General features: G+C 41.8%; 4 protein-coding genes across 7 annotated transcripts; 3 read left to right on the forward strand and 1 right to left on the reverse strand.

The window, feature by feature from the left end:
- The first annotated feature begins 755 nt into the window (after positions 1 to 755).
- ube4a (ubiquitination factor E4A (UFD2 homolog, yeast)) lies at positions 756 to 31419 on the forward strand. Its single transcript, XM_034169288.1, is given in 21 exon segments — positions 756 to 860; positions 2922 to 3146; positions 3333 to 3509; positions 5460 to 5572; positions 6884 to 7001; positions 7004 to 7035; positions 7131 to 7290; positions 7403 to 7605; positions 7725 to 7916; positions 8161 to 8494; positions 8645 to 8771; positions 10225 to 10532; positions 12361 to 12493; positions 17871 to 18061; positions 18357 to 18457; positions 18616 to 18729; positions 21501 to 21675; positions 21779 to 21959; positions 22079 to 22226; positions 22353 to 22510; positions 30470 to 31419. Coding segments are annotated over 20 exon segments (3219 nt in total). The 5' UTR covers positions 756 to 860; positions 2922 to 3028; the 3' UTR covers positions 30606 to 31419.
- Positions 31420 to 46321: 14902 nt separating this feature from the next.
- kmt2a (lysine (K)-specific methyltransferase 2A) lies at positions 46322 to 199239 on the forward strand. 3 transcript variants are annotated; one of them, XM_034169284.1, is made up of 34 exons: positions 46322 to 46611; positions 118977 to 119049; positions 119354 to 122682; positions 129909 to 130086; positions 132289 to 132517; positions 132694 to 133388; positions 134500 to 134576; positions 134826 to 135080; positions 135762 to 135908; positions 137923 to 138021; positions 138300 to 138420; positions 138585 to 138698; positions 150841 to 151025; positions 151234 to 151410; positions 154311 to 154421; positions 154635 to 154708; positions 166333 to 166547; positions 166653 to 166756; positions 166843 to 166980; positions 167059 to 167217; positions 173292 to 173403; positions 173518 to 173596; positions 173759 to 173919; positions 176083 to 176229; positions 176380 to 178981; positions 180589 to 183201; positions 185216 to 185284; positions 185367 to 185587; positions 187020 to 187094; positions 187596 to 187770; positions 187880 to 187987; positions 189312 to 189392; positions 197261 to 197390; positions 197481 to 199239. In XM_034169284.1, the coding sequence occupies exons 1-34, from the start codon at positions 46366 to 46368 to the stop codon at positions 197754 to 197756; spliced, it is 13575 nt and encodes a 4524-aa protein (XP_034025175.1). In that variant the 5' UTR covers positions 46322 to 46365; the 3' UTR covers positions 197757 to 199239. The 3 variants fall into 3 exon arrangements, with proteins under 3 accessions (XP_034025175.1, XP_034025177.1, XP_034025176.1); XM_034169286.1 differs by having other exon boundaries at positions 166336 to 166547; XM_034169285.1 differs by having other exon boundaries at positions 137926 to 138021.
- A 48947-nt stretch (positions 199240 to 248186) lies between these two features.
- On the forward strand, positions 248187 to 260431 carry c1qtnf5 (C1q and TNF related 5). Of its 2 annotated transcripts, none has more exons than XM_034169289.1 (3): positions 248187 to 248329; positions 254030 to 254268; positions 259285 to 260431. In XM_034169289.1, exons 2-3 carry the CDS (start codon positions 254040 to 254042, stop codon positions 259803 to 259805), a joined length of 750 nt encoding a protein of 249 aa, XP_034025180.1. In that variant the 5' UTR covers positions 248187 to 248329; positions 254030 to 254039; the 3' UTR covers positions 259806 to 260431. The 2 variants fall into 2 exon arrangements, with proteins under 2 accessions (XP_034025180.1, XP_034025181.1); XM_034169290.1 differs by lacking the exon at positions 248187 to 248329 and adding an exon at positions 253493 to 253516.
- A 13125-nt stretch (positions 260432 to 273556) lies between these two features.
- Positions 273557 to 277249, reverse strand: rnf26 (ring finger protein 26). Its single transcript, XM_034169291.1, has one exon. The coding sequence runs from the start codon at positions 276823 to 276825 to the stop codon at positions 275335 to 275337; it is 1491 nt and encodes a 496-aa protein (XP_034025182.1). The 5' UTR covers positions 276826 to 277249; the 3' UTR covers positions 273557 to 275334.
- Between the last annotated feature and the right edge of the window lie 11109 nt (positions 277250 to 288358).

Below are 288358 nucleotides of genomic sequence, written 5' to 3' on the forward strand. Positions count from 1 at the left end.
ACCATGCAGTAGGTGGCAGACATGTCTGTGGGATAACAAAACAAAGTTACTTTTTTGATAGATCTTCATCAAAGTTCGCAAAAATGTTAGAGTTTGACCACATTATATGTCCTTTAAATTTGATGAATTACAAAAATGATTACATTTTTTTGTATAATTATGTTCATATCATTACGGTATCTTGGACAAATGGTAAATGTGCTTGGTTTTAATGCACAAGGTTCCTGGTTCAAACCTCACTCCTGCCACATTTCTCCATGTAATATGGAGTTGCGTCAGGAAGGTCATCTGGCGTAAAACCTGTGCCAAATCAACATGCAGGTGCACCTTGGCTCTGCTGTGGCGACCCCAAGTCAAAACAATTGGGAGCAGCTGAAGGGACTTACTTTACAAAAAAATAACGCCATCTAAGCCTAACCCTTAACATACAAGGGCATGAATAAGATAATTTTTCAATTTAAATTGACCCTCAAGATATGAGGAAAATGCAAAAATAATTTTAGACTGGTAAGAGTTATAACCAGGTATGATTATAACCTAACGAGCTGCTCCCCTCTAATGTTTGTCAGCGGTATCGCCGCAGTTGGAACGACTTTTCTGATGACGTCACATAATAATAATAATAATAATAATAATAATAATAATAATAATAATAATAATAATACATTATGAAACTCTGTCGTATGTTCTGTTGTATTTATATATTTTAATTAGTTAAAAAAACTTTCTTCGTAAAAATACAGTGAGTGAAACAAATTGCTTCGTCGCATGTTGATGACGTTTCCATTTTACCGAGGAAGTTTTGCTGGCTTCGCAGATACAATTTTCTCCCAAAAAGACACATTTTCCCACTCAAACAGGTACGACAGCGCTTTTTGTCGTTTCTGTCCGTGACTTGGAGTGATCATTAACGAAATAGCTGTCATAGTTTGTGAGGGTAATATGAAATGTTGCCGATTGAGCACATGACAGCTCAGCATGCTAAGCTACATGCTAACTAGCGTTGATGCAAACTACTAGTTAACTCTAGTTATGCTTCTTGTGTTGTATTAAACTGTAACTGGTGGCCCGTACCACTGATTTAGAGTAGATAAGTTTAGATAAGTAATTATTTCCAACATGCCGCTGGCTGCAACGGAGCAACATGAAGTGAACACAGCTGTTGAAAACAAGAAGACAAGCTTCACCTGTGATTTATGTGTTTAGTCTCTTTTAATCACAGTCTTAAAGATTGTAATCATCTAATAGTTATTTAGTGTGTGATTGAGTAGAGTAACATGCCATGTAAAAGAACTGATAATGTCAAAAGCACAGGCTATTCTGCAAGAGGTCAAAGGCCAAACAACATGCCACGAATGCCAGGCAGCCTGCAGAGTTCATTCCAAACTTAAACTAGCCAACAGTTTTTTTTTTAAGTCACTGACGCTCCTTCAGTTACAGTCAGCAAAATGATCTTTTGGTGTGGTTGAATGGAATGAAACACTGTCTATTAATAGTTAGCTACATAGTGGAACAATGACACGGTTTTTTGTCATTTCGACACCACCACAGTGGAGATGAAATTAAACAGACAAGATATTTCATTTTCATATTTTGTACACTGAACAAAAATATCAATACAACAGTTTTGTTTTACTCCAATTTTTCATGAGCTGAACTCAAGATCTAAAACATTCTCTGTATACACAAAAGACCTATTTCTCTCAAATATTGTTCACAGATCTGTCTAAATCTGTGTTAGTGAGCACTTCTCCTTTGCTGAAATAATACATCCCATCTCACAGTGTGTGGTCTGATGAGTTATTGCACACCTGTGCACTAATCATGCTGTCACTGGGGCTAGCCACAATAAAAGGCCACTCTGAAATGTTCACTTTTATCACATGTTCACTTTTATCACACAGCACAATACCACAGATGTTGCAAGTTTGGAGGGAGCATGCAGTTGGCATGCTAACTGCAGGAATGTCGCAGGGAAGCTCATTTGCATGCTCATCGTCCTCATTGGGGTCTCGACCTGACTGCAGTTCATCGTTATAACCAACTTGACTGTGCAAATGCTCACATTTGATGGCGTCTGGCTGCTGATCACCTCTATGCGAAGGAGATGTGTTGCACTGCGTGAGGCAAATGGTGGTTACACCAGAAACTGACTGGTTTTCTGACCCCCCCCGACTCCCCAATAAAGCAAAACTGCACATTTCAGAGTGGCCTTTTATTGTGGCCAACCTAAGGCACACGTGTAATAATCACGCTGTCTAATCAGCATCTTGATATGCCACACCTTTGAGGTGGGATGGATTATCTCGGCAATGGAGAAATGGTCACTAACACAGATTTAGACAGATTTGTGAACAATATTTCAGAGAAATGTTTTTTTTTTTTTTGTTTATGTAGAATTTGTTTTAGATTTATGAGTTCAGCTCATGGAAAAATGGGAGCAAAAACAAAGGTGTTGCATTTATATTTTTGTTCAGTGTAGATTGTGGGCCCAATATGAAAAATCCAAAGTAATATTCCATATAGGTTTCCTTCCAGAAGAGTCCCAAAAAGGGGACATGACACATTTTTGGCAAGGATCTCTTTCCAACTTGATTTTGCCTTTCTGCTCCAAGCAGTCTAACTGTCCGTGGAACGTTAGATTAATTTGTTCCGTGCTGTGCATGAAAATTGGATTCTGAGTTGCATGCTGCCAACTCTGCACCCGACCACTCTGAACTGAGCAGCTTAGGACCTCCCCCTAGGGCCCCGCCAGAGCTCAATTGCACTCTATGTCTCAGCCCAGCCTGTGTTGATAAATATTATAAAAACTGTAAAATGTGGACATTTATTGCTCTGGGAAGTTTATTTATATGGCATAATTCAGTGGTTATCGATCCTGGTCTACACATATTTACTGTCTGTCTGTGTTCTGCCCACAGGTGATTGATTACGCTTGGTCTTTGTCAACTTATTGTAACTCATTGTCTTGGCTCCACTGCTCATTAAGGTTTGGTCCTTAATGGAGTAACTTTAGAGATTGAGTGAGATGACTGACCAGGGCAACAACAGCCAGAACATCTCCTGTAACCCTTTCGCTGCCCTCTTCTGTTCAGTGGCTGATGCCAAGCAGTTTGCGTCAGGACAGAAACCAGATCAGCCACCATGTGAGTAGATTTATCCACAATTCCACAAATAGCAGAGTTTATCTTCTGCAGTGTTTATTTCACTATACTATTAACTAATCTCAGCATTAGGAAGCTGTATGTGTTTCTTTTGGTGTAGTGTTTGTTAAAGTGTTTCTGTTTTTTTGCACATAGTTGAACACTTAGCTTCTGTATCTTGTTTTGTAGTGGAGGATTCAGGTGAGAGCCAGTCCGAGTCGGAGAACTCCGTGTCAGACAGCGTCGACGATAATGACGACTCTCTGGCAGAGATCAGTCGTTCCTTCCGCTCTCGACAGGAGCTGTGTGAACAGCTCAATGTCAACCACATGATCCAGAGAATATTCCTAATTACATTGGACAACAGTGAGTACAGGTTCATGTTCATTATTTCAAATTAAATAAATTAAATTGCATTGTCAAGTGTGTCGGTAGCATGGCCCAAGCAGAGGGTCACCCCTTTGAGTCTGGTCTGCTTGAGGTTTCTTCCTCAAATCATCAGAGGGAGTTTTTCCTTACCACTGTCACCTCTGTGCTGCTCTCGGGTTATATCTCGGCGATATAAATATCGCACCAAATAGGGAGTGTCAGTGCACAGCCATTTTCGGATCTGTCCAGAGATGTTCAGATTCAGGTCTGGGCTCTGGCTGATCCACTCAAGGACAGTCACAGAGTTGTCCTGAAGCCACTCCTTTGATATCTTGATTGTGCACTTAGGGTCATTGTCCTGCTGAAAGAAGAACCGTCACCCCAGTTTGAGGTCAAGAGTGCTCTGGAGCAGGTTTTCATCCAGGATGTCTCTGTACCTTTTTTTTTACATTGTCATTATGGAGTATTATGTGTAGAATATTGAGGAAAAAATGAATTTCATCCATTTTGGAATAAGGCTGTAACATAAAAAAATGTGGAAAAGGGACGCAATAGCAGGACAATGCCAAGAGGAATGGATAAAACTGCCCAAAGATAAGTGTGGCAAGCTTGTGGCATCATATCCAAGAAGACTTGAGGCTCTAATTGCTGCCGAAGGTGCATTAACAGTATTGAGCAAAGGGTGTGAATACTTATGTACGTGTGATTTCTTTGTTTTTATTGTTAATAAATTATTTGCAAAATCCCCCCCCCCCAAAAAAAACAAAACAAAAAACAAAACTTTTTTCATGTTGTCATTATGGGGTGTTGTGAGTAGAATTTTGATGGGAAATAATGAATTTACTCCATTTTGGAATAAGGCTGTAACAAAATACAATGTGGAACAAGTGAAGCGCCATGAATGCTTCTGAATGTACTGTATATGGCTGTTATATTTTTTTTACATTTTTATTACTTACTTTACTATCCATCACAGTCAATTTAATTTGGTGTAAAGCCGCCAAATAGAAAGTGAGGTCATATCTCAACAACACTTTAATGTATCAAAACCAAAGTTGGTACATGGGCTTGGGACCGCATTATGGAGAAGCATTCATAAATAAATAAATAAAAAATTATGCCATTTAATCTGTAGGGGACATTGGTACGGGTGGGGGATGCCCGGTCACATGTTGTTTGTGTGAGTCCATTTAGTCTGGTGTGAAATCAGTCAGTTGAACTCTGGCAGGGAGTGGTGAACCATACCAAAATGTAGCATTGCAAAATTTAGTGTGAAGACATCTGTTTGGCAGATTTCCTCCAGCAGCAGGGTTGGACTCACCTGTTCTATATATATTGTAGGTCAGTCCAGCTGTTAGATGATGTGCTATACCTGCTGCAAAGCTTCAAAGAAGTGTCAGTGCCTTACTGAGTGCCTGTTCAATTTTATTCCCACCCAAGGTCTTTGTTTGGAAATAAAGCATTAGCTACTGCACTGACTGTTTTCAGTAGTACCTTCATCTTTTTTCATTTTCTTAGTACCGTCAAATGTATCGGTTTCTAGAGGTAAATGGAAATTTTCTGGTAAATAACATGACTCACTGAGAAATTAGAAAATATTACAACCTCACTCACTGAAGTCCCTCTGTGGGTTGGCTGTGTCTGTGCACTACAGAAACTGCTGAAGGATGACTCATCATTACAGGAAATGCACCAAAATCCCCCCTGTTTTTGTTTCCACATTGAGGCATTGATAATGAATTTCCTGCCCACATCTTTCTGAAATAAATATCAATATGTGCTTTATTTTGGAAAACAATCAGTTGTACTTGGTTTATTTATTTCTCTGGGGAAATAATGCAGTATTTGTACTTTGCTAGTTCAGGGTTTGCTGTTTAGGATTGAGTTCACTTTTATGGACCTTAGTTTTAACCATAGTCTGTTTCTGGTTTTAACTCTCATCCACAGGTGATCCGAGTCTTAGAGGAGGAAATGGGATCCCTGCTCGCTGTGTGTACCTGGAAGAAATGGCAGCGGATCTGGATGGACAAGACTGGTTGGACATGAATAATATAGAACAGGTTCAGTTTTAACACTGAGGTGTTTTATTGGACTGAGATGGTTTGATGACTATAATAGTCTCTTGAATTTCTTCCCAATGAGACCATTGGACAGCTACATAGGCCATGGGCCAGCATGGTCCCACATGACCCCCCCCCTATAAATTTGGTATCATTAGAAAGCTTAGGATGTCTACATTAAAATTTCTGGGACTTACTATGACATAAGAGCACTTTTATTGACCTACCCTAGCCGTAAGCAAGGTTGGGTAGGGTTACTTTGAAAGAATACATGTGGATTACATGTATGTATATACATACATTTGGATTACTTGTAATCTGATTACTTTTCAAAGTAATCCTACCCAACCTGGGCTGTAAGAAAATGTCTGTTTATGAAATCTGCTATTTTGTTCTGCGCAACATAGTTACCAAATCATCATCTTTTAAGAAAATGGGTCATATAAGACACGAAATGAAAGCTGTCTTTATATAAAATTAGATTGCATTTTGAATTATGTGCACAGCTTTATTGTGTCAAAAGGTATACTTGGTTGATTATACCTTGCAAAAATCTTGCACAAGTTCAGTGTTGGGCTCGGTGACACAGGTTATGGTTATTGAATAATTTGTACATTTATGTTAATATTTATTATTATTTTATTTTCAGTGCTTGATATATATGTTTAAATACATTAGCATTAGCTGCGTACATGATGAGCATTAGTAATGCATTAACATATGAGGGGATAGTTGCTGAGCTCCTCCTCCTCTGCCTTATTTCATTTGCAGAAACAAAGTATAGTCACTTCAGCTGTACCATTAGTTTAGTTTGATGTGATGTCATTTCCTTAGGGGCACCCTTAGCAGCACTGCTGTCTGTTTCCAAACTTTTGTCTTAATATTCTCATAAAGGCAATAACTGCCTAATTTTGGAAGACATTAGACAGACACGAGTAAAGTGTGACCTCACTTAACCTTTCAGGGTTTGTCTTTCATAATCTGGTTTTGATTAAGTCTTTCTTGGATGTGTATGAAATTACTCCTAAGGGATTGTATTTAAATGCTTTTTCACATTTTTCTATTCCCAAAAGTGCTTAGCGATTGCTGCCACGTGCAAAGTGTATTGTATATTGTGGCTTCCACAATAGGAGTTCCACAATGAGAACTTGGCTCTTTAATACAGTGTCGCGTGAAGTGTTCAAGGATGTCTTCACCAGCTTGTTCACTCATCTTTTTTTGTCTTTTGTACTTTTAAAGTATGCTGAGGCGTTAACAGTCAGCACTTGTGCTGGACACTTTAAATCTTTGATGTTCCACTTTGTCCTTCAGGCTTTATTCAGCCGTCTGCTGCTGCTCGAGCCAGGAAACCATCTTATCTATATGACCTCCTGTAGCGCTGTTAACCTCTCTGCTGACCGTGACGCCGGAGAGAAATGTGCGATCCCTTACCTTATGCTAGCTACCAGCGGGCCAAAGAAGAGGTGCGTGTTGGTCTTAGATGACTGCATTTGTGGCCATTTGAATATAAATAAAATTACTCTTCCGTAATGTGTTAACATAATGATCTGTGCACCAGGTGACAAAGGTACCAGAGAAGCTGCTGGCATTTGCAATTCATTGTAAGAACTTGACCATCTCAAACACAAGGACAGTTTTACTCACCCCAGAGATCTACATCAGCCAAAATATTTATGAACAGCTCCTGGATCTGCTGCTTGAAGGAGTTAGTGGAACAGGCAGGTTCTGGGTTTTGGCCCCTTGAGGCTCTTGTGTTCTGTTATTTGATCCTTCTTTCAGTTTGCTTCTTTTCTACTCACAGCAAGTTGTAACATTTTCTCTACATTTTAGAGCCTGAAAAAGTGTTTGAGTTTGTGGAAGAGGTCATTGCTGGCCTGCTCTCTGACCAGGAGGTGCGTACCTTTGAGGAGGTGATAGTACCAGTGTTGGAAATCTTCTACGGACGTGTCAAAGACTTGGACTTGTGCCAGCCTCTTCTGTACCGTTACCTTGATGTTCTCCTCTATTTCACCCACCAGAAGGACATTGCCAAGGTTAGTAAACATTATATTGAGTAAATGTCAACTAGTTCCAAACAATTTCAGTTCTCATTAAATAATATACAATAAATTTCACATTATTTGTGGTGATGCGCATTTGCTTCTACTTCCAGGTATTAGTGGAACACATTCAGCCCAAAGACCTAGCCAGCGGCTTGCAGTACCAGAAAAGCCCACTTGGGGCAGTTTTGAGTATCTCCTGCCTGTTGAAAACTCCAGGTGTGGTGGAAGGTCACAGCTACTTCCTCAATCCCTCACGCTCCAGCGCCCAGGAGACAAAAGTCCAGGAAGCAAACATCCATCAGGTAAAAGGATTTTCTTTAATTAAAAACAGAATTACTTCAGGCACGCTGTTTGGATTTGGGTGTTTCTCTCTGTATCCTGCCACACACACACACACACACACACACACACAGCTCCTCAAAAGGGTAAATGATTTCAGGTGAATACAGACAAGTGGCTATGCTTTGTTTTAAAATATCTCCTTTCAACCTTTGCAGGCTACAAACATATTTGTGTCCAGTGATCTCTATTCTCTTTGTGTTTCAGTTTATGGGCCAGTTTCATGAAAAGCTGCATCAGATTTTGAAAAACTTGCTTCAGCGGCCTGGTGAGACGCGGCACTTGCTGCTCTCTTGGTTGGGCAACTGTCTGCATGCTAATGCTGGTCGTGCCAAGATCTGGGCGAATCAGGTGCCGGAGATTTTCTTCCAGATGTATGCGTCTGATGCATTCTTCCTAAATTTGGGTGCAGTACTGCTGAAGCTTTGCCAGCCTTTCTGCCGGCCACATTCACCTAAACTGCTCACCTTCAACCCTTCTTACTGTGTGCTCAAAGAATTGAGTGAAGAAGAACGACAAACTCGCAGTGTGCATGCAAGAGGTGAATATACAGCATGTGACAGTGTATCTGTCTGCTTCCACTGTATCAGAGTTAGTGCTGCATCTCTGCTATACCCATTTATTTGTTACAATAGGATTTTCAGGGACAATAACTAAAATTTAACCACTTAATAATAATTTGCTGTACTAGGTCTTGACAAGGAAACCTGTCTGATCCCTGTGCCCCCGCAGCAGCCACTGGACTCTTCGCAGTCTTACAGTCTTCTTACTGAAAACCTCATCTTCACACAACTTGCGCTCCATCTCGGCTTCCACAGGTACGCTTACAAAAAAAGCACTAGTGTACCTCTTATAACGCAATGAAAGTGCAAAACTACACAAGCTTCCAAATCATGTCCAGTCAACTGAATTTACCCCAGGTGGACTCCAATTAAGCTACAGAAACATCTCAAGGATGATCAGTGGAAACAAGATTCACCTGAGCTCAGTTTTGAGCTTCATGGCAAAGACTGTGAATACTTGTGTACATGTGATTTCTTAATTTTTTATTTTATTTTTAATAAATTTGCAAAAATCTCAAACTTTTTTCCACATAGACCTTATTGGGGTATTGTGTGTAGAATTTTAAGGAAAAAAATGAATTTCATCCATTTTGGAATAAGGCTGTAACATAACAAAATGTGGATAAAGTGAAGCGCTGTGAATACTTTCTGGATGCACCGTAATGATTGTTTTGTGTAAATATTATAAAATTATAAATATTATTATTATTATCAATATTAGCTTAACAAGCAGCTGTGGACTTGGTTGCCACTAGACAGATAGAAAGATGAAAGAAATGAATGAAACTGTTTTCTGTGTGAAAACTCTCTCTTATTCACTGCCATCTCTCTGAATTCACACAAAATCTTTTCTGCAGGGTTGAAACAATGTTACTGAGTTTTCGAATGTGACTGCTGTGAAACAGTCAGAAAGTAACGGCTTAGTACATCTCTTTGTGGAAACTATCTTTCTCGCTGACTGTGTTTACATGGATGCCAATATTTGACATTAACCCAATTAAGACAATTCTTCAAATTAAGCACTGCCATTTAAATGGCATTTTCTGATTAAGTGAACCTGAATAAGGTCATACTCTGAATAACTGATAGTCTATTTCTAGTCGCTTTCAGATGATTGATTTTCACAGCATTTTTGCAACACTTATAGCATAGGAGGTATAATGTGGCCATGAGTGATTAATTGGATTCTGTAACATGTAAACAAGATTATGAATGCAATATTTTTTAAACAACTCATGTAAACACCATAATTAAAATATTGTCTTATTTAGAATAAGGTCAAGAGTCTGATTTTTGTTGTCCATGTAAATGTAATCACTAAATGCTCCTAATCCACCATCAGTCCAGCAACCACTAACTATCCAGCAGGTGGCAAACGCATCTATGGGATATTACATAGCAAACCAAAGATGCTTTTTGGATTTTGTTGGTGCGCCAACATTCGTCTTTAATATATGCCTTTTTAATTGAGTGAGTTACATCCATCCATCCATTCACTCACTGCGTTGTATGTAGTACAGAGGTAGGCTTTTTCACAGCCAAGGAAAAATGTGTGCTAGAAGTTTAAAAAGTTTAAATCTGTAGCCGCTCCTCAGCTGTGTAGAATAGTGCGCTCAACTGCACAGATCTTGCATGAAAGTAGCATGTTTGTCAGGTTTACACAATATATTAACATGGACCCTATTGTCGTGTGTGTCTGTGTGTGAAGACTTCATGAACAGATGGTGAAGATGAACCAGACTCTGCACCGGCTCCAGGTTACGTGGCAGGATGCTCAGCGGACAGGCAACCCGATGTCAGAGCAGCTCTTGGAGCAGTTTGAACGACTGATGGTTATTTATCTGTCCACTAAAGCTGCTGTGACGCAGCCGACAATGCTGCAATGCTGCCTGAACCTCCAAGCTTCCACTGCTGCTCTGCTGGTCCAGTTTGCTGTGGGAAACCAGGGGCCGGAATATGTAGCGCTCACTTTTCCCTTGGACTCGCTGCAGGATACAGTGCTGTGCTATGTACCAGGTGGGTCCAGATACATCCAAACATCTCAGGTTTCTTCTCATTTCCTCAGGCTTGTATTAATCGGAGTTTAATTTTATTAATTATTTGGGTTTTAGTTTTTGAAGGGGACTTTGTAAAGTAGTAGGGTGTGCAAACCTTGGAGGCTCCTGCTTTATAACCATAAGATGGCAATGATAGTTTGCATCTGATGATCCAATCTGTATAGAAGTGATCAAAATATAAAATTTGAAGGTATAAGGTGACTGCACCTTATACCTCAGACACACTAGACTTTTTTTAAATGCATGTGTACTGTTTTCCTTTTTCTTTCATCAGTGGATTAACAGGAAATTAAATGTATAATGTCTCTACATCATCTAAACAATTATCCAGTAATACCATTTGAGATTCTTTAAAGAAACTAATACAACACAACAAAGGGTGCCAGTGATCTCTCAGCAATAAACTGATCGTAACAACCTGATTCAATACAACTCTATTTGCTCATAAGGAAACACTGCCTCACAAAAATTATGGTATGTAGTCCTGTCACAAAAGTTACATGTACTTTTAAACATGAAACCTGGCCACCTTTACTGAATCACATTTATTCCTGAATATTACATATTTAACAAATTTTCATTATTTTCAAAAGATACACACATTTAAGGTTCTAAATCTTTTGTGCAGTACTGTAGCTCTTAATTAATTTTCCACACTACTATATATCACACCGGTGTATTAGTCACATCTGTTCAAAAGTAATCATAAACATAAAAGCTACATTTATTTTTGAAACATGGTGCTTCATGTATCAGGAGGCAACATTAATTTAATCTCAGCATTATTTGCTTATAATGCAAATGCTGCATTAGCCATCAGACATTTATGGAATAAGTTGATTTTGTATGAGGCTTAAAGAACTCTGGATTTAACTGGTTCTTGTCACCACTAAACAGATGAAAACGTCAATGCAGAGCTAAACATGCATGTTTACTTCAGGAAATGTAATTAAACTTTTAGAAACTACTGTGCATTTTTTACACCATTATAATTAGTCATACCTTAGCCTGCCCAATCTTCTTGTCCTCCAGCTGTCCCACGAAGAGCAAAATAGTCAAGTACAGAGTAATACAAAGGTTATTCCCTCTTCTTTTTTAAGAGCTTGGTCTTTCAGTTTGGGAGCATGATTTATTAATTTCACTCTTACTTTAAGACCCAGCACATCCTCATTCAGATTTTCTTCTTCTTCTTTTCTGGTGGTTGGCAGCCAGCTTAACAGCAGCTTCATTCAAATCACTATGCAGGAGAAACTTGTCATATGTGTAAATTTTGTGGTCATAGTTGATAATAGAGTGTCCTTTGGTATATAAGTCGCTTTGAAATACAAGTTGCAGTACCAGCCAAACAACTTTAAAAAAAAAGCATGACCTATTCTGGAACATGCAGTAATTTGAAAGTGGTTTAAATGAACAAAATACAGCATATCTTATTTGGTAGCATTTAAAAGTAGAAATCAGTACATGTCAAAGAACAGCACCAAAATAATACATATTTTCATAAAAAACATTATAGTGAATCATATGAGTAGCAAAAAGCAAAGTTGTTATTTATTAATTTAATACATTTTCCCTGAATTTAATGACTGGTGTGTAATCGTGTAATGTATGGCTGAGTAACATAATTCATGTTAGTTAAAATATGTTTTGAGGTTCATATTTTTAGCCTTTCAGACCTTTAACTCAAGGTTAGACACTGCATTTGTTTTCGGCTTAGGCTATAATTGCAGTGTAATTACTATAGTACTTTTATTTAGACACTAACATTTTCTTGTCTTTTTTCCACTCAGAATTTTTTGCAGAGAGCTTGGGAGATTTTTTCATCTTCCTCCGCCGATTTGCGGACGATGTTTTGGAGACATCTGCTGAAAATCTGGAACAGATTCTAAACTTCATCACTGTCTTCATGGGCAATGTAGAGAGGTACATGACAGTTAATACCACCTTCCACAGGGAACTGGTTAAATTTACAGAAAACAGTCTACCTGGCAACAAGAGAGATTTGACATTTCCATGAGATTTCATCAAGTGGGATTTCTGTATTAGTCTCTGCCTACATAATGTTTTGGATATGTTCTATGAAACCACCTTAATTTATTTCATTTATATAGCGCCAAATCACAATGAAATTGCCTCAAGACACCACTCCAATCTCTGGATGGAACCGCACCTCAAACAGATAGAAAAAAACAATCAGGCATCAGAAAGACAACAGATACAGTGTAATTTGTCAGCATTAAGCAACAAGAAAAACAGAAGTAATACTAAGGTGATCGCCGGCAACTAGCCATAAGCTTCACTAAAAGACCCAGACTTTAGATAAAGTTGAGGCTGCGGCACGATCCGTTTCCTAAAAAATGAATTTAAAGGGGTAAAAAGCGTAGTAACATACTATGCCAGTATGTTAGCCATACGAAAGGGAAAATAAGTGTGTCTTAAGTCTGGACTTGAAAGTCTGACTTTTATTGACGCAGGGAAGTCATTCCACAGAACAGGGGCATGATAAGAGAAAGCTGTGTGAAGCGCAGACTTTTTATTCACCCTAGGGACATAAAGTAGCCCTGTACCCTGAGAATGCAGAGCCCAGGCCAGTACATAGGGTTTAATTAGGTCAACTAGGTAGAGAGGTGCCAATCTGTGAACAATTTTATAGGTTAGTAGCAGGCCGTTAAAATCTGGTCTCACAGGGACAGGAAGCCAGTGAAGAGACACCAAAATGGGTGTAATGTGGTCAGACTTTCTGCTTCCTGTCAGAAGTCTGGCAGCAGCATTTTGAACCAATTGGAGACCCCTAATGCTGGACTGCGGTAAACCAGAAAATAGAACATTGCAGTAGTCCAATCTAGAAGAGACAAACGCATGAATCAGGGTCTCAGCATCAGCCATAGACAGGATGGGACGAATCTTCACTATATTTCGCAGGTGGAAGAAAGCATTCCTTGTAATATCTCGAATGTGGAGGTCAAAGGACAATGTAGGATCAAAAATTAACCCAAGGTTCCTCACTTTGTCACTGTGATGTATGACACATGAGCCTAGGCTAAGCGTTAACTGGTCAAATTGATGCTGATGTCTCACTGGACCAAGAACCATCCTTTCAGTCTTATCAGAGTTTAAAAGTAGGAAGTTGCTAGACATCCAACTTCTCACTGATGCAAAACAGTCTTCTCAGGATCTTATGTGGATGAGATTGCCAGCAGTTATCGGCATGTATAACTGATTATAATCAGCATAGCACTGAAAGGTAATCCCAAAATGCTCTAATATGTGCCCAAGGGGTGCTACAGTGGTTTGCAAAAGTATTCATCCCCTTGGTATTTCATGCATTTTAATTTGTTTATGGCATGTCAAATACAAAAAGTAAACCAGTCTTCTCAGTATAAAAATTTCTAAAATTATCTTCCTTAAACTCAAGCTGAAAGCAAATCTCTAAAACTTGATATAAATTAATTAAAAATATAAAAGCCAAGATGATGGGTTGCATAAGTAACCGGCCCCTTTGATATAATACCTGTAAAGAATCTGTTTAATTGCCAGTTTTCTTCATACAAGCCAGGGGATGGATACACGAACATGTCCAAGTCACTGAATATGTCTTGAATTTTATTTGCATCAGTTACGAAGAAATATAAGCAGTATGGCACTCTATGGTAGATCTGTGTGGAGTAGACAGTTCTCAAAAACTGAGTGCCTGTGCAAGAAGGAGAAGAGTGAGGAAAGCCACCAAGACACCCAGTCAACCCAGAAGATGATACAGGCTTCTGTGGCTGTGATTGGAGAAATTGTGCACAGTGCATGTTTTGCATTTTGTATCCCCAGTTATACAGCTTCATGATGAAGTGGTACAGAGGAGGGTTTTCTTGAAAAGAAGACCTGAAAGTTCAGCTACAATTTGCCAGAAGGTACATCTGAGATGCAAGCCTAGATTTAATGTTTTGGTAAAAGAAAACTTCACTGGTGGAGGTAACGAACGATCATGGCACAATGACTGAAGATGTCTCGTTATCATGGACACTCTCCTGGACCCTTAAGGTTTTCTCAGGTGTAGACAAGGTTTCAAACCATGACTTTGTGGAATGCGTATCCATGAATGTGAGAACAGGGCTTTACCGTGGATAAGATGATTGTAAAGTGAGATGAGGTTTTCAGCTTTGTTTGGCAGCCTGAGAAATAACTATATAAAGAGGAGTTAATTGTATAAAAAACTAGCAAAGGAAAAGGAGCTGGCCTGGCAATATTTTGATCTGGGTTCAAATCCTGCTTATGCTACCTTTCTTGGACAAAAACAAGACACTTAGGGCTTGATTTACTTAAGGTTTGCATATGTAAAAAAAAAATAAATAAAATGTGCATGCTGATTTACTAATGGTGCACATTGAGGATTGTGTCTTTGAAATGCACAAATTATACTTTCCATTTAACATGTTTGCCTTCATGAATAAGCAATTCGACATCTGCTTACCCACGTGTGCAATATTGTAAGTGTTGAACATTACAGTAGGTGTGGTTTTCACACGCAACATGATTTGTCAATGCCAAAAACAATTTTAGGGGCTATCGCACAGCACTGGTTTCACACATTCTAAATGACAGACACTCATGCAGCTCTAGTCCCCACCTCTCATCTATGTTCGGCACAGCATACAGACACAAGGAGTGGACTTGGAGTCTATTTACACCAGGGTGACTTAAATGGGTAAAATCAATATGGACTAGGCTGGGCGGGTGCTTGTCACAGCAGCGGTGCTGAATCCAGGCTTGTGCCACACACCTCACATATCCCATGAAAGAGCAGACAAATCATTTTCAAGGCATTCATTTTTGATTTGGTAAATGTTCAATCAATGACATTTTGGTTAAAACAGTTGTTTATCTTCTTTTGTCCATATCTGCTTCATTTGGTGCTTACGCTGTGAAAATGTGAAAAATTGTCATTTAAATAAACCTGTCAACCTCATGTTACCTAGTAAATCACCTGCAGAATGCTCTCCAATCTAATGTGCAAAGGTTTGGAACGCCAGCACACTTAGTATATGAGATTTGAGTACATCAGGCCCTTAATCTGCATCGTCTTAGTCCACCCAGCCTTGAATGGGTATCAGCCTCAGCTGGGGGAGTAACCTGCATTCGACTGGTGTCCTGTCCAGGGGACTCTCATGCACATCATGCCACAGAATTCAGAGATAAATACAGACAGCCTCTGGGCCCACAGTGCCTCACAAACGTATTGACCCCCTTGGGGCTTTTACACAATTTGTTCATGCCATTTGGAACACAAAACGTAATTCAGGCTTCTCTATATTAAACTTTCTTAAATTGCTCTCCTTAAACTCAAACTTCAAGCAAATCTCTACAACTTATATAAATGAAATAAAAATATTGAAACCAAGATGATGGGTTGCATAAGTAATGGCCCTCTTTAGTATAACACATGTAAATAATCAGTTTTACTGCCAGTTTTCTTTAGACAAGTTGGGATGGATACATGAACATTTCCAAGTCACTGAATACAACCCCTGGCAAAAATTATGGAATCACCGGCCTCGGAGGATGTTCATTCAGTTGTTTAATTTTGTAGAAAAAAAGCAGATCACAGACATGACACAAAACTAAAGTCATTTCAAATGGCAACTTTCTGGCTTTAAGAAACACTATAAGAAATCAAGAAGAAAGATTGTGGCAGTCAGTAACGGTTACTTTTTTAGACCAAGCAGAGGAAAAAAATATGGAATCACTCAATTCTGAGGAAAAAATTATGGAATCACCCTGTAAATTTTCATCCCCAAAACTAACACCTGCATCATATCAGATCTGCTCATTAGTCTGCATCTAAAAAGGAGTGAACACACCTTGGAGAGCTGTTACACCAAGTGGACTGACATGAATCATGGCTCCAACACGAGAGATGTCAGTTGAAACAAAGGAGAGGATTATCAAACTCTTAAAAGAGAGTAAATCATCACGCAATGTTGCAAAAGATGTTGGTTGTTCACAGTCAGCTGTGTCTAAACTCTGGACCAAATACAAACAACATGGGAAGGTTGTTAAAGGCAAACATACTGGTAGACCAAGGAAGACGTCAAAGCATCAAGACAGAAAACTTAAAGCAATATGTCTCAAAAATCGAAAAATGTACAACAAAACAAATGAGGAAACTGGAGTCAACGTCTGTGACCGAACTGTAAGAAACCGCCTAAAGGAAATGGGATTTACATACAGAAAAGCTAAACGAAAGGCATCATTAACACCTAAACAGAAAAAAACAAGGTTACAATGGGCTAAGGAAAAGCAATTGTGGACTGTGGATGACTGGATGAAAGTCATATTCAGTGATGAATCTCGAATCTGCATTGGGCAAGGTGATGATGCTGGAACTTTTGTTTGGTGCCTTTCCAATGAGATTTATGAAGATGACTGCCTGAAGAGAACATGTAAATTTCCACAGTCATTGATGATATGGGGCTGCATGTCAGGTGAAGGCACTGGGGAGATGGCTGTCATTACATCATCAATAAATGCACAAGTTTATGTTGATATTTTGGACAATTGAAAGGATGTTTGGGGATGATGAAATCATTTTTCAAGATGATAATGCATCTTGCCATAGAGCAAAAACTGCAAAAACATTCCTTGCAAAAAGACACATAGGGTCAATGTCAATGAGCAGATCTGATTTGATGCAGGTGTTAATTTGGGGGATGAAAATTTACAGGGTGATTCCATAATTTTTTCCTCAGAATTGAGTGATTCCATATTTTTTTCCTCTGCTTGGTCTAAAAAAGTAACCGTTACTGACTGCCACAATCTTTTTTTCTTGATTTCTTATAGTGTTTCTTAAAGCCAGAAAGTTGCCATTTGAAATGACTTTAGTTTTGTGTCATGTCTGTGATCTGCTTTTTTTTCTACAAAATTAAACAACTGAATGAACATCCTCTGAGGCCGGTGATTCCATAACTTTTGCCAGGGGTTGTATGTCTCGGACTTTATTGACATCAGTTATGAAGAAATGCAAACAGTATGGTTTCAGTTTAAGTTTAAAGAGGATAATTTTAGAAATTTTATTGTAGAGGAGCCTAAATTACTTTTACTTTTTGTGTTCAAAATAGCACGAGCAAATTAAAATGTGTAAAAGGCTGAGGAGATGAATACGTTTGCAAGATACTGTAAGACTTACTGCGAGTGGAAAAGTGACTTTTAAAATCTTATGAACAGTCATTTCTTGGGTGAATCGATTTGAAGAACTGTGAGGCAACAAGGGTTTGATATGATCACTTCAAATCCTTTGCTTGCACTTGAACAGGATGAAGAATCCTCACCTAAGAGCGAAGCTGGCTGAGGTCTTGGAAGCTGTAATGCCACACATGGAGCTGTTGTCCCCCAGTGCTGCTCAGCCAATCATGTTCCAGCGAGAGAGAGTCTTCTGTACCTACAGACATGCACCTCAGCTGGCAGAGGCCCTCATCACTGTGTTTGTAGACATTGAATTCACAGGTGAAGCGCATCATCGTATTCGAGTCACCAACTTGGAAAAATAAATGGACTGAATTTAGCATTTCACTAAATGTTTCTTGCATTAAGAACTACACATTTTTAGTTTGAATCATGGTCCACAATAAATACATGTACAGTTACTACATGAATTATAAGTGTTATGTCCCAAATCTGAAAATGTGTAAGAAGAACCTGCTAAATGCTGCCTGTGGTTGAAATGCCTATCAGCAGTATTCTAAAAGTGAACGGCTCACGCACGAGTAAAGTAGGGTTGTTTTTTTTATCTCTCCTTCAGGTAATCCTCACCAATTTGAGCAAAAATTCAACTACAGAAGACCCATGTATCCCATCCTTAAGTACATGTGGGGTAAAGATACCTACAGAGAGAGTATCAAGGTAACAGATAGCTGATGGTATTTATTTATTAAAAAAAAGTTTAAGAATTTTTAAGATGGTTGCTAATTCACTCATTTTTGTGCCTTGTCAGTGCACTCTTGGATTGGTGACTTTCACATGTACTTCATGTGGCTTCTTTCTTAAAATGTCTGTTTTAGCACTTGGCAGACTATGCATATGAGAACCTGGAGGCCATGAATCCCCCTCTGTTCCTCAGGTTCCTCAACTTACTGATGAATGATGCCATCTTTCTACTGGATGAAGCCATTCAGGTGATAATTTCATAATGTATAATGATCTTGCACTGCATTACTTATATAACTGTGACCACTCACGTTTTCTTATATTTGTCCACCAACGTTTTAGCATGTGCTAAATGTTAGATTAGCATGAGAAACCACAAAATACTGCATACGCAGAAAGGAATGTTCCACCAATCTGACATTGCGTAACAAACGTTGATTCATATACATAGACAACACTTACACATTTATACACTGATACAAACACTTTACAGTAATGGTACATTAATTGACATTAGTTGATGCAGTAATAAGCATTAACTAAGTTAATTAAGAGTTAAATGTGTTTAGCAGTTAATTATTAATTGCATTCATGTTAGAAATCATTTATTAATGTTGTTCATGTTAGTTACTTCAGCAGTACGCATGAACTAACTAAATGTTTAGTAATTATTTATTAATGGTGTTTATATTTGTTAATGCAGCAATAAGAAGCTTGAACTATTAGTGAATTAAGTGAACTGTTTAATAATTTATCAATAATGTTCAGTATTTTTATTAAATATATATTAATTGTTCAGTAATGTGTAACTTAATACTCTTAACATGAACACCTAATAAATAATTACTAAACACATCCATCCATCCATTTTCTTCCGCTTTATCCGGAGTCGGGTTGCGGGGGCAGCAGCTCAAGCAAAGCCTCCCAGACCTCCCAATCCACACACACCTCCCCCAGCTCCTCCGGGGGAACCCCAAGGCGTTCCTAAGCCAGCCGAGAGATGTAGTCCCTCCAGCGTGTCCTGGGTCTTTCCCGGGGCCTCCTCCCAATGGCACATGCCCGGAACACCTCTCCAGCGAGGCGTCCAGGGGGCATCCGGAAAAGATGCCTGAGCCACCTCAACTGACTCCTTTTGACGTGGAGGAGCAGCAGCTCGACTCTGAGCTCCTCCCGAGTGACCGAGTTCCTCACCCTATCTCTAAGGGAGCGCCTAGCCACCCTGCGGAGGAAACCCATCTCGGCTGCTTGTACTCGTGATCTCGTTCTTTCGGTCATGAGCCAAATCTCATGACCATAGGTGAGGATCGGAACGTAGATCGATCGGTAAATCGAGAGCCTTGCCCCCCTACTCGGCTCTCTCTTCACCATGACGGGCCGATACAGCGACCACATCACTGCAGATGCTGCACCGATCCGTCTATCGATCTCACGCTCCATCCGTCCCTCACTCGTGAACAAGACCCCGAGATACTTAAACTCCTCCACTTGAGGCAAGGACACTCCACTGACCTGAAGAGGGCAAAGCACCTTTTTTCGGTCGAGAACCATGGCCTCGGATTTGGAGGTGCTGATTTTCATCCCAGACGCTTCACACTCAGCTGCAAACCGCCCCAGTGCACACTGAAGGTCCTGATTTGACGAAGCCAACAGAACCACATCATCTGCAAACAGCAGAGACGAGATTCTGTGGTTCCCAAACCAGACCCCCTCTACACCCTGGCTGTGCCTAGAAATTGTGTCCATAAAAATAATGAACAGAACCGGTGACCAAGGGCAGCCCTGGCGGAGGCCAACGTGCACTGGAAACAGATTTGACTTACTACCGGCAATGCGAACCAAGCTCCTGCTGCGGTCGTACAGGGACCGGATAGCCCTTAGCAAAGGACCCCGGACCCCATACTCCCGGAGCACCCCCCACAGGGTGCCCCGAGGGACACAGTCGAACGCCTTCTCCAGATCCACAAAACACATGTGGACTGGTTGGGCGAACTTCCATGAACCCTCGAGCACCCGATGGAGCGTGTAGAGCTGGTCCAGTGTGCCGCGACCAGGACGAAAACCACACTGCTCCTCCTGAATCCGAGGTTCGACCATCAGTCGAATTCTCCTCTCCAGTACTCTGGAATAGACCTTACCGGGGAGGCTGAGGAGTGTGATCCCCCTATAGTTGGAACACACCCTCCGGTCCCCCTTCTTAAACAGAGGGACCACCACCCCGGTGTGCCAATCCAGAGGCACTGTCCCCGATCGCCACATGATGTTGCAGAGGCCTGTCAGCCAAGACAGTCCCACAACATCCAGAGACTTAAGGTACTCAGGACGGATTTCATCCACCACAGGAGCCTTGCCACCGAGGAGCTTTCTAACCACCTCGGTGATTTCGGCCTGGGTAATGGATGAGTCCGCCTCTGAGTCCCCAGTCTCTGCTTCCTCTTTGGAAGACGTGACGATGGGGTTGAGGAGATCCTCGAAGTATTCCTTCCACTGCCCGACAACATCCCCAGTCAGGGTCAACAGCTCCCCACCCGCACCGTAAACAGTGCGGGTGGAGAGCTGCTTCCGCCTCCTGAGGCGTCGGACGGTTTGCCAGAATCTCTTCGAGGCCAACCTATAGTCCTTCTCCATGGCTTCTCCAAACTCCTCCCAGACCCGAGTTTTTGCCTCTGCGACCGCACGGGCTGTGGCACGCTTGGTCTGCCGCATCAACAATGGAGGTGGAGAACATGGTCCACTCGGACTCCATGTCTCCAACCTCCCCCGGGATCTGGGAGAAGCTCTCCCGGAGGTGGGAGTTGAAGACCTCACTGACAGAGGGTTCCGCCAGTCGTTCCCAGCTAAACACAGGTAAGTTTTAATTTACTGTTAATATACATTTCTGCGTTATTTAATGTACCCTTATTGAAAAGTGTTGCCTATGTCTTTTTAGAGTCAATATCTAATCAAATCTACTAAATAAGTGTTTTTGGCCATCAAACAAGCAATTCACTGAGTTTTTTTTTTTTTTTTGTTTTTAATGTAGTACCTGAGTAAAATCAAAATTCTACAGCTGGAGCGAGATCGGGGGGAGTGGGAAGGCCTAGCAAATGAAGCCCGAAGGGAGAAGGAGTCAAGCCTGCAGATGTTTGGACAGCTTGGACGCTTCCACAACATCATGTCCAACGAAACCATTGGCACGCTGGCTTTCCTCACCTCAGGTCAGGCACAAAAGATGACCTTTCTGTATCCATTTGAAGCTGACCTCTTCCCATGTCATGTATTGTTTTTTTTTAGCAATAATAGCATTTTCCTTATTTCCAGAGATCAAAGGAGTCTTTGTGCACCCCTTTGTGGTTGAAAGGATCATTTCCATGCTCAACTACTTTCTGCAGCACCTTGTGGGTCCTAAGATGGGTGCCCTTAAGGTCAAGGACTTCAGTGAGTTTGACTTCAAGCCACAGCAGCTGGTTTCTGACATCTGTACCATCTACCTCAACCTTGGGTATGTCGTGAAAAACTGATCCTTTACAAACTGAAGAGATGATGGAATTGCAAACAAAGGAAAAGTATTTAAAAGTCAACATTCAGATTGTTTCAATAAAAGCTGTTTGTCTTTGACAGCAATGAGGAAAATTTCTGTGCTACAGTCCCCAAGGATGGACGTTCGTACTCTCCTACCCTCTTCTCTCAGACGGTTAGGGTACTGAAGAAGATAAACAAGCCTGGGGACACGATTGTGGCTTTTGGGCTCCTTGCTGACAAAATAAAGGTATAACTCCACGTTCTTTTGCCAGATACAACACAAAAATGTGGATAGTCACTTAATTCTAAGTCTACAGCCTATTGGTTGTATTGGAAACACGTTGGGTTTTAAAAAGTATCTGTTGTGTTTTAGTCTCATGCAGACAGACACCAGCAGGAAGAAGAAACATATTCAGATGCTCCAGACGAGTTCTTGGACCCCATCATGTCCACTCTGATGCTGGACCCTGTTCTTCTCCCTTCATCCAGTGTAACAGTAGACCGGTCGACTATAGCAAGGCATCTACTCAGGTATTTTCTACAACAGTGTCTGTTTTACTGAGTGGCTATCATCCTGTGTTAGTAATACTGTGACATGATCCAAAAAGCCCAAGTTGTTGTGGCTCACACCTGGATATTTTCAAACATAACATACAGTGGGGCCAAAAAGTATTTAGTCAGTCCCTGATTGTGCAAGTTCTCCTACTTAGGAAGATGAGAGAGGTCTATAATTTTCATGATAGGTACACTTCAACTGTGAGAGACAAAATGAGAAAAAAAAATCCAGGAAATAACATTGTAGTATTTTTAAAGAATTTATTTGTAAATTATGGTGGAAAATAAGTATTTGGTCAATAACAAAAATTCAACTCAATACTTTGTAACATAATCTTTGTTGGCAATGACAGAGGTCAAACATTTCCTATAAGTCTTCACCAGGTTTGCACACACTGTAGCTGGTATTTTGGCCCATTCCTCCATGCAGATCTCCTCGAGAGCAGTGATGTTTTGGGGCTGTCGCTGGGCAACATGGACTTTCAACTCCCTCAACAAATTTTGTATGGGGTTGAGGTCTGGAGACTTGCTCGGCCACTCCAGGACCTTGAAATGCTTTTTATGGAGTCACTCCTTCATTTCCCGAACGGTGTGTTTGGGATCATTGTTATGCTGGAAGACCCAGCCGCGTTGCATCTTCAGTGCTCTTACTGATGGAAGGAGGTTTTGTCTTAAAATCTCACGATACATGGCCCTGTTCATTCTTCCCTTAACACGGATCAGTTGTCCTGTCCCCTTTGCAGAAAAACAGCCCCAAAGCATGATGTTTCCACCCCCATGCTTCACAGTAGATATGGTGTTCTTGGAATGCAACTCATCATTCTTCTTCCTCCAAACATGGTGGTTTCATCTGACCACATGATATTCTCCCAATCCTCTTCTGGATCATCCATATGCTCTCTGGCAAACTTCAGAAAGGCCTGGACACATACTGGCTTAAGCAGGGGGACACGCCTGGCACTGCAAGATTTGAGTCCCTCTGTGTAGTGGATTTTTGTTCACCGTTCTCATGATCATCTTGACCCCACGGGATGGCATCTTGCGTGGAGCCCCACATCGAGGGAGATTATCAGTGGTCTTGTATGTCTTCCATTTTCTTACAATTGCTCCCACAGTTGATTTATTCACACCAACCTGTTTGACTATTGTAGATTCACTCTTCCCAGCCTGGTGTACATCTACAGTTTTCTTCCTGGTGTCCTTCGACAGCTCTTTGGTCTTGGCCATGGTTGAGTTTGGAGTCTGACTGTTTGAGGCTGTGGATAGGTGTCTTTTATACAGATAACGAGTTCCAATAGGTGCCATTAATACAGGTAACAGGTGGAGGACAGAAGAGCTTCTGAAAGAAGACGTTACAGGTCTGTGAGAGCCAGAAATCTTGCTTGTTGACCAAATACTTATTTTCCACCATAATTTACAAATAAATTCTTTAAAAATCCTACAGTGTGATTTTCTGGATTTTTTTTTTAACTCATTTTGTCTCTCAAAATTGAAGTGGTACAATTTTTGTTGCCCTGCTTTGAACTTTTTATAATGTTTCTTTGTCCCTCTGCAAAAAGGGTGTCCACACTTGCACACAATATACCAGATGGGGTCTAAGGAAAGATTCCTTATGGATATAATTGAACAACTTCTTGATAAGACCAAGCACTCTATTAGCTTTTGCAGCTGCATTACTTATATACTTGGAAAATTATAAATTATTGGTAAACAAAATACCTAAATCTTTTTCTTCCATAACTATCTATTTTATCTCCATTAATATAATATATAATACTCATAACAAGGATTTTTTTTTGCACCGAAATACATTACTTACACTTTTTGCTATTAAACTTGAGTAACCATTCTTTTGACCAAACCGGTAACTTATGTAAGTCATTCTTAATACAGCTGTAATCCACTGACAGCATTGGGTGAAACAATTCTGTGTCGTCTGCAAAAATTTTGCTCTTTGCTGAAAGAACACCCAACAAATAATTTACAGATTAGGAACAAAACAGATCCTAGGACCAATCCCTGAGGGACTCCACTTGTTACCCTCAATAATGGTGACTTGCTACCCTTTATGCAAACACACTGTTTCCTTCCTCTAAGGAAGTCCTCAATCCACGCATTATGTTTTCAACAATACTATACTTACGGTATTTAACTTTTAAATTCACCTGGCATCTGGAGCAGAATCAAATGCTTTGCAAAAATCTGTAAGCCCTCATCATATAACCTAGTCCATTCCTGATTGTAGTAGTTAAAAAGTTTGTTAGACATGACCTTCCTTTCCTAAAAACATGTTGTTCATCACAAAGGATATCGTTACACTCCAGAAAATTAACTATTTCCTTCCCTGTAATCCTCTCGCACAGTTTACACACTTGCAATGCAAGGCTAACAGGTCTATAGTTTTCAGTGAGTGATTTATCTCCTTTCTTGAATATAGGTATCACATTTGCAACTTTCCATAAATCAGGTAAAAATCCACTATCCTGTGAGGTGAGAGATGAGATGATGAGATGAGATTTATTGTCAGTCATTACACGAGTGCAGCAACAATGAAATTACGTTTACACTCCAATTACCACAGACAAAATACAGCAATTAATCCACAATTATTACTAATTGAACGTAATAATGGCACACATCAGAATTAAAGACAACACATATACATTTGACATTGTTTATGTGCACTAAACTTGAAGCAGTCCGTCATCCGAATTGAGGCAAAGTGGGTGAAGGCTGCAGCAGGAGGGGCCCGCGCTGCCCAATGATTGCCTGAATATATAATACAAGGGCAAATACATGTCGTCTGCTAGTTCTTTCAGCACTCTGGGGTGGATATCATCAAGGCCCATGGTCTTAATAGGATTAATATTTCTTAACACATTTTTAACATCTTTTGGGGTAAAGGTCACATCCTCAGTACTCACAGCACTGGGTGTAGCCAGGAAATTAAATGGTTCAGGAGCATTGCTATCAAACACACAATGTACAAAATCATTAAAATAAATCAGATCCTTGTCATCCTCATTTACATATACTGATTGAAAAAAATTGTTCAACTCAGCAGTCTCAAGGTCATTACTCAAACTTTCTCTACCTTTAACTCTTAATGCAGAAGATTTACCCTTTGTTTTACTGTTGATGTACATGTAAAATGCCTTGGAATTCTTAATTTTCTTGAACAGATTCTTTTCATACTCTTTCTTTATCCTTCTTAAACTTTTAGCTGCTCTATTTCTCACTTGAACATAAGGTCTATATCTAGCATAGGATCTTGTTTCCTTATACCTTAACCAAGCTCAGTACCCTCTCTGAGCACAACTTTTGGCTTCCACATTGAACCAAGGTGGATTTATTCTGTTACCAGTCGTGATCTCAATTTTAGGGACACGTTGATGAACACCGTCAAGAACCTTCTGATGAAAATTGCAAGGGGATGTCTAGTGGGTAAGTGTTGGGCTTCAGACCAGAGGATCCTTGGTTCAAACCCCAACCTGACCAGAAAATCACTAAGGGCCCTTGGGCAAGGTCCTTAATCCCCGAGTTGCTCCTGGTGTGTAGTGAGCGCCTTGCATGGCAGCACCCTGACATCGGTGTGTGAGTGTGTCTGTGTGAATGGGTGAATGTGAGGTGTCATTGTAAAGCGCTTTGAGCGTCTGATGCAGATGGAAAAGCGCTGTATCAATGCAGTCCATTTACCATTTATCCTCTTTCTCACCTCAGGGCGGCATAATTTGATACACATACGCATATGGGGCTTTCCATCATCTCTCTTAGCACCTGTTCTTGCTTTTGATGTCTGCTTCTTTGATTTCAAAATCTTTGCTTGCCTGTTTCAACTCAGACAATTTCTTTAGATCATGTTCTTTTCGCTCCACTGGAGTTGTATCTCTCATCCACCTCTCTGGGTGTGTGTGTGTGTGTGTGTGTGTGTGTCGGGGGGGGGGGGGGCTTCAGGAATGCCAAGAACAACATGTACTTTATAACAAGACGCTCAATCGATTTCTCTACATTTCTGGTATCTTCCAGTTCTGTCAAATGCTGTCTTACATCAGCCATCTCACTGTTGCTTGAGGTTTTTATGACAGTTCTGTCACACCTTTTACAAAACCACCTCACAACATCCACCAGACCATATTTGATAAGAGCTTCATACTTGAGAACATTCATTTTGCAAGCAAGGAGCGAGATGAAACCTCTGCAGACAAACCTTGCGTTGCATGCTTCTGGAATTCTCTGCCACTGTTTCTCCACACTCACCACATGAAGCGTCTCCCATGCCCTCCAAACTCTGTAGGCTTTGCGAATAATCATCACTGTCTTAACTGTGCAGCCCAAGAGAGACTGTACCTTGCGTATTTCCATCGGTGTTGCTTCTGTCTGGGCTCAAACGCCGTCTTCGCCGTTCCTGCCCGACTCCATCTTGCTTAGCCAAGCACTCAAAGTAGCAAACACCTTAGATTGATTTGATTTATTGAACCTCCTAATTCATGGAGAAAATAAATAAATAAATAAATAAAATATATAAAATCAACAATAGACAGACACAACAATATTAAAATGGTGACAATAAATCATTGACAGTTGAGCTCTCAAAGCCGCCAGCAGCAGTTAAAATGAAGCGAACACTGTCAGCGACACCACATTCAGGGGTTCTTTTGATGGTTCTCTGGCTGGCTCCTTTATAAGAAGTGTCGCATAGATATCTAGCTAAGGATAGATAACAGATGCTAACAACAGCTGAAACAAGATTAGCCTGACTAAACAATTGACCCTGAAGTGCTTGACATAAAAGATATTTACACAGTACATGTGTACGTGAGCTCGACAAGAACATAGACCTGAACAATGATAGTTTCTGGATGTTGACATTTTCTGACACGATCGACACCTAATGCTTGGAGAAGAGGAGATGAACTACAGTAGGACTTGAGACCAAGGGCAGCTTTAAGAAACTTACTTTGGGCAACTTCAATGCTATCCATAACAGTTTTATTCTGGTAGGTACACTCTAAACCATAGGTCAGAACAGGTCTTATAGCAGAGATGTAAATATGAGTGATAGTGCCAGGATTACAACCCCCTGCACACACTTAGAGGTTTAACTTCCTGCTCTTTCAATTTTTGCACCTCGCACATCTCCCTCTTTTCTGGTCAGGCATCATAGGCAATTCTCACCAACTTTGAAGTGTCTTCACCAACTTTGAAGGTGTTTTGTGCCACAAACTTCAACAGCAAATGGCACTATTCTCTTTAGTCTCTAAGAACCTATGTTTGTATATATGTTAGCATGATGCCCAAAGAATATGGATCAGGTATTCTATTGTTTATGGACTTGACTGTTTCAAAGTCCAAGTAACATTTTCTGCATATGCCTGATACCTTAAAATGTGGATGTGGTGTCACTGTGCACGATAATAATAATGATTTTGATGATTATTATTATTGTGGATATATTAATGGTAATAATTTTATTTGCATAACACTTTCATTCAAGTAATAAAATTCAAAGTCCTTTACAACAGTTGCACATCATAGGCTTTCTGAGCACTTTTTGATGTAGTTAATAACATGATTTAAAAGAATAAATATTATGTAGGAAGACACAGAAAATAAAATTTGGGGTTTATTAAAGCCAAAAAGGGTGCATTTGTAATAAACCCTTAATCAGTGTCTATATTCATTAATTTTCCAGTTATTCTTACTATATTTTTAATTGCAGGTTGCAGAAAGATATTTAAACATGTATTTTCCTTGAGCATTTGTGCATAATTATGTAGTACATTTAAGAATTTTTTTTAATATTTTGCTGTTTTTATGTGTTATTTATTCATTTATGCAGGGGGGAAAAACTTTGTAGAGCTATTTGCTAATTTTATCTGCTTAATGTTACAATTCAGTTTCTAAGTAATGCATAAAAATTCAGTAAGGTATGTCTTCTATAATACATTCCAATTCTAAGGTAGAACTCTACTAGTGTATACTAAGGTATATCTAAATATCTAAAAAAGAAGAGTAGAATAGAAGAGTAGAGCCACTTAGGTGCCTGGTCTTGAGAACCAGGGATGGTAGGTTTTGCATGTAGAATTTCCCTGCACTTTATTTTTAAAAGTATAATGTTGTGGAATGCTTCCAGTGTTAAGATCTATGGAGTTATTTCAGTGTTTTATGATTTGTAATGTTGTAAAATAATACATTAAAGTTGATTCTAAAATTCCATTTTTTTTTATGTCAGCTGTGACTTAAAAGTCAATATTCTGTATAATGGGACTATGGTATTTGAAGGGATGGAAGAAACGATATATTTATAAAACCTGGCATGGTGTTTTGTGGCATTAATTTTTCATCCCAGAAATCTTGTAATCAGCCCACTGTAATCTGTTGTACGCTTTGAGCCTTATTGTACTCCAAACAAGCCTTTAAGAGTACATTTGTATTTTCCACAGTATAAATCAAAGGTTTTTGTTTTTACAGTCTGTGATTTGCTCTCTGGTGTGACTTGTACACCAAAAAAATTACACGTTCCGTATTAATAATATTTATAATATGAACTATTGAGATAGGGCTTTCACAGGAATCAATACACTAAATAAAATGAACTCAGATAATAAAATAATAAAGAGCAATAATAAAATTACACTACAATAATGCACAAAAATTCCAAATTAAAGAGCTACTTAAAGAAAATGAAATGTACTTGTTTTTATTGCAGTGTTTCCAGTGCTGTGAGCCAACAGTTCATGCTCACCTGCATCAGATATCATCAAATATATTGTCCATTGCATGTTTATTTGTCCTTCATGCTTATTTTTGGAACTTAAAAGTCCTTATTTTATAGGCTTGCTGCATATATTCACTGTTAACTTCTCCATTTGTGTCTATCTGACTATTCATTTTGCCGAAACTGAGTCAGATAGCAGCCAATATGTTGCCCAATGAGAATTTATTTGTTCATCTTTCTTATCTTTACCTGAGGTCATCAAAATATGGCCTTTGGGTATTGTGAAGGCTTTGTGTCCGTCTGTCCGTCGTCTGTCTGTGCTCAATATAAGCCCAGTTCTATTACTGCTAGAGTCTTCAAATTCACAGGGAACATTCTTGGACACAGAACTTGGACAAGTTCAAAGATGGCTGACCTTTACCTATTTTAAGATGTATTTTAAGAGGCTATAAAATCACATACTGTTTCCTATTTTTATACTATGAGTCATAGAAATCTGTCTGGTCTCTCGCTGGTGCTCCAAAACCACTTTATTTATGTGTAAATGTAACATGTTACTCATATATTATGTAAGAGCTAGCGAGAAATGAACACTTCTAAAACTGAAACCACTGTTTTTGGAACCTGATAACACCTCTGGAGTGATTTACAAGACATTTTGCAGATGTTACTGTGGTGACATCACTGGTTGGTCTAGCTAGCTGCTAGCTCCATTTCAATTGTGAAATGAAATGGAGTAGCAGTAGGTTTTCCATTATGTAATACTGACAAATAAACACTTCTAAAACTGAAAACACTGTTTTTGTAACCTGATAACACCTCTGGAGTGATTTACAAGAAATCTCGTGGACATCAGTGTACATGCTAACGTCCGCTAACTCGAAGCTAATTTCCGCTGTTGGCAAAATTATAAAGACAGTCCTCATACGGCTGAGGGTATTTTAGCATTGCATTATATTTGGAATTACATAGCCCTTATTTTACAAACCACAGGCTTGTATATGTTGCTGACATTTGGAATTTTAGAGTCTTTATCATAACACACACTGTGGTGTGCACATGTACCACTGAGTGTCTGTCTGTTGTCAAACTCACCCCAAGGAAAGGATGTGTCAAAAATTGAGTTCCACATACACAAAAAAGGTGTGACTTATACTCTGGAATGTGTGTGTGTGAATCACATCACTTGTCCTTCATTGCTTATTTTCTCCTTGCAGTGACCAGACAGACCCTTTCAATCGCAGTCCTCTTACCATGGACCAGATTAGGCCAAATGATGAACTGAAGGAGCGGATCTTACAGTGGCTGGAAAAGCACAAGCAGAAGAGGTTACAGCTGGGACCGAGTGGTTAGCATTGATCTCTTACTGTGACAAACAATGACTCTAGTTCTTTTTTGTTTTTGTTCCCGTGGCCCACATCCAGTGTGCCCATCTGCTTCTTAACTAATCCACAGTGTACTTACCACTGTGGATTTCTTCAAACTCTTCCAGTTTTACTAACTTGCCTTTCATATTCAAAGGATTATTTCAGTTTGTGATGTCAGTCCATGCTAAGTCTAACCTACACCTCTGCTGTTGAGGTTGGAACATCTGCTTCTTCTCCCTGAATGCTGTGTATTGTTGCTTCTTATATTCACAGCAGCTCAGTTGGAATGTTATTGTATTATATCAACTTCTGACTGACCTGCTGTCCAAAACAAGCTTTTATACCACAAGGTAAGTATTTTTGGAAACTGTGATTGTGGAATATAGGAAATGTACTGCATTTCTATTACACATTTCCATGTGATGCAGACATTCAGAGTGCTTAACAATGATGCGTCACCTTCTATTCACACACACACATCGATGCCAGGGTGCTACCATGCGCGATAGCTCACCTGCACACCGGATGCAACTTGGGGATTAGGGAGCTTGCTCAAGGCCACCTTACTGATTTTCCTGTCGGATTATAAAATTGAACCAAAGACCCTCTGCTCACATGCCATTGAGAGACATGAATGGGTTTCTTTGAGTTAATGTGTCCATCATCATAGAAATTCTGTACAGCTTTATTTTTAATCATACGTGACTGAAAAAAAATGGTGTTGAACATGCAAAAACAAAATTCACTGATCTGTAAATACGCTTTCAGCTGTGTGTGTAAATGAAAACTCAGAAAGACCATAATTATCTGTTTCTTGACTTTAATGGGTTTTGTTACTCCCAGCTCAGGATGTGTCAAGATTTGCCATATTCCCAGATAATTTAAAGGTCATATCGCATGTTTTTTTAACATCCCAGCTAGTAAGACAACATAAAAGTACTCATGATTGTAAGTGTCTCTGCACACATATGCTAATAATTAGTGATCTCCGATGAATTTTATTCCTATCACTCTGAGCGTTAGCAGGTGCATTTCTGGACAACGTCTCACACGGCAATCCTTGGCATTTTTCAGTGTGTGAGCAAAACAGAAACATCCCAGTGACTGACAGACAGAGGGAAACGAACCTACTCTGTCCGAAAACGAAGCTTCTGAGCTGCCGTTTGAAAGTGATGGCTCGGATTTACAGAGAGAAGACGATGTGCTTCACCCTGAAACTCTTAAGTCTTTGAGAGTGTTGGATTTGGGAGCTTAAAGTGTGGCGATGCACTGTTTGTGTGGATACTGGTTTACTGAAGCTGTGGATATGGACGTGGGGACATCTGACACAGTATTTAACAGACTGCCTGGACACAGAGATGGATTTGTTACATTGGAAAAAGTCAGTACATTATTTACGGGAATTAATGGACGTTATTTAACGTGCCACAATCATGAGAGAGGCGAAACTGAAGCCGGCTTCGCATGCGCACTTCTTTGTTCGTGTGGAGTTTACATTTGGAAAACAATATAACATGGTGAGTCTGACATGTTCAGGATTTTACCGCTTTTGTGTTTTGTGGCAAGCTTCTTTTTTTTTTTTTTTTTTTTGGTTTGAGGAGCTGGAGTGTGTACGTGTGCAGCTGCTCATTGCTCCTCTCAGATTGCTGCAAAAAGGAAAGACTCCAAGACGGTTTTTCCCGCGGCAGCAGATGTACGAGGTCTGTTAGAAAAGTATCGGACCTTTTTATTTTTTGCAAAAACCTGATGGATTTGAATCACGTGTGCTTGCGTGAGCCAGCCTTGAACCTTCGTGCGCATGCGTGAACTTTTTCACGCCTGTCGATTGCGTTATTTGCTGGTAAGCAGCCTTTGTGTGAGGACGTGTGCAGCACTCTCGGCGGATTTTCTTTGCAAGGAAAAAGATGTAATGACTGGAGCAGCGCTACTGAATCAAATTTTGCCAGAAATTGGGCGACAGCCAGCTGGAAACCATTTGGAAGATTCAGACGGCTTTCGGTGGCTTTTCAGTCGTGTGACTATCCGCGAAATTGTGGAAGAGGTGGGCATCATTTTTCAGAGTCCAGCATGTCCTGTGACACTTCAACACGAAGGTGCTTTTGCTCCGCCGTCAACTTCGGCACGAATTTCACTGCCACTCATCATGGCCAAATCTTCTGTCACAGTGGAATGTGCCGAAAAAGTGCTGATGTCCACCTCTTCCGCAATTTCTCGGATAGTCACACGACGATCCCGCATCACCACAGCGTTCACTTTGGAAATGATCTGGTCATTTCAGCATGTTGATGGCCGACCGGAGCGTGGCTCGCTCTCCACCGTTGTGCGGACGTCTTTAAACCGGTTGTACCCCTCCTTAATCTGTGTGATGCCTATAGCATCGTCACCGAAAGCCGTCTGAATCTTCTGAATGGTTTCCATCTGGCTGTCGCCCAGTTTCTGGCAAAATTTGATGCAGTGCTGCTCCAGTCGTTCCGCCATTTTCCTTGCAATGAAAATCCGCCGAGAGCGCTGCACACGTCCTCACACAAAGGCTGCTTACCAGCAAATGACGCAATCGACAGGCGTGAAAAAGTTCACGCATGCACACGAAGGTTCAAGGTTTGCTCATGCAAGCACACGTGATTCAAATCCATCAGGTTTTTGCAAAAAATAAAAAGGTCCGATACTTTTCTAACAGACCTCGTATTTTTTTTTTTTTTAGATTTTATTGATAACACTCATAATTAATTGTGCACAAAGCTGAGCCTCAAGCAGAGACGGTTATTGACAGGCTACATTTATGACTCTTGGCTGTGCAGGTGCACAGAAACCTTCACAGAGCTGCAGCTTTTACCGTGACTGCATCAAAATGAACAGTTTTGACTTGACAACAAATCATCTTAACACGACATCACACTTATGTAAACATTGGAATTAATCTGTGCCTCCTTTCTGAATGGCATCAGCTACATTCCATTGAAACGTACGCTGGGACACTTCTAGTAGCGATGTCGCTTGTCGGAAACACCCGAGTACTCACAAGTACTTTGTTTTCGGACGTCTCCGTAACTGTTTGCTGCGAATGCTGTATACTTTGAAACCGGTCACGGAGGTGCACAAAGTAATCCCAGTGGATCATCAGATGGCCACTAACAGCCTAAATCTAAATTATGATTTTGGTGCAACATGTCCATTAATTTTTATGCCTCTGCCCTACAGAATTGTGGGGCATTATGTTGTCACCCTATCTGTCTGGGCGTCCATCTGTAAACATTTAGGCACAATAACTAAAGAATGCCTTGTCTGATTGTAACCATTTATTGGTGGTGAATGGGGGAGGCTAGAGGAAGGATCCTTTTGAAAATGGTCATCATCTGTTATCCACTGTGGATGCCATCTTTAATTTATTTTCTGCACAATAACTAAAGAACACCTCATCTGATTGAAACCATGCCTTTTTGGTATATTGGGGACACTAAAGGTAATATCTTTTGGGGATCCATACATCACATGCCAATTGTAAAGAGGCGGTCCTTCGCTATATATACACTTTATACCATTTTTAAAGCACTCGTGTTTCTCTGTAGAAATAATTTCCACACTTCATTAGCACTTCTACTATAAAACCATACTCCAGCTTAACAAAAGAGTTGGGGCATATGTCACACTTTGTATTGCTCTTGTTTGGCGAATTCTCAAGCAATTTAAGAAAAACAAAACTTCTCCAAGGAGCACTTACAGTGTCCCCTAAATTTGTTGAAACAACAAGCTCAAATTGTTTTTGTTGAGTGAGAAAAGTTGGATATGAGAAAAAAATAGTTTGGAATTCAGCTTTTGTTTATGGTATTTACTTCTAGTTCTAGACATGTTAAACGGTATAGAACAACTTTTGAATCAGACTGACATTTTTAGGTAAGTAAAACTATTAGGACATGACCGACAGGTGTTTATTGTTACCCCGGTGTGCTCTGTTCACTTTTAATAAGAAGACCAGAGAGCTGTCCACAACAGAAAAACAAATCATTTTACAACAAGCTAATCGGTCAGAGGCACTGCACAAACACTGGGCTTTGCGAATGCAACAATTTTGAATGTTCTAAAACTCAAAATAAACCACTGGTGTACTGAATAACAAGCAATGATGGATGACAGAAATGTTGTGAAGAAAACTCCCAAAACAGCAGTCAGTTACATCGTCAACTTCTGCTTGTCAGGGTTGAACATATCAGAATCCACTGTTCAAAGAAAACTACGAGAAATGCAGAGGCCATACCACAAGCTGCAAACCACAGTAACTGAAAACCAGATTAGAATTTATGAAAATGTACATAGATAAATGAGCAAGAACTTTGTGGAACAAAGTTTTATGACCTGATGAGACTACATATGATTAACCTCATGATCCAAAGCATACAAGATCATCTGTAAGACATGGAGGAGGTAGTATCGTGTCTCGTTCTTGTATGTATGCTTCTGGAACAGGCTCACTATTCTTTATTCATGTAACTTAAGAGGAACATTTTCAGAGAAGTGCATCCAAAACAACACATCCAGACATTAATTTGAAAGAAGAAAAAAAAAGAAATCAACTTTGCTGGACGTCCGTGGTCTCATACAGTCTTTAGCCTCGGGAGAACACAAAACAGTGTTTTAATATTTTATCAATTTCCTGAGATTCACATGTTGTAAATGGAGACCTTTGATGAGACCTTGACCGTAGCCCTTAGTGTGATAAGATGCAAGTGGACAATATGCTGATTTTATACAGCAACTTTGATTAAAATTGTTCTTTGAATTTTGAAGATGTCACTTAGAACAGACAAACGGACATAGCCATAACAGTAGCCTCTTTCTGTTTCACAGCGGAGCTAGTAGTTGGGAGAAGGTTCACCGTGCAGCAAGACTTTGATCAAAAACATAACTCTGACTTAACAAAGGACTTCATTGGAGTGGGTGGTGGAAGGTTCTAAACCAACTATGTCAGACCTTAACCCAACTCGGCATGCTTGTCACTCGGAGAAGGTGACACTGATTGGTGGTGGTGGTGGTGGGGGAAAAGTCAAAAACAGGAAAAGTCTCAAACAGGAACCACCAATTTATTGATGTCAGTGAGAAGGTTTAGGTTTGACAAACTTGTAAAATCGATGGATGTGGAATGAAAAATATCTACTTGCTTGCCTAAAAATTGAACTCTTAACTTTTTATCTTAAACCAAAATATTTTCAGTATATAGCAAAAACAAATGAATTAGCCTTGCCGTTCTAATAGTTTTGGTGGAGTTTGCCTCAGAATTTTGGCCATTCAAGCCTCTACACAATATTGTCATCACAATCACAAGATTGAAGTAATGTCAACTTTTTAAAAATTTATAAAAGGCAGTGATCAGCTGTCTCATGTTCCACTGCTTAAAACAAAACAAAAACAACAAACTACTTCTGTGATAGATATCATCACTACACAGGCTTGTGAAAACTTTTCTACACCACTGACTGAAAACCCAAGAGCATGGTTAATTTGATACCTGCAGCCTTTAAACATGTAACAAAGCTGGTTTTCTCCACTTGGATTAGTCTGTTACATCTCTAATTTGTCTGAATAGAGAATCTTGTCCTAAATACATCATGATTAAATGTGTTTGCAAGTTGCATCTTGGCTGTGTGAAGGTGAAGTTAAGCCAGTTCCAGGAAGATTTCAAATGAATGTGAAAGTCTGAATGTGTTGCCCTGTGATGGACTTGGGATCTGTCCAGGATTGACCCCCACCTCTCACCCAATATATGATGGGATTGGCTCTAATGATCATGCAAACTGGAATAAGATAGATGGAAGGTTTTTTTTTTGTTGTTTTTTTACAATGACCATATTTCAGATTACACAAAACAGGATCCTAAATAAATTTGGATTGACTGTCTGTAATTGGTTCTGTTTTCTAATGAATGAATCAGTTAAACTGATTTAATGGATAATTCAGATATGTCATTTTAAACAATTTCATTTGTAAAGCAGGTTCTTTAACAGAATTAGGGGCCTTGCATTAATATAAGACAAAATCAGATTGATTATGTACATGTGGATGGAATGCAAAAAGAAAAAACTAATCGGACCCCCCCTCCTTCCTTTTCAAATTAAAGTACAGTTATGGGAAAAAATGTCAGATGTATTTGTTGGCATGTTGTCATAATGTGTAATACCGATCACCTGAACAATAATTAACATTGCCTGAATTATAATGTAATATATTTGTTTTAATTATTGATGTACAGTATAATTAAATTGTTATGCAAATAAGATTGTTCTGTTTATTGCACTGGTTATGTAAATTATTTGAGAATACTACTTATTAGCCTCATTGTGAAGCAGAAACAGGCTGTTGTAATGATCATGTCTGTCTGTCTGCCATGATGTCTTCAAAAGGCGATCAGCAGTCTGTCAAACTAGGTGAATATACTCGGTGCACCGTCTTATTGTAACACAGGTAAAGTCGGGGGTCAGCGCCTATGATGAGATATTGAAATTACTTTTTTTTCGTGCATGGACTTCTGCTCTCATGCAGCTATAAACTATATGACGATCAACACTACGAGGGCTGTCAATAAAGTAACGGTCCTTTTTATTTTTTTCAAAAACTATGGATTTCATTCATATGTTTTTACGTCAGACATGCTTGAACCCTCGTGCGCATGCGTGAGTTTTTCCACGCCTGTCGGTGACGTCATTCGCCTGTGAGCACTCCTTGTGGGAGGAGTCGTCCAGTCCCTCGTCGGAATTCCTTTGTCTGAGAAGTTGCTGAGAGACTGGCGCTTTGTTTGATCAAAATTTTTTCTAAACCTGTGAGACACATCGAAGTGGACACGGTTCGAAAAATTAAGCTGGTTTTCAGTGAAAATTTTAACGGCTGATGAGAGATTTTGAGGTGATTCTGTCGCTTTAAGGACTTCCCACAGTGCGAGACGTCGCGCAGCGCTCTCAGGCGGCGTCGTCAGCCTGTTCAAGCTGAAAACCTCCACATTTCAGGTTCTATTGATCCAGGACGTCGTGAGAGAACAGAGAAGTTTCAGAAGAAGTCGGTTTCAGCATTTTATCCGGATATTCCACTGTTAAAGGAGATTTTTTTAATGAAAGACGTGCGGACGGGTCCGCGCGTCGGGACGCAGCCGCCGCGACGCTCCGCCACAGGAAAAACACCTCTATTGGAAGCCTTAAGGACAAGTTGGAACATGTCCTGCTGTTAAACAATTTCTCATATACTCACTCCACTGAAAGCCATCAAAAGCCGCCTGGATTTTACAAATGGTTATCAACACGGAGGTGTTTTTCCTGTGCCGCCGCACCGCGTCGGCTGCGTCCCGATGCGCGGACCCGTCCGCACGTCTTTCATTAAAAAAATCTTTAACAGTGGAATATCCGGATAAAATGCTGAAACCGACTTCTTCTGAAACTTCTCTGTTCTCTCACGACGTCCTGGATCAATAGAGCCTGAAATGTGGAAGTTTTCAGCTTGAACAGGCTGACGACGGCGGCTGAGAGCGCTGAGCGATGTCTCGCACCGTGGGAAGTCCTTAAAGCGACAGAATCACCTCAAAATCTCTCATCAGCCGTTAAAATTTTCACTGAAAACCAGCTTAATTTTTCTAACCGTGTCCACTTCGATGTGTCTCACAGGTTTAGAAAAAATTTTGATCAAACAAAGCGCCAGTCTCTCAGCAACTTCTCAGACAAAGGAATTCCGACGAGGGGCTGGACGACTCCTCCCACAAGGAGTTCTCACAGGCGAATGACGTCACCGACAGGCGTGGAAAAACTCATGCATGCGCACGAGGGTTCAAGCATGTCTGACGTAAAAACATATGAATGAAATCCATATAGTTTTTGAAAAAAATAAAAAGGACCGTTACTTTATTGACAGCCCTCGTATATGATAACTTTAGCAAAGTCAAAACATTTTGATGGCAGCGGGTATCAAAACATTTACGTCTTTCCTGTAATTGGGCACCGTAGTCTTGTTTTAGGGTGGGTGATAAAGGGGTTAAATGAAAGAGCATATGATGCAAAAATTGTACTTCCGGGGACAGCGCCATTATCATTATTCACATTAAATCTCGCTAAAACTTATCAACACAACCTATCCCATTTGCCTTGTCTTCCCTTCTCCACTGGGAACCCCCCCCCCCCAAAAAAAATGCACTTTTCGCGACTGTTTCAGCGATTGCACCCGAAAACAAAACAGTACACCATCTTTCCATGTGAAGTGATGCTGTGTTTGTGTTATGCACTGACAGGTTGTCCCCAATATCACGCAGGGTTTCAAACGAGAATGCACTGCCCCATTGTATTACCATTGTGATTTTAGCTACCTGGACCGTAAAACTTCTTCAGCTTTGTTGAGCATCTTTTCTGCCTGTTTCACTTCCATCTTTATAATGGCTCATTTAATTATGTGGCAAAGAATATAGAGCTATCAGTTTGGTCTGTGGTCCACCTGAGCTGGAAAAGGAATTAGGTTTTTTGGGGGGTGGGGGAGTGGGGTGATGAACCCCATGTGGATGTAAGGTCTCAGGAGGTTAAACAATCTACACTCAACAAAAATATAAACGCAACACTTTTGGTTTTGCTCCCATTTTGTATGAGATGAACTCAAAGATCTAAAACTTTTTCCACATACACAATATCACCATTTCCCTCAAATATTGTTCACAATCCAGTCTAAATCTGTGATAGTGAGCACTTCTCCTTTGCTGAGATAATCCATCCCACCTCACAGGTGTGCCATATCAAGATGCTGATTAGACACCATGATTAGTGCACAGGTGTGCCTTAGACTGCCCACAATAAAAGGCCACTCTGAAAGGTGCAGTTTTATCACAGCACAATGCCACAGACGTCGCAAGATTTGAGGGAGCGTGCAATCGGCATGCTGACAGCAGAAATGTCAACCAGAGCTGTTGCTTGTGTATTGAATGTTCATTTCTCTACCATAAGCCGTCTCCAAAGGCATTTCAGAGAATTTGGCAGTACATCCAACCAGCCTCACAACCGCAGACCACGTGTAACCACACCAGCCCAGGACCTCCACATCCAGCATGTTCACCTCCAAGATCGTCTGAGACCAACCACTCGGACAGCTGCTGAAACAATCGGTTTGCATAACCAAAGAATTTCTGCACAAACTGTCAGAAACCATCTCAGGGAAGCTCATCTGCATGCTCGTCGTCCTCATCGGGGTCTCGACCTGACTCCAGTTCGTCGTCGTAACCGACTTGAGTGGGCAAATGCTCACATTCGCTGGCATTTGGCACGTTGGAGAGATGTTCTCTTCACGGATGAATCCCGGTTCACACTGTTCAGTGCAGATGGCAGACAGCGTGTGTGGCGTCGTGTGGGTGAGCGGTTTTCTGATGTCAATGTTGTGGATCGAGTGGCCCATGGTGGCGGTGGGGTTATGGTATGGGCAGGCGTCTGTTATGGACGAAGAACACAGGTGCATTTTATTGATGGCATTTTGAATGCACAGAGATACCGTGATGAGATCCTGAGGCCCATTGTTGTGCCATACATCCAAGAACATCACCTCATGTTGCAGCAGGATAATGCACGGCCCCATGTTGCAAGGATCTGTACACAATTCTTGGAAGCTGAAAATGTCCCAGTTCTTGCATTGCCGGCATACTCACCGGACATGTCACTCATTGAGCATGTTTGGGATGCTCTGGACCGGCGTATACGACAGCCTGTACCAGTTCCTGCCAATATCCAGCAACTTCGCACAGCCATTGAAGAGGAGTGGACCAACATTCCACAGGCCACAATTGACAACCTGATCAACTCTATGTGAAAGAGATGTGTTGCACTGCATGAGGCAAATGGTGGTCACACCAGATACTGACTGGTATCCCCCTCCAATAAAACAAAACTGCACCTTTCAGAGTAGCCTTTATTGTGGGCAGTCTAAGGCACACCTGTGCACTAATCATGTTGTCTAATCCAGTGATTTTCAACCTTTTTTGAGCCGCGGCACCCTTTTTATATTTACAAAATCCTGCGGCACACCACCAACCAAAATAATATTATAATGCTATTACCTCTGGTTTTGCGCAAAACCCAATTATCGCAATAGAAAATCGATACAGAAAACACCGCATTTTGAAAATCCTCAAGCATTTTGCGCTCTGATCTCAAGTAGGGCTGTCACGATTAGGAATTTCTGGAGACGATTAATTGTCAGACAAATAATTGCGATTGACGAATATATTGTCTATTTTTTTTCTTTTTTTCCCCTTCTTTATATTGTACTATTGTAGTATAATTACACAACTCTGGAAGAACGTTTGGCTTCTGTGAGTGGAGAAACTGGGAATGGTGCAACATTTTTATTTTTATCTTCATTTTACATACAGTCCCAACTTTTTCTGATTTGTGGTTGTTTCTGTTGCATTTCTGAAATTGTTTCTCCTCATCAGTCACGTTTTGTGCTTAAACACTGCATTAAGCTCAAGATTGAACAAATAAATACTTTTGGAAAATAACAGCTGTTAAAGTTCAGAGTTCTCACCTGCTTTTTGTGATCTCTGCGTCTGAACATTGTTTTTTTTTTGTGGCTCAGTTCATTCATATATTCTCATTTTTTAAATATGTTTTTAAAGATATTTGACCATTTATTTCATCTCATGATCTCATAAATTCAGCATACGACGCGCACATGGTGTGAACAGGACGGTAACGGCAGAATCACACCTTTAGAGAAAGTTCAGAGAGAAGTAAAGGCAGCTTCATGTTTCCGTTCACTTGGGTTAAAATCCTCTCTCTGCTCCGCGCTCGCTGCGCACTGAACGTGTCGCGCCTGCATTCAGGAATCTCCCTGACCCCCCCTCCCCTCCCTGACCCACCCCCTCCCCTCCCTCGCAGTCTGCAGCCTGTTAACTCCGCGCGCGCGCACACACAGGCACTGACACACACACCAACAGCTCCGCATTTTAGACGGCTTTTGAAGGAGACGGCACTGTTTTAATCGGCCGTCAGCCTCCTTGTTATTGTCCCGCCTTAAGACGAGAGCGAGGCTGCAGCACGTTTGACATCAGATTCTGAGTCGTTTTATTCTTTATGAATAAAATAAATAATTCACGGTAATCGCGAATATGAAAAATACCCACTGGCACCCCTGACGATCGATCACGGCACCCTAGGGTGCCGCGGCACCCCGGTTGAGAATCACTGGTCTAATCAGCATCTTGATATGGCACACCTGTGAGGTGGGATGGATTATCTCAGCAAAGGAGAAGTGCTCACTATCACAGATTTAGACTGGTTTGTGAACAATATTTGAGGGAAATGGTGATATTGTGTATGTGGAAAAAGTTTTAGATCTTTGAGTTCATCTCATACAAAATGGGAGCAAAACCAAAAGTGTTGCGTTTATATTTTTGTTGAGTGTAGATGCCTACTTGCATTAACCTATTAACATATTTTTAATTTCTATCACTGTATTTATGAGCATGGCCAAAGCAGATGGTCACCTCACTCAGTCTGGACTGCTTGAGATTTCTTCACGTAATCAAAAAGTTCCTGAGGGAGGTTTTTTTTTTGTTGTTTTTTACCTAACCACTGTTGCCAATCCACTTGCTCATGGCATGGGTAAGGATTAAACATTGCTCATGTGTAGCGCCTTAGATTTTGTCCTGTATAAATAAACTGAACCGTGCTGTGAACTTATGGATTCCAGACCACATTACTTATTGCCATCAAGTTTCTTAACAGCGTCATTAATCTCACCAGTCCTGACTACGCTCTTGATACCAATATATGACATATCATCCAATCTATGTACCACAATTAATATTTGTGAGGCATGGAATAACTCTAACCTCTTTCCTCTTCTTCTGCTTTCGGCTGCTCTCGTTAGGAGTCGCCACAGCAGATCAGCAGTGTCCATCTCACCCTGTCCTCTGTATCTTCCTCTGTCACACCAACCACCTGCATGTCCTCCCTCAGCACTTCTGGAAACATCCTCTTTGGCCTCCCTCTTCTCCTACTGCCTGGTGGCTCCATCCTCAGCATCCTTCTCCCTGTATACCCTGGGTCCCTCCTCTGCTAATGTCCAAACCATCTCAATCTCACCTGATTTTCTCTCCAAACTGTCCCACCTTAGCTGTCCCCCTGATATGTTCATTCCTAATCACATCCATTCTCTTCACTGCCAAAGAAATTACAACATCTTCAGCTCTGCCTCCTGTCCTTTTGTTAGTGCCACCACCTCTAAACTGTACAACGGAGCTGGTCTCACTACTGTCTTGTAGACTTTCCCCTAACCTCTTTCCACAAATCATTATAGTTACGATTTAGCATTTTTTTTAACAAGAGCTAGCAGGTGTGGCAACCTTGTTATTCTTAATGAAACAAGGTGCATATTTAAACCTAACATTTGTGTATTTTTGAGTTTTAAAAATGCTACCATAAAGTGTAGGCCTCTCTTTCAACAGTATGTAATTCAGCAACATGCTCATTTTAACCCATCCTAATTTTCACTCTTCACATTTTTATATCGGTTTACAAGTGCTCCACAGCAAGTCTGCAATATTATAAAGAAAACACAAGTCATTCTTACACACACTAGCATCATGTACTGTCTGGCACTACCTGGGTAAAAAGTAAGTCCCTTTGACTGGATCCAAGGTGGATCTGCATGTTGTTTTGGCACAAATTTCATACTGGATCCCCTTCCTGAAGCAACTCCACGTTGCATGGAGAAGTGTGGCAGGGGTGGAGCCGGAACCGGGAGCTTTCCACACTGAAACCAAGCCACTTGGTCACCACCCCTCCTTTGGCATTACCTGGGCGATGGCACAATAAATGTATACATCAGATGTGTTCAGGTTAGACCAGTTTCTCTTACCCTTGTTGATCTCATTGGCATCTTGAGCTAATTCTGGAACATTATTTACACTCTGTGTAAATAGCAGCCAGTAATCGTGCATAATATTTAAACAATATTTAACCTTACACATCTGAGGTACAGATACAGTGATCTTACCATGAGATACTGCTCAGAGCATAATTTAGGTACACATGAAAGTATTCCCTGGTCAAAAGCACTTTCCTAAATAGAATGACATCACTGTCAGGGTTGCACCATTCTGGATAAAATGAGAATAATGATTTTCTTGCTGAGAATTCAGATTGTGATTCTCACACAATTTCCTCCAATATAAACATCAATTGCACTTATATATATATATATATATATATATATATATATATATATATAAATCCTCCAACAACCTGTTCCTCCAAGGTTCTTAGGCCAGTTTCCACCTCACTTCATAATGGATGCAAGCCAGATTCCAGAATGCTCCTAAAGGGTTTGTTTCATCAAAGGTCAAGGTCACTTGAGGTCAAAGGTAAAAAGTAAATAAAATTACTCTGATGCCCACTAAACTTGGCACACACATATAAGTGGGTTTCTGAAACTGACCAGGCAACAGCAAATTTACCAAAGGTCAAAATTTTACTTCTGTTACACTCTGATTTGCATTGAACGTGGCACACGTGGGGTGGGTTCTGGAATTCCCCCATTAAAGTCAGATTTCCTTAAGGTCAGTAATTGGGTTCAAACTCATGTCTGTCTTGTTTGTTAACTGACTCCTTCCAGCTCATTTTGCTGATATCTACCAAACTTGGTAAATGAAGGCTGACCCCAAAATTGCTGTTACAAATTTCATTTTGGTAAAGGTGAAGGAATTAGATTTTCTGCCTGATTTGTACCAAATGTGGCACACACTTATGTCATTTCAAGAATGGCCCTGGAAAGGTCAGCCAGAGGTCAGTCCTTTGGATAAAGGTCAAGGTCATTGTGGTCAAATGTCACATTGCCATAGCCCTTACTGTCTTCACGGCCATGGCTACTATTACCTCATGGTATAAAGTACCCCACCATTTAAAAAATAAATAATGGAGCAATAATGTGATATGTTTTTATTTATTTATGTTGAGCAGGTGTGAATACCGCAAACGCTCTGGTGTGAACCAAAATAACCGCACCAAGACCCTTGTGATAAAGTAGTGTTGGTGCACTTCCAACAGCAACCATATGGTTCACTTGTGGTGGGAACAGAAACCAAACCATGTGACCACTTACTGGAACCAAATTTTCAATTTACAGTTTCTTTACTGATGCAAAGACGCCACAGAACCTGCAAGTTGACAAACAAAACAGACCTCAGTGATCTTTATATTTAAGACAAACTGCACAATTTGCATACTTTGCGTATTAGCATTTTCACAGCGGCTAGTGTTGAACACCTGCTCAGTCTCATCTCCGTGAGTGTTGACCAATTTATCCAGCCATCCTCGCTGTGACTTATTGAATTCTTCTTTAGGTCCCCCCCCCAAGCAGCCAACTCGTGCACATGAAATTGGTCACATTCTTGTGTTGTCAATGTTTCCCTTCAACAGTGAGTCATGAGACAGAGTGCACACCACATAAGGTAATATTGAAGAAAATAAAAACCTGGATAAGTGGTCCGCTAGGGCCAGGATGACTAGTCACAATATTCAACTACAACTACAACTAGTGAGTACCCAACCAATAACTAATTTCTTTCAAGTTGGGCAGTTCAGAGAATGTGATTCACCTACAGTGTACAGTTTCAGGGACTACAGATGGAAATTAGCCCATGGCTATAATCTGACATATTTACACTTTATGTGTTCATTAATATGTGTTGTCCCTTTTAAATAAATAAATGAAAATGAAATTAAATTAAACTTGTACAGCCTTTCAAATTTTTAAGATTGAAGTCAGAAAAATAATTTTCTTTTGCCACCACTATAATTTTATTTATTAGCCTTTAAGTAGTGGATTCATAATAGAACACTGCCAATATGATCAAAATTTGCGTTGTCTAGAAAAAAGTTCCCCTGAAGGGAAACATTTCAAAAGGACAGACAGCCTTGAACTACGTTCGGCAGCAACCCATGTAGTCTATGATAGTGATGTGGTGGCCTCCCTTGACTTGCACAAGGGATGCTGGGAAGCACATGGTGACAGCCAATCAGAGTACAGATACGTGTACAGTGACGAGGTGGAAAATGCTACAAAACGGTTTATATTTCTACAAATCTAATGTTTCTCATATTTTGTAAAAGTTAGTGAGAAAAAAAACATCTAAATCTAAAAACAGTTTTTGGAACCAAATAACACTTCTGAAGTGATTTATAAGACATATGTCTTACGGATGTTAGCATGTGCATCCCATCTACGGTGCACCCTCAAAATTCTGCATACAATAACCCGTAATGACAATGTAAAAGTTTTTTTTTTTTGGGGGGGGGGGGGGGTCGCAGGCGGGACCTACAATTTTTGGCAACGCCTTTACCCACCAGGTATTACCCCACACTTTTCTTATTACCGAATACTAATGAATTTTCCAATGTGCTGTCGTGTTTGTCGGAGGCTGTGCACCTCGTTTTTGTGGTTGAATTAACCACACGTCAAGCTAACGGTATCGCTCTTCCTCCTGATTCAAGTGTGAAGCTCGTTTCCCGGGCAAAGCCCCTGAACCTGGTTTGACGTTTGCCCTGCACAGTGTGAATTGGGCCGCTGAGGAAATGCATTGTCGGGGGTTTCTTCTGATCCGCCCCGCAACCTGAATAACGGCATGCCGTGCACTGAGAGCGCAGCGCTGTGGTGGGGGTTGTTTATGTAGAGTGCTGGGTTAGGGTTCCGCCCACTGAGCTATCGGTGATCGCAGGGCAGACAGACAGGCAGAGTGTAAAATGGCGCACAGCTGTCGGTGGCGGTTCCCTGCTCGGCCCGGAGGGAGCAGCAACTCCGGTACCGGGAGGAGAGCGGGCCGTATTCGGGTCACTGCCTCTCTGCTGAGTGTACCCGGAGCCCACCCCAACCCAACTGTGCTCGGACCAGGGTTTGACGCTGCACTACAAGTCTCGTCGGTTATAGGCAGCAACCTGCGGAAATTTCGGGATGTTTTGGGGGAATCGAGCGACTCGAGCAGCGGGGAGGTAAGTACGGGACAGGACGGGGAGGGAGGGGGAGCTCGGTGGGAAGTTGGCCGCGTGTGATGCAGCCAGCGGCGGCGCACGGCTCACTCTGAGGCCCGGCGGAGCTAACGGGAATCCTCTGAGCCGAACAGCCCGAATTAGCGAACTTGTCATTGGAAGGATGCTCAGTTAACTTTGAGTCATACTCCGTGGAGTCACATGAGATCGAAATCCAGCAGTTCTGCTGCAAAGAAACTTTCTTTGAGCCAGGCTCTGTCTGCACAGTTTGGATGCTTGCTTTGTCTGTTAGCCTCAGCAAAAACACTGACATATAGGAAAATATACACCGCTGTCACTCCATATGCAGCATACATGATGCTGATTAACAAACAGTGTATAACACCGGTGTGACTTGACATTAGCTTGCTTTATCAGTTTAACGGCGTTACGTGCTGCCTTCTTTCTCACACGGTTGAAGTTAATGTTTGTGTTTACGTTAACATACCGTCCCTGTTAGCACGCTAATTTGGAAAGCCGGGATAGTGCATTTAGCCTGGGTTTAACTACGAGAAATGTCTGTTATTCACATCACTCGTATCAGCATTTTAATGAAGTGCAGTTAATATGTAATAGCTGAGTAATTACGTCTTAATGACTGGCCCCTTTGCATTAAAAGCTCCCAACGAGGTGTTGCTGCTAACACAATTAGCTGGTTAGCTTGCACGGTAGCCGTCTGCACCTCATACCGTTACCGGAGTTTAAAGTTGTATTCCTGTTCGGTTTGTAGCTGCGATATCTCCAGCCTGAGCAGCGAGCAAAGCACCGCTGCTAAAGTTGGCTGAGCTCTTCCCCCCACGCAAAACTAAATCATGAAATCGCTGTCACAGCGCTAAGCTAGGATAGCTGTAATGCTACGCACTACGCCACGCTAGCCACTGGGGCTATTGCTGATGCATAGGAAAATGGGAGGTGGACATGTTTTCCCCCTTTTCTCTGCACAGTCAGTGCGCAGCTTGTAGCAAAAAAAAAAAAAAAAAATGTGGGGATGGATTTTATTTATTTATTTTTTTAACGTCTTGCTCCTAAAGCGCCGTGTCGGTGCGGTTCGACGAGCGGATTTGACAGTGCGCACGCAGGGCTGCTGCTACAATAACAACGAGCCCCCTTCTTGACGGAGCGTGTGATGTGGGGGTGTGTTCGCCTTAGCGAACTACCATCTTCCTTCTCCACGATGAGCAGCATGCGTTCATTGCAGTGGGAGTGGACCGTGTGGGGCATGTTTACCACCAGCTTCTACTATCAGCACGTCACAGGGATCATTAGCGCGGATATTATTAGCATTTTATTAAGGCTGCAACTAGCAGTTCGTTTGGCTATGCAAAACAGCAAAATGCAGATATTTCCAGTTTCTGGCAGACTAGTGTGCTGTCTCAAGATTACAGTCCATAACCCATATTGAAGTTGCTGTTTAAAAAAAAAAGGATATATTCTGTATTTGAGATATAGCTGAGGTGATTAGGAGTTCAACAGAAAACTAGGTGTAAATTATTTTGATTGATGATAAAGGGGATGTGTTGTTAAAATGTTTTATTTGCCTTTTGTAGTCTCAGCAGTTATTACCATGTCTCCGGATCTTCTGCTTTTGAGATAGAGCGATGCCTGGCAAGAGCTTACCATCAGTCTGTATCATGAGGTCCCCAGAGAGAGATGTTGGGGTTGCAGGGGAACCTTTGTGGAGAGTGAAGGTCAAAGTCTTTAGGGTCCTATTGCATCCTATCTGACTCTACAGTTATGAAAATCTATGCTAACTATTGACCTCAGGTGATCACTGGATGTCTTGGGTACAAGGTCCCTTTAGAGTATCCTTGGGTACTGCTGAAATGACTGTGTCAAACAAACGATTACTTAGGGAGACTTAAATGGGGTGTATTGCTTGCATTGCAAGGGAACATCAGTTATGGCATTTTGGTCTTGTGGTGCATGACAGCACACAGGTGCCTCATATACTCCAACAGCTGGAAAAGGTTACAGGGATGTCCATGTTTCACTTGGCCACGGCAGAGAGATGGTAACATTCTAGAGGTGCAGGTGCACCGGTTGTCTGCCTGGGTGTTTGCAGGGCAGGACCCAAGCAGACGTACGGCAGCAGCGCATACTCCCAGACCTGACTAGACCTCATAGTTAAACATCATTGGGGATTTGTGTTGAAACTACAACACTATTAGGAAGATTTATGTGTGAAACTGCTTGTTTTAGACTGTTGTAATGTATGCCACAAAAGCCCATGTCTGGACTCCATATTTTGTTTCACACTTCAGTTGAGCTGGTGTGTGCAACACCGGGAGATAGAATGACTGTTCAGTTATTCTATTAACTAAAGCATGTCTTCTGAAGGTTGTACCAAATCAGAAGATTTAAGCATTCTGTGCTTCAACGCTGGCTGGCTGCATGCTTCTGGATTCGAAACAACTAAGTGTAACCTGCGTTGTTGTTTGATATGCATAGCCTCGCACTCAAATTCACAACTTTGGGCATGTGTCAGGACTTCACTAATCCACAGTCTCCAGCATGTGTTGCTTGAACATCTTTTGTTGTTGGGGAGTACTTACTGCTAAAAACTGTGCCTGCTTGCTGCTCTTACATAGATGATGTCTCAGCTTGCAGAGTGACCTTGCAAATCATTTTCTGTTAAATTGCCTCTCAGCAAGCGGGTCATGGGTTTGATTCCCACCCATGGCCTTTCTGTGTGGAGTTTGCCTGTTTGCCTGTGTTTGCGTGCATTCTCTCCGGGTGCTCTGGCTTACTCCTACATCCAAAGACATGCAGGTTAGGTGAATAGGAAACTTTAAATTGTTTCAATTTTTCAAATATATACATATTATCTTCTCTTATATTGGTGTTAAACTCATTTTTGTGACTAATAAGAGTTTGGTAGTGTTGCTGCACAGCATGAAGTTCATATACTTGGATCCAAATGTGTAAAACTACATGGGTTGCCCAGCTTCCTTTCATCATCTAGCACCGGCAGATTGGGCTCACTGTAATTTTAGGTGTGAATTTGACAGTGGGTACTTGTGTTTTTTAAATCATGTGATGTGAAATGTGACCTGCCCAGGGTCTGACCCTGTGTCTTACCCAAAGTATGCTGGGTCAGGCTCCAGTGTCTCGGCACTCGCTAACAGGATGAGTGTAAGAAGATAGATGGATGGCTGCATGAGCAGTTAGTTGTTCCGTTAGCTGTTTGCTTCATATTAAGAAAGTTTAGTTTCAAATCCAACCTGGGACATTTTTGCATTGAATTGAGATGATCACTCTGGGTACTTTGGCTTCCTTCCACATTCCAAAGACATACAGATTCTGCTAATTGATGGCTCTAAATTGACTGTTGGGGTGCATTTGAGAGTGAATGGTCTTCTACTGTATCTGTGTGGGTTAGTCCTGTTGATGTGCTGGGGAAATATTTGGGGTGTACCACCACTGTCTGGCCAGCTCCCTGATAAGCCACTGGAGAAATTGAGTGCATGATTTTGACTGGCTAAAAAACTACCAATTCAGGCTGTTTTGATGAATGTTTTGATTATTGTGATGATTAATTATTTTATAAAATGTAAGAAAATATTTCTCAAAATGGCCATCGTAATTTCTCAGAACCTATAGAAGACATCTTCAACTGCCGTTTTGGATCAAGCAATAATCCCAAATCCACAAATATTAGCTCTCATATTAAACTAGTTTAAAGAAGTTATCATGGGTTTAATTTTGTTTTAAAACCATTTTAAAAAATCCAAATGTCTAATAACACATTTGAAATATTACAAAAGCACAAAAATGTGTGCATTTTCAAATTTGAGAAGGTAGAACAAGTTGATAATTTTTGTGTCAATTCACTAATCAGTTAATCAGATCATCTGTAAACTGTTCTACAACAAGGGTGATGGATAGAGTTTAGAAATCTGTTCAAACTTTTTAAACCAGGTGGGTTAGGTTTAGAAGCCAACATTGCACCCAGCAAGTCAAAACTTCACACATTTGAGAAATGTTGGTTTGTCAGAGTGCAAAAGATGGACAACCGCGTCCTACGTTTTTTGGGTCAGGCTCAAACCTTCTCAATCACCCCTTGTAGATATGGTCTAGTTTTCTGATTTAAAAATGTTTGACAAATGATGTACTGGTTAATGTGACTTACTGACAGTTTTAAATGGGTTTTGAACAAGATACTAGGTTTTCAACTGATTTTGAAAAGCTTTAAATTAGCCGAAAATGGTTTAAAGTTTAAACTCAATTTAAACAGGCTAATCTGACATGGATGTCCTTTGATTGGCTGTCAAAAACAACTACTTGTGCATTTTTAACTACTGCTTGCTTGGTCCAAACAAGCAAGTCTCCTTGAGTTTTGAAACTTTGTGTAAAGAAACATTTGTTAAACAGTGCAATAATGTATCAGTTTTACACACAGAAGACGATGTTCTGCACGTCAGGAGCAACTTAAGTATTTTGACCCTATTTTTTAGCCTCACTGCTTTTCCACTGAAGCTGTATCTGCTCACAGTGTGAGGTTTAATTACTCAAATGATCTCATTGATCTAGTCAATCTTGGTCACATCATAGTTAAGTTCTCACACCAGTCAAAGGTATGACTCAAACCTAGAACTTTTGAATCCCATGTCCTGTCACAGACTAAAAGTACAATGCACATTCTGTTGTTATATCGATGTGTGTCAGTCATACTTGAAATAGAAGTCAAATACTCATGATTGTCAACTTTATATACCTGCGTCACTCAAAGCAGAACTGGTCCTGGAACTGCTTGACTTCGTGTATGAGTGCATGTGTCAGTGTGGTTGATGTGTACCTACTTGTACAAGTTTGATGTTGTTAACCACTTTTCAGTTTTATTTGTGGCCACCGGGGCAGAGTCACAGAAACCTTTTGTATGTTATACTGTATGTTGACAAAGACTTTGTATATCAAGATGAATCATGGTGCACAAGGTCACCTCACTAAGACCTTGGACAGGTCAGACTTTGGGTAAGTTTTGATTCTGTTTGTGCCCACTAGGGGGCTGAGTCTCTGAAACACTGTGTACATAATATTTTGACAAAGATATCATGTATCAACGTGAAACGGGGTACACAAGGTCATCTCAGTAAGACTTCAGACAAGTTCAATGTTGGCCGCGTTTTGATTGTAATTGTGGTGAAACGAAGAAAGTCAAATCTGAAACACTGTACACAATATCTTAATGACTTTGTGTATCAGCTTTGAATTGATCACAAGGTTACCTCATTAAGACCATGGGCAAGTTCAATGCTCTCTTCAATGTTCACTTCTAATTTTGACCACCAAGAGGCAGATTCTCTCAACCCTACTTGAAATTTTGACAAAAGCTTTGTGGCGCAAGATTCACTTTGTACACAAGCTCACCTCACTAAAACCTCTGTCAAGTTTGATGTTGGGGGCGTTCCTTTCTAATTGTGGCTACCAGGGACTTCCGGTTATGGCTTCGTAGTGTCAAGACGCGGACGTGGATGGTTCCCGGCTAAGATCCTAAAAATAACTCTTTAAACTGGACCAACATTTATTTTTCTTCATTTAATCATCCATCGAACCTTTCGTGCAACTATGCCACCCAAACTCCATAAGTTAAGTCAACAGACTGGAAAAGCAGGATCGCATTCAACAACAGAAAATGAAGCTAGCGAGGCTAACGCTAACAAGATGCTAACCACCACCGGAGTGGTGGAAAAAGAGACCGCGACAAACAGCGATATTCTTGAAGCTATTCGTTCACTGCAGGGAAACAATGAGAAGCAAGCGGCAGACTTACTAGAAGCTATCAACAGCATTAAGGGAGAAATACAATCGCATGCTTGCAGACTGGAGGAGGTGGAAGAGCGCATATCAACTACAGAAGATGCGATAACTTCTCTCCAAGGAAAAGTTGAACAATTGGAAAAAAATGTGAAATTTCTTACCAGCAAAGTAAGTGAAAATGAGGACAGAAATAGACGCTCTAATCTTAGACTGGTTGGTCTGCGTGAAAAAGTCGAGGGTGCAGATATGTGTGGGTTTTTGGAGAGGTGGCTTAAAGCGGCGCTTGGTGATTGTTTTAACACACCATTCGTGATCGAGAGAGCGCATAGAATTGGATGTCAGAACCCCAACTCTACAACACCAAGGGTGGTCATTATGAAGTTCCTGAACCACAGAGATCGAGAAGCCACCCTGAGAGCGGCCAGAAAAATGAAGACTGTTTACTACGAAGATCAACGAGTCAACTTCTTTCTGGATCTGTCCTCTGAGACCCGCCAGAAGCAGCGGTGCTTTGATGGAATGAAAGCCCGACTTCGAGCCCTGAATATCCGCTACGGCATGTTGTACCCCGCGCAGCTGGTTATCACACACAACGACAGGCGCACAGTCTTCAGGTCAGTCCAGGAGGCAGAAGACTACATCAAGAAACTGTCCCTGCACTCAAACTGTGAAGAGGACTGATTGCTTTGCACTCCATGTTGTGGTAAATGCTACATCAATGAACAATAATGCTATGAATGCTATTGATAACTTTATTGTCATTCCATTTACTGGAATTGGGTCAGGCATAAATACGCCTTTTCTTTATTGTTGGAAATGTTATTTTAATTTAATAGTATTTCTATTATATAGGTTCTTGTGTGTGGATATGTGTGTGTGTGTATGTATGTGTATGTATGTATATATATATATATGTGTATGTGTATATATATATATATGTATATATATATTATTGGTCCTTTGCTTTTCTTTTTGTTTTTTGGCCGGGGAACACCCGTGATTGAATTGCATTTACGAGGACACAGCTTAACGTTACCCACAGAGTGGTCAACACGTTCTACATAACCGGAGTTCACAAGTTAGAAGGGTTCAAGACCACATTTCGTTTGGGGAAATGTGGGAGGGATTATGTTCGGGATTCACTCAGTGTGGTTTATTACTTATCTCTGTTATTTTACATGTGAAGGGAATAATGATGAGATGGGTTTTTCCAAATCTAATTTCCAACTCAAGGTCCTTATGCCTGTTAGCTCCATAAATATCTCCAGCTGGAATGTTAGGGGTCTTAACAAAATTGTTAAACTGAAGCAAGTGCTGGGTAGGATTAAGCAAATGAAAAGCACTATATGCTTTCTACAGGAAACGCATTTACTAGAAAAAGATATGAATAGAATAAGGTCCAGATGGCCAGGAAAGCTCTTTTTTCAAACTTTACTTCTCATGCAAGGGGGGGTCTTAATATTAATCCATAACTCGATTCCATTCCAACTAAGAGATAAATACTTGGATCCAAGTGGGAGATTTATAATTCTTAGTGGTACCATTGTTTCTACATTAGTCAATTTGGTATGTTTATACGCTCCTAATGGTGATGACCCAGCTTTTTATCAACACTTATTTTTAACCATGTCCTCTTACAGTGGTCAATACATAATAGGAGGGGACTTTAACTGTGTGATTCATCCGAGGATGGATAGGTCAAATACCTCTGATAATTCTCATCAACAAACACGGAAAATCATAGGAAAATATCAATCAATCAATCAATTTTTTATATAGCGCCAAATCACAACAAACAGTTGCCCCAAGGCGCTTTATATTGTAAGGCAAGGCCATACAATAATTATGTAAAACCCCAACGGTCAAAACGACCCCCTGTGAGCAAGCACTTGGCTACAGTGGGAAGGAAAAACTCCCTTTTAACAGGAAGAAACCTCCAGCAGAACCAGGCTCAGGGAGGGGCAGTCTTCTGCTGGGACTGGTTGGGGCTGAGGGAGAGAACCAGGAAAAAGACATGCTGTGGAGGGGAGCAGAGATCGATCACTAATGATTAAATGCAGAGTGGTGCATACAGAGCAAAAAGAGAAAGAAACAGTGGCATCATGGGAACCCCCCAGCAGTCTACGTCTATAGCAGCATAACTAAGGGATGGTTCAGGGTCACCTGATCCAGCCCTAACTATAAGCTTTAGCAAAAAGGAAAGTTTTAAGCCTAATCTTAAAAGTAGAGAGGGTGTCTGTCTCCCTGATCTGAATTGGGAGCTGGTTCCACAGGAGAGGAGCCTGAAAGCTGAAGGCTCTGCCTCCCATTCTACTCTTACAAACCCTAGGAACTACAAGTAAGCCTGCAGTCTGAGAGCGAAGCGCTCTATTGGGGTGATATGGTACTACGAGGTCCCTAAGATAAGATGGGACCTGATTATTCAAAACTTTATAAGTAAGAAGAAGAATTTTAAATTTTATTCTAGAATTAACAGGAAGCCAATGAAGAGAGGCCAATATGGGTGAGATATGCTCTCTCCTTCTAGTCCCCGTCAGTACTCTAGCTGCAGCAGCATTTTGAATTAACTGAAGGCTTTTTAGGGAACTTTTAGGACAACCTGATAATAATGAATTACAATAGTCCAGCCTAGAGGAAATAAATGCATGAATTAGTTTTTCAGCATCACTCTGAGACAAGACCTTTCTGATTTTAGAGATATTGCGTAAATGCAAAAAAGCAGTCCTACATATTTGTTTAATATGCGCTTTGAATGACATATCCTGATCAAAAATGACTCCAAGATTTCTCACAGTATTACTAGAGGTCAGGGTAATGCCATCCAGAGTAAGGATCTGGTTAGACACCATGTTTCTAAGATTTGTGGGGCCAAGTACAATAACTTCAGTTTTATCTGAGTTTAAAAGCAGGAAATTAGAGGTCATCCATGTCTTTATGACTGTAAGACAATCCTGCAATTTAGCTAATTGGTGTGTGTCCTCTGGCTTCATGGATAGATAAAGCTGGGTATCATCTGCGTAACAATGAAAATTTAAGCAATACCGTCTAATAATACTGCCTAAGGGAAGCATGTATAAAGTGAATAAAATTGGTCCTAGCACAGAACCTTGTGGAACTCCATAATTAACTTTAGTCTGTGAAGAAGATTCCCCATTTACATGAACAAATTGTAATCTATTAGACAAATATGATTCAAACCACCGCAGCGCAGTGCCTTTAATACCTATGGCATGCTCTAATCTCTAATAAAATTTTATGGTCAACAGTATCAAAAGCAGCACTGAGGTCTAACAGAACAAGCACAGAGATGAGTCCACTGTCCGAGGCCATAAGAAGATCATTTGTAACCTTCACTAATGCTGTTTCTGTACTATGTTGAATTCTAAAACCTGACTGAAACTCTTCAAATAGACCATTCCTCTGCAGATGATCAGTTAGCTGTTTTACAACTACCCTTTCAAGAATTTTTGAGAGAAAAGGAAGGTTGGAGATTGGCCTATAATTAGCTAAGATAGCTGGGTCAAGTGATGGCTTTTTAAGTAATGGTTTAATTACTGCCACCTTAAAAGCCTGTGGTACATAGCCAACTAACAAAGATAGATTGATCATATTTAAGATCGAAGCATTAAATAATGGTAGGGCTTCCTTGAGCAGCCTGGTAGGAATGGGGTCTAATAAACATGTTGATGGTTTGGATGAAGTAACTAATGAAAATAACTCAGACAGAACAATCGGAGAGAAAGAGTCTAACCAAATACCGGCATCACTGAAAGCAGCCAAAGATAACGATACGTCTTTGGGATGGTTATGAGTAATTTTTTCTCTAATAGTTAAAATTTTGTTAGCAAAGAAAGTCATGAAGTCATTACTAGTTAAAGTTAATGGAATACTCAGCTCAATAGAGCTCTGACTCTTTGTCAGCCTGGCTACAGTGCTGAAAAGAAACCTGGGGTTGTTCTTATTTTCTTGAATTAGTGATGAGTAGAAAGATGTCCTAGCTTTACGGAGGGCTTTTTTATAGAGCAACAGACTCTTTTTCCAGGCTAAGTGAAGATCTTCTAAATTAGTGAGACGCCATTTCCTCTCCAACTTACGGGTTATCTGCTTTAAGCTACGAGTTTGTGAGTTATACCACGGAGTCAGGCACTTCTGATTTAAAGCTCTCTTTTTTAGAGGAGCTACAGCATCCAAAGTTGTCTTCAATGAGGATGTAAAACTATTGACGAGATACTCTATCTCACTTACAGAGTTTAGGTAGCTACTCTGCACTGTGTTGGTATATGGCATTAGAGAACATAAAGAAGGAATCATATCCTTAAACCTAGTTACAGCGCTTTCTGAAAGACTTCTAGTGTAATGAAACTTATTCCCCACTGCTGGGTAGTCCATCAGAGTAAATGTAAATGTTATTAAGAAATGATCAGACAGAAGGGAGTTTTCAGGGAATACTGTTAAGTCTTCTATTCCCATACCATAAGTCAGAACAAGATCTAAGATATGATTAAAGTGAAAAATATACCAGAGACCTCAATTTAGTTGAAATTTGGAGACAATTTTGCCCTAATAAGAATGAATACTCTTGTTTTTCTAGCACTTATAAAACCTATTCTCGCATAGATTTCTTCTTAATCTCCTCTAGCCTTGTATCGTTGGTCCAGGACTGCTGTTATAAGTCTATTGTACTTTTGGACCATGCCCCAGTGGTTTTATCCATCAAATTTCCAAACTATTACTATGCTCCTCGCCCATTTAGATTCCAAGCTAGATGGCTAAAGTCTCCTGAGTTTGTAGAGTATATTGAGGGGAAAATATCAGAGTATTTTTCTTTCAATACCAATCAAACCAGTGTATCAATTAAATGGGAGGCTTTTAAAGCTTATCTGCGGGTGGAAATTATAAGTTTCACCAGACAAAAATCTAAAACTCATTTGGAGAAATTGAAGGGTATCGAAAAACAAATAAAAGATTTACAAGAGCAAGTGTATCACTGTGATGATGCAGAGAAGCAAAACAGACTTCTTATATTAAAATCGGAATATAACGAGCTCAGCACAAGTAAAATTGCAACTCAACTTCTTTGGCTCAGACAATCATACTACGATCAAGGGGAAAAAGCTGGGAAACTTCTGGCTTGGAGACTAAAAAAATACAAACAAGCAGGGCAATCAATTCAATTACTCTTGATAGTGGGGAGAACCTTGTTGATCCAATCAGTATCAATAATGCTTTTGCAGAATACTATCAAACTTTATATAACTCTGAAATTCCAGAGGATTTAAATGAACAAAACAGATTTTTGGATCGAATTCAGTTTCCTACACTGTCTGAGGGGGGCAAAATTGAGCTTGATAAACAACTAAGTATCGAAGAACTGAAGGAAGCAGTGAATCATATGAATACAGGAACCGCCCCTGGGCCAGACGGCCTTCCCATCGAAATCTACAAGAGATTTGCCGACAAAGTAATGCCTCACCTACTTGAAATGTTTAAAGAGTCCTATGAGAGTGGCACCCTTCCACCTTCCCTAAGACAGGCTGCAATCTCTGTTCTCTTAAAAGAAGATAGAGACCCTACAGAAATGGGTTCTTATCGTCCTATATCTCTAATGTCTTGTGATACAAAAATACTATGCAAGGCTTTGGCTCGGAGGATTGAGCCCTATACCCCTAAATTAATATTAAACGACCAAAACGGATTTATACTTGGCCGACAGGCATTCCACAACATTCGACGCTTAATGAATTTGCTACACAAAAAACAAAATTCCACAGATCATGCCTTTCTGTCATTAGATGCTGAAAAAGCATTTGATAGAATCGAGTGGAGTTATCTGTTTGAGACCCTTAAGAGATTCGGCCTAGGGGAAACATATTTAAATTGGATTTGATTATTATATACAAAACCAACAGCCATCGTTGTTACAAACAACCAGGTTTCAAAACCTATAGAACTTTGTAGGTCAGCGAGGCAAGGCTGCCCACTAAGCCTCCTCCTATTCCTATTTGCCATTGAACCGTTAGCGATGACCATACGTAAATCTCCTGATATAACTGGTATGAAGGTGGGAGGGTGTGAGCATCGGATATCCCTTTTTGCTGATGATATCGTTCTATTCTTAACCAACTTGGGCGAATCAGTTAAATCAGTAAGCGAAATACTACACACTTTTGGTACCTTTTCAGGTTATAAAGTTAATCAAGAGAAAAGTTCCTTACTTTTGTTGAACAGAGACTACCCACCAATTCAAACGCAGTTTGCAAGTACCTATGAAGGTTTTACTTACTTAGGGATCAAAATTGTTCCTGATATTAACAAACTCGTTCCTGTAAATTATGACCCGCTGCTTCAAAAAGTACAAGAGTCTCTGGATAGATGGGGTGGGATGCCAATCTCAATGTTAGGCCGTGTAAATATAATTAAAATGTCCATTCTCCCAAAATTTCTCTATCTCTTTCAGTCTATCCCTATGCACCTCCCAGCATCCTTCTATTCTTGTGTATCTAAGAACTTTACTAAATTCATATGGAATGATAAGCGCCCAAGGTTACGACTGTCACTTTTATACTTGCCTTATGATCGAGGAGGGCTTGCAGTGCCCAACATCAAATTGTATTACTGGGCAGCCCAACTGAGTGCTGCTACATTTTACTTTTCTGATACTGATACCCCATCTTGGATACATCTGGAAAATGCTGGTTTAGAATTACCATTAAAATCATACATCTATTCTGCAGAGACTAAATTTTTACTAAAAAAATACAAAAAACCCTTTTCTCCGTAACACTATATCAATGTGGCACCAATCACACACTGTACTAAATGAAGAATCTAAACTCTCAGGTTTGTCACCAATTTGGGGTAACAATCTGTTTAAACCAGGAAGAGCAGACATGGGATTTAAACTATGGATGAACAAAGGTCTAAGTAAAATTAAAGACTTGTATAGTGAAGGAACACTGATGTCATTTGAACAATTGATAAACAAATTTAATTTGCCGAAGAAACACTTCTTTAAATACCTACAACTCAGAAGTTTTATTACCACCCTTCTCAAAACAACCACTGAGCCTCCATTATCTACCATAGAGAATCATTGTGTTAACCATCATAAAAGCAGAGGCCACCTCTCCAAATTCTATAGTATTCTACTTGATTCATCTAAAGAAAATACCCTCTCATATTTGCAGGCCTGGAAAACAGACTTGGAAGTTGACATTTCTGTGGAGGAATGGAGTAAAGCCTGTCTTCAGGCACAAAAACAATCAATCAACACTAAATTCAGGCTACTACAATATAAGTGGATACTTAGAACTTATATAACACCTGTAAAACTCCATTGTTTCAATCCTAATATCCCAGATGTCTGTGTAAAGTGTAGCAGTGAAAAGGGCACTCTTTTTCATTGCATGTGGCAGTGTGTAGAAATTCAGTTGTTTTGGAAGGAGATCATTTGCATCATTTCTGATCTAATCAACTGTAATATGCCAATGGACAGTAAATTCTGTATCCTACACATCATTCCAAATACTTTTAAAGGAACGTCAAATGAAAGAAAACTCGTAAATTTTTGTTTATTGCAGGCCAAACATGTAATTGCCTTAAACTGGAAAGAAATGGAGAGACCAAAAGTCAATCAATGGATCAAACTGATGTCCAGCAATTTTTCACTGGAAAAACTGAGCTACATTTCTAAAGGACTATCTGAGGACTTTAAAGACATTTGGTTGCCCTTTCTTCGCATTGTGAAAAACTTCGACATGTAAACTTTTTAATTTAACGTGAGTGAACTGTGTGCTTTTGGGTGGGGGGGTGGGAGGTTTTATGTTTGTGAGTGTTTTTTTTTTCTGTTTGTTTTATTATTATTGTAATTTCTTGTTTTCTAAGTAAAATTTCAATAAAAATATTTATGAGAAAAAAAATTCTGGCTACCAGGGGGTTGCGTTTCTGAAAACTCGTGTACACAATAACAAGGACTTCATGGATTGTGTTGAAACATTGTACTGCTGATTATACCTTGCTAAGACATTGCACAAATTCAAGGTTTGGTTCACAACACAGGTTAGGATTAGTATTGCCTTTGTTCATGATGATATAAATTTTAGTCTTTTTCAGTATTTGACTGTTTACATTTCTTAGACATGATGATGTGCTATGTGATGTCACTGTAAAGTGGATGCCTTTTCGTTTTGGATTGTTTGTGGTATAAAACAACTGATTTGAAGATGACACCTGACACTGTAGGAAACTAAGTGGGTCTGTTATAAACTATTTTGTAACATACATTAGTCATATCAGTTCAGTGCCAAAAGTCACATCAGATGTATTAATCACAAATGGTATCATTAGTTGCAACTCTAGACTGAAACCTCAGCTTTGTAAACAGTATTTACTGCGTACAGCAGGGAAAGAGTTTCATAAAATCCTTGTGGAGCTTGAAACCCGTGGAAATTGTGGAGACAGTTTGATGATTTCATTGGGAGCCAGAGTAGTGCTTGTCTGGACAGACCATGGCAGGATTGTTCAGGCTCACTGCAGCCTGCTGAGCTCACATAACTCGACCCTGAACAGAGCACCAGCCGGACACTTGGCCATCCCCCCTTCTCCATGCAGACAGAAAGGCCCAAATCCACTTCAGGCACACACTGCCCCATCTGAGAGGCAGAGCAACTTTTCTTCTGACAGCTGCCACTTTGGAATGGATTACTAAGCCTATTGGAGTGGCTCAAAGGGGTGCTTGTCGCTGTTCTCGCCCAAATGAAGGCATTTGTTAGGTTTTGTGTCTGTGTTGAGAATTCATTTTCTTTATCGCAGCTGATGTTAATTTGATGTAATGCCAAGTGACGTCAGTGTTGACTTTTCTTTGCAACATGTGAACCTATCTCAACCCTCACCTGTGCCCCTAGAACCTCAACACTGTCATCACCTGATCAGGGTTTACATCACTTATCCATTATAGATCATCTTATGCTGTGTCCAGTGCACCCACACATTATTACAAGTGTTTAATCGCTCATTTAACAGTACAGATGAAAAGATGCTTGACTGCAGCTGTGACTTTGCCTCACTGGTAGGAGAAAAATGGTTTGTTTGAGCAGAAGGGACTTCAGTCGTCCAGCAGGTGTTTGCCCTATTTAAATGGAAGAATCCTCCCACCCCTCCTTACACACCTCACCCACTCACCCATCTCGGAGACAGCGTGTGGACTGGAGCAGGAAGCTTTGTGTCTGCTTTTATTCTAAGTCTCACAAAGTGCGGGCGGCTGAAAGAGCGCAGGCAGCAATATCAAAGGGTGCAGGGCGACCCCCCTCCTCCATATGGGACAACGCTGGGAGGAGAATTAGTCACAGACCCTCCCATCCATGGCTTTATTCTGCTACAGCAGGCGGGCAAGGGGCTTTCACCTCTGCTTTAGGAATCGCCTGACTGAGAGAAAGGGGGCAATTGTGTTGTCTTTCTTGCTCTTTATGTGTGTGTGTGTGTGGGGGGGGGGTCCCTTAGAGTTTATGTGCCATATTGCAATTTGAAGTAGCTCTATCCCTTTGTCTTTATTTTGATTAGAAATTTAGAGAATCTCATCTATCTATCTGCCTACGTTGCATCCGGAAAGTATTCACGGCGCTTCACTTTTTCCACATTTTGTTATGTTACAGTCTTATTCCAAAATGGAGTAAATTCAGTTTTTTTCCCCCTTAAAATTCTACTCACAACACCACATAATGATAACATGAAAAAAGTTTTTTTTTTTAATTTTTTCAATTTTTAAAAAAAAAATTCCCTAAGAAATTACATGTACATAAGTATTCACAGCCTTTGCCATAAGGTCAAAATTGAGCTCATGTGCATCGTTTCTAGTGGTCATCCTTGAGATGTTTCTACAACCCCTCTTAAACCTATATTCAGTTGAATTCACCACAAAGACAAGATATTTAATGTTCAAACTGATAAACCTTATTGTTTTTGTGCAAATATTTGCTCATTTTGAAATGGATGCCTGCAACATGTTTCAGAAAAGCTGGGACAGTGGTATGTTTACCACTGTGTTACATCACCTTTCCTTCTAACAACACTCAATAAGCGTTTGAGAACTGAGGATAGTAGTTGTGAGTGTCATGATTGGGTATAAAAGGAACATCCCCAAAAGGTTCAGCTTTTCATAAGCAAAGATGGGGTGAGGATAACCACTTTGTGAACAACTGCTTGAAAAAATAGTCCAACAGTTTAAGAACAATATTTCTCAACGTTCAATTTCAAGGAATTTAATTATTCCATCACCCACAGTCCATAATATAATCAGAAGATTCAGAGAATCTGGAGAACTTTCTACACGTAAGCGGCAAGGCCGAAAACCAACATTGAATGCCTGTGACTGTGATGATATGGGGGTGTGTTAGTGCCCATGGCATGGGCAACTTACACATCTGTGATGGCACCATCAATGCTGAAAGGTACATCCAGGTTTTGGAGCAGCGCATGCTGCCATCCAAGCAACGTCTTTTTCAGGGACGTCCCTGCTTATTTCAGCAAGACAATGTCAAGCCACATTCTGCACGTGTTACAACAGCGTGGCTTTGTAGTAAAAGAGTGCGGGTACTAGACTGGCCTGCCTGCAGTCCAGACCTGTCACCCACTGAAAATGTGTGGCGCATTATGAAGCGCAAAATATGACAACGGAGACCCTGGACTGTTGAACAACTGAAGTCATACATCAAGCAAGAACGGGAAAGAATTCCACTTACAAAGCTTCATCAGTTAGTGTCCTCAGTTCCCAAATGCTTAGTGAGTGCTGTTAGAAGGAAAGGTGATGTAACACAGTGGTAAACATACCACTGTCCCAGCTTTTTTGAAACGTGTTTCATGCATCCATTTCAAAATGAACAAATATTTGCACAAAAACAATAAAGTTTATTAGTATGAACATTAAATATCTTGTCTTTGTGATGTATTCAATTGAATATAGGTTGAAGAGGATTTGCAAATCATTGTATTCTGATTTTATTTACATTTTACACAACGTCCCAACTTCAGTGGAACTGGGGTTGTACAGCTTAATTGGAGTCCACCTGAGGTGAATTCAATCAATTGGATATAATTTAGAAAGGCACACATACACACCTGTCTCCATTTAAGGTCCCACAGTTGAGAGTGCATGTCAGAGCACAAGCCAAGCATGAAGTAAAAGGAATTGACTTCATCCCTGGTTTGACTTTGTGAACCCATGAGACAGGATTGTCTCAAGGCACAAATCTGGGGAAGAGTACAGAAGCATTTCTAGTGCAGTGAAGGTCCCAATGAGCACAGTGGCCTCCATCATCCGTTAATGGAAGAACTTCGGATCCACCAAGACTCTTTGGACAGATTGAATGATTTGCAAATCCTCTTCAACCTATATTCATTGAATACACCACAAAGACAAAATATTTAATGTTCAAACTGATAGACTTTTTTGTTTTTGTGCAAATATTTGCTCATTTTGAAATGGATGCCTGCATCACGTTTCAGAAAAGCTGGGACAGGGGCAACAAAAGACTGGGAAAGTTGATAAATGCTCAAAGAACACCTGTTATGAACATTACACGGGGAAAAAGGTTAATTGGAAGTAGGTGAGTATAGGATTATAGTTGTAGTACATGTTACTGATAAATATCTGTTGATGGGTCACTGTATAGCTATTGTACATAATTACGCGTCATTCTGTGTTGTAACACCCACATTTGTCTCTTGCAGAATAAACGTGTGAGCATTGCTCGCGGGCAAGATGAGCAAGTTGAGTTTGGCACTCATTTAGTGAGTGTCATGATTGGGTATAAAAGGAGCATCCCCAAAAGGCTCAGCCGTTCACAAGCAAAGATGGGGTGAGGATCACCACTTTGTGAACAACTGCATGAAAAAATAGTCCAACAGTTTAAGACCAATGTTTCTCAACATTCAATTGCAAGGAATTTAAGGATTCCATGATCTACAGTCCATAATATAATCAGAAGATTCAGAGAATCTGGAGAACTTTCTACACATAAGTGGCAAGGCCTAAAACCAACATTGAATGCCTGTGACCTTCGATCCCTCTGATGGCACTGCATTAAAAACTGACATCATTGTGTAAAGGATCTTACCGCGTGGGCTCAGGAACACTTCAGAAAACCATTGTCAGTTAACAGTTCGTCACTACATCTACATCCAGAAACGCTGCCGCCTTCTCTGGCCTCGAGCTCATTTGAAATGGACAGACGCAAAGTGGAAAAGTGTGCTGTGGTCTGATGAGTCCACATTTCAAATTGTTTTTGGAAATCATGGACGTTGTGTCATGTGAATATGTCATTCAAAGCGCATATTAAACAAATATGTAGGACTGCTTTTTTGCATTTGCGCAATATCTCTAAAATCAGAAAGGTCTTGTCAGAGTGATGCTGAAAAACTAATTCATGCATTTATTTCCTCTAGGCTGGACTATTGTAATTCATTATTATCAGGTTGTCCTAAAAGTTCCCTAAAAAGCCTTCAGTTAATTCAAAATGCTGCAGCTAGAGTACTGACGGGGACTAGAAGGAGAGAGCATATCCCACCCATATTGGCCTCTCTTCATTGGCTTCCTGTTAATTCTAGAATAGAATTTAAAATTCTTCTTCTTACTTATAAGGTTTTGAATAATCAGGTCCCATCTTATCTTAGGGACCTCGTCGTACCATATCACCCCAATAGAGCGCTTCGCTCTCAGACTGCAGGCTTACCTGTAGTTCCTAGGGTTTGTATGAGTAGAATGGGAGGCAGAGCCTTCAGCTTTCAGGCTCCTCTCCTGTGGAACCAGCTCCCAATTCAGATCAGGGAGACAGACACCCTCTCTACTTTTAAGATTAGGCTTAAAACTTTCCTTTTTGCTAAAGCTTATAGTTAGGGCTGGATCAGGTGACCCTGAACCATCCCTTAGTTATGCTGCTATAGACGTAGACTGCTGGGGGGTTCCCATGATGCACTGTTTCTTTCTCTTTTTGCTCTGTATGCACCACTCTGCATTTAATCATTAGTGATCGATCTCTGCTCCCCTCCACAGCATGTCTTTTTCCTGGTTCTCTCCCTCAGCCCCAACCAGTCCCAGCAGAAGACTGCCCCTCCCTGAGCCTGGTTCTGCTGGAGTTTCTTCCTGTTAAAAGGGAGTTTTTCCTTCCCACTGTAGCCAAGTGCTTGCTCACAGGGGGTCGTTTTGACCGTTGGGGTTTTACATAATTATTGTATGGCCTTGCCTTACAATATAAAGCGCCTTGGGGCAACTGTTTGTTGTGATTTGGCACTATATAAAAAAAATTGATTGATTGATTGGACAAAAGAGGAAAAAGACCACACAGACTGTTACCATTGCAAAGTTCAAAAGCCAGCATCTGTGATGGTATGGGGGTGTGTTAGTGCCCATGGCATGGGCAACTTACACATCTGTGATGTCATCATCAATGCTGAAAGGTACATCCAGGTTTTGGAGCAACACATGCTGCCATCCAAGCAACGTCTTTTTCAGGGACGTTCCTGCTCATTTCAGCAAGACAATGCCAAGCCACATTTTGCACATGTTACAACAGCGTGTCTTCGTAGTAAAAGAGTGCGGGTACTGGACTGGCTTGCCTGAAGTCCAGACCTGTCGCCCATTGAAAATGTGTGGCGCATTACGAAGCGCAGAATGCGACAACGGAGACACCAGACTGTTGAACAACTGAAGTCGGACATCAAGCAAGAATTGGAAAGAATTCCACCTATAAAGCTTCACCAATTAGTGTCCTCAGTTCCCAAATGCTTATTGAGTGTTAGAAGGAAAGGTGATGTAACACAGTGGTAAACATACCACTGTCCCAGCTTTTTTGAAACTTGTTTCAGGTATCCATTTCAAAATGAGCAAATATTTGCACAAATACAATAAAGTTTAACAGTTTAAAATTAAATATCTTGTCTTTGTGGCGTACTCAATTGAATATAGGTTGAAGAGGATTTGCAAATCATTGTATTCTGTTTTTATTTACATTTTACACAATGTCTCAACTTTACTGGGGTTGTAAAAGGCACATGGCAGCCCACCTGGAGTTTGTCAAAAGGCACCTGAAGGACTCTCAGACCATGGGAAACAAAATTCTCTAGTCTGATGAGACAAAGAATGAACAGCTTGGTGTGAGTGCCAGGCATCATGTTTGGATGAAACCAGGCACCATCAGTGAAGTGTGGTGGCAGCATCATACTGTGGGGATGTTTTCAGCAACAGGAACTGGGAGACTAGTCAGGACTGAGGGAAAGATGAATGCAGCAATGTACAGAGACATTCTGGATGAAAACCTGTTCTAGAGCACTCTTGAACTCAGACTGGGGTGAGAGTTCACCTCTCAGGAGGGCAATGACCTTAAGCGCACAGCCAAGATATCAAAGGAGAGGCTTCAGGACAACTCTGTGATTGTCCTTGAGTGGTCCAGCCAGAACCCAGAACTGAATCCGATTGAACATCTCTGGAGAGATCTGAAAATGGCTGTGCAGCGACGCTCCCCCATCCAACCTGATGGAGCTTGAGAGGTGCGGCAAAGAGGAATGGGCAAAGCTGCCCAAAGATAGGTGCAGCAGGCTTGTGCCATCATATTCAACAAGACTTGAGGCTGTAATTGTTGCCAAAGGTGCATCAACAAAGTATTGAGCAAAGTGTGTGATTTGTTGTTGTTTTGTTTTTAATAAATTTGTAAAAACAACAAAAAAAAAATCTTGTTGTCATTCTGGGGTGTTTTGAAAAAATTAATTTACTCCATTTTGGGTTAAAGGTGTAACATAATGAAATAAAATGTGGAAATGTGGAAAAAGTTATGCGCTGTGAATCACACAGATTAAGGAGCATTACAACCGGATTAAAGACGGCCCACAGCGGCTGAGGGTGCGCCGTGCTTCGAGCGGCCATCGACAGGCTGAAACGACCAGATCATTTCCAAAGTGAAGGCTGTGTTGATCCGGGACGTCGTCTGACTACCAGAGAAATGGCAAGAGAGGTGGACATAGCACTTTTTTGGCACATTACACTGTTACAGGAGATTTTGTAATGAAAGACGTGTGGCAGAATTCGCGCGTCAGGACAGAGCTGCGTAATGGCGCAGAACAAAAAGCACCGCCGTGTTGGAAGTCTCACGGGACATGCCCAGCTCTTCCACCATTCGGAAAATTCAGATGGCTTTGGGTAGCTTTTCAGTCGAGTGAGTATCCGAGAAAATTGGCGAAGATGTCGAATGTCGAAGATCTGGGCATGTCACATGTCCTGTGAGACCAACACGGAGGTGCTTTCGTTCTGCGCCATTAGCGGCTCTGTGGCGAATTCCTCTGCTCCTGTTTTCATGACAAAATCTCCTTTAACAGTAGAATGTGCCGGAAAAGTGCTGATGTCCACCTTTTCTGCCATTTTTCTGGTAGTCAGACGATGTCCCGGATCAACACAGCATTCAGTTTGGAAATGATCTGGTCGTTTCAGCCTGTCGATGGCTGCTCTGAGCGCGGCGCGCCCTCCGCCATTGTGCGCCGTCTTTAAATCGGCTGTAACACTCCTTAATCTGTGTGATGCCCATTAAATCGTCCCTGAAAGCCATCTGAATTTTCCGAATGGTGTCCACCTGGCTGTCTCTCACAGTTTCTGGAAAAATTTGATGCAGCGCTGCTCCAGCCGTTCAGACATTTTCCTCACAATGAAAATCCGACGAGGGGGGAGGACCAGTGCTCACTCAAAGCCTGCTCACAGGCGAATGACGCAACCGACAGCTCACGCAACTCACGCATGCGCATGAAGGTTCAAGCTTGGCTGATGCAATCACACGTGATTCAAATCCATATGGCTTTTGCAAAAAAGAAAAAGGTCTGATACTTTTCTAACAGACCTCGTATGGGGGGGATATAGCAATCAGCATGTCTGTCCATCCCTTGTTTGCACCGTCTCTCGAACCAGTTGAGCAGTTTTGTTCATATTTAGCATAAGGGTGTACTTGCGTGATCCCCTGACACCAGTCAATTATGGTGACCTTGGGGTTGATTTCAAGGTGACGTGAGATATTCAGTATATTGTCATTGCTACTCTTGTTCGTGTGATATCCCAAGAACTAGTTGACCAGTTTCATTCGTAGCATAAGCTTGTACTTGGGTGATCCCCCAACACTTTGTATTACTGATTTGTGGAGACCGAGGGTATATGTCATGTCCTGATGATGCTTTTTTTATAATGCCAATTAGTACACCAGATAACTGTTAAGAATCATTCAAATCCGGTTACAAGCACCAAAATTTGACTGTGCATACCTTTTGGTACATATTGTAGAAAAATAACATTAGCCATTTGAATTTTCGATAGGGGGCCAAGTAGGGGTCAATTGAAGAACTGCATAGGGGTAAAAAAAAAAGTTCCAATCATATTGAAAGCTGTACCACATTATGTGTCTGATCACAAAAATTCCAAAAAGGTATAGTTTGGACTATCTATAACTGAATGTTCTGGAGTTATGGGGTGAAAACAGCAAGAATGGTGTCAAAGGTCAGTTTCAGTTTGTACAGGGATCAAAAGTTAAGGTGCTCCAGTTTTGGTAAAACATGGTGCAAATTATTGGTTGAACTAATAGGATTAACAAATGGAATAGTTCTGAATGTTTGGTCTCCAAAGTAAAGGTCAAACAATGTTGACGTCCGTTGGATTCTATGACATGTGACATATGTTACCCCGTAACATGATAACTAAGCATGACACATGGTGCAAACTATTCCTTTTTAAAATCCTACTAACTCAACCAATAATTTGAATATTTTACCATAATTGGAGCAACTTTAACTTTTGACCCCTGTACAAACTGAAAATGACCTTTGTCACCATGCTTGCTGTTTTTGCCCCATAACTCCAGAACATTCAGTCACAGATAGTCCAAACTATACCTTTTTGAAATCTTTGTGATCAAACACATAATGTGGTATAGCTTTCAATATGATTGGAACATATTTTTTTTTAGCCAGTCTGCTCTGTGTCAGCCTGATCCCGTCAGATCTCAGAAGCTAAGCACAGCAGGATCTGGTTAGTACTTGGATGGGAGACCTCTTTGGAACACCAGCGGCTCTGTGTGTTTCTCCAAGTGAAACTGGAGTTGCGTCAGGAAGGGCATCTGGCGTAAAACCTGTGCCAAATACCAATGCGGATCCGGCTCTATCCGCTGTGGTGTGTTGTGTGGGCCGCCAGAAGAGGAGGTACTGCTGGCCCACCACCAGAGGGCGCCCTGCCTGAAGTGCGGGCTTCAGGCACGAGAGGGCGCTGCCGCCTCCAGGAACTGCCGAGGTAACAGCTGTCACCCATCAACCATGACAGCTGTCACTGATCATCTACATTACACCAGGAATAAAAGCAGGAAGACACCTCCACCACATCGCCGAGATATCATCTTCATTGAGAGGTAATATCCTCAGCCGTTTGTGTGGTACAATATAATTTGTATATTGTGAGTGTTTGCAGGAGTACCGGTACCTCTGTCGGTGGAAGCTGAGAGAGTGCTGGACGGCACTCTTTTCCCCTGAGGAATCACTGCGGTACTCTGCAAGATATAGAGTGAGAGGTGGAGGTGGAATTCCCACCATAATTGTTACTGGGTGTACACACACCCACACTTGACTGTTTTTGTTTTCCGCCAGCAGTACCAGATCCGACACGCCGGGACGGTGGCCACCTGGGGACTTCGGGACTTGGCGGCTCCAGTATCCCTCGGGTTCGGTGGCGATGGAAATAGTGTGGTTCCGGTTCGTCTCCAGACGGGCGTCTCCTATCGTCGAGCCTGCCCACACGACACCTTTATTGATTGACTTGTATACATTCTGTAATCTGCTGTGTTTGGTTGTGGCATTCACAACAGTAAAGTGTTCTAATTTAACTCCTTCTATTGTCCGTTCATTTACGCCCCCTGTTGTGGGTCCGTGTCACTACACTTTCCCAACAGGATATCTCGGCCAGCGTCATGGATTCCGAGGGGCGTCACCCGGCTGTTGAACGACCAATGGGAGAGCAGGGAGCGCAGGCGTCTGCAGGAGGCGTGATTGGTGAGCTACAGCACATTCTCACCGTCTTTACGGCTCGGTTGGATCAAATGACCGAGCAAAACATCCCTCTGAATCGCAGGGTGGAGGCTCTCTCTGCGCAAGTGGCGGCGAGCGCTCAAGGCGCTGCTGCAGCTCCTCCTCCTGCCGACCCTGTGCAGGATATGAATGTTCCAGTGGTGGTTCAACAACCCCTCCCACCATCCCCTGAAGCATACATAAGCCCTCCTGAGCCGTATGGAGGTTGTGTGGAGACGTGCGCGGACTTTCTCATGCAGTGTTCGCTCGTCTTTGCACAACGTCCCGTCATGTACACGTCAGACGCTAGCAAAATAGCTTATGTGATTACTCTGCTTCAGGGAGAGGCACGCGCTTGGGCTACGGCGCTTTGGGAGCAAAATTCACGGCTCCTTCACACGTACACTGGGTTTGTGAGGGAGTTCAGAACAGTGTTTGATCACCCTAACAGGGGAGAGACCGCTTCAACTGTGCTGCTGTCAATGAGACAGGGACGCTGGAGCGCAGCCGCTTATGCAGTCGACTTCCGCATCGCGGCTGCGAGGTCCGGCTGGAATAACGCTGCGCTCCGCGCCGCCTTCGTAAACGGACTGTCATCGGTCCTGAAGGAGCACCTGGTGGCCAAGGATGAACCGCGGGAATTAGATGGGCTTATCGATCTTGTTATACGGTTAGACAATCGGTTGGAAGAACGCCGTCGGGAACAAGACGAAGGGCGTGGCCGGGCGCGCGTCGTCCCTCTTCCTTCCGGGTCCGAAAAAGGTCCGCCCTTCCCACGCTCCCTGGCCTCTACGTCCCATGGGGCGACAGCTCCCCCTGCTGACGAAGCTATGGACACGAGCAGGGCCACATTCAGACCACCGAATAGACAGAGGAGGCTTCCCCGTGGGGCGTGTTTTGTTTGTGGCTCAATGGAGCACCAATTGAGCAATTGCCCCGAATGGTTAAACACCGACGCCCGCCCCTAGAAACTGGGCTTAGGGTGGGCCAAGAAATTCACGTGGGACACACACACATTTCCACATGGCTCCCAGTTACAATCCTTAGCGGGGATTTAACCCTTCAGGCCCCAGCACTGGTAGACACAGGGTCAGAAGGGAATCTGCTAGACAGCAGATGGGCCAGGGAGGTAGGGCTCCCTCTGGTGGCGCTTCCTTCACCATTGCAGGTGCGGGCACTAGATGGCACCCTACTCCCTTTAATCACACACCGGACACTACCAGTAACTCTGGTAGTGTCAGGGAATCATAGGGAGGAGATTGAGTTTTTTGTGACTCCTTCTACCTCCCGTGTGATTCTGGGGTTCCCCTGGATGCTAAAACACAATCCCCGGATTGATTGGCCGTCCGGGGTGGTGGTACAGTGGAGCGAGACCTGCCATCGGGTGTGTTTGGGATCCTCTGTTTCGCCCGGTTCCCAGGCTAAGGAGCAGGTCAAAGTTCCCCCCAATCTATCGGCGGTGCCGGTTGAGTACCACGATCTTGCGGACGTTTTTTAGCAAGGATCGGGCACTCACCCTTCCCCCGCACCGTCCGTACGATTGTGCCATCGATTTGTTGCCAGGCGTGGAGTTCCCGTCCAGCAGGCTGTACAACCTCTCCCGACCTGAGCGCGAATCGATGGAGACCTACATCCGGGACTCCTTAGCTGCCGGGCTGATCCGTAACTCCACCTCTCCGATGGGAGCAGGTTTCTTTTTTGTGGGCAAAAAAGGTGGCGGTCTTCGTCCATGCATTGATTACCGGGGGCTGAACGAGATCACGGTTCGCAACCGATACCCGTTGCCTTTGTTGGATTCGGTGTTCACCCCCCTGCATGGAGCCAAAATCTTCACAAAGTTGGATCTTAGGAACGCATACCACCTAGTTCGGATCCGGAAGGGAGACGAATGGAAGACGGCATTCAACACCCCGTTAGGTCATTTTGAGTACCTGCTCATGCCGTTCGGCCTCACTAACGCCCCCGCTACGTTCCAAGCTTTGGTTAATGACGTCTTGCGGGACTTCCTGCACCGATTCGTCTTCGTATATCTGGACGATATACTCATCTTTTCTCCGGATCCTGAGACCCATGTACGGCATGTACGTCAGGTCCTGCAGCGGTTGTTGGAGAACCGGCTGTTTGTGAAGGGCGAGAAGTGTGAGTTTCACCGCACCTCTTTGTCCTTCCTGGGGTTTATCATCTCCTCCAACTCCGTCGCCCCGGATCCGGCCAAGGTCGCAGCGGTGAGAGACTGGCCCCAACCTACGAGCCGTAGGAAGCTGCAACAGTTCCTCGGCTTCGCAAATTTTTACAGGAGGTTCATTAAGGGGTATAGTCAGGTAGTTAGCCCCCTGACAGCCCTGACCTCACCAAAAGTTCCCTTCACCTGGTCGGATCGGTGCGATGCCGCGTTCAGGGAGTTGAAACAGCGCTTCTCGACTGCACCTGTCTTGGTGCAGCCCGATCCTAGTCGCCAGTTTGCGGTTGAAGTGGGCGCCTCTGACTCAGGGATAGGAGCCGTGCTATCCCAGAGCGGAGAGACCGATAAGGTTCTTCACCCGTGTGCCTATTTTTCCCGCAGGTTGACCCCAGCAGAGCGGAACTATGACGTGGGCAATCGAGAGCTCCTTGCGGTGAAAGAGGCTCTTGAGGAGTGGAGACACCTGCTGGAGGGAGCGTCAGTGCCTTTCACGGTTTTTACTGACCACCGGAACCTGGAGTATATCAGGACCGCCAAGCGACTGAACCCCAGGCAAGCCCGCTGGTCACTGTTTTTCGGCCGTTTTGACTTCCGGATCACCTACCGCCCCGGGACCAAAAACCAGAGATCGGATGCCCTGTCCCGGGTGCACGAACCGGAGGTCAAGACCGAGCTGTCGGATCCACCGGAACCCATCTTACCGGAGTCCACTATCGTGGCTACCCTAACCTGGGACGTGGAGAAGACCGTCCGGGAGGCCCTGGCACGGAGCCCGGATCCCGGAACAGGACCGAAAAACAGACTATACGTCCCACCAGAAGCCAGGGCTGCCGTCCTGGACGTCTGTCACGGGTCCAAGCTCTCCTGCCATCCAGGGGTGCGTAGGACCGTGGCAGTGGTCCGGCAGCGCTTCTGGTGTGCATCCCTGGAGACTGACGTCCGGGCTTACATCCAGGTCTGCACCACCTGCAGCAGGGGCAAGGTGGACCACCAGAAGGCACAGGGACTCCTACAGCCACTTCCTGTGCCTCATCTCCCCTGGTCCCACATCGGTCTGGATTTCGTCACGGGCCTCCCGCCGTCCCGGGGGCACACCACCATTCTCACGATAGTGGACCGATTCTCCAAGGCGGCCCACTTCGTGGCCCTTCCAAAGCTCCCGTCGGCCCAGGAGACAGCGGATCTCCCGGTCCACCATGTCGTCCGGCTGCATGGGATACCTACAGACATCGTTTCAGATCGCGGTCCCCAGTTCTCCTCGCAGGTGTGGAGAAGTTTGTGCCGGGAATTGGGGGCCACCGTGAGCCTCTCGTCTGGGTATCACCCTCAGACTAACGGACAGGCCGAATGGGCCAGTCAAGAGTTGGAGCAAGCCCTTCGTTGTACTACCTCCGCACACCCGACGGCTTGGAGTGAACATCTGGCCTGGATCGAGTACGCTCATAACAGCCAAGTGTCCTCTGCCACCGGCATCTCCCCGTTTGAGTTGTGTCTGGGGTACCAACCCCCTTTGTTCCCTTTGGTGGAGGGAGATGTCGGTGTGCCCTCGGTCCAGGCCCACCTGCGGAGATGCCGTCGGGTGTGGCACACCGCCCGTTCGGCCTTGTTGAGGGCCCGGACGAGGGCAAAAGCCCATGCAGACCGTCGACGGTCCCCGGCGCCCGCATACCAGCCCGGGCAGGAGGTATGGCTATCAACCAAGGACATACACTCCAGGTCGAGTCGCCAAAGTTGAAAGACCGGTACATCGGACCATTCACCATCCTTAAGGTCCTCAGTCCTACCGCAGTGAGGCTCCGACTCCCGGCCTCACTGCGGATCCATCCGGTCTTCCATGTCTCCAGGATAAAACCACATCACACCTCACCCCTCTGTGCACCCGGTCCGGCGCCGCCTCCTGCCCGTATTATCGACGGGGAGCCGGCTTGGACAGTACGCCTGCTCTTGGACGTCTGTCTAATGGGCCGGGGCTTTCAATATTTGGTGGACTGGGAAGGGTATGGACCCGAAGAACGCTCCTGGGTGAAGAGGAGCTTCATCCTGGACCCGGCCCTCCTGGCCGATTTCTACCGTCGCCACCCGAACAAGCCTGGTCGGGCGCCAGGAGGCGCCCGTTGAGGGGGGGGTCCTGTTGTGTGGGCCGCCAGAAGAGGAGGTACTGCTGGCCCACCACCAGAGGGCGCCCTGCCTGAAGTGTGGGCTTCAGGCACGAGAGGGCGCTGCCGCCTCCAGGAACTGCCGAGGTGACAGCTGACACCCATCAACCATGACAGCTGTCACTGATCATCTACATTACACCAGGAATAAAAGCAGGAAGACACCTCCACCACATCGCCGAGATATCATCTTCATTGAGAGGTAATATCCTCAGCCGTTTGTGTGGTACAATATAATTTGTATATTGTGAGTGTTTGCAGGAGTACCGGTACCTCTGTCGGTGGAAGCTGAGAGAGTGCTGGACGGCACTCTTTTCCCCTGAGGAATCACTGCGGTACTCTGCAAGATATAGAGTGAGAGGTGGAGGTGGAATTCCCACCATAATTGTTACTGGGTGTACACACACCCACACTTGACTGTTTTTGTTTTCCGCCAGCAGTACCAGATCCGACACGCCGGGACGGTGGCCACCTGGGGACTTCGGGACTTGGCGGCTCCAGTATCCCTCGGGTTCGGTGGCGGTGGAAATCGTGTGGTTCCGGTTCGTCTCCAGACGGGCGTCTCCTATCGTCGAGCCTGCCCACACGACACCTTTATTGATTGACTTGTATACATTCTGTAATCTGCTGTGTTTGGTTGTGGCATTCACAACAGTAAAGTGTTCTAATTTAACTCCTTCTATTGTCCGTTCATTTACGCCCCCTGTTGTGGGTCCGTGTCACTACACTTTCCCAACATGGTGACCCTGAACAATACGGGATCAGCCGAATGGATAACAACATGCAGTTCTTCAATTGTCCCCTACTTGGCCCCCTATTGAAATTCAAATGGTTAATGTTATTTTTCTAAAATATGTACCAAAACGTATACACAGTCAAACTGTGGTGCTTGTATCCGGATTTGAAGGATTCCTCTGCAAATATTCTGTTATCTGCTGCACTAAATGAAAAATAACAGCAGATATCAATTTGGACACAACTAATCATTTCAGTGCAGCTTTGATCAGCACTTTAGTTGCTTTTTTATCTCCCAGTATTTAATACTGGGCGGATATAGCAATCTGCATGTCCATCTGTGTCAATTTTTGCTTCTTAGCACAATATCTCAAGATCCAGTTCACCAATTTCATTCATGTTTAGCATAAGGGTGTAATTGGGTGATCCCCGACACCAGTCGATTATAGGGACCTTGAGGCCAAGTTGAAGGTCACAGTGAGTTATTCAACATATTGTCATTGCTGCCCTTGTTAGTGTAATATCTCAAGAACCAGTTGACCAATTCCATCATAGCATAAGTTGTACTTGGGTGATCCCTGACACTTTGTATTACTGATTTGTGGGGACCAGGGGCATGTGTCATCTCCCGATGACTCTTTTTCCTGTTCTGGTGAGGCAAAACATCTCTTAAACACTTTTCTGGTAGATATAACTGCTATAAAGGCATTTTTACATGAAGACACAATCGTTATGGAAATGGTTAAACTGCGATTGTCTTGTGTGAACCAGTGGAGTTTTTGTACTGGTGGCTCCTTTAAGCCTTAATGTTCTTTAATTAAACACAGGCACAGACCCTTTAAACATATAAAACTTAAAAAAAAAAAAATATATGATTCCATCCATAGTTAAATTTGAAGGAGCACTATAAGCTGTTCAAAATCACCCACTAAATAGCATTAACTCCAGTGGAGAGGGGCATTGTCTGCAAGAAATGGAAGATGACTGGATGTAACCCCAGCTCTGTGAGTGTGTCTGTGTAGTCTTTTAACATGGAAGTAAAAATTAAAATGATAGTGAAATAATTGTTTGTTTTTTTCCGTATCGGAAATCACCACATGCATCATGCCGAATTGCTACACTTCTGCCACTGTGTCTGTGCCAGTGTCACTGATTGTCTCCTTTGTCTTACATGTTAAGAGGAACGAAGACATTCTGATTCATTAAAAGGGCTTTTATCTTTCTCTGTTCCGTGTTACTGAACAAATGTGAAGCACTTGCACATAAGGGTACTTGGTCCAAACAAATGTGCGCCTTTTCTTTTTGACAGATAGGGTCTGCAAAAAAAAAAAAAATGCACATTGGCTTACTCTGGCAGAGGAAAAACAGAAATTTGTGTCATTTAGATGAGAATATCATTTCAGGGTTTAGATTTTCTATTATTAATTTAATAATAGTAATTTGTTGGAGCGATTCCTTGAATTCCTCTGTGGTAGTTTTGCTGTGGTGTGTCATCAAGGACATATTGGAATGTGACCTCATCACAATTTGAAATTCCAGGAAGGGCTGAGGTATCATCTCTGTACAGTAAATCCAAGAGAAATGTTCTTTTCAGACCGTAAAGGAAGAGCTGCCCAAGAAGGGCTCTGTACTTTCAAAGTGACTGACCTGAAACCACTAACAAGAAACAGATATTTGACAGCTTTCTCTTCTGTTGAGTCACAGTCCTCTGAATCCTTGCAGTGAGTAACATCTGACTAACTACTTATCTCTCTTTGTAACACTCATAAAAATGAAAGTTCCTTCCTCTGCAAGTACGCCAAAAACATTTTTTTTCCACTCCCTGGTTTGCTTCCACATGTGGCTCATTGCACATGTGCATGGTTTTTCTTTGCTCGACTGTGTCATGAAAGTCCATACGAGGTCTGTCAATAAAGTATAGGTCCTTTTTATTTTTTTCAAAAACTATATGGATTTCGTTCATATGTTTTTACGTCAGACAAGCTACGTCACATCTGAGAGCGTCGATAGTTGGATTGGGTTGAACTTATGTTTTTTTCTTTTGTTCAATAAAAAAACAAGATTTGGTTTGAAGTTTGACCGTGTCAGCCTGCTGACAAGTGGCAATGCGTGCTCCCGTCAGAAGTGTTGCTTTAGCTCAGCTTTTAACGCAACGCTTCTGACTCCTCCAAAAAGCAACGCGTCTCGTTGAAAATAATGTTTTTTAGACCAATTCTTGGCGCCTCTGACACTTCCTACATGTGAAAGGCCCATTCATCTGCAATAATGAGCTTGAAATAGCGCTGATCAAAATAATGAGGATAAAATCTATATCTATCTATCTATCTATCTATCTATCTATCTATCTATCTATCTATCTATCTATCTATCTATCTATCTATCTATCTATCTATCTATCTATCTATCTATCTATCTATCTATCTATCTATCTATCTATCTATCTATCTATCTATCTATCTATCTATCTCAGTATCTATCTATCTATCTATCTCAGTATCTATCTATCTATCTATCTCAGTATCTATCTATCTATCTATCTATCTATCTATCTATCTATCTATCTATCTATCTATCTATCTATCTATCTATCTATCTATCTATCTATCTATCTCAGTATCTATCTATCTATCTATCTATCTATCTATCTATCTATCTATCTATCTATCTATCTATCTATCTATCTATCTATCTATCTATCTATCTATCTATCTCAGTATCTATCTATCTCAGTATCTATCTATCTATCTATCTATCTATCTATCTATCTATCTATCTATCTATCTATCTCAGTATCTATCTATCTCAGTATCTATCTATCTCAGTATCTATCTATCTCAGTATCTATCTATCTATCTATCTCAGTATCTATCTATCTCAGTATCTATCTATCTCAGTATCTATCTCAGTATCTATCTATCTCAGTATCTATCTATCTCAGTATCTATCTATCTATCTATCTATCTATCTATCTATCTATCTATCTATCTATCTATCTATCTATCTATCTATCTATCTATCTATCTATCTATCTATCTATCTATCTATCTATCTATCTATCTATCTATCTATCTATCTATCTATCTATCTATCTATCTATCTATATATATACAGTAGTGTTCAGAATAATAGTAGTGCTATGTGACTAAAAAGATTAATCCAGGTTTTGAACAAGAGAAACAAGGTACCAGTAGATTCTCACAAATCCAACAAGACCAAGCATTCATGATATGCACACTCTTAAGGCTGTGAAATTGGACTATTAGTAAAAAAAAAAGTAGAAAAGGGGGTATTCACAATAATAGTAGTGTGGCATTCAGTCAGTGAGTTCCTCAGTTTTATGGAACAAACAGGTGTGAATCAGGTGGCCCCTATTTAAGGATGAAGCCAGCACCTGTTGAACATGCTTTTCTCTTTGAAAGCCTGAGGAAAATGGGATGTTCAAGACATTGTTCAGAATAGTTTGATTAAAAAGTTGATTGGAGAGGGGAAAAGTTATACGCAGGTGCAAAAAATTATAGGCTGTTCATCTACAATGATCTCCAATGCTTTAAAATGGACAAAAAAACCAGAGACGCGTGGAAGAAAACGGAAAACAACCATCAAAATGGATAGAAGAATAATCAGAATGGCAGAGGCTCACCTATTGATCAGCTCCAGGATGATCAAAGACAGTCTGGAGTTACCTGTGAGTGCTGTGACAGGAGACGCCTGTGTGAAGCTAATTTATTTGCAAGAATCCCCCGCAAAGTCCCTCTATTAAATAAAAGACATGCAGAAGAGGTTACAATTTGCCAAAGAACACATCAGCTGGCCTAAAGAGAAATGGAGGAATATTTTGTGGACTGATGGGAGTAAAACTGTTGTTTTTGGGTCCAAGGGCCGCAAACAGTTTGTGAGATGATCCCCAAACTCTGAATTCAAGCCACAGTTCACAGAGAAGACAGTGAAGCATGGTGGTGCAAGCATCATGATATGGACATGTTTCTCCTGCTATGGTGTTGGGCCTATATATCGCATACCAGGTATCATGGATCAGTTTGGATATGTCAAAATACTTGAAGAGGTCATGTTACCTTATGCTGAAGAGGACATGCCCTTGAAATGGGTCTTTCAACAAGACAATGACCCCAAGCACACTAGTAAACCAGCAAAAGCTTGGTTCCAAAGCAACAAAATGAATGCCTCGCAGATGTGAAGAAATCATGAAAAACTGTGGTTATACCACTAAATACTAGTTTAGTGATTCACAGGATTGCAAAAAAAAGCAGTTTGAACATAATAGTTTTGAGTTTGTAGTGTCAACAACAGATGCTACTATTATTGTGAACACCCCCTTTTCTCCTTTTTTTTTATAATAGCCCAATTTCATAGCCTTAAGAATGTGCATATCATGAATGCTTGGTCCTGTTGGATTTGTGAGAATCTACTGAATCTACTGGTACCTTGTTTCCCATGTAACAATAAGAAATATACTCAAAACCTGGATTAATCTTTTTAGTCACATAGCACTACTATTATTCTGAACACTACTTTTTATATATATAAATATATATATATATATATATACACACACACACAGTAGTGTTCAGAATGATAGTAGTGCTATATATACACACACAGCTGTATGTAAAAGTTTGGGCACCCCTGATGATTTCCATGATTTTCCTTTATAAATCATTTGTTGTTTAGATCAACAATTTCAGTTAAATATATCATATGGCAGACGAATACACTGACATTTGAGAAGTGAAGTTTATAGGATTTCTAGAAAGTGCAATAAATCTTTAAACAAAATTAGGCTGGTGCAGAATTTTGGGCACCCCCACCAGAAAAAATACATCAATATTTAGTAGATCCTCCTTTTGCAGAAATAACAGCCTCTAAATGCTTCCTGTAGCTTCCAATGAGATTCTGGATTCTGGTTGAAGGTATTTTGGACCATTCGTCTTTACAAAACATCTCAGGTTTGTTGGTTTACGAGCATGGACAGCCTGGGGACTGAGATGGCCATTCCAGAACATTGTACTTGTTCCTCTACATCACACCTGGGCAAACTGCGGCCCGGGGGCCAAATGCTGCCCTTTGCATGTCTCTGTCCGGCCCTCATGAGGTCTGTGATTATTATTACATATATTAAAAATGTCAACCTTGTGTGTTGCAAATCATTAGAGAGGTTTATTTAGGTATATTTACATATTATTACAATAATAAAAATTACCTATAAAAGCTATTAAATAGGTCATTTTTTGTAAAATTTGTAATGGGAGACAGCCGTGTTACTGATGGTGTGGCCCTCGGACATAATTCAGGTTCCCTATGTGGCCCCTTGTAAAAATTAATTGCCCACCCCTGCTCTACATGAACGCCTTAGTGGATTTTGAGCAGTGTTTAGGGTTGTCTTGTTGAAAGATCCAGCCCCGACGCAACTTCAACTGTCACTGATTCTTGAACATTGTTCTCAAGAATCTGCTGATACTGACTGGAATCCATGTGACCCTCAACTGTAGAAAGATTCCCAGTACCTGCACTGTTCACACAGCCCCACAGCATGATGGAACCACCTCCAAATTTTACTGTAGGTGGCAAGTTTTTTTTCTTGGAATGCTGTGTTCTTTTTCTGCCCCTTGTTATATCCAAATAACTCAATTTTAGTTTCATCAGTCTACAGCACCTTATTCCAAAATGAAGCTGGCTTGTCCAAATGTGCTTTAGCATACCTCAAGTGACTGTTTGTGGTAGAGGTGCACCGATCGATCGGCCACCGATCATTATCGGCCGATCACGCCTTGATCGATTTGATCGGTGATCGGCAAAATGCGCCGATCAAAAGGAACGATCACAACAGTGCAGGCAGTAGCGCAGGGAGCGCTTGATGTGTTTGTCAGGAAAATGATAATTTCTCTACATTGATTACAGACCCTGCAGCGGGTCCGTAATCAACTGTTCTGCAACGCGGCTTTGCTCTGAACCTTGAACCAATCGAACCAGTGGTTCACAGATTGAAGCATGCTTCGAGCCTGTTGCTTCGTTTATACTTTCTTTCTTTCGCTTAATTTTCCCCCGCTAAAACCCTAAAGAGCATATGTCTGAGTATTATTTACCTTTTCTATGTTAAACCAACCTGTTATGGTCTTCTGAAACAGTTGATAGATGTATTTTATAACAAAAACGGGAGCGATGCTAACGCGTTAGCATGTCAATTGCATTTTCAATGTTAAAAGTTAGCATTACGCATTTGCAGTTGTCATCACGTTCGGGTGCATTTGTTTTCAAATTGTAATATTTCTTAAATTTATTTTTGTTTATATATTAATAATCTGATAAATCAATGATTATTTGTAGATCACCCTGTGTGCATTTACAAATATTAATGAGACAATTTTAACCCCATAGAATGAGGGCTGTATTTTCCATTCTCAGCGTATTCTCTGTAGGCTGTAACCTGAGCAACATGAAACATGGATAAAAAACGCCGCCGCCACCTCGAAGCGCAGATCGCTGTCAGGCGCCGTGTGCTGTCCTTAAAGCGACACTTACACACCAAAATCTCTCATCAGCTGTTAAAATTTTTACCGAAAACTAGCTCAGTTGTGCCTTACAGTTTTGAAAAAATTTTGATCAAACAAAGCAGCAGTCTCTGAGCCATTCCTAAACAACGAAAAAAATCGACGAGAGGGTGGGCCACTCCTCACTCAAACACTGCCCACAGGCGAATGACGTAACCGACAGGCGTGAAAAACTCTTGCATGCCAATGAGGGTTCAAGCATGTCTGATGTAATCACACGTGATTCAAATCCATATGGTTTTTGAAAAAAATAATAAGGTCGGATACTTTTCTAATAGACCTCGTATATGCAGAAAAAGCTTCCTCTGCTTTACTCTCCCATACAGCATTTCCTTGTGCAAAGTGCACTGTATAGTTGAACAATGCACAGAGACACTATCTGCAGCAAGATCATGTTGTAGGTCTTTGGAGCAGGTCTGTGTGTTGACTATGACTGTTCTCACCATCCTTCACTTCATCTTATCTGAGATTTTTCTTGGCCTGCCACTTCGGGTCTTAACTAGTACTGTGCCTGTGGTCTTTCATTTCCTCACTGTGTTCCTCACAGTGGAAGGTGATAGCTGAAATCTCTGTGATAGCTTTTTGTATCCTTCCCCTAAGCCATGATGTTGAACAATCTTTGTTTTCAGGTCATTTGAGAGTTGTTTACAGGCTCCCATGTTGCCACTCATTAGAAGAGACACAAAGAGGAGAAATATTTGCAAATATTTGCAAATGGCCACCTTAAATACCCTTTCTCATGATTGGATTCACCTGTGTAAGGAGGTCAAGGGTCAGTGATCTTACTAAACCAATTTTGTGTTCCAATAATTCATGCTAAATGTATTCAAATCAAGAAAATGTATGCGTCTGCCTAATTTTGTTTAAATAATTATTGCACACTTTGTTGGGAAGGTGTCGTAGCACGGACCCACAACAGGGGGCGCAAATGAACGGACAATGAATAAGCCAAAAAGGTAACAATTTAATGTTGTGATAATACACAACGAAACGTACAGTAATTTGCACAGTTAATGTAAATCCAGGTGACGTGTGGGCAGGCTCGAAGATAGGAGACCCCCGACGACAGAGAAGCCGCGTCCCACACGGCTTCCACCACCAACGGTCTGAAGAACACCGGAGCCGCCAAGTCCCGAATCCCCAGGTGGCCTCTGTCTTCGGCTGTCGACCCTGGTACTGCTGGCAGAAAGCAGAAATATGATGAGTGAGTGTGAATCCGCACACTCAGTAATTCTCAGTCCGAACACAGTTAGGAGGGAGCACCTCCACCTCCAAATCACACACTCGTGCAGCTCCTGGTTAACCACTTATCTGGGTTGGGATGTGAGGCAAAGCCGTCGCTGTCACACCAAACGCCAATTCCCCAGACAAGGCAACACTCCAGGAAAATGGCTGCAATAGAAGTTCAAGTTATTACACACACACAGTGTTAGTCAACAGAGAAATTACCTCGGTAATGGTAGTCGATTTCTCGGCGGGGAGGTGGAGTTGCAGTCCGGCTTTTATGGTGGTGATGATGAACGAGTGACAGCTGGTGCAGAGGATGAGTGACAGCTGTCACTTCTTCTGGGTCTGGCACCCTCTCGTGCTTGGAGCCCGCACTCCAAGCAGGGCGCCCTCTGGTGGTGGTGGGCCAGCAGTACCTCCTCTTCAGCGGCCCACACAACGCACTTTCTGTAAATACTAGAAACTTCATTTCACTTCTAAAATATCAGTGTGTTCATCTGCTATATGATATATTTAAAAAATTTCTGATCCAGACAACCAATGATTTATAAAGGAAAATCATGAAAATTAAGAGGTGTGCCCAGACCTTTACATACAACTATAGTTGTTGAGAAACGGTGGACGAATGAGCTTTATCACAGAATAGCTTGCGAATCAAGAGTGCAAAAGGGATGAAAGAGGAACACAACAAAACCGAACTAACATTGATCTCGATGCTTTAAACGAAACACGCCTGCAGCCACTGCTCGAGCTGCTGCTGCCACTGCTGCTACGTTGAAGTACAATTGGAAATTACACAACTTTTTTGTTGTTTCAAGTTCAGCAGTTGCTTGTGGCAAAATAATTAATTGTATCCACACAAAAGATTAATTCTGGCCTATATAAGGTTCCTGAGCCTAGTGAAGCTGACCTCCTTCCCAGATAAAAAAATGTAAGCACACACATTGTGTTTGCCTTGTTACTTCCGACGGTACATGAATGCAGCAGCGCTCACAAATGGCTTCTGTACTGTATGAAAACATTCAGCTGGTCGAACGAAGTCAAACTAAATGCTAACACTACAAAAACTAAACAAACAATAATAAACCATCAAGAATGACAGCAAAACGAAATATGGATGAATTGAGGTTTTCGGGGGCATTCGTTCAAATTTTTCAACAGTTCAAAAATCCTGATGAATATCAGATGCAGGAACGAAGCTGAGTGAAGGTTAAACGATGCCAACGAACGTCCAGATTTCTTGTTTCGCTTTGGCTTTGTTGCCCATCATTATGTGCTGTGTGAGTTGGCCATTAGATTTGCTACAATTTTTGTGTTTGTGGAAGGTCTATCCTAAAATTCTAAGTCCCTAAACCAAACTTTTTTCTAGGGCCTTGAGATGGGCCAGTTTCTTGAGTGTGAAAATTTGACTTTAAAAATTAGGTTTTGAAGTTGAAATATCTCATTGTGCTAATAACTACCCAGCTTCATTTTCATTGGTGTCAATCTGTGATGGGAGGAGTTCTGGAAAATTGCAAAATTTTGGCGGGGAGTTGAGGGCGCTGCCTATAGAGGGCACTGCAAAATACTACTTTTTGCTGAAGTGATGCTTATTTTTGAGGCATTTCTAGACTGCACCCTCAAAATTCTAAGAAGGTTTATGCATGATATGAATCCATTAGCAAGTCCAGTACTATGCCGCTTGAAATTAATGGTAAATGGACTGCATTTATATAGCGCTTTCCCATCTGCATCAGATGCTCAAAGCGCTTTACAATAATGCCTCACATCCACCCCTATGTCAGGGTGCTGCCATACAAGGTACTTACTACACACTGGGAGCAACTAGGGGATTACAGCCCAGTGTCACGTTTTTTTTGTGCTCCCGTCACGAAATGATTCAAATTTTCATGACAGGTTTCTGTGTAGGCTCTCAGTTGTCCAGGTGGTTTCCTGAGGTCAGAGCTGCGTCAGTCACAGTCAGTCAGAGCTGCGTGTCGTCAGAGCGAGCTGCAAAAAGTTTGTACCTGAGTTTTCAGAGGTGGTGTTTGTAGTTGCCATCTGCCACGCCGGTGTTTGCCAACCCGGACAGTGGGAATACCACCTCAACCGGCAACTTAGCCCCGCGACTGGACAGCAACAACGTCCGAGGCCCAACGTGGTGAATTCACTGAGGCCGCGCGCTGCGTCATTAGAGCCGCGCGTCACGAGTGCCGCTTCCCCGAGGCCTCGTGCAGCCACCGCGGATCCATCAGCGCGGAAACACCGAGGCCGCGTGGCACCAGCGCAGTGCAGATCCATCCCGGTGACAAACAACGCAGGCTGTTAACATCGGCGATCGACAAGCTGCTCATAAGCCGACCATGGGGCCTAAGAAGGTTCTGACAGCGGAGGAAGGTGACGATATTAAAAAATCTCTGGACTTTCTATCAGAGGAGATTTCTGTTGTGAAGCAGCAACAGAAATCAATCATGGATCTGGTGGAGGAGGTGAAGGCATTATGGCTCCAGAATGCCGAGAAAGACCGGCATCTGGTGCAGCTGGAAAATAGAGTGGCTGAATTGGAGCAGTACACCAGAATTAACGACGTCATCATCACAGGTCTTCACATCAAACCACGGTCCTACGCACGGGCGGTAACAGATGAGAGCGGAGGGGAGCCCAGTGAACAGGAGGTCAGCTCTGTGGAAAAACAGGTTGCTGATTTCCTCCTATCTAAAGGTATAGAAATGGATTTAAATAACATTGAAGCGTGCCACCCTCTGCCCCAGAGAAATGACGGTGATAAACGAACCGTCATCATGAGATTCATCAACAGAAAACACAAAACAGCACTGTTAAAACAAGGAAGAAAACTGAAAGGGACAAACGTATTCATCAATGAACATCTCACCAAACGGAATGCCGACATCGCCAGGAAAGCACGCTTCTTGAAGAAACAGGGAAAAATCCAGCACACATGGACTTCAAACTGTAAAATATTCATCAAACTGAACGGATCACCAGAACAAGCAAAAGTCATGGCAATAAGGAACATCGAGGAGCTGGACAAATATGAACAATAGTGTTTCTTAAAGCGAGGATCTGGACAAATATGACCAATAAGGTATGAGGACACAAACACATCACAACACCATGACACAGACCAGAGGAACCTATTCATCTACTACCTATTCATCTACATCTGGAGACAAGAAGGATATAACTCAAAGGATTGCTGATCATGGAAAAGTAGAACTGAGAACATTTAAATACACAGACCACAATGTACTGGACTTGGAGCACGATATAGACCCGGACAATAATTTCTTCTCAAATATCAATGACAGTTGTTGCTATTATACAGATGAACAGTTTAATCGGATCATTAGAACGGATAACAAATTATCAATAATCCATTTCAACAGCAGAAGTCTATATGCAAACTTTAACAACATTAAAGAATATTTAAGTCAGTTTAAAAAAAATATTTAACATAATTGCTATATCAGAAACATGGATCAATGAAGATAAAGGAATGGATTTTGAACTGGATGGATATGAATTTAATTGTGTAAACAGAAAAAATAAGAGTGGAGGAGGAGTGGCTGTGTATGTGGATAAGAACATGGATTATAAAATAGTAGACAATATGACAACTGTGATTGATAACTTATTAGAATGTATAACTATTGAAATATGTGAAGAAAAAAGCAAAAATGTATTAGTCAGCTGTATATATAGAGCACCAGGATCTAGTATTGAAACATTCACTGACTGTATGGGAAAAATGTTCTCAAAAACTAATCAAAAAACTGTGTTCATTTGTGGTGACTTAAATATTGATCTGCTCAATCCAAATAAGCATAAAATAACAGATGAATTTATCAGTATAATGTACAGTATGAGTTTATATCCAAAATCACCAGGCCAAGCAGAATTACATCCCATAGTGCCACCTTAATTGATAATATATTCAGCAATGATATTGAGAATAACACTGTGAGTGGATTATTAATCAATGACATTAGTGATCATCTACCAGTTTTCATCGTTTATAATAGAAACCATCGGCGGAATCAGCCAGAGGAGAAAATAAAATACAGGCGAGTGCGGACAGAGGAAAACATGAACACACTAAAGAAGGATTTACAGGAGCAAAACTGGGAAAAGGTATACAGTGAAAGTGATGTTGATAGTGCATATGAAACTTTTTTACAAATATTTACATCATTATATGATAAAAATTGTCCAATTAAACAAGACTACAGAAAACAAAAAATCCAAGCTCGACCATGGATGACGAAAGGGTTACGAAATGCATGTAATAAGAAAATACACTGTATAGAGAATTCATAAAACTAAAGACTAAAGAGGCAGAAAATAGATATAAGAAATACAAAAATAGATTAACTAATATTATACGGGTATGTAGGAAGGAATATTATAGTAACATATTATATAATAACAAAAACAATATTAAAGGAATATGGGATATATTAAATAGCATTATCAAAAATGGTAATAAAAAACAGAGTTACCCTCAGTATTTCATTGATAATAATGTCAAGAAGGAAAATAAGGATGAGGTAGTCAACGGTTTTAATAATTTTTTTGTAAATATTGGACCAAGCTTGGCAGAAAAAATTCCCGATTCCCAATCTGAGGATTGGGATAATAATCATATAGAAAGAAATCCCTGTTCAATGTTCCTCACAGCAGTGGATGGAAATGAAATTATAGACATTGTGAATAATTGTAAATATAAAACATCTACCGATTTAAATGAAATTGATATGGTGGTGGTAAAACAGGTCATTGAATGGATTGTAGAACCATTAACATACATCTGTAACTTATCATTTCAAACCGGTAAATTTCCCAATCAAATGAAAATAGCTAAGGTTGTGCCGCTGTATAAGACTGGGGATAGACACCACTTCACAAATTATAGACCTGTTTCTTTGCTTCCACAATTTTCCAAATTATTAGAAAAGTTATTCAATAATAGATTAGACAAATTCATAAATAAACATAAATTACTTACTGATAGTCAATATGGATTCAGAGCACATAGTTCAACATCACTTGCATTAATAGAATCAGTTGAGGAGATTACAAACGCCATAGACCACAAATTACATTCAGTTGGAATATTTATAGACCTTAAAAAGGCTTTTGATACAATTAATCATGACATAATCAATAAACTTGAACAGTATGGGATTAGGGGGTTGGTGTTGCACTGGGTGAGAAGCTACTTAAGTAACAGAAAACAGTTTGTGAAGTTGGGGGAATATACATCATCATGCTTGGACAATGCTTGTGGCGTCCCACAGGGGTCAGTATTGGGTCCAAAACTGTTTCTAATTTATATAAATGATATTGTCAATGTTTCCAAAATATTAAAATTAGTATTATTTGCAGATGACACAAGCATTTTTTGTTCAGGGGGGGATTTGCAGGAGTTACTGAGGAGGATCAGTATAGAAATGGGAAAATTGAAAATATGGTTTGACAGAAACAAATTATCATTAAACTTAAGTAAAACAAAATACATGTTATTTGGCTATTGTAATACAGACATACAGGTTCAGTTACAAGTCGAGGGGGTAGATATTGAAAGGGTACATGAAAATAAGTTTCTGGGGGTGATAATAGATGATAAGATAAACTGGAAGACTCATATAAAACATATACAAAGTAAACTGTCAAGAAGCATTTCAGTTCTAAACAAAGCAAAACATATTCTGGACCACAACTCACTCCGCATTCTTTACTGCTCACTGGTTTTACCATATTTACAGTACTGTGCAGAGGTATGGGGTAATACTTATAAAGGTACAACACAATCACTATCAGTAATGCAGAAAAGAGCTATAAGAATTATTCATAATACTGGCTATAGAGATCATACAAATCCACTATTTTTACAATCCAAATTCTTAAAATTCACAGACTTGGTTCATTTTCAAACAGTACAAATTGTGTATAAAGCAATAAACAATTTACTTCCAGCAAATATTAAAAATATGTTTTTTAACAGATCAGGGGATTACAGTCTGAGGGGGAAATTTAATTTAAAGCATCAGTGGGCACGAACAACATTAAAAGGTTTCTGTATTTCTGTCTGTGGGGTGAGGATGTGGAACAGATTGGGAGTGGGGCTCAAGCAATGTCCAAGCATGAACCAGTTCAAACAGCGGTACAAAAATATGTTTTTTTCTGGGTATAGGGAGGAGGAAGGGTAATGAGGGTTAGGGTGTTTTTGTTTTTTGCTTCGGCTTGTAAATATATAGTATTTTGTATGTAAGTAGGTATGTGAAGGTGTATATTTATGTTTGTGTATATATATGTGTATATATGTATATGTGTATATATGTGTATGTATATGTGTATGTATGTTGATGTGTGTATGTATATATATATGTGTATGTATATGTATATATATATATATATATTGATATCGATTTAGGTGTGTAGGAATCTATGTGTATATGTGGCAAAGGGTATTACTGGTTGTGGGGAAGAAGGGGTAGGGATAAATAAGCTGATGCTTCACCCTACCCCTTTTCGGACATGTTGGGTACACAGTAGGAACTTTTTTGTTGTTGTCTTTACTGATCTATCTTGTAATTGTTGTTGTATCAAATGTTCGAAATAAATAGTTTTCATTCATTCATTCATAGTAGAGAAGCTTGAATCTTCGACTGGACTGGGTTGCTTGACGTGAGGACGTTTCGCTTCAAATCGCAGACGCTTCCTCAGCTAAAATTCTTGCTCTGGTAGTCTGACTTCGGTCTTGACTCTTGTAGAGAAGAATAAACCAGAAGCCAACAAAAGCTGGAGTTTTTTAACCTAACCAGACCCCACCTACCGAGAGGCTGACTGCTATAGGCTAGTGACTAAACAATAACTCTAATTAGCACCTATTGTGCTCTAGTTAGCACTCTCCTATTGACAGGACGGAAGCCTCCCCTGATGGCTCCCTTGACGACTCTCTCCTGATGACGTGAATGACTCATTACCATGAACAAAAGACTGAAACTGCTTTGACCTGAGTACCACATTGTAAACAGGGGACAAAGCGTGTCTGAGACCCGCTCTGCGGTTAAGGCTGGGTTTCAACTGTTTTACAAAGAATGCTTCCTTGACACCACTGTCAAATCATTTTTTCTGTCTGGCTAAGATTTTAACTTCCTTGTCCTCAAACATGTGGTTAGTGTCTTTCAGGTGGAGATGAACTGCAGACTGAGGTCCACTGGCGACCTCTCTGCAGTGCTGGTATAGCCTCTTGTGTAAAGGTTGCTTCGTCTCACCTATGTAGTGTTCATTACAGTTTTCCTGACATCTGATATGATACACTACATTGCTCTGTTTGTAACTAGGGATCCTGTCCTTAGGGTGAACTAATTTCTGTCTCAAAGTGTTGACTGGTTTAAAGTAAACTGGGATTTTGTGCTGTCTGAAGATCCTCTGTAGTTTTTCCACCTACTCCTGCTAAATAAGGGAGAGACACTCCTCTTCTTCTTGTCTCTGTCTCCTGTCTATCTGGTCACTCTGTTTTCTGTGTCCTCAAACCACACGTTTGAGGACAAGGAAGTTAAAATCTTAGCCAGAGAGAAGAAATGGTTTGAGAGAGGTGTCAAGGAAGCATTCTTTGTAAAACAGTTGAAACCAGAGCAAGAATTTTAGCTGATGAAGCTTCTGTGATTTGAAGCGAAACATCCTCACATCAAGCAACCCAGTCCAGTCGAAGATTCAAGCTTCTCTACTTTTCGTGACAGGGTTTTTTTTTTTTTGTTTTTTTTTTGCTCGCTCTTGCCAACCCTACTCCTACCCTAACGTTAACCATAACCTCACTTTACTCCTTCCCCCAACCCTAACTATATATATAACCATATAAATAATAGTCTGTATTTATTCAAAAATGTGGTATTCAAGTTCAAAACATTATTTAAGAACAAGCATTTTTGTTTCTCTTTTCTACTTCTTCCTCTCCCTGATCTTTTGTCTTCCACCTTAAGAAATTAGCCTCTGCTAATATATTTGTCTAAGTGCTTAGTACACCTCTGTTTTGTGGTCGGACAACAGACTGGATTTCATTTGAGTCTTCATGTGGAGCATGGAGTCACCTGGTTGGGAATTTTCCGTTTCTTCATTTAATTCTAAACAACTGACAGTGGTCCAGCTAAGAAGGTGAGTTAAGGCACCTCGACACTTGCATGAGTTTGAGCTGCGTACTGGGTTTTTATCTCTCAAAAGTTTTTATATCTTGCTTGTCAATGAAATGCATTGTAAACTGTGCGCAGTTGCGTGCCAATATGCAAAGAAAACTTTGAAGTATTCAAAATTTATGGCACACATTCATTTTGTGCCACTTGCGTGAATTAGTCATGTTGATTGTGCAACCTATTTGAAAACACTGCATGTCATTGTGCACAGGGCATCCGAACGATTATGACGAGATGTTGCATCTTTAGAGATACATTATCTAAACTCATGAGAAGGAATGAAAATGGAACTGTTTTACCAATCCATTACAACATATATAAATAATTACCTTTGAGACAAGATTCCAAATGCATTCTGGACCACACGACGTACATGAGACAACCTGCAGCTGTAGATAATTTCTCTGTGATTGTGATGGCGATGCGAGAATGGCTTCGTTAGCCAAGTTCTGAGAGCAAATGAGTCATCAGCTATAAATTATTATTTTATATAGCGTGGCGTCAAGTGGTTCAAAGTGGTATGCTTTGGCACGATGAGTTGCGCGGCAGCGCACGGAACAAATTTGTGCAAGTGTCAAGGTGCCTTTAGTGTAAACCATTTCACTGTAGCCTTTAGCTGTTACTGTTAACATTCAAATTTTCTCATGTGTGCTGCAGCAGCACAGGAACAGGCCTTCATTTACACAGTTGTAGGGCTGGGCAGTGAACTTAGGTTCTTTTGTGGCACCAACCAAAATGCTTTGGTAGTACCGAGTATTGAAACATGCCTCGTCTTTCGGGGCCAAGTTTTGGTACGCAGAGGTTAAGCATATGCAAGAAGAGCAGCCCGCAGCCATCCTCCTCTCAGAATTCAAGTCCGCCTGTGGATGTTACAGAGCACGAGCAGCCTGATTCAAAATCTCCACCACCAGACTCTGCTTCAGCTGCAACTTAATACATGCATTGTTTTGAAGCTTGAAGCGTTCAAGCACTGTTCCGACAAGCTGCTTCCATTCTTTGCTTCACTGCCTTTCAGAAGCGGAAAATCAGCTTCTTAACCCCTCTCAGAGCCATTAAAATATGTCAATCATGAGTCACTTTTGTGCAGATTAAAGTCACTAACTGGGACTCCTGTCTTGTTGCGAGAAAGAAACGTTCCATTCAGACAGCTCCAAATGCTGCGCAGCTCTCTGTCGAGCGAGTCACATTGGAAAGATAGAATCCGGTCTGAATTAATAACTTCAAAGCAAATCACCGTTTAAATCGTGCACCAGCTAGCTGAGCTCACCTCAGATTCTGTGGAGAGACATTCATGCCAAAATGTCTGAAAGGAAATGCTTTTGACAAAAACTGTGTTTTCAAGTGTTCTTTTGCACTGGAAATTATTTGTTGCTTATTTTTTCTGTATGAAAACTGCTTGGAGTGGAAAATTACCAAAGCTGAAAAATAAAACTCAAGATTTGTACTATGTGTAAAGTAATTTTCTTTTCGTTAGAATTGATCTTATAAAATTGGTAGCAAAAAAAGGCATTCCCAGGCCAGTGTGGAGATATAATCTCTCTCCTAGTCCTGGGTCTTCCCCAAGTTCTCCTCCCAGACCGATGTGCCTGGAACACCTCCCTAGAGAGGCGCCCAGGGGGCATCCTTACCAGATGCCTGAACCACCTCAGCTGGCTCCTTACAACGCGAAGGAGCAGCGGCTCTACTCCAAGCTCCCCAGGGATGACCGAGCTTCTCACGTCATCTCTAATGGAGACACCAGCCACCCTCTTAAGGAAGCCCATTTTGGCTGCTTGTACCTGTGATGTAGTTGTTCCAGTCATAACCCAACCCTCATGACCATAAGTGAGCGTAGGAACGAAGCTTGACCAGTAGATCGAGAGCTTCACCTTTTGCCTCAGCTCCCTTTTCGTCACAACAGTATGGCAGAGCGAAAGCAACACCGCCCCTGCTGCGCCGATTCTCCGGCCAATCTCACGCTCCATTGTCCCCTCACTCGCGAACAGGACCCCGAGGTACTTGAACTCCTTCATTTGGGGCAAGACCGCATTCCCTACCCGGAGTAGTTAATCCATCGGTTTCCTGCTGAGAACCGTGGCCTCAGATTTAGAAGTTCTGACAATCCATTTAGTGTAGCATATTTGTTCTGTTTTTACTTTCCAGATGTGTTGTATAATTTTGTCTTGTATTTGCCCATGGTTGCTAGCTTAACTTTGCTTGTTAGCTGACGCTGACATGAGGGGATGAGCAGATGTCAGTTTGGGGGACTGTAGAAGATTAATTATTGCAATGTCTTTTTGGCCAGTGGGGCAAATTGCCAATGAGTCTAACTTGTGTTTTAACCATATCCTGCTCACTTACTTCAGTCAGATCAGCAATAGCACTGCTCCAATAAGTAAATCAATACAGTAAAACAGATCCTGCTCTTTTATTGATTTCCTTTTTTGAGAACCACTGTTGTGGCACTGCAACAAACCCAGAACAGATGGCTTCAGCAAAATTACATAGATCAGCACACTTTTTTCGTCCCCTGAATGTAGTATCACCCAGCAATGTCTTTGTTGATCATGTTGTGTAATTGTAACACTGATGCTGCTATTTACCTCACTGTTGTTGAGTTGGAGGATAAAACAGCTGCTGGCATGGTAACTTCCAAAGTTGCAGATTTGTGTAATGTTGTACAGAGTTTAAAAATGCAATCAGCACATCTACTCTCAGTAATGCTTACAACTCTTATTTGGCACCTCTTACACAGAACGATATTGTATTATTGCATTGGCATCTGAAGCAGTTAACGAATTTAAACTCGTCAGTTTTCAGCCTGAACATCCACTAATACATATGGAGTGTTCATAGAAGGAGGGGGTAAGTACAGCCAAATAGCGTGATGGATTTCTCTCATTCTGGCTGTGTACCAACCACAGTCAGAATTGGAACTAACAGTTTCCCATAGACACTGTCCCACCTTTCCATCCGGAAAGAAATCCGGCTTTGGTCACTGCTGAGTACTGACATTTTAATTCTGTTTTACATTGTTTTAGATCTCATAGTGCTGATAGTTTGAGCAAGTGTACTTCAAGGGCTAGTTTCCCAGGAACAGATTAGGCTTTTTTGACAATAAAGCGCTAGTTTAAACTAAATTAAGACAAACTGTCTTTACAAGAAGAGGTGTGAAATGTTACTGGATTTGACATGGTTTCAAAGTGGCAAAACTGATAGAGCTCAAACCTGATTGCCAACCCCAGTCTAAAGCCAAAACCACATAATACAAAAAAATAAACATAGAACTCAAAAAGAGGCAAGATGCAACAGTGGAAAAAACTGACAGACTAAATAAATAAAGAGGCAAGGATATTTGACTAACACAAAAACTAAACCGTACTTAAAGCTGAGTCGAGAAAAAGCAAAATACCACCATGGCACTACAAAGAGAACACAGTGTAAAACAGGATCGAGACTTGAAAACCCACAGAACAAATCCAAAGAAAAACAATCATTGACAAAGACAATAAGACACAGACACACAACCCAGGACAGATCACACAGACATGAGAGGACAGACCTGGGACAAAAGACAGAGGACAAACCACTAGGAGGACATACACGGCAGACAAACACAGAAGGACACACGCCAAATACAAACAGGGGTGTAGGCAGCACACCAAAAACACATAAGCGGACAAAAGTCAAAGAACTAAAATACAAACCATAAATGAAAGGACGTGGACAGGGTTGACAGATGCACACACATACACACTGGTGACCAAAGGAAGCGTGGGAAACAAACAGGACAGAACACAAACCAAGAACAAAGGGCACAAATAGGCAGTCAGATGCAGACACAACAGTACCTGGAAGAAGAATTCCTCAGTGGGGGATTAGGGGTTGATGGCTTGTCCCCCAGTAGCTGTGAAAATGGGTGAAGGCTTATGTGTTCTTCTCAGGTCTTCCAGTTGATGGAGCAGTTTGTGAGGTTGTGGTTCAGAAGGTCTTTGTAGCGTTTCTTCTATCCTCCTCTGGACCGTTTTCTTTCTTTCATCTGGGAGTAGATATCTGCTGGGGAAGTCGGCTGTTGGAAACTATTTGGAAGATTCAGACGGCTTTCGGTGGCTTTTCAGTCGAGTGAGTATCCGAGAAATTGTGTAACAGCTGGGCATGTCACAACTTGTCCTGTGAGACTTCCAACACAGACGTGCTTTTTGTTTTGCGCCATGAGCGGCTCTGTCCCGACGCGCGAATTCCTCCGCACGTCTTTCATTACAAAATCTCCTGTAACAGTGGAATGTGCTGCAAAAGTGCTGATGTACACCTCTTCCACAATTTCTCTGGTAGTCAGACGATGTCCCGGATCAACACATTCTTCACTTTGGAAATGATCTGGTCGTTTCAGCCTGTCGATGGCCCCTTGGAGTGCGGCGCGCCCTGCGCTGCTGTGGGCTATCTTTAATCCGGTTGTAATGATCCTTAATCTGTGTGACGCCCAGAGTATCTTCACCGAAAGCCGTCTGAATCTTCCGAATGGTTTCCACCTGGCTGTCTCTCTCAGTTTCTGGAAAATTCAGCGCTGCTCCAATCGCTCAGCCATTTTCCTGACAATGAAAATCCGACGAGGGGGCCGGACCAGTGCTCACTCAAATTATATATATATATATATATATATATATATATATATATATATATATATTTATTTATTTATTTATATATATATAATTTCTCGCTGTTGCTTTCCACTGGAGCTGTCCATGGTGCTGACTGTGGTTAGACCCGTGTGTGGCCACTATAAATTAATTTTTAATTATGGCGATTTCTGTGTTAAAGAAGATTAGTGAAACAAAATAAAGGAATGCTTATCCAAACAGCTCAAGGGGAATGACTTTGAATCAGATTTATCAGTTTGTATTGATCGTGTAACATTGTGTTAGTGCCAGTGTTTCAGACGTGCTAAATTACAGATGCAGTCTCAGCTCTTGAAATTGCTTTTAGCCTTGATAAATCGTGTTATAAGTTCAAACCTCACCTGTTTGCCACAATTTTGTGTAATTGGGTGAACACATCCCAAATTGCATATTCATGAAAGCAAACATTTTAATTGGACAATACTTGCTGTTTGAACAACAACATTTGAACAACGCAAATCTGAGTGTACACCATTATTAAATCTGCATGTATATTTTTGTTTAAGCTATGGTGTTTGTGAACATATTTACACCTGCAGAGCTTAAGTAATTTAGCCCCTAAATGGTTTGTGTGGTAACATGTTTCCTCACTGCACTGACTTGAGGTTGCCTCATTTTCAGTACACTTGTCAGTGTCACTTTTCAGCACATTCTAACAATACAGTGTCAATAGTAATAACCCTGGTAATTTTTTATCTCTATACTTATGACATAACATTTTCATCCCATTGCATCAGTGGTGTGGATGATAGTTTGTGGGGGTTTTCTGCTTCTTTTTTTGTGACAAATTATTTTTTCACGTCATTACAAGTTTCGGAGCTTCCCTGGCTGATCCATGATCCGCATGGGCCATTTGTGAAAAACACCTGTTACAAGTCCACTGGTCACCCTGTTGATGAATAAATGAAAGCTCTGATCAAATCCGATAAGAATCCATCCAATAAAGGTGTTTTTTTTTTTTTTATTTAGTCAGTTGATTCACGTAAAAAAAAAAAAACAGACAAAAAAAAAAAAAGTGCGTGCCCTTTCACTCCATGGGATCAACACACAGTGCTGTCTGTTAAAAACACACACACTGCTTTGCTTTAAATATACAATAAGTCTATTTAAGATAATCTGTCTCCCTGTTTGATAGGACGGAGTCAGTAAGAAAAGCCAGCAAACTTTCTGTGCAGCTGCACACACACTCTGCAGGCCTCGGGTGCAGGGGTGGACCCATAGGGGCAAAGGGAGGGAAAGACCTCCCCAAACCCCTTAAAGGTCCACTTTTGTAGCCATTAACATTTTTTGCAAATAATAATAACTACATTCTAATACTTTGGAAAAGTACATGATTTAATATTATTCTAATTATTACCTCCGCCAACAACGGTAAAAATTTGTGAAATCGGAAACTAGTGTTGGCGGAGGTTTGCGCTGTACGAGCGTGGTGATCGAGTTATTATTATCATTGAGTTACTATTTGTAATATTTAAGATAAGGTAACTTTGCCTAAAATCCAGGAGCTTCATACACTAAATACCGTAAGCATAGTGTATAACTTTAAAATGACTATATAAATCAAAGATATATATAGAGGGGAAATCATACTCAAATTGGTCTTTTCTCATCATTGGCACTTGGACAACTCACCTGCGCCTTGTTACCAAACTTGCTGAAATGGGACAAGTCAGGATAGCATTCAGACAAGTGGGTCTCTCATTGTACTTGTCCAATAGGACAAGTCTCTGAAAATGCTTGCAAAAAGTGCAATATAGCTAACATAGCAACCCAGTGAAATAGACATTTGTTACATTTTCTATGTTCATGCTCAGGAGTGCGTAAATCTTGCGTGACTAAGCGTGAGCTCCCACCTCCGCTGTCGCCATGCGGTGCGTTAAATACCAAACACGTACAAGGAGCGGTTCTCGCGGCTTATTCCACAGAGCGCTGTTCTGCTAAGGTCGCCCACAATCCACAAAAAAGTGCTGAAGCAAGGTGAAAGGGCTCAATCCAGCTTGCCTCCTAACAGGCTGGTTTATAAAGTGCAGTTCAATTTCAATTCATTTTCATTTATATAGCACCAAATCACAACAAAGTTGCCTCAAGGTGCTTCACACAAGTAAGGTCCAACCTTACCAACCCCCAGAGCAAGCACACAGGTGACAGTGGTAAGGAAAAACTCTCTCTGATGATTTGAGGAAGAAACCTCAAGCAGACCAGACTCAAAGGTGTGACCCTCTGCTTGATTCATGCTACCGACACAATTTACAAAACAATTTACAAAACGAATATACAAGAAATGTTGCCAGTGCACAGGACAGGAGGGTTACAGAAACAGACACCACACCCATCTCTGGATGGAGCCACACCTCAAACAGAGAAAAAAAAAAACAACAGAATTAGGCATCAGAAAGACAACAAATACAGTATAATTAGTCAGCATTAAGCAACAAGAAAAACAGAAGAAATACTAAGGTGATCGCTGGCCACTAGCCCTAAGCTTCACTAAAAGACCCAGAATTTAGATAAACTTGAGGCTGCGGCACACTCCGTTTCCTCATAAAATTAATTTAAAAGAGTAAAAAGCACAGTAACATACTATGACAGTATGTTAGCCATATGAAAGGGAAAATAAGTGCATCTTAAGTCTGGACTTGAAAGTCTGGACTTGTTTTATTGATGCAGGGAGAGCCAGTACGTAGGATTTAATTAGGTCAGCGAAGTAGGGAGGTGCCAGTCCATGAACATTTTTACAAGTTAGTAGCAGAACCTTAAAATCTGATCTCAATGGGACAGGAAGCCAGTGAAGGGATGCCAAAATGGGTGTAATGTGGTCAAACTTTCTGCTTCGTGTCAAAAGTCTGGCAGCAGCATTTTGAACCAATTGGAGAGCCCTAATGCTGGACTGTGGTAAACCAGAAAGCAGAACATTGCAGTAGTCCAATCTAGAAGAGACAACGCATTGAATCAGGGTCTCAGCATCAGCCATAGACAGGATGGGACGAGTCTTTGCTATATTTCGCAGGTGGAATAAAGCAGTCCTCGTAATATCTCTAATGTGGAGGTCAAAGGAGAATGTAGGATCAAAAATTACCCCAAGGTTCCTCACTTTGTCACTGTGATGTATGACACACGAGCCTAGGCTAAGCGTTAGCTGGTCAAATTGATGCTGGGGTCTCACTGGACCAAGAACCATCATTTCAGTCTTACCAGAGTTTAAAAGTAGGAATTTGCTATACATCCATCTTTTCACTGATGCAAGGCAATCTTCTAAGGATTGTATGTGGATGAGATTATCAGAAGTTATCATCAGCATAGCAATCCCAAAATGCCGCAGTATGTGCCCAAGGGGTGCTATATAAAGGAAGAAAAGCAGGGGGCCTAAGACGTATCCCTGTGGAACCCCCAATTTCATGTCACTAAGGTTTGAGTGAGAACAACTGGTCAGGTATGACGTCAACCATGTAAGGGCATTCCCAGTAATCCCAAAATGATTCTCCAGCCTATCGAGTAGAATATGATGATCCACGGTATCAAACACAGCGTTAAGATCTAACAGCACCAGAACTGTAGTGGTGTCCGAATCCATTGCAAGCAGAAGATCATTCACCACTTTAGTGAGAACCGTCTCTGTGGAATGATATTTTCTAAAAGCAGACTGCAGTGGCTCAAACAAATTATTCTCAGTAAGGTGGTCCACGAGCTGCCGTGAAACCACCTTTTCCAGAATTTTAGAGCAAAATGATAGATTTGATATTGGCCTATAGTTTTTCAGTACGCTAGGGTCAAGATTAGATTTCTTAAATAATGGCTTAATCACTGCAGATTTGAAACATTTAGGAACAGATCCAGAGGTTAATGAGAGATTAATAATGAGTCAGATTTTTTTGTCTTTCCTGTGATAACAAAATGTTTCAGTACATTTCAATAAAATTAGTTAATTTTCTGCTGATACACAAATAAACATAACAGAAACAGTTTTCTGGAAACAGTTGTTGAAATCAGTTTCAAGTGTTTTGATTAATGTTTTCATTCTTTTCTTCTAAACTCCTTTACCACCATGTATAGGCCTTTTGGTATTCATTTATGTAGAGACATAAATTGTAGATCTTGGTTAGAATTTGTCATCAGTCTTGTTTAATGTTGTTGTGGGTTGTAAGTAATCCAAGGAAACATATTTGTTAAAGCCAGGTTTAAGAAACCCAGATTAAGGATTGTTGACAGTTTAATTACTTATGTGAGAAATTGCATCAAGATGTTTGATATATTCTAAAAATGCTCTTGATAGACAGCAAAAGTCCCATTAGCTTTCTCAACTTTCAGATTCACTATGAAAATGATAGAGCTGTTATCTTAACCCAAAATCACATTCCTTTGATGTCTGCAAGGGACAGGCCCCTCCACCAGCAGAAAATAATAATGTTTCTTCCAAAATGAATCAGATTTCAAGGTGTTCTTTTTCTTTTTTCTTTTTTCATGGCTAAGTATTTTATATGCTGTTGGGTAAGATATGACATATCAGCGGGAAGTAAAGATGTTCAGGTTTTCACAATGAACAATGAGGGGAAAACACTTAAGAGGAAGAAGAATGTGTCCTGAATATTTTTGTAGAATAGGAAAAGCAGTTTTTTTTTTTTTTATTGCGATTCAAGGCTATGAACAAAATTCACCTTAAGCCTATAGCTTGTTTAGCCATGGTTTGCTTGCTTTATTAAGGGATATTTTTGCAGAATGGTGTGTGTGTGTGTGGGGGGGGGGGCTTTCATGAGTGGTGGTTTGGGTGTGGGTATTAAAAATTACGGGCGGCTTATTGCCTCTGTAATTGTGGTATGATAGTGGAGCTAACGTCACCACGCTTCCAAAACCTGTTAACAGTGCTAACACATAATTGAAATAATAATAATAATCATAATTAAAATTTTACTCAAGGCAAATACAAGAACACAGACTCCTGAGATGATTTATTAGTATAACTAACCACTCAGCAAGCCATATTAACTTGGATATCTGTAGTGAAATGCTCAGAAAGGACAGACGTGTCCACAGCAGCTAGCAACCTCTGCTGGTGGTGACATGGACTCAGCCCAGTGGTACACAGGAACTGTCATTAAAAAAATTAATAAATTCGTCACCCATGCAGTTGCCATGAAGGGGGGAATTATCTTTTTTTTTTTTTTTTTTTTTTTGGTGCAAGTCTACAAACAAGTTTATTTCTGCTCTAAAGTGGGGGATTTTAATATGGGTGTCCACGGGGAGTGACTTGCTTTGACCAGTCTGAAGTAGCCATTCAAGGAATTCCATGATTTTCCATATTCACATTTGCTTGGTTTAAGAGGACCATTGGTTGGGACTCAGCTATGAACTACTGTGCCAGCTTAGTGAAGCTGGAATACCAGTGCTGTATATTGACCTGGGTCTGATTCCTGGTCACCCTTCCTGTGTGTGTCCTCATACAAGACTAGGGATGGGTATTAATAAGATTTTATCTATCGATGCCATTATCGATTCTGCTTATCGATCCGATTCCTTATCAATTCCCTTATCGATACCTTGTGAATTTTGTACTAAAAGTAGGCTTTACAGGTTTTCTATGTATTTCATTGAGTCTTAAAGTAAATCAATATGAAATGGGTCACTGTATCCTTGATCTCTGGACATAAAAAAAAATAAACAAAACGGTGTTTCGCTTTGAAGGTATTAATTCAGACTGGATTCTGTCGTTCTAACTTGACTTGTCAGAGAGCCGCACAACGTTTGGAGCTGTGTGAACAAAACGGAGGATGATTCTTGTTTCTTTCTCGCAACAAGACAGGAGTCCCAGTTAGTAACTTTAATCCGCACAAAAGTGACTCACGATTGACATATTCAGGGATGAAAGTGGTGAAAAACAAAAAAAGCTGAAACCCAAAATTACACCCTAACACCACCCGCATGAAAATGTTTCAATTCTAGAAGCTCTGAAATGCAATCTGGGACTATTCCAGACAATAAACTGGAGTGAGTGCAGCATCCATTTTAGGTGAGAAAAAAAAACAACTTTCCTTATTCAGATTAATTCCAGTAGTATTCTGCTCTTACTAGGATGCAGCAGTTTTCCAGCTTGGCAGATAGTTCTGGGGGAAATCACTGAAGAAATTAACACATTGAAAATATGGTTTGACCGAAACAAACTGTCATTAAACTTAAATAAGACAGGGATGAAGTGGAGGTGTAAGAGTCACTAGGTGTTCACAGGAAACACTTATTTATTTCTGTATGTATGTATGTATTTATTTATTTATTTATGTTCATTGTTAGTTGCTTTTATATTTTCTGTTGTGTTTCTATTCAGGTTCTTTTTGTCTCTTTCTCTAAAATTGTATATAATAATCATTAGATTATTAATATATAAACAAAAATAAATTTAAGAAGCATTACAATTTGAAAGCAAATGCACCCGAACGTGATGACAGCTGCAACTGCTTAATGCTAAGTTTTAACATTGACACGTTAGCATGGCTCCCGTTTTTAAGTTATAAAATACATCTATCAACTGTTTCAGAAGACCATAACAGGTCGGTTTAACATAGAAAAGGTAAATAATACTCACAGATGTATGCACTTTAGGGTTTTAGCGGGGGAAAATTAAGCGAAAGAAAGAAAGAATAAACAAAGCAATAGATCGAAGCATTGCTTCAATCTGTGAACCACTGCTTCGATTGGTTCAGTGTTCAAAGCAAAGCCGCACTGCAAAAAAGTTGATTACGGACCCGCTACAGGGTCTGTAATCAGTGTAGAGAAATGATCATTTTCCTGACAAACACCCCCCAAAACAACGGCCACTCTGAAGGACCGATAACAGAATCATTAAGCACAAAGCTTATTGATGTCAGTGGATCGAATCATTTCTTAACGGTACCCGAAAGGAACCGGTTCTCGATACCCATCCCTATACAAGACACTTCATCTGCATTATACCAGTCGACCCAGTCCTAAATACATACCAGCCTTGGCAGGGGGAGTAACTTGCAGTGGATAGGTGTCTCGATCAGGAGAAGTTACAAACTCTAATCCGCTTTACACGGTACAGTACCAATGGGCCTCAGGGTCTGTATATGAGGGGCGATTGAGAAGGTTTGAGCCTAACCCAGAAAAGGGCATGGTTCTCCATCTTTTGCATTCTGAGAAACCAACATTTCTCAACATTGCATCTAGTGAGTCAAACTTTCACTGGATTCCTACTTTTCATTCATTCATTCATTTATTTTCAGCCACTTATCCAGGTCTGGGTCGCTGTGGGAGCAGAGCAAGCAGCTCACCCCACACTTCCCAGGGCTCGAAATAGTACGTGCATGTACTAGTTTGTGCACGTATTATTCGAGCGTGCACGTAATTTTATACTCCACTAGCACTGGTGCAAGTAACTTTATCCAAGTTTTATCAACTATAAGCACCAGTTGAATGAACCAATAAAGGAATAAATAAGGAAAAAACAATTTCCAGTGTGTTGTCTTCGTCTTCCCTGCGTTTTATGACTCTCACACACGGAGCGAGTTGCTGTGACGATTCGTTCGCGCGCACGTGAAAAAAAAATGTCTGCCCCTGCTGTCGCTGCTGCTGCTCTTCCCTCAAACTCAACCGCACCGGACCTGCTTCGAGTTGATTCCTGTGGCGTCATGACGACGCATCAGGTGCGCGCAGCAGGGGGGCAGAGAGGAGGTGAGGAAGCAGCCTGCAGGTTGTCTGCACAGAGAAATCAAACTGCACAGTGTGGCCGCATCCACACTGTGCACTTTGATTTCTCTTCTACTTTATATTTGTTCTTGTGCTAAGCTGTAGGTCTGCTCTCTGAGTTCTGTTATAGGTTATCTTTCCTCCTTTGACCGCGAGATGCGCGCGAATGAACTGAACTGAGTAAATGTGGAGATGTCTGGAGTTATAGTTGATGTGGACATGTCCTGTCTCTGGCAATCAGTCTGTGAGCAGGACTTATGTCCTTTTTTGTCCTTTTTTTTAACACTGTGATGAGCGAGCATTTTTTTTCTGTGGTCTTTTTTTTGAGCGTGTAGTTTTACTGCATTGTGTACATGGTATAAAAACAATCCTGTGTGATTTATACTTCAGGAACAATGGAACACAGCAGGAATCATAAATTGGCGTCAGGTAACATTGTGTTGTGAGGGTGTGGCTTCCAGTCACGACGAGTAACGCCGCTTTGCTCTGACTTGCGCTGAAACCACTTAATTTCTGCGTCGAGCACAGGACGCAAACAAAAATTAAACATGTTTAATTATTGGCATCCGATTTGCTTCGTCCTTTGCGTCCCTCGTGCTGTTGTGGCGTCGAGCTGCTTGTCTCGGCACTGAGTTGCTTCCACGTGGTGTCGTCATGACGACACATGACGCAACTGGGAGTAGCCCCAGTGTGAAAAAAGGGGCTTTACGGGCCCAGACAGGAAGAGTCTGACACATCAGAGGAGGAGTTTTAAGGTTGATATAATACTGACTTTTGGTTGTGCAAGTAACTTTTTTTGGTGCAAGTAATTTTTTTGTTACTAGCACCAGTGCAAGTACGTTAAAAAATGTATTTCGACCCCTGCTTCCTTATCCTTGGCAAAGTCCTGTAACTCTTCCTGGGGGATCCCAAGGCATTCCCAATTCAGCTGGGAAATATAATCTCTCCAGCATGTCTTGGGTCTTCCCTGGGGTCTCCTCCCGGTTGGACATGCCTGGAAGACCTCCTTAGGGAGACGTCCAGGGAGCATCCTTACCAGATGCCAGAACCACCTAAATTGGCTCCTTTCGATACGAAGAAGTAGCGGCTCTACTGCGTGTCCCTCCCAGAAAATCGAGCTTCTCACCCTGTCTATGAATGTAAGCCCAGATACCCGACAGAGGAATCTCATTTCCGCCATTTGTATCTGCGATTGTATTCTTTCAGGAATTACCCAAAGCTCATGACCATTGGTAAGGATAGGAGCGTAAATCGACTGTTAAATTGAGTGCCTTTCCTTCCGGCTCAGCTCCTTTTTTACCATGACGGTCTGGTACAAGATCTGTAAAAATTTCAGACGCCACCCAATCTGTCTATTGACCTCCCGCTCCAATTTTACCCCCACTCCTGGACAATACCCTGAGATACTTAAACTCCTTCACTTGGGGCAGTAACTCTCCCCTGACCCAGAGGGGACAGCCTACCATTTTCCGACAGAGGACCATGGGCTCAGATTTGGAGGTGCTGATTCTCATCCCAGTTCCACTTATTTCAAATGTGAATTGTTCCTTGTATTTAGGGGTGCAGCTACAGAATATTTTAGGAATTGAGTATTCAGTCCATCCGTCTGTGCTCAGCATAAATCAGTCCTATTACTGCCAGGGTACGCAAATTAACAGGGAACATTCTTGGGACACAGACCTTGGACAAGTTCAAAGATGGCTAGCCTTGACCTGTTTTAAAAGGTCAAAAGGACACATTCTGTTTCCTGTTGTTATGCTCAAACGGCCAAGGGTATTTTAACATTGTGTTAAATTTAAACAATATCAATAGTGGCAGGGCTCTCCCTAAGTAATAGCATAATGTCGCTCTGCCACCATGCAGATTTTTAAGATTAGGGTGTTCCCTCCCTCTCTGTTTTCCCAGGTAATTTATTTTTTCACGTCATTATGAGTTTTGGAGCTGTCCCCGACCGTAAATGCATTCGGTCTGTGAAATCCTCAGTCTACGGACAGGCTGCATGTGAACATGAACACAGCCTGTGAAAAAAGGCTGTGGAGTGCAGCTTTTCCACAAAAGCTGCATTGGTAATTCAGCTGTGCACCCTGTTCATAAAAACTCTTATGAAATCCGAATAAAGGCAATTTTTTTGAATAGTTAAACTTGATTCACTTAAATTGTGCATCTTTTTGCTTTGTCTTTGGAGGTAGAGCACCCAGTGGACCAAACCGTGTTTTTTAAAATTATACAAACACACTGCTTTGGTTTAAATGTGTAGTAAGCCGTTTCAGATGATCAGTGGTGACCCTCTTTCTCTTAAAAGGCTTTATTTTACTCAGTGTATTGCTTTCTGATAGGGCTACCACAAACAATTATTTTGCTAATCAACTAGTCACTGATTATTTTTGCGTAACTTGTGGCTTATCGCACCAGCATGCAACTATTGTTTGTCTTTAAATGTTGCTATTGTTTATTATATCATTTCATTCATTATTTATTTTACTATGTGTTATTTTGCAAGTATTGTTTTAATGCATTCATGCTACTAAAGCAAATTGAAAATGAGAGAGAGAGAAAGAGAGTAAGAGAAAGATTGACCTCAAAGTTTGTATCAAATTTCTGTAACATCATTGTGGTGAAGTGCGATTGGTCTCATGTCAGTCACCAACATGTTCAAGATTGCGTCAGTCAGGATATTTGCTTGCCGATGTGTGCATGTTGTTGTCTCGGTAACAAAGTCATCCATTGAAGAGGAACATTTTTTGTAGCACTGTAACGTAGTGTTATAAAACATTAGCATTATCATATTTCCTATTCAAAGATGACATCGCTATGATAACGAGACAGCAAGCACATAACATATTTGGGCTAAGGCTAATGAAATTGTCAGCGTTAATGTTAGCGCTTACAGCTGTCAGTAAGTAGCTCACTATAGACATTAAAGTTAGCGGCTAACTAGCCAGTTAGCTTACCGAGACGCCTGTCCCTCGCTGTCGACATCAGCCACATGTTTCCTTCTCAGATGCTCCTGCATCACCATTGTACTACTGTGGATAGCACGTTCTGCCATGCAGATATTGCATTGCACGTTTTTCTCTTTAATTTGGTTAAAATGTTGCCTTGTGTTGTGCGTTGTGCTGGATTGTAGCTAGGGCTCGGTGTTTTGCTGTGATGGTCTTCCACAACAAGTATTTCAGATGTTGTGGCATTTATAAACTACATAAATAGGTTATTAGAAAAAAAAATCCAACAACTTCATTGTAAATTTAAAATTAGTTGTTGCCATACTCACTAGTCTAGAGTGTTTGATTACTTCTACATTTGCGTCCCATTGCTGCCCTGCCATTGAGCTCATCATGGCGAGCCTTGTGTTTCACACGCTGCTGCTTGCTGCTCAGCAGTCAGTGGATGTGGAGGAAGTCGAACATAATTTGTTTGGTATTGTGGCAGAGAGCAGGAATAAGGGGATAAAAGTGGGGCTGGGTTGGGGTTGGGGGGAGTCTTGTGTGCTGGAGGCCTGTTTAGATTGGGATTTGGCAAGCTTCTGTGTGAGCATGTTGAAACCCCAAACCTGTTTCATCCTCGGTGCTCCCAGGAGACAATTGTGCTTCTGCTCGTGTTGATGGTGCATGTGGTCAAGATGCTGCTTCCTTGTCTTGTTCACCCCCCACCTTCCACACTCTGGTTTGCTTGTTTGCCTGTGTGCCTCTCCCCCATATTCTCACTCTTATATTGTGCTTGTTTATATCATATCACACAGATCACACACAGGGGGCGTGTGCACAAGTGTGTATGTGTCCATGCTCTTTGCTTCATGCACTTGCCTTTTGAAGAGATCGTTGTGATGTCACTGAGTGCTACTCACAGTCACAACAAGTCAGAGGCATCCATCGGCGCTACGCCCCCCTCTACTTTTCAGCAGTCCCTAAAGAGCAGCAGCTTGCTCCAAGAGGAGAGGATGCTGGAGTTACTATGAAGAGGAGAGAATATTTTGAGATTGACTGTGGAGAGAAAGAGGAGAAAAGAAAAAAAAAAGGTCAAATGTGGAGCAAGGATTGGAGGATCTCTCCTCCTGATTATCAGTTAATTGTAACAGGAAAATTACCACTTCTTAGCTTTTTTAAAGCCTAGGACTGTACCCTGTAAGATGTTGCAAGTGAATAAATAGATAAATAAGTCTTTACACTTCAGTTTATGAACATGATAACTTAAAAACACACTCTTATTATATGGCTACAACAATACGCACGTTCTGATTGCCTGATTTCTTGTCTGATATTTTCCCATATCAGACCGTTAACATGAAAATTAAGGTATGTCTTCTATAATGCATTCCAATCCTAAGGTAGAACTCTAATAGCGTATACTAAGGTATATATTATCAGTTATCAAGTTGTTCGGCCTCAGTGTGTATGGTTTTCTTCAGGGTGTATAAAGCCATATTCATTGGTAAAACAATTTGATAACAATTTTATCATACCTATAAATGATAAATGTTGTATGGTTTTCTGAATGGTGTAAAAAGCCATATTCATTGGTGAACAACTTGATAACGATTTTATCATATACAGTGGTCCCTCATTGTATCGCGGGAGTTCTAAAAATAACCCGCGATAGGCGAAATCTGCAAAGTAGTCAGCGTTATTTTTTTACAATTATTATAGATGTTTTAAGGCTGTAAAACCCCTCACTACACACGTTATACACTTTTCTCAAACAGGCATTAACATTTTCTTACTTTTCTCTCCTGTGTAAACACTCAAAGTTCAAACCTTAGTAGAAAAAAAATACGTTTTCCTATAATGGCTTTTAGAACTAACGAATTTAATTTTAACGATCAACTTACGAGGTTGGACACGTAAGAAATTATTAATAGTGGCTCACCAGTATTTCACAGTTCCTCTGACCATGCCTCTTCTTCGTGGCGCCGCTCCGCTGTCTGGATTGGCTGATTACTCGGGTGGTATGAAAAATATTACCAGTCCGCTAAAAAGGGTGTATTACTATTTATTCTTTAGTGTTTTATCCAATAATATTGGCGTATCATTTATAGGTATATGATAAATCTAAATATCTTTTTTTTTTTTTTTTAAAGATTAGAATAGACGAGTAGAGTAGAGCAGAGCCACTTAGGTCCCTGGTCTTGAGAACCAGGGATGGTAGGTTGAAAACCTTTTTATCCCATGGGAACTCTCCCTACCGACCCAAGCGGCTCAAGAAAATGGACATCATGTATATAAGTGATATTTTTACACAATAAGGGTAATAAACAACATATACAAGAAATATCGTTACTACATAATATTATAGGAGTTAGCTTCTAAAACCTAAATATTCGTACAGGAGAAGATTGTATTAAACGTATACCAGGAGAAGATTGTATTAAACGTATACCTAGTCTGTAGACTAGTAGTAAACTTAAATTATAGCTAGTAGGCTAAGCTATAACTATGGTTATTTTATTATATAAACAGAAGCAATGATGTAATATGTTTTAGGTATCTATCTAAAGTTCACCATAGCTTACTATAGGAAGACAAAATACACATTCTATATGTTATCTAATGGAAACCCAAAACTTAGATATTATATGTTGATATTTGTTAAAGAACCCATAAACTGAAGAATAATTAAAAATCCACCCCATGTAAAATAAAAATGTAAATCACGAAAATAAGCTAACTATAGCTAGATGAGCTACTGTTAAATTAACCGTTAATAAGCCAACCATACCTTGCTAGCCAACAAGTTAAACAAAGCCGGTAACTAGCATATAAAGTACAATAGCGTAGTTTTACCCTGCAATAATGGTATTAACAAATACATACAACAACAAATGTAAACAAAAGTGTGTATTGACGTTAGCTTCCTAGACAGTCCCATGTAGCTTGAAGTGGGCATGCAAAATGAAACCAACAGGATGAAAACACAGCTCTTAACAGTCAAGAACAGATTAAAAACTTCCTTACAAACTAGAAAGCTAAAAACGCAATAGAAAAACCAAGTCGGACAAGAATATACTCCATAAATGTCTATTAAATTTTGTCGACACAGCTAAAAAACAGCCATATAAGAAACGATTTATTGTTGCGCTCGGTCCATACTGTCAAAACCTCAGTCTATTTTCCCGTAAAGACATTGCGCTTAGTTAATAAACATTTATCATCCACATCTCTAAATTAAACAAACATGACGGCAACAAACGGACAAACTTTGATGCAGAAGATCAATCCAAAAAGCACCATTGTTTTTGGTTTTTAGAAAATTAGGAGTTGCCGCTGTCATTGAGCTTGCATGTAGCTTCTCGGCTAGCTGCTCAACACCCCCACCTGCTGGATGGATGATTGAAATTTGAAGCAGGTGTGGTTGTCGGCAAGAAACGGATAACTAAATCAGGAAAATAAATTATTTTCTGCCTGTATCACAGCACTTACATTATAAACCTTAAATATCATGGCCGTACCTCCACACAACCCAGCGGAAAGGAATTTGTGTGGAGTTAGTCATGAAAAAAGAGAAAATGAGGGAGGTTGTTGAGCAAGGTATGCAGTGAATGCGGATGGTAAGCGAGAGTTTTTGCAAGTAAATTTCCTAAATCAGAGAAATAACATTACATGCACACAACATGCATTCAAAAAAGTTTAGATTCATTGTAAAACTCAAATAAAACAGTCCCGTCTACACAGCCCTGCAAAAGGATTTTGTATGACTGAAGCTACTTTCTCTCTGTGTCGCTCAACACACACACACACACACACACACACACATATATATATATATGTATATATATATATAGTTTGCAAATATATGCCTCATGTATTGTTTTTATTACCAAAGCCTAGAACTGGTGACCACCAAGGCCACTGTTGTTTTCAGCATTTTTATTTATCAGTGCTATTAATCAGGTGAAAGGTATCAGAATGCTGATGCATACCCTGGTCACTCTACACATGATGATATAAATGTCTAAGTAAAAATAGATGTCTGAAATGGTGTTTTTGACTATTTATGAATTCAGTATATGAAGGCATTCATAACAGTAAATAAAAATATTTTGCTAATCAATATGTCCTAATCCAAACTTAAAACCCATCTGTTTCAGACTGCTTTTTCTGTCTGACACATTGCTCTGCCTAATTTTAATCTATTTTTTTTATTATTATGTCTTATGTCTTGTTGTTTTTGTTTTTATTCCTGTGCAGTCCTTAGCTGCTGAGAAAGGCCCCTATACGAGGTCTGTGAGAAAAGTATCGTACCTTTTTATTTTTTCAAAACCTATATGGATTTGATTCATATGTTTTTACGTCAGCCAAGCTTGAACCTTCGTGCGCATGCGTGAGTTTTTCCACACCTGTCGGTTGCGTCATTTGCCTGTGGGCAGGCTTTGAGTGAGCACTGCTCCACCCCTCTCGTCGTCGTTTCATTGCGAGGAAATGGTGGAATGATTTGGGCTTTTTTTCCATCAGAATCTTTTCAGAAACTGTTAGAGACAGGCAACTGGAAACCATTCTTTTTTTTTTTAATATTTATTTCATTCATTTAAAAGAAAAAACAGAAACAAAGCACCACAACAATAGAATTAAAAGGAGCAGAAAGGGCTAACTATGTAAAACCAGCTGTCAAGAATTTGGGAGTGATATTTGACAGCTGTTTGAGGTTCTATCAACAGATAAATTCTGTTGTCAAAGCTAGTTTTTTCCAACTTCGCCTTTTGGCTAAAATAAAGCACTTTCTCAGTAGACGTGATCTTGAGACGGCCATTCATGCTTTCATCAGCTCCAGACTTGATTATTGTAATGCACTTTATTCGGGCATTAATCAGTCGTCTCTTGCACGTCTCCAGTTGGTGCAGAATGCTACTGCTCGTCTTTTGACAAACACTTTTAGACGTGAGCATATTACGCCCGTCCTGTACTCACTCCACTGGCTTCCAGTTTGTTTTAGAATTGGTTTTAAAATTTTAATGTTGGTTTTTAAAGCTATTTATGACCTTGCACCTCCCTACTTGTCTGAAATTTTAACTTTGCGCACCTACAGTAGGACATTAAGGGCGTCTGGCCAGCTTTACTTAGATGTTCCAAGGTCAAGATAAAAACGCTGGGGTGATCATGCTTTCACGGTAGCTGGCCCGAGACTGTAGAATGAGCTACCTCTTGAGTTACGTACTATTCCTGACCTAGCACTTTTTAAATCTAAGTTAAAGACTTATTTATTTAAACTGGCTTTTAACGCTTAGTGGGGAGGTGACATGTTCTGTTATTTTTATGTTTTTTTTTATGTGTTGTTTTAAAATTTTATTTTATGTGTGTTTTATTTTTGTAAATTTGTGTTTTTAATGTTAAGCACTTTGGACACCAGTCGGTGCTGTAAAGCGCTTTATAAATAAATGTTGATTGATTGATTGAGAAAGAAGAACAAGTCTTATGATTTCTGCCCCCTCCAACAACACAGTCACCCAATACTCAGCACCATAATCAACACCATTCAACAGACTACATTTCTTTAACTCGTCACATACCACTGACCCATTTCATAATTATGACCATTAATTAATAAATTACATCTCTGACAGGTTACATTCCAAACTCAAAACACTCCAAACATTATTAACAGATCACCTTTTTTTTTTTTACTTCCTTGCAGCCCACTGACTTATTTCACAGTTTCATACTTACTTAATACATCTAATTTCATATGTTTTTTAAATAATTTAAGCGACCTTAATTCTTTAATTTCTTTATTAAGATTGTTCCATGATTTTACACCATTTACTGCAATACTCCTTTCTTTTACTTGAGTTCTAAATCTTGGTTTTTTAAAGACTTTATTCCTTTCAATTTATAACTACTTACTCTTTTTTCAAACATATTTTGAATGTTTGTAGGTAAAGTATTTTTATTAACTTGGTACATTGTAATATTTTCAAATCGACTAAATCATAAAATTTAAGTACCCTATACTTAATAAACAATGGATTAGATGGATCTCTAAAACCACTGTTATTAATCACTTTTAAAGCTCTTTTTTGCAAAATAAATAAAGGTTGTATATAGGTTGTATATGTTGATCCCCAGATTTCTACACAATATGTTAAATATGGGACAATCAATGAATTGTACAATGTTAATAAACCATAACTATTTAATGAATATTTTACTTTATGCAAAACAGCAATGGCTTTCGCTATTTTTCCTTTTATGTAATTTATGTGTGACTTCCATGTAAGATCTTCATCAATCATGACTCCTAAAAATTTCGTTTCTTTTACCCTTTTATCCATTCCATCTATTTGTAATGACACATTATTTTTTTTCGCTCTATCATTAAGCAATATAAAATTTGTCTTATAAATATTTAGTGACAATCTGTTTATATCAAACCAATGTTTAACTTTTTCCAATTCTGTATTTATCACTTGTGCTACTTCCTGTATATCTGATCCAGAGTAAAACAGCATTGTATCCTCAGCAAATAAAATACTGCCAAGCACATTTGATACGTTCACAAAGTCATTGATATACAAAATAAACAGTTTGGGTCCAAGTACCGATCCTTGTGGTACTCCATAAATAATGTTACATTGGTCGCTCCATCACTATCAATTCACACTTTTTATAATTCCCGATGTTGCCCTCATATTATCTTTACTCATATTTAATTGTTCACTGTAATAATCTTTTTTTTGTTTTCTAATTATTGTTAATTTATTTTTATATTTTTTGTATTTATGTTCTGATTCCTTTGTTTGCAATTTTAAAAAGCACCTATATAAATAATTTTTTTTTGCACAAGCATTTTTTATTCCCTTTGTCAGCCATGGTTTATTTACTCTTTTCTTACTAATTTCTATTAATTTACAATTTTTATCATATGATTTCATCAGTATTTTCATAAATGAGTTATATGCTACATTAACATCACTTGGAGTGCCAGGGGACAAGTTGGGACAAGCCCAGCTCTTCACAATTTCTCTTATAGGCACTCGACTGGTAAGCACTGAAAGCCGAGATAGACATGTCCAAACTTGTCCTCTGGCACTCCGAAACGGAGGTGTTCCTTTGTCTCGCTTCATCAGCGAATCGGTCGTGACGCGTGAAGCCTCTGCGCGGCTTTCCATGACAAAATCTCTTGTTAAAAGTGAAATCTGCCGGAAAATGGCTGATGTCCAGCTCTTGTGATAACCAGAGAAATTGCACACGACGGTCCCGGCTCCACACAGCCATCCGTTTAGAAATGATGTGGTCGTTTCTGCCTCTCGATGGTGGCTCGGAGCGCGGCGCGCCGTGCGCCATTGTGGGACGTCCTTAAGCGGTAGTAACACTCCTTATTCTCTGTGAAACCCGTAAAGTTTTCACCGAAAGCCAGATAAATTTTTCAAATGGTTTCCAGCTGCCTGTCTCTAACAGTTTCTGAAAAAATTCTGATGGGAAAAAAAGCCCAAATCATTCCGCCATTTCCTCGCAATGAAACAACGACGAGAGGGGTGGACCAGTGCTCACTCAAAGCCTGCCCACAGGTGAATGACACAACCGACAGGCGTGGAAAAACTCACGCATGCGCACGAAGGTTCAAGCTTGTCTGACATAAAAACATATGAATCAAATCCATATAGTTTTTGAAAAAAATAAAAAGGTCCGTTACTTTTCTCACAGACTTCGTAAATAAAATGCATTGTTATATGCTTTAGATTGTCCATCTAGGCTTCTTGGTTGTTGTGATGTCTAAAACAAAAAAGTTTTTCTGACCACATTTTCCTTGACCTTGGACCTTTAACCACACTATTTCAAAATCTAATCACCTCTAGATATTTATCCAGTAATATTCTCAACAGGTTTGTATATGTGTCTTGTTTGGTGAGATATACTGTACAAACAAACGTGTTTTTCAGACCATGTTTACCTTGACCTTTAAACAAACTACTCCAAAGCCTAATCACCTCTACATATCTATCAAAATAATATTCTTGCCACGTTCAAAGGAAATCCATAGTTTTTCATTTGTCTTATCCACAGGCACACACGCCCGTGAAAACAATACGCTGCGCACCACTTGGCCAACACGCAGGGTAATAATCATAAAACTACAGACAGATCCATGAATGTAATTGTTAGTTGCAGCCAAACATAATGCAAATTAAGTTTTATCTGTCTGTGTGCTGTTTTGAGCTACTGGAGCTTGCAAGCACGTTTTGTTCACATTGTGACATGATCAGTTTTGGCTGGTGATAACCACTTTGGATCTTTAGTCATGTGCCCACGTGTGTGGACTACTCTCGGATAGCAGCTGCTCCACAAACTGGGCCAATGAGACCTCGTCTGCATCCCCATACACTGCTATAAATAACGATGGTGAAATGACATACTCACCTCCACTCCTAAGCACACACTGATTGCAAGAGGTAGTGGCCCACAGAGGATCCCGGAGATGTTAATCATCCTCTGGCGAGCACTCCTTAGTTCTGCACATATATTTACAGTTACGTGCATAATTGATCAAGTTCCCATTACATGATTATAGTCTGGAGATGAAAAAGGGTTAGCATTTCCCGAAATTGAATATCAACTGCAACTTGAAATATTTTCTTACTTTTTTTTTCTTTGATGCTGTGAATGGATCACAGCCCAATTCTTTATAGTCTCAAATCTGCCAGTGTGTCTTCTCACATATTTTGTGGCATGTTGTTATGCCTCATTACGTCTTAGGAAGTGCCTGGAAAATGATGATGATATTTCTTTATGTTTGTAGGTTTTTCATCATCAGGATTTATTACACTAATAACAGTTAAGCACTCATTCAGATGCAAACACTTAACTCAAGACAAATCTCAAACACACATTTCGGCAGAAGAATGCCACTGAAAGAGTTCCAGTATGGTGCAAGAGTGCACCATGCTCTCTTGCTCTTTTTTTATCCATGATGTGCAAGGTGAAAAGATGTAAAATGGTTCATCCTTTGAAAAACTGCTGCATAGGTCATGTGTCAAACCACAAACCGCTACCAATGAGTGACTAGGGATGACTGATCTGTATTCTACTCTGTACTTGCAACTCCCCTCTCATGATGATCCGAGCACCTTCAATTCACCTTGTGTTTGTGGGTTAGTAAAGAGCTAATGGTTCCTCACTTCCGTTTACTTGGATGAGTATTATCAGACCAAGTTTGGTCATTTTGTAAGGGACTATGACCAATCAGAATGGTTAAAAAAGTAGACCTGAACTAATTGAAAAATACAAGAGCATCCTAAATGTATACTTAACATACAAAAAGACATTATGAGACAGTAAACCATAATTACAAGACAGCAGGTCATTAATTACTATGCTATAACAAGTAATCTGTGATATTTAAATCGTAGTTATATAATGAGTCCTAATTATGACAGTAAATCATCACAAGATAGTTCATTCATATGAGATACTAAGCTACAGATAGAAGCTATTGGTGATCTGTTTTCTGGCAAGGAAAGTTTTCTGCACATAAAACCCCAAAGCACGCAAGTTGGCTTTTCCTCCAACAGTTTAATCTTGTTAGTCAAACTCACTCAGTTGACTAATTTTTTTATGTTAGTTGTTGCACAAAGTACTCTGTGACCTGCAGACTTTTTATTCACCTTAGGGACACATAGTAGTCCTGCACCCTGATAATGTAAAGCCCGGGCCGGTACGTAAGGTTTAATTAGGTCAGCTAGGTAGGGAGGTGCCAGTCCATGAATAATTTTATAGGTTAGTAGCAGAACCTTAAAATCTGATCTCACTGGGACAGGAAGCCAGTGAAGGGATGCCAAAATGGGTGTAATGTGGTCGAACTTTTTGCTTCGTGTCTGGCTGCAGCATTTTGAACCAATTGGAGACCCCTAATGCTAGACTGCGGTAAACCAGAAAATAGAACATTGCAGTAGTCTAATCTAGAAGAGATAAATGCATGGATCAAGGTCTCAGCATCAGCCATAGACAGGATGGGACGAATCTTTGCTATATTTCGCAGGTGGAAGAAAGCAGTCCTAGTAATATTTCTAATGTGGAGGCCAAAGGACAATGAAGGATCAAAAATTACCCCAAGGTTCCTCACTTTGTCAGTGTGATGTATGACACACAAGCCGAGGCTGAGCGTTAACTGGTCAAATTGATGCAGATGTCTCACTGGACCAAGAATCATCATTTCAGTCTTATCAGAGTTTAAAAGTAGGAAGTTTCTAGACATCCAACTTCTCACTGCTGCAAGGCAATCTTCTAAGGATTTTATGTGAACGATATTACCAGCAGTTATCGGGATGTATAACTGAGTATCATCTGCATAGCAGTGAAAGGTAATCCCAAAACGCCGCAATATGTGCCCAAGGGGTGCTATATAAAGGGAGAAAAGCAGGGGGCCTAAGACAGACCCCTGTGGAACCCCAAATTTCATGTCACTAAGGTTAGAGGTAGTGTTACTGTACAAAACACAGTGAGAACGACTGGTCAAGTATGATGTCAGCCATGCAAGGGCACTCCAAGTAATCCCAAAATGATTTTCCAGCCTCTCAAGTAGAATATGATGATCCACTGTATCAAATGCAGCACTGAGATCTAACAGCAACAGAACCGTAGTGGTGTCCGAATCCATTGTAAGCAGAAGATCATTCACCACTTTAGTGAGAGCCGTCTCTGTGGAATGATATTTTCTAAAAGCAGACTGCAGTGGCTCAAAGAGATTATTCTCAGTAAGATAGTCTACGAGCTGCCGTGACACCACTTTTTCCAGAATTTTAGAGAAAAATGATAGATTTGATATCGGCCGATAGTTTGTCAATACACTAGGGTCCAGATTAGGTTTCTTAAGTAATGGTTTAATCACTGCAGATTTGAAACATTTAGGAACAGATCCAGAAGTTAAAGAAAGATTAATAATTTCCAGCACAATCGGCCCAAGAGTGGGCCACAGGTCCTTAAACAGTTTTGTTGGTATAGGTATTTTTCAAAAGAAGAGCTTCCTCCGATTTTGGCCATGGTTGTAGCAGACAGCTGTTGTGATGTGTTTGTGACGGTTCTCACATTAGCAACCGGCTGTTGCTTTTATGCTGAGCAGTGTTGTGTGCACAAAAAGGCTTGATGTAAGTGTAGAAGAAGGAACTGCTAGGCTAAGAGCGAAGCATATCATTCTGCAGTTTGTATGTGTCCGTAAATGTTAATAAAACCAGTTAAGGAAACAAAGGCTGGATAGTTCATGACAGCGACCAACCCGGAAGTAAACAAAACTCTCGCACATTGAAGGCATTTCGTGGCAGCGGTGCTTGCGAGGCTGCTATGCCCATGAAAATTGTTGACTAACATAAAATGGCTAATATACAAGTTTAGGCATCAATGTAAAACTTTGATTAAGACGGATAATGTTGGGCGACTAACACAGAGACTGGTTTATGAAACTGGGCCCTGATCTCCTTGCATCCCCACCTCACCCACCTCAGTCCTGAGCCATCCCGTGGCCAGCCCTGTCTTGAGGAAGTACATCCATGTAAAAATATGGTACAACCAGAGTTATTTAAGTTTACGCACACTCCTGTGTGTACAAGCAGAAAAGCAGTACTTTGTGTTAATCACCCAGTTGGGTTTGGATGTTTGCTGTTCCATCTTTTGTGGTTTGAGCTGCTTGCATTTAAGCCCCCCCCCCCCCCACCACCACCACCCCACCCAAAAAAAAAAAAAAATCCTGTGAAACTTGAGCACGCCAAAGTAAACCAGCAGACAAATGTTAGCTTGAGCACATCATAATAGCCTCAAAACCTCAAGTCATCATTTGAGTCCGGCTTTGAGGATGACTAAAGTGTTGCACAAAACTAGGTCAACTGACATTACAGTCAGGTTCATAAGTAGTTGGACAGTGACACAATTTTTGTAAATTTTCCTCTGTATGCCACCACAATGACATTGAAATGAAACAAGCAAGATGTGCTTGTAGTGTAAATTGTCAGCTTTAAGTAATAATTGCTGATCACAAAGTTACTAATACAAAAAACCCCAACAACAAACAGATCATTCCTGATCTCATGTCTCCCATGAGCCCTCTTTTGTTTTTCAGTGTTCATAAAAGAGTTATGTGATGACCTGAGGTTGATCAGTTTCCTTCTTATGTTGTAGGAAGAAGTGTTTGGAGGATTTGGATCAATCACTGAACAGAACAGAATACGGAGCACTTCAGCGACTTCTTCAGGTACAGTTTCAACATTTAAATGTTTCTGGCTAATATGAGATTAAAACCACTGAACTACACACAGCTCATTCAATTCCTTTTTTTCTGTGAAAAACAAAATTTTGGATTTGGGCCAAAATATTAATTTGAACTAAACTGGGCTGAGTGAGGAGCACTGTTGCCTCTAGATAGAAGGTCCAAGGGTTGAATATATCCTGCTCCTTTCTTTTGGGAATTTGCATGTTCTCCCCATGTTTGTGTGTCTTTCTCCCACCTTAAGTGCTATTTTGTCTTATATTGTCATGATTGTGTGTCTTAGCCACAGGTCTGCCAGTACAGGAGAAGAAGCCCAGAGGCCGCCCCCCGCGGAACCTTGCTGCGCAGAAAGCTGCTTCAGGTCTCCCCTCCTCCTCCCCTCTTTCCTCGTCAACACAGTCAAAACCTGAGGACCATGAAAGGCCAGCTGTGAAGGTGAAAAGGTTGCCTGGGAGGCCACCTGGCTCTGGGGAAAAGAGAAGAGGCCGTCCTCCATCCTCTTGTAACAAGAAAGCTTGGAATATAGACAGCCATGTGTCAGGCGAAACCAGTGTGCAAGCTGGGTCTGAGCCTGGCATGGACACAGAGGAGGAGAAAGACAGAAAGGCTGCAAAGAGGATGTCACTGGCCTCTGGTCAGGAACACGGCATTGTCGTCAAGTTTCTCAAAGGTGGGCGGGGTGAATCCAAAGTTACCAAGTTGAAGAGGCTAAGACCAACAAAACTCAGCCCGCTTAAATCACGACTCAAAACTTTGCCTGGTGTACCCAGGCGCAGACGTGGGCGCCCACCTTCAGCTGAGAGGCTCAAAGCCGAGGCTCAGCTGTCTACCTCTTCTGAATCAGGGGAAGGGAAACACAAGGTTTTTAAACTCAGAGGGGGAGACAGAGGCTCGGATCCACATACTCCACAGCAGCCTATGCTGAGGAATGTGGATGGTGCAGAGCATCAAGACTTTTCCAGTCCCCCTGCTTCACCATCTCATTCCAAAGTAGGCACTGGGGCAGTGGGTCTGCGAACCAGCCCTCGACACATAAAACCTGTTAGAATTGTCCCCCCTTCAAAACGCACTGATGCAACCATTGCTAAGCAGCTGCTACAGCGTGCCAAGAAAGGAGCGCAGAAGAAGAAGCTTTTGAAAAAAGAAGCTGCAGTTGTCAGGAGTGGTGGGGCAGGGTCCACCGAGGCAGGCAAGAGGGTCAAAACTACTCAACTGAAAAACATCAGACAGTTCATCATGCCTGTCGTTAGCACAGTTTCGCTTCGCATCATCAAAACCCCTAAGCGCTTCATTGAAGACGAAGGTAGCTTTGGAGCACCACCACCCCATATGAAAGTGGCACGGCTAGACACAACCCCCTCATCAAACTCCACTAGTGTACCACCCCCCTCAACCACCTCCTCCTCCCCATCTACTGTCCTGGCTTCCACCACAGCTGCTGCCACTAACAGTAGCACTGCTGCTCCTATTGACTCCCTTCCTCCCCCGCCACCCCCTGTACCTAACCTCAGTGTGACATCAACAGCTGCCAGCAACAACGACACCAATGGCAGATTTAGTGGCAGCGTGGCATCTTGTGGGTCAAGTGCTGTGTCACAGCATTCCTCCCAGTTGTCTTCTGCAGAGTCATCCAGGTCCAGCAGCCCCAGTTTAGATGACTCGTCGTGTGATTCCCAAGTTTCCGAGGCCACACACGCTTTGTCCGAGCCGGAGGATCACTCTCCATCATCACAGGGGGAGAGGGAGACCAACCTGTTACACAGCTCTCAACCTCCTTCCCCTCCCTCTGAGGCAGAGCCAGAACCAGAACCTGTGCTAACAGAGAGAGGCCGACAAGGCCTGAGAGGGCAGGGGGTTGGTCGGGGAAGTCAGAGCCAGAGAGCCAGGGAGGCACTCACCACTGGTCCAAAAAAGCCCATCATTAGCCCACCAACAGGAGTGTTGATGTCCTCTGCACTTGCAAATTCCCAGCAAACCTCATCTACTAGCTCTTCTTCACCCCCACCTCCTCCTCTCCTCACCCCTCCACAGCCACCACAGTCATCTTCCTCCAGTACAGCTGCTATCAGTGAACATCACCACCAGTCACCTTGGATTATGCCTCACTCCATCACTCCTTTCTTGTCTGGACCTTCAGTTCTGCCCAGCATGTCAGACAAACGAAGCCGGTCAATTTTGAGAGAGCCCACCTTCCGCTGGACGTCCCACACTGAACAGCAGTACTTTTCCTCTGCTAAATATGCCAAGGAGGGCCTCATCCGCAAGCCCGTATTCGACAACTTCCGTCCCCTCCCTCTCACGGCCCAAGACGTGGGACTGCTACCCCAAACGGCAGGGGGACCTGCTTCAGTTGCATTTCCAGGCCCGGGCAGTGGAACGGGAACTGGTACTCGTTTCTTTGGCTCGCTGCACCCCCACACACATCACCAACACCTGTCTTCATCCCGCTTTGATGCACCACTCCAGAAACGCAGCCCGTTACTTCGAGCGCCTCGCTTTACCCCGAGTGAGGCCCATTCTAGGATATTTGAGTCTGTTCTGCAGTCATCTTCTGGGAGCAGCCCTGGTTCTGTCTCCCCACACCAGTCCTCCACCAGCTCCAGCAGATCCTTACGTCGTACAAAGCGACGGGTTTCAGTCATGCTACGTGGCCATCCGCGATCTCCTTCCCACTCAATGACCACACGCAGCAGTCAAATAGGAGGCCAGATGTCTGTGGGGAAAGGCTCCTCGGACATGTCTGGGTTGACAGGCTCTGTGTCCAGTACGAACCCCAGCTCTTTGCCAGTGGTTTCAGCGAGTCTACTAGCCACTAGTGCCTTAACGTCTGCTCCATTCAGCACTTTCTCTCTGGGTCTGACTTCACAAGGGACACAGGACAGCAGGAGAGGAGCAGGTGGAAACACAGCCTCATTGTCAACGACACCATCCTCTTCTTCCCCACTTTTTCCTCTCTTCCCAAGCAGTACCCAGGAAACAGGACGAAGTGCAGGGAAAGGAGGTAAAGAAAAAAGCATGTCAGCTCCTCAAGAATCTGTTCCAAAGGACAAAGAAAGGGATTCTGATAAACACAGAGAGAAAGAAAAAGAGAATAAGCGAGAAGGGAGGAAAGATTTGGAGAAAAGAAGTAAGGTTTCTACCCCAGACAGCTCCCCCAAAACAGCTTCCAGCCTTTTTACTGGTGAAGGGAGGGACACAGAAGATGCTGTTTTATCTCTTGCTTCAAAAAAGGCTCCAGGGAGAAAGAAATCTACATCTGTTGACTTGGTTTCTGACACTGCTTCTGCAGATGTGCATGGGCTCCATTCCAGTGTTCCCCTGTCTGTTGTTAAAGGCCGCTTATCGAAGAAAGGCCGATCATCTGAGAAGGGATCAGAGATGGAGAATGGAGAGAAGGAGAAAGACAAACAAAGTGTTCCTACCCAGCAAACAGCAAACCTTCCAGGGCACCAAGGCAGCCAGCTCGCTGTCTCTTCTCTTGAATCAGTGTTGACACATGCAGAGAAACAGACTGTGACTGACAAGCGGGTCGTTGGACTACTGAGGAAAGCCAAAGCTCAGCTTTTCAAGATAGAGAAGAGCAAGTCAATGAAGGCTCCAGACCAACCGAAGGTCCAGGTTAGCTTTCATTCATTCTCTGGCATTCATTGTCATTCTGTCTCCTCTACAGAAAGCTTTTTCTGTTTCTCTTCTTCTCATCATATAGCCACAAGCAAATGAGTTTCGTATTATTCAATGAATATTTTCTATAAATACAAATCTGTGTTCATACTCAAACTGAAACTTGATCACAGGAAAGTCCCACAGGGGGTGTTATTTAAGGGGAATTCTGTCAGTTTCATACATTATGCAGAACGCCACGCTGGCTATGCTTTGAAAATATTTTCCTTTGAAAGTAACATATTCTTTGGTTCTTACACTTTGTTAATCTCAAAATTGAATTGTTATAGGAAGAGGACAGAAGTTGCCAAAAGATTAAAATAAAATCTGCTACAATTCTGCAGCTATTTGTAAAAACATGGCTTTTGAAGGCATTGCTTTGTATTCTTCTATAAAATTATTTTTTAAAAACCATTTTCTGACATTTCACAGACTGAATTCACATTTAATTCATAAAATAATTGTATTCCAAGCAAAGTCTCTTTCTATGTAAAGCTAGGCTTACACTGTGTGAGTTTTGGCCCTTTTTCTGCCGAATTTTCACTCGTGCAAGAATTTTTTGGATCGCACAGTTTCAGCTTAATCGTGCGTCCTGCATCGTGTAGTATACATGGAGTAACGAGCAGCGTTTAACCTCTCACGACCACCTCCTGATCGGCAGTCGTATGGTCGGATGAAAATCAAACCTGTTTGATATTCTGGTCGGCTCTCGTGAGGATATTGCACTGTTGAAGCAGTGCTACAAGCATCTACGAGCTGATTTACCCCAACCTCTCACACTGCGCATGTGCAAACACCGGAGAGAGCATAAACAATGATCATCTCTTTGGGAGAGCAGCTTCAGTTTCTTTTCCCCCTTATTCTTCAACTCATGTAAAGTCTTGTGAGGTTGTTGTTTTTTTGGTTAAACCTTTGTCTCCCATCGAGAGTTTTTGTAAAAATTACGTTTTGCTTCCGGTTTTTGAACGTACAATGGGCCTCGTATCAACGTTGCATACGGCGATATTTGAGCGTATATGGGGTGTACGCCAAAACGGCTGCGCTACTTGGCATTTATCAATGTGGTCGTTGGCGTACGCTGCGCTGAAAATATACACCAGGTCGAGAGGTGGCGTAAATTATACACCAAAATGAACCAGCGCTGGAATCCACATAAAAATGAAGATGATCAACATGATAAACAGTGCCATTATACAAATCAATGCATGTGTTACATAAATAACACTTTCCTGATTATACTACATAATAATCAATACAAATCCCGCCTTTGCGGGATTGTTATGGAGCACGATCCGCGGCCACAGCGCTGACTGCAAAGAAAGCGCTGCTCGCCTTTTTCTCCAGAGCCTGGAGCCAGAGCAGCGCTGAGCTTAACTTTATGTGGTGTGATCGTTTTAGACAATGAAATTGATAACAACAACTGTAGTTTCGTCATCCCCTTAATTCGCCCGTGCTGCAACCAGGTTTTGTCGTCTCCATTCGGTTGTTACTGTTGGGAAAGTGTCAGTACACGGACCCACAACAGGGGGCGCAAATGAACGGACAATGGAGAAAGTCAAATAACAAGGCTTTACTGTTGTGAACGTGCACAACGAATACAACCAATCACGAAATGGACAACAGTCAATTCACAAAAGTGTCGTGTGGGCAGGCTCGAAGATAGGAGACGCCTCTCCAAGGTAAGACCCGAACCACACGGCTTCCTCCGCCACAGGACCCCGGAAATACTGGAGCCGCCAAGTCCCGAACTCCCAGGTGGCCACTGCCTCCGCGTGTCGGACCTGGTACTGCTGGCGAGGAACAAAGAACAGTTAGATGGGGGCGCGTTTGCACCCAAGACTCCGAACAGCAGGGAAGTTACCTCCACCTCTCGTTGGAACAGTAATCCACAAGCTATACACTAATCCAAAAGGATACACTCCGTCAGCTTTGATACGTTACCTCTCCGGTAGAAACGATATCTCGGCAATGAGGTGGAGGTGCCGTCCTGCTGATATACCCCACAGATGATTGCCGTCAGCTGTCTCAGGTGATGGGTGACAGCTGTCACCGTAGCTGCTCACGTGAGGCGGCGGCGCCCTCTGGTGCCTGGAGCCCGCACTCCAGGCAGGGCGCCCTCTGGTGGTGGTGGGCCAGCAGTACCTCCTCTTCAGCGGCCCACACAACAGTTACAATAAAATAAATACAGAAATACATTTAAAAAATAAAGAAATCTGACACATTAGGCGTGTCTTATTAATTGAGCGAGCAAATATCCACATGTCAAGAATTATTGACATGTGAAAAGAGAATACAGTGGTCCCTCGCTATAACGCCGTTCACCTGTCGTGGCCTTGGAGTCTCGCGGAGTATTTAGTCCAATTTTGCATGCCTTTTTTTTTTTTTACAGTGTTCTGTGTTCTGCGTATCTGTTTATAAGAATCTTGTTGCCCAGAAGAGAAAAGAGCGCCAACAAGTACTCATAACTGTGTTTGTCACACGGAAACACACACCTGCTGCAGCGAGATGTGAGTGGGAAAAGGTGCAGCGCCAGGACGCAGAGGCCCGATCTGTGAAATACTGGTCAGTCACTATTAATAATTTCTTATGTGTCCGACCTCGTTCATTGATCGTTAAAATTAATTCGTTAGTTCTAAATGCCATCATAATTATTTATAGGAAAACGTTCTATTGTTATTTCTCAAACAAATGTTTGGGCCTGAAAGAGTTTGGTATTATTTTTCTACTAAGGTTTGAACTTTGAGAGTGTTTACACATGAGAGAAAAGTGAGAAAATGTTCATGCCTGATTGAGAAAGTGTATAAACTGTGTAGTGAGGGGTTTTACAGCTTTGAAACGTCTATAATAATTGTAAAAAATAACGCTGACTATGTCGCGGTTTCGTGTATTACGGGCTATTTTTTAGAACGTAACTCCAGCGATTAATGAGGGACCACTGTAACACTTTATTGATATATACTACAAAACAATTGATACGACGACCGCTTTTGACGCTCTATTGGCACGCGTCGTGATTGGTGGAGTTCTTTTTCATTGCCGTCTTCCCGGCCTTAAAATGAGGGTGTGTCTGAAGCGGAGTCTGAATATTTATGGGCGTGTTTATTATAACTACGATCATTTCCACCCGCCGCATTTATCAAGATCACGTCAGGCGTACGCCGGAAAATGGGCAGGTGCGCACTGCTTGATACATGTCACGGCGACTTTGGTGTTTTTCAAGTTTACGCCGTAAATTTATGCCACAAGTGCGCAACATTGATACATGAGGCCCACTGTGAGTAGTCAGATCGCATCAGAGCATCGGGCCATACAGTGTAAGAACATAAATCGTGCGCTCTGAACTTTTGCACCCTGCGGTTTTGTCGTGCAGTTTGAGCTAGAGCCGAGTACAATGATTGAAAATATCGTACAGTTTCTGCCCAGCTTAACCCAATAAGCAATTGTAAGAAGATACAAAATCCATTGCGACCATTACCTTGTTTCAACCATCACAATATCATTATCATTCAGTCATTAAGAGTCACAGTAAATTACGTGTTCTCAAAGCTGAGGAACATCTGAATGTTTCAGCTATATATACAGTATATACAGTAAAACTTGCATATAATGGATTCATTTGGACTAGCGAATTTTGTCCATTGTAGTCTAAATCTGTTATATGTATAAAACAGACAAAATCTGTTATATGTATGTAACGGATTAGCTACAGCAAGGAGGAGCCGAACGATCTACGGGGTATCCCCAACACCAATTAGGCTTACGTATTTCCTTGATTAAAAGCCTGACCTTGAATCGGGACCTGCCTCATTTAATGACTGGGTCATAACTTTGTCTGCTAAGTGTGGGACATTATGTGCATTAAAAAGGATTACATTTATTTGAGTCACTCTTTTTTTTCTAAGTCAGCTGTGAACTGGTACCTTAAAATCCTAAAGCCTGATTTATGCTTCTCCACCTCCGTAGCTCCATGGCCATGCAATGACGTTTCCGACTCCATGTTGTAAAGTTGGTCATATTTGCGGACTTTTCTGCCAAACGTATTTGATCCATGATCAAAATGTAATCGGTAGACTTCAGACTTCAGACAACTTTATTGATCCTGAAAAGTTCAATTACGTTTACACTCCAATTACCTCAGGCAAGATACAGCAATTAAGCCACAATTATTACTTGGGCGCACTGCAAATTAAAATATGACGGGGGAGGCAGGAGTGAAAATATAAACGTGATAAATCACAGCCTTTTGCAGTTTCAGGCATTTAGTAGGTGCACGTCACAAGGAGGGTTCGCAGCCAAGCAGAGGGCTGTCATCTAAAGCGGTTTCACCACACTCGGGGATGTGTGTTAAACTTAACACCACATTATAGTGCAGGCAACAACCAGCATTTTGTTAACAATTACTGGCCTTGCCTTGTTTAGGTCCTGTGTCTAAGCACAGTTTGAAAAAAGAAACAGCCGGCCTTTTAATTATGGAAATACGGTACCGCTGAACTTCAGAATACCTCTGTTACTGGGCACGTCCAGACTGCTCTGTCCGGTACATGTCAGGGTTTTTAATGGGAATACATTACGATGGGGTGGGACGTTTTGTCCGATGTGAGCAAAATCTGTTATGTAAAATCTGGTATATACAGTGTTTATTACATGGAAAACCACACAAGCATTGGGACTTTTGCTTTTGTCCGGTGAGTGTGAATATCCAGTTTATACGATGACAGTTTAGGTGAGTTAGCTGGAGCCACTCTTCCAATTTGGGATTTACAGTTTAGAGCCTGGTTGTGCCTCTCAGTGTATGATGTCCCTGCTTGCATCTTGCATCCTGCTACTATGTGCTGGACTGTCTCTGGGTCATATTTGCACGGCCTGCAACTTGGGTCCTGTCGGTTGTGGTAGACTCCTGCCTCTATGGATCTGGTGCTTCGGGTCTGTTCTTGTGCTGCCATGATCAGAGCCTCTGTGCTGTCCTTTAAGCTGACCTTTTTGTTGTGTGGGCCGCTGAAGAGGAGGTACTGCTGGCCCACCACCACCAGAGGGCGCCCTGCCTGGAGTGCGGGCTCCAGGCACCAGAGGGCGCTGCCGCCGACGAAGGCTGTCAGGGTGACAGCTGTCACCCATTACTGGACACAGCTGACTGCACTCAGGACGGAGGTATATCAGCAGGACAGCGTCTCCACCTCAGTGCCGAGATATCGCCTTGAGCCTAAGGTAATCTTCTCTGCAGCTTATTTAAGTATAATCCTATAATACTTGTTAAACCTTTCAGGACAGCTGACTACCGAAAGCCGAGTGATCGGATAAGTACTCACCTTCCTGCTTATTGTGACAAGAGGTGGAGGCGGCTTGCCCCTCTCATCTACTGGGTGCGGTCGCATCCCAACCTGTGTGTTTGTGTTCTTTCCCGCCAGCAGTACCGGATCCGACGAGCGAAGGCAGTGGCCACCTGGGAATTCGGGACTTGGCGGTTCCAGTACTTCTGGGTTTCGGTGGCAGAGGAAATCTGGGTGGTTCCGGTTCGACTAGGACGGACGTCTCCTACCTTCGGGCCTGCCCACAAGACACCAGCAGATTTCGGCTTACACCTCCAAATTGTGAATTATTGTATCAGTTGTGCTAATTTCACAACAGTAAAACTTGTTATTCACCTTTCTCCATTGTCCGTTCATTGCGCCCCCTGTTGTGGGTCCGTGTACCTACACTTTCACAACACTTTTCTAGCCACTGGTAGATGTCAGCCACTTCCTCTGTCAGTGGTACATACCATGGAGGCGCATCATATCAGGCCCTGGTGCTGTCCAGCTATTCATCCCAGAGACTAATGATTTTGTGATGTTGACTGGTTCTTGTTCTGGGAGGTGGCTGGGGGGTGCTCTTGGGTCCACCAGCCACTTGGCATTGGTGTTGTGTGATACCCCTTTCTCCCAACTGTTATTCCAGTTTGCTGAGGCGGGTCTGTTCTTGTATTACTCTGTTTGCCCCTTTCAGCTGGGAGTCATTGGGCGTTGGAGAACAGGCCATTTATTTTGTTGGCCTCTGCTTCTCTGGTGTTATCTCTTCAGCTGAGTAGCCAGAGCAGCAGGCCTTTGATCTCTCTCTCTCTCTCTCTCTCTCTCTCTCTCTCTCTCTCTCTCTCTCTCTCTCTCTCTCTCGCTTTCTATACACACAGACACACACACACACACACACACACACATATATATATATATATATATATATATATATATATATATATATATATATCGGAATTTCCAGACTATAAGCCGCTACTTTTTTCACATGCTTTGAACACTGCGGCTTTTACAATGATGTGGCTACGTCAGTTGATGCTGTCAGTTGATTTCCTGAAAGCTGCGCTCCTCACCGATGTAAATTCACACACAGTGTAAATATAAGGTCTTACCTGTTCATTTTAGTGAACAAAAGTCCCTCTCCGGCACTTTGCGCCACAGTTGTGCCATCAGATCAGTTAGCGGAGCGCAGCCTTCTTCCCCCACCCTTCCAAACCAGTTCTCTGTCTTGACACAACAAGTTGAAAAAGTCACAGTGCCTCATTAACGTCTCATTTACCACAGACTCCATCTGATCCTGGCTGCACGTGATGAAATCCCAAGAAAAATTTAAAATTACTCAGTTCTCTTTGTGGAGCGGAGACACTGTGTGCACACACGCTGGATGACTTGCGTGTCAAAATTTTTGTGTAACACTTCAGGGGAAAAAGCATTTACGGTACATATTTAATTAAAAGTTAAAAAATCTTTCTGTCTAACATCTTTCTGTGTAAATATCTCATGTCATAACGTGGAGACCCGCAGTTTGTAGACAAGTGCCGCCTATTTATGTACAATTTCTTTTTTCTTTTTAAAATCGGTGGGTGCGGCTAATATTCAGGTGCGCTCTATAGTCTGGAAATTACAGTAGTCATTGTACCTGTACAACAAAATTGGATGCAGTGCTATTAGTGCAATCATCAGCACATACATAAAAAATATGCCTATATAGGTATACATAGAAGTAGTATTAATGTAACCATGAAAATTTTTTTTAAAAGAGTTTAAGCTAAAAAATAAAACATATACCTCACATACTAGACCTTTCCACATTTATTGCACATTGATGTTGTATTTGTGTTGGTGTTTTAACATCCTCTTAGAATGTCACTATTTGTTGCCATGTTTGCTTGTGAGCAGGGTCAAGAGAGTGACTCGTCAGAGACGTCAGTCCGTGGTCCACGCATAAAGCATGTTTGTCGTCGTGCAGCTGTGGCTCTCGGACGTAATCGAGCTGTGTTTCCTGATGACATGCCAACACTTAGTGCCTTGCCTTGGGAGGAGAGAGAGAAAATCCTATCTTCCATTTGCAATGATGGTAAGGCACACTTAACTTGGTTCTCGTTTGGTTGCTTTATTGATTTGACTGAGGTGCAGAGATGAATAAAATGAAAATTAAAAAGCTTGACCATTATAATGGATTTTGTCACATTTGACCAGAGTGTCAGCAGATCACTGGCATCCTGACTTCGGACCTACTAATAAATGAAAAGGCATTTCAGTACCACTTACTAAAAGATTTAAATGAATGTATGTAAATACAACCCCAGTTCCGATGAAGTTGGGACGTTGTGTGAAATGTAAATAAAAACAGAATACAATGATTTGGAAATCCTCTTCAACCCATATTCAATTGAATACACCACAAAGACAAGATATTTAATGTTCAAACTGATAGACTTTTTTTGTTTTTGTGCAAACATTTGCTCATTTTGAAATGGATACCTGCAACACATTTCAGAAAAGGTAGGACAGTGACAACAAAAGACTGGGAAAGTTGATGAATGTTGAAAGAACACCTGTTTAGAACATTCCACAGGTGAACAGGTTAATTGGAAACAGGTGAGTGTCATGACTGGGTATAAAAGGAGCATCCCCAAAAGGCTCAGCTTTTTACAAGCAAAGATGGGGCAAGGATCACCACTTTGTGAACAACTACGTGAAAAATAGTTTAAGAACAATGTTTCTCAACGTTCAGTTGCAAGGAACTTAAGGATTCCATCACCTTCAGTCCATCATATAATTAGAAGATTCAGAGAAACTGGAGAACTTTTTACACGTAAGCGGCAAGGCCGAAAACCAACATTGAATGCCCGTGACCTTCGATCCCTCAGGTGGCATTGCATTAAAAACCGATATCATTGTGTAAAGGATCTTACCGCATGGGCTCAGGAAAACTTCAGAAAACCAATGTCAGTTAACACAGGTCGTTGCTCCATCTACAAGTTCAAGTTAAAACTCTACCATGCAAAGCGAAAGTCATACATCAACCATCCAGAAACTCCGCCACCTTCTCTGGGCCCAAGCTAATTCGAAATGGACAAATGCAAAGTGGAAAAGTGTGCTATGGTCTGATGAGTCCACATTTCCAATTGTTTTTGGAAATCATGGATGTTGAGTCCTCAGGACAAAAGAGGAAAAAGACCATCCAGATTGTTACCAGTGCAAAGTTCAAAAACCAGTATCTGTGATGGTATGGGGGTGTGTTAGTGCCCATGGCTTGGGCAACTTGCACATCTGTGATGGCACCATCAATGCTGAAGGGTGCATCCATGTTTTGGAGCAACACATGCTGCCATCCAAGCAACGTCTTTTTCAGGGACGTTCCTGCTTATTTCAGCAAGACAATGCCAAGTGACATTCTGCACGTGTTACAACAGCGTGGCTTCGTAGTAAAAGAGTGTGAGTACTAGACTGGCCTGCCTGCAGTCCAGACCTGTCGCCCATTGAAAATGTGTGGCGCATTATGAAGCGCAAAATATGACAACGGAGACCCCGGACTGTTGAACAACTGAAGTCGTACATCAAGCAAGAATGGGAAAGAATTCCACCTTCAAAGCTTCAACAATTAGTGTCCTCAGTTCCTAAACACTTATTGAGCGTTGTTAGAAGGAAAGGTGATGTAACACAATGGTAAACATACCACTGTCCCGGCTTTTTTGAAATGTGTTGCAGGCATCCATTTCAAATTGAGCAAATATTTGCAGAAAAACAACAAAGTGTATCAGTTTGAACATTAAATATCTTGTCTTTGTGGTGTATTCAATTGAATATAGGTTGAAGAGGATTTGCAAATCATTGTATTTTGTTTTTATTGACATTTTAAACAACGTCCCAACTTCACTGGAATTGGGGTTGTATTTGAACCTGTATGGATTAGAAAAGATCCAAAATAAATTCAAACGTGCACCCAGTTCTTGATTTTAAAGTCATTCATGATGCATGCTGTACTGTATCACTCCACCCTGGCAAAAAAAGAGTTCATGAACATCATTAAAAGCCCAAAATTTCCATGACATTAATTCCCAGAATGAGTGTATGCAAACGTCCGTCCACAACTGTATGTGGTGATGCAAGGCACCAGTGCATGCTCTCATACTTGACCTGTTATCACAATGATTCATACAAGAAATGTGTTGTGCAACTTTCTGCAACTGTCTTCCACTGTGTTTGAACCTAAATACTTAAATCAATAGTTGTACAGAAACTGATCGGTGGGTAAATGTTTGTTTTCTGACAGACAAATCATCAGTAGCAGGCTCCGAAGAGGCAGAGCCTCAGTCTCCACCCATAAAGCCACGGGAGACTCGACAAAAGGCCATTCAGGAAGCTCCTCCCAAGAAGGGGCGTCGATCACGACGTTGTGGTCAGTGTTCAGGCTGCCAGGTTCCAGAAGACTGTGGTGTTTGCACTAATTGCCTTGACAAGCCTAAGTTTGGAGGGCGAAACATTAAAAAGCAGTGCTGCAAGTGAGTTCTAGTCAATGAGATTTTGTCACAATACGTAACACCAAATTCCTAACGTTCCAGTGTCTTTCATAACTATTTAGGTTTGGACATTCCCAATAAATCAAATGTCTGTTTAAATGGAATATTTAAGAAAATTTGACATCAGTTGGATAATCTGTATGGATTTTTGTCTTTAGGATGAGGAAGTGTCAGAATTTGCAGTGGATGCCTTCAAAGATGTTTCTTCAGAAGCAAGGCAAAGGGAAGAAAGACAAGAAAAAGAAGCTGTCTGAGAAGAAGGAGGGTCTCAATCCTGTAAAAGTACCAAACTCTGATTCTGGCCTCAAACCTACACTTTCACCACTAAAGGAAGACCCTTCCCATAAAAAGAGTGAAACCCCTCCTCTAAAACCAGGAGAGGACAAGGCAAGACAGCTGCCAGCTTCAAAACAGTCTTCTCCATCACTCACATCTTCCCCTGCACCAGCTGAACCCCCACAGACCCCCAGCACAGTGACAGCCCAGGCCCCGTCTCCAGGCCTGACACCAGAACCCAAACAGCTCTCGACCTCAAGCAGTGTCACCAGTAGGAAGGGGCACAAAACTCAGCCAACTGGAGCTACTTCCTCTTCCTCTTCCACCTCATCTTCCTCTTCTTTATCATCATCTTCCTCTTCCTCCTCTTCCTCCTTCTCCTCCTCCTCAGCTCAGAATTCCCCCTCTCAGTCTACGCAGTCTAATCCTCCATCCAAACAGCAGCCGCGACCTCCCAGTAATCAGACACTTTCAAAAAAAGATGCACCTCCCAAGATTTCACCAAATGAGCCCAAGAAGAAGCCCCAGCAGCACTCATCGCAACTACAGAGCTCAGCTACTCCAGTGTCTGAAACAGGTAAGACGTGTGTGCAACTTCCCTTAATTCTTGTTCACTATAAATGCATCGCTTCTGTTGACCTTGAATTGTGTATGAATTATGGCTGTAATGGTTCCTCAAGGAACTTGAGCAATTTGAGTAATAAAAATTCTATAGTCATATTTTATGCATTGAGGAATAATAATTCTGTCATGTATTTGGGTTGCTATTGATCCTGCTGATGGAACAAAACTGTATCAGAATGTAGATATTGTTCATACAGCACATTTCTTCAATCTGTTGTTCGCTGCCAAGCACTTATACACACACACACACACACACACACACACACGCATATATATATATATATATATATATATATATATATATATATATATGCGTGTGTGTGTGTGTGTTTGCTTTTTGTTTGTTCAGCTAACCAAAAAGTTAGCTTCGATAACCTTTAATCCGCTAACTGAAAAGTTATCTTTTATAAAGCTAAACCAATAACCCCCTAAAAAATTTAGCGGAAGTTACAGATAAAAAGCTAAACTGATAACTTTTAGTATTGACATGAGTACACTGGCAGCTCCTGACACAAAAATGAGTCAGTACTTCTGTCTCAGATCAGCGTTATCTCAGCAGAAGAGACCTGGTGACCAGAGAAAGGAAGAGGGAGGGAAGATAAAGATAATTTATTTTGAAGTGAAAATATCAGCTGTATGTTTTAGTTTTAAAGTAATACACCAATTTTGAAGGTGTTAGCATTTAGACACACATGCCGCAATGCATTACGAAGATTAGTTTCCAGGCATCACTGGTTGGCTGGTCGGTATAAGCCGCAAGATACTGAAGCGTGTGGTGGGTTTTACAAATAAATCTGTATGTGTAAATATGTCATTTGTTTCATTTGTTAAAAAAAAAAAGAAAAAATAGAACACATCTACTGGATGGCAGTGTTCATGGCAGTATGAATAGTCACACATTCACTTAAACTGCTGAATCACAAACAGAATTTTCAGTTTTGAAATTGCCTTTTTTTTTTTTTTTTTTACAAATCCATTAATCAACTGACAAGGACCTGTTCAGGTGGTATAAATAATTGTAATCAGTAGTTGCAGGCGTAATTTAATATTATTTTTCTGTTTAGCCATTGAATTGAAACAGTTGAAGAAGCCATCCTCTCGTTGTGTTGCGCCATCTAATAAACAGCGACCAAAAGACAAGGTAAGAATTAGTCCTGTTAGCTTGAGCCCATCAATTAACATTAAGAATTCTATTGAAACAGTTTGGGTTTGTCTCTTAAGCATACAGAATTATTACTGACAGCCTCTAGCTTCTTGCTCTACCTTGTGTACCTCCAGCTAGCTTCTACCTTGAATTTTCTCCAGCATCTTTTTTTCCCATTTCCACAAGTTTCATCCTTGTGTACATATATAAACTTGTTTTTAACCCTATTTTCCTTGTCTCCTCTAGTCTGAAAAATACGAGAGGCCGTTGACCACTAAACCTCCCAGCAGTAGTACTTTAAACTGGGTGAGCACTCCCTCGACTAGGGGCCAGGTGAAATCCAGAGCACCCTGCGACGGAGTGCATCGTATCAGAGTGGATTTCAAGAGAGACCATGATGTGGAGAAGGTGTGGGAGGCTGGTGGCTTCAGCCTGCTCACCTCTGTGCCTGTAACACCCAGGGTCCTCTGCTTTCTGTGTGCAAGCAGCGGAAACGTTGAGGTAAAAAAAAAAAAAAAAAAAAAAATTCACTGATGATGATTAAAATGAATTCTTCAAAGCTGCATTTGTTTCTTACTTTCCATTTTTAAATATGTAGTTTGAACTCAACCACTGTTACTTGCTTAAGAAGCAATTCCATATACACATTGATTAACATGACACATGCCGAAATATAGGCCTGTCTAAGACTTGGTGAGCCATGTTGACACCTTGCTGATGTCGGCCATCACATTGTTGTACTGGCATTGTAACCTATTTGTGATGCCTCATATTAGCATTGTGACATTTTATGGTGATCCTTGCTGCCGCCGCTGTTCTGTCCAGATGAGAATGCGGTGGTGTCTTAATGCTGCTGTGATGCAGTAATGACATTACCATTGTGTCTCAGCCATGTTACTACTACGTGGCTGGTGTGGTACTTTTCCAGCCAAAAGAACAAGAGCAGTCACAAACTACACCTTGTGGCATTTCTGCTTGCAAGGCTTTACTCTTGAATGTACTCAAGCATTATATTTCTCTACGGCCATTTTTATGTGCTTAGGTTTGAGACATGAAGCAAACAACTACTAGCCAAATTACAGTTAAACACAGGGAAGTACCATGCTCAGCTGTACTCAAAGCTTTGATATAACTATTATTGTATTTAATTGTTTCCCTTTGCCATTCTCTACCTGTCTCTAGTTCGTCTTCTGCCAGGTATGCTGTGAACCCTTCCATCTCTTTTGCCTGGGGGAGTCGGAGCGCCCTCTCCAGGAGCAGTTTGAAAATTGGTGTTGTCGACGATGTCGATTTTGTCAGGCCTGTGGACGCCAGCATCAGAAAACTAACGTAAGCCAATCATTACAGTTGGGTTCATTTAAAGTGGAGCACAAAAGAAGCTTTGGCTAGACTGATAGCTTCAAAAGACTGGACAATCTCCCCAGTAAAGAGTCTTTCTGCCAGCAAACAGCACGTAACCAACTTCTTGGATTCTTGCCATATAGCTCTTCAATAATTAAAATCCTTGCAAACGTTCCATAGTGTGAGCCTTGCATGTTTTTCATAATAGCATCATAAATGAACACCATTGGTCAGCTTAACACAATGATCAAGCCTGTTTGAGTTTTTTGTGTACTTGTTACTTGTTAATAAAGTGAATGGATGTGTTGATTAGTTGCCAACAGAATGTTGAACCAGAATAGATTTCCTTTTTTTTTTCACTCTGAAACAAGTCTTGCTATTGAGCAGGCATTTAAGTTTTTTTTTCATTGTTAATTTTTGTCCACATTAATTGGCATCCATCTGTAGACCAAAGGACTGCTACAGCATCATTGTGTTCTGATGTTTGATGATACGAGCTCTAAAAGGAATCTAAAGCCATAAATCTTCCAAAAGTAACATAACACATTTTTCTTTGCTACAAAGTATGATTGGTAATTTCAAGGATTTAACCCCTTAAGCCCTACAGCCTATTTCACCAAAATCACATACCCATACATTATGATTTATTTTTCAGCTTGTACAAGGTCAAAAATGCAAAAGTTTGGATCAGTTAAAAGACAGGTCCTAGGGGATGTTGTGGATGTAAAAAAAAATTGTAAGTAAATAATACTTGGTAGGAGTAAATGAGGTTTTTCCCAAAAAATGAATTCCGATTTATGTCTTTATTTGCTTGGCGTTTCAGCTGTGGTTAGTTGATATGTGATTGAAGTGGATACTTTTGTAGAGGAGACTTTGCTTGACATTTTGATGTATAATAAGTGTATGTTGGTGTCAGCATTGGTTAGTTATGAGTGTTCAAATGTTCCAAAACAGGGCAAATCCCTAAATTTGGGGGCTTTAGGGTTTAAGAGGTTAAGTCATTTTCTTTTTAAAACATGTCTTCATACATTTATATTCTAGAAACCAGGGAGGATTCACATACTGTCCTTGTAGAAGTTGGTGTCTTAAAGTCCATGTAGTTGTTCATAGTGTTGGTGGCAAAACGACAACCAATGACTTCTGTCTTCATGTAGAAGAACAGTTGGTAGGTCGAGAGTGCAGATGTGGTTTATGGATCAGGCATTTGAAGACTTTGAATTTGCATTCTTCTATGGAAGCCATTCGCCATCTGGACATAATTTGCAGAGATTTGTTCTACTTTGTGCACCAGAATTTTTCCATTATATCAGTAACTGTCTCAAGAGTCCGCTGTATTAAGCTACAATGATAATTTGTTTCATCTTAAGCAGTGTCGGCACTTTAACCTTAACATGGTCTGCCTCACAAGCATTGTTGGTTTGGATGTCAGAGTGAACCGGTTTCCAGAATTCTTTCATCTCAGGTTTGAAATGTTGGATCCAAGTGTGACCCAGTTTTTCAGATCGCTTTGGATCTCTGGTGTAGTCATTTTGTTTTGTGTGCACCTGATCCCATCATGTCTCAGAAGTGAAGCAGAGTAGGTGCTGATTCGTATTTGGCTGGGAGACCACTTGGGAATACCCGGAGTGTTTCTCCATGTAGAATTGGAGTTGCGTCAGGAACGGTATCCGGAGCAAAAAAAAAAATTGTGTCTTATCCCAATATGGACCTGTACAGAATCTGCTGTGACCCTGAACAAGCCAAAAGGGGCAAGCCAAAGAAAAACTTGGGATGTCTGGCATGATTATCCCTGAGCATCTTCTTGAGATCATGCCAAGGGTGGTGACAGTGCCAGGCTTGTGAATAAAACTTGAATAGGTACAGCTTTAGTGCTGCCTTTGATATCTCAGTGATGTCATCTTATTTTTGGTCTCTCTCTCTCTCTCTCTCTCTCTCTCTCTCTCTCTCTCTCTCTCTCTCTCTCTCTGTGTCTCTCTCTGTGTATGTGTGTGTGTGTGTGTAGCAGCAACTGCTTGAGTGTGATAAGTGCCGTAACAGCTATCACCCGGAGTGCCTGGGTCCTAACCACCCTGCCCGACCCACCAATAAGAAGAGAGTCTGGGTATGGGTAGAAGCCCATTCATTTACACTTTATTTATAGTTTTGTATAATACCAAAACTTGGATACTTGCTAAATGTTAGCATTATGTTTGCACATTTTTCTTCAGTCTCTCATTTCTTCACATGTTTCTCTCTCTTCTCACAGCCGTACTCAGTTGTATTCATGTAACTCTTTCACACACACAGTCCATCAACATTTTACTTCTGCTTTTTCAACAGCGACCTGCAAGTTTCTGTCACACACTCACCAGCTTATTGGTGTGTTCTTTTTTCTTTCAGGTTTGCACCAAGTGCGTGCGCTGTAAGAGTTGTGGAACCACTAAACCTGGGAAATCCTGGGATGCCCAGTGGTCACATGACTTCTCCATGTGTCATGACTGTGCGAAACTCTTTGCTAAAGGTGAGAAGCAGAATACGATCACTGACGTGGAATAAAACACTTTTCCAGGGTGACTTGTGTTTTATTGCGAGCAACTGTACCTGAAAACATGTTATCAGCCTCCTGAACAATCGGTCATCCATTATTATGTCTAAAATGTATCACTTCACACGATATTTCTATAGGAAACCTTTGCCCAATGTGTGATAAGTGCTACGATGAGGATGACTGCAACAGCAAGATGATGCAGTGTGGCCGTTGCAGCCACTGGGTTCACGCCAAGTGTGAAAAGCTAACAGGTTAGTCAAAGCAGTACAACTTTCTACAGCTCACATAGTTCCACTAGTGATTGTTTTGGGGACCGTGTGAAAATATATGAGGAAAGAGTAGGCAATTTTAGAATGCTTTAATCATATCAGATAAAACTTATTTTTACAGTGTTTCACAATTGCTAAATCACATTTCGTGAACCCTCGCACCCTTTTCACAAAACTGTAAGCACAAAACCCTAGGGCTGTGAGACAGCGGGGGGGAGAGAGAGAGTGCTTCATGTACTGTTTTGAGAATGGAGCGCATTACTGAAAATAAATAAAAGTGCTTCATTTAGTCATCTGGAGTCAGTTTGGGTAAATTGTCACACTCCACCCAGAGCCCAGACTGTGGTCATGTTCAGGTGCAGCCTGACTGACTGAGGAAAACAGTGACCGCCTGTGCTTACGGTCCGGTGTCAGGGGAGGGCTGAGCTCCTGACACCGGGAAAGATCCAAAACTTGTAAAGACATGAAAAAATAATTACCCAGGAAAACAGAAAGGGATGCACTAAATTTGACAGTCTGCATGGTGGCGCAGCGACATTGTGCTATTGCTTCGGGAGAGCCCTGGACTATTGACGTTGTTTAAAAACGCAAAAGTACTTTTTATCCGATTACTGGATTAATCGCCAGAATAAGCGATAGAATGCTCAATTACTAAAATAATCGATAGCTGCAGCCCTACAAAACCCAGATGCTCAAGCTAGATTCACAGAACCTTTGAAGCCTCTTGCATAACACTGGTCATCAGTTTTTTTTTGTTTTTTTTCTTACATGGACTTGGAGAACTGATTTAGGTTCATTTTAGGGTGCTGAAGGAATCCGAGCTCAGAGTTCCTCTATCACATCACAGTTTTTTGCAATCTGCATGTTCCATATTGATGGATTAAGCAAAAGTTGCCTATTCACTCATGGGTTTGACGCCACTAATCACACACAAAAGCAGCTTAAAGCATAGTTTTTAAACCAGGTTCGCAAAATGTGAACAAGAGCTGTAATAAAGTTTATGGCGCCGAAGAGGTGTGCAAGACTGCAACTTTTGCTTCAATGCTTTATACAAGAAATATGTTTTTTTTTCATATCTCAGAAACATGATGTGATTGGCAAAAACTAACACCAGATTCAGAGCCCCCAAATTATCCAAAATCCATTGAAAATCTCCATGTAAGAAAAATCATGTTGACCAGTGTAATCAAATAATCGCTTCAAAACAGTTTGAACTGTGCTCAATACCCAAACGTGTTTAAGCATACACACAGTCAGTAAAAATAAAAACACTACTGACTAGTCATTACACTCTACATCGAACATTTGAGAACACAGTGTTCAGGGCACATAGCCTGGGAAAACAATAAGTTTATTCCTACAGTAAATACAGTCGTATGCAAAAGTTTGGGCACCCCTGATAATACTCACAATTTTCTTTTATAAGTCATTGGTTGTCTGGATCAGAAATTTCATTTAAATATATCATAGAGCAAACAAACACATTGAGATTTGAGAAGTGAAATGAAGTTTCTAGTATTTACAGAAAGTGTGCAATAATTATTTAAACAAAATTAGGCAGGTGCATAGATCTGGGCACCCTTGCCATTTTATTGATTTGAATATATTTAGCACTAATTATTGGAACACAAAATTGGTTTGGTAAGCTCATTGACCATTGACCTCCTTACACAGGTGAATCCAATCATGAGAAAGGGTATTTAAGGTGGCCAATCTCTTTTAATGAGTGGCAACATGGGAACCTCTAAACAACTCTCAAATGACCTGAAGACAAAGATTGTTCAACAAGAATGGTTTAGGAGAAGGATACAAAAAGCTATCTCAGAGATTTCAGCTGTTAGTTTCCACTGTGAGAAGCATAGTGACGAAATGGAAGACCACAGGCACAGTACTACTTAAGGCCTGAAGTGGCAGGCCAAGAAAAATTTCAGATAAGCTGAAGCGAAGGATGGTGAGAACAGTCACAGTCAATCCACAGACCTGCTCCAAAGACCTACAACATGATCTTGCTGCAAATAGTGTCTGTGTGCATCGTTCAACTATAACCTCAATTCCAATGAAGTTGGGACGTTGTGTAAAATGTAAATAAAACAGAATACACTGATTTGCAAATCCTCTTCAACCTATATTCATTTGAATGCACCACAAAGACAAGATATTTAATGTTCAAACTGATAGACTTTGTTTTTGTGCAAATATTTGCTCATTTTGAAAAGGATGCCTGCAACACGTTTCAAAAAAGTTGGGACAGGGGTGACAAAAGACTGGGAAAGTTGATGAATGCTCAAAGAACACCTGTTTGGAACATTCCACAGGTGAACAGGTTAAATGGAAACAGGTGAGTGTCATGATTGGGTATAAAATAGCATCCCCAAAAGGCTCAGCTGTTCATAAGCAAAGATGGGGTGAGGATCATCACTGAGTGAAACTGAGTGAAAAAATAGTCCATCAGTTTAAGAACAGTGTTTCTCAACATTCAATTACAAGGAATTTAGAGATTCCATCAGTCCATAATATAACCAGAAGATTCAGAGAATCTGGAGAACTTTCTACACATAAGCTGCAAGGCCAAAAATCAACATTGAATGCCCGTGAACTTCTAGCCCTCAGGCAGCACTGCATTAAAAACCAACATCATTGTTGGATACACACCTGAATTCAATGAAAGATTCGTTAGCTGGCTTCTAATGAGCCTTTCATTGGATTCAGGTGTGTTGTTGCAGGGAGACAACTAAGAGTGTCAGGAAGGTAGATCTCGAGAACCGAACTTGGCCACCCCTACCATACATCAACAACATCCAGAAATGCCGCCGCCTTCTCTGGGCCCAAGCTCATTTGAAATGGACAGACACAAAGTGGAAAAGTGTGCTGTGGTCTGATGAGTCCACATTTCAAATTGTTTTTGGAAATCATGGACGTTGTGTCCTCTGGACAAAAGATGAAAAAGACCATCCAGATTGTTACCAGCACAAAGTTCTAAAGCCAGCATCTGTGATGGTATGGGGAGGTGTTTCACATCTGTGATGGCACCATCAATACTGAAAGGTACATCCAGGGTTTTTGCTGTCATCCACGCAACGTCTTTTTCGGGGACGTCCCTGCTTATTTCAGCAAGACAATGCCAAGCCACATTCTGCACGTGTTATAACAGTGTGGCTTCATAGTAAAAGAGTGCGGGTACTAGACTGGCCTGCCTGCAGTCCAGATTTGTTGCCCATTGAAAATGTGTGGCGCATTATGGAGTGCAAAATACAACAACGGAGATCCCGGACTGTTGAACAACTGAAGCAAGAATCAAGCAAGAATGGGAAAGAATTCCACCGACAGAGTTTCAACAATTAGTGTCCTCAGTTCCCAAATGCTTATTGAGTGTTGTTAGAAGGAAAGATGATGTAACACAGTGGTAAACATCCCACTGTCCCAGCTTTTTTGAAACGTGTTTCAGGCATCCATTTCAAAATGAGCAAATATTTGCACAAAAACAATAAAGTTTATCAGTTTGAACATTAGATATCTTGTCTTTGTGGTGTATTCAATTGAATATAGGTCGAAGAGGATTTGTAAATCATTGTATTCTGTTTTTATTTACATTTTAAACAACATCCCAACTTCATTGGAATTGGGGTTGTATACTGTGCACTTTGCACATAGATGCTGTATGATGCTGTAATGCAGAGGAAGCCTTTTCTGCATACACACCACAAACAGACAGTGGTGGGCACAGCTAACCAAAAAGTTAGCTTCGATAACCATTCATCAGATAACTGAAAAGTTATCTTTTATGATGATAAACCAATAAATTACAGATAACCGATAACTATTAGTATTGATTTGGACGCGACCACATCAGATTACACTGTTGGCTTCTGATAAACCAGTTTTACTTTAAGCGCCGCAGGGGCTGCTGGGTAATTTCAAGGATCACAAACACAAATAACATGAAAAATGAATAAATAAAAATAAAACCCAAACACTGTCATCATCTTTCAAAAGTCATCTTTCACACAGTATTAGAAGTCACAGTTTATCTTGGTATTAGATACACTGTCATTTATGAGCTAAAAGCTGACGCTTTTTTCGCATGCTTTGAACCCTGCGGCTTAAACAACCGAAATACATCCATTAATGCATTGATTGGCAGAATAAAATACACGTAGTAAATATGAATTCTTACCTGTTAGTTTCAGTGGGATTCATCTGAATAAATAATCCACATAAAGCGTCCTTTTTTTAAATCCCAAACAGTGTCTAAACGTGAAGAGAAAAGTCCCTCCCTCTGTACACACATCTCCTCTCCCCCGCGAGTCTTGGCGATTAAATTACAGCCACAAAGAAATAAAATAATCTTAAAATTAGTCTGTTTTGTTTTTGTGTCTAGTGGACAAGTCACTGTAACGTTCAAAGTGAACCTGAACTACACTACCCACAATGCTCCCTGCGTCGACCGGCCAATCATGTTTTGCGCTTAATGATGATGTCATCAGCAAGCGGCTGGCAGCCAGTCTGCTCAGTGGCTACAAACACACAACAAACGGAGGAACATGCAGAGGAACATGTACAACGTTGTAGAATGGCCATCTCAGTCCCTAGACCTGAATATTATTGAAAATCTGTGGTGTGACTTTAAGCGGGCTGTCCATGCTCTAAAACCAACAAACCTGAGATGTTTTGTCAAGAAGAATGGTCCAAAATACCTTCAGCCAGAATCCAAACTCTCATTGGAAGCTGTAGGAAGCATTTAGAGGCTGTTATTTCTGCACAAGGAGGATCTAAAAAAAATACTGATTTTTTTTTTTTTTTTTTGATAACTGAAATTTCTGATCCAAACAACCAATGATTTATAAAGGAAAATCATGGAAATCAAATGACAGGCAACATTGAATGGAAAGTACATTACAGTCAACTGTAATACACACATACTGAAATCGTTACTCTTTGACCCTTTCTGAGTTGCACTTTAATGGTACCCTGTACACTTACTTTACGCAAACCATGTTGTGTTGGAGAACACAATCAATGGTGGAAACGCTGACACTGGTGATTCCTTCAAAGTCTGTATTGTCTTCGAGAAGTCGCTGTTGTATTTCACGCAGTCTGATGGCATTATTCTGGATGACCATGTCAACAATGAGAGCCTCTTGCTGGTTGAACATAGGAGTCCTTCCACCCTCATGTGGCAGTCTTGCAATTTTACAAAATGAGAACCTTTACAGAAACATACATGCAGTACTGTATAAAGAGCAGTGAGGACCCCACCACCACACACACACACACACACAGTCTCCTTTATATTGGGAAATATCTGTATACAATGACCAAAACAAAGGAAGAAAAACAAAAACTAAACTGAAACTACCTGTTCTCTTCTCTGAATCTCCTAATTATAGTGGCCACAGAGAATCTGCTCAGATTTGGTTGTACCGTCTGTCCTGCTTCCCTCATTGTCATGCCATGCCATGCATAAAAACATGATCAGTTACAGATGCTCACATTTCATCTGAAATTACTGATCTTGGTCTTAGCCTCACTCTTGCTGTTCCTCGTCCTCCTTCTCTTCCCCCTTGCCCACCACCTCTCACACTCACTCGTCCTTGTCTTTGTCCTCGTCCGCCTCTCAGATAGTCGCCCTTCATCTTTTTGCCCTCTGAACTGGCTTATATTGGTTTCATCACATCATTAGCAACAAGTGTGCAGAATTTTGAGTCGTGCGTAAGTGATGATATCAGTGCTGTAATTGTGTTTAATGTCTGACACCTGTGTCTTACTATTTTGCATCACAAGTGCATCACAGCGAAAACTGTGTTCAGTCAGTGAGAATTTGTTTAGAGTTTTGCAAAAAAAAAAAAAGACTGCATTAGATCTGCAAATTGTGTCTAACTAATTGAAAACTGCTTAAGGTTTTGCCAAAAGAGTTGCTTGATTCATAAAATAAGTTCAGGCCACTGTGAATTTAGTTCAGGGAATGGAGTTTAGTGTTTTAGCAACTCAGAAAAAATGTTGGAAATGGAAGAGGTGTTAATAATCAAACATCAGAAATCGATATTGCTCATGTTTTGCTGGAAGATGATCAAGCACACATCTTGTCATGTTATCTCCTCATGAGTTTTCATTCTGTCTTTAATTAACCCTTACATTTCAAGTTGTCTGTCGTTGTCACTGTAGTTAATTGATTAACAGATATTGAGCTCAGTCAGTAATGTCACATTTACAGAAGTGTTGACTGGCCATGGTCCAAGTCACCTTTGAACAAACACAGAGACAAACAAGTGTTCATCTTTTTAGTACGTAAGTAGTCCTTTTGGCTTCTCCCTTATTTGGTTATGGTTGACACAGCTGATTCAATATGAATCTACGTGTAGATTCGGGAGCATTCATCTTATTGGTTTTGACATTAACTTGAGTCTGTCTCTTTCACACAGCTTGATCCAAAGCAGACATTTCTCCCAATTCCTCTCTGGTTTTGTGAAAGGACTGAAAAGATCATATTGTCCTCTGAACAGTTAGGATGGTGTCAACTGCATTTGTTTTTCAGTAACAGCTTTCTGCACAATATAAGAACAGTTGCATGAGGGATTAAAGCTTATCTGTTGGGGCACTGAGGCTTGTCAAAGGATGTGTTGTATGTATTAAACACAGATTGGATATTCTTAAGTCAGTCTTAAGGGTGCAAACAACACTTGAAATTAACAGAATCACAGAGAAATCCATGGAATGGGTTGGATAAAATTGTAAAATAAATAATCCCAGTGTTATCTGAATTGAACAAAATTATCTATTTGTGTGCATAGACTGTATATATACTGGACAAACTGCATGGTGTCACCCATAGGTTTTCTATAGAGACCTTGAAGTCCATTTTGAAGGCCAAAAATTGTTGCTCTAGGTGGTGCCATGTTGGCAATGCTTACTCCGCCTATGTCAAGACTAGGGTTGGGTATCGAGAACTGGTTCTTTTCGGGTATCCTTAAGAAATGATTCGATCCACCGACATCAATAGCCTTTTTTGCTTAACGATTCCCTTATCGGACCTTCAGAGCGGCCGTTATTTTTGGGGGTGTTTGTCGGGAAAATGATCATGTTTCTACGTTGATTACAGAACCCCTGCAGGGTCTGTAATCAACCGTTTCTGCAGCGCAGCTCTTCTTTGAAGCTTGAAGCAATGAAGCATTGATCCGACCCGCTGCTTCGTTGGTTCTTTGTTTTATTTCGCTTCATCTTAATTTGTCCCTGCTAAAACCCCAAAGAGCATATATCTGTGAGTAATATTTACCTTTTTTTTTATGTTAAACCGACCTGTTATGGTCTTCTGAAACAGTTGATAGATGTATTTTACAACTTAAAAACGTGGCAGATGCTAACACGTGAGTATGTCTATGGTATTTCCAATGTTAAAGTTAGCATTATTATTATTAATAATAATAATAGCAACAACAATAATAGTAATAATAACTAATAATGCTACACTATAATTTTAGAGAAAGAAACAAAAAGAACCTGATTAAAAACACAACAGAAAATATAAATCCAACTAACAATGAACATACATAAGAATGAATTTGAATAAGGAAAGTTGGGGTTTTTCTCACCAAAATGGATGCTGCACTCACTGCAGTTTATTGTCTGGAATAGCCCCAGATTGCATTTCAGAGCTTCTACAATTCAAACATTTTTGTGCGGGTGGTGTTGAGGGGTAACTTTGGGTCATAGCCTTTTTTGTTTTTCACCACTTTCATCCCTGAATATGTCAATCTTGAGTCACTTTGTGTGGATTAAAGTCACTAACTGGGACTCCTGTCTAGTGGCGAGAAAGAAATGAGAATCGTCCTGCGTTCTGTTCACACAGCTCCAAACGCTGCGTGGCGCTCTGCCGAGTCAAGTTAGAACGATAGAATCCAGTCAGAATTAATAACTTCAAAGCAAAACGCTTTTTAAATCAATTGAGACCTCTTTCCAAATGTTGTAATAAAAATAAACTGCAATCGATCAAAACTTTTTTTTTCTCCTAAAATGAGACGTCCTGCGCTGACGTGCAGCAGCCGGCTGAACTCAGCTCAGAGGTATGGAGAGACATTCATGCCAACATGTATGAAAGGAAATGCTTTTGACAAAAACTACAGGTTTTGTTTATTTTTATTTATGTCCAGAGATCAAGGATCCAGTGACCAATTTCATATTTATTTACTTTAAGACAGTGAAATGTTGTTGACATAGAAAACCTGTAAAGCCTACTTTCAGTACACAGAAAATTCACAAGAGGTATTGATAAGGGAATTGATAAGGAATCGGATTGATAAGCAGAATCAATAATGGCATCGATATCGATAAAATCTTATCAATACCCATCCCTAGTCAGGACCAACCAATATTTGGATAAAGAGGTGGAGCGTGGGTGACATCTTGCATGACTTGGGTTTGGGTGAATGAAGCCTGAATACACACCCCATCTTTGAGTTACAGACAAGCTAAGCTGACAGGCTAACCTCGGTTTATGTGATTATTGAATCATATTTTTGGGGATTACGTGGCAGTTCTTATAATGGTTTGCTGTGGTGTGGGCATTAAAAATGATGACCCACTTATTTCTTGAATAGATGTGGATTAACCGGACCAAACAGCTCAAGTTACTGATAGCTGCTAAAATCGCTAATGCTGTTAAAATACAATATTAAAAAAAAGTCCATTTGGCTGCTCCCTTGTTTTCACTCGGGGTTGCCACAGTAGATCCAAGGTGGACCTACAAGTTGATTTGGGACAATTTTTACACTGGCTGTCCTTCCTGACGCAACTCCATATTACATGGAGAAATGCGGCAGCGGTGGGGTTTTGAACTGGGAACATTCTGCACTGAAACCAAGCACACTAACCCATCCATCCATCCATTTTCTTCCGCTTTATCCGGAGTCGGGTCGCGGGGGCAGCAGCTCAAGCAAAGCTGCCCAGACCTTCCGATCCTCACAGCTCCCCCAGCTCCTCCGGGGGAACCCCAAGGCGTTCCCAAGCCAGCCGAGAGATGTAGTCCCTCCAGCGTGTCCTGGGTCTTCCCCGGGGCCTCCTCCCAATGGGACGTGCCCGGAACACCTCTCCAGCGAAGCGTCCAGGGGGCATCCGGAAAAGATGCTCGAGCCACCTCAACTCCTTTCGACGTGGAGGAGCAGCGGCTCGACTGCGAGCTCCTCCCGAGTGACCGAGCTCCTCACCCTATCTCTAAGGGAGCGCCCAGCCACCCTGCGGAGGAAACTCATCTCGGCCGCTTGTACTCGCGATCTCATTCTTTCGGTCATGAGCCAAATCTCATGACCATAGGTGAGGATCGGAACGTAGATCGATCTGTAAATCGAGAGCTTTGCCCCCCTACTCAGCTCTCTCTTCACCACGACGGTCCGATACAGCGACCGCATCACTGCAGATGCTGCACCAATCCGTCTATCGATTTCACACTCCATCCGTCCCTCACTCGTGAACAAGACCCCGAGATACTTAAACTCCTCCACTTGAGGCATTGGTGGCACACTAACGCCTTTAGTATTAATAAGGTGAATGTTTTACGCTGTGCAAATACAGCAGCACAGACAGCTTTGATAATCCATCGGGAGAATTAACCACACAACAAGCATATTTCACAGCAGCTTGCAAATACCGCTGCTGCCAGACCTCTGAATCTCAGCTCAGTGACAACACATGAGCTGTGGCTAAATGTCATTCAAAGTGGTCATGCTCCTAATCATGCATTGCTTTATTGTTAAACATCTTAAACTAAGAAGTTAAAAAAAAAAAAAAAAATTTCACCGCTCATACTGCTCACTGCTTCTTTTTTTTTTGGACCAGACTGGAAACATGTTTATTTCTGCTCTAAAGTCGGACACTTTAACATGGGCTTCTATGAGAATCTGATAAATTTTGTAGCCAGCCTCAAGCCGCCAGTCAAGGACCTGCACCTTTTTCTTTTTTGGGTATGACTCATTTGGGACTACTGAAGCATAATGCGTTCTTGCATCTGAAGTGCTTGCGCTTACTCAACCTGGAAATACATACAGCGAGGAAAATAAGTATTTGAACACTCTGCGTTTTTGCAAGTTCTCCCACTTAGAAATCATGGAGGGGTCTGAAATTTTCATCTTAGGTGCATGTCCACTGTGAGAGACATAATCTAAAAAAAATGCGGAAATCACAATGTATGATTTCTTAAATAATTTATTTGTATGTTACTGCTGCAAATAAGTATTTGAACACCTGCCAACCAGCAAGAATTCTGGCTCACACAGAACTGTTAATTTTTCTTTAAGAAGCCCTGTTATTCTGCACTTTTTACCTGTATTAACTGCACCTGTTTGAACTTGTTACCTGTATAAAAGATACCTGTTCACACACTCAGTCAATCACACTCCAACCTGGCCACCATAGCCAAGACCAAAGAGCTGTCTAAGGACACCAGGGACAAAACTGTAGACCTGCACAAGGGTCGGATGGACTACAGGACAACAGGCAAGCAGCTTGGTAGAAGACAACAACTGTTATTGTTTATTAGAAAGTGGAAGAAACACAAGGTGACTGTCAATCTCCCTCGGTCTGGGATTCCATGCAAGATCTCACTTTGTGGGGTAAGGAAGATTCTGAGAAAGCTCAGAACTACACAGGAGGACCTGTTCAATGACCTGAAGAGAGCTGGGACCACAGTCACAAAGATTACATTAGTAACACATGATGCTGTCATGGTTTAAAATCCTGCAGGGCAGCAAGGTCTCCCTGCTCAAGCCAGCACATGTCCAGGCCCATTTGAAGTTCACCAGTGACCATCTGGATGATCCAGAGGAGGCATGGGAGAAGGTCATATGGTCAGATGAGACCAGAATAGAGCTTTTTGGAATCAACTCCACTTACCATGTTTAGAGGATGAGAACAACCCCAAGAAAACCATCCCAACCGTGAAGCATGGGGGTGGAAACATCATACTCTGGGGGTGCTCTTCTGCAAAGGGGACAGGATGACTGCACCGTATTGAAGGGAGGATGGATGGGGTCATGTATTGTGAGATTTTGGCAAACAGCCTCCTTCCCTCTGTAAGAGCATTGAAGATGGGTCATGGCTGGGTCTTCCAGCATGACAAACACACAGCCAGGGCAACTAAGGAGGGGCTCCGTAAGAAGCATTTCAAGGTCCTGGAGTGGCCTGGCCAGTCTTCAGACCTGAACTCAATAGAAAATCTTTGGAGGGAGCTGAAACTCCAAACCTGAAAGATTCTAGAGAAGATCTGTATGGAGGAGTGGACCAAAATCCCTGCTGCAGTGTTTGCAAACCTGTTGAAAAACTACAGGAAATGTTTGACCTCTATAATTGCAAACAAAGGCTACTGTACCAAATATTAACATTGATTTTCACAGGTGTTCAAATACTTATTTGCAGCAGTAACATAAAAACAAATTATTCAAAAATCATACATTGTGATTTCCGGATTTTTTTTTTTTTTTTTTAAGATTATGTCTCTCACAGTGGACATGCACCTAAGATGAAAATTTCAGACCCCTCCATGATTTCTAAGTGGGAGAAAATCACAGGGTGTTCAAATACTTATTTTCCTCACTGTAGATGATTTTTGGTGGGTGGGTGGTGGCTGTCTAAACAGACAGACTTTACAGACCTGAGTCAAAAATCTTCTCAGAATGTCTGAGGTATATTATAAACAGTGTCTGTGACCTTAGGTGTCACTCCTGCAGTCTGAAAATTTAGAAGTGTGTCCTTGTCAGTTATGTCTGTGATGGACCTGACAGACTCACCTGTGGTGCCACGTGTTTTGACTAAACAGACATCTTGCCTTTTGTAAGGTTCCCCTTTAGCCCACACTGCAAATGAAAGCATTCTGATGATTTTCAGGTAGTCCAGCCCTCTCAGATAATCAGAAAAGGCTCAGAATATAACAAAAGATTCACAAAATATCCATGTGTATCCAACACAAATCACATTTTTCTCATAAGTGGACCGTTTGTGTTCACATAAGAACACTTTTTCGGTGAGTACACAGCAGACTGTGAGGCTGTTGTTTGAGGGCTGTCACATTGATGGAATGTTGAAAGATGATGAAGCCAATAATGGGCACAATAACTAACTGTCATCTATCGCTGTCCTTCAGAAGAAATGTACGAGCTGCTGTCAGAACTGCCAGAGAGTGTTGCCTACACATGTACCAAATGTACGGAACACCATCCGGCTGAGTGGAGAACGACACTGGAGAGGGAACTGCAGGGCTGCATTCGCCATGTTCTTAATGCGCTGCTCAACTCACACACATCGACACACCTCTTACGTTACAGACAGGTGAATTTCACCGACTGTCTCTTCCTTTCTTGTCTTTCCAAACTCATGCCCTTTTGATTTTTTTGTGAATGAGCTACTGTCATCATTTGTCAGAAGTTAATATTTTTCCAACTTTTGTTTAAAACCTCAGTTTAAATTGAGAGTAACAGTCCAGTGAATACATGGGGTACCTTCCTTACCTAACTATGAGAGGCTTATTTTGGGGCAGGCGGTGAAGCCTCCAGAGCTAAACCCAGAGACAGAAGAGAGTCTTCCATCCCGTCGCTCCCCAGAGGGCCCAGATCCTCCAGTCCTGACCGAAGTCACTCCCTCACCCGCTAGAGACTCCCCTCCAGACTTGGAGTCTGTGGAGAAGAAGATGGATCAAAGCTGCTACAAGTCTGTGGTAAATATGTTTCTGTCCAACTGTGTGTTGTCCCTGTTGTCTGCATTTAGAAAGTGTGTATCTAATTATTTTTTATTTCTTAAAGAATTTATGAATCCAACAGTGTGAACCTTTTAGCATTAGATTTGAATAAGATTTGTGGGGCTGAAGAAATATGAAAAAGAGTAATACTTTACTGCAGATGAAGAACGAGTGAATTTGCAAGAGCTGACTGTGTTACTGTAATGAACTGCTGTGTTAGAAAATCCATCTTAAATTAATATGCAAACAAAAAAGGAAAGGTTCTCCGCGCTTCTGCCAAGCACATCAATCCGGTGTCACAGACCGAATGGGCCGCCCCTAAAAATTGGTCCGCCCTGCCTCCACTGCACATGCGTTATTTCGGAGCTCAGCAGCTCATCTAAGACAGAGTCTCTTCACCCAAAGTGATCAAATGGATTATGGGATTATTAACCATCAGATGATAAAGTTAAAACCTCTTAAATCATTCTGAAGTCAGTTTTAAGCGGAAACAAGGCCATTTTAATCAGAAACGAGGCAAAACCCCTTGACGCTTTGAAATGACCGACACGCAGTGAACACATCAGCTAGCAGCTCATGTAGCCGCAGCTCTCTGATCGCTTCCTCCGTCTTTTATGATGAAATAATGCTGAATTTATGTGGAAATGATTTTTGTACAAAAGCTTCACATATTCCGACCCACTGTGGAGATCTGTGTGCACATCGGTGGATCCACCTGCTCTGGTTGCTTGTCCAGAACAACAGAGGGATCATCTCTTTCTTCATCAGAATCCTCACTGTCTGGTTCAGACTGACAACACGCTGCGTGCTCCGTGGTGGCTGCTGTTTTACTGCATTACATTACTAAGCCATATACTGTATATTGTTTTATAACAGAAAACTGTCAAAAGGGGGAATAAATATAAGTGTAAAGATGATATCATCAGAGCAGTAAATTGATCAGTCCGTGTGAACACTGCACATTGACTCCCCACGTATGGTTATTTTCACCAGCTGCATCTGATACACAATGTGAATTCTGCCTTCCAGAACAGCACTTATATAGTCATCTGAATCATGGCCTGTTGCCACATGATCATAAGGGCTGGATTGTCATTCCTACACTCATATTGTTATATTTAATAAAAAATAATAATCACAAGCAGGAGGCGATTGCTACTGCTGCCGCCGCATTCAATTACCGTCAGAAATGACACAACTTTTTTGTTGTTTCAAATTCAGCATTTGCTTGTGGCAGGAGCAGTGTTGCCACAGTTACTTTGATAAAGTAATCCAATTACTGATTACTCCTTGAAAAAGTAACTTAGTTACTTTACTGATTACTCATTTGGAAAAGTAACTAAGTTAGATTACTAGTTACATTTTAGTTACTTTCTCCAGCTGCCGACAACAACCCTCTGCCACCTCAACATGACAATGATACTTGTTTTGCCAAAACTCACTTTATAGTCACCATTTCTTGAGTTCAATGAAAATAAATACTTGTTTTATAAAAAGTAAAATAAAGACCAATTTCTTGACCTCATATTTAACTGTTGACAGCACTGTAACAGTAAAACTTGCAATTTCTAACCTACATTGTTTATAAATGCAACTGTTAAATTCTTTCTAACATTTAAATTCTCTCTAAACATTTTACTTGTCGAAATTATTATTATTATAAGTAGTATTAGTAGTTGTAGTAAAAAACGGCTTCATCTAGGGGTGTTGTGGGGGTGGGAGCACATCCCTGCCCCACGCCCCCATTCCATCTGGATTCGCCCCTGCTTTGGCGTTTGAGCACAAAGAATGGATAACATTTACTTATGCAGAAAACATGACCAGATTTACAGGTAAGAAAGTTTTATTGCATTTTCACATCATGTGGTCCTCAGAAAGAGAGTGTAGGTGCATTTGAGTGGAAAATAGTGTTAGTTGTTGACGCGTCGCGGAGGATCAGCTGTTTTTAGCAGCAGATACGGAGCGGCTCAGCTCAGAATTCTAAATAAAGGAGAAAAAAGCATAAAAATGTCTTTGTAAAGCTCAGTACATGTGTGCTGTTGTTGCCTTTAAGGTGAGGACGAGTTGTAGCTGCTGCAAAAAACCATGGATGAAAAGCTCACAGCTCGCTTAAAGTGGGCAGTTCAGTTGAACCCCGACCCCCCTGCCCACGGACCAAGTTTAATGCTGCTATCGACCCACAATGCAAAAATAATAGTAACGCACAGTGACTTGGAGAAGTAACTTTAATCTGATTACTGTTTTGGAAAGATTAACGCGTTAGATTACTCGTTACTAAAAAAAAGTGGTCAGATTATAGTAACGCGTTACTAAGTAACGTGTTACCGGCATCACTGGGCAGGAGTGTGGTTTTCATTTTATTTTTGGTAAAATAATTCATTGTATCCACACAAAAGATTAATTCTGGCTTATATAAGGTGCCTGAGCCCATTGAAGCTGACCCCCCACCTAGATAAAAAAAAAAATCCAAGCAAACAGGCTGAGTTTGCCCTGTAATTTCTGACAGAAAATTAACTCAACGACAGTAGCAGCGCTTACAAACCGGCTTCTGCACTGTATGAAAACATTCAGCTGGTCAAATGAAGTCGAACTAAATGCTAACGTTACAAAAACTAAGCAAACAATAAAAAACCATCAAGAATGACAGCAAAATGAAATACGGACGAATTGAGGCTTTGGTGGCATTCGTTCAAATTTTTTGACAGTTTAAAAATCCTGACAGAGCGCCAGCTGCAGGAACGAAGCTGGCACAACACAGACATCTGTGTTGTGCCAGCGTTCCTTTTTTTTTTTCTTCCTTAAATTAATATGCATTGTAGCTATAAACTCAATGCCAGCTTAATAAATCTGTGCATCATTGTCAATCATTTCTCTCCCAGTTGGAGTTCAGTGACGATATTGTGCGAATCATTCAGACAGCCATCAACAGTGACGGTGGTCAGCCTGAGGCCCGGAGGGCTAACAGCATGATCAAGTCTTTCTTCATACGGGTGAGAACCACACAAACTCAAGAAAGCAGAATGATCATCTCAGTTTCCAGGAATATTATCGAACAAAAATAATTTAGATTTGGTGTTTGTTTATTTTTTTATTTATTTGAAATGCATTATCACACACCATCATATTGTCCAAACAGGTTAGTGAATGTGTTTCCTGTTTTACTGGACTGAAGAGTAAACTTGATCGAATGTTTTCTCTTTCAGAAAATGGAGCGAATATTTCCTTGGTTCAAAGTCAAAGAATCGCGGTTCTGGGAAAGACAGAAAGTCTCTGCCAAGTGAGTCTTTGCCAGTGTTCCCAATATTGTGCTGAATTAAAAAAAATCAGCACTCAACAGCCCCAACAGGCATTGATTGCACTCCACTATGACAAACTACTGATTATTTTCATGTTGTTGTTTTATATCATTGTTATTTTATGAATAATAAACTCAGATTATACAAGTCACGTGTAAAATTGAATTATATTTAGGTTCATGTTCTCTGTGAAGACACACAGGTAGTCATAGTCATCAGTTTTTCCAGGAAGAAATAATAAGACTTGCATTAATATTTCTCAGGTCAGACTTGCAGCATAATCCACATTTGTGCTGCACAGTCAAGTATGTTCCAGCTGTAGTGTTTTTGTCCAAATATGAAGATGCACACAAGGTTATCTTCCTAGGTTATCATGCGAGCTTGCGGCTAAAATTAGCTGCAACTGTTTAGCATTGAATTTAATCTTTATTTTCAAAAATATTATTTATTAATTTGATTATTTGTTTTAAACATTTTTTTTTCAACTCTATATCGAAGTCTTTGCGCCTTCAGCACAGTTAGCAGAAAATACATTGAATTTATACTGTACTGCCATTAGTATGTTAGGATTTTAGTGAGGGAAATAAACAAGTAGCCCTTGGTCAAGATCAGGATCCAATAAGAATGTACTCAAAGGAGCTGTGAGGGTCACAGTGGTTAGACTGTAATGGCAAATCTTGTCTGATCTTTATCACTTATGGTGGAAAAAAAATGAAATACAAATGCCTGCTGTACTGTCATGTTACGAAGCAGTGATGAGGAACTTGCTTAAAGGTCACCGGAACTGTTGCATATTTGCATGACCTTGTCAGCAGTGTGCTGTCCTCACATCTATTTGGTTTTACAGACTGTAAGAGAAGTTTTTTTTTTTTTTTAAGTATTTCCACATTGATGGTGTGCTTTGTTATGTGTTTTTGGGTAGTTCGGGTGTGAAGTCCACTGTGCTCGCTTAACCAGACTGCTTGATCAGGTTTAAATTACAAGTTCACTTTTTTACAGATTTAGTTAGACTGGTGACAGACAGGGGAGTGGCGAAGTGGTTAGAGTGCTTGTTTCCAGAGTGGAAGGACACCAATTCAAGGCCATTCTCCTTGTAATGTGGAGTTACGCCAAGAAGGGCATCCAGCATAGAACATGTGCCAAATCAGCATTTAGATCCACGTCCGATCTGCTGTCGCAACCCCAAGTGAAACATGGTAGAAGCTGAAAGGACTTAATTCATTAAACTGGTAATGCCCAAGCTGACAAACGAGGTGACTATTATCTTTGCAGATGACATTGTGAACTGTAGTGTAGTGAGTGTAGAGAGCAGGTTGAGATGTGGACTGTTGGGGATGATCTGCCTGAGATCCCCACCCCGGTAATTTTATGTGGTGAGCCAATTTAAGACTCAAATATTGACAGGAGACGGACTTAGAAAACAAGATGCTGTATTAAAGAGATGCCCACATTGAACAAAAGAGTCACCATTACAGCAGTGGAATCTTGAAAACAGACATCACATGCACTGCTGCTAACAAGAGCCCCAACTTCTGGGCTCGCCTGCATTTTAAGCCTGCACTCAGCCAACCTCCAAGTGGGCGACCCTTCCCTGCTGGGTGGATCAGTGGAGCTATGTGATTGGGTGAAAAAGTGTTTGCGCTTGACATTGATATGCGGTGACTGCTCGCGTTGTTATCTGAAAGGTATGTCTAAAAGTAAAACTGTGTTTTGTCTGTGTAGAGTGGTAAGCAAAGAACAGTATGCATCATGGCCTTCCAGCAGCATGCATCACGGCTTTCCAGAGGAGATACGAAGTTAGACCAAGAACACGGCCGTGAGACATTCTGCCTAACAGGACATACAGTCTGGAGGGAATGAAATTCAGTAGGAACAAGATGGGATACATGTGTGTAAATGAGAAGTGTGGTGACATGAGTTTAAATGCTTGTCAACTATGCAAATTAATGGAGACTGTGGTAGAGAGGTGAAGAAGAGAATGCAGGCAAGGTGGAGCGGGTTAAGAAAGGTGACAGGAGTGATTTGTGTCAAACGTATCGACAAGAATGAAAGGGAAAGCTTACAAGACAGAGCTGAGAAAACTATGCAAATAGTGTCATTTGGAGGCTTTGTCGTTGAGCTGGATTATCGCTGCTTCCTCCAGCTAACACTTGTAGTCTGCAGTCATAGTGGCCATAAGACCTTTTGAATGAGAGGTCCTATTTTAGGAGCACTTTGCAGAAGTCATGACCATTTCCATCAGTACCCTGGAATTATTGTAGTCCCTGAATCTTTTTTTTTTTTGTCACTGCTCTGGTATATCTACAACAACACATGCCATACAATAACATACATGTATGAACAACAACAACAACCACATAGATGGCCGCTGTTGTGGTGTCTGCACAACAACATCAACAATCAAACAAACAGGAAAAGGAACAAAATGGTGAAATGAAAAATAGGTGCGCATTGCAGATGAGCCTTTAATTTGAACGTCTTGCAGCATCTTAATATTTAATCTTTAGGATTGTTGCACAAGGCAGAGCAGTGCTGAGAAATGTTTTCAATAATTAAAGAACACTTCAAAAGCGATAAAAGACCCTAATATTCAAAGTAGTTCTGATCGATGGAGTATCAACATCGCTTGCTCTAAAGTTACATAATCCCCACAGCACTTGAAGCACAGTGTGAATGAGATTTGGGGTTTTCCTGCATTTCCATCTTCTTCAGGATACTTTCAGGAAATGTTCCTAATTTATTGTTAAATTGTTGGTGCAGAAAGGAACTTTGAAGCAGCTCAGAACATGCGGCATCTGCTTCAGGTCTGTGACAGCACAGAACCAGTTTGTATAATAGCACCTTAGTATTTTTGTTTCTTTCTTTAATATTTATTTCATTCATTTAAAAGAAAAACAGAAAAGCAAAAACAAAGCACCACAATACCAGAATGAAAAGGAGCAGAAAGAAGAACAAGTCTTATGATTTCTTCCCCTTTTAACAATACAATCTTTCAATATCCAGCATCATAGTCAACATTATTTAACAGATTGCATTTCTTTAACTTGTCACATACCACTGACCCATTTCATAATTATGACCATTAATTAATAGATTACATCTCTGACAGGTTACATTTAAACTTAAGACACTCCAAACATTATTAACAGTTTACCTTTTTTTTTTTTTTTTTGACTTTCTTGCAGCCCACTGACTTATTTCATAGTTTCATACTTACTTAATACATCTAATTTAATACGTTTTTTAAATGATTTAAGCGACCTTAATTCTTTAATTTCTTTATTAAGATTGTTCCATAATTTGACACCTTTTACTGCAATACTCCTTTCCTTTACTTTGGTTCTAAATCTTGGTTTTTTAAAGACTTCTATTCCTTTCAGTTTATAACTACTTACTCTTTTTTCAGACATATTTTGAATGTTTGTTGGTAAAGTATTTTTATTAACTTGGTACATTGTTTGTAATATTTTCAAATCGACTAAATCATGAAATTTAAGTACCCTATACTTAATAAACAATGGATTAGATGGATCTCTAAAACCACTGTTACTAATCACTTTTAAAGCTCTTTTCTGCAAAATAAATAAAGGTTGTATATAGGTTGTATATGTTGATCCCCAGATTTCTACACAATAAGTTAAATATGGGACAATCAATGAATTGTACAACGTTAATAAACCATAACTATTTAATGAATATTTTACTTTATGCAAAACAGCAATGGCTTTCGCTATTTTTCCTTTTATGTAATTTATGTGTGACGTCCATGTAAGATCTTCATCAATCATGACTCCTAAAAATTTCGTTTCTTTTACCCTTTGTATATCCATTCCATCTATTTGTAATGACACATTATTTTTTTTTCGCTCTATCATTAAACAATATAAAATTTGTCTTATTAATATTTAGTGACAATCTGTTTATATCAAACCAATGTTTAACTTTTTCCAACTCTGTATTTATCACTTGTGCTACTTCCTGTATATCTGATCCAGAGTAAAACTGCGTTGTATCCTCAGCAAATAAAATGCTGCCAAGCACATTGGATACATTCACAAAATCATTGATATACAAAATAAACAGTTTGGGTCCAAGTACCGATCCTTGTGGTACTCCATAAATAATGTTACACAATTCTGATTTGGTATTATTTATCTGAACAAACTGTTTTCTATTTTCTAAGTAGTTTTAAAGAAATGAAGAACCCGTAGGATTGTTCTGTGGGCTAAAGTACACAGAAAGGACATTTCCAGACACTGGATTAGAATTACTGTTGTATTAATAGTAAAATATTCAGTTTTGGGAATTATAAAATCAAATACTTTATTCTCCATAATCTCAAAGGCAGAAAAAGATCCTTCACCTTTCAAGAACAAATAAATGGAGCAGATCAGTTGAATTTCTTTCAGCACACCTTATCTGAGGATAGTGACATTGATAAACCTTGAAAGCTGCTTAAACGACTCATTGATCCCACACTTTTTCTCTGATTTAATGAGCTCATTCACCATCTTGTTGTAAGTAATGGATAGTTGGACACAGAGGGGAGATGAGATGGTGTTTGTGCCTGTGCTTAAAATAATACAGATTCATGATTCGAAAAATATTTATGAAAAGATCTGTATTTTTGTATGTATGACATTAATTACTGAATGCAGAGATATTAAGTGGCCTTCAATTTTAAGTAGTTGGTTGAGTTGATCTAATGCTGCGAGGCAATAAATCAGTGACTTAAAAATGTATGTATGGAACACAGCTAAGACTGATTTGTGCAGATAATTACACAATTAAAAATGAATTGTTTTTGTTGAATACAAAACTGATGTTCCTTTCTATTGTTGCTGGTAGCAATAGTATATTTATTGTTTGTGGAAATGGCTGAAAGGGATTTGTGGTATGGAATTGGACTCTATAAATTAATATTGGGGCCACTCTTCGTTTGCACTGTCAGTCACTCAGTCGTTCTCTCACTTTGTTTGCTATCAGATTCCCTGGACCATCTATTCTGCCTCATGGGAGGCAAACCATGATAGTGTCACATTTCAGTCTGAGGCTCTTAGATGCATTATTTGTGGTCTCCTTGTGGTTAGCATGCCAATTTAGTCTATTTTGTTATGTATCACTGCGTTAGTCCACAAAGCAAATGATTCATAAGGGATCCATCATCAAGTGGAGGCCTTTTTTGATGCTTCTAATGCATTGTCAATATCAGCCACAATATAATGACATCACAGTTATGGAGTGGGGATGTGATCGAGGAGGTTCAAAAAATGTATGTATCCTTCTTACCTATACGTGTGAATATTACAACATAATTTTGTTACTCATGGCAGAAAAAGATCCTTCACTTTTCAGGAACAAATAAATCTTGTACCATGATTTTCAGACATTGGCCCCTTCACACATAACACAAAATTTGGCAAAAGAAGCAGAAACCGGCCAAAAAACCAGGAACGAAAAATTCCACCTGCTGTCGGGAGGGACACACAGTTTTGTACGCATGCAAGAGCACCGTGGGAGCACCTGGAATGTGTGGCACCACATTGCGCTGCTGCTGTGGGGGGGAGCCACACACCAAAAAAAAAAAACACACCGCAATTTCTAATATCCCTCTTATCGTGCGGACAGTTATGGTCCTTCTTGATCATAGACATTCATGACCCATGGTCATGAATGTCTTCATCTGCTGGTGCCGTAGGACACCGCATCATGTGGACCATAGCTGACGTGGGTGACGTGACAATCGCCAGCTAAGTGTACACATGATCAGTCCTTTTTACCTGGCATAGTCTGCCGATGTGAGCACTGTATGGTTACTCCAGCTCGTTGCAAAGACAATACGAGGTCTGTTAGAAAAGTATTGGACCTTTTTATTTTTTGCAAAAACCTGATGAATTTGAATCATGTGTGCTTGCATGAATCAACCTTGAACCTTCGTGCGCATGCATGAATTTTTTCACGCCTGTCGATTGCGTCATTTGCTAGCAAGCAGCCTTTGTGTGAAGACGTGTTGTGCTCTCGGCGGATTTTCATTGCAAGGAAAATGATGGAACGACTGGAGCAGCGCTGCATCAGATTTTGCCAGAAACTGGGCGACAGCCAGGTGGAAACCATTCGGATGATTCAGATGGCTTTCGGTGACTTTTCAGTCGTGTGACTATCCGAGAAATTGTGGATTTGTTGGGCATGTTACAGCATGTCCTGTGAGACTTCAACACTAAGGTGCTTTTGCTCCGCCGTCATCTTCGCCATGAATTTCACAGCCACTCTTTTCATGGCCAAATCTTCTGTCACAGTGGAATGTGCCGAAAAAGTGCTGATGTCCACCTCTTCTGCAATTTCTCGGATAGTCACACGACGGTCCCGCATCACCACAGCGTTCACTGACAGCCTCAACACTGCATTTAATCTATTATTAGACTCTATTGGCTTTGCTCAAAAAGTAAATGAGTCCACCCACCACTTTAATCATATCTTAGATCTTGTTCTGACTTATGGTATGGAAATAGAAGACTTAACAGTATTCCCTGAAAACTCCCTTCTGTCTGATCATTTCTTAATAACATTTACATTTACTCTGATGGACTACCCAGCAGTGGGGAATAAGTTTCATTACACTAGAAGTCTTTCAGAAAGTGCTGTAACTAGGTTTAAGGATATGATTCCTTCTTTATGTTCTCTAATGCCATATACCAACACAGTGCAGAGTAGCTACCTAAACTCTGTAAGTGAGATAGAGTATCTCGTCAATAGTTTTACATCCTCATTGAAGACAACTTTGGATGCTGTAGCTCCTCTAAAAAAGAGAGCTTTAAATCAGAAGTGCCTGACTCCGTGGTATAACTCACAAACTCGTAGCTTAAAGCAGATAACCCGTAAGTTGGAGAGGAAATGGCGTCTCACTAATTTAGAAGATCTTCACTTAGCCTGGAAAAAGAGTCTGTTGCTCTATAAAAAAGCCCTCCGTAAAGCTAGGACATCTTTCTACTCATCACTAATTGAAAAAAATAAGAACAACCCCAGGTTTCTTTTCAGCACTGTAGCCAGGCTGACAAAGAGTCGGAGCTCTATTGAGCTGAGTATTCCATTAACTTTAACTAGTAATGACTTCATGACTTTCTTTGCTAACAAAATTTTAACTATTAGAGAAAGAATTACTCATAACCATCCCAAAGACGTATCGTTATCTTTGGCTGCTTTCAGTGATGCCGGTATTTGGTTAGACTCTTTCTCTCCGATTGTTCTGTCTGAGTTATTTTCATCAGTTACTTCATCCAAACCATCAACATGTTTATTAGACCCCATTCCTACCAGGCTGCTCAAGGAAGCCCTACCATTATTTAATGCTTCGATCTTAAATATGATCAATCTATCTTTGTTAGTTGGCTATGTACCACAGGCTTTTAAGGTGGCAGTAATTAAACCATTACCTAAAAAGCCATCACTTGACCCAGCTATCTTAGCTAATTATAGGCCAATCTCCAACCTTCCTTTTCTCTCAAAAATTCTTGAAAGGGTAGTTGTAAAACAGCTAACTGATCATCTGCAGAGGAATGGTCTATTTGAAGAGTTTCAGTCAGGTTTTAGAATTCATCATAGTACAGAAACAGCATTAGTGAAGGTTACAAATGATCTTCTTATGGCCTCGGACAGTGGACTCATCTCTGTGCTTGTTCTGTTAGACCTCAGTGCTGCTTTTGATACTATTGACCATAAAGTTTTATTACAGAGATTAGAGCATGCCATAGGTATTAAAGGCACTGCGCTGCGGTGGTTTGAATCATATTTGTCTAATAGATTACAATTTGTTCATGTAAATGGGGAATCTTCTTCACAGACTAAAGTTAATTATGGAGTTCCACAAGGTTCTGTGCTAGGACCAATTTTATTCACTTTATACATGCTTCCCTTAGGCAGTATTATTAGACGGTATTGCTTAAATTTTCATTGTTACGCAGATGATACCCAGCTTTATCTATCCATGAAGCCAGAGGACACACACCAATTAGCTAAACTGCAGGATTGTCTTACAGACATAAAGACATGGATGACCTCTAATTTCCTGCTTTTAAACTCAGATAAAACTGAAGTTATTGTACTTGGCCCCACAAATCTTAGAAACATGGTGTCTAACCAGATCCTTACTGTGGATGGCATTACCCTGACTTCTAGTAATACTGTGAGAAATCTTGGAGTCATTTTTGATCAGGATATGTCATTCAAAGCGCATATTAAACAAATATGTAGGACTGCTTTTTTGCATTTACGCAATATCTCTAAAATTAGAAAGGTCTTGTCTCAGAGTGATGCTGAAAAACTAATTCATGCATTTATTTCCTCTAGGCTGGACTATTGTAATTCATTATTATCAGGTTGTCCTAAAAGTTCCCTAAAAAACCTTCAGTTAATTCAAAATGCTGCAGCTAGAGTACTGACGGGGACTAGAAGGAGAGAGCATATCTCACCCATATTGGCCTCTCTTCATTGGCTTCCTGTTAATTCTAGAATAGAATTTAAAATTCTTCTTCTTACTTATAAGGTTTTGAATAATCAGGTCCCATCTTATCTTAGGGACCTCGTAGTACCATATCACCCCAATAGAGCGCTTCGCTCTCAGACTGCAGGCTTACTTGTAGTTCCTAGGGTTTGTAAGAGTAGAATGGGAGGCAGAGCCTTCAGCTTTCAGGCTCCTCTCCTGTGGAACCAGCTCCCAATTCAGATCAGGGAGACAGACACCCTCTCTACTTTTAAGATTAGGCTTAAAACTTTCCTTTTTGCTAAAGCTTATAGTTAGGGCTGGATCAGGTGACCCTGAACCATCCCTTAGTTATGCTGCTATAGACGTAGACTGCTGGGGGGTTCCCATGATGCACTGTTTCTTTCTCTTTTTGCTCTGTATGCACCACTGTGCATTTAATCATTAGTGATCGATCTCTGCTCCCCTCCACAGCATGTCTTTTTCCTGGTTCTCTCCCTCAGCCCCAACCAGTCCCAGCAGAAGACTGCCCCTCCCTGAGCCTGGTTCTGCTGGAGGTTTCTTCCTGTTAAAAGGGAGTTTTTCCTTCCCACTGTAGCCAAGTGCTTGCTCACAGGGGGTCGTTTTGACCGTTGGGGTTTTACATAATTATTGTATGGCCTTGCCTTACAATATAAAGCGCCTTGGGGCAACTGTTTGTTGTGATTTGGCGCTATATAAAAAAATTGATTGATTGATTGATTGACTTTGGAAATGATCTGGTCATTTCAGCATGTTGATGGCCGCCTGGAGCGTACCGCTCCTTAATCTGTGTGATGCCCATAGCATCATCACCGAAAGCTGTCTGAATCTTCCAAATGGTATCCACCTGGCTGTCGCCCAGTTTCTGGCAAAATTTGATGTGGTGCTGCTCCAGTCGTTCCGTCATTTTTCTTGCAATGAAAATCCGATGAGAGCACAACACACGTCCTCACACAAAGGCTGCTTGCCAGCAAATGACGCAATCGACAGGCGTGAAAAAATTCACGCATGCGCACGAAGGTTCAAGGTTTGCTCATGCAAGCACACGATTCAAATCCATCAGGATTTTGCAAAAAATAAAAAGGTCTGATACTTTTCTAACAGACCTTGTATAAGTTTTTTCATATGAGGACAGCATGCATACGCATGCCCCTCATGGTGGAGAGTTGTAAGGTCATGTCCATCATAACATGGTACGTGTTCTCCAGCTGTGACTTGCACGTCCACAGATCTCAACAGCAGCAGCTCGCGCAGACACGCCCAACTTACCAAACAAACTCAGCTCAAAGACAAAAGTCTTACTCTGTTCCTTTGTAATGTGATTATGTATTTTTTTAATGTAATTATTGTTATTGTTGTATGTATTTATTTAATTGTCCTGTTCTCTGTGTTTTTAATTTAACACGTCATGTCCATTGAGCCGTGCTGTCAGATGGAATGGACGGGAGCATGAGAGCCCGCACACACATGTGCATTGCTGGAGTGTTGTTCATGTTGTTGAATGCAAGGCATATGCCCCCCATCTGAGTTGCGAGTACACAGCGGTCAGCTGTTCAGCTGCGCACTGCGCTGGACACACCTGACAATGTAGGATCGTGTTTTGTGTGTGTGTGTGTGTGTGTGTGTGTGTGTGTGTGTGTGTGTGTGTGTGTGTGTGTGTGTGTGGGGGGCACACTCCACAAGCCATTTGTGTTGTGGGGGGGGGGGGCACCATACTCTTACATTCCATTTCTGTGTGTGTGTGGGGGGGTTAGCCCAGTCACACCCATGTGTGTTGCTTGGTAACAGCACACTCATGTGGCACTTAGACAGTTTTCACAGACGGCTCAAATGTGATCATCTGCACTCCACTATCGTGTCAGGAGTGTGAATAGCCCCACCTTTTCTAAGTGCCCAGCGAGTGGTGTTGGATGTTTGTGTGTGGCACCTGGAATTTGTGGCACCTGCCGAGAGGGGGTCAAATGGGCACTCACTGTCTTTCGCCTGCTGGTGTGCGTGAATGGTTGTGGTGACAGCTGTATGAGGCTTTTGAGGCGGCTCAGATTTTTCACGAGTGGCATGCAGTTCCTCCTTCAGTGCGCCAGTCGGCTTCAGTCGTGTTATGTGTCAAGGGGTCCTAACCTTACCTGAATCTCTCATCTGCCTGAGTCAGGCCCCATCATCACACAAGCCGTTGGGTGCTGTTGTAGGTTTATGCAAGTAGTTTGATTAACACACTTTACTTTCTTATCCTTCAGGAGTTCGGAATTAGATTGTGTCTATGTATGAATGCTAAGTTAGGCAGTTTCTAACTTTTGCCTTAAGTGACACTTTAACAAATTCTAGCTTGCTAAATATGGTGGAGGAAAACAAGCACAAGTCCCCAGAATGAAAAGAGCCCTCTGTAAATGACTTATTTTAAAAGATTCTAGCTAGTTTGAAAAAGTAAACAATTAAGCAGTTTACAAATCAAAAAGATACAGTGAGAACAAAGACAAAATTCAGCATCCTAATTGACCACAGTCACAATGAGTTACAGGAAATAAAACCATCTGCTAATCTTAAAGTTGAATTTTCAGCTGCTGTTTTGCCAGCAGGCACATGGAAGACTAAAGCATAGATTTGATGTTTTCTTTCATAAAGTCATGCTTATAAAAATCTCTGTTCCGTTCCATCATGAAGATGGGTAAATACCTGCAATGTGCACAGTTTCTTCAGTCACAGCCAAAAAGTCCTGTATGTGCTTCAGAGTCTTCTGGGTCTCTTAGGGATTTCCCTCACTGATTTCCTTTTTGCCTGGTCACTTTTTGACAACTTCCTGCTCTCGACTGATTTACCATACAGTACCATAGTGTTTGAATTTCTTCATGCTTCCAGGACACATTCAGTGACTGGGAAATCTTCATGTATCCATCCACTGACTTGTTGGATGCCTTATGCCAAAATTTTTAAACTGACATGTTGCTTTAACACAGAGCCTTGAAAGCCTTTAACACATGCCTTGAAATTCTTAAAAGTGATCTTGAATCATCACATTTGATTTGAGACATGTTGTACAACCAGTGGTTGTAAGAGCAAAGTGTCAGACGTCATTCATGTTGGCTCGTGGTGAATGTTGTTGTCCACCAGCAGTGGTCTCCTCCCCAACGCTGTGCTGCCTCCATCGCTGGACCACAACTACGCCCAGTGGCAGGAGAGACAGGAGCTTTCCCGCGCTGAGCACCCACATCTCATGAAAAAGATCATCCCAGCTCCCCGACCCAAGACCCCCGGTGAACCAGATTCTCCAGTATCTTCTCCTCTGCTTCCTCCATCTCTACCCCCACCACCCCCACTATTGCCCGGTAAGGCAGCCTGGTTGTGTGAAAAATATGCACACACTGTCTGAGCACATCCAGTGGCCAAATTTCCCATAAAAAAAAAAAAAAACACTGTTTTGTTATCTTCAGATCAGGTAGACAGTCCAGAGCTGCCTCCTCCTCCTCCTCCACCAGGTGTCATTGACAACCGGCTGTGTGTTTTGTGTCTGAAGTACGGCGATGAGAACACGAACGTGAGTCATACATGTGATGAAGTGAGTCCTTACTTTACTACACATACGTCTGTCTGGGTCAAACAGAACACACCTGTATGCTTTAGGAGGGTGGTAGGTTGCTGTACATCGGTCAAAATGAGTGGACCCATGTGAATTGTGCGATGTGGTCAGCCGAGGTGTTTGAGGACGACAATGGCTCTCTGAAGAATGTTCATTTGGCTGTTTTAAGAGGAAAACAGTTGGTAAGACATAATACTTTACACCACACAAAGTCTTAACTGCATTTTTATTCATCCATCTTCGATGTGCCTCTTACTTAGCACTGTGAGAAGTGTCAAAGGCCTGGTGCCACTGTTGCCTGCTGCCTCACCTCGTGCACCAGTAGCTATCACTTCATGTGTGCCCGTCAGTGTCACTGCGTCTTCCTGGAGGACAAGAAAGTCTTTTGTCCAAAGCACAAGGAGCACATCAGGGGAGAGGTAAGAAAATCTTATTATTTATTTATAAATAATGTCACTATTTATTCTTATTTGTTAAATTTATCTATTAATTCATTAATTTATAAATGTAATAAGTAGTCACTTAAATCATCTGAAGATATTTGGAGATGAGTTAAAGCCAGAAGACTCGATTTTATAAATATTGACTTTTTACCTATGAACATTAATTTGAGATGTCATGGAGACAGGCAGCACAATGGTATAATATAGTATTTACATATTATTAGGATTGTAAAGATTGAAGCAGCGTGGTGACAAAGTGGTTAGTGGGCTTGTTTCCAGAGCACCCGGTTTACCACCACCCGTGCCCATTGTCCATGTAATGTGGACTTGCATCAGCAGGACCATGCAGCATAAAACCTGTGCCAAATCAACATTCTGATTCATATCAGATCTGCTGTGGCGACCCCAAGGGAAAAAGGGAGAAGCCAAAACAACTTATTTTACTAGGGACAGTTCTGGTTACGATTTGCACCCCTGAATTTTTAGCACATTATTCAAAATATGTTCATAAAGGAAATTAGTAGTAGTAGTAGTAGTAGTATTGGTGGTGGTAGTAGTAGTGTAGCACTTAACACCCTTGTATGCCAAATGATTCTGCAAATACAGAAAAGGTAAAAGTTGAATCCTTTCATTTTTTCAGGTTTCAGTATATTAACAGGTACTCTTCATACTGGTGGCATGATTAAATTTTCATGATAAAAAGATCATAAAATATTTTGCCTTATTGCTCAACTTTACATTGAAGTCACTGATGGTTCACTTTATTTTGAATGTATCATATTTTTTGGAGTATAACTCCTCTGTACCACTTCATCATGAAGCTGTATAACTGGGGATACAAAATGCAAAACATGCACTATGCACAATTTCTCCAATCACAGCCACAGAAGCCTGTATCTTCTTCTGGGTTGTTTGGGTGTCTTGGTGGCTTTCCTCACTCTTCTCCTTCTTGCACATTCACTCAGTTTTTGAGAACTGTCTACTCCACACAGATTTACCATAGAGTGTCATACTGTTTGTATTTCTTCATAATTGATGTAAATAAAGTTCAAGACATATTCAGTGACTTGGAAATGTTCATGTATCCATCCCCTGACTTGTCTGAAGAAAAATGGCTATAACACTGATTATTTACAGGTATTATACCAAAGGGGCCCATTACTTATGCAACCCATCTTCTTGGCTTTTATATTTTTAATTAATTTATATCAACTTGTACAGATTTACTTTCAGTTTGAGTCTAAGGAAGATGATTTTAGATTTTTTTATATTGAAAAGCCTGATTTACTTTTTGTATTTGAAATACCATAAACAAATTAAAATGCGTGAAATGCCAAGGGGCTGAATACTTTCGCAAGCCACTGTAAAATAATAAATGCCAGTAATAAAAAATACACTTCAACAGGGCATAAAAAAAAATCCAAATTCAAAAGCTGAGAATGCCATTTGTGTGTGTGTGTGTGTGTGTGTGGTAGAAAAAAAGGTGTGATGTGTACTCTGGTGTGACTTATGTATGGTTTTTCTTCTTCGAGAGGCATTTTTAACAGGTGCAACTTACACTCTGGAAAACATGGCTGTTATTTCCAACATGTTTCATAGTTCATATTTATGGTTAAACCTGAGGTGAATCAGCTAATTCAGCAGCCACAGCACTCTTTCTATGCAGTGCATCCTATCATTACTCACTTACTTTTATCATTTTTGCATCTGATCACAGACAGTGTATCCAGATGCACATCGATTTGTCTGACAAAGAAACATGCACACCGTGACAGTCATATCGACTTAGGGAAAACATTATTAGTTATAAATTGCAGTACCAGACAGGCACTTTCAATCTTTCCATCTTTGCCCATGCCACTGCATCATTCTTTTGAGATTACAAAGTGGTTGTCAACACGGTCTGAAGCAGCTGTCATCTTTTTTTAGGGCCCGAGTAGGCAACGTCCTACAAGGACCCTATTGTAATTGCGCTGTTTATTATTATTATTATTATTTATTATCATTATTATTATTATTATTCTCACTTTTGAAATCGAAATTTCGGCCTCTTCCCATGCTCAAAAACTCACCAAACTTTCCAAAGTCGTCCGGCCGGATCCGAAATTCGATATTTTGGGGGCGTCGCACATGGTCGCAGAAAAATCGCGAAATAGCGTCCCCTAGAAATGTTCAAAAATCCTTCCGCATTGGGCTTTTTTCGTCGTAGCCTCACGAAATTCGGTATACATATTTACCATGCCAGGATGCACGAAAAAGTCTCTTACTGTCATGGTGAAATATCGACAGGAAGTCGGCCATTTTGATTTTAAGTTTCGATTTTGAGCAAATTTTTTGCCATTTTTGGCCATTTCCACTACTTACATTTGAATGAACTCGTCCTAGGGATTTCATCCGATCGTCTTCAAATTCGGTCAAAATCATCACAACACAATGGTGATCAAAAGTTATCAAAAGATTCTAATTAAGTCAAAAGGCGTGGCTGCTAGGGGTCGTCAAACTTTGGCGAGCTTTTCCGAGCACGCCATTTCCCTTGGAACGGCTGTCACGCCCACATACTTCATCATAGATCCTTTAAACTTGCTGGACATGATGAGGGCTCCGCCCTGAACGTCTACATATCTTAAGTTCCCACCTGCGTCATAGCGCCCCCCAGTGGTGGCGGGAAATGTCCTATTTTTACTTTAAGAGGTCCTGATGTCACATACTTAACCCAGTCAACTTCATTCCACTTCTAAAACATGCAGAACAAATTGGTGAACATAGGCGATGAATGCCGTGAAGTTACGAGGAATGGCGTCCATGTGGCGGCATGCCGAATATTGCCCATTCGCCATGAAATTACGTTCTTCCTTTTGACGGCTTTAATTTTGTCACATCATCATGAAAATTGATACACAGGTCGAGCACGACAACCTCTTACAATTCATACGGGCTCCGCCCATGGGCGGGGCAAAATGCCTCAATAGCGCCCCCTTGAAACTTTCAAAAACCCCTCCACATAGGGGTTTTTTTGGAGTAGGGAGATGAAAATTGGTACACGTGTAACTTGCATAGACGTACAAAAACGTCTCTTGCACCATGGGTCTACTCCAAACAGGAAGTCGGCCATTTTCAATTTTCTTCTCATTTTGACGTGATTTCCACATGTTGTATTTGAACGAACTCCTCCTAGGGATTTTGTCCAATGCACTTCAAATTTCTTCCAGATCACCCAGAGACGATACTGACCAAAAGTTATCGAAAGCTTGTCTTTATGTTGAAAGGTGTGGCCGCTATGGTGCCGCCATTTTGACCCTTTGCCATGGAACATTATACTTAAACAGGTACTGATGTCACGTAGTTAACCCCATCAACTTCCTTCCACATCTAAAACATGCAGAACAAGTTGCTGAACGTAGGCGATGATCACCGTGAAGTTACGAGTAACGGCGTCTGTGTGGCGGCATGGCGAATATCGCCCCTTCGCCATGACATTACGTTCTTCCTTTTGACTGCTTTAATTTTGTCGTATCATCATGAAAATTGATACACAGGTCAAGCACGACAACCTCTTACAATTCATAGGGGTGTCGCCCATGGGCGGGGCAAAATGCCTCAATAGCGCCCCCTTGAAACTTTCAAAAACCCCTCCCAATAGGGGTTTTTTTGGAGTAGGGAGATGAAAATTGGTACACATGTGTGACTTGCATAGACGTACAAAAAAGTCTCTTGCACCATGGGTCTACTCCAAACAGGAAGTCTGCCATTTTGAATTTTCTTTTCATTTTGGGGTGACTTCCACATGTTGAACGAACTCCTCCTAGGGATTTTGTCCAATGCACTTCAAATTTCTTTGACAACATCCAAAGATGATACTGACTAAAAGTTATCGAAAGCTTTTCTCTATGTTGAAGGGTGTGGCCGCTATGGTGCCGCCATTTTGACCCTTTGACATGGAACATCAAGTCACGATAACTCCTTCATGCTTTGCCTGATTGACTTGAAACTTCACATTTATGATGATGGTTGGCCCCTGAACACACCCAGCCCCTCTGTTTGCACACTGAGCGCCCCCTAGTGGATGAACAATCAACATGTCATAACTCCTTGATGCATTTTTTTTCCTTCCCACTGTAGCCAAGTGCTTGCTCACAGGGGGTCGTTTTGACCGTTGGGGTTTTACATAATTATTGTATGGCCTTGCCTTACAATATAAAGTGCCTTGGGGCAACTGTTTGTTGTGATTTGGCGCTATATAAAAAAAAATTGATTGATTGATTGATTGATTGTGTGATTTGTTTAAAATTTTAACTGTGTGCTGAGTGGTTGCCCCTGCATGCACATGTCCACATGTGGTCACAAGGGCACCCACTGGCCTGGGTAGGCAGTTGCGCGGAACGAGGGCCCGTATATGACTGCTTGCAGTCCTAGTTATTATTATTATTATTCTTGCCACTTTTGAAATCGAATTTCAGCCTCTTTCCATGCTCAAAAACTCACCAAACTTTCCAAAGTCATCCGGCCGGATCCGAAATTCAATATTTTGGGGGCGTTGCACATGGTCGCAGAAAAATAGCGCCCCCTAGAAATTTTCAAAAACCCCTCCGCATTGGGCTTTTTTCGTCGTAGCCTCACGAAATTCGGTACACGTATTTACCATGGCAGGACGCATGAAAAAGTCTCTTACTGTCATGGTGAAATATCGACAGGAAGTTGGCCATTTTGATTTTAACTTTCGATTTTCAGCAAATTTTTGCCATTTTTGCCCATTTCCACTACGTACATTTGAACGAACTCGTCCTAGGGATTTCATCCGATCGTCTTCAAATTCGGTCAAAATCATCACAACACAATGGTGATCAAAAGTTATGAAAAGATTCTAATTAAGTCAAAATGCGTGGCTGCTAGGGGTCATCAAACTTTGACGAGCTTTTCGGAGCACGCCATTTCACTTCGAACGGCTGTCATGCCCACATACTTCATCGTAGATCCTTCAAACCTGCTGAACATGATGAGAGCTCCGCCCTGAACGTCTACATATCTTAAGTTCCCACCTGCGCCATAGCGACCCCCAGTGGTGGCAGGAAATGTCCTATTTTTACTTTAAGAGGTCCTGATGTCACATACTTAACACCATCAACTTCCTTCCACTTCTAAAACATGCAGAACAACTTGGTGAACGTAGGCGATGATCGCCGTGAACGTACGAGTAACGGCTTCTGTGTGGCGGCGTACCAAATATCGCCCCTTCGCCATGAAATTACGTTCTTCCTTTTGACGGCTTTAATTTTGTCATATCATCATGAAAATTGATACACAGGTCAAGCATGACAACCTCCTACAGTTCATAGGGGCCTCGCCCATGGGCGGTGCAAAGTGCCTCAATAGCGCCCCCTTGAAAATTTCAAAAACCCCTCCCCATAGGGGTTTTTTTTGGAGTAGGGAGATGAAAATTGGTAGACATGTGTGACTTGCATAGACGTACAAAAAAGTCTCTTGCACCATGAGTCTACTCTAAACAGGAAGTCGGCCATTTTGAATTTTCTTCTCATTTTGAAATGATTTCCACATGTTGTATTTGAACGAACTCCTCCTAGGGATTTTGTCCAATGCACTTCAAATTTCTTTGACAGCATCCAAAGATGATACTGACCAAAAGTTATCGAAAGCTTTTCTCTATGTTGAAGGGTGTGGCCGCTATGATGCCGCCATTTTGACCCTTTGCCATGGAACATCAAGTCATGACACTCCTTCATGCTTTGCCTGATTGACTTGAAACTTCACATGTATGATGACGGTTGGCCCCTGAACACACCCAACCCCTCTGTTTGTACACTGAGCGCCCCCTAGTGGATGAACAATCAACATGTCATAACTCCTTGATGCATTGTGTGATTTGTTTAAAATTTTAACTGTGTGATGAGTGGTTGCCCCTGCATGGACATGCCCGCATGTGCTCACAATGGTACCCACTGGCCTGGGTAGGCGGTCGCGTGGAACGAGGGCCCGTATATGACTGCTTGCAGTCCTAGTTTATATTTGTGTCTTTTTTTTTTTTTTTTACCCAGGTGGTGTCTGGTTTTGAGGTGACCCGCAGGATCCTGGTAGACCTGGAGGGCCTAAGTCTCAGGAGTAAGTGGCTGGCAGGAGTGGAGCCTGAAAATATCCACATGATGATAGGTAGGTTGGTTGGTGTTAAACTGTGGATGAGTGCATCATGTTAGTAACTTTGTTTGACTTGCTATAATTAGTTATTCATTGAATGCTGATTTAATGCAAACACCATCATTACAGGGTCCATGACCATTGATTGTTTGGGTATATTGACTGAACTCTCAGACTGCAAGCGGAAACTCTTCCCTGTAGGATACAAGTGAGTTTTGTTCCTTCTTACTTAATATGATCTGTGCAATGCCTGGCTGCTTTAAGTGCTTTTATTTCTATATGTAAAGTTTAACAAGTTTGTTCATTTAACAACTAGGTTGATTTAATAATTAGAGGCTGTGTTGCATGAAACTTTAATTTCTCTGTCCAGGTGTTCAAGGGTGTACTGGAGTACAATAGATGCTCGAAAGCGCTGCGTGTACACCTGTAGGATTCTTGTTTGTCACCCTCCAGTGGAAAAGTCTGACCTGAAGGGCGTGATGCCACCTGAGGAAAATCGCACTATAGCACACAGCCCACCTGCACTATCAGGTAAGGTAGAGGGGTTTCATACAATTAACCTGACTTTACTGTCCCCAAAGGGAAAATGATCCTGCAGCCAAGTGAAACATTGAGTTGGATTTAAAATATCAAACCAATTCATGAGCTTTCTATCCACAAATGACTTTCACTTTTTAGAGAGCCACAACTGGAATGCATAAAATAAATAATTGGAATATTGTAAACTTTGCAAAATTGTAAACAATCTGTGTTGCTGTACTTTAAGTCATTTCCATTTTTTTCAGTAGTTAAAGCTCCTTCACCATCCTGTAATTATCAACCGTTTATAGTACAGACTCGGCTGTGGTGTCATCATCTAGCTGTTAATCACATAAGAGAGAGGAGTTTTTACAACCTGCCAGTTGAACATTCTACATTTAGAAGTGCATGTATATACAGTAGTGTTCAAAATAATAGCAGTATATTTAAAAAAGTGAGTAAAGCTCAAAATCTTTAAAATAGCTTATATTTCCATACATGCAAATGCATTGGGAGCACTGCATGTTCTATTCCAAATCAAAACATGAAGGACAATTTATGCAATGTATTACTTTACAGAAAGTGAAGAAAAAGGAATATTAGGCTGTTCAAAAAAAAAAAAAATAGCAGTGTCTGCATTTTTCTTTACAAGCTCAAACTTTTACTGTATAAACTTAAAAGTGTATGAAGATTTCCTGTGAATCCGTGAACTATTATTTAGTTGTATAACCACTGTTTCTGAGAACTGCTTCACATCTGTGTTGCATGGAGTCGACCAATTCTGGCACCTGTGAACAGGTATTACAGTCCAGGATGATTGGACTACATTCCACAGTTCTTCTGAATTTCTTGGTTTTTCCTCAGAAACTGTATTTTTGAAATCACCCCACAAGTTTTCTGTTGGATTAAGGTCCCGGGATTGGGCTGGCCACTCCATAACGGTAATGTTGTTGGTCTGGAACCAGGATGCTGCTTGCTTGCTGGTGTGTTTGGGGTCATTGTTTTGTTGAAACACCCATTTTAAGGGCATTTCCTCTTCAGCATAAGCAACATGACCTCTTCAAGTACTTTGATGTATTCAAACTGATTCATGATCCCTCGTATAAACAGACCCGACACCCTAGTATGTGAAACGTCCCTGTGTCATGATGCTTGCTTCACCATTCTTCACTGTCTTCACAGTGTACTGTGGCTTGAATTCAGTTTTTGGGGGTTGTCTGACAAACTGTCTGTGGCCCCTAGACCCAAAAAAAACTATGTTGCTTTCATCGGTCCATAAAATGTTGCACCAAGGCCAGTCAGTGTGTTCTTTGGCAAATTGTGACATCTTCAACACGTCATTTTTTTCAACAATAGGACTGCACGGGGCTTCTTGCCCATAGCTTGGCTTTACATAGGCAACTTCTAATTGTTACAGTACTTATTTGATCACCCTGGAGTTGATTGTTGGCTCAGTCTTTGCCATTCTGGCTATTTTTCAATCCCTTTGAATGGCTGTTTTCCATCTTCTTCCACATCTTTATGGTTTTGGTTGCCATGTTAAAGCTTTTGAGATCATTTTAGCTGAGGAGCCTATCATTTTCTGCACTTCTTTAGATGGTTTCCCCTCTCCAATCAACTTTCTTTTCTTTTTTTTTTGTCAAAGTACACTATTCTTCTGAACAATGTATGGAATGACCCATTTATCTCAGATTTTCAGAGAGAAATGCACTACAGCCAGCATGTACAGCATTCGCTTCCTTTGTCCTTAAATAAGGGCCACCTGTATGGGTATAATAAGGGTCACAGAAAGAAAAATGCAGACTGCTATTTTTTTGAACAGCCCAGTATTCCTTTTTCTTAGCCTTCTGTAAAGTAATAACAAATTTGATAAATTTTTGTTCATGTTTTTATTTGGAATAGAACATGCAGTCCCTGTGACAGACTGGCGTCCTGTCCAGGGTGTACCCCGCCTCGTGGTTCCAGCCCCCCGAGACCCTTATGTGGACTAAGCGGTTGAAGATGAGAGAGAATAGAATATGCTCTGTTCCCAGTGCATTTGCATGTATGGAAATGAAAGCTATTTAAGGATTTTGAGCTTTACTTACTTTTTAAACACATTGCTATTATTTGGAACACAACTGTAAATATATTTATCTAAACTGTGTCCTTTTTCAACTTCTCTTAATTCAAAAGACTTTCCTGATCCCTTTGAATCTCCGAGGCGCTCCGAAACTCTGTCTCCTTCCAACACTCCCAAGCTCAGGGTTTACACCAGAAACCGACATCCCAGCTACCCTCCCTGTCAGCGTTCACTGGGCCCCCGGCCTATGCCCTCTCCAGGTACAAAAATATGCATTACCGTTGTGGTTTACAATAAAATTTGAAGGAAAAAAATATTTTTTTCTATATATTTGTAAATACGGTAATTTTCAGAAAACAGTTGTATTTAAGAATTGATTGAAATCTTGAACTTTTTGTTTGCATTTAAAGGTGGTTCTTCTCAGCCCCAAAGTCATGACATTGTGGCAGGAGATAACTCCATAATGACCCCAGTCAGGCGGAATATTGACTCAAGACGCCACAGCTCTCCATGTCTCTCACCTTCTACTCATCACCCAAACAGACAGAGAGGGGTCACTTCTCTTCAGATATCACGACCGCTTACCTCACCTCCTCCCCTTATCCCGTCTCCTGCCAGAGACCCAGAAAAGACAAAATACTTCAACAAAGATTCAGCACAGAGGGATGATGACAGAGGTAGACCATTCTGCACAGACAGGAACAGACCACAGCTACCCAAAGACCAAGGCTTTAGAGATGCAGACAGAGGAAGAATTGCATTTCGAGATCAAAGCTCAAAGGACTTTGATAAGAATAGGGCAGCCAGGGAGGTTGGGCTCAAAGACACCGAGAAGAGTGAGCCACCAGCCAAAGAGCCAGAAAAAACAAGAGTATTGAGTAAAGACCTGGGTCTGAAAGAGACAGACAAGGGAAGACCTCCTGGTAGAGATCCCTTAAGAGAAAAGGGTAAACAAGTAAACAGATACTCTGAGAAGGGGAGACAGGCAAACAGAGACTCAAACAGTCGAGAAATGGACAAAAGCAAACCATCCTCCAGAGACTCTGGTCATAAAGATGCTGAAAAGGGTAGATCACTCAGTAGAGACTCTGATAAACATGGAGAGTATAGCAAGGAAATAGGACAAGACCCAGGCCAAAATAAAGACAGGCCATCTAGTAGAGAGTCTGACAAGGCTAGACCTCCTTCTAGAGATTCTAGTTATAGAAGCACAGAGAGAAATAAAGACCCTGGCTCAGGGAAAGACAACAACCATAGCAGTCAGTCCAGACAGGGTGGAAGTGAGAGTAAGAGTTCGAGGCTGCTACCTGTTGGCTCAGGTCAGTCCTCCCCTCCAGTTGGCACTGCTGTTCTCACAGGTCAGCAGAGAGGTAGTGGCACCATACAGACAGACAAACGAGGCAAAGATCAGGACATTTCAACAAGTTCGTTGCCCGATCAAAGATGCATTCCTACATCTAACATCTCTAAGGACAAGCCAGCCACTGGAAAGGAGTCTAATGCCGGGACTGAAAATTCAATACCTGCTCTTCTCCAAAAGGATGGTGTTGTTGGGAAATCAGGCACACCACAGGTTTCCATCCAGAAGAGCAGCATTCGTAAATCAAATGATTATTCATCAGGTCCAACCACTGCTGCCGCTATGACGCCTCTTTGGTCATCAAAAGCACTAACAGAAGATAACGTCGTTAAACGAGGCTCCATGCAGTTAGCCTTGCCACCTACAGCCTCAGCTGCCAATGACAAACACTCCAAAGTTAAGATGGCAGGCAGCAGAGATGTGTCCAAAGACAGTGACCGAGAAAAGAGTCTCCACAACAGCAGCAGCAACAAAATCCCAATTCTCAATAACAGTACTAAAGCTACCAGCAGCTCCAACACACAAAATTCCAACTCTCACCATGACAGCAATAGCAATGCTCAAATTCTGGGAAACAACACCAAAGCCCATGGAAAAGCTCAGGTGGAGAGGATTGAGAACCAGGGAGAAGACAAGTTATCCTCAAAATCCTGTCCTGAGAGAAAGATCAGTTCCAGTCTGGACAGTCTGGAAAACTTTCAGCACTTACAACAACATATTGCTTTAGCGCAACAAAAACTAATGAGGACATCTTCGCACTCTCACGTCAAACCACCAACACACCAGCTCTCAATGACCTCTCGGGACAAAAAGAGATCAGTCAAACCTCTTAGTGTAGCTCCACTGAAGACCGATATAAAGATGGACCCCAATGGGACCAGTGTTGTTGGTGGGATTTCCTCTTCCTGCCATAGCACAACCACTACCTCCGCTGTCTCTCCTGCAGGCCAGGGGAGTTGTCTGTCTGCCCGTTCCATTCTCTTCTCTTCACCCTCTGCCAGCAGCAGTGACAGCTCTGAGTCTGACTCTCAGACCCAAACAGAAGAAGACGATCTTCACAAAGATCATTCACACAGTCGACTCCGAGACCACCACAGCCTCCTCACTCAAGGCCCAGAAGATGACGGAGATGGCCCAGAAGATGACCAGGACAGGGCTATGGATGATAAGCATCACGAGGATGACAGCGATGGGTCTGGATCAGCTAAGCGGCGCTACCCTCGACGCAGTGCTCGTGCGCGCTCCAACATGTTTTATGGCCTCACACCTTTCTACGCGGTTCGCTCTTATGGTGAGGAGGATCTTCCCTTCTATGGCAGCGGAGATGCAGCAGGGGTTGTGGTTAAAAGGAGGACTGGTGGCAGCAGGAGGTCTGCTGAAGGGCAGGTGGATGGTGCAGACGATATCAGTACCTCATCTTCTTCAGGGGACAGTGGAGAGGATGAAGACACTGGATTGAAACAAAGGGGTAAAGACTCTTACTATTACAACTTCAACCGAACAATAATAAGTCCTGGCAAGGGCTTACCATCTATAGAAGGGATCGACCAATGTCTCGGACGTGGCTCTCAGCTCCAGCGCTTCCTTTGTGATGAAGAGCAGCAACAACAGAGGGGACAAGGAAAAGCTGAAGCCGATATGCTGAGCGCAGTGTAAGTTCACCTGTATTTCATTATTTTCAAAATGTTTCCAGGTCATGTCAAAGTATAATGCTGCTGTGCACTTCAACCATATGAGGTAGAAAAACGTCTGTTCTTTTTGTAAGACACTTTTATTGCACCACAAATTTTCATGTTGATTAAGAGCTTTAGAAATGAAACATTTTTATAGTTCAACGGTCAACAAACCTGTCGCTGTGTTCAGCTGTGTTTAATTAACTATTGTAGGGTGCAGCTTGTTGAAGTCTGCTAGTTCACACAACACAATCACATTAACCATTTTCATCACTGTTATGTCTGTGTGAAAATGAGCCCGTTACATGTATATTCAAAAAGTATTTAACAGGTATTTTAAATATGAGTTGATGATGATGATGGGGCGACTGTGTCGTGAGATGGCGCTGTATAAATTAATAAATTGAAATTGCCATCTGGGCTGTGACCTCGTCACTCCCCACAAATGGTTGTGTTATTGGGGAGTGATGATTATGTAGGTACTTTTCCCCAGTCAAGCTCACAGGTAGATGCTGTGGTGGAGGCAGGCCTGAGCAGCAGCAGCAGTGGAGTCATTTGTCAAAGGGGAGCTGCAATATTTGTATGTTAAATAGCCTGCCCTGTTTGAAGGGATTGTTTAGTGGATTACGTAGAGAGTGTGTTTTAGTAGGAAGCATGTGGTAATTATATAGAGTGAGGCATATCAAGCATACATGGCACAAAGCAGTTCAAGTTGCCTGTCTGAACTAGCTCATCTGATATTTGGTGTTACTTTTGTTGGTGTCATTAAAAAAGTATTTCTCATAGGGCAGGGGTTTTGTACTATTATAGGTGAAAACTGACTTGTCACGGCGTTGATGGTATTGAGGAATCCAGATTATATGGCGCTATTACACTGTTGATTTCTGTGACGTGGCTTATTTTTATTTATTTAATTAATTTTGTCTGCATTGCATCCACAGAAATAATGTGAATAAAGTTGACTAAGTCTTTGGAAGACAGAAATACTCCCAGTCTATGGATTCTCACACACACCTGACCTATAAATAAAACAATAAGAACATTGTAATAGGAAAATTACAAGAACTGCCAGTTATTCAGGTCTATTGTAGAAATAAGCAGTCCTTTTTTCTGTAGTCTGAGCTAGTGTCTGTTTAAACTGAAGTGTGTCAGTTGGCTAATGTGAATAGTTAATTGTGCTAGCTACAAATTGCACCAATATGTAGAGCCATATTTGCATGGTTGATAAAATGTGACAGTTGGGGGATACAACAGAAACATGGATTATGGTGCACATATTTGTTTGGTTTTACATGTTTTGTGTTTAAATAACTAAGTTGTAGTTGTCCTTTGAACCTAAATAATTTAAAGTCTGTTTTGCAATAAGTGTAGTTTATTGCATTACAGGTTTATTGTATTACAGGTAGTTAATAGCTGTAGCTCCAAACATATATATATATATATATATATATATATATATATATATATATATATATATATATATATATATATATATATATATATATATATATATATATATATATATATATATATTGTTTGGGGCTGTCATATTTATATATTTTCCAATATCTGCTGCATTTTAACAGGACTTTGGGGAAGCAGCATATTGGCCAGCTTGATGGTGTTGATGATGGTTCAGAGAGCGATACCAGCATCTGCACAACCAGCACTACAACTACTACAGCCACATCATCATCCACTACACACAAGAATACTGCTAAAAGGAGGGGCAGAGAAAGGCACACTGAGAAACTCGACTTGCACGAATCAAGCAAGGAGACTGATAACGGCGGAGCAGTAAGCAGTAACACTCGAGAAAGCAGAAAGAATCAGAAAGAAAACTGTCTTCCTCTAGGAGGTGGGGTTAAGTCCCAGCCACAGAGTCAGGGCCAAGATCCTCTGGATGCCCAGCTGTCCCTCAGCACAGACCTGCTAAAATCAGATTCTGACAACAACAACAGTGATGATTGTGGCAACATTCTTCCATCAGACATCATGGAGTTTGTCCTCAACACTCCTTCTATGTCAATGCAGACTTTGGGTCAGCAGCCTGAGCCTTCCTCTTCAGAGCTGCTGCTGGATGAAACCTATGTTGGGGTGGACGTCAACCGGCGCAAAGACATTCTGTTTGATGACTTTTCCCAGCCGCTGCCCAGTACTGAAAGCAGTGGGGTTGTGGAGAGTAGTGTGAATAGTTCCATATCTGTAGAGGAGCCATATGTTCTTCCTCTGGAGCTGCCATCTGACCTCTCCGTCCTGACCACACGCAGCCCTACTGTTAGTAGCAGCCAGAACCATACTGCCGGCAGTCTCATTTCAGACCGGTCTGACCGCAGCATGTTGGGTTTGACATCTGACACAGAGACAATCAGTAGAGAGAAAACTGGAGACAAGAAGAGAGTGGGGCCAGGTGTGTCGCCTTCTGAGAATCAGCACGATGGTACAACATTAAGAAACAGAGACACACAAGTGAATGAAGGCCATGTAACTCCTGAACAGTTCATCCCTAGCCCTGCTATTGGTCAGGTAGTTGAGCCTCCTGGCAATCAGGATGTCCCCAGGAGCTCTGGTACACCTGGTTTACCAAGTTCTCCCTCCCTGCCTCTTCAGGGTCAGAAGTATATTGCAGCCTCAGGTGCAGTTCCAGGAAGCCCTTGTCCAGCCACTGGTCCAGGGCCAACACAGGCTCATGTTTCTAGCACAGCGGTCATCAAACCCCCAGAGAAACTTATTGTGGTAAACCAGCAGTTCCAGCCCCTCTATGTCCTTCAAACTGTCCCAAATGGTGTGACCCAAAAACTCAGTGCTACTGGAGTGATGGACACCAGCTCTCCCACTGTACTGAGCTCTATGACACTCACCACAGGTTTGAATACTGGTCTCTCCCCAGCTCAGCCAATATTTCCTGCTGGGGGCAAAGTCTTGGGTACCATGGCTCATCCTTCTCACATTCACACATTTACAGGAACCACGCAGACTGGTTTTCAGCCAGGAATCCCAAGTACCACCTCGGGACTTCTTATTGGGTTGCCCTCACAGTCTCATGACCATTCTCAGATTCTGGTGTCGGAAGCTGGGCGACCACATGAGTTAGGGCCCAGTGTTGCCATTGTGTCCAGTCCCTCCTCTCTCAGTTCTTCCCCAACGGTCATAGCATCTGCTCATGGCAAGAAAAGGCCCATTTCCCGTCTCCAGCCAAGAAAAACCAAAAAGTTGGCCCGCTCTCGTAGTCAGCCAGCTTTGGCCCCTTCTGATGTGGGCCCTCCAAACATGGCTCTTATCAACCTGTCTTCCCCTCAGCTTACTGCTAGCATCCCTGGCCAACCTGGTGGTCTTGTTGAGTTAAGTACACTTTCTGCTTCCCAACGCAAGGTTCCAAATATTATCAAAAGACCAAAATCAGGTGGAGTTATGTATTTAGATCCCAGTACTCTCCTTCAGCCGAGGATTCCAGCTTCTGCCCAGACAGGTATCCTCAGCCATGATTCCACTGCTCATCTTCTACCCTGTACAGTCTCTGGTCTCAACCCAAGTCCGTCAGTGTTGAATGTTGTATCTGTACCCCCTAGTGGTGCAACTGGCCTTCTTGCTCCAGGTTCGGTATCTCTCTCTGCTCCCGTCCTCAGCTCTGCTGAGATCACAGGCTCCATTAGCAGCCTGTTGTTTAAGGCAAGCCCACATGGTCTAGGGCTGACAGATCAGCCAGTTGTCCTTCAATCTGCAGGAGGAGCTCCTTTGATGTCACAGCTTAGTTCAAGTGTTCAGACATCCATAGCCAACAGCATCTGCGTCCTGCCTTCCCAGCAAACTATCAGCATGGCTGTAAACCAGCAAGGGGAGTCAGAAGGCAGTGGTTCTCTCCTGAAACCACAGTCACAGGCTATAGACTGCATTCAAAACACCACTGTAACTTTAGCTCCCAGCCAAACTACTCCTTTAAGCCCTGCCAAGGGACAAGTTGTTGGATTGCTGACCCAGACACAGACCTCTGCACCCTCCCAGAGCTGTAGAACAACTCCCATTTCAATTTCTTCAGAACAAAGGCACTCTAGCTCCAAGTCAGTTGCAGTCTTAGGGCCGGAGAAAGTAAAGCCGAAAGCCAAAAGGAGTAGGCAACGTTCAGAGGCCACCAGTGGGAAGAAGCTCAAGGCAGAGGAACAACACAGCAACCCAGCAGGACGGCTCTCATCAAACCCAGGGTAAGACAGTCACATGTTTTTGTCATGTATAATGTGTTGTATCTTTGCTCCTAGTTACACTCAGCAAAAATATAAATGCAACACTTTTGGTTTTGCTCCCATTTTGTATGAGATGAACTCAAAGATCTAAAACTTTTTCCACATACACAATATCACCATTTCCCTCAAATATTGTTCACAAACCAGTCTAAATCTGTGATAGTGAGCACTTCTCCTTTGCTGAGATAATCCATCCCACCTCACAGGTTTGCCATACCAAGATGCTGATTAGACACCATGATTAGTGCACAGGTGTGCCTTAGACTGTCCACAATAAAAGGCCACTCTGAAAGGTGCAGTTTTGTTTTATTGGGGGGGATACCAGTCAGTATCTGGTGTGACCACCATTTGCCTCATGCAGTGCAACACATCTCCTTTGCATAGAGTTGATCAGGTTGTCAGTTGTGGCCTGTGGAATGTTGGTCCACTCCTCTTCAATGGCTGTGCGAAGTTGCTGGATATTGGCAGGAACTGGTACACGCTGTTGTATACGCCGGTCCAGAGCATCCCAAACATGCTCAATGGGTGACATGTCCGGTGAGTATGCCGGCCATGCAAGAACTGGGACATTTTCAGCTTCCAAGAATTGTGTACAGATCCTTGCAACATGGGGCCGTGCATTATCCTGGTGCAACATGAGGTGATGTGCTTGGATGTATGGCACAGCAATGGGCCTCAGGATCTTGTCACGGTATCTCTGTGCATTCAAAATGCCATCAATAAAATGCACCTGTGTTCTTCATCCATAACAGACGTTGCCCATACCATAACCCCACCGCCACCATGGGCCACTCGATCCACAACATTGACATCAGAAACCGCTCACCCACACGACGCCACACACGCTGTCTGCCATCTGCCCTGGACAGTGTGAACCGGGATTCATCCGTGAAGAGAACACCTCTCCACCGTGCCAAACGCCAGCGAATGTGAGCATTTGCCCACTCAAGTCGGTTACGACGACGAACTGGAGTCAGGTCGAGACCCCGATGAGGACGACGAGCATGCAGATGAGCTTCCCTGAGACGGTTTCTGACAGTTTGTGCAGAAATTCTTTGGTTATGCAACCCGATTGTTTCAGCAGCTGTCCGAGTGGCTGGTCTCAGACGATCTTGGATGTGAACATGCTGGATGTGGAGGTCCTGGGCTGGTGTGGTTACACGTGGTCTGCGGTTGTGAGGGTGGTTGGATGTACTGCCAAATTCACTGAAACGCCTTGGAGACGGCTTATGGTAGAGAAATGAACATTCAATACACGAGCAACAGCTCTGGTTGACATTCCTGCTGTCAGCATGCCAATTGCACGCTCCCTCAAATCTTGCGACATCTGTGGCATTGTGCTGTGTGATAAAACTGCACCTTTCAGAGTGGCCTTTTATTGTGGGCAGTCTAAGGCACACCTGTGCACTAATCATGGTGTCTAATCAGCATCTTGATATGGCACACCTGTGAGGTGGGATGGATTATCTCAGCAAAGGAGAAGTGCTCACTATCACAGATTTAGACTGGTTTGTCAACAACATTTGAGGGAAATGGTGATATTGTGTATGTGGAAAAAGTTTGAGATCTTTGAGTTCATCTCATACAAAATGGGAGCAAAACCAAAAGTGTTGCGTTTATATTTTTGTTGAGTGTATGTAGATAAATGGTTGTTCTGTGCAATTGTAACAGTAAGACTGTAGCAAGTTATAGAAGCAGTGACAGGTTTTTTTCTTGCTCTCTAGTGTAGTTTTAAATATGAAGTGTGTGCTGTTCTGTACAACCTCAGCGCCTTTGCTCATCAGTTATGTACAGAAATTATGAAAACTACTATGGAGAGTAAGGTGGGATATCAGGATGTGGCACTAGCTGTGAGGTTAAATTTTTATGATAATCATCAACAAATACTACCTCAGTGTGTGGAGTGAAATAAATACATTGTAAAGAATTTTAGGTACAGTATAGTTCAAACTGAGCCCATCTCCTTTGCAAACAGTTTCAAAGAGAGGAGCACTGCTGAACCCATGGACACAGGAAAGACCACAGACAAGGCAGTCACCAAGAGGTGTGTAATCATTCATGCTGGTTTAGTGTTTTCATAGTAGCCATATGAGAGAGTTCTTATGCTTCCTCTGATTGTTTTCCAGTGTGCTCAGTAAAAAGACTTCAGAAGGCCCTGTATTACCAGGTAAAGTAGTGGGAAAAGACAAACCATTAGGAGGCGGTGGCGCAGGCCTTCCGGTATCTATACCACCAGAACAAGATGGCAACAGTAAGGACACGGTCCTGGATAGCAAACCCAAAAAGGGCATCATCTTTGAAATCTGCAGTGAGGACGGTTTCCACATTCGCTGCGAAAGTATTGATGGTGAGAAAAACGTCCTAAGCTTTAAAAAAAATGTTATATTGGTCCGTAGCATTTTTTGGGCAGTCAGTGCTTGGTTAGTGTGGATTAAGATTAAAAAAAAAAAAAACCCTGTGATAAGGGGTACTTGTGACCCTTGTCACAGGTTGCACGAGATGTGAAGTTCCATTCTTTAAATCCCCCTGGACGAGTTGCCAGTCCACAGGTTACTTCCCCATCTGAAGGCTGCTACCCATTTACAGCAGGGTAGACTCAGACAGTGAATATCAAGTGTCTTGTCCAAATATACAGGTAGTGTGACCAGGAATCAAACCCAGGTCGACATATTGGTAGTCCATCTCATTTCCCACTCAGTTGTTAATTCAGTTGAAACCAGTGCATCATTTGTTCAGAAGAGATGAATTTGTATCAGTCAGATGAGTTTGTATCATTTTCTGTCAGTGTGTGCAAAATGTCTAGAGTTGCCTTGACACCATCAGACTGTAGGGGAGGGCAGAAAGATAAGAGGGGTAGCCGAATGGTGTAGAGACTCTTCTGGAGGAAAACAGTGGGGCGTTTTGACCTTCACAGGCTGAAAAGCCTGCCATGTTTAGGGTTAAGCAGAGAAACACCATTTACAGCTCCTCTGACCGACCATATCCAATTTATGAGTATTCCCTGGTCTCCGACATCTTCCTTTGCAAGGCGTACATCTGCTCCGAGATGTTTTCCAACTTACATCTGAGTTCAAGGGGTAATGCAGTCTGAGAATGTAAAGCCTTGCCCAACCCATTAATCATGATGAACAGGTGAGAGGTCGTGGTTCTGGTCGCAGCCGTCTTGCCAATTGTCCGGTAGGCCAGGGCAGCACCTAAACCAAACAGCACCAGCCCTCCCACTATAAAACCAAATATAAATACGTCTTCGATGTCCTCTACAGAGAGTGGTACCAAGCACACAACGTGCCACTTCTCCCAGGCGTCAAGAACATAGCTCGCAGGGTAGGTTCCATCTGGGCACACACGGTCCCCAGCTCTGATTTCCTTGTTGAAAAATGGTACCAATAGCGTTCAGAGACCAGCTGATCAATTCCATGGTTAATCCAAATATAGTTCGAAGAATTCACAGTCCGGTGAAGTAGGGACTTTGAAGGTTGGAGTAGACATAGAGGAGAGAGGAGGAGATGCAACCGCCCTCACCAGAGTCCTAAGCTGTGTTGTGTGGAATTGAGAACAGTTGGTGGTCCAATTCCGGGACCAGTCCCATATCGGTAGACTTCCCGAGAGCTTGAGGCTATTTCCATTTACAAAGCACCAATGTGTTTGAAGCACAAGTAAGTAAACCTCATCACAAATGAATGTAAATAGAAATAGAGCCACACATTTTTGTTTCTGTATTATATGTAATAACTATATTAACAGAGATTTTATTCTTGTAATTTCCTGTCCCTCAACAGAGGCCTGGAAATCCCTGACTGATAAAGTGCAGGAAGCTCGTACCAACGCACAACTCAAAGAGCTCTGTTTCGAAGGTGAGGCTTCACTCTGACTGAGATAAATTGTTGTCCAAAAACTTTTCATAGGAACATTTGGAGTGATGAAAGTGGTGATATTTTCAGTTACATATCTTTATTAAAAATTAGCATTAAAAGTCAAATTATCTATCAGTTAATCCCAACCTCAGAAATGTCACTCGTGCCTCTTTGCATATGTATCTTACTTGATTGATTCATGAGGTAAAGCAGTGAGAATAGTCTTCTTTTTACTTTAACCAGTGTGAAGTGTTGTTCTCTTTAGTTTATTCTGAGTATGGTACTGTTGCATTACCAGCTTACAGTTTGAAGGACTCCATTTTGTGTTATCTGAGTGTGTGTTGATTTTTTTTTCCCCTGCAAAAATTTTCTCCATTGTATCAAATACCATTTTATAGTTGCAAGATTCAAAATTTTTGCGAATGCTTCTTGGCACCTGATTCAAAGAAGCCATAGACTTTTTTTTGTAGCCCTATTATTATGTTTCTTTGCTCCTTGCAGGTGTGAACGGGCTGAGCATGCTGGGAGTCGTCCATGAGGCAGTGATTTTCCTCCTGGAGCAGCTATATGGATCCAGACACTGTCGAAGTTATCGCTTCCGCTTCCACAAGCCTGAGGACTCAGACGAACCTCCAATCAATCCCCATGGCTCAGCTCGCGCAGAGGTCCACCATAGGTAAAGAGTGAAAATATGACACGCTAAAGCATTTATTTTAACATTAGTGACTTTAGAATTGCAGCACTATTTTTGTCTAATCGCGGCCTTCTCCGTGTGTGCCACACAGGAGGTCTGTGTTTGACATGTTTAACTTCTTGGCTTCAAAACACCGACAGCCTCCAGAGTATAGGCCACATGAAGAGGATGACGAAGAAGGGCAGCTCAGGACTGCCAGGTTAGCGTCAGTGCCCCCAAAACCCCCCAAAAAATCAACTGAGTGTTCAGAATTGCTGACAGATAACAGTACCCAAAAATATGAATACAACACTATTGGGTTAAAGTAAAAAGAAAAAAATCTACAATTTTCTATGCACTCAAAAGGTTTATTTCCCTCTAGATGTGTCCACAATTTTGTTAAATTCCATGTTAGTTAGCACTTCATCTTTGTCTCAATAACACTGGTCAAAAACAAATGTTCTTCCATGGACTTTGAGAACTGATTTAGGGTAATTTTGGGGTGGTGAATCCAAATCTAAGCTCAGATTTCCTGTATCACATCATGTTTTTTTGCAATCTGCATGTTCCCTATTGACAGATTACAAAAAAGTTGCCCATTCACTCACGAGTTTGACGCCACCAATCATGCACAAAAGCAGCTTCAAAAGCATAGTTTTTAAACCAGGTTTGCGAAATGTGAACAAGAACCGTAATAAAGTTTATGGTGCAGAGGAGGTGTGTGAGACTGCAGCTTTTGCTTCAATGCTTGATATGAGAATTATGTTTTTCATATCTCAAAACGTGATGTGATTTACAAAAACTAGCATCGGATTCAGATTCAGAGCCCTCAAATTACCCAAAATCTGCTGAAATACTCCATGCAAAAAAAAAAAAAGTGTTGACCAGTGTAACCCGAATATTCACCTGGAAGGTGTGGCATAACAAGATGCTGTTCAAAGAAGATGGTTATTGCACAGATGTGCCTTAAAGTGGTCACAATAAAAAAACAATAAATTGTGCAAGAAAAAAAGATCTTAATGAGGTGAAGAAGCTAGGTGTGGCTTACATGTAATCTGCAGCTGTGAGGGACTTATGGTCATGAGATGAACATTCACTTGAAACAACTTTCTTGCATTCAGCGTGCCAAATACATGCGTCCTCAAAACTTGTGGCATTGTGTTGTGTTAAACTGCTCATTTTTAGAGTGGGTTTTTATTCGGACGAGTCCAAGGCACACCTGTACAATAATCATGCTGTTTAATGCCACACCTTCCAGATGGATAATCTTGGCAAATGTGAAGGGCTCACTAACACTGATTTTAACAAACTTGTTAATATAATTTGAGAAAAATAAGTCTCTTGTGTACATAGAAAAATATTTTACTTTAATGCACGACAAATAACAAAAATATGTTGCGTTTATGTTTTTGATGAGTATTTATAGTTTCAAATTAAGTATGCAAAATGGAGTGTTAGCTGTTCCATTATAACATTTGGTCACATATGAAGTTGTCACTGTAAACATATTGCAGTTGTAACACTCTTTTGTCATACTGTTGCAGACGTATCGCGATAGAACAACCACTGGCGACAAGGTTCAAACAACTTAAGGCCACCTCCAAGGAAACTGTCGGCGTTTACAGGTTAGATTTGTTGCGCTTCACTTGTCTCATCTAAAATAGAAATTATTCATGGTAAAGAACAGTTGCACAAGAAAGGTGCTGGATGTGAAGTAAACGGTCCTGCTTGGTTTTTGTTACCTTAGTGATAAAGTATGAATCTTACACAGTGTTTCCCTTGTTAAGTAATATACGCCTGACACGCAGCCAGACTAGAATGTTGTTTTTGTTAGTTTTCATTTTTGTTTGTTTTTTTGTTTGTTTGTTTTTTTACTACATAGCTCCAATGAAGAATAACACAGACAAAATAATGGAAAAATAACACTACTTATCCATTAAATTATAAATCAGAAATCATTTAGGTGCATCTCACAGCGCTCTGCTCATTAACAAGATCCCATCTCTGAGTACTTTTAAATTTAAATTGCACATATTTCATTGAATCAGTCACACGTTAGCTACAGAAAACATGGCGCTGCCTAAAACACAAGACAGCTGCAAGGCATGAGACACGTAACCTAATATAGAGCCATTTTCCTCCAAAACTCCGGAGTTAAAGAACACGGGGTTGAGGAGAAAAGGAGAGGAGTGGAGGTGAGATGCAAGCACAGACTGAGAGTGACAGATGAGAGAGGAGGGGAGGGTGGAGGGAAGAGAAGAAAGCTTGAGTGCGAGCCATCAAAATAAAGGTAAACACCGTCAAACCTGGCTGAGACCTAGGGTGGTTGAAGAACCCCCCTGGGTGTAGTTCAATGTTATGGTGAGTTTCAGCTTGTTGATCTCAATCTTTAGCCTCCTTTTGTTGTAGTTAATGTTTAGTTTATTTTCAAGGTTGGATTTCTTTGAAAGAATACATGCGGATTACATGTATGTATGTACTTACATTTGGATTACTTGTAATCTGATTACTTTTGGATTACATTTCAAAGTAATCCTACCCAACCTTGTTTATTTTTGGTAGGCAGTAATGATGAAATAACTCTGTTTTTATTCTATATAATTATTGTGTCAGATATGCTGTGTTACACATAACGACGGCATGTCACAAATGCCACGAGTATGCATTCTTGGCCGCTGATCACGAATGTGATGATTATTCGGGGCAGAGGCATCAGGTGTCCTCAGGAACTGCTGCAACCTGTTACCACGGTGTTTACGATTAATGGCACATGTGCTGGAGAATTATCATGAACCATTATGCACAGTCAAGAATGATGTTCCGCATCGTTAAGTTCTGTCAAAATTAAAATCCACACCAGAAGATCTTTGTGACTGAATGCTTTGTTGGGCTCTGTGCCATGGAGTGGTGCAGAGAGGAGGAGGAGACAGAGAGAGCCAGATGTGTGGCTCCACACGGCTCTGGTCTCGCTCATTTTCCCAAACATCAGACACATGCAGCAGCAGGTGGAACACCTGCAGGAACATGCTGATGAGCATTGGAACAAGACTTTTAGCTAACTTGGCGTCTCTGTCCTTCTTCAGCATACTGCAGCAATGAAACTGAATGCGGTGCAGCAGGGTTTAATTGTGCGCACATCAGAGAAGAACACGGTCACGCTCTATTAAGGATCATCACTAATCAAGATGGATCACCATACTCAGTTGCGACCTCCATGACATGAGGCGAAATGAGGGTGGTCCGTGACATTTGTGGAAGATTTTTTTGACAGCCAAAAAAAATGCTCCATGAAAATCACGAATATCACGCACCAACACGCACTATTAAGAAACCTATTCAGGTGCGTTAAGTCACATCAAGAATGTCAGGAATGTGCCAAGAATGATGTAAATATGACATTCGTAACACGTCCTGCCTATTTGTAAACGCACCTTAAGTGCAGCCATGAATCTCACACACTGTGTTTATCATGTGCCATTTTTGCAAAGTTCTTAGGTTCCACAGTTTATTTTTGTACAGTGAAATATTTTTGCAGTTGTTTATTTAATTGAATGAAGGTTTTTTTGGTGGGTGCGTTTCATAGTTGTTTGCATTTTTCTGATCTATGCACATAACAATTAGAGTTTTTTCAGCGAGTACCACTGGGCCTTAAAAACACTGAATTCCAAATTGCTGGGAAATTGAGGTTCCAGCAGCATTGTATAGCAGCACACAGGGTAAGAAGCACACAGAGAATCAAAAGTGAAAGTAAAAAAGAACAACAGTTTGCAATATAAAACCAGACATACTTATTAATATGGGTTTATTGGCTACTACTGTTCCTCTCATTCCTGACCTCTTACATAAAGACCCGCCATGGCAGTTTGGAGGGAGGTCTTAAAAAGGGCACACAGCTCTTCAATCTGTGCTAGGCACAATTTCGTTGCCAAATTCTGCATCAAGCTCACTATACTAAAGCTCGGATTCCACAAGTGTTTGACACCGTGTCCCCTGAACAATGCTGTCAGGCCACTGCAGCTTACACACACGTTTTGGAGCTGTCCCTCCATGAAGGGGTTTTGGTTTGAAATCTTTCACACGTCCAATGTAACTGGTAGGGGTATTGCTCGTAATGTGGTGACTGCCCTGTTCGGGGTGTGGCCTGCTTCACCAACTCTGTCTCCTGCAAAAAGGACTTGATACCATTCACAACTCTGCTCCAGGAGGCAAATTCTGTTGAATTGGAAATCTGCAGCACCGCCTACTTATATGGGGAGGTGATGGTCTAGTGGTTAGGCTTTGGGGTTGAGACCAGAAGATCCTCGGTTCAAATCCCAGCCTGACTGAATAATCACTAAGGGCCTTTGGGCAAGGTCTTTCATCCCCAAGTTGCTCCCGGTGTGTAGTGAGCGCCTTGTATGGCAGCACCCGCACATCAGGGTGAATGTGAGGCATAATTGTAAAGCGCTTTGAGCGTCTGATGCAGATGGAAAAGCACTATATAAATTAGGTTCATTTGCCATTCCAAGGTGGATTCAGGAGGTCCTTTATTTTCCAATTCCTTAACTCGTGTGACATTTTGAATATTCTGTATCTGGTCGGGACACACCTGCTCACACACCTTTAGCATGCGCTGCTTCAAAAATGCACCCTCTGAAAAAGACTTCGAAGCTTGGTTGATTTCTTCAGCCACAATAAAACTTTCTTTCACTGCTGCATCATTTGTATTCGTTCTCCCATCGTTCGTGAAACTGCCTTCCTTGTGCATCAGTTTTTCTCTTCTTGCACTTGTTGAGGTTAATGTGTGGAGATTTCTCAATTCCAAATTGCCTTGACGTGACTTTGCTTGCAGTCTAGTGGTGACCAGATGCCATCAGTACCTTGGCAGGTAACAGTCAAAATGCATTGTGGGAGATGTAGTTTATGTCAATGCATGCTTTAAAGCAGCAAAAATGTATGTTAAGACAATCATGCATCTATCACGTTCTAACGGGTCAGATAAAATGATGTCGCGGTCCACATTTGGCCCGCGGACCTTGAGTTTGACGTGTGGTCTACGCGATCATACAACCCCTGGCAAAAATTATGGATTCACTGGCCTCGGAGGATGTTCATTCAGTTGTTTAATTTTGTAGAAAAAAAGCAGATCACAGACATGACACAAAACTAAAGTCATTTCAAATGGCAACTTTCTGGCTTTAAGAAACACTATAAGAAATCAGGAAAAAAAATTGTGGCAGTCAGTAACGGTTAGTTTTTTAGACCAAGCAGAGGGAAAAAAATATGGAATCACTCAATTCTGAGGAAAAAATTATGGAATCATGAAAAACAAAAGAACGCTCCAACACATCACTAGTATTTTGTTGCACCACCTCTGGCTTTTATAACAGCTTGCAGTCTCTGAGGCATGGACTTAATGAGTGACAAACAGTACTCTTCATCAATCTGGCTCCAACTTTCTCTGATTGCTGTTGCCAGATCAGCTTTGCAGGTTGGAGCCTTGTCATGGACCATTTTCTTCAACTTCCACCAAAGATTTTCACTTGGATTAAGATCCGGACTATTTGCAGGCCATGACATTGACCCTATGTGTCCTTTTTGCAAGGGAATGTTTCACAGTTTTTGCTCTATGGCAAGATGCATTATCATCTTGAAAAATGATTTCATTATCCCCAAACATCCTTTCAATTGATGGGATAAGAAAAGTGTCCAAAATATCAGCGTAAACTTGTGCATTTATTGATGATGTAATGACAGCCATCTCCCCAGTGCCTTTACCTGACATGCAGCCCCATATCATCAATGACTGTGGAAATTTACATGTTCTCTTCAGGCAGTCATCTTTATAAATCTTATTGGAACGGCACCATACAAAAGTTCCAGCATCATCACCTTGCCCAATGCAGATTCGAGATTCATCACTGAATATGACTTTCATCCAGTCATCCACAGTCCATGATTGCTTTTCCTTAGCCCCATGTAACCTTGTTTTTTCTATTTAGGTGTTAATGATGGCTTTCGTTTAGCTTTTCTGTATGTAAATCCCATTTCCTTTAGGCAGTTTCTTACAGTTCACTCACAGACGTTGACTCCAGTTTCCTCCCATTCGTTCCTCATTTGTTTTGTTGTGCATTTTCGATTTTTGAGACATATTGCTTTAATGTTTTCTGTCTTGACACTTTGATGTCTTCCTTGGTCTACCAGTATGTTGCCTTTACAAACCTTCCCATGTTGTTTGTATTTGGTCCAGAGTTTAGACACAGCTGACTGTGAACAACCAACATCTTTGCAACATTGCGTGATGATTTACCCTCTTTAAGAGTTTGATAATCCTCTCCGTTGTTTCAATTGACATCTCTCATGTTGGAGCCATGATTCATGTCAGTCCACTTGGTGCAACAGCTCTCCAAGGTGTGATCACTCCTTTTTAGATGCAGACTAATGAGCAGATCTGATTTGATGCGGTGTTAGTTTTGGGGATGAAAATTTACAGGGTGATGATCCATAATTTTGCCAGGGGTTGTATGATCCAGTAATGTCTTCTCAACATAATGCATACCATATCAAGCGTATTCATTTATTTTCAATTTATTTCATTTATATACGCCAAATTCACAACAAAGTTGCCTCAGGTGCTCACCAAGTAAGGTTTAGACCTTATGAACCCCCAGCGCAAGCACACAGGCTGACAGTAGTAAAGAACACAACAGAACATACAGAAACACAACAGCAACAATTGATGAGAGTCCATACAGACGTCCAGTCCAGGTGGATGGGGTTGGGGGGGGTTTCATCGAGCCACTTGTTGGATCTGTTCCTGCAGCTGAGTCCGTCCGTGTCTGCCACAGAAAATCACTCCAGTCCAGTACGTGAATCCAGCCACATCTTGGACAGAGAGAAAAAGAAAACAGAATCAGTCGGCCAGAAAACCTACACATAAGTTATAATTCGTCAGCATTAATCAACAGGAGAACACAAGAAATACTAAGGTGCTCGCCGGCTACTAGCCCCAAGCTTCACTAACAGACCCAGATTTGCGATAAGGTTGAGGTATTTCAGAAGAAGGGCAGAGCACAGTGCACACACTACAGAGAAACAGGAACTGTGCAGTGCAGAGCTCGAGTGATGGGGAAGTGAATATGTAACAAGGCCACTTTTTAGTCAGTACTCAAAAAGCTCCTGTGTGTATAAAATATAGAAATATTCCCCCCATTTGATTTGTTTGTTTGCATACGATAAACATCTGCGCTGTGCCAAATTGCCAAGCACACAGAGACTTGAGATAGGAAATAACACGGCACGTAGTACTTTTGGGTGTTTATGTGGATAGTAACAAACATGAAAATACATTTACTGAGCACAGAGTAGATTTTGTTTTGCGAGGAATCATTCATCGGAACCAGCACATCTCATTTATCGGTGACTTGGCTCGTGCTGCCAAAGTCTTTATTTCAGGCACACATATTTCTGTATTTTTCGGATTATAAATCAGAGGTCCTGCAATTTATACCCCAGGTGCGACTTATATACAGAAAAATCACATACTCACTATCCATCCATCTACTTCCTATGCCCCCATACTCCATTTAATACCCCTATTCCATAGCACACCATTTTATTATGATACCCCATGATCCAGAAAACTTGCAAAAACGGGATGAAACGGCTTACTCAGGCCATCTTATAAAGCGCAGACCTGGCAACCCACTCGAAAGCAAACGTCAAGCTGCGCCCGTCTGCGTTCTCAGCCAGAACTGCAACAAATGTTGCTTTTGCTTCATTGCTCCATTGCACATTTATTTGTCCATCTTGCTCTTTTTTAATTTAAAAGTCCTTATGGCACACACCACAAGCTGAGGGCTTCCTGTAAAAATCCACTGTTCACTTCTCCATCCGTGTCCATCTGATGTTTTTGTTGTCCAAACTGCACCAGATAACATTCAGTATGTTTCAAGTACACATTTATTTGGCCATCCTTGTTCTTTATTTTTTAAGTCTTGTGTTAAGTAACACGTGCACATGTGGTGTGCACTGAGTTCCTGTCTGTTCTTAAATTCGCCCCCAGTGAAACTTTTTTAAGAATAAGTACCACATATAGAATAAAGGTGCGACTTCAAATGTGCGTAATGGAAGGAAGAGCAAACGGGGGGGTACTGGGATTGTGCCTTATACTCTGGTGTGACTTATACTCTGAAAAAATACAGTGTCCAGACTGTGGAAGGAATTATATGCTGCACCCCTGTCATACGATTGGTTTTTTTGTGCAGTTTTCAAATTTTTCCTTTGTCTTCTCTTTGGCTACTACGGTTACTCTGTGTGTGCACGCTGGAATCCAGCTCCTTCGAAGGTGTGCAGCAGCAGCAGTACCCCCCCCCCCCCCCCCCCCCCCCCCCCCCCCAACTACTCTTATTTGGAATTTCAACAGTAGAAATATGCATCTCCGCCTCACAAATTCTTTCTGGCATACGGGTGGACTTTGGCCATGGGATAGTGTATCATCATGCTTTAGTTAGTTAATGTGTCATCACTTTGCTGCTTCTGTTTTGCTGTGTGTGTGCGTGCGTGTCTGTGGACATCTGTGTACCCCTTTATGTAGGGGAGGTGATGGTCTAGTGGTTAAGGTGTTGGGCTTGAGTCCAGAAGATCATGGGTTCAAATCCCTGCCTGACTGGAAAATCACTAAGGGCCCTTGGGCAAGGCCTTTAATCCCTTATTGCTCCCGGTGTCTAGTGAGCACCGTGTATGGCAGCACCCTGGCATCGGGGTGAATGTGAGGCATAATTGTAAAACGCTTTTGAGCGTCTGATGCAGATGGAAAAGCGCTATATAAATGCAGTCCATTTACCATTTATCTCTCTGCTTGTAGTAACATGTATGTAACACCACACAATGCACATTATGATGAAATATTAGAACTACAGCACAGGTCATATCACAGAAGTTTTGAACATGCTTGAGTTGAGCTGCTGTATTTGTGTCTCATTTCACCAAGATCAATATTTGTGACATAATTGTACAGCACATGTTGTAATCTGCCTCACATTTCTGTCCAAAAGTAAATCCCTTCGGCTCCTCCCTTGTTTGCACTCGAAGTTACCACAGCAAATCCGAGGTGAATCTGAATGTTGATTTGGCACAAGTTTTATTCCGGTTGCCCTCCTGACGCAACTCCACATTACACGGAGACATGTGGCAGAGGTGGGGTTTGAGCTGAGAACCTCCGCACTGAAACCAAGTGTACGAACCACTTGGCCACCACCCCTGAATATTCCTATCCAGTCAACCTAAATCAGTTTAGTTTTACAAAAAGGTCCGTCATCAACTTCAATTTACATTTTGATAAAGTACTGTTGACTCAGTAGCTCATAATTAAATGTTTAACCCCCAAAAAATAAGTCAACCTACAGGAATAAAGGTATAAATGTAATGATTGCCAAACAGTATGATGTGTAATTTTGCATAACAGTACAAAGTGATTGACACTGTTGTGGCTTTTCTACAAATCACTCCACAGGTCTCCCATTCATGGCCGAGGTCTGTTCTGCAAGAAAACCATAGATGCCGGCGACATGGTCATTGAATACTCCGGCAACGTGATTCGCTCTGTGCTCACTGACAAACGGGAAAAATACTATGACGGCAAGGTGAGTAAGAGACAGGAATCTCGAGTTCGAGACTGATTCAGTTTTATCTTGAGTGCTGAACATGAAACGTCCGTCTTATGTTCCTCAAAGGGGATCGGCTGTTACATGTTCCGCATCGATGACTATGAAGTGGTAGATGCCACGGTACATGGCAATGCTGCACGCTTCATCAACCACTCCTGCGAGCCCAACTGCTACTCACGGGTCATTACCGTGGATGGCCAGAAGCACATCGTCATCTTTGCATCTCGGCGTATCTGCTGCGGCGAAGAGCTTACGTACGACTACAAGTTCCCCATCGAGGACGCCAGCAGCAAGCTGCCCTGCAACTGTGGCGCAAAGAAGTGTCGCAAGTTTCTCAATTAATACTCGTAACCAAGCTCTAACCAAGCTCTTGGGGGTTATTGTATTCCTGTGCGGTGTGGCGGGCGCCCCCCACCCCTACAGAGGGTGTGCTGTGGCTCCGCAGCCTGTCATGGGGCTTCTGCTGATGTTTCTCCTGCTGGTCCTGGCAGAACACGGCAGAAGCTGTTTTATCGGGGAGTGTCACACTGTATCTGCAGAAAGGGCCATTCTGGATGAGGAGCCATTTGTAGAAATTCAGACATATCATGACTCCTTTCATTTAAATGTGGCTTGGAAAGAGTTCCGCCTCCAAAGGGAAGAGGGTGAAACGGTTAAAGCCTTCACAGCACTGCAGTTAAATTAACCTTTATTTTCCGACAACATGCGGTTACCATTTATAATTTATATGCTGGCCCACACTCCTTATTTTTATATGAAGATAATGTCACATCTCTGACGTAGTTGCAGCCCAGAGTTGAGAACAAAAGATCAAATTGGTTCGTTTACACCAAAGTGCAATTTGTCGAATGGATTTGAACAGTGATTTTACTACAGAAGAAGAATGGAAAAAGTTGTATAGATTTTTATTGATGCACGTCTCCCTGTCTGAATGTGCCCTGATGCCTTCAGAACTGTTGTGATTGACTGGAACTTTTCCTTTTGGAAGAACAAGCTTGCCGGTGTATACAGTCGACACTGAAAATAGGATATTGTGCAGGTGGAAACACTAGGGGCGTTGTGGCCACAGAAAGTACAACATGATGGATGGAAATGAGAGGATTGTAGATTTTGTAAAAAAAAATCAAGAATTTTTGGTTCTTATTCAGGCTGATACCAATCGTATTTTTTTTTTAACTCTTCTGAGTTGTTGATGGGTTTAACCCTCTGACCTGAGAAAGTGAGGCAGCTAGAGATCCTGGTGGACTGACAGCGGAGGGACGATGGTACGTGTGCTTTACTAGAAATATTTATCATTGATTTATCATTGAAAGAGTCGCAGAAGCATAAACAGAAGAGTTTCAGGTACGCTGCTGTTCTCCAAACACGTTTTGGTGTTTACGTTACCTTGGTCTTCACGTTCCAAATTCTGACAGCAGAAAGAACCAAACGTCAGCCCGTTCTGTTAAATTTTCATAAAGCGTGTTTTCTTATTGGCCTCTTGTAATATAAAGACAGATCGTGTTTGTATTTGTATGCTGTTAAATATCGTCTGTTATCTGTCTATTTATTATGGACAGGGAAATATTCTGCTTCATTTTAAAAACAAATGTAAATAATGTATATTTTTTTTACAAAAAAAAAAAGATGTAAAAAGCACTCATTAGTGAAGAGCACTTAATGATGGTATTTATATTTTTTTAAAATTTTATTTATTTTATTGCCTTTTGTAGGAAATAGAGGTTTACAAACACTAATGCTTGGTCTCTATGTTTTGTAACCCGCTGCCTTTTAAATGGTTTTACTTTTTTTCATAATTTTATTTTACTTTCATTTTTATTTTATTTTATTTTTTAATTCCAAAGACTGACCACTGGTCTGTGGCTCGGTCCCGTTGAGCTCAGTCCACCAGTAGCTCTTTATTCCGGGCCGTTTGGTCAGAGCTGATGGTTTTCAGTGTTCCACTTTTAGCTGGAAGTCATGTGACTTATTATGCACTTGAGCCTTGAGATTGTGGATACGTTTTTAAAAGCAGACGTCCCCTTCCCTCCAGCCTTATTGTCTCTGCGCCATATCACACTGAGACCGAGTGTCTCACAGTCCGTTATATCAGAAATATATATTTTTTTTCATCCATGGGACCACGTGCCAGCAGCTGCCCACTGGCTTTGAATGGCAATACATCAACCTTCTGCTTGTACAAAATCCAGCAGGAGTTCTGAATTGAGTTTTCCCTGTAGATTGTTGTCCCTCTGCAGACCTGGTCTATGACGAGAGGTGCCTTCATTTTTCATACTGTATCTCCACTGAGCCAAAACTTGGACAAATAAAATGTTTAAAATACACACTAGCCAGTGCTCACAGGTGTTTAAGAATCATGTTTCGGTTCATTTTATTCAGTCTCTTTACGTTTGCCTCAGTTGCCTCTTATAACTTCCAAGCCTTTTTTGTCCCAGATGGAACAAAATTACGACTGTTTGTTAGGAAGGTGAATTATCTTGGTGTCCGTTTATTTTTGTTGTCCGCATTCATACCCACTTTGATATCACTTAAAAGCCGTTAGCAGGAGCTCCAGCTTCGTTGCAGGCATTTGCACTTTGATGCTGTCGTCTGAGAACAATGTTCCATTCTGGTTCACAAACGTAATTTGGAACCATTGTGAGTAGAGCTATAATAATTAGTTGATCAATAATTAGTTTGTGTTTGTAGTCATGTCTCAAGATAAATTTTAACTTAAATCCATTTTAATTACCTGTCATACACATTCTATCCACTAGGAGCAGTCACAGACACAAGAACAGGCAAACGCCATACAAAGAAACTAGACTTTGGTCAGGAATCAAACCCAAGACTCTCTTGCTGTGATTGAAGTATGTTGACCACTGCTGTACCGTGCTGTTGTCATGACAATGAACACAATATTTACAGCCCTTGTTCAGAAAACTTTGACTCAGAAGGTCTTCGTTCAGAATCTAGTTGGTTCCTGTGTTGAACCAAAAATAACAGCACAGAAGGGGCAACTTCTGGAGCTGTGATGATACATGTTACTTTTCCGTCACAATGGTTCAAACACAAATGTGTTTGAACACTCATCAGTGGTTTTACAGATACAGTACAGAGCCATTTGAGAACCATAACACAATTGGTGTAAATTTCTGTAAATTCAATGTAAGAGAACTGAACGTGTGCAGAATCCATGAGCACCGACAGTTTCACAAAGCGGAATTAACAGAAACAAAATCAGTCAGTATTTGATCTTAAGGACCCCTGAAGATTGCATCGAGGTTTTAGCAAAGTGCACTTGACGTTTTATTTTGCAACAAAGTGAAGGCAGGGACCGTCCCAGCAGCCCTTTCCTTCTCGTAACCTGGGCTATGGATCTTCTGGTAGTCAAGCTGTACCCACACTGGGCTCGCTGAGTTCTGCTGCTAAGATCAACAATGAATGTATATTCCTTGTCCACATCGCCACATTGGCTCCGCCAGCTGCATTCACTTCCCATTTGGCGGATTTGGATGGCGTAGAGATTTACGACCTCAGAATCAGCATTTTGTTTTTAGCACCGGAAGCAAACCGACCTGTCAGCAGCTACTGGACAACAGGCTTTACTGGGTTAGTGGTTAATAGTAGCGTCGGTGATAGCGGATGCTAAGGGCTGTGCATGCGACTGGCTTCTTGAGACTCACGCCTACATTTTCAGGGTTGGAGTGAACAATAAGTCATTTATTTTGCCGTTTGTAAACACAATAAGGTCTCTGTTGTTTCTTTTTTTTTACTTCATTTTACCGCGCCACAACAGTGGCCCTTCTCCGCCATTATCTGTAATTATAGTATAAATACATAACAATATAAAACGGGAACATGCATAGTAATTTCTTGTACTTTAGTATCTATACAATATATGGAATGGACAGACAAACTTAGTTACAGTAGCAAATCAGCAGATTTATAATGGTTAATGGCAATGTTTCAATGTACTCTATAATGGTTTTGTGTTACAGTACTATCAGATAAAACTAACGTGCATCATTCTTTTGTATATTGATATCCAGTACCAGTTTGCTGTGCCTGTGAATGTTCTTTTACCAAAAGGAACATTGCAGTTTACTTTTCTTTCTGGACAGGAACTTTTGTTTTGTTTGTTTTTTTTGTTTTGTTTTGTTTTTTTGGTTTTTTTTACGTGATGCGATACGTAACTGTGTTCATGTGGTTGTGAACTTCTTGAGGTCAGCCGTTTTTGTTTTGTTTTTAATTCATTTTCATTTTTGTTCCCTGGTTGTTGTAGTGGTCGTCTTTATGGTTTTTTTTTTTTGTGTGTACGTTACAACAGGGACTCTTAGCTTACTTGATGTGGTATAAATTAGAATCTGGTTCGTGGAGGCTGAGCAGGAATTTAAAGTCCACGCCCAGATGATGTTTCATTTTGGAGCCTCCCATGTCTCCCAGATTACTTCCTTCCTCCCAAGCTTTGGTTGTACTTATCATGTACTGTTTTATAGAAAGTCATAATGCTGATGAAAACGTTTAATTTATTTATTTTGAGCAGCATCCACCCTGAGTTGTTATTCTACCGGTCGAGGTTTGGGCGCGGCTGGACAAGTACTTAACATGTATCTGTAATTTTCTGATTGTTTCTTGTGTATAGACATTATCAGAGGGAAGGTGTATCGTGCCGAAAAGGTGGATGTTGGTTCACAAACAGGCTCTTTTCTTCTGCCTTGAATATACCTTTGTCTTATGGGTTTCCGCCTGCTCTCTGTAATAATGGTATTCACGATTTCAACAGTTCAGTGTTCTTTCAATAAGCATCAACAAAATGAAGGAAAACCACCACAGTGGAAAAAATAAACCACAATCTACTTGGTTGAATGTATAATTAGGAAACAAAGTTGTAAATAAGTGTAAAAAGAAAAGTTTCTAATCATGTTTATTTTCTATGCACTTTTTTATTTAAGTGATAGTTTAAATAATAAACATGTCTCCTTTACCCGTTTTTGTGTCTTGCCTGTTTAATTGGGAAACTATTTTTTTAAACCATTCTTGCGTAGCCATGTCATGAGACTTGGACAGGTATTCATACTGACTCATATGTAGGGATGGGTATCGAGAACCGGTTCCTTTCGGGTATCGTTAAGAAATTATTCGATCCACCGACATCAATAAGCTTTGTGCTTAACGATTCTGTTATCGGTCCTTCAGAGTGGCCGTTGTTTTGGCGGGTGTTTGTCAGGAAAATGATCATTTCTCTACATTGATTACAGACCCTGCAGCGGGTCCTTAACTTTTCTGCAGCGCGGCTTTGCTTTGAACCTTGAACCAATCGAAGCGTGGTTCGCAGATTGAAGCAATGCTTCGGTCGATTGCTTCGTTTATTTCTTTCTTTCGCTTAATTTTCCCCCGCTAAAACCCTAAAGAGCATACGTCTGTGAGTATTATTTACCTTTTCTATGTTAAACCGACCTGTTATGGTCTTCTGAAACAGTTGATAGATGTATTTTATAACAAAAACGGGAGCAATGCTAACGCGTTAGCATGTCTATGGCATTTTCAATGTTAAAAGCATTTAGCAATTGCTGCAGTCATGACGTTCGGGTGCATTTGTTTTCAAATTGTAATATTCCTTAAATTTATTTTTGCTTATATATTAATAATCTAATGATTATTATATACAATTTTAGAGAAAGAGACAAAAAGAACCTGAATAGAAGGGTGATTCTTAGACTACGGGCACGTATGTCCTTTGATCATATTGTATGAAAAAGGGAAATTTCACACTTTTATAGTTATCTTTACAATGAAAGTGTGTTAAGAAATTTGTTCTAGTAGTCTATGATGACTTTTTCACCTTTTTTCAGCATCATTATATGCAAATATTGCCGTTTTGTGCTTGTCCCACACCATGACTTTTGATCTTCAATGATAAAAATGAATGGTAAAGAAACGTTTTTTTCTAATGTTTTAAAATATCTCTGAATAAAATATCAGTAAAATAATCAAAACATAATTGGGGTATTCAGTGTCATACAACTGTTGTGATTTTTTTTAAACAAAATGTAGTCCCACACTATTGCCGTAATTTCCACCACAACACTGTAATGTCCCTTTAAACAATTTGAAAGATTGTTTGGGTAGTTTCTATGGAGATAAACAGTGACATCAGAGCACATGTATATAGCGCCAAATCACAACAAACAGTTGCCCCAAGGCGCTTTATATTGTAAGGCAATGGTGTGGTGGAAATTACATTTACAAGGCCAATAGTGCCCGTAGTTAAAGAATCACCCAGAAACACAACAGAAAATATATAATAGCAACTAACATAAATAAATAAATACATACAGAAATAAATAAATGTTTGTTTTCTGTGAACACCTAGTGACTCTCACACCTCCATTTCATCCCTGTCTTATTTAAGTTTAATGACAGTTTGTTTCGGTCAAACCATATTTTCAGTTTATTAATTTCTTCAGTGATTTCCTCCAGAACTATCTGCCAAACTAGAAAACTGCTGCATCCTAGTAAGAGCAGAATACTACTGGAATGAATTTGAATAAAGAAAGTTGGGGGTTTTTTTCTCACCTAAATGGATTCAGCACTCACTCCAGTTTATTGTCTGCAATAGTCCCAGATTGCATTTCAGAGCTTCTAGAATTCAAACATTTTCGTGCAGGTGGTGTTTGCGGGGTAATTTTGGGTTTCAGCTTTTTTTGTTTTTCACCACTTTCATCCCTGAATATGAGTTGTGATTCACTTTTGTGCGGATTAAAGTTACTAACTGGAACTCCTGTCTTGCGAGAAAGAAACGAGAATCATCCTCCGTTCTGTTCACACAGCTCCAAACGTTGCGCGGCTCTCTGACAAGTCAAGATAGAACGATAGAATCCAGTCTGAATAACTTCAAAGCGAAACAGTTTTATTTTTATTTATGTCCAGAGATCAAGGATACAGTGACTAATTTCATATTTATTTACTTTAAGGCTCAAGGAAATACATAGAAAACCTGTAAAGCCTACTTTTAGTACAAAATTCACGAGGTATCGATAAGGAATCAGATCGATAAGCAGAATCGATAATGGCATCGATATCGATAAAACCTTAACAATACCCATCCCTACTCATATGTTTAAAGTATTTTTAAACATGATAGAAATTTAAACAATCCTGGTCATCAAAATGTTAGCAGTCAAGCATCTGAGTGTTAGACTCACCTCAGATGTTTGCTTTTTTGTGAGAATTTTTAATTTGTTATGAATGGATGAGAGTGAACAGGGGCAGGAGTTACAAAAATCCAGCCTGCACTCAGAATAGCAGTGAAGGGGGCGTAAATGAACGGTCAATAGGAGTTCAAATAAATAACAATTTATTATGCAAAGTGCAAACAAAGTCAAATATGCTTAGTCCAATTAACAACAAAATGGTGACACGTGGGCAGGCCCGAGGGTAGGAGACGCCTATCCAGAGAGGAGCCGGAACCCACGAAGCCCCACCGCCAACCGGAGGCCTGCAATACACCAGAGCCGCCAAGACCTGATTCCCCAGGTGGCCACCGCTCGAGGCTGTCGGACTGGTACTGCTGGCAGGAGCAAAAACAGGTTAAGGTGGGTGAGTGTTCACCCAGCAAACAGTCAGCAACTCACAGAAATCCTCCTGAAGGAATAAATCCAGATACTCCCAGAGTGCAGAGGAAAACTGGAAAATGTGCAGTGTCAATTGCAGTGATGCCGGTCTAATCTGGCCACTTTTTTTAGTAACGAGTAATCTAACGCGTTAATCTTTCCAAATCAGTAATCAGATTAAAGTTACTTGTCCAAGTCACTGTGCGTTACTATTATTTTTGCATTGTGGGTCGATAGCAGCATTAAACTTGGTCTGTGGGCAGGAGGTCGGGGTTCGACTGAACTGCCCACTTTAAGCGAGCTGTGAGCTTTTCATCCGCGTTTTTTTTTTTGCAGCAGCAGCAGCTACGACTCGTGCTTTTTTCTCCTTTATTTAGAATTCTGAGCTGAGCCGCTCCGTATCTGCTGCTAAAAACAGCTGATCCTCCGCGACGCGTCAACAACTGACACTATTTTCCACTCAAATGCACAAACTCTCTTTCTGAGGACCACATGATGTGAAAACACAATAAAACTTTCTTACCTGTAAATCTGGTCATGTTTTCTGCATAAATAAATGTTATCCATTCTTTGTGCTGAAACGCCAAAGCAGGGGCGAATCCAGATGGAATGCGGGCGTGGGGCAAGGATGTGCCTGCCCCCCCCCCCCCCCCCCCCAGATTAAAGGTCCAGTTTTTAAGCCGTTTTTTGTACTACAACTAGTAATACTACTTAAAATAATAATAATTTGGACAAGTAAAATGTTTAGAGAGAATTTAAATGTTAGAATGAATTTTGTAGTTACATTTATAAACAATGTAGGTTAGAAACTGCAAGTTTTACTGTTGCAGTGCTGTCAATAGTTAAATATGAGGTCAAGAAAGAGGTCTTTATTTTACTTTTTATAAAACAAATATTTATTTTCATTGACGTCAAGAAAGGGTGACTATAAAGTGAGTTTTGGCAAAACAGGTATCATTGTCATTTTGAGGTGGCAGAGGGTTGTTGTCGGCAGCTGGGGAAAGTAACTAAAAAAGTAACTAGTAATCTAATTTAGTTACTTTTCCAATTGAGTAATCAGTAAAGTAACTAAGTTACTTTTTCAAGGAGTAATCAGTAATTGGATTACTTTTTCAAAGTAACTGTGGCAACACTGGTCAATTGTTATACTTAGTAAGTAAGAAGTGAGGAGTGGAGACGCCAACTCCTCCAAACTTCCCACAAACTCGGCTCCAAGCTGCAAGTATATAATCACAACTGCAAAGACTTCAGTAACTATGAATGTGCGAACGGCACAAAAGGCTGAGTAAGTTTACCTGTGTGGTAAGCTGATAACTCGGCAGTTATGTCTCTGCCAGGCTTTTATGGGTGTAGTGAATGATGATGATGATGAACAGCTGCTGACAGCCTACGAGCGCACCTGGAGAAGTCAGAGAGGCCCGTGCGCCCTCTAAGGGCCAAAAAGTGCCAGTGTGGCAGGGCGCCATCTGGTGGTAGCCAGCAGTACCTCCTCTTCAGCGGCCCACATAACACTAACATCATCATGTTAGGGGTGCAACAACAATGTCTGAAGAAATATGGTCAGCTCAGTGTACTTTTTTCTAGTACATCAGCAGAAGATATGACTATGTTTCCCTCATTTTAGTTTTGTTAACTGGCTTGCTTTTCCTGTGAGGTCAGATTTTAAAGTCCTGTTAAGATACACAATTTGGCAGTCATCCCCCCCCCCCCCCCCCCTACAGTTTTAGAATCTAAGATTAGCTGATGGGCTAAAGGGTAACGTAGGACACAGGCAGGAGTCAGGAGCACATGAGGTCAGTCCAAAACCGCTGACAGTTTTTCACAGTGAGGCTGCAGAGGATCCTCCAAAAACAGGAAAAAAAAGTCAGTTCTCATATAAAGTGATCAATCCAGCAAGCAAAACCAGGAACAGAGAACAGTGTCAAAGGCTCATAACAGGAAATCAATGGCACAAGAGACACTAGGAACACAAGATGGAGACACTAAAATACTGAAGGGAGATAATGACAATAGAAGACAATGGTGGTTAGTCTGATTGAAACACATGAGGCAGGAGAAAGGACACTGGGGGAGCCAGAGACCAGAGAAGACGCGAGTCCAGAAGCCACAGAATAACTTAACAGGCAGAATAATGCTGACATGAGAAAATGTGACCCAGCAGGGTTTTCAACTTTTCTGTAGGATAGTTTGTCCATAGTGATAAGACAGTCCAATTCTGTTGAAAACTTAGTTGTGCATCATTGATTAGTGCACAATTTAATAAAATGCGCGCACATTCTCTCCACATGCAAAACATTTTGTGATGACACTTCCAGGGCTCCGTACGTTTAATTTTATAAATGTTCTTTATTTGCTTGCATACTGATCAAGGATTGTGATCTCAGTAAAAATCATTAGAAGCATGGGATTCTGACTAAATGTTTCCTCTTGCAAAGGCACTTCTACTGCTGTGGATTCAGGAAGCTTAATCCACACAGCACAATCTTGAGGCCACCGAGGTACCATACGACAAAATGTTTCTGGGGTGAGGGGGTTCACTTCAAACAGAATGTTTCTGAAGCACTTCATTCACTGCTAGAAATGTTTAAAAATGGACAGTAATTGACTAGATCCATTTGTAGTTTTTTCAATTGTTTTAAAGGTTGTTTCACCCCCACAAGCATTTTAAAATAGAATTTTGTTAAACCAAGAATAATCACTGTCAGTGTATTACAGTGTTTTGTTTTTTTGTTTTGTTTTGTTTTTTGCAGAGCCTTACAAAATTCTTAAAAGATATTAAATTTCCTTAATCTACAAATAAGGTCTTAATTGACATTAAATGTTTTAAATTCATTTTTTTTATTTAAATTAAATTAAATTAAAATCTCATGATACCACATTTTAAATTAAATTAAAATCAACCTTTCAAAAGTTAAAAATGCCAAGACAGGAAGTAGGATTTTGCTAATCTTTTCTTGTGACATTTCCATTAAAAATAACAAAAATGTCTCTTTTTAGATTAAAACATTAAAAGGAGTAGTGCTGAGAGGGGTAGTGCTGAGCTCCTCACACTGGCACAGTTTGGAATCAAGGCAATGGAGTCCCCCATGCAAAGTAAGAAATAAGTGCACCAATAGACACAAGGTATATCTCAGCTCTTCTCTGGTTGTTCCCTTGTCTGCTGTATGTTTCTGTCTCAGGTACTAACCCCAGTGCCAGCAGATCTTCAGCATTTGGCTGTACACCTACCCTATTGTGATGATGGTCGTAAATTTCATTCCAACTTGTATTAAAAAAATCTGTATATTAAAAGAGTGGCCTCTGTGAATGTGTGTAACTTCAATCACGGAGAAACTGGGGACGGCTGACATTTGTTGTTTGATATGCTTATGTTTTTTGGGTCAAGGATGAACACCGTGAAAACGGAAAGTTGATAGGGCTAATATTTTTGGAGAAATTATGGATATTGGGTAACAACAGTGAACAATGTGTTGTGTGGGCCGCTGAAGAGGAGGTACTGCTGGCCCACCACCACCAGTCGGCGCCCTGCTTGGAGTGCGGGCTTCAAGCATGAGAGGGCGCCGAGACAGAGAGTGACAGCTGTCACTCATTTACACCAGCTGTCACCAATCACCAACGTCCCTACAAAAGCCGGATTATTACTCCACCTCCTCGCCGAGAAATCAGCTACCGTCTAAGGTAATTCTCTGCTGTGATTAGTGTTAACTAATTGTTCTGTGTGCAGCCGTATTCCTGAGGATTCAGTGTTTTTGGATTGGCGTGCAGTGAGAGTCTGCGACGTCTTCGCCTCTCACTCCATCCAAGGAGCCACTGTCAGGAGCTGCACGGGTGACTTTGTATCGGAGGTGGAGGTTTTCCCTCCTCGAAGATCTGTACGTGAAGGATTACTGGGTGTGTGGATACACACTCACCATTAACTGTTTTTCATCTTCTGCCAGCAGTACCAGGGTCTGCAACAGAAGACGGTGACCACCTGGGGACTCAGGACTTGGCGGCTCCGGTGTTCTTCAGGCCGTTGGTGGTGGAAGCTGTGTGGGTCCCGGCTCTCCGATCGCCAGAGGTCTTCTATCTTCGAGCCTGCCCGCACGTCACCTTGTGTTTAATTGGCATTATCTTTGTCTGTATCCAGTTGTGCGTTTCACAACATTAAATTGTTACTCTTTGTCTTATCCATTGTCCGTTCATTTGCGCCCCCTGTTGCGGGTCCGTGTTACGACACCTTCCCAACAGGATTTCTCGGCCATTCGTCATGGATCCCGAGGGGCGTCAACCACAGCTTGAACAGCCAATGGGAGAACAAGGAGCGCAGGCGTCAGCAGGAGGCGTGGTAAGTGATCTGCAGCAAATCCTTACCGCTTTCACCGCTCAGTTAAATCTGGTAGCCGAGCAGAATGTAGTCCTCAATCGGAGGGTGGAGGCTCTCACCGCCAGAGTGGAAGCGCGCGACTCGAGCGCTGCTGCAGTGACTCCTCCTGCTGGCTCTGGGCCACAGACAGACGTTCCACTGGCCGTTCAACAAACCCCCCCACCGTCCCTTGAAGCTTACATAAGCCCTCCAGAACTGTACGGAGGCTGTGTCGAAACGTGCGCAGACTTCTTAATGCAGTGTTCGCTCGTTTTTGCACAGCGTCCAGTTATGTACGCATCAGATGCCAGCCGGGTGGCTTATGTGATTAATTTGCTTCGAGGTGAGGCACGCGCCTGGGCTACGGCGCTTTGGGAACAGAATTCGTGGCTCTTGACGTCATACGCTGGGTTTGTACGGGAATTCAAACAGGTGTTTGATCATCCCAACAGAGGCGAGACCGCCTCGAGCGTGCTGCTGTCAATGAGACAGGGGCGCCGAAGCGCAGCTGATTATGCAGTCGACTTCCGCATCGCGGCTGCGAGGTCCAGCTGGAATAATGTTGCACTCCGCGCCGCCTTCGTAAATGGACTGTCTCCGGTCCTGAAGGAGCATCTGCTGGCTAAGGAGGAACCGCAAGATTTCGACGGGCTTATCAATTTGGTTATACGCTTAGACAACCGGTTGAATGAACACCGTCGGGAGCAGGCCGGGGGGCGTGGTCGGGCTCAAGCCGTCCCTCTTTCCTCCGGGTCCGAAAGGGTGTCGTCTTCCCCACGTTCCACTGCCAGAGGGCTCCGTGTGGCAACAGCTCCCCCTGCTGACGAAGCTATGGACACGAGCAGGGCCAAATTAAAATCAAATATCAGACAAAGGAGGCTGGCCCGTGGGGAGTGTTTTTTCTGTGGCTCTTGTGAGCACAGGTTAAAAGACTGCCCCAAACGATCAAACTCCAACGCCCATCCTTAGGAACTGGGTTAAGGGTGGGCCATAATATGTACATGGGGAAAACCCATAAATCAGCACGAATCCCAGTAACAATCCTGAGTGGGGATTTAACCCTTCACGCCCCAGCACTGGTAGACACGGGGTCAGAAGGGAATCTGCTGGATAGCAGATGGGCCAGGGAAGTAGGGCTTCCTCTGGTGGCTCTGCCTTCACCATTGAAGGTGCGAGCACTAGATGGCACTCTACTCCCGTTAATTACACATCAGACACAGCCCGTGACCTTGGTTGTGTCTGGGAATCACAGGGAGGAGATCGTGTTTTTTGTGACACCTTCTACCTCCCGAGTGATTCTGGGATTTCCATGGATGGTGAAGCACAATCCCCGGATTGATTGGCCGTCTGGGGTGGTGACGCAGTGGAGCGAAACCTGCCACCGGGAGTGTCTTGGATCCTCGGTTCCACCCGGAATCACAGCTAAAGAGGAGGTCAAAGTCCCCCTCAATCTGACGGCGGTGCCCGAGGTGTACCACGATCTTGCTGACGTCTTCAGCAAAGATCTGGCACTCACTCTTCCCCCGCACCGACCGTACGATTGTGCCATCGATTTGATCCCGGGCGCTGAGTACCCGTCCAGTAGATTGTACAACCTCTCACGTCCGGAACGCGAATCGATGGAGACCTACATCCGGGACTCCTTAGCCGCCGGGTTGATTCGGAACTCCACCTCCCCGATGGGTGCGGGTTTCTTTTTTGTGGGTAAAAAAGACGGCGGACTCCGTCCATGCATTGACTACAGAGGGCTGAACGAGATTACGGTTCGCAATCGATACCCGTTGCCCCTGTTGGATTCGGTGTTCACGCCCCTGCATGGAGCCAAAATGTTCACCAAACTAGATCTTAGGAATGCGTACCACCTGGTTCGGATCCGGAAGGGAGACGAATGGAACACGGCATTTAACACCCCGTTAGGTCATTTTGAGTACCTGGTCATGCCGTTCGGCCTCACTAATGCCCCCGCGACGTTCCAAGCATTGGTTAATGACGTCTTGCGGGACTTCCTGCACCGGTTTGTCTTCGTATATCTGGATGATATACTCATCTTTTCTCCGGACCCTGAGACTCATGTCCAGCATGTACGTCAGGTCCTGCAGCGGTTACTAGAAAACCGGTTGTTTGTGAAGGGCGAGAAGTGTGAGTTCCACCGCACTTCTTTGTCCTTCCTGGGGTTCATCATCTCCTCCAACTCCGTCGCCCCGGATCCGGCCAAGGTTGCGGCGGTGAGAGATTGGCCCCAACCAACAAGCCGTAGGAAGCTGCAACAGTTCCTCGGCTTTGCAAATTTCTACCGGAGGTTCATTAAAGGTTACAGTCAGGTTGTTAGCCCCCTGACAGCCCTGACCTCCATTAAAGTCCCCTTCACCTGGTCGGATCGGTGCGAAGCCGCGTTTAGGGAGTTGAAACGCCGGTTTTCGTCTGCACCAGTTCTGGTGCAGCCTGATCCTACTCGCCAGTTCATAGTGGAGGTGGACGCCTCTGACTCAGGGATAGGAGCCGTTCTGTCCCAGAGCGGGGAGTCCAACAAGGTTCTCCATCCATGTGCCTACTTTTCCCGCAGGTTGACCCCCCTGAACGTAACTATGACGTGGGCAATCGGGAACTCCTCACGGTGAAGGAGGCTCTTGAAGAGTGGAGACACCTGTTGGAGGGAGCTACGGTGCCTTTCACGGTTTTCACGGACCATCGGAACCTGGAGTACATCCGGACCGCCAAGCGGCTGAACCCCAGGCAAGCCCGCTGGTCCCTGTTCTTCGGACGCTTTGACTTCCGGATCACCTACCGTCCCGGGACTAGGAACCAATGATCCGACGCACTGTCCCGGGTGCACGAAGAGGAAGCCAAGGCCGAGTTGTCAGGCCCCATCGAGACCATCGTTCCCGAGTCCACTGTCGTGGCCACCCTCACATGGGACATGGAGAAGACCGTCCGGGAGGCCCTGGCAAGGAACCCGGACCCGGGGAACGGTCTTAAGAACAGACTCTACGTCCCACCAGAAGCCAGGGCTGCCGTCTTGGACTTCTGCCACGGATCCAAGCTCTCCTGTCATCCCGGAGTGCGTAGGACCGTGGCAGTGGTCCAGCAGCGCTTCTGGTGGGCGTCACTGGAAGCCGACGTCCGGGACTATGTCCAGGCCTGTACCACCTGTGCTAGGGGCAAGGCGGATCATCATAAGATCAGGGGCCTCATCGCCCCTGGTCTCACATCGGCCTGGACTTCGTCACGGGCCTCCCGCCATCCCAGGGCAACACCGTCATCCTCACGATAGTGGACCGGTTCTCCAAGGCGGCCCACTTCGTGGCCCTCCCGAAGCTCCCGACGGCCCAGGAGACAGCAGACCTCCTGGTCCACCACGTCGTGCGTCTGCATGGGATACCATCGGACATCGTTTCGGATCATGGTCCCCAGTTCTCCTCGCAGGTCTGGAGGAGTTTTTGTAAGGAACTGGGGGCCACCGTGAGTCTCTCGTCCGGGTATCACCCACAGACGAACGGCCAGGCAGAGCGGGCGAACCAGGAGTTGGAACAGGCCCTCCGCTGCGTAACCTCCGCGCATCCGGCGGCTTGGAGTGACCATCTGGCCTGGATCGAGTACGCCCACAATAGCCAAGTCTCATCTGCTACCGGCCTCTCCCCTTTTGAGGTGTGTTTGGGGTATCAGCCCCCATTGTTTCCACTTGTGGTGGGAGAGGTCGGGGTCCCCTCGGTCCAGGCCCACCTGCGGAGGTGCCGCCAGGTGTGGCGGACCGCCCGTTCTGCCCTGTTGCAGGCCTGGACGAGGGCTAAGGCCCATGCAGATCGCCGGCGTTGCCCGGCCCCTACATACCAGCCTGGGCAGGAGGTGTGGTTGTCAACTAAGGACATCCCACTGCAGGTTGAATCACAAAAACTCAAAGACCGGTTCATCGGACCTTTCCCTATAATCAAGATCCTCAGCCCGGCCGCAGTGAAGCTGAAACTCCCAGCTTCATTGCGGAATCACCCAGTGTTTCATGTCTCCAGGTTAAAACCATACCACGCCTCACCACTCTGCACTCCTGGACCCGTACCACCTCCTGCCCGTATCATCGACGGGGAGCCGGCATGGACTGTTCGTCGGCTCCTGGACGTCCGTCGGAAGGGCCGGGGTTTTCAATATCTGGTGGACTGGGAGGGGTACGGACCCGAAGAACGCTCCTGGGTGAAGAGGAGCTTCATCCTGGACCTGGCCCTCCTGGCCGATTTCTACCGCCGACACCCGGACAAGCCTGGTCGGGCGCCAGGAGGCGCCCGTTGAGGGGGGGGTCCTGTTGTGTGGGCCGCTGAAGAGGAGGTACTGCTGGCCCACCACCACCAGTCGGCACCCTGCTTGGAGTGCGGGCTTCAAGCATGAGAGGGCGCCGAGACAGAGAGTGACAGCTGTCACTCATTTACACCAGCTGTCACCAATCACCAACGTCCCTACAAAAGCCGGATTATTACTCCACCTCCTCGCCGAGAAATCAGCTACAGTCTAAGGTAATTCTCTGCTGTGATTAGTGTTAACTAATTGTTCTGTGTGCAGCCGTATTCCTGAGGATTCAGTGTTTTTGGATTGGCGTGCAGTGAGAGTCTGCGACGTCTTCGCCTCTCACTCCATCCAAGGAGCCACTGTCAGGAGCTGCACGGGTGACTTTGTATCGGAGGTGGAGGTTTTCCCTCCTCGAAGATCTGTAGGTGAAGGATTACTGGGTGTGTGGATACACACTCACCATTAACTGTTTTTCATCTTCTGCCAGCAGTACCAGGGTCTGCAACAGAAGACAGTGACCACCTGGGGACTCAGGACTTGGAGGCTCCGGTGTTCTTCAGGCCGTTGGTGGTGGAAGCTGTGTGGGTCCCGGCTCTCCGATCGCCAGAGGTCTCCTATCTTCAAGCCTGCCCGCACGTCACCTTGTGTTTAATTGGCATTATCTTTGTCTGTATCCAGTTGTGCGTTTCACAACATTAAATTGTTACTCTTTGTCTTATCCATTGTCCGTTCATTTGCGCCCCCTGTTGCGGGTCCGTGTTACGACACCTTCCCAACACAATGGATGTTGATATTACCATTAATCAGTCTCTGGTAATCAGACAAGCTCGGAACAAAGGAAATATTTCAGCCTTGCCAGTTGTAAAATATGACATCAACTCCATCCATCCATCCATTTTCTTCCGCTTTATCCGGAGTCGGGTCGCGGGGGCAGCAGCTCAAGCAAAGCCGCCCAGACCTCCCGATCCACACACACCTCCCCCAGCTCCTCCTATGATGCTATGACATCAACTAAATGTGCCAAATAATAAATACAATTATTCACAAAACTTTCTCATTTTAATTTCCTGCACTTTCAGTTAAAATCATTATAAAATTTTGGCATAATTTATTACCACCCTTGAAAAAATGTCATGCTACCTATTTTATAAACACTACCCAATCTAGAGCCCATGGGTCCCCATGGGCAATGTGCTAGTTAGGGGGGTGCTCCCACTTTTAATGGGATTTGTCCGTAATCTGGTGTAATATGAAACAATCAGTTACACATGTATGCATTCTGTTATAAAAATAGAGAACTGTGATTACCGTATTTTCCGGACTATAAGTCGCACCGGAGTATAAGTCGCACCAGCCACTTTATCCATTATAAAGAAAAATAAACCATAAATAAGTTGCACTGGACTATAAGTCCCATGGACATACAGGTATGTTAACATGAAAAGTTCAGATGATAATATTGTGACGGCTACCGTTTTCGGATGCATATTTAACCAGTCTTAACTTGTAATCTGCAGAGTATGATTTTCTTTTTGGTGGCATTTTTTCGGGCCTTCTCCGTTGTCTTGTTAAATTATCAGTAACGTTGAAATTTTTATTTTTCTATGGTAGTCAGAAGTCGCAGGAACAGTCACACAAGCCTCGAGTGCCCTCTCGTGAGCTGCATTTTACCTACGGATATGTTTGTATTTTGCGGACCACATTGCGAGCCAAACCATGCAGCGCCTACCTGCGCAGCTCATGACCGCCCAGCGGTGTCGATACAGCTCCTTCCAAGTGCAGACGCTAATCCTCCGCCGTCGCTCAGTGCTCCCATGCAGCTCTCGGCGTCAACTCTGCTCACACTGATATCCAAGGGTTGAAGCTGTTTTGTTAGCTGTCCCGGAATAAACACCATGTTCGTCTGCTTCAAACGCTTTTCACAATCATCAACGCCAGCTCCTTCCAAGTGCACACGCTAATCCTCCACCGTCGCTCACCCAATGCTCCCACGCAGCTCTCAGCGTCAACTTAAACACTCTGCTCACACTGATATCCAAGGGTTGAAGCTGTTTTGTTCGCCATGCTGGAATAACAGCAAGCACCGTGTTCGTCAGCTTCTCACGCTGTGGGTGAGGTAAGGAATACGCGTCCAACGTTCTGGTCTCTGATTGGTTATCGCGACCAGCATAACCTATAGGACGGCCACCATACTACAGTGCCCATGATGCATTGCATTTCCTTTTCTGGTGGCCATTTTAAAACATAGATTGACTCTGTCACGTAAAATTGTTTTGTTACAGTAAATTAATTGAGATCCTACCGGTATATTTTTCATTTATAAGTCGCACCGGAGTATAGGTCGCACCCCAAGCCAAAACATGTAAAAAAAGTGCGACTTATAGTCCGGAAAATACGGTACGTAGGGGTTTTGGCTCCAATTAAAAAAAAAAAATCATCCTGATTTCCTCAATTGTGTAATTGGGATGGAAGCCAGGACCAGATATCAACAGGAGACAGCATCAAGTCTAAAATAACTCACTGAAGTTTACTCATATGGACAAATAACTATAATTAGTGTCAGAACTGTGTTTTTAATGGTCAAACTTAATAGTGTTATCAGTTACTGGAGTTAACAGGTAAATTTAATTAATGTTCTGACTTTCACAACCTCAGTTTTACAGGAGATGTTTCACCATTTTACCTGATATGACCTTAGCTGAGGGTCAGTTTGTGACCGGGCCGGTGTCTGAGTCTCTGCTCTTAGGACCAGCTGAGAGCAGGTGAGACAGAAGACTGGTTCTACATAAAGATGCTGAGTGAGAAGATGTTTGCAGAGCAGACCAAATGTGACTATACAGCTGCAGGCAGTAAAAATGTGTGAAAAACATAGGTGTGATCTCAGTATGTGGAGCACTGTTTCAGGCTGCAGCTCTTCACACAAGATGCATAATGAGGTATAGACTGTTACTTTGATTTTTGAAAAGCATATCAGCTCAGACAGATTTGGTCCTCACAGGATTTGGTCACAAAATGTGTGAACTTGCACAAAGATATATGCAGGTTTGTGTGAAGCTCCTGCTGGAATGTGTTTGGTTTTCCAGCTTGGTCCCTAAAGGGAAAACAATGTTACAGTGACGAGCTCCCACACTGCAACAAATACACAGCAAAGGGCACCACATGTGATTATTAAAGTTATCAGTAAATAATATATATATGTGTGTGTGTGTGTGTGTGTGTATGTGTGTATATATATATATGCTCTCCCAAGCATGTTGGGAGAGCACATGCTCTGCTCATGTTTATGGTGATCAGCAGCACCTTGAGTTCATTCTCTCAGTTCACATCATGAGGAATACAGAGACACAGACACATAATTTTATTTCTGTATTTTTCTAATCAAAGCCTGTTTATGTATATTGAGCATGTAATAAAACCAGTAACAGGTGAGGTGGCTAATAGGGTGGCAATTATTCAGAGTAAGGTGGCCATGGTCACCTCCGGCCACCCCTAAGCTCTGCCTATCATGTGGTAAGACTGCAGTAAGCAGCTGCTAAAAACTGAGTGAGCGTGCATGACACAGACTAGTGAGGGAAGCCACCAAGACAACTGTGAAGGAGTTTTAGGCTTCTTATCTGTGTCTGGAAAAATTGCATTTTGCAACTTTTGTGCGTGCACCACCACTCACAGCTACAGGATAGAACACAGAAGTTTCATGCAAGAAAACATAAAATCTAGGCTTGGTTCTCCCATGTGCCTTCTGGCAAACGAGCAGAAATTTCACATCCTTTCAAGAATATCTATGAAATGTCTGTCTCTTTCTCTCTCTCTCTCTCTCTCTCTCTCTCTCTCTCTCTCTCTCTCTCTCTCTCTCTCTCTCTCTCTCTCTCTCTCTCTCTCTACATATAGATTTATGCAAAAGTAGAGTAGCCCAAAGCAATTCTGTCATTCATTTTCTATATCCGCAGTCATAGGGCGTAAGGCAGGGTACACCCTGGACAGGATGCCAGTCTGTTGCAGGGCCCCAAAGTTATTTTTTACCTGCAAAATAAATTTGAAAGCCACAACATTTTGCAACACTGTAAACTCTCAAATAGAATTTTGCATTATTAATACGGCTGTGTCTGAATAGCCACTACATTTTTCTTTTTAGTACAATATGGAATATGTTTGTTAACATGCTTGTACTGGAGGATGGTGTATTTTTGTGTAGTTTGCATTTGTGCCCATGATGAATGTGGAATAAGGTGGTGCCACATACTGAGACAGTAACTGTGCTGTCATGCCCAGATTGTCATACATAAAAAAAATGAGGTGGGCTTCATAGATAATTGGCAAAGCTTCTGGGGAAAACCTGGTCTTGTTAGGAGAGACGGCATCCATCCCACTTTGGATGGAGCAGCTCTCATTTCTAGAAATCTGGCCAATTTTCTTAAATCCTCCAAACCGTGACTATCCAGGGTTGGGACCAGGAAGCAGAGTTGTAGTCTTACACACCTCTCTGCAGCTTCTCTCCCCCTGCCATCCCCTCATTACCCCATCCCCGTAGAGACGGTGCTTGCTCCCAGACTACCAATAACCAGCAAAAATCTATTTAATCATAAAAATTCAAAAAGAAAAAATAATATAGCACCTTCAACTGCACCACAGACTAAAACAGTTAAATGTGGTCTATTAAACATTAGGTCTCTCTCTTCTAAGTCCCTGTTGGTAAATGATATAATAATTGATCAACATATTGATTTATTCTGCCTAACAGAAACCTGGTTACAGCAGGATGAATATGTTAGTTTAAATGAGTCAACACCCCCGAGTCACACTAACTGTCAGAATGCTCGTAGCACGGGCCGGGGCGGAGGATTAGCAGCAATCTTCCATTCCAGCTTATTAATTAATCAAAAACCCAGACAGAGCTTTAATTCATTTGAAAGCTTGTCTCTTAGTCTTGTCCATCCAAATTGGAAGTCCCAAAAACCAGTTTTATTTGTTATTATCTATTGTCCACCTGGTCGTTACTGTGAGTTTCTCTGTGAATTTTCAGACCTTTTGTCTGACTTAGTGCTTAGCTCAGATAAGATAATTATAGTGGGCGATTTTAACATCCACACAGATGCTGAGAATGACAGCCTCAACACTGCATTTAATCTATTATTAGACTCAATTGGCTTTGCTCAAAAAGTAAATGAGTCCACCCACCACTTTAATCATATCTTAGATCTTGTTCTGACTTATGGTATGGAAATAGAAGACTTAACAGTATTCCCTGAAAACTCCCTTCTGTCTGATCATTTCTTAATAACATTTACATTTACTCTGATGGACTACCCAGCAGTAGGGAATAAGTTTCATTACACTAGAAGTCTTTCAGAAAGCGCTGTAACTAGGTTTAAGGATATGATTCCTTCTTTATGTTCTCTAATGCCATATAACAACACAGTGCAGAGTAGCTACCTAAACTCTGTAAGGGAGATAGAGTATCTCGTCAATAGTTTTACATCCTCATTGAAGACAACTTTGGATGCTGTAGCTCCTCTGAAAAAGAGAGCTTTAAATCAGAAGTGTCTGACTCCGTGGTATAACTCACAAACTCGTAGCTTAAAGCAGATAACCCGTAAGTTGGAGAGGAAATGGCGTCTCACTAATTTAGAAGATCTTCACTTAGCCTGGAAAAAGAGTCTGTTGCTCTATAAAAAAGCCCTCCGTAAAGCTAGGACATCTTTCTACTCATCACTAATTGAAGAAAATAAGAACAACCCCAGGTTTCTTTTCAGCACTGTAGCCAGGCTGACAAAGAGTCAGAGCTCTATTGAGCTGAGTATTCCATTAACTTTAACTAGTAATGACTTCATGACTTTCTTTGCTAACAAAATTTTAACTATTAGAGAAAAAATTACTCATAACCATCCCAAAGACGTATCGTTATCTTTGGCTGCTTTCAGTGATGCCGGTATTTGGTTAGACTCTTTCTCTCCGATTGTTCTGTCTGAGTTATTTTCATTAGTTACTTCATCCAAACCATCAACATGTTTATTAGACCCCATTCCTACCAGGCTGCTCAAGGAAGCCCTACCATTATTTAATGCTTCGATCTTAAATATGATCAATCTATCTTTGTTAGTTGGCTATGTACCACAGGCTTTTAAGGTGGCAGTAATTAAACCATTACTTAAAAAGCCAATCTCTAACCTTCCTTTTCTCTCAAAAATTCTTGAAAGGGTAGTTGTAAAACAGCTAACTGATCATCTGCAGAGGAATGGTCTATTTGAAGAGTTTCAGTCAGGTTTTAGAATTCATCATAGTACAGAAACAGCATTAGTGAAGGTTACAAATGATCTTCTTATGGCCTTGGACAGTGGACTCATCTCTGTGCTTGTTCTGTTAGACCTCAGTGCTGCTTTTGATACTGTTGACCATAAAATTTTATTACAGAGATTAGAGCATGCCATAGGTATTAAAGGCACTGCGCTGCGGTGGTTTGAATCATATTTGTCTAATAGATTACAATTTGTTCATGTAAATGGGGAATCTTCTTCACAGACTAAAGTTAATTATGGAGTTCCACAAGGTTCTGTGCTAGGACCAATTTTATTCACTTTATATATGCTTCCCTTAGGCAGTATTATTAGACGGTATTGCTTAAATTTTCATTGTTACGCAGATGATACCCAGCTTTATCTATCCATGAAGCCAGAGGACACACACCAATTAGCTAAACTGCAGGATTGTCTTACAGACATAAAGACATGGATGACCTCTAATTTCCTGCTTTTAAACTCAGATAAAACTGAAGTTATTGTACTTGGCCCCACAAATCTTAGAAACATGGTGTCTAACCAGATCCTTACTCTGGATGGCATTACCCTGACCTCTAGTAATACTGTGAGAAATCTTGGAGTCATTTTTGATCAGGATATGTCATTCAAAGCGCATATTAAACAAATATGTAGGACTGCTTTTTTGCATTTACGCAATATCTCTAAAATCAGAAAGGTCTTGTCTCAGAGTGATGCTGAAAAACTAATTCATGCATTTATTTCCTCTAGGCTGGACTATTGTAATTCATTATTATCAGGTTGTCCTAAAAGTTCCCTAAAAAGCCTTCAGTTAATTCAAAATGCTGCAGCTAGAGTACTGACGGGGACTAGAAGGAGAGAGCATATCTCACCTATATTGGCCTCTCTTCATTGGCTTCCTGTTAATTCTAGAATAGAATTTAAAATTCTTCTTCTTACTTATAAGGTTTTGAATAATCAGGTCCCATCTTATCTTAGGGACCTCGTAGTACCATATCACCCCAATAGAGCGCTTCGCTCTCAGACTGCAGGCTTACTTGTAGTTCCTAGGGTTTGTAAGAGTAGAATGGGAGGCAGAGCCTTCAGCTTTCAGGCTCCTCTCCTGTGGAACCAGCTCCCAATTCAGATCAGGGAGACAGACACCCTCTCTACTTTTAAGATTAGGCTTAAAACTTTCCTTTTTGCTAAAGCTTATAGTTAGGGCTGGATCAGGTGACCCTGAACCATCCCTTAGTTATGCTGCTATAGACGTAGACTGCTGGGGGGTTCCCATGATGCACTGTTTCTTTCTCTTTTTGCTCTGTATGCACCACTCTGCATTTAATCATTAGTGATCGATCTCTGCTCCCCTCCACAGCATGTCTTTTTCCTGGTTCTCTCCCTCAGCCCCAACCAGTCCCAGCAGAAGACTGCCCCTCCCTGAGCCTGGTTCTGCTGGAGGTTTCTTCCTGTTAAAAGGGAGTTTTTCCTTCCCACTGTAGCCAAGTGCTTGCTCACAGGGGGTCGTTTTGACCGTTGGGGTTTTACATAATTATTGTATGGCCTTGCCTTACAATATAAAGCGCCTTGGGGCAACTGTTTGTTGTGATTTGGCGCTATATAAAAAAAATTGATTGATTGATTGATTGATACTGAAATTGCAGATATTTCTTTCTTATATTTCCTGTATTTTTTTCATATATATATATATATATATATATATAATAACAATAAATAAATAAGTGCGTGGTGGCCCTATTTGTGTACCATACCTGAAAAGGTGGAGGACAGATTTCAACAGACTGATCTAACAAAAGTTTGTGAAGAGACAATCCTTAGTTCAGGACACAGTCGTTTACATTTTGAGGCAAATCCAGATCTGATTTGAAATCATGGATGTTGTGGACACAGATCCTGGGTGAGACTCAGGAAAGGATGAAATAGTCCTGAACTTTGAGTATGTACATGTTGACTGTGCAGTTAGTTTTAAGGTTTTTCATTCACCAAATATTGCATATTCATATTGCAATATGAATATGCATATTGAATATAGAATATGTTATATTGCATATAACATATTCTAGGCATAATTTTGTTTTATTTTGAGATAGGTATTTTGAGGAAGACACTATTTTATACAAACCAAATTTTACATGAGATGCACTAGTTTTGGACTCACTGACTGACTCCTTCGCTTGCCCTGTAAATTGCCATGAAAACAGACCAATTATTCATTTAACTTTTTTTTAACTCTTTTGTTCTGTACTTAAATGTGCAATTGCTAATTTGCTTGAATGTAAAAAAAAAATCTAAATAAAGGATATGCAAAATTAAGCCACAAAAATACTAAAATCTTTACAAAGTGCTGTAAAATATTTATTTTTCAAAAGAAATAAAATGTCATTTTACATGTGTTAGAACAAGGAAATACAGGACTTTCTTTCAGGATGAATTTCATTTAGAATCAGAATCGCCTTTGTCATTGTAATTTGCATTGCAACGAGATTTGAGTGCAACTCCAAAAAGGTGCTTTCCGTGGTGCGAGTAATTTTTAAAGATAATAAAAGATAATGTTTAAAGATAACAAAATTTAACAATAAATTATTCAGAGTATATGTACAACTAAATAAACATAACATAAAATAAAATAAAATGTGGACCAAATAAAATGTAAAACTAGAATTATATACAACTGTGGAATCATATTGCACATGGTTTACAGATATTGCACAAGAAACTTGAAGGTGCGGATTAGAGTGATTTGTTTTTGTTCAGTGCAGTGATCGCTCTGGGCAGAAATCTGTCCCTGAGTCTGTTTGTCCTAGTTTTGATTGACCTATACAGTCGGCTGGAGGGTAGTAGGTCAAATAGGTGGTTGCTGGGGTGGGATGTGTCTCTGCTGATGCTGGCAGCTCTGCTGAGGTAGCGAGAGCTGGCAATGTCCTCCAGGCTGGGCAGAGAGCAGCCAGTGATCCCCTGGGTCGTTTTGATCACCCTCTGCAGCGCTCTCCTGTCTGCTGCTGAGCACCCCCATACCACGCTGTGATGCAGTACGTCAGGATGCTCTCGATGGTGGCTCTGTAGAACAACACCAGCAGCTTCTCCTCCAGATTGTTCCTCCTGAGCACCCTCAGGAAATGGAGTCGCTGTTGGGCTTTCTTCACCACCACTGTGGTGTTGGCAGTCCAGGAGAGGCTGTCAGAGAGCTGCACTCCAGGAACCTGATGGAGCTGACCCTTTCCACACAGTCCCCTTGGATGTAGAGTGGGGCTGGGTCAGCCCTGTTCTTCCTGAAGTCCAGGATTATTTCTTTTATTTTTGTGGTGTTCAGCGGCAGGTTGCTAGCTGAACACTACACTGTCAGTCGATTGACCTCGTCTCTGTAATCAGACTCATCCCCCCCTGAGATGAGCACAATCACGGTGGTATCATCCGCAAACTTGGATGGTGTTTGTGGGATGGGTCGGAGAGCAGTCGTGCGTGTAAAGGGTGAACAGGAGGGGGCTCAGTAACCAGTGCTGAGTGTGATGGTGGAGGAAAGGTGGGTGCCAAGTTTCACGGACTGTGGGCGGTTTGTAAGGAAGTCCTTGATCCACTGGCAGATGGGGGTGGAGATGCCCAGATGTGTCAGTTTCTGGACTAGGATCTCCGGGATGATGTGGTTGAAGGCTGAGCTGAAGTCCAGGAAGAGCATCCTCACATAGCTCCCCTGGTGATCCAGGTGGCTCAGCGCGGTGTGGAGCGCTGTGGTGATAGCGTCCTCTGTGGAGCGGTTTGCCCTGTAGGCAAACTGGTGGGGGTCCAGAGTGGGAGGCAGACAGGCTCTGATGTGCTGAGAAACCAGTCTTTCAAAGAACTTCATGACCACAGGCGCAAGTGCAACAGGCCTGTAGTCATTTATGGTCTCCACTGCTGACTTCTTTCGGACTGGGATGATGGTGGAGGATTTGAGGCAGAGTGGAATGATGGCCTGCGACAGGGACATGTTGAAGATGCAGGTGAAAACTCCAGCCAGTTGGTCAGCACACGCTTTGAGTACCTTTCCAGGTACACCATCGGGGCCGGCTGCCTTCCTGGGGTTCACCGCCTTCAGCTCACGTCTCACTTCGTGTTCCTGAAGTGTTAGTGTGCTAGTGCTGGAGGGTGGTGGGTGTGGAGTTGCTGCTGGTCTGTCTGCTTTGAAGCGGGCAAAGAAGCGGTTCAGCTTCTCTGCCAGCGAGGCGTCAGACCTAGCGTTTCCTGGGTTGCTGCTTCTGTAGTTGGTTTATATGATTTATTCCCTGCCACATCCTTCTGGGGTCATTCACAGCGAAGTGGTCCTCTATCTTTTTCTTGTAGGCAGCTTTGGCCTCTCTGATGCCTCTTTGCAGGTCAGACCTGGCTGCACTGTACAGGGCCCTGTCCCCTGATTTAAAGGCGGTGTTGTGGCTTTTTAATAGGGACTGGACTGCACTGTTCATCCAGGGCTTCTGGTTTGGAAAAACCCTGCCCCTTTTGTTGACGGTGACAGTGTCAATACAGGTCTTAATGTAGGAGAGTACGGTGTCGGTGTACTCCTGCAGGTTGTGGCTGGAAAATAAATCCCATACAGTCCGTGAGAAGCAGTCCAGCAGCTGGGAGAGCACTCCCTCAGGCCAGGTTTGGATAGTCTTTTGTTGTGGCTTTGTCCGCCTCAGCAGGGGGGTGTAGATGTGGGTGAGGTACAGGCAGAGATGGTCAGATCCAGCAAGATAGGGGAGGGGAGTGATTTTGTATGCATGTTTTATGTTTGAGTAAACATGGTCCAAAGTATTTTCCCCTCTGGTGGCACACGTCACGTACTGGATAAATTTAGGGAGCACAGCCTTTAAACACACTTGGTTGAAGTCACCAGCAACAATACAAACGCCATCCGGGTGGGCCAGCTGCTGTTTATTTACACAGGCGAGCAAGAGGCTAAGGGCCATGCTAACGTTAGCATCGGGTGGGATGTAAACAGCAAACACAGTGACTACTGTGAACTCCTTTGGGAGATAAAAAGGTCTGCACGAGACTGCCAGCACCTCTAAATCAGGAGAACAGTGAGAGTCAATGACCCTGCTACAGCAGCACTCACGGTTTACATAAACACAGAGCCCTCCACCTCTGCACTTACCCAAATCACTGGTTCTGTCCTGCCGGTGTAGTGCGGCCTGCTAGCTCGACTGCAGCGTCGGGGATCTGTAGCTCCAGTTCGTCCATTTTGTGGGTGATGGATCTGGCGTTTGAGAGGAAGAGGCTCGGTAATGCTGGCCTGTGAGATGGTTTACGTAGCCAGGCATTGGACCCGGACCGTCATCCTCTCTTCTGCTTCCTGTCTCTATGCTGCCTTCTGTGCCTGCTGGGCAGGCTGGTAATCCACGGAGAGCCCGGTGTTCTCGCTATGTCCTCGGGGATGTTGTGGTACTGGTGGAATTCGCTTGTAACCCACAATTTGTACCTCAGACCGAGGTCAATAAGGTTCTGGCGGCTGAAGCTGTGGGTCGCTTTGCAAAACTCGAAGAATATACGCGCAAAAAGTAAGAAAAACAAGCACCAAATTGGAGAGCTAAAAGCCACTGCACCTGTGCGCGCTGGCATCTTGGTGCCATCTTGGTTCCATCATTTAACCTGGGAAATGTGTAGTTTTAATGTGGATGGATGAAATCTCATGAGATGAGATGAGATGAGATGAGATTTAAACTTTAATATGTTAAACTTTAATATGTTAAACGGTACATTTGAAATTAACTTAATTCATAAAGTGTTGTTAACTTGGGACTAAAGGCATAAAAGTAGCACTGGTGTGTGAGTGTGTGTATGTATGTGTGTTTGCACGCCTGTAAAGTACATTGATAACTGTCTAATTGTTAGTTTTTAAATCAAATTTTCTTCATCATGGGTCAACAAGACACTTCATTAAAAAAGTCAAAAATTGTTTCTCTCTCTCTATTTCTCTCTTTCTCTCTCACACACACACACACACACACACACACACACACACACACACACACATATACATATATAAGAATTTGGGAAGATGAGAACAGGAGCACATTGTAAATGTTTATTTCAAATGATTACAGTGGACTATATTGATTTTAAACAAATAAATAAATAACAAAGGTTTATCCCAGTAGTGGAGCCACCCTTCACTGCAGTCTTTGTTATTTTGTGAGACATTTAGCTGAAAAGAACCCTGCAGCAACACAGAGTCCACCAAAAGCATAAACCCAAGGACTCTGTGTCTTGGATGTTTTCTCCTTTTCAAATGTGGCCTTCTGTTCTTCCAGCTGTCTGTGGAATTTGGCCTCTTGTTCCTCCTGCTTTCTTTTGTTAGTGGCTTTCTGTTCTTCCAACATTTTCAAAAATTTGGCCTCTTGTTCCTCCTGCTCTCTTTTGCTACTGGACTTCTGTTCTTCTAACATTTTCAAAAATTTGGCCTCTTGTTCCTCCTGCTCTCTTTTGCTGCTGGCTTTCTGTTCTTCCAACATTTTCAAAAATTTGGATTCTCGTTCGTCCTGTTCCCTTCTACTGGTGGGCTTCTGTTCTTCCAGCTTCTTTTTGTATTTTTCTTCTGCGGCTTTCAGGTCTTTGTCATAATAGTCCTTCAGAGCTGCCAGCTTTTTCTGGAAGTAATCCTTCACATCTTCCAGTTGCTTCCTCAGATGTGCATCCTCCTCTCTCAGCTTGATCATCTCCTCCTCTGGTCTTGGAGACAGCTTTCGTTGTTTTCAGACCTAAGAACACAAATAGGTGGTCCATATTAGTACAACAGAAGACATTTAGCCCTGTGTGCACTCAGAAAAGATCAGGGGGTTGTACTTATTGTCCTGGACGGTGACATTAACCACCTGTGATACCTTCCTTCCTTCTACAATATGAAATTCCACCGTCCCTCGGTCTCCAGCACCGCTGAGGTATTTGCAGGGATTCTTGTTGCTGATGGCAGTGGAATGAAGAAAAATGTCCTCTTGTGTATCTGTCCTCTTAATAAAACCGTGTCCATCCTTAAAATTGAACCATTCAACTGTTCCTGTGACTTTTGTTGCAATGACTTTATAGCCTCCTGGAGTTGTGGCTGTCGGGCCGGATGGATGCGCAACCGTCTTGCATTTCAAAGTAAGTAGTGCATAGTGCTTAAACAATTTAAATTTTAATCTAAGTTTATTTACCTCACTGTAAGCTGGTTTTTTGGGCTGTTGTTACCGACCACCAAATGCTAATTGTGAATATTTAGATACAATTTGTGAAATGTTGGATACCTATACTGATGTGGGTCATGATATGTACCTTATGAGTGATTTCAACATTGACTGGTTTGCCAAAAATTGCCATTTAAGAAATAAGCTGTTTACTGTCACTGCTGCATGTGGATTTACTCAGGTCATTAATAAACCCTCAAGAATACAAGGTCTATTAGAAAAGAAACCGACCGTTTTATTTTTTAAAAACTATATGGATTTGATTCATATGTTTTTACATCAGCCAAGCTTGAACCTTCGTGCACATGCGTGAGTTTTTCCACGCCTGTTGGTGACATCATTCGCCTGTGAGAACGCCTTGTGGGAGGAGTGGTCCAGGCACAGGAAAAACACCCCCGTGTTGATAACCATTTGTAAAATCCAGGCGGCTTTTGGTGGCTTTCAGTTGAGTGAGTATCTGAGAAATTGTTTAACAGCAGGGCATGTTCCAACTTGTCCTTAAGGCTTCCAACAGAGGTGTTTTTCCTGTGGCGGGCGCGCCGCGCCGGCTGCGAGCCAACGCGCCAATCCGTCCGCACGTCTTTCATTTAAAAAATCTCCTTTAACAGTGGAATGTCCGGATAAACTGCTGATTCCGACCTCTTCTGAAACTTCTCTGTTCTCTCACGACGTCGTGGGTCAACAGAGGCTTAAATTTGGAGGTTTTCAGCTTGAAACAGGATGACGACGTCGCCTCGGAGTGCTGCGCGAAGTCCCGCTCCGTGGGAAGTCCTTACAGTGATAGAAACAATCCAAAATCTCTCATCAGCTATTAAAATTTTCACCGAAAACCAGCTTAATTTCTCGAATGGTATCCACTCAGATGTGCCTCACAGTTTTTGAAAAAAGTTTGATGAAGCACAGCGCCAGTCTCTCAGCAACTTCTCAGACAAAGGAATTCCAACGAGGGGGCTGGACCACTCCTCCCACAAGGCGTGCTCACAGGCAAATGATGTCACCGACAGGCGTGAAAAAACTCTCGCATCCCCACGAGGGTTCAAGCTTGGCTGATGTAATCACACGTGATTCAAATCCATATGGTTTTTTAAAAAAATAATAAGGTCAGATACTTTTCTAATAGACCTCGTACATGTTAAGAATGATGTTAAAGTATCAACATGTATTGATCATATTTTTACCAATTCTCCTGTGCGGTGTAGTAAAGCATTTTCTCTTCCCATTGGCTGCAGTGATTATAACCTGATCATAATTGTATTGGCCACAATGGTTGGTGGACCTGGACCCACAGTAGTATTTAAGAGGTCATATAAAATGTTTAATGATGCGAAATTTGTTGATGATGTGAAAGCTATTCGCTGGTCTGAGGTGTTATCTACTCATAATCCTGAAATTGCACTTGCAAGATTTAATAGTTTATTCATGGCTTTAGTGGAAATTCACGCTCCTTTGAGTAAGTTTACTGTCAGGAACATCATCACACCCCGGTTGGATGATGAAATTAAAGACTCAGATGAAAAAAAATGGCAATTATAACAGGAAATAAATCTGACTGGGACTTTTATCGTAAAATGAGGAACTCTGTCATTAAACTTTAAAGGAAGAAAAAGATAATGTTTTTTGAGGATCCAGTTCAGAAAGCAGGCACTGATAGCAAAAAGATATTGAATGTTTTAAAGTCGTCCTTTCTTGAGGTTAATAATAAATTCATAACAAAGCCAGTAGATATTGCTAATCATATTAATGATTACTTTATAAGCAAACTAAACTGAGAGAAAATATGCCTAATCTGAGTAATATTAAATCCTATCTATTGATAAGAAATAAAATTATGAACAATAAAAATATCAGGTTTAAATTTGAAGAAGTAAGTATAAATAAGGTAAAGGAATATTTGAAATCCTGTAAAGATAAGCCCCCGGGTGTTGACGGTCTTGACAGTAGGCTTCTCAGACTACCAGCTGATTGTATTGCTCCTGTTCTTGCTCATATAATAAACCTCTGTTTTGCTTAGAATACATGTCCGCATGCGTGGAAACAGGCTAAAATTATTCCACTACTGAAAAATAAGAAAATTCCGTTCTCGACTTTAACAGTCAACCAATAAGTATTCTACCTGTGTTAGGAAAAATCATGGAGTCTATTGTATATGAGCAAATCAGTAACTATTTTTTGGCGAATAATTTAATCACAGATTTCCAGCATGCATATAGAGTCACTCCACTGCCACGGCGTTGACTCAGATGTCTGATGATTGGTTCAGAGAGGTTGAAAAGAAGAATATAGTCGGCATGTGTTTCTCGATTTCTCTGCTGGCTTTGATATCATTGACCATGAGTTGTTATTGGAAAAACTTGATGATTATGGTTTTGAGCTTTCAGCTCTTACTTGGTTTTATAGTTATCTATCTAACAGGACTCAGACAGTGTTTTTTAATGGCAACTTTTCTGGCACCAGGAGTGTAGTATGTGGTGTGCCACAAGGGAGTTGCCTCGGTCCACTATTATTTACAATTTTCACAAATGATTTACCATATATCTTTGATAAAGTTAATATAGTAATGTATGCAGATGATTCAACCATTTATACATCAGCACGCACACACAATGACTTGGAGGCTGTTTTAAATATGGAATTGCACAAGGTAGTTGACTGGGTAACGTCCAATAAGCTAGTGTTAAACACAGTAAAGACTTAACTGCATGATTATTGGTTCCAGTCATGTTATTTTGAAAAATCCCGTATTAAATATTAAAATGAATAATATGACAATAAATCAAGTACATGAGACTAAGCTGCTGGGTGTAATGGTAGACTCAAAATTATCATGGAAGAAATATATAAATGATATTTCTGTAAAAGTGGGCAGAGGTTTATTGATTATGAGAAGACGTGCAAGGTTTTTAAGTTGTTCAACTTTGAATTATGCTATTAAAGCATTATCATTAGTATACCTGGATTATTGGCCAACAGTTTGGTCAAATGCCTCTGGGGAAATGATATATATAAATTACAGATTATTCAAAATAAGGCTGCTTGTATAACACTCAACTACAGTTATAGGACAAATATTATTACAATGCATAAAAATTTAAACTGGATGTTAGTTAAAGATAGACTTTTATATTTACTGATCATTTTTTACCAGAAATATTATTGTCACAAAGATACCGTGTATTTTGTTTAGGAATTTTTCTTTCAGTTCAAAAAATCATGCATACATAACTAGACATGCTGTGGTGGGAAACTTTACGCTACCTGTAGTCAGGACTAATGCCTTAAAGAACACTGTCATATTTAGGGGTATGAAGGTATGGAATTCATTACCGGAATGCATCAAGCACATTTCAAATGAATGTTCTTTTAAGGTATGTCTAAAATGACATTTATGGATATAATAAGCAATCTGGGTTTAATTTCTGATCATTTATAGATACGTTTTTTGTATATATGAATTGATGAGATGTGAAGATTAATTTAATTGGAACTTGATTTTTTGGTTCTGTTTTTTTCTCCCTTTTTAAAAAAATTATTTCTCATTTTATATATTTTTGAATGCATTTTTGATTTCTGTATATTGTGTTTGTTGATTTGTGTGGACCCCAGGAAAAATAGCTGCAGCTCAGCTGTAGCTAATGGGGATCCAAATCAATAAACAATAAACAAACAGTAACCTGGAGTCCACCCGGGGTAAATTCAGTTGATTGAACATGATTTGGAAAGACACACACCTGTCTACATATAAGGTTGACAGTGCATGTCAGAGCACAAACCAAGCATGAGGTCAAAGGAATTGGCTGTAGACCTTCGAGACAGGATTGGCTTGAGCCACAAATCTGGGGAAGGTTACATAAACATTTTTGCTTCACTGAAGGTCCCAATGAGCACAGTGGCCTCCATAAATGGAAGAAATTCCGATCCACCAGGAGTCTTCCTAGAGCTGGCTGACCATCTAAACTGAGCGATTGGGGGAGAAGGGCCTTAGTTAGGGGAGGTGACCAAGAACCCGATGATCACTCTGTCAGAGCTCCAGCATTCCTCTGTGGAGAGAGGAGAACCTTCCAGAAGGACAACCATCTCTGTAGCAATTCACCAATCAGGCCTGTGTGATGAAATGACCAGACAGAAGCCACATGATAGCCTACCTGGAGTTTGCCAAAAGGCACCTGAAGGACTCTTAGACCATGAGAAACAAAATTCTCTGGTCTGATGAGGCAATGATTGGACTCTTTGGTGTGAATGCCAGGCATCATATCTGGAGGAAACCAGGCACCATGCCTACAGTGAAGCATGGTGGTGTCAGCATCGTGCTTTGGGGATGTTTTTCAGCAGCAGGAACTGGGAGACTAGTCAGGATAGAGGGAAACATGAATGCAGCAATGTGCAGAGACATCCTTGATGAAAACCTGCTCCAGAGCGCTCTTGACCTCAGACTGGGGCAACTGTAAATCTTTCAGCAGGACAATGACCCTAAGCACACAGCCAAGATATCAAAGGAGTGGCTTCAGGACAACTCTGTGAATGTCCTTGAGTGGCCCAGCCAGAGCCCAGACCTGAATCTGATTGAACATCTCTGGAGAGATCTGATGCTCTCCATCCAACCTGATCGAGTTTGAGAGGTGCTGCAATGAGGAATGGGCAAAACTGCCCAAAGATGTTTGTGGCATCCTATTGAAGAAGACTTGAAACTGTAATTGCTGCCAAAGGTGCATCAACAAAGTACTGAGCAAAGGGTGTACATGCTTAGGTGGGTAGGGAGAGTTCCCATGGGATAAACCCCACCATCTCTGGTTCTCAAGACCAGGCACCTAAGTGGCCCTGGTTTTTTTTTTGTTGTTTTTTTTTTTGTTTTGTTTTTTTTGTTTTGTTTTGTTTTAAAGATATGTAGGTGTACCTTAGTATACACTAGTAGAGATCCACCTTAGATTTGGAATGTATAATAGAAGATATACCTTACTGAATTTTCATGTGATTTATTAGTTTTCTTTTAATTTTTAATAAAATTGCAGAAATAAAAAAAAACGTTTTTCATGTTGTCATTATGGGGTGTTGTGAGTAGAATTTTGAGGGTAGGGGGAATTAATTTACTCCATTTTGAAATAAGGCTGTAACATAAACTGCGGATAAAGTGAAGCGCTGTGAATACTTCCCGGATGCACTGTATAAGCTCAAGTTATGTGATGTGTGTTTTATTGTCTTGTCGTTAATCTTCATGTTTAATGTACCAACCAAAGCAGAAGCCAGTACATTCCGTATTGTATCACAACACAAAGAATCTATTTGTTGTAAAGATTACTGTACTGGGTTACACGTAGGTAACTTGACTGTGACCAAACACACGATAACATAAATTATTTGATTGGTGCATGTTAAAATATGTTCATTCATGTCTAAAATCTTAAAACATGCTTGTACTCTACTCTTGGACTATTTGTTTTACCCGTAAGGTGGCACCACCAGGTTTCTGGGAGGCTGCGAGACTGTGACAGCATATGATTTGTAATTTTATTGACAATGTATTGAACACCCAGTCTCCACCCAGGTGGTTGGCATCTAGGACTGAGAATGGTTCTGCAGTGTTGTGGATATGATGATGCCCAGTACCAGCACCAGTACCACTGCATGCTCCTGGACCTAACAGGTACAAAACATACATTGTGGGGCTGTCTTGAAAACTGGTGAAGGTGGAACTGAAATGTAATTGCCATTTACAGAGAGAAAGGCTTTTACAGGTCCCGAAGCACACTGGGCTGTGCTTATCTTTGGATACCCTAGTACAGTGGTGTCCAAACTATTCCAGAAAGGGCCGAGAGGGTGCAGGTTTTCCTTGCAGCCACTGAGTTCAGCAGGTGATTTCACTGATTAACATCCCTTTGATCAGGTGGGATGAGTTCATCAGTGTAATCACCTGCTGAAGTCAGTGGCTGCAAAGAAAACCTGCACCCTCTGAGCCCTTTTTGGAATAGTTTGGACACCACTGCCCTAGCATGATGGTGATTAGAATCTACAACTTCCTCTGGATGGGACGTCAGCCCAGTGGGGGGTATCCTTCACCAGCCAAGATGTCCTCTATTGGCCCCAAGGCCTATTGGTGCCGGTGCTTATCTCTGGATTCCATGGTGTGAAGTGGATGAGTCTATGATTCCCCCTGGATGGGATGGCAGTCCAATACACGTTTCTTCCACAGCCAAGGCTGGTACCCATTTACTGAGAGAGTACAGATGAAGTTTATTTGTCCAGTGACACAGATAGGTAGCCTGAAGCACACACCTGGAGTCAAACCCTGGTCTATAACTATGTAGTCCAACTCTTATACCACAGAGCTAGCTACTGTGCAACTTATGTTATATTGCACCAAGAACGTGTTGTCCCGATAGAAATATATCACCAGCAGTATATGGAGTAAGTTATACAAGACAAAAATGTGTTATTACTTACACAAGACTCAGAAAAAAACTCCATTAGATTTACTTAGTGGTCTACTGTGGGTCCCCCGTTGATACCCATACATTTCCTTTTCAGCACTTTATGGCAAAAGACATTTCTCTCATATGACACAACTACCAAAGATGAGTAAGGTTGTAAAAACTGAACTTGTCCTTAAACATGTGCTGTTTTAAAGCAATACCCTGTAGTCTTTTGGTAGGTTTAGTCCTAACTTCAAGTGATCTTGCTCCTAGGTATAACCATCCATCCATCCATTTTTTTCCCGCTTCATCTGGAGTCGGGTCGCGAGGGCAGCAGCTCAAGCAAAGCCGCCCAGACCTCCCGATCTGCACACACCTCCCCCAGCTCCTCCGGGGGAACCCTGAGGCATTCCCAAGGCAGCTGCGTGACGTAGTCCCTCCAGCATGTCCCTCCAGCATGTCCTGGGTCTTCCCCGGGGCCTGCGTGACGTAGTCCCTCCAGCATGTCCTGGGTCTTCCCCGGGGCCTCCTCCCGATGGGACGTGCCCGGAACACCTCTCCAGCGAGGCATCCACGGGGCATCCAAAGAAGATGCCCGAGCCACCTCAGCTGGCTCCTTTCGACGTGGAAGAGCAGCGGCTCGACTCCGAGCTCCTCCCAAGTGCCTGAGCTCCTCACCCTATCTCTAAGGGAGCGCCCAGCCACCCTGCGGAGGAAACTCATCTCGGCTGCTTGTACTCGCGATCTTATTCTTTCGGTCATGAGCCAAATCTCATGACCATAGGTGAGGGTCGATACGTAGATCAATCGGTAAATCGAGAGCTTTGCCCCCTACTCCTGGGTATAACCTTTTAGTGGTATACCCCTTATGGTATACCTTTATGGTTCAGAACTCAGGTGCAGCTCTACATTTGGTGGAATGTGTTTCTCAGTGTGTGTTTACAAATTTGAACCTGCTTTTTCTTTGCTGAAATGTCTGTTTTCTCAGCTGAGGGACTGGAGACGAATGTTTTTACAAGAACCAGCACCGATCCTTCCAGACAAATTTCACACCTCTTTATTTAAACAGTTTACTGTATGAATAATTTTGGAAAAATCACACCATGATCAAAATCAAGTTGTTTCTTAACTGTGACGACACCACCGCTGCTGCCTGCTAGAAAAGTCCTGAGTGGTCCACATCACTGGTACATAAATGCTTCAGCAGCACATCATGGATTCTAACTTATTGGTACCAGATCCAGAATGTGCTGATTCTGGCTCAGCTAATTAAAAACAGGCCAGTTACAGCTCACTGACTCAACGGGGTTCTGGTCAAAGCCCAGTCCCAACAGCCAAATGGCTCAAATTCAAAGGAACTTCAGGTTCTGATTCAAAGAGCTGACGGTGCAGCTTTCCCCTGAGTTTTAAGACCCTCAGTAGGACGTACACGTGCACAGTCAGGACAGTTTCAATGTTCATTCACGTACTGTGTGTTTTCACAATAATGTTTTGTACTGCATTTGAGCATCTGCTGTCACGGTCACATTTATGTTGACATGTTTTAATCTCTAAGGATGTTTCTTTGATTGTTTGCAAGATTGCTAAAAAATGTTTGCAGCTCATCATCATAACCAATTATGTGATTTATTGACAAGAAGCCTCTAAATTTTCAGACAGATACTGTTAAATAAAATAAAATGCATCGGTTTTTATGGGGATAAAACTCAGCAGTGGTTGACAGAATAATTCCATAAAAATACAGTAAAATATGTAAATGCCTTTGCAGACCCACTGTAATTTGTAAAATTAATTAAAAGAGAATTGGGCAAAGGCAACCTTGAACCAGGGATATTCTGTTTGAGAAGCAAGCGCACTAACTGGAAATGTAGTGAACTGCAGAACCCATTTCATCCTACTGATACAGTATGTAGGCTACTTAATTATAAAGTTGTGATTTTTTTTTTTCTTTTTCAGAGCTCTTTATATTGATATACTTTGCAAAAAATGTGTTAATATGGCAATGTGATATCAGTTATATTTACAGAGTAGTTCCTATTGTGTGACGGCACACTGGACCAAACATTGACTGTTTATCTCCCAAGTGAAGTATCCCAGGTTTAAGGCTGCCCAACGCCTACTCACCTAATACAGCTGTGTTAGTGTAGCAGTATGAATGAGCTTAATTATCTTCAGCTGGTGGTTGGATTTCAGCCAGTCAGTGTCGGAGAGTGTTCTCATAAAAGGGAGTGGAGAGTGCTCTTCTTTCTCTCACTTGTGGAGGGTTGCTAAAGGTGTTTGTCTGACGTTTTCATTTCCGTGTTCCTGTGAAGGGAGGTAGGTGCTGGCCATGGCTATGTGTGTGGTGAAGTTTCTGCACTGTTAAAGTGCTTATGCGAACGGTTTCATTAAAAGAGACCTATGGGAGTTGTCGCTGGTTGTGCGCTGCTCGGCATGGGTGGTACTGGGTGGCTGCTGGCTGTTGGACGCTCCTGTGCGGTGCTGATTCCTCAGCTTGCGCTGTATTGGATGGGACCGACGGAGTGGTATGTATGGGTGGCTTGACTTCCTCCTCCAGACATTTGTGTGTCACTTACGTTTGTGCTGTTAAAAAAAAAATGAGGTGGGCTTCATAGATAATTGGCAAAGCTTCTGGGGAAAACCTGGTCTTGTTAGGAGAGACGGCATCCATCCCACTTTGGATGGAGCAGCTCTCATTTCTAGAAATCTGGCCAATTTTCTTAAATCCTCCAAACCGTGACTATCCAGGGTTGGGACCAGGGAGCAGAGTTGTAGTCTTACACACCTCTCTACAGCTTCTCTCCCCCTGCCATCCCCTCATTACCCCATCCCCGTAGAGACGGTGCCTGCTCCCAGACTACCAATAACCAGCAAAAATCTATTTAAGCATAAAAATTCAAAAAGAAAAAATAATATAGCACCTTCAACTGCACCACAGACTAAAACAGTTAAATGTGGTCTATTAAACATTAGGTCTCTCTCTTCTAAGTCCCTGTTAGTAAATAATATAATAATTGATCAACATATTGATTTATTCTGCCTTACAGAAACCTGGTTACAGCAGGATGATTATGTTAGTTTAAATGAGTCAACACCCCCGAGTCACACTAACTGCCAGAACGCTCGTAGCACGGGCCGAGGCGGATTAGCAGCAGTCTTCCATTCCAGCTTATTAATTAATCAAAAACCCAGACAGAGCTTTAATTCATTTGAAAGCTTGACTCTTAGTCTTGTCCATCCAAATTGGAAGTCCCAAAAACCAGTTTTATTTGTTGTTATCTATCGTCCTCCTGGTCGTTACTGTGAGTTTCTCTGTGAATTTTCAGAACTTTTGTCTGACTTAGTGCTTAGCTCAGATAAGAATTATAGTGGGCGATTTTAACATCCACACAGATGCTGAGAATGACAGCCTCAACACTGCATTTAATCTATTATTAGACTCAATTGGCTTTGCTCAAAATGTAAATGAGTCCACCCACCACTTTAATCATATCTTAGATCTTGTTCTGACTTATGGTATGGAAATAGAAGACTTAACAGTATTCCCTGAAAACTCCCTTCTGTCTGATCATTTCTTAATAACATTTACATTTACTCTGATGGACTACCCAGCAGTGGGGAATAAGTTTCATTACACTAGAAGTCTTTCAGAAAGCGCTGTAACTAGGTTTAAGGATGTGTTTCCTTCTTTATGTTCCCTAATGCCATATACCAACACAGTGCAGAGTAGCTACCTAAACTCTGTAAGTGAGATAGAGTATCTCGTCAATAGTTTTACATCCTCATTGAAGACAACTTTGGATGCTGTAGCTCCTCTGAAAAAGAGAGCTTTAAATCAGAAGTGCCTGACTCCGTGGTATAACTCACAAACTCGAAGCTTAAAGTAGATAACCCGTAAGTTGGAGAGGAAATGGCGTCTCACTAATTTAGAAGATCTTCACTTAGCCTGGAAAAAGAGTCTGTTGCTCTATAAAAAAAAGCCCTCCGTAAAGCTAGGACATCTTACTACTCATCACTAATTGAAGAAAATAAGAACAACCCCAGGTTTCTTTTCAGCACTGTAGCCAGGCTGACAAAGAGTCAGAGCTCTATTGAGCCGAGTATTCCTTTAACTTTAACTAGTAATGACTTCATGACTTTCTTTGCTAATAAAATTTTAACTATTAGAGAAAAAATTACTCATAACCATCCCAAAGACGTATCGTTATCTTTGGCTGCTTTCAGTGATGCCGGTATTTGGTTAGACTCTTTCTCTCAGATTGTTCTGTCTGAGTTATTTTCATTAGTTACTTCATCCAAACCATCAACATGTCTATTAGACCCCATTCCTACCAGGCTGTTCAAGGAAGCCCTACCATTATTTAATGCTTCGATCTTAAATATGATCAATCTATCTTTATTAGTTGGCTATGTACCACAGGCTTTTAAGGTGGCAGTAATTAAACCATTACTTAAAAAGCCATCACTTGACCCAGCTATCTTAGCTAATTATAGGCCAATCTCCAACCTTCCTTTTCTCTCAAAAATTCTTGAAAGGGTAGTTGTTAAACAGCTAACTGATCATCTGCAGAGGAATGGTCTATTTGAAGAGTTTCAGTCAGGTTTTAGAATTCATCATAGTACAGAAACAGCATTAGTGAAGGTTACAAATGATCTTCTTATGGCCTCAGACAGTGGACTCATCTCTGTGCTTGTTCTGTTAGACCTCAGTGCTGCTTTTGATACTGTTGACCATAAAATTTTATTACAGAGATTAGAGCATGCCATAGGTATTAAAGGCACTGCGCTGCGGTGGTTTGAATCATATTTATCTAATAGATTACAATTTGTTCATGTAAATGGGGAATCTTCTTCACAGACTAAGGTTAATTATGGAGTTCCACAAGGTTCTGTGCTAGGACCAATTTTATTCACTTTATACATGCTTCCCTTAGGCAGTATTATTAGACGGCATTGCTTAAATTTTCATTGTTACGCAGATGATACCCAGCTTTATCTATCCATGAAGCCAGAGGACACACACCAATTAGCTAAACTGCAGGATTGTCTTACAGACATAAGGACATGGATGACCTCTAATTTCCTGCTTTTAAACTCAGATAAAACTGAAGTTATTGTACTTGGCCCCACAAATCTTAGAAACATGGTGTCTAACCAGATCCTTACTGTGGATGGCATTACCCTGACCTCTAGTAATACTGTGAGAAATCTTGGAGTCATTTTTGATCAGGATATGTCATTCAAAGCGCATATTAAACAAATATGTAAGACTGCTTTTTTGCATTTACGCAATATCTCTAAAATTAGAAAGGTCTTGTCTCAGAGTGATGCTGAAAAACTAATTCATGCATTTATTTCCTCTAGGCTGGACTATTGTAATTCATTATTATCAGGTTGTCCTAAAAGTTCCCTGAAAAGCCTTCAGTTAATTCAAAATGCTGCAGCTAGAGTACTGACAGGGACTAGGAGAGAGCATATCTCACCCATATTGGCCTCTCTTCATTGGCTTCCTGTTAATTCTAGAATAGAATTTAAAATTCTTCTTCTTACTTATAAGGTTTTGAATAGTCAGGTCCCTTCTTATCTTAGGGACCTCATAGTACCATATCACCCCAATAGAGCGCTTCGCTCTCAGACTGCAGGCTTACTTGTAGTTCCTAGGGTTTGTAAGAGTAGAATGGGAGGCAGAGCCTTCAGCTTTCAGGCTCCTCTCCTGTGGAACCAGCTCCCAATTCGGATCAGGGAGACAGACACCCTCTCTACTTTTAAGATTAGGCTTAAAACTTTCCTTTTTGCTAAAGCTTATAGTTAGGGCTGGATCGGGTGACCCTGAACCATCCCTTAGTTATGCTGCTATAGACTTAGACTGCTGGGGGGTTCCCATAATGCATTGAGTGTTTCTTTCTCTTTTTGCTCTGTATGCACCACTCTGCATTTAATCATTAGTGATTGATCTCTGCTCCCCTCCACAGCATGTCTTTTTCCCGGTTCTGTCCCTCAGCCACAACCAGTCCCAGCAGAAGACTGCCCCTCCCTGAGCCTGGTTCTGCTGGAGGTTTCTTCCTGTTAAAAGGGAGTTTTTCCTTCCCACTGTTGCCAAGTGCTTGCTCACAGGGGGTCGTTTTGACCGTTGGGGTTTTTCCGTAATTATTGTATGGCTTTGCCTTACAATATAAAGCGCCTTGGGGCAACTGTTTTTTGTGATTTGGCGCTATATAAATAAAATTGATTTTGATTTTTTTTTTTTTTTTTTTGAAGTTACAGGTTCATGATGGAAAGGAGTGAGCTCTGCAGATGCCACTGCTGCTTTGCCTGGAGTCAAGTCCGTTGTTCCGCCCTGATGTTTGCTGCTACCTGCCTGGATGTGTCCTCAGCCTGGAGGTTAGGCTGATGCCTGCCTGCTGGAGTTGGTGGTGTGATGGTGCCCTCTGGGTGAAATTACCGGGGTGGTGTCAGAAGTCTGACTTATCATGTTTATTCATGATTACCAATTGTCTTAATGATAAAGATAACTTGTCCACTTTGCCACATTAGCAAAAACCAAGTTAACATGTGGATCCCAGGCCAAACCTCCTTTGGTGGATCTGAGCAAAATGGGAGCAGCGCAACAAAATCTCATTGAGCAGAAAATAATTACCATATTTTCCTGAGTATAAGTCATTGGGTTTTTTTTTTAAACGATTTTAAGAGGTCCTGCGACTTACATATGGCAGTATTAAAAACAACATGGCAATATTAATTTTTACATACTGCTTAACAGATAATCAAGTAAAAAAATGGTCGTAGGTTGCTCACATAGCACATTGGCTGCTAAAAATGTAATTGTTTACATTTTCTCTGTGTGTCTTTATCTTTCATAGATTTATTCTGAGGATCTTGACTTTCTTTGATCCTTTTTTGATCACTAGCCTTTGATCCCAATTGCTCAAATTAAATTATGTTTGCTCAGACACTGTAGAGTCAACATACTTAAGATCAAGGATCAAAGTCAATATCTGCCTCTTGATATCTCACCAAGGAGATCGCTGAAGAAGCAAGTACACCCTTGGTCACAAAGGATCAAGGCTGTCACAGTGGATCCAGTAGAGATCAGCATAGTGATGTGTGGATGTTGCATGCCAGATGCAGTCGTACATGGAGAACCTCCAAGTTTTTATGATATGCTGGCTTTCTTAATGATTTGGTGCTGAAGAGATGCTGCTAAAATGAAGTTTCATTGTGTCCACAATGACAATAAAGTTCTATTCTAAAAACCCAGATCTTAGTCTTGATCTACTCTAGGGTGGTTGTAAACCCAGACACTCTGACTCTTCCCGCAGCTTTTCAAGTGATGCACTCATAGGATAAATGGGCTACATTTATATAGCACTTTTCCATCTCTATCAGACGCTCAAAGCGCTTTGCAATTATGCCTCACATTCACCCTTATGTGCGGGTTCTGCCATACAAGGCACTCACTACACACCGGGATAGGGGATTGAAGACCTTGCCCAAGGGCCCTTATGATTTTCCATTCAGGCTGGGATTCGAACCGAGGATCTTCTGGTCTCCCCCAAGGATCCATTGGTTCCACAGAGATCATCACATCGTCCACAAAGTCAAAGTCAGCAAACCTTTCCTCACCAATAAAAGCACCTAAGCCACTGGCATCCACAAGTTGACCCTACACCCGGTCCATACATTGGTGCCTAGGATGAGACTTAAAACTTGAGGGGACAGAGCCTTCTCCGTGGTCGGTCCCAGACTCTGGAACGCTCTGCCCCTACACGTCCGATCTGCTCCCACTGTGGATTGTTTTAAGTCCAGTCTTAAGGCCCACTTTTATTCCTTGGCTTTTAACACCGCGTGAGTTGTACGGTCCTTGTTGTCGTGCTTCTTCAAGAATAGTGCCAACAGATGAGACTTTCAGTGAACATCCATTTTTATTATCCTTCAGCCTTGTAGCACCACACCCGAACCACACGTAACCTCCTTCCAGCCACACCCCTGTCTCCTTAACTTCCTGTTAATGTCTGAAACGTCTTCAAAATAAAAGGATAAGAATAATCTTCAATTCTACCACATCTCCCCTTTTTAAAGAAACATTTGAACTGAGACAAAGTGTATGTGTAACTAGTTGTAATAAATCTCAAACTCTTATGCCTTCAAGAAATTCAATATGTTCTTATGAACAAACCATTTCCCGGATACCCCCATATGTCCACCATCCCATGTTCTCATAGGTCCAGTCTCTGAGGTTTTATCACCGCTCTGCCAAACCTAGTTCTGGTAGGGGAAGGTGTTACTGTCTTTTGAGCCTGATTAGGGCCCTCTGGTTGACTTGATGTGTTTGAGACAGACTCTATTGGCTCAGTTGGTTTGCAGGGTGTCTGAGCCTGAAGAACAGTCTCTGGCATGGGAACAAGATGATACCTGTTGCGTCTGATGGTGCCTGTGGGACTGTCCACTACATATGAGCGGGGTGTGGAATGTGTTGAAACCACTGTACCCTGAGTCTTGGTATCAGTAATCCATACAGGCTGTCCAGGTGTGAGCTGACGTAGATTCCTCACCCGGTGTCTCTTGTTGAACGTGCTTGCATCTTTTATCTTCCTCTCTCTATGTTTCTCTGCAACGGTGGCTCCATCAGGAAGCTCTGGGCTGAGAAGTGAGTGGTGCTGAGGCACTGGTGTTCGAAGTCTGCGGCCCATCAGCAGTTGAGCAGGACTGTATCCATTAGATGTTGGGGTAGCTCTATATGCCAACAGAGCGAGGTATGGATCTTTAGTTTTCTTTAGCAGTCTTTTCACAGTCTGCACATGTCTTTCTGCTTCTCCATTGCTTTGAGCAAAGCTTGGGCTGCTTGTAACATGCTTGAATCCATAGGCTGATGAAAAGTCCTTGAACTGATGGCTGGAAAACTGTGGGCCGTTGTCAGTGGAAAAACAGTTCAGGGATGCCATGTCTGGAAAAAAATAGACTTCAGGTGCACAATGACATCCTCTGATTGCATCGGTGTTAGTTTAGCAATCTCCACAAATCTTGAATAGTAGTCCACTACAAGCAGGTAATTGCAGTTGTTTAGGGTGAATAAATCTGCTCCCACCTTTTGCCATGGCCTCTCTGGGAGCCCACTCGGCAACAGTGGCTCCACAGGGTTGGTGCGTTCTCTGATGCAAGTGGTGCAGTTTGTCACAAGTTCATTTAGTTGCCTGCTTAGGCCAGGCAACCACACTGTTTCTTTGGCCCGTTCCTTGCATCTTGTCATCCCTTGGTGTCCTTCGTGAAGAGCCTGTAGGACAGAGCTGCGCATTGCTTTGGGAATGACGAGTCTGGAGCCTTTTAGTAACAGTCCATCATGTATAGTAAGTGCAGTTCTTTCTGACCAGTACGTTTTCACTGGACCTGTGACCTTACTGTAGTCTGGCCAACCTCTCTGACAAAAAGACATCACTTCTGGGCAAGCACTGTCTTCTTTCAACTGGTGCCTCAGTTGTGCCAAGTATGATGAGCTAGCTGGCATGTTGTGGATTAACTCATCAACATAGATGCTTGTTTCTTCTATTAAGTCTTTGTCTGCCAACTTTAAGTTTGGGCTTGTGGAGACAGGTGCACGTGAGAGAGTGTCTGCTGTGTGTAGATCTTTGCCTGGTGTGTGTGAGATAGAGTAACTGTACCACATGAGTCTAAGTCTGAACCGCTGGATTCTGGGAGGGAGCTCAGTTAGTGTCTGGTGACCCAGCAGGCTGACAAGTGGCTTGTGGTCTGTCTCAAGTAAAAAAATGTCTCCCAGTGAGGAAGTCTCTGAACCTTTCGCATCCCCATGTTAATCCAAGTGCCTCTTTTTCCAACTGAGCATATCTTTGTTCAGTTTCAGTCGTTGAACGTGATGCATATGCAACTGACCTCCAATGTTCTTCCTCTTTTAGCAGAACAACAGCACCCAGTCCATATGAAGAGGCGTCTGCTGACAGTTTTAGCTCTTTGTTGGGGTCATAGAGTGTCAGCACTGGAGGTGAGGTGAGATCACTTTTCAGCTGATCAAATGCATTCTGTTGTACAGAGCTCCAGATCCACTCATTTTTCTTAGAGAGAAGGTCTCTCAGTGGTTTGTCCTTCTCTGCCAGCCCTGGGATAAATTTCCCCAGCTGATTAACCATGCCCAGAAAACTGCGGACTTCACCTGTGTTAGAGGGTTCTTTCATGTCTCTTACAGCTTTTGTTTTGTCTGGGTCTGGCTGCACACCTTGAGCAGACAGGATGTGACCAAGGAACTTGACTTTGTGTGTACTCAGCTCACACTTCTCCATGTTTAGTGTGACGCCGGTCTCTTGGAGCTTGTTCAGTACCACATGAAGCCTCGTGTCATGCTCCTCTTGATCTTTACCCCATATGAGAACATCGTCCATGTGGCAGACGATGCCCTGCAGCCCATCGAGGATCATGGACATTCTCCGTTGAAAATGTTCTGGGGCTGAGGCTATACCAAAGGGTAATCTGTTGAAGAAAAAACGGCCAAAGGGAGTGATGAATGTTGTGTATCGTGCTGACTCTGGGGACAATGGGATTTGCCAAAACCCTCTGTTAGCATCTAATTTGCTGAATAGTTGCACTCCTGCGAGGGATCCAAGCATCTGCTCTACTGAAGGTAGTATGTATTTCTCTCTGCAGACTGTTTCATTGAGGCGGGTTAGGTCTACGCAGATGCGCACCGAACCATTTTTTGACGGCACTGGAACCATCCCAGAGCACCATTCAGTTGGTTCTTCCACTCTTGAGATGACTCCCAGACTCTCCATTCTCTGCTGTTCCTCTTTCACTTTGCTCAGTAGAGGAATAGGAACATGTCTTGGTGTTGTTAGGGAAAAGGGAATGGCATCTGGCTTAAGTTTAATTGTACAAGGTCTATTAGAAAGTATCCGACCTTATTATTTTTTTCAAAAACCGTATGGATTTGAATCATGTGTGATTACATCAGACATGCTTGAACCCTCGTGGGCATGCGAGAGTTTTTTCACGCCTGTTGGTTACGTCATTCGCCTGTGGGCAGTCTTTGAGTGAGGAGTCGCCCACCCTCTCGTCGATTTTTTTTCATTGTTTAGGAATGGCTCAGAGACTGCTGCTTTGTTTGATCAAATTTTTTTCAAAACTGTAAGGCACAACTGAGTGGACACCATTCGATAAATTCAGCTGGTTTTCGGTAAAAATTTTAACGGCTGATGAGAGATTTTGGTCTGGTAGTGTCGCCGTAAGGACAGCCCACGGCGCCTGATGACGATCTGCGCTTCGAGGCGGCAGTGTCTCGCCGTTTCAAGTTGAAAACTTCCACATTTCAGGCTCTGTTGACCCAGTAAGTCGTCAGAGAACAGAGAACTTTCAGAAGAAGTCGGCATGAGGAGTTTATTCGGACATTCCATTGTTAACGGACATTTTGTAATGAAAGAACGTGCGGGCAGAGTCACATGTTGGGCCGGACCCAACCGCGGGGGGTCGCGACAGGAAAAACACCTCCGTTGGAAACCTTAACGGGCAAGTTGGAACATGCCCAAGCTGTTAAACAATTTCTCAGTTACTCACTTGTTGAAAGCCATCAAAAGCCGCCTGAATTTTACAAATGGTTTTCAACACGGAGGTGTTTTTCCTGTCGCTGCGCACACAGATTTGCCGTGTCGTCACGGAAACAACTCGGCGAATTTGCGCGCACGTCTTTCATTAAAAAATGTCCTTAAACAGTGGAATGCCCGCATAAAGTCCTCATGCCGGCCTCTTCTGAATCTTCTCTGTTCTCTCACGACGTCCTGGGTGAATTAAGCCTTAAATTAGGATGTTTTCAGGTCGAAACAGGCCGACGACGGCGCCTGGAAGCGCTGCACGACGTCCCGCTCCGTGGGAAGTCCTTACACCGACAGAAACACCCCATAATCTCTCATCAGCCGTTAAACTTTTCACCGAAAACCAGCTTAATTTCTCGAATAGTGTCCACTCGGATATTCCTCACAGGTCCAGAAAAAATTTTGATAAAGCAACGCGCGCCGTCTCGAGCAGCGTGTGAAACAAAGGAATTCAGCCGAGAGGGCGGGAACACATCTCACTCAAGGCCTGCCCACAGGGAAATGACGTCACCGACACGCGTGAAAAAACTCACGCATGCGCACGAGGGTTCAAGCATGATTGGTGTAATCGCATGTCATTCAAATCCATATAGTTAAAAAAAATAATAAAACGGTCGGTTTATTATCTAATAGACCTCGTATATGGCTGCTGTAACATCCCTAAGCCTTGACAAAGATAGGACTCTGCTATCACTTTCTTATCTATGCTATCTAGCCTGGAGACAAGGTTAAGCTTCACGCTAGCTGGTCTGCTTAGCAAAGCTGTACTTAAGTCTTTTATTACATACACATCCTCTTGAATCACCTGCTCCCCCTTACATAGTGACTCTTTGTATTTGCCTATGACAGAAAGTGGTGTACCACCTGGGCCAAATAGTGGTCTGTCTGTTTCATTTAAATGTAAGTCTTTGTCCGCAACGGTGTAGTATGTATGGGCTGGAATAGCTGAGACATCCGCTCCTGTGTCTATCTTAAACCTCACTCTGTGGCTTCTGATAGTCAAATCTGTGTACCAGGGGTCTGTGTCTGCATCTATTGAGCCGAGGAACAAAGGAATGTCTCTGCAAACTGTACTTGTGTCCACTACATGTACTGCTTTGGGTGACTTGCACACTTTACTGTAGTGTCCCTTTTTCCCACGTGTGGCGTATCACATCTTTTGCTGGGCATAGCCATTTTCCATGTGCAGGGGTTTTTCCACACCTGTAGCATTGCTGGCGGTCAGTTTGTGTTTTGGGCTTTGTTGCCAGGTTTTTCTGTTGAAAAGATGTCTTTGGTGTGGGCTACTTTTGTTTCTTATGCTTTGCCGCCACCGCATCAGTTTCACCTTTGGCTTCTCCTCTGAGATCTGTTTGCTGTCTTTTGATCACTTCCGACTGCCGTGCCATGTTAAGTGCCTTCTCCAAGGTCAAATCTCTGTCCAGCTGCATCCTCTCTGCTAGACTTGTGTCTCTGAGTCCTACAACAAGGCGGTCTCTTATCAACTCGTCGTGGAGTGCACCATAGCCACAGTTTTCAGCTAAGCTATACAAAGCAGTGATGGAGTCCACTGTTTCATTAGTCTGTTGTACCCGTTGGTTGAATTTTGCCCTCTCGTATATTACATTTTTCCTCGGCACAAAATATGTTGCAAAGGAGTCTTTTACTGCTCCGTATTGTTGTCTCTGTGCGTCGGTTAAAGCTTGGCCCTGCAGTATATCGTCCGCTTCATCCCCCATGCAGTAGATCAATGTGTTTACCTGGTTAGCTTCAGAGCTAAGATGCAGGTTGTTGGCTAGTCTGAATCTCTCAAACCTTCTAACCCATTTCTCCCAGTCCTGGGGTTTAGAGAAGTCGAATGCTTCAGGAGGTTGAACTGTGAATGTTGCACTTGGAGGTGGGTTAGCTGCAAGCTGGGGAGCCTGTGTAATAGCCACGTTAGCATTAGCACTGTCCGTCGTCTTTTTTTTTTTTTTTTTTTGACGAGTCTCAGGAAAAAAAAAATGCTCTCCCGCTGCCTTTCCTCTGCTTCTTACCACTATCGCACTTCTGACACCATGTCGTGCTTCTTCAAGAATAGTGCCAACAGATGAGACTTTCAGTGAACATCCATTTTTATTATCCTTCAGCCTTGTAGCACCACACCCGAACCACACGTAACCTCCTTCCAGCCACACCCCTGTCTCGATTAACTTCCTGTTAATGTCTGAAACGTCTTCAAAATAAAAGGATAAGAATAATCTTCAATTCTATCACACTTGTGTCTTATTTTATTTTTATTTTATTGAAATTGATTGTTTTATCATGGTTTTATTTATTTATGTATTATTTTATCTTATCTATTTGACTGTTATTATTGTTATTATTACTATTTTGCGTGTCTATGCTTTTGCTGTGCAGCACTTTGGAGACTTGAGTTTGTTTAAATGTGCTTTATAAATAAGGTGGATTGGATTGGATACATTGAACAGTGTAGGACCCAGAACACACCCTGAGGAATGCCAGAGTTGATTGGCCAGAAGCTCTGCACAGTACTCAAAATATCTGCATCTAGGCCGTCTACAATATGCACAAAAGCTCCTGTTTCTTCAACAATGTGAGCATTTGGACCTCTGTGTAGAAATGCACTGAAATAAGAGTTTTCTTCTAGTTCGTTGGATGTTTTTTTCCCAAAACCTTTTGAGAAAGCATTACGATCTGAGTGCTGTTGTTTTTTGTGTGTGTGTTTTCTCCTCCCCCTACTGATGGAGGAATGAGTCAGCATTTCTTGCACAGGCCTGGTTGTGTTTGGGTCCGTGCTGCACAATAAGAGCGAGGACATGTTTTTATTGGCCCGAACCCAGTAAATCTACAAAATGTGGTCGCGCCAAAGCTGAATTAATCACTCAAAGATAACAAGAATTTTAGCTTTAGTGCAATCAGACAAACAGAAGATCAGAAGTTGCTGAAGAATAGAAAAAATGTGCTTTATACAATAAAATAAACTGACATTTGCGTGTTTCTGCACACGGCCCTGTGAACTGGATGGTTAAACCTTGGACACTTTTCCCAGAATGTGTCATGCACTTCTCCCAATCATTCCTTATTTTGTCTCAGTGTTTTGCTTGTAGTTAGTTACTGGGTGTTTCTGCTTCGTCCTCCTCCCTGTGCCTCCTCCTTCTCCTCGCCCACCCTCCCCACTTTCTAATTGGTTTTATTACCATTTCCTTTCACTTTTTCCCCCGACTAGTCTGGTTGGGAAAAACAGCTCTCAGCGGGTTTTCTGCACTTCATCTGGTGAGTTTTGTTTGGATTCTTTGAAAGCTGCTCTGCACTGTTCAAGTGTGTCACATTTTATTGTGTAGACGAGTTTGGGGCTGGATGATAAAGAAAGACAGAGTGTCTGCTTTTGTTTCTCAGCAACACAGACTTCAGAAAAGTGAGCAGTGTTGCTAAGCTATTATACTGACACATTTGGAGAGACGCTACTCATCGTTTTAATATTTACTGCTTGTTATTATAAAAGGAATCTCCTCCAAAGTCCAACAGTCTTCTGTTTATCTAAAAAAATGGGTTTGTGATTTTCCAAGGTCAAGACTAAGATCAGTCTTTCAAGGGCTCCCTAGTCATCAGAAGTGTATTTGTTTGCCGCAAAAGTGGCAAACTTGTAGAGATGTTGGCAGCGACATTCATGTGTTGAGATCCTCGGCCTTTTGAGATTGAGAGACACCTGGGAAGAGCTTATGGAGTCATGACATCGCTAGATAGAGATGTTTGGTGATGCTGATACCATTGCAGGAGAATGAAGGTCCAAGTCTTCAAGGGCCTGGCCCTTTCTGTCTCACCGTTGTGAGAGTTGGACACTAGTCAGTGAAAACTAGATGTTTTTGGTCTCTTCGGAGTACCATTGGAATGACCTTGGGTTTTGTGCAAGGTGAGGTGTTCCTTAGAAACCTGACAATGTTTCCATAAGTGCCTACGGAGTATTTTAGAGGTTGAATTTAATGTCGCTTTTTCAGTTAACTGGTGACTAATGCTACTGCTCTCCTGAAAAGGTATATAATGTGACCCTTTTCATCGGGCTGAAGTACAGGTGGGGACACTGTTTTGACAAATTGTAAAGTCACAAACAGACATTCTACAAATATTAAAATAAGGCATCTGGGAAGAGCCTGTGAAGCCATGGGGTCTCTGTCCCGCAGTGTATGCTTCTGATTCCAGAACCTTTCCAAGAACACAAAGATACACGTCTTTCTATGAAGTTTTACTGTATGGCTGTGAACCCTGGATGCTAAGCATTGACCAAATATGACACCTGGATGTCTTTGGTACCAAACGGAGGCCTATTAAAGACATCATGATGAAGCATCAGCTGTGACACCACACATCCACGATCCAGCACACAAGTGGTTCTGAACTAAGCAGCCCAACAAAAGGACTGTAGCAGAGTACTTACTGCACCTGGCTGCAGAAGATTGACGGAGACCTTCTGTCAGGATTCTAAAAGTTCTGTGACATGTTGTACACTCCACCAGTATGGGGTTCCCAAACCTGTCATGATCTATATTGAGAAGGTCCTTGGATCATGGTTCAGAATGTCTTCTTTAATATCTTTGTTTAATTTACTTAACATCTCCAGATAGGTTTTCCTTTGATCTCCTTGAATATTCTTGCCTTATGAGATCACATAGACTGGCTTCCTCTGAGTGCCCTTCCACTTCAGACTTACATCTAACTTGATATTTTCAGCTTAACTGCACCTCAACAAAGTTGTTCCAGCTTCATTAAACATATTAACTTTGTTAAAAATATGGAATTTTTTTTGTGAAGCTACATTTAATTAAAAACGAAAACTAAATTATCTAGGCATGAGATTACCAGTTGGCACACACCAAAAGTTCCTTACACCACATGTTGAAGTTTGATTTGAATTCAAAGCCCAAACATATTTCTTATAAGTGCAACTGACTGTATCCTCTGACAAAACAATGAATCCAAGCTGTTTTCACAGTAACGGGCAGACTTGGTTCCAGTTCACACTGATGGTTCTAATCACGTCACGGCTACTGACATCTGCTCAGACGCTCATCATTTCACTCCTCTTCTAGACTGGAATACTGACTGGCATTCTGCTCCCTTGAACTATATATATATATATATATATATATATATATATATATATATATATATATATATATATATATATATATATACGAGGTCTATTAGAAAAGAAACCGACCTTTTTATTTTTTTCAAAAACTATATGGATTTGAATCACGTGTGATTGCGTCAGACAAGCTTGAACCCTCGTGCGCATGCATGAGTTTTTTCACGCCTGTCGGTTACGTCATTCGCCTGTGGGCAGGCTTTGAGTGAGCACTGGTCCACCCCCCTCGTCGGAATTCCTTTGTCTGATTTCTTCCTGAGAGACTGGCACTTTGCTTGATCAAAATTTTTTCAGAAACTGTAAGGCACATCCAAGTGGACACCATTCGAGAAATTCAGACGGTTTTCGTTGAAAATTTTAATGGCTGATGAGAGATTAAGGAGTGTTACTATCGCTTTAAGGATAGCTCACGGCGCCGGACGGCGCACCGCGCCCCGAGCCGCCGTCGTCAGCCTGTTTCGAGCTGAAAACTTCCAAATTTAAGCCTCTGTTGACCCAGGACGTCGTGAGAGAACAGAGACGTTTCAGAAGAGGTCGGGATCAGCAGTTTATCCGGACATTCCACTGTTAAAGGAGATTTTGTAATGAAAGATGTGCGGACGGATTCGCGCGTCGGCACCCAGCCGCTCATGGTGCGGCGCCACAGCAAAACACCTCCGTGTTGATAACCATTTGTAAGATTTAGGCGGTTTTCGATGGCTTTCAGTCGAGTGAGTATCCGAGAAATTGTTTAACAGCTGGGCATGTTCAAACTTGTCCTGTAATGCTTCCAATGGATTTCCGAATTTTTTCTGCTCAGTCCGGTTGGAATGCCGCAGCATTAAGCGGAGTGTTTGTGGATGGTTTAAATGATCCATTAAAAGACGAGCTAGTAGTCCGTGACGAAACAAACGATTTAGATGTGCTAATATCTTTGGTGATTCGTCTAGATGATCGGATAAAGGAGCGTGGACGCGAGAGAGGGCGGCCATCAGAACGGGTTTTTTCGTCTCGGGGCTTTCCCCGACACAGGTCTGGGCTGCCTCTTCTTCGCCCCACTGAGACTCCTCCGACGGGACCTCTGGCTCCTCTTGCGGATGAGTCCATGCAGCTCGGACGAGCTGAAGTCGCTATATTGCCCCGTCATATAAGCGTCAAGAAAAATAGTGGTGACGTATCTCCAGGTGTTCTGGGACAGGCAAAATAATACATGCACAGAAAAGAAAAAAAAAAATATTTGGGATGTTTTGTCTTTTTTTTTTAAAAGGGGTTATAAATTGTTTGGGGATTAATAAGCGTTTCTGGTGGAGTGAACGACAGGCGGTTCGAAGCCCGTCTGGACTCAGTTGATCGTTGGTTTTTATTATTTGTATTTAGGTATTTTCTGTTTGGGTCTGGGGTCGTTTTGTTTTGTTGTTTTTTATTTCCCAACCCCAACCTCACTCGCTCCAAGACCGTTCGTCTTGTGGGTTGTGGGGTGGTGCAGGTTGGTCACGCTGAGCGGTCTCAGAAGACCTCTGCACCTAGGGGGGGGTTGTTAGGGGCGTTTTTTCTGGTTTGGTTAGGGCCCGGTTCCACTCCAGCCTCGGTGGGCCTTTGTACTGTTCGTCATTGGTGTTGCCGGGGTGTGGTGCAGCGGGAACATACCTCAGTCGGAGGGGTGGGCCGATCTGTTGCCGTTCGCCATTTCGGTAGTTCCACCCCTCCCGATAGGCTGGGGTATGGTCGGGTTGGGGCACCGGACGTATTTCTGGTTTTTCCGCTGCGCCTTGGGGTTGGGGCCGGGTTAGTTTTTCCTGTTCCCTTCCCCGGCTTGATGTTTTTGTGCTGTTCGCCGCCAAAAGGCTCTGGGAGGGATTTGGGGTCTTTCGGGGTGCTGGGGAAGGTAACAGGGTTTATCGATTGTTTTATTTGCCCCCGGGGTTGTTTAATGTAGTCCTCCGGGGGTTGGAATTTTGTGTTTTGTTTTTTTTTGTTTCCTTCCAGGTTCCACCTCCAGGGTTGATGGGACGGTCCTCTGGGGGGGAATTGGCTTGTGGGGCCGACTAGCCAAGTGTGGCCGGGTCTGGGGTTCCTGGGTTGTGGGGAGGGTGCCTCCTGGGGTTTGATGGTACGGTCCTCTGGGGGGCGCCGTTGCTCCATGTGTACCTGGGGACCTCTGTGGGATTCCGGCTTTGGCTATTCCTCCTGGAACTGGCGGTAAAGGCCTTCTGGGGGGTGTTGGGCTCTGCAGGTCGTTCTGGGGGGGTTGTTTGTTATTTTTCTTTGTGCATTTATGTTTGTATTGTGTTTGTGGGGCTGTGTTGGGTTTTTGCATTTGGGAGTTTTTCTTTTCTTCCCGGGGTTGGATGGGACGGTCCCCTGGGGAGGTTTTGGGTGGGTTTTGTGTTTTTCTTGTATGTTAGGTTGTACTTGGGACTCTTTTGGGGTTTTTGTTGATGCCAGCCGGCCTTCCAGCTGTGGTGCCCTGTCCTGCTGTCTGTGGTGGACCTTGGGAGCGTTACGCTGTCTGCTTCTTGACGAGGACCCCGGAGGGAGGTGCTGTTCTCGGACCTGGTCTGTTCGGTCGCCGGGAGGCTTCCCGTTAAAGGGGGGGTATTGTTGTGTGTTGGGGGGGTTTGGCTGGGCATTTTGGTGTTCTTTTCTTTGCTCTCCAGGTGGTATGCAAACTGATTTATTGTCTGTAGAGAAGGTGCTGGCAGAAGAGTCCTTCACCCTCATCAACGTGATGTGCAGCACCTGTGGATGGTGCTCACGTGCAACCTTAAAGACACTCAGTTGAAGCAGATAATGAGATGGCGTTCTGCATTTAAGCCATGTGTGATTCAAGCAGAATTGCCGGGAACTCGACCTTGTGATGTTCGTTTGTGAGACGCTGAGGACCGCGCCTGGGTTTGACACATCGTGCCTGTGAAGGAGGACGGGTGAGGGACACATGCTGTCAGCACACATCAGAGGTGATTTGATTGTCTGAATAATTGTTAACAGTAACTTGGTATTTTGTTATGCAGTATATGTGAACATTGATGAGAATTGTGCAGCTCGCTTCTCACGGCCGTGGCATGCGGACTGATGATCCTCCACCTGTTGTGAGAAGCTGCTCATTTATATAAAGCTTAAATTCAGACCTGAATGTGTTGCTGATAGTGTGTGCCTTTGAAGGATATTAGTTGTAGCTGCTGACTTACCTCACCTTTTCTATCCTTCGCAGAGTCGGTTTGTCGTGTCCACCTGGGGGGTGTTTGGCGGTGAACGTGGGTCCAGAAGCGCCGGGCTTCGATCCTTTTGGGCGCTGGAGAGCGTGCCGTCCTTCACTCCGCCAGACTGACGCAGTTTACGTTTGTACACTTTGTATTGCACAGAAGGGGGAAAAATAAAATTGTTTGTTTTTGGAACCGCTTTCTGGTTGTTTTGGCGCTGGGTTCCGTCAGATGCAGGTCCGCTCCTCAACCCGCGCAATATATATTGAATAGAAAGTGAATGCAATATGACTGAGTAGTTTGTGAGTTGACTGTCTGGTATCTCAGTCCTCCAATAGATAGAAAAAACATCTGTTTGGAAACTATGGGCATTAATGTTTTGTAGATGATCTGGGATATGATGACTCGTAATTCGTGAAATCTGGGATTTGTCATTGTAATGATGATGATGATGACATATTTGTATTTCCTGGATTATTCATCATTTCATTCTGTAAAGTTATATAGAGTATTCAACAGCAGTATACATATATGTGATGTTACTACATCTGTTTAGAAGGCTTTGTTTTCCCCTTCATCTGTTTGTTGCATTTTCATTTATTTATTGCCTTTGCACAGATCTTTATGCATATTTGTTTTCTTTATTGACAGTGTCTCCGCCATGGTGTCACTCAGGTTTTCAACACTGCACATCCTTCTTCTTCTGCAAATCCACTACTCAGGACAGTTGGAAGACAACAAGATCCCCCCCAGTCTGTGTACGGGTCACCCTGGCATCCCAGGATCGCCTGGAGGTCACGGCAGTCCGGGTCAGCCGGGCAGAGACGGGAGAGATGGGAGAGATGCTGCTCCGGGGGAGAAGGGACAAAAAGGGGACAGAGGAGAACCAGGTGCTTGATTTCACTGACGTGGGTCTGTTTATATGTGTGATCAAGGTCAGCATGGAATGAAAACTGAGTTAATACAAATGGCGTCTACTCAACAGAACGTCAAGACATCATCAAAAATTTTTAAACTAGAAGCACTCAGAGTGCAAACCTCTGCCAAGGCCATGGGGTCACTGACGCCATAACATCTACACGCCGTGGAATCATTGAACCTAAAAAAGTCTAACAATGATGTTTGCTCAGTAGTAAAAAAAGTTTCATCTGCTGTGACTGGATAGCATGTATCCTTAGCGCTTGGCATCACAGTTTATTGCAACTTGCACCTTTCCCAGAAGCTACTGTCATCTGAGCACTGATATTGATATTGCATGTGCTTATAGACAAAAACAAATAAGAGACAAAATTCAATTTATTATTCAACTAAACTGCAAATATATGAATTTTTTTTAACATTTATGAAACACTTCTCTAAACAAGGCCATAGGGTCACTGACCCTAAAGAGATTCCCTCCTTGGCACAGTGAGCTATTTCTTTTTGTCTCTTTCTCTAAAATTGTATATAATAATCATTAGATTATTAATATATAAACAAAAATAAATTTAAGAAATATTACAATTTGAAAACAAATGCACCCGAACGTGATGACAGCTGCAACTGCTTAATGCTAACTTTTAACATTGAAAAAGCCATAGACATGCTAACGCGTTAGCATCGGGATCCGGATCGTGATCCGGATCACCATTAAAATTTTATCACTTGTTCCTCTTCTCATTTCCAACCACTCCACAAAATTTCATCAAAATCCCTTCAAAACATTTTGAGTTATCCTGCTGACAGACAGACAAACAAACAAACACAACCGAAAACATAACCTTGGCGGAGGTAAAAATAATTGCCTCAATTCGAAAATGTCTCATATTTTCATCCATGAATGATTCAGACAGAAACACATTCCTTTTAAAAGGATAAAGATATTTGCACAAAAGCAGCAACTTTTTCCATTGGAAGAAGCTGGAAGCAGAGACTGTTTTGTTTGGACAGGTGGACAATAAATGAACAAAAACTCATACTGACTATTTTCTCAGTTGCACAGTGTGCAAAAAGTTAAATATAAAATTTAATGGATGCTAGTTGAAGTCAGAGAAAGATAAATGAAGCTGTAAAGTAAGAAAAATTAACTACTCAAAGGTTTTGTTCACCATCACCCATATAACTCATAAAATAAAAAAAAGAAATGAAATATTGATGATGATGATGATGATGATAATTAATAATAACAATAAATAAACCATTGGCCAAAAAGGTGTAAGCTGAAGCTGTAGCTTACTGTGCCGACTCACAGGGCCGCTGCTAAGGTTTTGGAGGCCCTAAACATAACTGGTCAGGGAGGCCCCCCCACCCCCATACAAGAGAACCCCCCCCACACAAACACACACACACAAAAGTTCTACTCAAACCGTTACTATTAAAGTGTTTAAGTTTAGCATTTAAAGCTACATCAAATCAGCAAATCCAACGCAACCTAGCTTAAGCAGCACCACTGAACATTAAGTAATCAAAACAATTTAAACCTTTAACACATACTTACCAGCAAGGGATGCACGGGCATCATCTTTTTGTTTCTTTTTCCTCCGTTTTTCAGCTCCAGACTCCTGCTGTTGCTTCATTGTTTAATTGTGGCATAGTGGCAACTTGTCGTCTCATGTCAGAATCGAATGTGGGCTAGCAGTGCTACTTCAGTTAGGCGCAGGGTTGCCATATTGGGTGTTTTCCCATCCAGTTGGTTTGTTTAGGGTAAAAATATGGCACTGGATGAGTTTTTGTATAGAATTGCCACACACATTTTAAAAATCAGTTCAAATTGCGCAGGATTTAGTGCCTCCATGCATTTTTGAGCATTTATTGGACTGGAAATCGTCACATCTGGCAACCCTGGTTAGGCGACACAGCGAACAGAGAAAGACGCAAACAGGGCTGTACCATTTCAGGGAATCGGGGCGGGGGTGGATGGGGGCTTTATATTAGGCAAAAAACTGTTCATTTGCCCCAATTAAGTAATGGGGTAGGGGCCTACACAATGTTTAAAGACAAAAACGATGGGCCTATTCATAAATAATTCATATTGATTTTGAAATGTAATAATGTAATAATTTCAACACATTTTTCAGTCAACTGGAGGCCCTGCAAACTAGTGCAACATGGTTGGTGCCCCACGCAGGCTGCGTAGTCTGCTTATGCCGAACGGCGGCGCTGCCGACTCACACAACATAATGAATTCATAACTCATTTCATTTAAAGTTAACCAAAACAAAGCAATATGGTAATATTATTACAAGGTTCAAGCATTCCATACACAATACTGATCAAACCTCATTTATATATTCATGAATCATATATGGCCTGGCTGTCGCCCAGTTTCTGGCAAAATTTGATGTGGTGCTGCTCCAGTCGTTCCGTCTTTTTCCTTGAAATGAAAATCCGCCAAGCGCGCTGCACACATCCCACACAAAGGCTGCTTACCAGCAAATGACGCAGTCGACAGGCGTGAAAAAGTTCACGCATGCGCACGAAGGTTCAAGGTTTGCTCATGCAAACACACGTGAATCAAATCCATCAGGTTTTTGAAAAAAAATAAAAAGGTCTGATACTTTTCTAACAGACCTCGTGTGTATATATACATATATATATATATATGTATGTATATATATATATGTATGTATATATAGCTTTTTTAATGTGAAAACTGAAAGTAGAAGTCAGAGAAAGCAGACAAGGCTTAAAGAAGTTATCTGAGGTTCGACTATCAATTCTGTGAAACTAAAGTCAGAAAAACCTAAATGAAGCTAGATAAAAGCCCAGGTTACACATAGACAGTTTTGTCGGCGGGCAGTATGTAGACCACAGTTCGCGGTAGTTCCGGCTGTTTTCGCGGTGGAAAGGGGCGGAGCATTTCGCTGGCGTTTTGAGCGCCGTACTAGCCGCAAATGTGTGGACAAAACGCTGCTAAATCCGACAAATAAAGCGGCGTTTTGACGCCGTAGCATCCGGCACATGTCAGGCAACGGGGGTTAATACCCAGTTCTATCCTTTTACAATCGCAGGTTAAGACGCACGTGAGAACGGCGGTGTTCTGCTGCCACCGATAATGCCCTGTGTACCGCTGGATTTATCCAGGCAAATCCTGCGTTACTCCAGGAACTTTTGCATATAGGCACCGCCCCCAGAGTGTAATATGCTGAAGCAGCTGTCACTTCAGAGGGAGGGAGCTCATCTCTCAGCTCATCTCTCAGCCTTTTATTCTCCTTTCCTTTTCCCCTCATCAATGTGTTGCTCGTCTCCACTACAGGGCTCTCCTCTGCTTCTGAACCAGACCTCTTGGTAAGTCCTTGCCGCTGCCAGTTTTCTTTTAGGAGGCATACTGGAGCTTCTCTGCAAAAATATCTGGAGCTGGCCGCGAGTGAGAGGCCTACATGCAGCGCACTAGCGTTTTTATATTGACCGCCGTCTATCGGCTGCTTGGAACGCCGTTAACTGGGAGGTGGCGTTTAGAACGACGTACTGTCCACTAGCGCCGCCGTTTTGTCTGCCTCTGTCGCCGGTTAAAACGCCTTTGAGGATGCCGATGTGGGCTCTATCGCCGTTTTACACGCCATTGGTTAGGGATACAACGCCGGCCGCCAATTACGGCGGTGTAAACTGCGGCACTACAGGAAGGAGCAGGATGACATGGCGATTAAAAAGTATCAAACGCCGTTGTTCGCGTTGTCTCCGTCGTCACGCGAATTCTCCGGGAGCGCTCCCAGAATTATTCAACATGTTGAAAAATTTTTTCGATGATTCCCGGTAAAGCCGTAACTAAGCCATGCCCCCTAGTGCCGGCGTTGACAACGGCGTTTGATCCTTAAGATGGCCAAAAACTCTTCCGGGACGCTTCCGGGCGCTCTTACCGTCTATGTGATTGAGAGATTGCTAATGAAGGCTAGTCAAAGTCAAACAAAGCTAATGAAAGGTAGCTGAAGTCAGAGGAAGCTAAAAGCAAGAAAACAAGTAAGAAAAAACCCAAAAACTAAAATGAAACTAGCTGAAGTTTGAGAAGCGAATTGGGAACTAGCCATAGTCTGAGAAAGCTAATGGAAGCTAGCTGAAGTCAAGCTAAAAAAATGGTGGGAGCTAACTAAAGTCAACAAAATCATCTAATGTCAGAAAAACTTAATGAAGTGACCCTACTCACAAATTCCTATCGCAATTTCGTCACTAGGGATCATATAAGGTAGTGAATTATTTTCTCCTATAGGAATCCTATTTTTTTCCAATACGAATTCCTATAGCATTGCAATGATAAGGTGTTTCATTTATCTATATCATTTCTATAGCATTTCTGGATAAAATAACAGAATCTACTTTTAGTCAGAGATAACTAATGGAGGCTAGCTCAAGTCAAAGAAACTTGCTAAAGTTAGAGAAGGCTAATGGAAGACAGCTGAAGTCAGGAAAAGTTGCTCATGGAAAACAACAATAGTCAAAGTCAGAGAAAGTGAGGAAAGCTGAGTGAAGGGAGATAAATTAATTGGAGCTGGCTGAAGTCAAAGACGTGAAGTCAGAGGAAACTAACGGAGCTAACCATCATCAAAGAAATCTAATTGAAGCTAGCTTAAGTCAAAGAAACTAACTTACTAAAGTCAGGCAACAACAAAGTAGTTGCAGAAATCAGAAAGTTAAATTGAGGTGAGGAGAGATGGGATGGTGGAAAAAAAAGACATTTTTTCCCCTTAAATCTTGTGGTTTTTGACAAAGTGAGTCATGTAACAAGTTGATTTTGAGAATAAATTGAAATCCAAATTTAGCCAGCTCCGCCAACATGTCATGAGATACGGCATAATGTCTGGGGAAGTGTGTGCATGTATGCACAGACTGATGGAATACACACTTTTTTTTAAAGTGTGTCAGGTTGGATAAATTTGCTGACTCATCAACGCTAGTTGTGCAGTAAAGTCTAATGTGTCCCATTTGTTCTTCAGGAGAAACAGGACTGAGAGGTTTGACTGGGGACCGAGGGGACATGGGAGAGAAGGGCGAGCAGGGCCACCCAGGTGAGTGTGCTGTCGCCCCCAAATCAGCCTTCAGTGCAAAGCTGTCTGAAGGCCACAGTCTGCCCCTGACTGCGGGCGACACTGTCCGCTTCGGTAAGATCGTCCTTAATGAGCAAGGCGACTACAACTCAGAAACAGGACGCTTCACCTGCAAAATCCCCGGCGTCTACTACTTCACCGTGCACGCCACAGTGTATCGCGCCAGCCTCCAATTTGACCTGATGAAAAACGGCCACGCTGTGGCTTCCTACTTCCAGTTCTTTGGCAACTGGCCCAAACCGGCATCTCTGTCGGGGGGCTCGCTGCTGCACCTGGTTCCTGGTGACCAGGTGTGGGTCCACATGGCTCTGGGAGAGTACAATGGATTTTACTCCAGCACGAAGACAGACAGCACCTTCACTGGCTTCCTGGTGTACTCAGACTGGAAAAACTCTGCTGTGTTTGCATAACATGTGCTTATGAATAAACAAAGGTCCATTTCTAGAGCCGCCGTTGCTTTTGATCTGATTTAGAGATTTCCTGTGACGCAGCAGACATCCGTGTTTGTGTCTCACGGCTTAAACGGGTGTGACGTGCACAGAACAGCTGGTTCTCTTTTAATTCTTCTAACAGATGTGGCGTCACTGACCTCCAAACAACTCAAATGCCTCTGCAGCGTCTTCACCTCTTCCAAGAGGTTATATTTTCACCCTTTGTCAGCGGTTTATCTGCAGAAGCCAACAAACCAATGTCAGTTTGGAGGAGAACAGACATTTAGATGAGATCTGGATTATTTGATCTAAAACTTGTAAAAATAACAATTTGTGGTCAATTTATTGAAATCCAGTCATAACTATTTGACATATGCTGCTGACAAAGAAGTGAAACATAACCTCCTGGACATCTGTTCAGAATTTTTTGTAACAGGTCTGATATTTAAACTGATCCCAGGTCAGTTAATTATCTGTAAAACCCGTAAGAGCGGAACCCAGCTCATTTTATAATTGCAGTTAAGTGCAAATGTCTTAGTCCCCCCGGGGAATTTATGTATTTTTCAATGATATCAAGTGAAAATAAAGAGGGGAGAGTGAAGCAAGATGAGCCTTTGTCTTTCTTACGTAAGTCGATCCACAGCCAAAGGAATGTGAGCGCTGAGTCATCTGAACGTCTGTCTGTCTGATCATTCCTCCTCCCAGGCCCTTTGTTTGATTTCCATCAAACTTTATATGTGAGTGAATGCCAACCCCAGAATTGCTCTTGGATTGGCAAGGGTCAAGGTCATTGAGGTCAAAGGTCAAAATTTAGTTTCGTATTTATTTTTCCCCTTTCCCATGTCCACCAAACTTGGCACACATATGGAGGTGGGTTCCAGAATTACCCACATGAAATTTGCCAACACTCAATCACCAAGGTCTTTTTGGTCAAAGGATTTTGAGACCGATTTATTTCAAATGTGGCCCACATATCTAGGTGGGTTCCACAATTGCCCAGTAAGGTCAAATTTGCCAAAGATTGGTCGTCTGGATCAAGATCATATCTGTTTGCTGTCTTGCTCCTCCCAGGTACTTTGTATGATTTCAACCAACCTTGGTATGTGGATGAAGGTTGAACCCAAAATTGCCCTTAAAGAGTTCATTTGACAAAGGTCAAGGAATTTAATTGTCAGACCCATTTCAGCCACATATGGCACATAATGGATTCCAGAATTGCTCTGGCAAGGTCAGACAGAGGTCAATCACTTGGGTGAAGGTCAAGGTCATTTGGGTCAAATGTCATATTGCCCTTACTGTCTTCATGCTCACAGGCACTATTACCTAGTTATTAGTAAGTTTCTACCGATTGTGTTGTTCACAAAATAAATATTACAATTCATTTGTTTCTGTCCCAAAAGCAAGAATGTTTGCCAGGTCTCTCAGATTAAAAAAATAATAAAGATGAAACTCTGAAATAGAATATTTATTCTTTTGAGGAACTACCACAGATTGTTTTTCACTTTCTGTTTGTCGGAATAGCAAATGTTTTAGCCTGTTAATATACCTTTTTGTGTTTGTGGTCGGTGAGTGGTCTTCTCTAAATATCTTCTTCAGATGTTCCTTTTACCCAGCTGTTACTGTCTACTCATTGCCAATGCCAACCCTTTGCAGATATCTGTAAATATCTGCAAAGGGTCGAGCCATCTGTCCTTTCTTTTCTGATGGCTTTTTATTCATCAATTTCAGTGAATGTGCTCATCAGCTCCTCTAGTGGTGATGAGCCCATGCCGGTGTCACCGACCAAATGGTCCCCCTAAAAATCTGCTCCCCTGATGACGTGGTTCACGGATTAACACTTCATGTCTGCTTCAAACTGCACAACAGTCATCATCTATCTCAGCGACAGATATCTGAAGCTTTTGTATAACAGTCATTTCCAGTTAAACTCAGCATTATTTCATCATAAAAGGCAGCGGAAGCGATCAGAGCGCTGCGGCTAAACAAGCTGCTAGCTGATGTGTTCACTGCGCGTCGGTCATTTCAAAGCATCACGGAATTTCGTTGACGTTCTGCTTAAAACGGCCTTTAGAATGATTTAAGAGGTTTTACATTTACCATCTGATGGTTAATAATTCCATTAATCCATTTCATTGCTTTGGGTGAAGAGACTCCATCCAAGACGTGCTGCTGAGGTCCAAAATGACGCATGCACAGATGCAAAAGGCGGACCGATTTTTAGGGGCAGACCGTTCGGTCTGCGACACCGAATCTATAGTTACTCCACTGATGCATTACATCTAAAAACCTCATTTGTTTTGGGTTCTGCCGTTTGCTTGGGACAGCAGGTTCAATACAGATCCACTTGTTGATCCGGCAAACGTTTTGCATTGAATGTATTTTTTTAATTCCAACAAAAAATGTACATGGAGAATGGATTGATGGGTTTTGAGACAATGGTTGGAACAGTTGTGTCAGAGTCCTGCTTATGCGGCATCAATGGTAATATGAATGCTGGACACCAGATGTTCGATTTAAGTTCATGAGAAGAAAAGGGGCCACAACCACCGTTATGGGAAAGGTACTTCGTCAAAGAATGCAGAACTACACTTTTGCACATTGACTTTTATACCCTGTGAGCTCACGAACGTATTATCTGATGCAACTTGTTAAATTATTTTTGATGTGTGTTGCTCTTGGGAACATTAATTTCTGCACACCCAGCAAGAAACATGAATAAATTTGTATTTCCTTCTGGATACACATCAGATCTTGCACCGTCATACTTACTGTAGATGGATGCAAATACTTTTAGGTACTTGCCCCATGGGCCAACAAACTACTAAATTTGGTGGCCCGAATGTAAACTGTTGTTAAAAAAAAAGAATCAGATTTTTAGTACCAAATTATACAGCTCAAAGTGCTTTAATATTCCCAATTACAAACACTTTTAGTGCCAAATTATACAGCTCCAATTACAAATAATTAAAACCAATATAGATTAAACAAACATAGTGCAAACCAATAAAATCCCTAGTAACATTAAAATATGTATACTTAATGTAAAATATAGCACACTATGTAAACATCTTACAGTAAACTGATACTTCAAGAAATGAGAAGTCATTAACAGGTGGAAAAATACAACTATTTATTGAAATTGAGGTTATTTGTATTTTAGGGTGATGCTACTGTATGTGGGCACCATGGTGGCTTAGTGGTTAGCACTTTTGCCTCACAGCAAGAAGGTCATGGGATTGATTCCCAGCTGTGGCCTTTTTGTGTGGAGTTTAAATGTTCTCCCCATTTTTGCGTGGGTTCGCCCCCGGCTGCTCCGGCTTCCTCCCACATCCAAAGACATGCAGATTAGGTGAATTGGAAACTTATAAAAATTGTCCGTAGGTGTGTGTGCGGGTGTGAATGTGTTTGTCTATATATGGCACTGCGACAAACTGGCGTCCTGTTCATTGTGTACCCTGCCTCACGCCCTATGACTGATGGGATAGGCTCCAGCACCCCGTGACCCTTAACTAAAGTAAGCGGTTGAAGATGAGTGAGTGAGTGTTACTGTACGTCTTGTCCACTTTTCCCGGGAATTGTGATGTGGTATTTCCTGGAGGCATTGTTTCTGCTAAAACAAAAAAGAACTACATTTCTCAACTAGTTAAGTAAACTGCTGGTGCCAGCCATCTCATCCTTAGATGTGTCATATTACAACCAATTCAACAGCTGCTTCCGTTCACTCCAAATTTCTGATTCCTTTTTATTTTTTCATTATCCACTTCTTGTGTCACGGGTTCAGGTTGTGTATTCACACTCGCAATTCAGGTAGACTTGGTAAAACCATTCAATAGCCCAGATACACCACAGCAGCAAGGACAGTACTTGCACAGAACTTACTGTTTGTTAACAGTAATGTTACTGTACGTTCACATTGTGTAACATCATGAACTAAAAGGCACAAAGAATCGGGACGTTTGTGTAATTCTTAATTAGGGTTGCGATGATGAATGAAAATCAGAAGTTGACTAGTTGAAGACTAATCTTGACAATAAACAACTACGGTTAAATCTAAGCAATGAAACTCCAAATATATTTTATAATACAAAAGTGGCCTCTGGGTGTGTGTGTGTGTGTATGTGTATGGCTTCGCTCATGGAGAAACTGGGAAGAGCTGACATTTGCTGTTTGTATGCTTATGTATTTTGGGCCAAGGATGAATGCAGCCAAAACGTAACATTGATAGGACTAATACTTTTGTAGAAATGAGTGATATTAGCTAACAATGGACATTGTACTGCAGTGCACCATGGGAGTTCGGGGTTTTAAATGTTACTGTGGTTCATGTTAGTTAACAGTGTTGTTAGTGCTATTAATTTAGTGTGTTTTTGTAGTTCAGTTGGTTTAGTCAGTCTAGTTAAGTGTTATGTTGCTGTTACCATGAGTGGGAAGTGTAATGTATTTGATGTCTTCTGCCACCATCTCTGTTTGTGGGGGTGTAAAAATAAAAGCACCTGCTTGGGGCAGAATGCAGAAGAAAACAAAAAGCTGTGCGTGCATGTGTGTGTATAACTTCAATCACGGACAAACTGGGGAGAGCTGACATTTGCTGTTTAGTATGCTTATGTATTTTGGGTCAAGGATGAACGCCACGAAAATGGAAAGTTAATAGGACTAATATTTTTGCAGAAACTACTGACATTAGCAAACAACACTGAACAATGGCCCTTGATAATTACATTCTGGGCTCACACGCCAATCCAGCAGGGGGAAATAAATCATCTATATATTAAAAGTGAAGTGGTGTCTGTGTATGTATGCATGCGTGATTTTATTTAGTAAGTTCAATGTAAGTACATAATATAATTGTAAATATATTAAAAATGCATGTATGACACAAAAAAGTAAAAACACTTTTTTCCATTGTAGTCCATTTAAAAATCAAATGACAAAATACAAGTATTAATAAAGTAAAATAATAACAATACTGATAATAATGACAATAATAGTGTGTATATGATAACACGAACCTAAACAATTTATAAATACATTAAGACAGTAAAATAACATTTAAAAATTACATAATTAACAGGAAATAAAAGGGTTGAGTTCTTCTAAGAATTGTTGAGGTCTAAGGTTCTAAAAACATCCTGGACTCACATGCCATTTTAACTCATTATACAAGCTTTGCTTAATATATTACCACCCTTGAAAAATGTCAGCTACCTATTTTATAAACACTACCCAATCTAGAACTGTGGATTACCATTGACAAGGCGCTAGTTAACTTCAACTACCAGATGCAACATATTTCTTCAAAGTGACTGGCTGCTGGTGGATGTTGGACTGTGTTGGTTCCTGCTTGATTTCTTCCCTGCGTGAAACAATTTCTGCAGGTGTGCCGTGTCTATGTTTTTGATAGGTGTGTAGGAAAATCTGAATTACCCAATTAGTCAACTAAAAAAAAAATTAGTCGACTCGTCGGGTACAAGCTACTTTCGACTGGTCCTCCTGAAGTTTGGAAAATATCTAATTTTCCACTGAATTAACAGTGTTTGCTGCAGACTAATGATTTTACCAAACATTCAAAGTGAGTTGAGAGATGTAGTTAGACATTTCAACAGCGAAATTACATGTACCTCTATTTTCTTGTCATTTGGGACAACATGTATTGTTTTCAGGTTTTCCTGAGTCTAGTCCATCTGTTTAGTTCTGACATTTCTTAAAAAAAAACAAAAAAAAAAACCACGAAGACCAGAACCCATGAAAGGCACTGCATGCCTGCTGAACACACCACTTTAGACATGAGGAAATGTTATTATTCCTTGAAACTCCTTCACATAATTTTGTTCTAAATATACCCAGAACTTTCCTCTCAACCTGCAATGAGAGAAGCAGTGACTTAATCAATCATCCCCTGGCATCATTCACTTATTTCCATTAGTTCACAGCCTGCAAATCCTCCTCTAACTCCTCTAAGCTAATGGCCAAGCAGACAGTGACCTCACTCAATGAAACACAGAGTGCACATTAGAGGGCGGGTGTCTGTTTGGCTCAAGGAGAATGAGGCAAAAGTTTGATGACCGTGCTGATCCAAACTTTGTGCAGCTATCTTTGTATAAACTAACTTAATCATATTCACAGAGCCACTGCTTTGGAATATAAGTGCCCCTAGTGTCGAAAGTGGTGACAAAATTAAGTGCATGGAGGCAATATTGACTGCAAAGTTCTCCTCATTTGATGTTTGCAGATGACATTGTGGTCTGGAGTGAGAGTAAGGGGCAGGCTGAGACAATCCTGAAGACCATCATGAAGGTCATGTTTCTGGTCTTCAGTAAACGTGATCTGGACCCATGCTAATCCACATCTGACTCATTTGTGTAAGGTCTGGGCCTGCTCATGTTTGCTGTTAGGGGAGGTGAAGGTATGCTCTGGAGAGAAGGTGAATGAAAGTCAGCAGGATCAAGATGGAGTATATATGAGTGAGAGTAACAGGGTGGAATTGTGTGGTTGCATGAGTTGGATGAGTTTAGTTACTCATCATTTGACAATTCAAAGTAATATGGCAGACAGAATGAAGTGAGTGGAGAAGAGTGATAGGAGTGATTTCTGATAGAAGGGTATCTGCAAGCAAAAGAGAAAGACTACAAGATGTAATGTAGGTGGTGGTGCTGACAAAAACACACTTAAACACAATGACCCCTTTTCATGTAACTGGTAATTTATTATCTAGCTAGTGGCTATGCTAACATTTTGAGTTGATTTATTTTATTTAGTATCATTTATACATGTCAAAGTGAATATATATATAGTACACATACCAATAGCAGTAGCAAACAGTAGCAAGAATAAAACAATAATAAGAATATAACTATCTATAGCCATAAAAGCAGAGGCCTGAATGTTTAATCTGTGGCAGTATAACAGAAAACCGGTGTGTTCTGGTGACTTATAAACAGGGGTTGCAGGGTTGTCTGCCATGTTAGCTTAGCTAGTTAGCATGTAGCTGGCTCAGAAATGTGCCTCTTAATCTTGTCTGAGAAAAAAGAATCATGTATTCTGCTAACGTGTTTAGTGGATAACATCAGGTTGTTACCCAGTTATTAATTTTTGTCTCATTAGTTATTACATATTTGTTTATAATTAGCTGTGGCACTGATCTTTCCTTTCAGTAGAGCGTTGTTGCCAGTGTGACTGCAAAATAGTTTCACATATTTCTGTATTGTGGAATCCTAAAATCTCTGCACCTTCTTTACAGACTGAGAAGTAGAGAAGACCTTCATTCTTACATTGACTAGAGCGATTACTTGAGGTAAATTAAGGTCACAAATGATTTTGATTTATATCACTGATTTTGAGACGCTTTTGCTGTACAAATGTACAACATATTTGAAAAATGCAATTTTGCTCTTTTTGGATGTGTTCAGGAGACCTTTACTGTCAGCAACACTTTATCACATCAACAACACAACCTTATCGGTTCACCATGTCTTCAACATAAAATACAAGCAAAAATTCTTTCATTCCTTTTTTAATTGTCTTGTAAATATTGCAGGATGCTTACTTTAAAAAAAAGGCAAAACATGCACAGAAACTGAACTATTTTTCAATACGGAACAGTCATAACCAACCAATTCACTCCTTCTGTTTACTGGCGATGCTGTTGTATTCAGCACTAACATTCTTCAAATGGCAGATATCCTGTGTATACGTAACTAAATGTATCCTGTGAATACTATCTATATTGGTGCGGAGGCCAAATACGATTATAGCTGTAAACTGTCAGCTTTCATTCTGTTGGCCTTATGCAGTGTACATATTTTACTTTAGTGACTGTGATGTCATAAGGCCTGTTCTGAAAGTACTGGAAAACTCACAAAACGAAATTTAAGATATGAAAAAATTCCTATCTGACCCCAAGCAACCAATTTAATTTTTCAATGTCACTTCCTGCTGGAGGTAGCCACCAATTTGTCCAGCAGGGTGCGCCGTTGTATCACGGTTTAACAATTATTTGACTTTTTTTCAAGATAAACATCTGCAAAGCAGATCAAGAGCCCTTACAGAGTGAGGTTCGGATAATTGAGGCAGCATTGGATATTTTAAGTAGATGTGCCTGCATCTCAGAGATGTTGATGTACCTTTGTGCAACAGCAGCAGCTGAATGATAGACCATAACAGACAGTCCATTAGGATGTAATTTAGTCCAGCATGGCTCCAGTTGCTGCATTAAGTGAAGCACCACAATGATTTGGGATAATAAAATAAACTAGAATTATTGCATCTGTCAAATGAAGATAATAATAGTTATAATGTTGCCTCTTATCTGTACAATATCATCAAAATGTCAGAAAGTGACTAAAATGAGACCAAAAGTACCAAGTATTTCAGAAAGACAGATATAAATAGACCTGACTTACCTTCTTCTCATCTCTATTCATTATGAAAACTTTAAATCAGTGAATATTTAAGCCATAATGGCCTGCAGATCAGTATGGAATAAGAGCCATCACATCAAGACCGATTACTAAGAAGCTGCAAATGGATTACAGTCGGTGCTCCCCAGAAATCACCACAACATGAAAACTATTTTTTTTTTTCCAAATTGTAAAATGTTATTCCAATCCTACTAATCCTCACTAATAAAATAAATAAATGAATGTATTTGAAACATTCTGTGTATTTAACCTCCTATCCTAAGAGCCCAGCTTGAATAGGAATTAGGTTTTGGAAAACAATAATGCCTGGATGGTATAAGTCCTTGGTGGAGGTGTAGAGTAGGTAGCAGATTGGGACAGCAGCAGTTGGGTTAACAATATCTATAGGGAGTTGAACCCAGGTCTAGATATTGGACGCCCAACTCCTTATTCCCTGTCAGTGTCCTTAGACAAGACGCTTCATCTACACTGTCTCAGTCCACCCAGCTGTTGGGGATCTTCCTTGGTTGGGACTCGGGAGGTAACCTGTGTTGGACTGGTGTCCTGTCCATATCCAGGAGGAGTCATACCCTGTCCTCTGTTTCATGCTACAAAATCACAGAATAAGAATGGACACTTACTTCTTCCTCTTAACATTGGCATTAAGTTGGATTTTGTCCTGAACCTGTTTCTAGGTTATATTACATTGCAGCAAATATTCACTCATGAGCATGAGGAAAATCCACTGAATTTAATTTGAATCCTTATTGGTTTTGTAAAGTATTATGTGAGAAAGAACAGATATTTAGGTTTCTACTCTGTATAGCACATAAACCACATGCTCCTTTATTTTCTATGTTTTAAGGGTGATCTGGATTAATCCACCCTGAAGTTAAAGTCAGGGTTAAGTTGAGGCCAAAGCTAATTAGTGGTTTGGATCTGCTTTATTTTTTAAATCTCTTCTCTGATCAAACTGTTCTTCACCACCGTGTGTCCTCTGATGCTGTTTTCTTGTGTCTTCTTGATTTATTCTGAACCTTCAATGGCCCATTTTGAGTTGTACTGCACCAGTAGAGGGTGGTCGTGTGGCATAGAAATTCTCTTATTGTTCATCAAAGTTCAGGGGTGAGATATGAATCCTGAACTGTTTGGAGCTTTGAGAGCTTCTGTAATGTCACGGGCCACACTTTGGCATTTCCTGTTGAGCATCATAAACATAGCGTGTGTGTCTTCATGTAATTAAATGGAATTGCATGAATAAAAATGGCATTCTTATAGCTTGAGAGTGGATTGTAAATGGATTTGAACGCAGCCAAGAACAGACATTTTCATGTGTGGAAGTCATACCCAGCGGAAGTCAAGACCTCAACGTCAAAAATATTCATGCTCAGCTTTTTTTTGTTGTTGCCTAATTTGTAATATCTACTGCTAAAAATGTAACCAAACTGCTTGATGCTTCATTTCTGCCCAGCTGTGTCTCAAACGGAAACTGGAAAGGTCGGGTGGATTTGACATTTTCCCACACAGCTCTCTCACAGCCAGAGCCACCGAGGCCAGAAGGAAGGGGTCGAATCCCTTGAGGGTGAAGCTGTCCTCCCTTACCCCCCCAGACGTCAGACTTCCTCTCCTCCGTCCACACATCATGTTAGGTTTAGTGTCTTCAAACAGTTAAACAGAACTTAACATCACATTCAGAGAGACGTTCATTAATAACTTTCTACTGCTTACAGTGTCTGATGTCACAGAGGATGTGGAGTGAGTGACTCTGTGGGAACAGGAAACAAACAAACAAAAAAAAAAAACCCATCTGAAGCCTCAAAGCTCTGGGCCCGGTTTCTTAAAGCGGTTTAATTTTTTAGTCTACTAAACTTACTTTGTTGACTAGTCACCCAACATTAGCCGTATAATCTCTGCTTCACATCGATGGCTAAACTTGTAGATTAGTCGTTTTACGTTAGTCAACAGTTTTCACGGGCATAGCAGCCTCGTGAGTGCAGTTGCCAAGAAATGTCTCCACTGCGCGAGAGTTTTGTTTACTTCCGGGTTCGTCATCTGCTGCAACCACGACCGAAAGCGGAGGAAGCTCTCCTTTTGAAGGAATATGAGCGACGTGTCGAACTAACATCCCTTACCATTCGGCACACGGTCAGCTTGGAGATGTGGATGATGTCGCTGATAACCTGCTGAAACATCCCACAGACGTAAAACCTCAGCACAGTCAAAACCTGAAGAAGGGCCGGCTGCAAACCTCTCCGGTCCCAGGACACTCGCTCCCGCGGCCATTTATGAGGTAAGACACTGAAGTTTTGTCGACTAAAATAAGATTAGCCTCTTCTGTACCAGACTAAAAACTTTAGTCGGGTAATGCAAAACTTTAGCTGACTAAGCCCTTTGTGCAACGACTAACATCAAAAAATTATTCAACTAAGTGAGTTTGTTTGACTAAACAAAATTAGACAGCTTTCTGAAAGCTGGGAAGAGCCCCCAAAAGACCATGAGAGGCCAAATAATCAAAACTCCAACAGCCACAAAATACACACAGAACTCCTCTACCATCCTAACTGCTGCATTTTGTTGTACAGTCATGGTCAGAATGATTACAAATTTAAAATATGTTCACAAACAAATACAAGGAATCCATTTCATATCAGAACATTTCATAAAATGCTAAACATGATAGATTTACAATAAATGATCACATTTACAGCCAGTTTTCTTAAGGGCCACATCACACTTAGCAAGAATAAGCATGAAGGAAGCCGAATCAGGCCGAATGGGGAAAAAACACAATTCATGCCACATCTGGGAGCAATTAAGAAATGCACAAGAATACCGTCTGAATCAGATTGTGCCCCAACCTGCCTCAAATGATCCCTGCACGGGCCGTGCGTAATAGCTCCCACTATTCCAGTTCAAATCTAGGCGGAAGACAGTACGAATGCAAACATGTTGTCAGAATGCAGCTACAGGGTACATATGTCATCACAACATCATGGAGACACAATATGTATTCTGAGGAATATATCGTGTGTTCAGCTCTGGATATGTGAGATAGGACTAAATTTGTTGCATGCTCTCTCTCTCTCCAGGTAATTATCTCTTTAGTGGACTGCCGGATGCTCCGCTGTCCAGACGGGCTCACGAACGCACACCGAAGTGATCAGATGATCCAGCCACACACATGCACACCGGTTGGATGCCATGCGTTGTGCTGCTGGGCTACGCAATTGGAATTGTCTCAAAGGTAATTATTTATAATTGTTATATTGGAATGACTTGGTGAAACAGTTGCATTTGCATTCCATCTTATGTGTTAATGTATCTGTAATTTAATGAGTATTGCAGATGTAACACCTTGTTCAGAGGCGCTGCGCTGCGGTGCGCAGCAGCACTGAGATGCATTGACTCACAGTGACACACGCTGTTTTCAGTTTGATTGCACAATGTTCACATCCAGTTCACAAGATGAATGCATGCCTCAGACTTTGCACATAACAGTATTTTTTTTCCCACCCTGAATGCGATGTGCTGGAGGCACACGTGCAGCTTATCCTGCCACAATTGGGACATGCCGGCAGGATTTGATGTGACTGTCCATGGCGAATTTCCCTCAAAGACAGACTGTTTTCATGCCATGAGAATATTTTAGAACACAGTCAGAATGCAGTTAGAGTTCACCTCGATTGCCGTTCTATATATTTCCACCTGGAACGAACCTCGACAGTTGGGTGCATGCACTGGGCTTGCTGCACGACTGTGCCCAACTGTTTGGAATGCATCTCGACGCTTCCCGAATGTGGGTTGAATTTCCATTCAGGCTTATTTGGCCTCTAGTGTGACGGGTATTAGACAAGTCAGGAGATGGTATTGTGTGGTAAATCTGTGTGGAGTAGGCGGTTATCAAAAATCGAGTGGATGTTTTTTTTCATTACACCGCCATCATAAGGAAAGATGATGAACAACATTTCTGCAGAATTGAAAACCGTCAAAAAGTGCAGTTTGACCTCTTGGAAGCAGCAAAGGGGCCAAAATCAGTAAATATCACTGGCCCAGGATGCGTCCTCCCCGACGACAGTAAGTGTACCCCCTCCACCACCACCACCACCACCACTCCATTCTCTTTTCTGTCATTGTTCGTTTGTTTTTTAATCAGTTTGTAGATTTTATCCTTGATGTGTTTTAGCAGAACAGTCAAATCTGAACATGTCTGGGGCAATCGGGATAAATATCTTTTGTTGTTGTGTGATATATGTGGACTTTGATCTGATTTAAAGCAGAGTCGTAGCTAGTGAGAAGATTCTGATCAGATCCAGGTTCAGGTTCAGGTCTGTGCTGCTGACAGGTCAGGTTCAAATAAATCACCTCATCAACTTTTTTTCTGTGGCCTGTGTCCCAAGAATGTTCCATGTGAATTTGAAGACTGTGGCAGTAATTAATAGAACTGGACTTATGCTGAATACAAACAGACGTATGGATGGACACCAGGTCTTCGCAGTACCCGATAGCTATATGCTAGCCTCGGGTAAAAATCAACTTAAAGGAAGAAAAAAAAAAACATTTTTCTTTTAATTTGTAGGTGGAAAAGGCATTTAAACTAGACTCACGCATTGCTCTTGTAGAGTGCAAACCTTCACCAACACTAGTTTACAATTCCACAAATTTTTACCTTGGAAAAAATTTTCAAGGCCCAAGTCCTGTGAGAAGTGACTTTTCATATACTAAAATATAATACAACATATAGATCAAAAGGACTTTTCAATGTTAAAAAGAATCAAATATCCGCTAAATCTGCAATGCAAATCAGATTCGGATCAACCTTAGTCTATTTGTCGTGACTGCCAGTTTGCACCTCATTGTCACAAATGAGTGATTGAGGCACTTTTGATTGAGATATGCAAAATGTGCACTAAATGGGCTTTTCAATATTAAATTCAAATGTCCACAAAAACCACAATCCGGATCAAATCCTGATCAAACTTTGTCAGTCGAAGAAGGACGCCATCCTACATAACACTCTCAAATATGAAAGAAATTTGCTCTTTTTTGACAGTTATGAATTTTTGAAAATGCGTTCAATGAGATTTTTCCAATTTTCCAACATTTTTCCTCACTTTGCCCTTTGACCTTGAAAATTGAGTCAGTTCTTGCCTATCAGGATATGAATCTTCAGTAAAAAATAAATAACGATATATATGAAAAACTGTGGGCTCCGGTCTGTTCACAAACAAGACAAACAAAATGGGTGAAAACATAACCTCGTCCAACTTTGTTGACTGAGGTAAATATAATTGTGCACCTTTAAATGTCACCGTCACAGACATCACATACAGTCACTGCAGGTACAAATATTTAATGGTCACACAAAGTGTTCTCACTCAACTGTGTGTTTTATTAAAGAATGTCATTGGTATTTTAGGAATACCTGAGAGGAAGAGTAATCTGATTACACAACAGTCTGGCCTCAGGCGCATAGTCACTTCACATAGATTGCTTATTGTGACAGCAAAGCTGCATGCCATAAAATAAAAAATGTAAAAAAACAAAAACAAAAACTGTAAATCAAATCATATATAATAACAATAAGTCACAACACAAACAGCGGCATAAAGGTGACCCCCCCCAATAATAAAGCCTTAGAAATACATCAATAAACATTTTTAGATTAGACGGCAACACAATTTTTAACAAAACTGTAAACACAGTATGTTTTATTACAGTTATAAAGGAAAGCAAAACCCTTTCACCGACTGTTTTGGCACTGACGATAAGATGGAACAAACCCAGAAACAGGACAACCCCCCCCGCCAAAACAAACAAGTAATAATGATTGGAAATAAATTTTCACTCCCTCTATAACACTGAAGCGGTCAAACAATTTCATGTGGCACACAAGGTCAGTGAATGCATCGTCATGGTATGAGGCTCATACATACACGTGCAATGTTCAGGCAGTAAAGCACAGTGTTGGCTTTCTTTCACTGAAAGCAGAACACAGTTTAAGACGAGGTTTCCATGACAACAACTCAATTTTCTTTTACTCATCTGATTGGTCTACAAAATATTAGGAGAGGAAAAGAAATGCTCATCAAAAGCCTAAAGTCACCTCTAAATCTGAAGATAATCTATTTACAATCATATAAAAGATGGGAATGCACAAAATCCTCACATGTGAGGCAAAAACGATGAACAAAACCGTTTCACAAACTTTATAGAAATGGTTGCTGCAATAACTCAGACTTCAAATCCTGGTTTGCAACTGCAACACAATCACATAGTCGACATTCATTTCAGTTACATGTACAAGGTTCAGACAGTAGGCTGTGCATAACAATCAAAACAGAACCATTCTAAAGGTTTCAAACATTCCCTAACAAAAAGTATGATATTGGTGCAAACTGGAATATTCGGATACATCATCCAACCACTTCAAGAAAAGTCAATAAGCTCCAGATTTTACTGCAACGTGCCTTGTTGGAACTACAGGCACCTTTTATGTGAAAGCCGTGTGGGCAAATGTACTTGGTCAGACCAAGTAAAACATCCATTAAATTCCCTTTATGACTGCAATCTCCAAAGACAAATTTAAATTTGTATTTATTCAATAACGTACATTGTTAAATAATTATTTGCTCAATTGGCCTGTATTTACACAATTATATTTAAATAATTTTATTTTTTACAATAATAAACCCAAGGCTTTTTATGCCACTGTGGCGCCATAGGAGTGCCCCCGAGGTACCACAGGCTGTCACAGGTGTGCCACAGAGGTACTACAACCACGTGTCAGTTCCACTAGAGGGATGCCGATGTCTCTCCTTATGTCTGAAAACATCTTTCTGAAATATTCAAATTGTGCACAACTTGACTGTAACTTGGTCCAACACAAAAATTTCAGCACTGCATTTCATCCATACTGATGATGACAAAGCAACTGAATGTAAGAGTGACGTGGCTGATACGTGACTTTGTCTGTACTGGCTACCAACGAAGGCTCAGTTGGTACATTTTTCAAGAAAGCTGTGAATGAACTTTGCTTTAATCGACATGCATGTTTGAAAGTAAAGTTACAGCAAAAAGCACAATACAAAAACTAACACAATGCTTTGAGTCCCTCATAGGTAGACGTCCAAGTTGTTGAGGATCATGTGGCGACAGAGCGGGCAGTTTTGTTGGTAGATGGGCTGCCGCAGCAGGATGTCCGTACAGGCTCTGCACAAGCAGAGGTGTCTGCATGGCAGCAGGACTACTGTCTTCACACAGTCCTGACAGATCACACATTTCTTTCGCTCCTCCTGCTCCTTCAGCAGACTCAGCAAACTCTCAGCAGGCAGAGGTTTTTCACCTTTATCACAAACACTCGGCTTCTTTAGTGGATTATCTGCACTAGAAGAGGAGGCAGTCAAGTCCTGCAGCTCCCGGCGGGTTCCATCTCCTGCTCTTCCATCCGGCGGGCCTCGCCTCTCCTGCCCTGTGTCACCATTGCCTCCCACTCTGTTGTTTGCGCTCCTGTGGTGCAGCATCCTCAGCACCACACTGAGCCGACTGCTGAGGAGAGACAGCTGCTGCCAAAATCCTCTTTCAAGCAGGTGCATGTGGTGAAATATCCTTCGCAGGTGCAGGACCACGCACCTTGCAAAAAGCGGGGCACTCTGAAAGGCAAAAATGAGATGTACCACACCTAGATGGTCCCTAAAGAGAGACAGCTGCTGCCAAAATCCTCTTTCAAGCAGGTAAAAGTGGTTACACATCACTTGCAAGCGCAAGACTGCACGCCGTGCAAAAAGCGGGGCACTCTGAAAGGCAAAAATGAGACGTTGTAGACCCAGACAGAATCTGTTCAGGGTGGGGAAAGAGTTGGCGTAATCCAGAATTCGTGCACCCGAGTGCCGAGCTAGCTCTGGGTTCAGGTAGACGGTGGTAGTCAGTGCGATGGTCACAGTGAGCAGGAGGCCGTAGAAGTTCAGTATGAAGACACTGATGAAAATGTGCACCAATGAGATGAGGAAATCCAAAAGCAGTTTGCATGGAGACCACAGGAATGCCGATGTCCCCACTACGCTGCTGTACAGAAAGGTCAAGGAGGTCAGCGCCAGCTCTAGCACCTTCTGCAGTGGGCTGGACACGGCCTGCCACAAGCCAATCAGCCCCGAGTACATGTTCTGTGTGGCAATGAGGGTGTAGTTGACCATCGTGTTGGCGAAGTAGATTGCCAGGCTGACAGCAATGCCACAGCACTCCAACACGGACAGCATGCCTCGACACAGATGTTCCTTCCCGCGAATCAGGACATGCATGGACAGGTAGCCTACCATCTTCAGGCTCTCCAGCACCTCCTCCAGAGCCAGCAGAACCGGCCCCACCATAGTCACGCCACTGTGGGCCACGTGTGATATCATTTCCGCCACTGACATAAAGCAAAACACAAGAAAGTTGCTCAATTGTGCAGCTGAGTTGAGGAACAGAGATGGCAGGCTGGCAATAAAGGCAACAACAACCAAGACAGTTCGAATGAGTGAGTGGACGATGACAAAATTCAGGTCCAGCAACAAGCAGATGATGTCCAGGCATTTTCCCACAGTGGAGATAACAGTCACCAAAGCCATGGCGGTCTTTGTGTTAAAGGTCAGCTTTAACGCGCTGCTTTATCTCTTTGAGCCAAAGTCCATGTTTGCTTGTTCAGGGTTCATCTGTTCACTCACCAAATAACTGTCATTATGTCACGTCATTTGTCTTCCAACACAAAAACCATGAAGTGACCATAAATTTAAAAACAAAAGTCACTTTCAGATGTTGGCAAAACGTTCCCACCGAGCTGAGGCGTTTAAAAAGCGCTGAACCGGATGTTTCATTTCGAATGAAAACACTTCCGCTCGCTCTCCGCGTCCAGTGTTTCAGGAGAAGAATGACTTTGGAGCAATGACTCAGCGTTTAGAAACCACAGCAGTAATCAACGCAAATAAAGAAATCTAAAAAAAAAACAAAAAACAAACATAAAAAATAAAGCTTCGACGACGTGTTTACTGTCACTTCTGTAACCTCCATGCTTGTTTTGACAAAGTCATCTGACCCCCTCTGCTTCGTTCCTGTCAAGTTGCGCAGGATTTACGCATTCCCTCAAAACATGACTCATACAGTCCGTGGGCATGCCCGACATATTTTTTTTTCTGTCTTCGTGAAAGCCTTATTATTATTATTATTATTATTATTATTATTATTATTATTATTATTTGTCTTTTCCAAAAACAATGTAATGGTTTTCTAAAAAAAAAAAAATATATATATATATATATATATATATATATATATATATATATATATATATATATATATATATATATATATATATATATATATATATATATATATAAACTAGAGGGGCACTCAGGGACTGCATACCTCTACTGGCATTACAATGGCATTATAATGTTTAATGGCAAACTGTTATTTCAACAACTTAATTCTGCCATAATTCCATTGCCCTCCAAATTGCGCAATGTTCATGGAAGATGTTCATGGGAAGTGACATGAAATAACATGAATAAATGAACAAATAAACAAGATTATATATACTCAACAAAAATATAAACGCAACACTTTTGGTTTTGCTCCCATTTTGTATGAGATGAACTCAAAGATCTAAAACTTTTTCCACATACACAATATCACCATTTCCCTCAAATATTGTTCACAAACCAGTCGAAATCTGTGATAGTGAGCACTTCTCCTTTGCTGAGATAATCCATCCCACCTCACAGGTGTGCCATACCAAGATGCTGATTAGACACCATGATTAGTGCACAGGTGTGCCTTAGACTGCCCACAATAAAAGGCCACTCTGAAAGGTGCAGTTTTGTTTTATTGGGGGGGGGGATACCAGTCAGTATCTGGTGTGACCACCATTTGCCTCATGCAGTGCAACACATCTCCTTCGCATCATCCGTGAAGAGAACACCTCACCAACGTGCCAAACGGCAGCGAATGTGAGCATTTGCCCACTCAAATCGGTTACGACGACGAACTGGAGTCAGGTCGAGACCCCGATGAGGACAACGAGCATGCAGATGAGCTTCCCTGAGACGGTTTCTGACAGTTTGTGCAGAAATTCTTTGGTTATGCAAACCGATTGTTCCAGCAACTGTCCGAGTGGCTGGTCTCAGACGATCTTGGAGGTGAACATGCTGGATGTGGAGGTCCTGGGCTGGTGTGGTTACACGTGGTCTGCGGTTGTGAGGCTGGTTGGATGTAGTGCCAAATTCTCTGAAACGCCTTTGGAGACGGCTTATGGTAGAGACATGAACATTCAATACACGAGCAACAGCTCTGGTTGACATTCCTGCTGTCAGCATGCCAATTGCACGCTCCCTCAAATCTTGCGACATCTGTGGCATTGTGCTGTGTGATAAAACTGCATCTTTCAGAGTGGCCTTTTATTGTGGACAGTCTAAGGCACACGTGCACTAATCATGGTGTCTAATCAGCATCTTGATATGGCACACCTGTGAGGTGGGATGGATTATCTCAGCAAAGGAGAAGTGCTCACTATCACAGATTTAGACTGGTTTGTGAACAATATTTGAGAGAAATGGTGATATTGTGTATGTGGAAAAAGTTTTAGATCTTTGAGTTCATCTCATACAAAATGGGAGCAAAACCAAAAGTGTTGCGTTTATATTTTTGTTGAGTGTATATATATATATATATATATATATGTGTGTGTGTGTGTGTGTGTGTGTGTGTGTGTGTGTGTGTGTGTGTGTGTGTGTGTGTCACGGACATAAACGAGCAAAGCTCTTCAGCATCTCACCATGTCATTTAGGTGCTTCAGAAATTTTTTTTTTTTTGAGTAACTGCTTCACGGGAGCATTAGCATGACTAAAATCTTTCAGCTTTGGGGGAGCTTTGGGGAAGCTCTGCTCCCCCCCCTCTTTCTTTATTTGCCTCTCACATGCCTGGAAGCTCCTCACCATCTAACCATGTCATTTAGGTCCTTCAGACTTTTTTCAGTAAAATGGTTCTTGGGAGCATGAGCATGACTAAAACCTTTCAGTTTCTGTGCCCCCCCCCCCCCCCCCACACACACACACACCCCCTGCCTTTCAAGCATTTTTTTTTTTTTTTTTGCCTTTCAGCCTCTTAACCCCTGCCACTTTAAGCATTTATTAAATTTAGATGTACAACCCCAATTCCAATGAAGCTGGGACGTTGTTCAAAATGTAAATAAAAACAGAATATTTGTTGTTTTTTTGTGCAAACATTTGCTTGAAATGGATGCCTGCAACACATTTCAAAAAAGTTGCGACGGGGCAACAAAAGACTGGGAAAGTTGATGAATGCTCAAAGAACACCTAATTGAAAACAGGTGAGTGTCATGATTGGGTATAAAATCAGCATCCCCCAAAGCCTCAGCCATTCACAAGCAAAGATGGGGTAAGGATCACCACTTTGTGAACAACTGTGTGAAAAAATAGTCCAACAGTTTAAGAACAATGTTTCTTAACTTTCATTTGCAAGGAATTTAGGGATTCCATCATCTACAGTCCATAATATTATCAGAAGATTCAGAGAATCTGGAGAACTTTCTACCACCAACATTGAATGCCCGCGACCTTCGATCCCTCAAGCGGCACTGCATTAAAAACTGACATCATTGTGTAAAGGATCTTACCACATGGGCTCAAGAACGCTTTAGAAAACCATTGTCATTTAACACAGTTCATCGCTACATCTACAAGTACCATGCAAAGTGAAACAACATCAACAACATCCAGAAATGCCGCCACCTTCTCTGGGCCCGAGCTCATTTGAAATGGACAGATGCAAAGTGGAAAAGTGTGCTGTGGTCTGATGAGTCCACATTTCAAATTGTTTTTGGAAATCATGGACGTCGTGTCCTCCGGACAAAAGAGGAAAAAGACCATCCAGATTGTTACCAGTGCAAAGTTCAAAAGCCAGCATCTGTGATGGTATGGGGGTGTTTTAGTGCCCATGGCATGGGCAACTTACACATCTGTGATGGCACCATCAATGCTGAAAGGTACATCCAGCAACACATGCTGCCATCCAAGCAACGTCTTTTTCAGGGACGTCCCTGCTTATTTCAGCAAGACAAGGCCAAGCCACATTCTGCACGTGTTACAACAGCGTGGCTTCGTAGTAAAAGAGGTCGGGTACTAAACTGGCCTTCCTGCAGTCCAGACCTATTGCCCATTGAAAATGTGTGGCGCATTATGAAGCGCAAAATACGACAATGGAGACCCCGGACTGTTGAACAACTGAAGTCGTACATCAAGCAAGAATGGGAAAGAATTCCACCTACAAAGCTTCAACAATTAGTGTCCTCAGTTCCCAAATGCTTATTGAGTGTTGTTAGAAGGAAAGGTGATGTAACACAGTGGTAAACATACCACTGTCCCAGCTTTTTTGAAACGTGTTGCAGGCATCCATTTCAAAATGAGCAAATATTTGCACAAAAACAATAAAGTTTATCAGTTTGAACATTAAATATTTTGTCTTTGTGGTGTATTCAATTGAATATAAGCTGAAGAGGATTTGAAAATCATTGTATTCTGTTTTCATTTACATTTTAAACAACGTCCCAACTTAATTGGAATTGGGGTTGTATAGCACAACTTTTATACTTTATAATTTGATAGTTTATCAAGTATTGTGTGATTTTTTTTGTTGTTTTTACCCTAGGGTAAAACCTAAGGGTACCTAAGGGTATTGTTTTCACTAGTGTGTGTGTGTGTGTGTGTGTGTGTGTGTGTGTGTGTGTGTGTGTGTGTGTGTGTGTGTGTGTGTGTGTGTGGACAAAATAAATTAAAAACAGCTGACAGATTTCCTTCAGATTTAGTGGGAATAATATCTGGACAGATGTCTAGAGGTGATCAGATTGTGGAGTAGTTTGGTCAGAAATGTTGTGTGGGCCGCCAGAAGAGGAGGTACTGCTGGCCCACCACCAGAGGGCGCCCTGTCTGGAGTGCGGGCTCCAGGCACCAGAGGGCGCAGCCGCCTCACAGGAGCAGCCGGGGTGACAGCTGTCACGCATCACCTGCAACAGCTGTTACCAATCATCTGATCAGCAGGGGTACATCAGCAGGACGACGTCTCCACCTCTTTGCCGAGATATCGTTCTACCTGGAAGGTAACATTCTCAGCTAACTGTGTGATAGTAACCTTTTGTGACTTTTGTGCGTTGTATAACAGACTCCTTTTCCAACAAGAGGTGGAGGTAGTTTTCCTGCCGTGCGGATTGCTGGGTGCAAACGCGCCCACATTTAATTGTTTCTTTGTTCCTCGCCAGCAGTATCAGGTCCGACACACGGAGGCAGTGGCCACCTGGGAATTCGGGACTTGGCGGCTCCAGTATTCCCGGGGTCTGGTGGCGGAGGAAATCGTGTGGTTCCGGTTCTGCTTTGGACATTCGTCTCCTATCTTCGAGCCTGCCCACACGACACCTTTTGTGATTTGGCTTTTTGTCCATTGTTGTAATCTGTTGTATTTGTTGTGCCCATTCACAACAGTAAAGTGTTGTTATTTGACTTCCTCCATTGTCCGTTCATTTGCGCCCCCTGTTGTGGGTCCGTGTACCTACACTTTCCCAACAAGAAATCAAGGTCAAATAAAACGTGGTCTGAAAAACACCTTTTTTGTATAGCTCAACAGTTAAGAAGCCTACATGGTACAAACCTGGCACGAATAGTACTTGCATTGATATCTAGAGATGATTAGATTTTGGAGTAGTTTGGGGAAAGGTCAAAGGTCAAGGAAAACGTGTGAAAACTTTTTTGTACATCTCAACCATCACGAAACCTAGATGGATGATTGATTAACAATGTATCTGTGATGGATTGGTATGAAGACCTTTTAAATGAAGTCACACAGAAGTCATGTGATGAAGTCATACGTAGTAAAAAACAAACATAGAACACCATATACAGGCGTGTATTTACTTGTACATTTATATTGCGGTGTGTAGAGCGCACAGGTTATGCATCGATGCTGTGATGCCTTTCAGTTTTCTTTTGGGATTACGAGTCTTCTTTTAGACCTGACAAAATACTCTTTGTTCTTTGTTCTTAGAAATGCTGCTTCTGTTCATTTTAGAAGAACTTTGTCATAAGTGTCAGGATTTTGACTTGCCATCTGCACGACTTTCCAGTTTCCTTCGTGGATTCCACTGGCACAATCCTGCTCACTGAGCTATGATCTGCCATTACCTCAGCTACTTCAGTGACAATGCATTGCACAAGCTGCACAAACTTCAACCACGTCAGTATGATTTCCTTCCTTGCCTTGTGTCTCATCTTCCCCATCTGAGCTGTTCTGCACTGAGATTTTTTTTCTTCATTGCAACAGGAAACCCTTGTCTGATATGATCATGAGAAATCCTGTTCTGACCCTTTGGGGGCCTGACAAACAGCATTGTTTTAGATTTTAATGACACTTCAGGGACAAATAGGCACAAGCTATAAAAGGTATTGCACATGTCTTTGTCTTTGGTGGAGCCGTGCTCCTTTTATGGTGGCTAACCTTCCCTCTGGTCGTTGGACATGCCAGTAGTCAGCTTCCTTTGTTTGTTTTCTGGACAACCAAATCCTTCCTTTCTCAACAAATGAATAGTTACACATGTCTTGCCCTCATTTTCTACCTTTCATGGCATGACCACAAAAATATTTACGATACTAAGCCCCAAAGTGTGCAGCTCCAAGATTCATTAGAGGTCTTGCAGTATTTACTTCAATTTACTAAGACCCAACATAATGATCCGAATTCAACATTTCAGCTGAGAGAAAGATTGATTTCCACATCAGCCGTGTGTCAGTGATGACGGCTCTGAAACCCACCCAAAGCTCTAAACTGGAATCCCCCACTTCAATGTGGTAAAGTTAACAAACGGACATGGAAAACAAGACCAGGATGAACCTGAGACACACCAAGTGTTGTGAAAGTGTAGGAACACGGACCCACAACAGGGGGCGCAAATGAACGGACAATGGAGGTAGCCAAATAACGCTTTACTGTTGTGACAAAAAGCACAACAAACACCACAGATTACAACAATAGACAAGAAGTCAATTCACACAATGTGTCACGTGGGCAGGCTCGAAGATAAGAGACGTCTGTCCAAAGCAGAACCAGAACCACACGATTTCCTCCGCCACCGAACCCCGGGAATACTGGAGCCGCCAAGTCCCGAACTCCCAGGTGGCCACTGCCTCCGCGTGTCGGATCTGGTACTGCTGGCGAGGAACAAAAACAGTTAAAGGTGGGTGCGTGTGCACCCAGCAACCCATATGGCGGGAAAACCACCTCCTCCTCCTCTCGTCGGAAGAATGTCTGCTACTTCACGCACAAAAGTAACAAAGTGTTAATGTTGACAAAGACAACACAGTCGGCTGAGAACAGTACCTTCAAGGTAGAGCGATATCTCGACAAAGAGGTGGAGATGTCATCCTGCTGATATACCACTGCTGATCAGATGATTGGTGACAGCTGTCATAGGCGATAAGTGACAGCTGTCACCCCGGCTGCTCCTGTGAGGCGGCAGCGCCCTCTGGTGCCTGGAGCCCGCACTCCAGACAGGGCGCCCTCTGGTGGTGATGGGCCAGCAGTACCTCCTCTTCAGCGGCCCACACAACACCAAGGACTTGACGTGTTTCCAAAGGCCTGTAGATGACTAATTTGAAGTAACTGGTATTCTCACCCACTGCGTCATTTCCATCCTTTATGGCCCCTTCACACATAGTGCGACGTTTGGACCAAGTGCACACTTAGTGCACATGATGCAGCACATGACCTGCTTCTTCACCTCTTCCATCACAGGAATCAACACCTTTCTGCTCGGGAGTTTTTCCTTGTGGGTACCTAAAGATAACTGAGGAGGTTGTTCAAATCCAGCTACCGTTTTTTTAGAGAATATCTTTGATTTCAAGTATAGATTTTTCCAGTGAGCAATCATTAAAGAGGATGCATTGTGCAAAATCCTTTTTTTTAAATAACCTTTTATCAATATGAGGGGTTTCAATTTGAAAATCCTCAAAGTCCACCAATTCTCTATCTGGATTTGCAGGAGAGCTCTGCTAAAATCAAAATCTAGTGTTTAAATGTCTCGTTTCAGATGCCTGTGACATATGTCACATTGGACACTTGCTTCTCTGCAAAACTGCTCTCTCTCTCTCACGCAAGTGATTTCAGACATCATCTCGCATTCCACACCAATTTTCAAGTATTTTGTGTTCTTTTTTTGTGTGTTTGTGTGTATGAGCAAAACGTACAAATAGTCCAGACCTGCAGTCGGAGCTATGCAAACAGTCTGCACTTATCCAAACCTTACTTTTCAGTAATTAATATATATTTTGTTATTTTGAAGCAGTTTTATTTTGAAAATCCTACATAATTTTGTTGATGCTATCCTGTTTATTGTGAGGCTCACTGGGAAAAAAATGTCCCAAATTCTCTTTTTGTCATCCTGGGATATCAAGTGTTGCTCAGTGAAGAGAAAATTTATTTAAATTATCTAAATTTTGCAGCATACAACATACTAAAAGTGAAGGACCATGAAAATAGACCAGTGCAGTCTTGTGGAGAGTTGACTTTAGCTGTCAGCCTAAACGCACTCGCATGAATTTACATTTTCAATATAAGTGTGTGTTTTTAGAGTGATGGCAGGGGCCAGGCGGCAGACCAGAAGCTTCTCTGGGAAAACACAAACTCCAAACCACTGGGGTGCAGGCTGACCGGGACCTGAAGCAGGACCCTGCATTCCACAGTATCTCTCCTCTTCAACACTGCAGAGGAGGCCGGAGCGGAGAGAAAGTCACGACCAGAATATAAGACTGGCTGGTCGTGAAGATTCAGTGAGTGATGGAGTTACAGGACGAACGGAGATCGGAAGTAGTTGTATGTGACTTTGAAGGTCCGACATTACCCAGTGAGCATTTTGTATGCTGAAAAGACGCTCAAAAATGGTTCAAAAGTGAAAGTTTTTTGCACCTTCTATTTGTAGACGTTTAATCGATGCTTATTTTTCGACCATTTTTAACCGTAATTTTGAATAGTGGTATTTTTCAGCCTGTACAATGAGCAAATTATAGCAAATCATAATTTTGAGGCCTAATTAGCAAGACACATTCACATTTATCATTTAAAAGCTGGCTGTGGAAATTAGTATTTAGTATTTTTGGCATCCTTGGAGTTCAATATTTCCACCAGTTCCTCCTCTGTGAACTCAGCAGACCTTGCTGGCAGACGATTTTCTGCTGTTGTTGACATGTTTGTTGCCATTTTTTCAACCAGCATCTGTCAGCTAGTTCCTGACCTCCACTACGTCATTAGTAATGTCATCTCATGAATAATTGAATGCCGTGCTCTGATTGGCTAGCTGTTGGCAGTAAGCTGTAACGCTATTGGTCAGTGGGAACCGATCCAATATAACTTTTGGTCCTAGCCTTTTTGGATCCCTTTAGATCCAACATAACTTTCTGGCGCCAAGCATGCCAAAATACAGGTAAATGATGGACAGAAAGGCTAATCTGTGATTGGCTATTGCAATCTGAGTGGAGAACATCCATTCATTCATTCATCTTCTACCGCTTAGTCCAATTAAGGGTCGCGGGGGGCTGGAGCCTATCCCAGCAGTCATGGAGCGCGAGGCGGGGTACACCCAGGACAGGACGCCAGTCTGTCACAGGGCCACAAACAGACACACCCACACACACACCTACAGACAGTTTTAAAGACTCCAATCCACCTAACCCGCATGTCTTTGGATGTGGAAGGAAACCGGAGCACCCGGAGGAAACCCACGCACACACGGGGAGAACATGCAAACTCCACACATTGAAAGGCCACGGGAATTGAACCCATGACCTTCTCGCTGTGAGGCAGCAGTGCTAACCACTAAGCCACAGTGCTGCCCTAGTAGAGAACACACACACATATATATATATATATATATATATATATATATATATATATATATATATATATATATATATATATATATATATATCAGTTCAGTTTCAGTTTATTGCCATTTGCAGTAGAAAAAACTACATTGGAATTAAAAATTGCGAGCAGATCTCAGTGCACATCAAACACACTAACACAAGCCATTCATTCAACATTTACAGCATGATTAAAACCCCCAAGCCACATAAAAATATCAAAAGAAGGTATTCAAAGTCAATAAATAGTAATTTAAAATATCGAAAACTTAAGTGCCCGTGCAGATCCAAAGTGCTTTACTATAGTGCATTGCTTAAAATTTTCACAGCCTGTGGGAAAAAACTGCTATGGCGGGATGTTGTGCTTTTAATGGCACAACACCTTATGCCAGAGGAAAGCAGGTCAAAAAAGTCACTGGCCGGATGATGAGATGGGTCATTAATGATCAATAATGCCCGATAAAGAAGTCTTTTTTTTTTAAATGTCCTCCAGATCGGGCAGCTTCACACCTGCAATCCTGCTGGCCGAGCGGACAACTTTGTGCAGTGCTCGTTTTTATTTGTGGCGTTACCAAACCACACTATGACGGCTCCTGTGAGGACACTCTCAATAGCACAGCGATAAAAGTTTGTCAGAATTTGTTTGTTTGGGGTGAAAGCCTTCAACTTGCGTTAAAAAGAACAAACGCTGACGGGATTTTTTAACAATAGCAGTAGTGTTTGAGTTCCAGCTTAAATTATTTGAAAGAGTCACACCCAAAAATTTGCAGTTTTCTACCCTTTGCACCTCAATATTATTGATACGGATAGGCTTATGAGAGCTGTGTCCAAAATCAACGACAAGCTCACAAGTTTTTGAGGTATTCAATTTCAAGTTGTTTTGTTCGCGCCACAGAACTATTTTTTTCACCTCTGATCTATAATGCGAGTCATCATTGGCATGAATGAGACCGATTATAGTTGTGTCATCTGCATACTTAATAATCAGATTGTTGGGATTAGAAGCAACACAATCATAGGTGTACAAGGTATACAGCAATGGGCTTAGTATACATCCTTGTGGAGAGCCAGTGTTCACAATAAGTTCATCAGAGACAGTCACTAACCTTAACCCTTTGAGGCCTGCCAGACAAAAGGTTCAAAATCCATTTGCACATGGCATCACAAAGGCCAAGAGTTTTCAGTTTTACAATGAGTCTTGCTGGAACCAAGGAATTGAACGCTGAGCTATAGTCCAGAAAGAACATTCTTGCATGAGACTGCCTTTTGTCCAAATGCTTGTATACAGAGTTCAGGGCAAAGGCAATGGCGTCCTCCACGCTCCTGTTTTGTCTATAAGCAAACTGAAGTGGGTCAACGGCCACCGGAATCTGGTCTTTAATATAGTTCAACACCAAGCGCTCAAAACACTTCATTAAAACTGAAGTTAGGGCCACTGGTCGGTAGTCATTAAGACAAGACACTGGTGACTTCTTTGCCACTGGGATAATGGTTGACCTTTTGAAGGCAAGTGGAACAGTGCAGTGCCTCAGTGACAAGTTGAATAAATCCGTTAGAGCTGGGGCAAGTTGTTCTGAGCAGAGTTTAAGGACGTGAGGGGGGATTCCATCCGGCCCACTGGCCTTCCTCACATTTGTCCTATTGAGGGACCGTTGGACGTCCTCCTGATGAAGAATAAGATAGTTCTCATCTGTGAATTCTGGAAACAAAAAGGTCTCCCCGTTCCCAGTTTCAAAGCGGCAATAAAACTGGTTCAACACATTAGGTAGAGAGAGTTCAAAATCAGTAATGGTCTCTCTCCTGGGTTTAGATGCGGTGACCTTGTTTAGACCCTCCCACATACGTTTTGGGTTGTTCTCTTTAAAAAAATTTCAATTTTATGTCCATAAGAGCGTTTAGCTACCTTTATAGAGCGCTCCACTGCATATCGGGCTCGCTTATATGCAGCAGCATCACCTGAATTAAAAGCCACTGAGCGCTCTTTCAGTTTCATTTTAACATCCAAATTAAACCATGGATTTTGACTATATATATATATATTCATAACAATAAATACCAAAGAAGCATGTACCAACAATATAAATGAATCAATGAACTAAAATTTCAAAACACAACCAAACAAACAATAGTGCACAATGCACAACCCCAAAAACAACAACAAAATCGTAAACCTAATTCTTCAAACGGT

Source organism: Thalassophryne amazonica, chromosome 4 (assembly GCF_902500255.1).
Source record: "Thalassophryne amazonica chromosome 4, fThaAma1.1, whole genome shotgun sequence".
Lineage (NCBI taxonomy): Eukaryota > Metazoa > Chordata > Actinopteri > Batrachoidiformes > Batrachoididae > Thalassophryne > Thalassophryne amazonica.

Bases quoted from the DNA above. Each gene is read 5' to 3' on its own strand.
- rnf26 (XM_034169291.1), bottom strand. From the start codon at position 276,825: ATGGCTTTGGTGACTGTTATCTCCACTGTGGGAAAATGCCTGGACATC.
- c1qtnf5 (XM_034169289.1), top strand. From the start codon at position 254,040: ATGGTGTCACTCAGGTTTTCAACACTGCACATCCTTCTTCTTCTGCAA. The intron at 254,269-259,284 runs GTGCTTGATTTC...TTTGTTCTTCAG, and splicing joins AGGGGACAGAGGAGAACCAG to GAGAAACAGGACTGAGAGGT.
- kmt2a (XM_034169284.1), top strand. From the start codon at position 46,366: ATGGCGCACAGCTGTCGGTGGCGGTTCCCTGCTCGGCCCGGAGGGAGC. The intron at 122,683-129,908 runs GTTAGCTTTCAT...GCTTGTGAGCAG, and splicing joins CAGACCAACCGAAGGTCCAG to GGTCAAGAGAGTGACTCGTC. The intron at 130,087-132,288 runs GTAAGGCACACT...GTTTTCTGACAG, and splicing joins ATCTTCCATTTGCAATGATG to ACAAATCATCAGTAGCAGGC.